The sequence below is a fragment of the Myotis nattereri genome (assembly GCF_964212035.1).
Source record: "Myotis nattereri genome assembly, chromosome: 5".
In the NCBI taxonomy this organism is placed as follows: Eukaryota; Metazoa; Chordata; class Mammalia; order Chiroptera; family Vespertilionidae; genus Myotis; species Myotis nattereri.
The window spans coordinates 78,339,440-78,627,797 of NC_138080.1; the positions used below are offsets into that span (position 1 = coordinate 78,339,440).

The 288,358-nt window shown below is 42.5% G+C and overlaps 3 protein-coding genes across 3 annotated transcripts; 1 reads left to right on the forward strand and 2 right to left on the reverse strand.

The window, feature by feature from the left end:
• Positions 1-29,042: 29,042 nt before the first annotated feature.
• On the forward strand, positions 29,043-68,608 carry SMAD5 (SMAD family member 5). The gene is made up of 7 exons (XM_081092035.1): positions 29,043-29,153; positions 47,933-48,504; positions 54,934-55,185; positions 57,225-57,344; positions 62,655-62,876; positions 64,807-65,063; positions 66,767-68,608. The coding sequence occupies exons 2-7, from the start codon at positions 48,102-48,104 to the stop codon at positions 66,908-66,910; spliced, it is 1,398 nt and encodes a 465-aa protein (XP_080948161.1). The 5' UTR covers positions 29,043-29,153; positions 47,933-48,101; the 3' UTR covers positions 66,911-68,608.
• Positions 68,609-80,406: 11,798 nt separating this feature from the next.
• SMIM32 (small integral membrane protein 32) lies at positions 80,407-81,799 on the reverse strand. Its single transcript, XM_081090706.1, has one exon. It carries the CDS (start codon positions 81,305-81,307, stop codon positions 80,996-80,998), a length of 312 nt encoding a protein of 103 aa, XP_080946832.1. The 5' UTR covers positions 81,308-81,799; the 3' UTR covers positions 80,407-80,995.
• Positions 81,800-100,309: 18,510 nt separating this feature from the next.
• TRPC7 (transient receptor potential cation channel subfamily C member 7) lies at positions 100,310-227,422 on the reverse strand (the record flags this gene model as incomplete). The annotated part of the gene is made up of 11 exons (XM_081090747.1): positions 100,310-100,479; positions 102,425-102,500; positions 106,484-106,564; positions 107,181-107,402; positions 114,958-115,153; positions 130,022-130,286; positions 134,026-134,259; positions 144,657-144,873; positions 153,601-153,765; positions 190,096-190,278; positions 226,670-227,422. 11 exons carry the CDS (start codon positions 227,420-227,422, stop codon positions 100,310-100,312), a joined length of 2,562 nt encoding a protein of 853 aa, XP_080946873.1.
• Between the last annotated feature and the right edge of the window lie 60,936 nt (positions 227,423-288,358).

Sequence of the window (288,358 nt, forward strand, 5' to 3'; positions counted from 1 at the left end):
CATGATTTGCATTCCTTTGGTTTTTGCCTCTGAGTGTTTGTGATGCTGCCCTCATTTGATTTTCCAGAATACAAATCCCATTCTAAGCCATAATTGTTCTCCTCTTCAAGTTCCTTGGTTAGTTTTCTAGCCAAGGTTTCTAGCCAAGGTTTTCTACTTTTTAAAGTTTTCGTTTTTGCGATTTTTTGCCCTCTTTTCATTAGAACTGCCTCCAAAGGTGCACAGTGCCTGTTGAGGACTCGCTCCCCTCCCCAGGAGGGCTGTGAACGCTCTTTCCTCACATGGATGGTTTTGCTCCATTGTCTTCTGCTGTGCGGTATTGTTGAGGAAAGGTTTGACACAGACTGATGCCCCTTCCTTTGTAGGACACTTGAGTGCCTAGAAGGCTATGCTTGTGCTGGCGTTGGTGATCATAATCAACCTTTGGGCTTTTTCCAGGCTGTCATTGATGGAGAGTCCTGATATCTAGACCCATTGCCCAATAGTCTGGTGTCTAATAGTCTAATGAAATATTCATATAGATCTTTATATGTTTGCATGGATATTTCTGTGAGAAGATGGTGTAGGGAGGAAGAGAAATGATTCCGGATAGTAATTAAGCTTCTTTGTTACAAACATAAACTTTCTCTGTGTTGTTTTATTTGAAAGCTATTGGGGAGCTCCAAGAACTGATGGACACATTAGAGGAGCAGGCTTGAAAAATATTATAGTTTTAGTTCACAAACAGATACTCCAATAAATATTTATTGAGTGCCTACTATGGGCCAGGCTTTCATTGTCCTATTTTTAAAGGTTTCATGTGTTCTATTACCTTAATTGCATTTTGTTTGAAACATGGCTTCTCTTCCAAAAGTATTCAAAGAAGGTAAGAAAAGTAAGATTCAGGGTGGCTTTTGAAAACTGCTTAGATTTACTAGTTATTTGAATACATTATGAAAGCATCCCCCCCACCATTTTATTTTTTTAAAATATATTTTATTGCTTTTTTACAGATGGAAAGGGAGAGGGATAGTTAGAAACATCAATGAGAGAGAAACATCGATCAGCTGCCTCCTGCACACCCCCCACTGGGGATGTGCCCGCAACCAAGGTACATGCCCTTGACTGGAATCAAACCTGGGACCCTTCAGTCCGCAGGCCGACGCTCTATCCACTGAGCCAAACCGGTTAGGATCCCCCCCCCCCCATTTTAAAATAAGAGACTGATTTGAAGATAAACATTATGTATGAATATTTATACATCTATCTGTTTCTCTAACAGTTTATGGTGCCCACTATATCGATTCCCTCTGTTTGAATTTTTACCCCAAGGATTTTAGAAGAGCATGAGGAAGAATGCAGGGAAGCATTTTGGAACCATTCCGAGTTCATAGCTTAAATACCTTAATACAAGCTTTTAAAAATGTTTTTCATAAGAGATATAAGTTGAAAATATACCATGTCATATTTTCCCTGAGCCCCCTCTGCATGACTGGCATGAAGGGCTGCTCATTGTAGAGCAATTGGTTATTCTGACTCCTTCTGCAAATTAATTTACCTCAGGAAGCCACGTTCCTCCATAAAGGGCGGGGGAGCGGGTGGGAAACAATGGGGTCTTTGACATTCTCAATAGTATGGTGCTCATTAGCTAAATGCTGACTCTGTTGGGCTCTGGAACAGAACATAATATCCTAAAGCAAGGTCATGGCTGTAGCAAACTGGAAAGAAAGAGGGCCCTCACACCTGTGTCTGAGCCCTGGGCTGGGAGTGCAGGGAAGGAGGGATGCTGCCCAGGTGGCCTCCTCTTCTCCTGCAACCCAGCCGGCCAGAGGGAGTGATGAAGGAGGGAGAGAGAGCAGCACTTAAACCTTCTGGGCCAGAGGTGCCAGAGTATCTTACAGGCCAGCGGTCTCCACTCTGTTTTTCCCCCCATGCTGTTTTGATCCCTACTACTTCTATTGCTAAAAATGTCTGGGCATATACTCCCCATATAAATTATGATATATCAAACATCTTATTAACTAAAAAAGTCAACATTTTAAAGGATGAAATTTAAAACTAAATGTTAAAAAAGAAACATAAAGACTTGGAGGCCCCCAGTGGGAGGATGAGAAGTGGTAGAAAGCTTTATTTTCATGGAATTATATCTCTTAGTTTGTAAAGTCCCATTTCCCTTAGCCTAGTCCTAGACCTAGAAGACGTGCAGCTGGAGATTCAGCAGCTCTAGAAGCAAAGCCAGTGTCCAAAGTTTCCGTTCCACGGTGGCGCTGGGTCTGGCAGAGCATTAGGCGAGTTGCAGTCCATTAGTTCATTATGTGGGGTCTACATGGATGTGAGACAAGTGGGTGAATGCAGGAGTGTGAGAGTCCCGCCAGGATCCAAGAGCACAGGAGCGTGGGAGCCAAGAGAGTGAACCTATTTATTTAGGAGATTATACATCTCATCTTCCTGTGCTTGCAGTGGCCATGCCTACCCTGGCCAATGACTGTCCCCAGGTATGACTGACAGTACCTTCCCTATTTCACCCAGACTTTCTAGGCATGTGTCTAAACTGCAGCTTCCTGACAACGCTGCACAAATGGCATACCCATATTATTTGGCCTGCCCTTTGCCCCTTTCCAGTTATTCATAACTAGGTTAGTTATAACGGTATCAAGGCCATTTCTGTAGATGAGGTGGAAGCAGTCCTATGGTTCCTAGAATCATGACATGATTCTTGGAAGTTGCAGTTTTAAATACAAGCAAGACCCCTATTTCCAAATTTCCATCAAAGTATTTGTGAAGGTACAGAAAAGGCCCAAGGCTCACATGACCTGAAGGATAACCTAGAAACTGAATTTGGGAAGAATTTCTACCAATTATAGAGCTAATGGGCAAGATGGGGTGGGGGGGGGGGGGGAAGGATGACAATATGACAATCCTGCTTCACCCAGGAAACAAAGCATCTCTGCTTCCTAGAAAGAAGGCAGGAAAATCTTCAGCGTCCACATTTACCTGCCTGGGGCTCTGCCACAGCCATCAAATCAGGAACCTCCAGAAAACCAGGAGCTGCCTTTGAGGAGCTCTGAGGACGATCATTTCCCACTCCCTCCAAGCCCACATGCTCTCCATCCATCCAAAGACTGCAAATCACAGAAAGAGGGAGGGTGGGGAGTTTGGAGTTGGGCAAGAGAGGAAGAGGAAGAAAAGTATGGGGAATTTTAAAGGACTGAGGTCCAAGGTCAATGCTCTGACATTAAGGAAGCAGGAAGAAATCTTCATGACAGCACCTGGTGAGTGTTTGCAGTTCTCATTTATCCCATCAGTTCAACCCACCAAGAGAGCAAGAACTGGGAAACAGGAGAAAATTTGCCTTAGGACAGGTGGGGCACATATTCCTCACTTCAGTCAAGATTTTATGATTTTATATACTTTTATGTTGGAGTTTCTAATAAAATTTCTTCCTGATAAAAGGTTCTGCCGAAAACTGTGACAGTCATTCCTACTGAGCATTGGGATTGGGTAATGAGCTATATGGTCACCTACTCTATTGGTGAATTCATGATAAGTGGGGCAGCGCAACTGGCCCGCTCATCTCCCTCCGTAGTTAGTTCTTTGTGCAGAACCAAGTAGAGAAAGGGGAGTGTGACAAGGGACAACTAAAACCCCAGTAAAGAATATAGGAACACCCCTAGCTGGTTTGGCTCAGTGGATAGAGCGTCAGCCTGCAGACTGAAAGATCTCAGGTTCGATTCCAACCGAGGGCATGTATCTTGGTTGTGGGCACATCCTCAGTAGGAGGTGTGCAAGAGGCAGCTGATTGATGTTTCTAACTCTCTATCCCCTCTCCTTTCCTCTCTGTAAAAATCAATAAGATATATATATTTAAAGAATATAGGAACAAATAACATCTTAATTCAGAAGAAGAATATAACAATGAAAATGATTTATGGCATAACACAGAAGAAAATTTTAGAAAGCTGGAACCTTCATTAAGCATAGCTCCTATAAAATAGAAGCAGAAAATCATGAGAAAAAAACAAGATGAGATGAAAAGGGATATAAGTAGGACAAGGAAACTCATACATTAATGGTAAGATTAAAATCATCTGAAGTGGAGGTAATAAAAACTATATGCCCAGAAAATTAAATCATTCACATGGAGGATAAACGTTAGCAGTCTTTAGAAAATTCAAAGGAAATGGGAAAAGCAATAAAGATTATGAGAAAGGAAATTATCTACTTGAAAGATAGCAATAGAGGCTGATTCTAAGAAGTGTAGGCTACCCTAAATAGAATAAAAACAAGTGGGTGTGGAACAAATAAAACATAATTGAAAGATTGCAGAGACTTAAAATTTTGTTATGAGTATGTAATCAAAAATAAAACCATAAAAGAGAAAATATAGGTGAATATCTATCTTATGTTAAGGGCAAGAAATCTCTAAACAGACAAATAACATCAACAATGATAAAATATATTTATCAAAATAGGAATAGACTTAGATTTTTACTTTTTCTCAATTTTTAGAAAATATGTTTTATTAATTTTTAGAGAGAGAGAGAGAGGGAGAAAGAGAGGAACATCAATGGGCTACCTCCTGTACATATCCGACTGGGGATGAACCCGTATTGTGTTTATGTGCCCTGAACGGGATTCAAATAATGGGATGATGCTCAACCAACTGAGCCACACTGGCCAGGGCTACATTTTCTAAATGTTAAGAGCATTACAAAATTGAGATAAATTACTACTTTGGAAAAATGTCCGATGAATATGACAAAGAATTGATATATAAAGAGCTTTTAAAATAAATAAGACAAATACAGACCCTTTCAAAAAGAAACTTGGGCAAAGATCATAGATAAAATAGAGACTCAACTGATAAATAAATATTTGAAAATATAATTTAACCTAATTAATGATCAAAGATATACATATATGAAACATTATTGAAATATTAATATTTTCTTTTTACATTTGTAGATTTTTTAAAAGTTACAATACCTAAACACTAAAGGGGATTCTGATGTAGTTGGTTTTTGCAAAGTACAATTTGAATAGTGCTGGTCTCCCATTTGAAGGATTTTCTTATCTTTTGGGTCTTAGTTTTAGCTTCATTTCTTTCAAGGAGTTCTCACTGACCACCCAGGGTAGGTTATGTTCGCCTATTATAATTTGTTATTGCACCTTACACTCTGTGACATTTACCTCAACCATATTGTGACAATTTGTGTGACTTATTTATTCAGTATTTGGCATTTCAACATGGCTGTAACATAACTAAAATTTATATTAAGAATTTACTTTGTGCTTTTACATGTTGGGATGGTTGCTGCCTCCACAAGCTGGAAGCTCCTGCTCCTGATGTGAGGGCTCCAGGTATCTTTTCTAAACCTTGCTGTCCATCCAACTGATGGATTAAACAGAAGCGGAGCTTCCTTTCTCCAGGAGGGACTGGCTTTTTCATATTCTGAGCCTCAGGCAGCACCTTCTTCTGAGGCTACACTGACAGGTCAAGGTTACTTCTCAAAGATACAAGGCAAGTGGCTTAATTAGAAAAGACTCAGAATTCACCTTCGTTTTTTAAATCTGTCTCAGCAAGCAGCATGTTTCTTCGTGACAATCATCTTTATACTTCAAGATGCCACGTTCCACCATAAAGATGCAAAGCAAAGCTGGGGTCCGTGAGGAGTTCATGGCTCAAGGGTCCAAATTCTTTCTTGGATCTAAAGGGGAATATCTTGCCATTTTCATACGCTGCTCTGTAAATGCAAATAGATAATGAGATAAGCAGCATTTGTGAGGATACATTAGCATTAAGTCAACTGAAAATCGGGTTACCACCCTTCTGTTCACAAGGAGGTAGGAGCTTCAAATTTGGGGGAAAAGGGAGTGGGCAGCTGGAAAAGAGAGGGGTTTTCTAATTAGCATCTGTAACCAGCAGGGAGCAGGGAAAGAATTGCTGGAGGCATGCTGTTTTGCAGAATGGAGACCCTTCCCTGAACCTTTCATCTGCCCCAACCCCCTTCATAGAGTATTCACACAAAAAACAAAGCCGTTCAGGCACTTGCCTAAGAACTTGAGCTTTGACATTAGAGAAGTTGGAGTTTCGGGCCCAGCTCTGTAGCTTTCCTGTGGGCCAGTGTGCGAGTGTCTTAGCTCTCCTAGATGTAAAATCAGGATATGGAAAGGGACGCTTCATAGGGTTGTGGTGAGACATACATGAGATAAGTCAGCAAGGTGCTTGGCATAGAGCCCGGCATGTCATTGGCTTTCAGTAGATGGTAAGCATGATTATTTTATAGCAGCAACTTGACCCTCCAGTGAAAATGACCCTTTCCTTTGTATCTTAATTACTTTTCTGTAAACATTAATTATTTTTATGAAAACATTCTCAAAGTGCATGTTTTCCAGGCTTATTATATAGAACATGTTAAATACAGTGAATACTTTGGCCTTTGTTATGCCTAATATACCTCACTGTACAAACAGAAACAATGCAGGAGCCTATAAAGTTGAAACTGGACATCTGCCCAGTTTGCTCCTATTCTCTAGATAACCCCTCTTACAGTTTGTGGCATGTCCTTCCTGACTTGGAATTTTCTGGAAAGTTCCACAAATGTTGCGATGCAGGGACGCTCTTATCTAGACTATGTCAGGGCACTTTGCCCTGACAGTAAATGCCGCAGCCAGCCAACCCCTGGAGCTGCAGGCCTACTTCGGTAGTTCTGTCTCTCCCTAGATGTCAGCCTGTGGCTTTCCTCTACGGCTCCTTCCCACATTAGAGCTGCTAATCCCCTGTGTTTAGAAGATAAAAAAAAATCAAGTTGACTCTAAGAGTAGGCTATTAGGATAACCATTCAGGTATTTCAGATACATATTTCATATATTTCTGAGCATATGATTATGCTATAGAAAGAGCAGAGGTATTCCAGGAAGAGTCCTAGGTGAGAAATCCAGATCTGATTTCCAGCTCTGGCACTAATATTTAGTACCTGCCTGAACCTGGAAAAGTCACTACACCCGAGTTGCCCTGTCTATTAAAATGAAATCATGAATTAACTCACCAAACTCATAGTTAGTGATTGCTTCCAATGGGCCAGGCATATTTCCAGGTGCCATGCAAATAGCAGTGAAGGTGTCCTTGAGATAACATTCTAGAAGTGGGAGAAGAAGTGATAAAGTAAATTTATTCACTGGTTAGCATCCAACAGCACACTCGGATAGGCAGTCTGTCACGTTCTAGCTTGCTACCCTATCTCCCAGGGTTGTCAGGCCTTCAAGTAAGTTTCATCAAAGGGATTAGCAAACTATAAAACATGATATAAAATGTAATTTTTACATTTATAACACCAACCACCCAAGATCCTGCGATTCTCAAACGAGTGGGGCCTCGAAGAAGAGAGGGGCATCTGGACACACATGGTTGAGAAATACTGCTTTATAGCTGAGAAAATACTTGTCCGTATTTATCTCAATGTCCTCTAAGTTTTCAAAATATGTCCCAAATATGGTGGCAGGGAGTTATATGACCTAAAGCAAAGGCCAGCCTTGTATATTACTCAGCTGGACCCCTACCATTGGCACTGGAATGCTTGTGAACATGAACTGGAGGGGAGGGGGGTGCTGGGACTTAAGTTCTGCATTCCTTTTGCAGACAAACCTTTCAGATGCTTGTTTACAGATTACAGAAAACTTTCATTGCAGGAGTGACCGAAAGCAAAGTGCTCAACACCACTGAGGAAGAGTGGTGAGGCATTACGGTGAAGCAAAGGTGATAATATGATAGAGGCACATTGCATATCTCAGGTTAGGATTTCCATTTTATTGCACTGGACTCTGATCATTGTCTCAGTGATTGGTATCACTCTCTGTACTTGACAGACAGATGAGAAGACTGCAGTTCGCAGGGAAAGCCTCCTCCAGGGCATGTTGCTGAGTGCCCTGCTTGATTGAGCAGCAACCTTCAGAGTCTCCTGGGGGCTCAGGCCACACTGGTTTTTTCTTCCATTTCTAGGCCCCATCACACTCCTGCCCATCTTGGGGCATTTGCTGTTTCTCTCCCTTTGCTCATTGTGCTCTCCCTCCTGGCCTCCTTCCCCATCTTGAAGACAGGTCCTCCTATTAATTTTTCTGTACCATAGAACTTCTTTTTTCTTCTAGGCATTTATGAAGAAACATCATTATATTTTTCAAACATGCTAATGTGTGTCTTGTCATGAAGTCAAAGTTCATGCCTGTTTGGTTCACTACTATATGAATGGAAGGAAGGCCAACTCATCATTTTATTGGAAAGTTCAAACAGAATAAAAACTATTGCCCCTGGTATGGTATTTTGATATTGTTCTTCCCCTGATATTGTTCTAACATATAAAAAAGTTGAAATAATTGTGTAGTACTGACTCAACAATTGTTAACATAAATTAAGAGCTAGTGATCAAAGTTTATTTCAAGAGACACTGAATTTAAAGTTGGGTTGGTTGATTGTGACACAAATAGGCATTGGACCAGCAATCACTACGAAATGCTTCGGGAGTTCTCAGTTACAAAGAGCTGGTTCCACCCTATGTGGTCCAGAAGTAGCTCCTTTGTCAGAAAGCTACAGGTGCCCACCCACAGGGCTCTGGCTTCTACAGAGTTTCTGGTGACATAGGTGTTGGAGGGAAAAGTCTGGGCTTAGAGGCCTCATCATTCATGAGTCTGTGAAGCAGGTCAAATTACAGTCATCCCTTGAACTGTGTTGGTTGAATCCACTGGTGCAAAACCAGGGGGTAAAGAGGAGGACCAACTGTGTATTTATTGAAAAAATTCACGTGTAAGTGGACCCGTGCAGTTCAAACCCGTGTTGTTCAAGGGTAAAATGTACTTCTCTTCTCTGAGCCTGTTTCTTCTTCTGTGAAGTGGGAATTAAAATCCCAGGCCTGACTCACTCATCCTCACCAAGATGAGATGATGGGAGTCAGATGTAGGGCATTGTCCTTTGCAAAAGCACAAGTGCTGTTAGAATGTGAGGGCTCATTCCAGCCAGAGGCACACACACAGCATCTGGGTATCTGTTTATGTTCCTTCTTGCTAATTTGCACTGTTAATGAAGAATTCCAGGTTCACCCCCAGCTTCTATTATCTGGCAGGACTTTGGATCACAGCCCTGTGGCTCCTCCTGAAAACCCGGAGCTGGGCCAAGGGCAAGTCTGTAAGGGCCTCAGATCCTGCTCACTCCCCGGAAGCTGGATTGCTTTGAATATTGTGCCAAATCTCCTTCCCACTCTTGGAAGAATATTTGAACAGAAAGAATATAGGAACAGTTGTTTTCGCCGACCCCTTCTCCCTCCCCCGACTGCAGAATGTCTGTCTCACATTTATCCTCCAACTCCCTTTCTTCTCCTCCAGCCCAGAGCAAACTTGTAGGAGACCTTTTGCCCTGAATTTCAGCAGGAAGCACAACCAGCAACCAGATGTCTGACTTTTTCACCCCATTGGCAAGGATTAGCCATCTTCCCTGTAAACTTCCGGCCTTTCCTCTCCCTTAGATCTTTCAGCTTCTTCATGCTCCATCTCCTTTAGCTCATGCACACGAACAGCCTCCGGAGGAGAAACGGAAGGTGGCCTGCACACTGCTGCAAACGTGCCGCGTATTTATGGACCCCATTCAGTAAGGCCACTGCTGGTGGCTGTTGGAGAGGGTGTGGTGGGCCGGATAGCAGTCCAGCTCTTGGATTCACTTGGTCTGTCGCCAAATTCAGACCCCATGGGGAATAGGTGGCCTTGATCAAAGACAGAGATAATTAAATTCGCAACTTAAAATACCATGTAACTGAAAATGAATGCAAATTCTGTTACCATCAAAGTATGTGGGTGTGGAAGAATATAGGTAAGGCAGTTTTTGCAATTTCTGGCATAACGCACGACCCAGATAATCTTTGAGACAAAGCAGACTTAGGAACTGGGGGAAAACCCAGAGAGCAGCTCATCCAACTCCTTCCCTTTCCAGGTAGAAAAACTGAGGCTCCGCCAGGGCAGGGGTGGGTGGGAAGATTTGTGCTCAGGTCCCTTGGTTGATGGTAGAGTGGGGTAACCCAGCTCAAGGGCCCGCTTTTGGCTCTACTTATACTCTTCCCCTGAGATGTTTCTGGAAAGGAGGGTGGCAGTCACAGGCCTGGGCTTGGCCTGCCTTCTCGCTGCCCCGCATCCTTCTGTTCTTGGAATGGTTGGCTGGGTCGCTTTCTCAGGGTCACTCTGATCTACAACCCCCAGCCACAAAGCAGCAGCCAGAGCGATGGATGGGGCTTTCCTGCCTGTGTCCACCTGCCATCTAATCAACACCTCGAGGGAAAGGAGAAGCAGAAGCCTTTCTTTTAAAAAAATGCCAGAGGAAACATACCCAGAAAAGACTCTGGTTTTCACGTCAGCACTCTCGGCCTCAGTGGGCAATAAGGAGCAAATGTTTCCCAAAGAGATGCAGGAAAAAGCAAGTGCAGTCATCACAGGAAACCTTTAGTATGGGTATCACTCGACTGTACAGAGGTCAGGGCCTCCCCCTTCCCCATCCCTTGCTTTCCCCACAGACATTTGTGTTTACTGGTATAAATCCCCATTCTGCCATTCCTAGTTGTGTGACTTCGATCACCCCCCTCTCTGTGCCTCAGTTTCTTCACCTATAAAGTGGGGATAATAGTTCTTATTTGATATAGTTGCCATGGGGATTATGTAAATCGAGGGTATCACACTAAGCATGTAGTAGATGTTTAATAAGCTTCGGTTTTCTTGCAATTCTCTTCCTTCTGTAATGGAAGACTATAAACCATTCCTTAAAGGAGTGGGTCCCAACAGGGCAGGAGCTGCCTTCTTCAACAAGTTTCCTAGCACTTTGCTTCCTCTCCCACCTGCATCTTTGTTCTGCTGCCTCGGCTGCCTCCAAGAAGAAAGATTGATCTTGGCCCTGAAGGATGAGTTTAGTTTGTCTGGGTAGCCAGGGCACCTCATCCAGGCAGAGTCACTGTGGGAAATGTGTGCCCCTTCTCTCCTGGGCCCACAACCAGGGCTCTATCCCTGATGTTTCTAATTGTTTACTTCACAAAACCTGAATTTTTCTTCTAAAAAAAGGAAAGAAACCAGGGCCCTCACATTAATGTAAATGTCTCCCAGGGGGGCCTGTTAGCTGGGGCTCAGAACAATGAGTTAATTGAAAGTGGTAATGAGAAAAAGCAGCTGACACTCATAAACCCATGGACCAATGAGCAGTTCAGTTCCTGGGCAGTGGGTGAGAGCCAGGCTTTCTAGCCAACCAAGATGTCAATGGTTTCTGAAAATAATTGCCTGAGGCAGGGACCAAGCTTGTCTACAGATCCTGTCACCTGGCTGGGAGCCACCTGTGATGGCTCAGTGCCTGGTGCTTCAAGCCTGTGCTTTGAGGAAATACTGGAGATCTAAGGACAGACACTCAACTGGGATGTCGTGTGAAAAACCCCAATGTCAAGGGACTTCACATTCCAGCCTCACCATTCCCGTGGGGATGGGGCTTGAGATAAGGCTCATATTCAGGCCTCAGTTTCCCCAATTGTCAAATGGGTACATTAATACCTGTCCTTCCAGTCTCCCAGCATTGCTTTGTTTGACCATCCAATGAGATGATGTATTTGGAATGCTCTATAAAATAAGAGACATGTTGTGTGAACAGGAGAGCTCAGTGGAGTGAACTGAGGGATCAGGCTGCCTGGTCAACTTGCGTTAGACTAAGACTACAACATATATATATATATATATATATATATATATATATATATATATATCTCCTATATAATAAAGAGGTAATATGCACATTGACCATCATTCCAACGCACAAGATGGTCACCCCCATGTGGACACAAGATGGCCACCACAAGATGGCCAGCAGGGGAGGGCAGTTGGGGGTGACCAGGCTGGCAGGGGAGGGCAGTTAGGAGCAATCGGGCTGGTAGGGAGCAGTTAGGGGTCGATCAGGCTGGGAGGGGAGTGGTTAGTGGGTGATCAGGCTGGCAGGCAGAAGCAGTTAGGGGCAATCGGGCAGGCAGACAGGCGAGCAGTTGGAAGCCAGCAGTCCTGGATTGTGAGAGGGATGTCCGACTGCCCGTTTAAACCCGATCCTGGTGGGATCGGGCCTAAATGGGCAGTCAGACATCCCTCGAGGGGTCCCAGATTGGAGAGGGTGCAGGCTGGGCTGAGGGACACACCGTCCCCCCCCCCCCCCACACACATGAATTTTGTGCACTAGTCCTCTAGTATATATATGGATAAGAGAGTGGACACAGGGTCTCCCCTGCTAACTATCTGCCCCCCTCTCTGTTTCTCAGCACTTTTCATAAAGCCCATCTCAGAAGTTTCCTTGGACCATCTCATTGCTCACATGCAGCCTCAAATGGGATGTGTCAGCAGGTGCTGAGTGATGTCGCCCATACTATGCTGAGCTTAAATCCCATGGCAAGTGCAGGGATAGAGTCCATGTGCTGTGTCTTAGCACGTCCTTCAATAAAGCCAAGGACAATATTAAAGCACAACAGAGTGATTCACACACTGCCAGTAGGGATGAAAATTGGCACAACCTTTTCAGAGCTCAATTTGGCAGTATGTCTCAAAACTACAGATGCACCTACCCTTTAACCCAGCTTTTACTTGGAAAAATCTGTCCCCCAGACGCATGCACAGAGACACATGCTGTTTAGGGCAACCTGGGCAGTAATAGAAAAGAATCAGAAACAATCCAAGTGCCCATCCAAATGCACAGAAATGCAAGGACACTCACGACACCAGGTCTGTAATTGCAGAAGGAAAAAGAGACAGACAATAAGACAGAGAATGCAAAATTTATTTATAGGAGCTGTTTAAAATACTGAGGTGGTTTAGAATATAGATTATAGTGGCATGGAAAGGTTCCAAATATGTATTAAGTAGAAAAGGTAGATTGCAAAATATTCAATGTAGCAAAACCTCTTTCATTAATATATGCATAGAAACAAGATCTGGTGAATAGACATAAAACTAGTCACAATTGTTACGTTGATGGGGAAGGGGGAAGAATGCAGGAGACTTGTGCACCTTACGGAGTTTATTTCTATAATGCTTGACTTCTTCATGGTAAAGATGTATTAATTTCGAATTTAAAAAACCTAGTAAAGATGATTAGGGAAATGTACATAAACAAACATTAGGGTAAATAAATCTAAGGGGCTGAGGGTACATGCTTGGCCTTCAGCTAGGTTGGAGTGCAGTTACAAGAATCCAGAGAGATGGTTGGATTTGGGCTCTTTTGTAGACTCTTTGGCAGGCAGTGGTCAAGTTTTGCCAGAGCCTGGAGCATGGGAAGCTCAAGGGTCTGTTTTCTATGAGGGCAGCAGACATTACCGACTGGTACGTTCTGAGTTGCTCCCTGGTAGGGGAACTCTGAGCTTCAGAAAAGGGGAGCAGTTGGTCCAGCTGCCTGTATATAGGGACAACCCCTTCATTTTCCTCCTGTGGAGTTGGGGCCCCAGAGAGGCTGTGCTCAGAGTCAGCTTCCCTTGGGAATAGGTCTGGGCCTGAGCCAGCTGGGGAAGAAGGGCTTCCTGAGCCCCTAGTCCACCTCAGGGGCTGGGAACTCTGCACAGCAGGTCTCCTCTTCTCCCCTTCCTCCCAGAGACCCCAGGAAAACTTTCACGTCTCCCCTTATGACCATATATTTCTTAAAGTTTTGGTTCCAGGCGAGCAGGAAAAGAAATATGTGGCTGCACACTGGGGACCATCAATTCTGGGAACCAGATGGTTGAGCAGGCACTGCCTACAGCTTCTCGTGACCTGCTGGTGCTCACCACTAAGGGGGCCTCCTCCCCACCAGGGCAGCAGCAGCAGCAGCTCTAGAATCATGAGTTCCTGGATTTGAGAAAGAGAGTTCATGCCTCTATTGATTCAATAGAGTCGGCTGGACCCATCTAAAAGGTGGTGTGCAATGGGAAGTCTTTGGTCCCCTTCTGCCTCATCTGAGAGCTTCTACTGTTTTCATGTTGTTTCCGAGGAAAAGCCAGAACTCTTATCTGAGGCTATTGACATTGGGAAGATTTGGGGGGAGGGTGGGGGTTTCATGTGAGTTACCCTAGAATATTTCACCTCACAGAAAAAGTATTAGCCGAAACCGGTTTGGCTCAGTGGATAGAGCGTCGGCCTGCGGACTGAGGGGTCCCAGGTTCGATTCCGGTCAAGGGCATGTACCTGGGTTGCGGGCACATCCCCGATGGGGGATGTGCAAGAGGCAGCTGATCGATGTTTCTCTCTCATCGATGTTTCTAACTCTCTCTATCTCTCTCCCTTCCTCTCTGTGAAAAATCAATAAAATATAAAAAAAAAAAAAAAAAAAAAAGAAAAAGTATTAGACCCATTCTGTGGATTTCCAGAGCGTTTACTTCCCTACCAATGATGAGTGAGTTACAGCGAAAGGTGGGGTACCTGCTGTGGGCCAAGCCCAGTGCTAGTTTCCAGGGATGCACTGGTGAACATCCACAGGCATTTCTGACTTTGTGGAGCTTGTTGTCTATCGAGGGAGACCACCTTTAATTAAATAACCAACGTTCTGAGCAAAGGGACATAGGTGCCCTGAAAGATGAAACAAGTTCTATGGGAGCCTAGAACCACTCTGGACCGGGGCATCAGGAAGGGCTTTCTTAAGGAAGTAATGCTGAAATCTGCAAGATGGGTGGGAATAAACACTCTTGTGGACCCTCCAGACAAAAGAGGATGGTGCCGTGAGCTAGGGGGGCAGCAGGGAAGATGGAGAGAAGTGGATAGAAAGGAGAAGGGGCCCGCAAGGAAGAGGAAAGAAAGGATTTTTATGACTACTGCCACCACCACCTCTCCCCCTCCCACACACGTACACGCACATATACAGCCTCCGACTATCTCACTTGGAAACAGATGGAGGGTGAACTTGCCAAGACCAAGGGGGTTCTCACAGGGCTGGACCCCTCTCTTTACTAACTCAGAGTTGAATTGACTCAAGTGCCTGCTAATTAAGAAACAATGAGAAATTATGATGAAGAGGATCTGAAATGAACATGATAAAAATGTACACTTGACTGTCTAGTTTTAATCTTTGTTCTTTTTACTGGACAGGAACCTAAAGTGCCAGACTGTCTGGTTCAGTCCCGTGCACTCCTTGTCCGGACTCCTGGGCCTTCTTCCTTCCTCAGGAAACCCAAGCTGTTACCCACAAGCTCAGACACAGACCCTTTCCCTCTTGAACCCACAGTGATCCCAATTCAAAGCCTGGAGACTTCTCTCTCTGCCAGGTAACCCCACCTTTCTCTCACCCTCAGACCCCAGTTCCTTTCCCCCTGGTTGACTCCGAACACTCCCTTCCCAATACCACCCTACCTGCCCTCCAGCCTCCTCTTAGCCACAAAGAGCCCTCCTCACACTCATTTCATGAACCCCAAGCCTCCCGTCCCATCCCACGGTTCTCCTTTCTCACCTGGTGCTTCATTCCACCATTTAATTTTATTTTTAATCCCAGATCAAACTCTAAGGACCCTCTGGCAAGGGTTCTATGTTGTCTGCCAGAGGCTGTAAGTAATGCGAGGAGAAAAGGGAGAACCCTCCCAAGACCCCTGGGCTCCCACCACCTGCCCACACCCTGTTCCCTTTCTCTGCTCATCTCCCTGACAAACTCCCATCAGAACCAGGTTCCAAAGTGCTGCCTGGGGCAAGGAAGGGCACTGTGCACATCTAAAGATGCCCTCTTGGAACTAGAACCTTGGAGCTGTTTGGCCTTATGCCTGACCCGGAAGCGAGTGCCTCACTGTGAGTCCTGTTTTAAAGGGAGCACATGTCTCCCATGGAAAGCCACCTTCCAGCCCCACAGGAAACCTCCTAGTGACCTAGTCCATAGCCCTCATCCCTGGGTCTAGGTCCCCCTGTGTGCCGCCTCTTCTTGTAGGGTCCTGAGATGATCAGACAGGAACGAGGCCATGGCCATCAGGGTTTCTGGAAGAAGAGCTAAAATGTAAGCACTCCCTTTATTAAGATAAGAGGTTCTTAGCATCTTAGGGGTCACAAACCCTTAGAGCAGGTGAAGGGTGTCCATGTGCAGGAGTGCACAGCGCTCTGTCTGCAGCACCAGGGTTCCACCTTGCAAAGGGCCGGGAGAGACCTGGGCTTCCAGGTAAGCTGGTAAGCTGGAAGTTCGTCAGCAGGCAGGGCACCTGAGTCCCTCTTCCACATGTCAGAGGGCAGGGAAAGCTGTGGCCTCATCCTGGGTCCTGTTCCCAGGCCTTGGCTGCAGAGAATGAACTAGAGAACGAGCAGCTTCTTTTCTTTTGGGGGATAATGCCATTGAAAAGGGGCTTTTCCTTTCTACTGTCATTTAAATTGGAACTCCCAGGCAAGAATTTTCTTCTAGGTCCAGAAGTGAGTGAAGTGTTATTTCCAGTGCTTTCATAAGGAAAATTGTCTACAGACATGTGGTCTTGAACTAATCTGCTGACCCTAGACTGGCCAGCCAGAGCCAGGGGTCTTACACACACACACACACACACACACACACACACACACACACACACACGCACACTGAAGGGCCTACAGATTCATCTCTCCAGTGAAATTTTGTTTGGGTGCCCACCTTGGCTGGAACACTCACCTGAGCAAAATAAATGAAGTCTCCACAATTCAAACAAACAAACAAGCAAAGTCAACGTTTTTTAAGAGAATGAGAGCAAAGTCTGCAGGAGCCCCGGTTTATTTCATCTTCACTACCCACTAAGTTTTGGTGTGTTTTTTTTTTATCCTCACCTGAGGATATGTTTTTATATTTTTTTAAATGTATTTTTATTGATTTTTTACAGAGGAAGGGAGAGGGATAGAGAGTTAGAAACATCTATGAGAGAGAAACATTGATCAGCTGCCTCCTGCACACTCCCTACTGGGGATGTGCCCGCAACCAAGGTACATGCCCTCTACCGGAATTGAACCGGAACCCTTGAGTCTGAAGGCCGACGCTCTATCCACTGAGCCAAACTGGTCAGGGCGAGGATATGTTTTTATTGATTTGAGAGAGAGAGAGAGGAGGTGGGAGAGAGAGACATCCATGTGAGAGAGGAACATAGATTGGCTGCCTCCAGTATGCACCCCAAATGGGGATTGAACACGTAACCTCAGTATGTGCCCTGTCCAGAAATTGAACCTGTAACCTTTTTGGTGCATGGGACAATGAGCCACCCATTTAAAACATAATATCTACCCCAACTCAGAGGACAAAATTTGGGGATATTGCTTCTATTTTCCCTCAAGGTAATAAAAGAACATTAAAATTGCCTTTTGTATGTTTTGCATTAGAATTTAATTAATAACGTTTACTCTGGGTCTACTATGTACCTACATGCAACACAGCAAAGAATTGGACAAATATGTCCCTCCCCCTTCTTTACATCACAGATATAAGTCCAGGTGCAATAGCTCTTCCCACAGAAGCTCCAGGGTGTCTGGCCACTTAGGAGTCCTGGAAGAGTCCCCCCTGCTCCCACCCCAGAAGGAAGTGACATTTAATGCCTGGAAGGGAAAAAGTCCTACCTGGGGCTTGTTTGCCCCCAGACATATCTTCCTAGCTCCTCCATCATCTTATCTTACCCCTGCCCTTCCCATCCATTGATATGAATGTGGCTAGAACCCTGGTCTCTATAGTGACAGGGTCACAACAAAACAAGAAAGTGATACCAGGTCTTGGGAGTGCCAGATGGGGTGGGTGTGGGGTGGCTGAGTGGTCCAAGGCTGGCCTTGCATAGAAGTCACAGGTGAGACAGGGGTGGTGCTCCTGAGAGCTTGTCCTTTGAGTAACCCCATCTTCCTATCTCCTCCCCCTCTGTGCTTCTTCTCTGATGCCACCAGCCTTGTCTTCATTGGGAAGACAGCTGCCCGAGGCCCAGCTCTGACCTGTGATGCACAGTCAGGGTAAGTCCCAAACACCAGCCCTGGCCTACAAAGCCCTGGGCTGTCCTGCCCCCATTTCCAGGCTCACACCTACTTGTGTTCTCTGTGCAACATTGGTCTTCCTCAGTTTTTCATTACCACCACCACCACTCTCTCCTCTACCTGATGTCTTCACACACCCTCTTTCCTCCTCTGCCTGGAAGGCTTTCCCCACGCAGACTTCACCCTCAATTAACTCCTGTTCATCCTTCAGATCTCAGCTCAAGCACCTCTTTGTCAGAGCAGTCCTCCCTGCCCCCTGGTTCTATGTGCTCATTGGCTCATGTTCCTTTTTATACCATGTGGTTATTTGATTAATACCTGTCTCTCATACTAGGTTATACAATCTGTGTGGGCAGGGACTGGGTCTGTTTTTGTTCACCACTGTGTCTGGCATCTGTTACAAAGCCTGTCACATTGTAGGCTATCAGTAAAAGTATGATGAATGTTTGCATGAATAAATAAATCAGTGACTGCCTTGTATGGGGGAAGCTGTCCATACCAAGCAGATTCCCTGGGTCTCACTTTGTGTGCTGGGCTGACAAAAATGGAGTCCATGCCCTGGCTGGTTTGACTCAGTGGATAGAGTGTCGGCCTGCGGACCAAAGGGTCCCAGGTTCGATTCTGGTCAAGGGCATGTACCTTGGTTGCGGGCACATCCCCAGTAGGGGGTTTGCAGGAGGTAGCTAATCGATGTTTCTTGCTTATCGATGTTTCTAACTCTCTATCCCTCTCCCTTCCTGTCTGTAAAAGATCAATAAAATATATTTTTTAAAAAATGGAGTCCAGCAAGGTCAGATGTCTGCTATCCCACAGCAACCTTGTCAGGGAAGCCACCTGAGCAACTTAATTCCTGGAAACGTGGTTTTGACTTGTGCCATGTGATTTGAGTAGAAGTAGCCCTACAACTCTGTGTACAATTGCCTAGATGAGGAGTGGTATCCTTGCCAAATTGCAGATGAGCTGGGCGTGAGAGAAGTCAATGCTTTCTGAGGAGGCTTGGCATGAAATTCTACCCAATATAATTCATTTTGGGTGGCGGCATGTTTGGGAGTTTCTCTTGAGAAGTCTCCCCACCAGGAATTCTGGAAAAATGCAAAAAGAGAAGGAAAGTCACTTTAAGGCTGGCTCAATCCCCAACCATGCCCTGTGCTATCACGCTAGTTTCCCTGGGACCAGAGTGACTTCATGGCCGAGGAAACCACAGTCCTTGCCACCCTGCACTTCCAGAGAGCCTTGTAAAATGCCTCCTTAACCAGTGGTCACTCGTGTTCATCCCTTCCTTTCAATTTTAAGGAATAAAAACAATCCAAGTGTGAGGATGTGAATGAGTTTTTCTCTGAGCGTTTGTCCTTGTTGTGTGCTTGTATAAAACAGACAAACAGAAACACACACAAAAAGGACCTCTTTGGTTTCTCCTTAGGGCTGCTAAGAGTCTCTAAAAGTGGCAGCTAGAAACTGCTCAGTAAAACAAATCTGTGTCTAGTGCCTGTTTTCCTGATCTGCTCACATAGCTGTGGGGCATTGGCTGCTGATGAAATTGCTCATGGTATCCTAGTAGTTCCAGAAATGCTGGGGGTTCTTAAAGTGAAATTTCATAGGGAGGTGAAGACCTGGCCTGTTTGTGCATTGGTGGTAGTCACCAGCACCCCAGGCGCTAATCCTTCAGGAGTCAATGCAATGTGGGTGCTTGGGTGTCTGGGTGCTTATAGTCACTCCAATTTGCTTGTGGCTCTGTCAGTGTTGCAAAAACAACAAAATCAAGCAGAGCATGGGTATATCCATTTCCCCAAGATTGGTTATAGACCTCAAAAACGAATTCCAGGCAGATTATGATGAGATGAAGAGAGAGAGGGGGAAACATTCGCAGTTTAAAAAGTTTAGCTCAGCCAATGCTGATCCAAAGAATCAAGGAGGTATTTGGGGACCATCTTATTTAGGCAGAGTAGAGACGGAGCCATTTATGGCTGCCTTCCTGACTTGATTGCATTCTATGTGAGCAGGGGCCTTGCCTGTTTTCTCATTTTAAGCATTCTCAGGGTTTAGCCCAAGGCCTGGCACATAGCAAGCACCCCACAAATGCTTTTCCAGTGAATAAATGAATCAAAAAGGAGGTTTCAAATCATAAAGCCAGGCATAGGAACAAGGAACTGACTGAAGAAAGAGATGGGGCGGGAGGTTCGAGGAGAGAAGTAGGTGTGCTTTTCCACTGATAGCTTATCTCTGAATATCCTCATTTTTCATGAATAAAAAGAGGGATGTATGGAGCAATTTTCTTGTCATTATATAGTGCATATAATAGAAACTTATCCAGAGATCATAAACAAATAAGACAAATATTTAACCTACATGATAAATAGCTTTCGTTCCTATGGTCCTGAAAACCAGAGCAATCCCCAGACGGTTTTTGCTCAGAGCTCAGAGACATCATAGGCAGGACCATGGAGCCCAGACATCTCATTTTTTGACAGAATGACCTGGCAGGGGGCTTCAACTGCTCCATCTGTGGCACATCCAGGGCAGGAGACTATGCTGACTTCTTGCCTTGTATTTAAAACAGTTGAACTCTGGTTTTCAGTACCAAGTGCGATAGCGCTCTTACAAAAACAGGCCTGCGGAAGCAACACAGATGAGATCAACACCCCTGTGCTGCTTAGCACGGCTCCTCTGTGCGGTGGAAACAGTACACCGCATGACTTGGGCAGCCAGCGTTGACTTAGAGGAGCTTAACTGATTTGATTCATCGGTTCAAATCACCTTTAATGTGGCACATTAGTAATGCCACCATATTGTAAATGATACATCCGCAGAGGCATTAGTCATTATACAAATAGAATTAATAGGTTTCACTACACTTCAAGATAAACATGTTGGAACAGTAACTCCATTCACTCAGGGCCTTCTGAGCTTGCTCAGGGCCCTTACCTGACTGTTAGAGTAAATACAAAGTTTTATGACCTACTTGCTCTGTGTGACTTCACCATCACCAAACACCACATATTCAGTTTTAAAATTGCAATTGTGTCCATTGACACATTCATTTATTTATCCATGCATTCATTCATTCTCTTACTTAGTAACCTATTGTGGGTTTTTTTTTCCAGTTCAATTCAGAGTATTGTGGTTCCCTAACTATCACCAAAGGATTCGCCAGAGCCATTTTGTTGGGGTACACAAAGATTAGAATGTGTCGGTGAGAGTGAGACAGGAGAGCACCCATTATGTGTAAACCACGAGTTTGCATCTCAGACTCATCTGGATTTGAATTCTAATTCCATTGCTGATGATCTACATAAACTCAGGAATTAACTTTGCTTCTCTGAGTCTTCATCTCCTTATCTGTAAAATCCATCCCTCACATCTCAGCATCTCTACATTGCATATCTTCTCCTTCTTATGCTGCTTCCTTAATTTCAAGCATCAAAAAACACTCTGTGAGGACTCGGCAGGCCTTGTGAAGGAGAATTTAAGTTGGTCTGGGAAGGAAAGATAGGACAAGCTGCAGGAGGGGACATTTCCTCAGAGGTTACTGAGAAAGTAAAGGTGTGTTGATGGGAATGTGATGACAAATTGGAAGTAGTGGGGACAGCAGAGAGACCATGTAATGACAGGGGCAGGAGGGTAGTAGAGGGAGATGGTGGGAGAAGTTGGAAGCGACTGGCTTGTGGGAAGCACAGAATGTGAGATCTTCCAGAATGCACGGAGTAAGGAATGGGGCCTAGCGTACAAAATATTTCAACCAAATTTCATTATATCTTTCAAGGATCAGCAAAGCATTTTGAAAACACCAATTCTTAAAACACCCCCCGCCCCCCCCCCCCCCCCCCCGCCACACACAACCCCCCAAGGCAGAGTTAGAAACATGAATGGTAGTATGCACATTCACAACAGCTAGTTTCTTTTTTCTTCTTGTTTAAAAAAAATTTCTTTATTAAGTTATTACATATGTGTCCTTATCCCCTCATTACCTCCCCACTCATGCCCTCACCCCCCTATTGTCTGTGTCCGTTGGTTAGGCCTATATGCATGCATGCAAGTCCCTTAGTTGATCTTTCCCCCTTACCCCCACCCTCCCCTACCTTCCCTCTGAGGGTTGACGGTCTGATCGATGCTACTCTGTCTCTGGATCTGTTTTTGCTTATCAGTTTATGTTGTTCATTATATTCCATAAATGAGTGAGAGCATGTGATATTTATCTTTCTCTCACTGGCTTATTTCACTTAGCATAATGCTTTCCAGTTCCATCCATGCTGTTGCAAAATGTAAGAACTCCTTTTTTACCGAAGCATAGTATTCATTGTGTAGATGTGCCACAGTTTTTGATTCACTCCTCTACTGATGGGCACTTAAGCTGTTTCCAAATCTTAGCTATGGTGAATTATGCTGCTATGCACATAGGGGTGCATATATCCTTTCTGATCGGTGTTTCTAGTTTCTTGGGATATATTCCTAGAAGTGGGATCACTGGGTCAAATGGGAGTTCCATTGTTAGTTTTTTGAGGAAACGCCATACTGTTCTCCAAAGTGGCTGCGCCAGTCTGCATTCCCAGCAGCAGTGAAGGAGGGTTCCTTTTTCTCCACATCCTCGCCAGCACTTGTCGTTTGTTGATTTGTTGATGATAGCCATTCTGACAGGTGTGAGATGATACCTCATTGTGGTTTTGGTTTGCATCTCTCGGATGATTAGTGACTTTGAGCATGTTTTCATATGTCTCCTGGCCTTTCTTCTGTCTTCTTTCAAAAGTATCTATTTAGGTCTGTTGCCCATTTTTTGATTGGGTTGTTTATCTTCCTTTTGTTAAGTTGTATGAGTTCCCTGTAAATGTTGGAGATTAAACCCTTATCGGTGATAATATTTGCAAATATGTTCTCCCATGCAGTGGGTTTTTTTTGTTGTTTAACAGCTAGTTTCTTAATGGCTTTATTTAGAAAAAGGAGATAATGATATTTGCAATAACAACTACATTGTAAGTTTACTGTGGTGTTTAATAAAATATATAAAGCACATGGCTTTGTACTTAACATAAAGTACCAGTTTAATCAATATTAGTTATTATATGCATAAATGTCAACATGGCCAAAGTCAACATCAAAGGGGCAAGGAAGTACATGTCACCTTCCCTAGGAAAAGATACTGCAAAGTCATGTGGCAAAGGGTGGACTGTATAATTATCCAACAGGAAAGGAGTGACGATTTAGGACAATAGTCCAATATACCACAGATGACTGCCAGGTATAAGCTACTATATGATGGAGCTGCCATTTATTGACATGGTGAAGACAGGAGGAGGACCAGGTTGGGGAGCTCAGTGGATAGAGCTTGGCTCTATCCACTGAGCCAAACTAGGCAGGGCTGAAAAATATGTGTTTTTAAAACAAACATTTGTATGGCACATACTATGTGCCAGGCATTTTTCTGGGCACCTAACAAGTCTGTGTTCATTTAATCCTCATAATAATTCTATTTAATTGCTACTATTGTTAACCCCTATTTCACAGATGAGGAGACTGAAACACAGATTGGTTAGAAGCTTGTGCAAGTTGACACAGGTAGTAAGACAGCCTGTGTTCAAACCAGGATGTCTGGCTTCAGAGTTCTCATAGCTAAGATTAATGCAGTTAAAAGGCACCCTAGAGAACGTGAAGTTTCCATCTCCTTTGCCTCTCCCCAATTCCATAGCACTCCCCGATTTTCACCTGCTGCTCTGGATTTGTGGCGGAGTGCACATGTGGTTTGGCTCCTTGGAGACTACGTCTCTGAGGATGAAAACTGAGAATGTAGAGCCATGGAGGTCAGTTGAGTTAACTTGGAGAGTGTTCACCATCAGGAAGAACAGATGCTGCTTCAGTCAGGAAGAAATGAGTGTTCACTCCAAGCCCTGCTACAGAAAGCCTCTTTGTTTTATGACTCTGGGTGCAAGCAACCCTTTTAATTTTGTGTTTTGGATTCCAGCCATAGGAGGCCCTCTTTAATGTAGCAGATGGTTGGAGACAGGCAAGCCGGGTTCCTACCTTCTCCATCAAACAGCCTTCCCTAGAGAGGCCTCTCCCAATTATGTTGCTCTGAAAAAGAGAACATAACTTAAAATGGACACATTAAATTTACACCACACAGAAAGTAACCATTGCTCTAAGCATCGGCAAACATTTGGAGGTCAGGAAACCCTTTGAGAATCTGAGGAAAGCTATGGACTGTTTTTGCAGAAAATTTGTACATAGGTATATATACACAAATGTGCGTATTCATTCCAGGGGCTCATGGAGCCTCTGATGTCCACCCCTGAAGCTTCAAGTGTCTGTGGCCGTGAGATTGCTGTGCTTCCGGTGGAGGGAGCTGTCATTCTTTTACTTTCTTTTTCCTTTTTTCAATCCAGTAAGATTCTCAGCTTCTGAGTTGTGAAAATAAGGGTCCGTAGATTATTAAGGAAACATTTCACATCAGAACACTCAAATTTTACTAGAAAAATCCTTTCAAATATTGGATGAAATCCTTTCCGTGTATTCTCTGGTTGGCGGCGGGAACTTGGCTCCTTCTGTTAAAAACTAACACGAGTTTCTCTTGAAAATTGTAACATGAGTTTTTTTTCTCTCTCTCCGATGGGATCGTGAGTTATGTCTTTGCACATCATTTCTTGGGAAGCTCACTCTTCTCACAACATTTCCTAGTTTAGCTCTTGCTCCTGCACTGTTTCTGATAGTAGGGATTGGGGTAAGGTAGTTTGGCAGTTGAAATATAGAATTTCCAGAACTTGAAAAGGCAGCTTTGTTTCCAGGACACTGTCTGGAAGAGTCATACAAACAGATATTTTTTACTCTGATGCCCACTTGCCATGACTGTCTGGGGAAGTGAGAAGTCTTTGAGGCGGCTACCAGACCCTTTATGAGTCTCCCTGATGCCATTCATTCACTGATCCTTCTATGCTGGGTAACACTCCAAACATGATCACATCCTTCCAGTTTTACTGGCTGTGTACTGGTCATTTAGGGAGGATCTTCTAAGCTTCAGCGAAGGGTGGAATTGACATATTTATTAAGGATATGAAACCAAAACCAATTTGCTTCAACTACCCATATTTAAAAATAAAATTTTTAAATATTGAAAGGCTGAGTTAATTATTCCAGTTCTTCATATCTTATATTTCCTGAAAATTACCTCCTTTCTGGGTCTGGAAAATTCAAGTGGGAGTAGGTCATGGACTAAACATTTAGGCTGATTCTGGCCCTGGCCAGGTAGTGCAGTTGGTTAGAATGGCATCCTTATCACCAAGGTTGTGGGTTTGATCCCAGTCATGGTACACATAAGAATCAATCAATGAATGCTTAAGTAAATGGAACAGCATATTGATGTGTTTTTTCTCTTTCTCCCTCCTTTTCTCTCTTAAAAAAAAAATTCTCCAAGTCAACATTTAGGCTGGTTCTGTCCACCAAATGATTAAAACAATTACTGGAAAAATTCAAAGAAAAGGCCCATTTCCGCCTGCGCCCCCCCCCCCCCCCCCCAACATCAACCCAATTAAACACACACACACACACACACAACTATTTGGTTTTCTCAACCTCAGCACTATCGACATTTGGGGCTGAATAACTCTTGGTAGAAGGAGGCTGTCCTGTATGCTGTAAAATGCTAACAGCATCCATGGCCTATTCAGTAGATGCCACTGGCACCTCCGTCTTAGGTGTAACAACCAACATTGTCTTCAAACATTATCAAATATGTGCACAGGCACCCTTGGTTGAAAGCACAGGCCTACATTATCCAGAAATAGATTTCTCAAAGTAAAATTGAGTATTTATCTTTTATTTGATGTTGTTGATCAGACGAATGCGAAACTGAAAAGCAGATCATCTGTTTCGGTGCCCTACTGATTATCTGCTCAGATCATCCTATTCTACAGTTGTTTTTAAATCCCATTTGCTTGGCCAGAACAGTGACTTCCTTACTCCATTCCTCTGGTTCTGGCAGGCCTGTTCATTTGCTGCTTGATATCTTTCCGACGATATAGATATTTAGTGATCTGCCTGATGTTCTATACCCTGTGAGGTCTGGATAATTTCTCAGTCCTTTTGGGGGCAGCTGTTGTGCTGCTAAAGTTTCCATTCCTCTCTTCTAGGTTATCATCTTTTGCAATTTAAGACCTAAGCTGAGCCCACATAGCAACTTAGAGAGGTCGAGTCTCTGGATGATTCGATCAATATGTGGACACACAGTTCAGGAAACAGAAGTGTTGGCGTTGAGATTTTAAATGTGATTGTCAAAAGAAATCCTGTAATCACAAATTGTTCCTTACATATGTGCAGTGACTGTCAGACAGCACACAGTTTGTTTTGAGAAGGACTTTACTATCTGTTTGAAGTAAGAAGTGGCTCTAGTGTACAAAACATTTAAACCAAATTGTTATGTCTTATACTGTTCAACAAAGCACTCTGCAAACATCAGTCCTGGGGGGGAAAAAAAAAAAAAAAGCATCCTTCAAGGCAGGGTTATAGGCACTTCTGGGAGTTGTAAACCCATGCAGGCTCCAGAAATATGTGCCTTCCAAGGACTGGAAAATTCTGAATTAACAACAAATAATCAGTGAGTGTGACAAAGAGTTAAAGTACACAGACTTTACTTTCACAAAGTTTATGATGTAGTAAAGAGGTTTAAGATGCAGACCTGAGATTGCAAACTGATGTCCAGCAGGCTAAATCGGGACCATGGATTTGTTTTGCTTGGCATGTACAGGGTTGGTCTCCTGAATGTCTAAGAAAGAGAGTGACAAAGAGAGAGAAAATGAAAGGAGTTGCTAACATGTAAAACTGAAATTTTTGCATTAGAATCCAGATTTCCAGCTGTTTTTGAAAAATCAGAAGATCTGCCAACACTGGGTCCTGATTCCTGCAATCCCCTGTGGTGACCGTTGGCTGGCGTGGAAAAGCAACTGCTCCCTGCGATCAGAGCAGGGACCCTCTATTTTCCCGGTCTGGCCCACTGCAGGCCTTACTAGGCCTCTGGCCACATTTGAGGTGGCCACCCTAAGGCAGATTTCTGCAACATTTGCTTTGTCTCTTTACAGTGGAAACAAATGGCTGAAGGAGCCTGAAGCAGAATAGCAACTGACCACTTTGTGTGTCAGGTGAGATGATCCTAGCTCAGGCAGTGTGGCAGGAGACTGGTGACAAAAGGTCAGATTGGGAATAATTTTGAAGATAGAGTTAATAGGATTTTGTGATGGATCAAATTAAGGTATGAAAGTATTAAAAAGGACTCCATTTTTTAAAAAACAGATTAATTTATTTAAAAAGGATTTATTTATTGATAGTGGAATATTAGAAATGGGTTTTGAACTATTAAGATAAAAACAATTATTTAAAAATTTTTCTTCACTAATACTCTCCAAATTGGATTCCCTAGGTAAGGGGTGGGGAACTCTTTTTCTGCCAATGGCCATTTGGATATATATTTTTTTAAATATATTTTTATTGATTTCAGAGAGGAAGGGAAAGGGAGAGTGAGATTGAAACATCAATGATGAGAATCATTGATTGGCTGCCTCCTGCACGTCCCCTACTGGGGATGGAGCCAGCAACCCAGGCATGTGCCCGTGACTGGAATCGAATCCGGGACCCTTCAGCCCCCAGGCGGACGCTCTATCCACTGAGCCAAACCAGCCAGGGCCATTTGGATATTTTTAATGGGCCATGCAAAATTATCAACTTAAAAACTAGCCTGCTATATTTGGTCAAACATTTAATTAACTCACCCCTAATGCCTTGGCAGGGCCAGACCAAATGATTTCTCAGGCTTTATAGGCCAGTAGGCAGGACATTCCCCACTCCTGCCCTAGGTGGTACACTATCAGGTTATTGGAGACACTGATAGTTTTGGGAAATTGGATTGGGAAAGCATTGGGAGTAGCCCCAGGTGCTAAGGAAAGAGTTAGGCTCTTGCCCCAGGAGATGGAACAGAGTGGTATCCGCCTATGGATGGCCTCTGCTCTGTGTCCCCACCTGTCCAGGGGCTCGGTTCCCCACAGGATATCCCCTGCCCCCAGGAGGTGGAGGGGTTGGGTATCTTGAGCTACTGGGGTTGAATTCCCTGAGGGATACTTCGGGGATCCCCAAGATGGCCCCTGGCAGCATTCCCATGTGCCTGCAAGGGTGGGGATAGGAGAGGCTCCAAGATTTCCATATGGGAGGGGTTTCCCCACCGCCACATCTAGTAAGAAGCTGTAAGAAGATACGCAGGAGCTTGTTCTAGCAGTGGTTCTCAACCTTCTGGCCCTTTAAATACAGTTCCTCATGTTGTGACCCAACCATAAAATTATTTTCGTTGCTACTTCATAACTGTCATGTTGCTACTGCTATTAATCGCAATGTAAATCTCTGCTATGCAGGATGGTCTTAGGCGACCCCTGTGAAAGGGTGGTTGGACCGCCAAAGGGGTCGCGACCCACAGGTTGGGAACCTCTGAAAAGCTACTCTTTCAGAGGATGGTCTTCACTCAGATTCCTATACAAGTCAATAAAAATAGCAAAGTTGCATCTGGTGATGTCTTTATTTGCTCTTCATCTATCACTGGGTACACCTCCAAGTGTCCATGTCGAGGCCAATTACTTTATGATAAAGTGGGTTGATTGGGTTAGTGGAGAGGAATGGGGGCTATGGTGGGGGTGGGAGCTAGCCCACTCTCACTTTTTTAAAATCCTCACCCGAAGATATGTTTATATGTTTTTGATGAGAGAAAGAGAGAGAGAGAGAGAGAGAGAGAGAGAGAGAGAGAGAGAGAGAGAGAAGCTCCCTTGGGTTGCCTCACGTAAACGCCCCGACCAGGGATTGAACCCACAACCTAGACATGTGCCCGGGCTGGGAATCACACGCGACATCTTTCAGGAACACGGGGTCAGCGCTCCAATGAACTGGGCCCCGGCCGGGTCCGACTCTCACTTCTGGGTCGGCCCCGTGGCGAGAAGCCGGGGTGCCTGCAAGCCCGGCGGGCGGGCGCCCCCACCAGCGGCGGGGAGGCGGCCCGCCCTGCGCGCCGCAGCGGTCACTCGGTGCTCACGCGCATGCGCCGGCTTCCGCGCGGGGGGGTGTTGGGGGAAAGGGGTGCCCTCGGCTCTTTCCCTCCCTCATCCGGGTCCTGGGCGAGCGGGCGCCGTGCGCGTGTCCCGCGGCCGAGCTGCTAATAAAGTTGCACCGAGGGGAAGCGCAGCGACGGCGGGGAGAGTGTGCCCGGCGGCCGGAGAGTGAGTGAGGGGCCCGGGCGCGAGCGGGAGCGGGAGCGGGGCGCGGGCCGAGCTGGGCGCTCCAGGCGGCCTCGGGCCGAGGCGGGGCGTTCGGCGCGGACGCAGCAGAAACCGCCCGGCCTGCGGGGCGGGAGGTAGGCCGAGTCCCGGCCTGCTGGGGTCCGGGCGGGCGGGGACGGGGCGGCCCGTCCGGCTACGGAGGCCTCGCCCGCGGCCGGGGGCGGCTTGAGGCGGGGCGGAGGCGGGCCCTAGTCCTGCGCCGGCGTGACCGCGGGTCTGGGGAGGAAGGCGTGGGGGGCGCCCCCGAGGGGCTCCGCGGCCCCGCTTCTGTCCAGAGGATCGGGTGGTTCTTCCTCCTCCGAGCACCGCCCCGCGCGGTTGCCGTGCTCGGCGGAGCATCCCGGTCAGCGGCGCTGCAGAGCTGTCCGGTGGCTGGCTGCACCCGTGCCGCCGTCGCTTTGTGTTTCCGAGATAAGGATCCACGCTTCTCGGTGGGAGTTACACTCGGGGCCGTTGTGACCGGCTCCTGCACTCAGCTGGGTGTTGGACCCGTTGCTGCCACTTGCCATGCCGGTGTTCACCGCTGCAGAGGTCTCTTCCCCTTCGCGTGAAACTTAGGCATAGCTGCACGGACATTGCCAAGCAACGAGTTTGCCTTCGTCGTATTCAGCCCCTGCCCGGGCCCTTCGCTTCGGTATCAATACTTAAGATTCATATTCCGGTCCCCCCCCCCCCCCTCCTCTTTTCCTTTCTTCCCCTTTCAGCTGCTGTTATTACGTGGAGTTTGGAGCCTAAGCTTTGAAAACTCCCATGTGGCGCCCGTCTTAAGTTGGAGCATGCTCAGTAGCCCAAACAGAGTTTGGTTTGCAAAAAGAGCTGGGACGAGGATAGTCGGGGGTTTGGACGTTTGCCCGCTTCCCAACAAAATGTTCCCATTCTGGTTTTGATGGCATTGGAGAGTGAAGCTGTAGGCCAGCCTGGAGGTGAGGAATGCCTGAACACCCTGGGCCAGATCTCTATCTTGATTGTAGAGACATTGTTTCCTGACCAGCTGGAGATTTTGGGGGGCGGTAGAGCATTCCTGGCTGCCTGTGCCTTGAAATGGGTGTGGCGCTAAGTATATCTTGTTTACCTTATCTTTCTATGGAAAAAGTTTCCAAGTCTGGCTGGGTTGGCCACATCATGCCTGTTGCCTAGCACTACTACCAAAAGTGTTCTTATCTAGCACCAAAGGCGGGATAGGTGGAGGTTGTGGCTTGGCCTCACAGAAGTTGAGAGGAAAGGGTACTTGAGTTGCTGTGTGTGTGTTTTGTTTTTTTTTTAAATTCTTAAAAAATATTGTTTTAAAAACTAGAGTACAGGACTTAAATTTCCTTAGAGTGCCCAAATTACCCAGAGTGGATTAGTTTTTAACGTTAATTTGAAAGTTGAAAGGTTGAAAACCTTTAGTCCCAGTAGGTATAGTAACATCCAAGTAGTTTAAAATTTCTGCTTGTCACCAGAAAACAATAGCTAGACACACTGTAATATAGTTTCACATTTTATTGGTCTGAATAGTGTTAGGAAATTAGTGCGTTCCAAGTTAAGCTAGGGATTATTTTTGGATTTGGACAAATTATTTTATATTCTTTTTTTACTCCTTTGCTAACTCTTATTCCTCGAAGAGATTACAAGAATACAAAACAACTTATAAGAGACAAATTAACATGTAACCTTCATAAAAGTCCTACTTCTTTAGTTTCGACTTTTAATTTAATTTTTGTTTATGATTGTTTGCATGATTGTCAGCATCCTCCTTTCCTTCCTATCTGATTGCTACTCCCTCAGTGTGCCTTACCTTTTCACAGAGCTGCTGTTATGGCATAAACTAGTCTCGTTTATTTTTGTTACAAAAACCCATTCGTCCCTTAAGTGTAAAAGTTAGATGCATCTTCTCAACTGACTTTCCTCTTAGATTTTAAATCCATATGACATCATCTGGTTTAAAAGAGGAAGAGAGCAGGGAACTGGAAAAGAAAAGAATAAAATAATTTTCTTAGGATCTGTGTAGATTTGGTAGTATTATCTACTTGTCTGGTTCACTGTGGTAGGCGCCACAGAAATGGGTAGATTGATATGTGTTGCATTTCTTTTCCCTCTGGCAAAGTCAGCTGTTAATTTCAGTGGGAGACAGTGGCAGAATGTTGTTACTAATGAGGTTTGAATCAGATTGTTGTTTACTGTTGGTTATGTAACATGTTGCTGGGAGTATTATTAAAAGTTGCCTTCTGTTGCAAGGTAGAGGCAAGTAAATTCTCCTTACCCTCTTCACTGGGTTTTAATTCTTGGCTGAACCTGAAGGCACATTAGACTATAACCATAATTATACCTGGGCAGCCTGTCTGTTTCCTGTTTTCATCATGAACCCAAACATTATGATTTGCAGTGATGATCTTTTTTGTCTTTTGCATTAAATAGAGGCAATATGTTTTTTCTCTCTACTGAAACCAGATTTGTAACTTGGTCAAATCAAAGATAGTGGCTTTTTGTCTTTTGAAGACTAGGCAATAAAATATCAAACAGTTTTTTATTTCTTAGTAACTTAAATACTATTTTAAAAAATCTATTTTACACAAATTGCTTGCTTGTGTTTTATGTAAATGTTAATGTTACCAATACTTTGTGGAGTCTTTGAATTAAGAAAGCCCTTTTTGTTTATGACTTATCAGTGTTTATTATTACCAGATGTATATGTTGGATTAGGCAGTGAGCCACACATTTGGTTGAATTTCAGAGTTGACTTGAGTACACTATAAGATATTGCTGCCTTTATTCCCCTGGTTTGTCAGTCTTCCCTGTTCTCTTTACTTACAGAAGATGTGTGTGTGTGTGTGTGTGTGTGTGTGTGTCTTCTCTCTCTTCTCTCTCCATACTAAGCACAAAGAAGAAGCCAAATAGTTTTATTTCCTCAAATGTTACCGGCATCTTGTATCCTGTGTGTTTGCTAGTCTACTCAGAAGGTCAGAGACATGGGAGATGTCCTTTTATAAAGGACAGTAGCAGCATGAGGGATGATTCTTTTCTTCACCAGCCTTAGTATCATGGGGAAAAAGTATCTGGGAGGTTAGAACTCAAGAAGGCTGCACAGAAATGGGGTGCTTTCCCACCAAGGAAGATGGTGCATGCCCCCAGGAAACCTATTCATGCTTTCCACTTTAAAAGTTAATAGGATAGTAGTTATTAAAAATTTTAGTGCTAAATTATCCAGTTCATTGCCATTGTCTACAACTGTGAATCTGAGAGGTATGTTTACTAGTTGGAGGGTTAAGATAGAAAATTCTCTTTGAAGATCTGCTAAAAATTTTATTAGAATCAACTAAATTCCCAACCTTGTAGGTCACTTTCATATTCTAACAGCTTTTATCATTTTACTCCTTTGAATAAATGAGATAATTACAGAATTTTTCCCCCATAAATAATCAGATATAGTTCTAGGCTGTTTAGTTTTGATATATTTTTGCCTTCATCAGCTAGGTGGGAAGATTTTCGGCCCCATTCTGGTAGGAGGTGGTTTCAGAAGGAATTTATTTTTTATTGGATTTATTGGGGTGACATTGGTTAATAAAATTATATAGGTTTTAAGTGTACAATTCTATAATATATCATCTATGTATTATATTGTGTGTTCATCACCCCAAGTTTGGTCTGGTCTCCTTCCATCACCATTTATCCCCTCTTTACTCTTTCCTACCCCCCCCACCCCCCCCCCCCCGTAATCTTCATACAATTGTCTATGAGGTGTTTTTGTGTTTTGTTTTTCCTTAATTCCTTCACCTTTTCCATCTAGCCCCCAAATTCCCTCTCCTCTGACAGCTGTCACTCTGTTCTCTGTATCTATGAGTCTGTTTCTGTTTTGTTTGTTAGTTTATTTTGTTCATTAGATTCCACATATAAATGAAATCATGTGCTATTTGTCTTTCTCTGACTGGCTTATTTCTTGGCTTATAGCATAATGTGCTCCAGATCTGTCTATTCTATACTGTCACAGAAAGGTAAGATTTCTTTTTTTAAGGCCGACTATTCCACTGTGTAAATGTTCCACAGCTTTTTTTTTTTTTTTTATCAACTCATCTACTGATGGGCACTTGGGCTGCTTCCAAATCTTGGCTATTGTAAATAACACTGCAGTGAACATAGGGGTGCACATATTTTTTTGAATTAATGGTTTGGATTTCTTCAGATATATTCCCAGAAGTGAAATTGCTGGGTCATAAAGCAGTTCCATTTTTAATTTTTCAAGGTAACTCTATACTGCTCTCCACCATGGTGGCTGCACCAATCTGCATTCCCACCAACAGTATACTAGGGTACCCTTTTCTCCACATCCTCAACAACACTTGTTGTTTGTTTATTTATTGATGATAGCCATTCTGACAGGTGTGAGGTGATATCTCATTGTGGTGTTATTATGCATTTCTCTCATGATTAGTGACTTTGAGCATCTTTTCATATGTCTGTTGGCCATTTGTGTGTCCTCTTTGGAGAAGTGTCTATTCAGCACCTTTTCAATTTTTTAGAGGTTTTTTTTGGTTAATTCTCAACAGAGGATATTTTTTCCCATTGATTTTCAAAGAGTGTGTGTTTTGGGGGGGGGGCGGCGGAAAGGAAGGAGAGAGAGAGAGATAGAGATTGGTTGTCTCCTACAAGCATTCAGACCAGGCTGGAAATTGAACCTGTAACCCAGGTAAGTGCTCTTGACTGGGAACCAAACTAAGACCCTTAGGTAGGCGGGGCCCACTCTAACCATTGAGCGTGTAGGCCAGGGCCCTTTTCCATTTTTAATTTTTATTTATTTTAATTTTAAATATATTTTATTGATTTTTTACAGAGAGGAAGGGAGAGGGATAGAGAGTTAGAAACATCGATCAGCTGCCTCTTGCATACCCCATAGTGGGGATGTGCCCGCAACCAAGGTACATGCTCTTGACTGGAATCGAACCTGGGACCTTTCAGTCCGTAAGCCGACGACGCTCTATCCACTGAGCCAAACCAGTCAGGGCCCTTTGTCCATTTTTTAATCAGATTGTTCTTTTGTTGTTGAATTATATAAATTCTTTATAAATTTTGGATATTAACCTCTTATCAGATGTATCATTGGCGAATATGTTCTCCCATTTTGTGGGTTGTCTTTTCATTTTGTTGATGGTTTCTTTTGCTGTGCAAAACTTTTTAGTTTGATGTAGTCCCATTTGTTTATTTATTTTTGTTTGTTTTCTTTGCCTGAGGAGATACATTAGAAAAAATATTGCTTGAGAAATGTCCAAGATATTACTGCCTATGTTTTCTTCTAGGATTTTTATGGTTTCAAGTCTAACATTTAAGTCTTTATTTCGAGTTTATTCTTGTGTATAATATAAGAAGGTGGTCTGGTTTCTTTTCTTTCTTTCTTTTTTTTTTTTTTTTACATGTATCTGTCCAATTTTCCCAACACCATTTATTGAATAGACTGTCTTTATCCCATTGTATGCTCTTGCCTCCTTTGTGAAATATTAATTGACCATAAAGGTGTGGGTTTATTTCTGGGTGCTCTATTTTGTTCCATTGATTTATATCTGTTTTTATGCCAGTACCATGCTGTTTGGATTACTGTGACCTTGTAGTATAGTTTGATATCAGGTAGAGTAATTTGTCTAACTTCATTCTTCTTTCTCAGATTGCTGCTCCATCCAGGGTCTTTTGTGGTGGCCTATATATTTTTGGAATATTTGTTCTAGTTCTATGAAATATGCCATTGGTATCTCAATAGGAATTGTGTTGCATGTATAGATTGCTTTGGGTAATATGGACATTTTATCAATGAATTCTTCCTATCCATGAACACGGTATATGCTTCTACTTATTTGTATCTTCAGTTTCTTTTTTCAGTGTCTTATGATTTTCTGAGTACAGGTCTTATACATTGTTGGTTAAATTGATTCCTAGGTGGTGGTGGTTGTTTTTTGATGCAATTATAAATAGGATTGTTTTCTTCTTTTCCTTTTCTGATAGTTCATTATTGGTATATAGAAATGCACCAGTAATGATTTCTGGATATTTATTTTGTGTCCTGCTTCTTTGCTGAATTAATTTATCAGTTCTAGTAGTTTTTTGGTGGAATTTTTAGATAGTTCTCTCTATATAGTATCATGTCATATACAAATGACAGTTTTACTTCTTCCTTTCCAATTTGGATGCTTTATATTCTTACCTGATTATTGTGGCTAGGACTTCCAGTACTATATTGAGTAAGAGTGGTGAAAGCAAATGTCCATGTCTTGTTGACTATTGAGTTTGATGTTGTCTTTGGGTTTATCGTATATGGTCTTTATTGTGTTGCGGTGTGTCCCCTCTGTTCCCACTTTGCTGAGAGTTTTTATCATAAATGGGTGCTGGATTTTATCAAATGCTTTTCCAGCATCTAGTGACATGATCATATGAATTTTATCCTTCATTTTGTTTATGTGATGTACCACATTTAATTGATTTGCAGATATTGTACCAACCTTGAATCCCAGGAATAAATCATATCATGGAGTGTGATCTTTTTAATATGCTACTGGATCTAGTTTGCTAACATTTTGTTAAGGATTTTAGCATTTATGTTCACCAGGGATATTGGCCTATACTTTTCTTTCTTTGTAGTATCTTTATCTGGTTTTGGAAATAGGATAATACTGGCCTTGTAAAATGAGTGTGGGAGTCTTTCCTTCTCTTGAATTTTTTGGAATAGTTTGAGAAGGATAGGTGGTAGTTTTTGAATGTTTGGTAAGATTATCCTGTAAAGCCATCTGGTCCAGGACTTATGTTTGTTGGGAGCGTTTTATTTGTTTGTTTTTTACTGCTTCAATTTTATTAGTTGTAATCGGTCTATTCAGATTTTCTGGTTATCCCTGATTCAGTTTTGGAAGATTGTATGTTTCTAGGAATTTTTCCATTTCTTCCAGATTGTCCAATTTGTTGGCACATAGTTGTTCTTAATATTTTCTAGCAATCCTTTGTATTTCTTTGGTGTCAGTGGTTACTTCTTTTTAATTTTTGATTTTACTTATTTGGGTCTTCTCTCTTTTTTCCTTGATGAGTCTGGTTAAAGGTTTGCCAATCTTGTTTATCTTTTCAAAGAATCAGCTCTTGGTTTCATTAATCTTTGGAATTGTTTTTTTAGACTATTTTGTTTCTTTCTGCTCTATCTTAAGGAATTTTTTATTCTGTGTGTGCACTACTATAATTGTAATTCACTTTTGGAAACTAGCTGTTAAAGTACATTTTATAAACAAGTTGTTTTTTTTCTTGAGTTCTTTGGTACACCAGTCTCTGCCTATAATGTATATATAATTTACAGACTGGTATAGTCTGTAGAAATTTGGAAATAGGTTGATCTGTTGTTAGGTTTCAATTAAATTTTTTCTTTTAATTTCCATATATGTTATTTTGTTATTACTGAAAATAATAGTGAGAAAAATAAAACTGGTGTCACCTTCCCACCTTTCTCTGAGCATAGCAACTGGAGTCCTGGGAAGTCTCACACTTTTCAGATTTAACTATGACCTCAGAATATGGTTGATGCTTTCAAGGCAAGTTTTGTTTTGTTCAATTTTGTTTTCATGATGTGTTAGGATCTGCCTAGCATCTATCTGGTAGGTTGTATAACTTGAGATCTAGTTATTCTGGTTTGTATCTTCCCAGGAAATGGAGACACTGCAGAAATATTTCAAAGCTAGCCTTTCATTTTCTTTCCTCTATTCACATCTTACTGCTCACTTAAGTGAGTGCCTGCTTAATTCACTGACTATTTCCACTCTTGGGGGTTGAAAGTATAAATTACATGAATACTGCCTAGAGCTGAAAAGGTATCCGGAGTCATATTTGCTATCTTTTCTTTTAGGTAACTTGAACTCTGGGGTGCACATGAGGTATCTGTGGAACATCTTCATAAAACACTGGAATATATCTTGTGTACACAAGTTAGCACCTTCTGCGCTAGAGACACGTAATGTAATGATTTGGTATCCATCCTTGATGATTTTATAATTTAAAGGAAAGCACTATAAAGATTGACCAGCTCTGTGTCTATTCCTGTGCCTACAGGCCTATGCAAGTATACTTGAATCCATCTGGTAGTAATGTAGGGAATCTTGCAGGCTCTGTGGGGGTGAGTGATATATCTAGATCAGGCTCTGCTTAATTAGAGGACTTAGAGGAGCAGATGAATTTTAAAGAGTGATTAAAAACTGGGAAGCAAAAGTCTGGATGTGGGAGATAAAAAAGTATAGACTTGTGTGGGCACAAAGAGAGGCTAGGCAAGAAAATTATGCTGTGAAAAGTGTGAGGGACCATGAGTTCAGCATTGAATAATTCTCATTCACTATGAACACTTTTTTGATGCCTTTGGAAATTGGGAAATTGGGTAAAAGTGGTGATTTAAGTGTTTCTCTAGGAAAATGGTTTTGATGCTCATGTGATTTTATCTCCTCTTCCTTATAAATGTTTCCTTAAAGAATAAGACTTCTAAATCTAGGAGACCTTGTGGGTAAACTTGCTCTTGGTTTCTTTATCTTCTCTGCCTGCAGCATGATTGTGGCTTACATATTTTGTCATAATTATAGACCTGGGTCTAAGATTGGTTTGACAGTGGTGGTGGTGGTAGGGGGTGTCTTCTCTTGCTAATACTTGGTGACTACTATTGATATTAGAATTACAAGGGTAAGATATTTTTTAAATTTTACCACCAACAACCACAGAAAAGTTACCCTTGAATTTAGTATATAGGCAAGTGACTTTCTTCTATTGCAGGTGATCTTAAAAGTCCTTGGTTCTCAAACCTGCTATGTAACTTGGGACTTTTGTTAAAATGTGGAAGATAGGACCCTACTTTCACCTAATGAATCTGAATTTTTTGGTAATGAGTAATTTGTTTTTTAAACCCCATCCTGCAATTGTTTGTATAGGTTTGGCTGAGAAGATGGTGGGTGACACATATGGGCATTTATTTTCATGGGTTGATATGCTCAGGAGATTTTGTTTTGGCTAAAGTGTTGGGCGAGGTTTTTGAATTGGTTTGTTTGCCTTCTATTTTGGACTGAAACAATTAGAGAGATGTTGGAGCAGAAAGTGTAGTAGTTCTTGCTATGAATTTACCTCTGAAATTTGGGCATGAGCAGTAGCAATATGTGTCTCTGTGTCTGTCTGTCTATAGAAGAGTGTTGAGGGTGGTTTGTATGTGTTTATGGGAGTTGGTCAGGAGGTCCTACTCAGGTACCTCCAGGTAAGAACAGGACCTTTGGGTTCTTGATATTAATAGGGCTTCATTTGAATTGGAAGCCTGGTGAAGCTTAATATTTTATTCATACATTTAATGTACATAAAATGTAACTCCTGATCTTTCTTCAGTTTCGTTATTAGCATTCCTGAATCGGTTGATGACATCCTTTCAGGAGCCTTGGAATCACTGTTGACTCCTCTGTTCTTACATTCCCTTTATCTATTCTATCAGGAAATCTATTATCTTCCAAAATATATGTGAAATTGTCTACTTCTCACCTCCCCACTACTATCACCCTGATCTAAGCCATCATCATCCCACCTAGATTCCTGTAATTCTGAACTGGTCCCTCTGCTTTTTACCCTTGCTGACCCCATTCCCCCAGTTTATTCTCAACACATTAGCCAGAGTAATCGTATATAATAAAAGCCTGATATACTAAGTGTCCGACTGTTAAATCGTTCAACCAATAGCTATGACGCACACTGACCACCAGGGGCCAGACGCTCTGACTGGTAGGTTGGCTTGATGCTGGGGTCTGGCTGATCAGGACTGCTCAAGATGGCTGGACATGCCCTGGAGCCTTCCCGCAGTCCCTCCCCAGCCCCAGTTGTGCACCGGTGGGGTCCCTCAGCCTGGCCTGCACCCTCTCTCAATCCAGGACCCCTCGGGGGATGTCAGAGAGCCGGTGTCAGCCTGCAGGCCAGGCTGAGGGACCCCACTGTTGCACAAATCCGTGCACCAGGCCACTAGTTGTTTAATAATGTCATGTTTCCACTCAGAGCTCTCAAATGGGGTCTGAATTTCACTTATAGTGAAAGCCAAAGCCCTTACTGTATCCAGTATGACCAGTCTGTGTCTACTACCTGTTTGACCCCACTCCTATTTCCCCCTCCTTGTTCACTTTATTCTCAGGCTACCCCGGTCTTGTAGTAAGTAATGTGAGTGTGCCAGGTATGCTCCCGCCTTGGGATCTTTGTGTTATCTTTGCCTGTAATGCTTTTCCTTCAGATATCTGCCTGGCTCTTATTTCCTTAAAGTTTTGACTCAGTTAACACCTCAGTGAGGCCTGTCCAACCTATTGAAAATTATACCTCTCCCACAGCATGCCTTTTCTACCCCCCCTCTGCTTTATTTTTCTCCATCACGCTTTTCACCTAACAAACCCTATTGTATCGCTTATTTATTGTATGTTGTCTGTCTCCCTCCATTGGAATGTAAGCTACATGAAGACAAGGATTTGGTCTTCTTTATTCACTTCTATATTCTCAGCTCCTAGAATGCTACCTCAATAAGTGTACTTTTGAATGAATAACTTGAACTTAATAAGTTCTCTGAATATGCTTTATACTGCTTCTTAAATATTACATTCTAGTAGGAGACAAAAATTAAGTAAACCAACAGATAATTACAAATAGGTTAATATAGTGAAGGAGATGAACATAGTATTTATATAGGGTTACAGGGTGGTCAGGGAAGGTCTCTGGGAACATAGCTAAAGTTGAGGCCTAAATGATGAGAGGTCTAGAAATTAGTGGTTGGAGCTTGAGGAAAGTGGTCCAGGCAGAGAATGGCATTTGTAACATATCTGAGGTACAAAAGACATTTCCAGGCAGGAAGAGAAATGCTTTTGAAAAAATGAATTCTTACTAATATTTATTCAGAGCAGAAAGTATTTTACCCTCGTTTCCAATCAATTTCTTTTAAATTTCAGCTTCTAAACTTGTGTAATCCTAAATATAATGAAGGGAATTCTTTTGAAATATGAATGACTCTTGTAATGTAAACCCTCTTTAGTAAGTATTTTAATATGGCTGAGGTACAGCTATACTTTGGTTTTAAAATCTGTTTTTCCCCTTGACTACGCAAAAGTACATGTTTATTTTAAGAAGTACAGAATTGTGTGAAGCAGAAAGTGTTTTGTATCCCTGCCCTGCCCCCCCCCCCCCACTAATATCCTTTCAAAACTCTTTATGCAGATTCTCTTTCATTTATTAAACAAATAATTACTGAGCACATGTGTCACTCGGTTTATAACGATGAGTGAAAACAGATATGGCTGCTCTCATTTACATTCTTCCAGAACTTACTTTTTTTTTTTAATTGATTTTTTTACAGAGAGGAAGGGAGAGGGATAGAGAGTTAGAAACATCGATCAGCTGCCTCCTGCACACCTTCTGCGGGGGATGTGCCCGCAACCAAGGTACATGCCCCTGACCGGAACCGAACCTGGGACCTTTCAGTCTACAGGCTGATGCTCTATCCACCAAGCCAAACTGATTAGGGCCAGAACTTACTTTCTTGCAGAGCTGGACAGATAGATGTAAAAATAAAGGTATAAGTGCTACGAAATAGAGTATGTGATATAATAGAGGAATGTCACCTAGGCAGGGTGCTCGGGGAAGGCTTCCCTGAAGAAGGAATGCTTAAGCTGAAATCAGAGATGTATGTGTGAGTGTGTATGTTTGTAATGTGATAGATTCTTTTGTAATGCATGTAATCTATTAATTTTATAAGGTTTTCATATATGGCGGAGGTACCACTGCATTTCTTTGGATTTCCAAGATACTGTTCTGTGTTACTGTTCTATCAATAGTTGCAGTTTTTTAGAACTCAGGGAACCTAACACATGCAGAAAGTTGTAAATCTTACTATTATCACAGTTTTCTTTCTAGCTGAGGTCATTTCTCTACGAAATAACAAAACATATCAATGTGAGAGTTATCTCATCAGGTTTTCATAAACCAGAGGTCAACTATAAAAGGCCGAGCATGGTTGCTTAAGTCTCTCCAAGTTCTGATGTAAGAAGCACATCAGCTACTGGCCTCTGGGCTTATGTACATATTTTTTACTCTATTTTAGCGTTCTGTCTCAGTTAGCTATCATATGGAAGTAAGAGTGAAACTAAGTGATGTGCTAAACAGTATATTAAGCTCTTCATTGTACCTTCTCTTTTCCCCCATTACTCTTTAAGCTCTTTGAAGTTACAGATAGTGTTCTTTAAGCCTGAGTTCCTAGCACAGAGTATTCCTGGCTTAGTAGGTACCCAATAAAATTTGAATAAATTAAATATCTATTCTCATAGATTCAACTCTCACTTCTGTTCATATGATCCCCCAAATATACATATTCATTCCTTTTCTCATGAGCTTTAATGTCATATCTTCTTGAAGTTGCATTGGTGCTTGCTTCCTTATATCCCTCCACCATCAGCTTCTTACCTCATCATGGCTTTAACTAGAATTCCTCTGTTTAGGTACGTGTATCTTTATTCTTTCAGCTTTTAAACTTTACCTTTTTGGTTTGCCCCTGTTTCTATTCTAGGTAGTCACCAAGTCTTATTGATTGTTTATTTGTAATGTCTCTCACATATTCCTTACCTATATCTCTACTTTCATCACTTACCTTGTTCTGTGTACCACCACCCTTGTATATCTTCCTTTCATAGTTGGGGTTACTACTATGTTTTCCATCTTCCTTTTCTTCCATTTTTGTCTCCTTCAGATGCCTCTTTGAACATATCTTTCTGCTTAGGTGGAACTCTACATTGCACATAGGATTACTTCCAGCAGCCTGACTCCTTAGCCTTGAATTCAGTCTCCCTGTTTGGCATTTATTCTGTGGTGGTGCTTTAACCTTATGCTTCACAAATGGTTACTTGTATCCTCATAGTCTCTCCTGTCTCATTTGGCTTAAGTGATACTTGGTTTTCCTTGTTCTTGACCTTTATTACCAACTGGACTGTGAATTGTAGATGGTTAAATTCCTTGTGATTGTTGCTCCCAAAATTTGTGCTAATATGATGAACAGTTATCCGTGTCTCATCCTTAAGGCTTTTATTCACCTCCATGTAGTGTGTGTGTGTTTGGGGGAGACGGGAGCCTGTCAGAGCTTGGCTTTTTGTATACTTGCTAAGTCCTCCACTTTTTGTCTGTCTTTAGTCATTTACAACACAGTTAATTCTTCTTAAGCAGTTTTATTCACAAGTATATAATCTTTTTACCTTTTTTCTCCTCTGTTTTCCAGTTATTTTGGGATAATTCCTCTTGCATTATTTTCTGTTTATAGGTCTAAGTGTGATAGTGTTTGATCACTAGATTTTATTATATTCACTCAAACTGCAATATTGATAATTGACTGACTCACTGTACACAGATTGTCCTGTGTATTTCTCAATGGGATTTTAGATTGGGGCGGGCGGGGGGGGGGGGGGCGTTCTCTGGTTTTTAAGCTAGAAATAGAAATTCCCTGAAAGATGTCGTGGGCACTGTTCAGTTTCGTTTGCTTTTGTTTTATTAATTTATTGGTTAGCCCACTGTCATTGTAACAAGACTTGGCTTTTAAGGAAAGATTCAATGATATTCAGACTTTTTTTATATTCTAAAATGTTGGTTTAGTATAGCCTCTGTAAGAGAAAATAGAATTTGTCTTCTATCCCTAATTGTGCTATTGAAATAAGGCTTTAATATTTGCAAGTAGTAATTTTTACAGTTGCTTCTTTTGAAGGTTATTGCAAAAGAAAATCTATGATTTAAGTTTCTTGAAATCTTTTGTTTGTTTGTTTGTTTTCTGAGGAACTAAATACATCACCTTTAAAAAATAATAACATATTTTATTCCCAATGGTGTACTTCAGGATAGCTTTAATATGTTAGTGACCCAGGATGAGGATGGCAGAGGCACAAGTAGGAATTCTCTCAGAAGTCAGGTTTTCATGTAGAGCATTGTCTCAAATATCTGGGCTGTCAAAATATATCTTCCCTTCTACTTGGAGAGAACTCAGAGGTAAGAAAGCACTGGAGCACATGAAAACACTAAAGATACAAATTGCACACTGTGTGCTAATTGGGTCCTGTTGGAGGTAGAAGAAAAGTGCATTTTCATTAGTTAGTTTATACATCATTAGGTAGTAGCTTAGCTTCTCCAAAACCAGCACTGAGGAATGTGGAAGAAGCTGAGGAATGGAGAAAGGAGGCAAAAAATGAGGAGTCAAAGAAATGAGAACAAAAGAGAAGGAGGGAGCAATAGATAATGGCGGGAGATGATGGGGATCATCAGAAAGGACTTTGGGAGAGGAGAAAAGAAAAGCTGCAATTTTTGTCACCTCCTAACATCTCTGAGTTAAATGTTTATCTCATTTAATTTTTAGAACTTACATTCACTATATAAAATAGGAAAGAGTGAGGATACAGGTGTGTTAGATCCAGAATTTGAACCCTTAACAGTGCTTGGCATAGTGAGTATTCAATAAATGTTAGTTGTCTCCTCCTCCTCCTCTAAGGAATATTATTTTCTTTGCTTTAGCAATTAATTTTTTATACTTAATGAGAAATTCTTTCCTAACCAAGGAAAAGATGCTGTTGAAATCCTTGAAATAACTGTTTCTTTGAAGAAAGTTGTTTCTAAAAGTCTACCTTTTCAAAATCATTCGTGCACTTTCATCTATTCATTTGGTTGGAGTGTCATCCCATGTCAGTCAGTAACAATGCATCCTATTCTCCATGCTTTCTATAGTGGATTTCCAACACAGCACAGTAACAGGTTCATAATGATAATTAAGTCTTTAAGAAAAGCTCATGTTACATTTAGGTCTTTGTGAACTAATGATAAGTGGTGTAGGAAAATGCTCATTTAAAATGAAACCACTTAAAATGCAGATCAGTATTTCATACTGAATTGTGACTAAAAGATCTGATTGGGACTTTATCTTGAAAAGTCAAAATTTTGGATAAACGTTAGTTTATAGTTATAAACATGCATTAATTTTATAACGAACGAATGAATCAAGTGTGAATGGATAGGCTTCTTCTCACAAAATAATTTAGTAGCATAATATAGCAGTGGTGCTGACATTACGAGGATTTTTGTTTTTTTGCAAAAATATCCATAAAAATATAAATTGCTTTTCCCAAGAACATCTGTTAATCCTTTGATAGTCAAGTTCTTTCTCTACAAACAATAGGCTTGTTTACCAATCACTACAAAAGTGATAAATTTCTAAAGGTCTGTTCTTCATCACTGCAAACCCACTACAGGAGTACCATCCATTTGGGCCATAGTGCATCACTCCCATGGGTTTTCCAGGCAAAGAGAATGCAAATCTGATGCTAATGCTTCTTGCTGTGCCATGAGTAATAAAGTCCTTTGTCTCTGACCCAGGAGTCTCATGTACTTTGTCAGTATCTGTGAAACTAACTAATTTGCATGTAGAGTAGTAGGGTAAAATTAAATCCCACGCCCTACATTTTTGCTATCATTTTAATAAACTTTGTGAAATTTTATAGTTTTTGCAAATTTGCAGTTTTACTCATGGTTTATGGTGAGGGAGATGCTAGTGAATACAAACTAATTTTATAGGTGATCTGCACACTAGTAAATTTTTAAAAATATTTTTTATATTGAAGTATATCTTATAATAAAGTATATAAATCTTACGTGTATAACTCAGTGAACTTTTACATATGCGTACATTTATGTTGTCACCCAAATCAAGATACAGAAAATTTATAGCTCCCCAGAAGAGTCTCTCTTGTCCTTCATGTTAAACATTGGTTAGTTTTTCCTCTTTTTGTATGTTATATAGATGCAATGATATAATCTTTAATATTTTGTATCTGAATTCTTCAGTATTATATCTATGAGATCCATCATGTCTTTTAGGAATGGAATAGTTTGGTCCTAGGAATTTATGTTTAGTATCAATAAATATTGTCAAACAATTTTCCAAAGTAGTTGGGTAAATTTATATCCTTCCGTATTTAAAGAGTTGAGTGTAAGATTTGTCCCTACCATTTTCGTAGTGCTAGTTTTTTATTTTTTAAAAAATTAATTTTAGAGAAAAAGGAAGGGAGAGGGAGAGAAAAACATCCATCTGTTGATCGAACCCGCAACCTGGTTATGTACCCTGACTGGGAATTGAACAGGAGGCCTTTTGGTGCATGGGATGACGCTCCAACCAACTGAGGCACACTGGCCAGGACCCTAGTACTAGTTTTAAGAAAGCACACATCTTAGAGTCTTAGGTTTTAAAATCTGACACTCCTTATTCTTTCTGAAGCCAATCTCTTGAAGTCTAACTAATGACATCACCATTCACCATTCACGAAGTCATTGGCCTTTTCTTTGTTCCCATTCTTTTAAAACTCTCTCTTGTGTTTAATCTTCCACAGTATCTTTGTATGTAGTTCTAAAATCTTCTTCATAGTGATACTTTATCAGTCATTCTTTCTCCTCTTTTCTACCAGTGAATATTCCCTACTATTTGGGTATTTACCTGCTGCTCTTTTCATTCTGTTGAAAACCTACATTTTCTTTACTGTTTCAGCTCTTTGTACAAAATCTTAAATCTGTTTCTCATCTTTTCTTTGCTAAACCTATATCTCCAGTCATGTCCCTTTTCCCAATAGAGTTAACCATCTTCTCTGCTGACTAAGCCACTTTCTTAGTATCCTTAATTCTAATGGAATTGTCATTATCTTAGTCACCTGGACTTAAAATTTGAAGTTATCTTTTTAATTGCAAGGTACAGTTGATAGAAAAATCAATGGCCATTCATTATATACTCCCTTAGTATGCGGTATGGCACATGGCATAGTGCCAGGTGCTGAAGACTTCTTCCTGGGAAGATTTTGTATTCCATTTGGGAAGTTAAGATATGTTTTTATCATTTCAGATATTGTTTATTAATTATAATAAGTGTAATAAATGGCCATAGCCTCTTTAGGGTGGAGTAGTAAAGGAATTCTTAACAAAAGGGGATGGATTTGAGCTTATCATTAAGGATGACTAAGATTTCTCTTGAAAGACACAGATGAGCAGAGGTGCAGGGATTGGGGTTGGATCAGAAAGTGCGTGTAGTACAGTGGCAGGTATGTTAGCCTGAGATAAGATCTAACCAATCTTTGAAATCTTCACTCTTCCTCCTTTGAATACTAATGATCATAATTCACATTTGAATAGCACTTTGCAGTTTATAAAGTATCTATTACTGATACCTTTTTTCCAGCATTACTTCTGCTACTTCACTGGTTGCTCATTGTCTGTCATTGGCTATGTAGTCACCACAGGGGATTGTACCCACTCTTATCAGTGGAGTGCCACTGCACATCATTTCTTCTTGTCATTAACTCCAAGAGCTTCTTAATGGTGCAGAGTAGTGGTCTGCCTGGAGCAGGTTCATTAAGTTAATGTGCTTAAAATATCACAGAAGACAGTAGGAATTATAAAATTACAAACTGTCCTTTTCTCAGTTAAACTTTGAATTATCTTTAAATTTATTCAGTACTAGAGGCCTGATGCACAAAATTTGTGCACGGGTAGGGTCCATAGGCCTGGCTAGCGATCAGGGCCAATCTGTAGGGTGACTGGTGGGGCAATCAGGGACCCCTGCTGGCACCTGCCTTGGCTGGCCTGGGGCCTGTGGGCTGGGGGCAGCTTCTGCGTTGAACGTCTGTCCCCTGTTGGTCAGTGCACGTCATAGCAACCGGTCATTCCTGCGGGATCGGGCTGAAACTGGCTCTCCGACATCCCCTGAGGGGTCATGGATTGCGAGAGGGTGCAGTCCAGGCCGAGGGACCCCACCGATGCACAATCGGGGCCGGAAAGGGACGCGGGAGGTTGGCCAGCCGGGGAGGGACTGCGGGAGGGCTCCAGAGCGTGTCCAGCCCACCTCGCTCAATCCCGATTGTCTGGACCCCAGCAGCAAGCTCACCTACTGGTCGGAGCATCTGCGCCCTGGTGGTCAGTGCATGTCATAGTGACCAGTTGAGCGGCCTTAGCATATTATTAGCATATTATGCTTTGATTGGTTGAACGGCCAACTGGTTGACTGGACACTTAGCATATTAGGCTTTTATTATATAGAATTCTTAGTTCTAAAAATAGATACTTTCCATTTTTTTGGCAATTATGTGTGTTAGGATTTATTTGAGGGCTTGGTACATTTTATCTTATGACAACTGTTACTATAATTTGCATTTAATAATGTGACTTGAATAAAACCATGGCTTTTGCCCAAACCTTATAAGTCTGTGACACATTTTAAAGAGAATAATGACCTTAGGGAAGAGCTAGATTTTCTTAAGACTTTTGTTTGGACATATCATGTTCAGAATTGACATAGCTTGTAACATGCGTTGCAAAGATGAAAAGTACTTCAGAATCAAACCTTAGCAGGCCATTTGGGGGCTTATTAGCCTGAAACTAAAAGAATCAAAATCTAGAGGCTATTTCTTTTTAATGATACATAGAAAATAGAGCAACCTGGTTTTGCTATTGGTTAACATTTGGCATTGCCTGTGAATTATTTGTTCATGTTAAGAAGAAGGAATTGAGTGGTCACAGGACTTTAGAGAAATTTTTTCTTTCTAGACTTAGATTTTTTTGTTTTACTTTTCTGCTTTTACTTAAAAATAACATACTTTTCAGTTATATTGATTTTTAATGTATATTAATTGCATTCATTTAAATTAGGGATCTTATCCTTTCCCCCCTTTCTCTTTCAGGACTTGAACCAGTGAAAAAAGCTTATGGCACTTATGAAGATAAATGTCACTCTTCCCTTTTAAATTGGAGCTTCTGCTTAGGACCTGTGTATAACTTGTCATCTGTGATCTGTTCACTCAGTAGCCATTGACTTTGAGTTGCAAGAAGGTCTCTGAAGATTTATATCAAATGACGTCAATGGCCAGCTTGTTTTCTTTTACTAGTCCAGCAGTAAAGCGATTGTTGGGCTGGAAGCAAGGTGATGAAGAGGAGAAATGGGCAGAAAAGGCAGTCGATGCTTTGGTGAAAAAGCTAAAAAAGAAAAAGGGTGCCATGGAGGAACTGGAGAAAGCCTTGAGCAGTCCAGGACAGCCGAGCAAATGTGTCACTATTCCCAGATCTTTAGACGGACGCCTTCAGGTTTCTCACAGAAAAGGCTTACCCCACGTTATATATTGTCGTGTTTGGCGCTGGCCTGATTTGCAAAGTCATCATGAGCTAAAACCATTGGATATTTGTGAATTTCCTTTTGGATCTAAGCAAAAAGAAGTTTGTATCAACCCATACCACTATAAGAGAGTGGAGAGTCCAGGTAGGTTTTACCCCTTGAGAAGAATGAAAAAGACCTCTCTTCCTGATTTGCATTTAACTGGATTTAGTAATTAAAAGGTGATATTAGCCTTGTATTTTCCTTCTTACAGATTTTAATCTTGGAAGGAATACTGGATTTTGAATTCAGCTTTTTGTATACAGATAATATAGCTCCCTAGTGGCTTATTCTAATTCATTGTTAAGGAGTCAGTTATATGTAACTCTACCATTCCAGTGAATGACCTGTCTCTATTTTATTTAGGGCCTAAGCTCCATGTACGTACTACACCCACTCCTTTTTATCTGTTTAAGAACTTTGTTCTTAAAGTTGTCACACCTTCCCCCAGCTTTATATTTTTCCTCTCTACTAGACTATTTGTGAGAGCATATAAGCATGTCATAATACTGCCCATCCTAAAACGAAAGTTAAAAACAAATTCCTGTTTTGACCTCAGTTACACCTACTCACACACAATCTTATGCACTATGTCCTCTAGTTCTGTTAAAGGAGTCTCCATTTTTATTATCTTCACATTACTTTCCTTCCATTCTTTCTTGACACCTCTCCAGTTAGTCTTTCTTCTCTACCATTTGACTTGTCAAGATCACCAGTGACTGCCTTCTTACAGGTAAATGGGTCATTCTCAGTCCTCATCTTATTTGCCCTCCCAACATCATTTGATACAGTTGCTCTCCTTCCCTCTCACTCAAAACTTTTTCTTTATTGGCTTCTTAAACACTAGTTTCCTATTTGTGCTTAGTCTCTTTGTTGGTTTATTTTCCTATTTTTATAGGACTCAGTCTCTGAACAGTTTGTCCATCTATATCTTTCTTCTTAGAGCTCTCATGCTGTCACATGTCTTAAAACCATCTATAAGCTCATGCTAACATTTAGAACTCCAAAGTCAGCTTTTCTTTTGAGATTTAGATGCTTATATCCAGCTGCCTACTTGATATCTCCACTTGAATATCTAATAAATATATCATATTTAATGTCTAAATAGGACTTTTGATTTTCCCTCCACCAAATCATTTATTTCTCCAGCTTTCCTTATTGAAGTAAATGGCACCAGTATTCATGTAATTGCTACCTAGAAGTCATCTTTTATTTTTCTCTCTTAAGTCCTTTTTTTGAGCTATGAGCAAATGCTGTTTGCTCTATCTTTAGAATATATTTTGATAGTATCATCTCTCACCATCTCTAATACTGCTGTTCCAATATAGAATATCATCTTTTACCTTCAGTAGTCTTATAATTGATCTCTCTGCCTCTTTTTGTCCCACTCCAACCCATTCTGTTTTCTACATAGCAGCCAGAGTAATAGTTAAAAAAAATATATCAAATCATGCCAGTCTGTGCTCAAAATACTTTAAAGGCTCTCTATCACACTTAAAACAGATTTCTGTAAGACCCTACATTGACCTGTCAAACTTCCTTTATTCTTTGGACTTGCCATATTCCTGCATCTAGGCTTTGTTCTTACAGTATTCTTCTCCCAGGACCTTTTCATGGCACATTTTCTCACTCCATTCTGTCCTTACTCAAATAACCCCATCATTACTTGACACTATGTTAGACATTTATTTTGTTTATTGACTGACATGAGCAGGACCTTCCTCTGCCTTGTTCTGCATTGCATCCCCAGTGCCTAGAATATTGTTATTACCTGGCACTTTATAGATTGTGCTTAGTATTTTTTTGTAATGAATGAATTACATAAACTGAGATACTAGCTGGGTGCATTAGTTATCTACTGCTACATAATAAATTACCAAAAGCTAAGTGGCTTAACACACATTTATTATCTCACAGTTTCTGTGGGTCAGGATTCCAAGCACAGCTTAACTGGGTCCTTTGTAGTGCTGTAATCAAAAGTGTTGGTCAGGGCTTAGATCTCATCTGAGGCTCAGTTGGGGAAGGATCTGCTTGCCAGCTCATGTGATTGCTGACAGGATTCAGTTCCTTGCAGGCTGTTGGACTCTTGGTAGTTGTCAGCTGGAGGCCACCTTCCTTTGTTTGCCACATGACCTCTTCATATGTAGCTCACGTTCATGACAGCTTATTTCTTCAAAGTCAGTAGGAAAGAGAGGATCTTTTTGCTGGAAGGGTATTATATTCTTATGGAATTTTATTATATACATCCTATCACTTTTGCCATATTCTGTTGGTTAGAAGCAAGTCACAGGCAATGAACTCAAAGGGAGGGGATTATGCAAGAATGGTGCACAGAAATGGGAATCATGGTGGTCACCCTGGAGTCTCTGTGCCACACTGGGTTTCACATGGATATAATATAAGCCCAGTATGGCAAAAAGGCTATGAAAATAACATTGGATGTGTAGACTAGCAAAAAGAATAGCAATGATGGTGCTGTCAGGGAAAGTTTAGTTTAAGAGCTTTAGATCTACCAATTGATATTTGAGGTGATTCTCAATTTCTCATTGAACCTAAGAAATCTGTAGCCTGAAGGAATTGACAAAGAAAGGATGATGTGAGGATTTAATGGAGAAGTGTAGTTTGAAAAACTTCCTAGCTTGATATTTTCTAGGAATTGATGGAATAAAGTATAGGAATTTAGTGTATTCCGCCATAGCTAGGGTGTGATTTATAACCCCCCTATAGAAATGTTTTATTTTTTATAATCAATTTTTCTCAGACATGATTCATTTTATAGAAAAGACTGAGGCATAGCTCTGGTATGCTTAAGCAAGTTAATCAAGAATCTATGGTACAGGATCACTTTATGGTACTAGTATTAATAAAGCGGCAGAAGTAGTAACTAATAGTTATGAACATTTATTGAGCACTTATGAACTGAGTAATTTTCTGATACTATGAGGTTATTTCTTCATAGGGTTAGAAAATGGTACTAACATTTAAAAACTTAATAAATTTACAGGTAGGGAAACTAAGGAAAGTAACTTATATAAGGTCACATTGCTACTGTATAGTGGAGCCAGAAAGTATGACAAAAATTAAAAAGATGGAAAATAGTTGGAAAAGAATAGAGGGCCACCTCAAGTGGATCAGAGTTTAATCTAATAGGCAGTGTTGTCTAGTGGTAAAACTGGGTCCTAGAACCAGATTTTCTGGGTTTGAATCCTGGTTTTATCAATATACTAGTGTGACCACAGGCAAGTTACTTAACCATTCTGTAACTTAGTTTCCTCATCTGTAAAATGGGAATAATAATTCCTACCCTATAGCTTTGTTAGGAGGATTAGATAAATTAATGCATGGAAAGTGCTTAGATTAAAACACTGACTGGTTCAGAATGAGTTCAAGTTAAATATCATAATAAAATAATAACCCTGGAAATAGAGTATAGGGGAATATAACAGAGAAAATTATCAAAAAAATACTATTAGAACAGTTTTCAGAACTGAAAATTGGAAGGGCCCAGTGACTGAACAACCAGAAGAGGGAATAAAAACAGACCCACACATGACATTTTAGTATATCATGGATAAAAAGAACATTCTAAAAGCTCCCAGAGAGAAAATACAGGATACATACAAAGGGCTGGAAATGAGATTCTTGTATTTCTCACTGCAATTCTAGATTCTAGAAGAAAATGAAGCATTGTCCCCAAAATTCAGAGAGAAAAAGTTTTCTATTCTGAAATCTGCAGACAAACAAAAGGCAATATTTATTGTATATGCAAGGACTAAAAATTTACACACTGTTTCTTAGGAAGTTAATTGAGGAACATGAGGTCCAGGAAATGACATCCAACAGGAGAGAAGAGAATGGAAGTCCAAGGATTTCAGATTTGTAAGAAACTTAAATAGCAACTAGTCTAGATTTTAGCAAAAGGATGGAGGATTCAGGGGAAAAAATTGAATCACTGGATTTTTTTGTTCATTTTGTGACAGCTGGAAAACATGTTGATAGGAATTTGATATGTTGGACTTCTGGAAATATTAGTGGTAAATATGATTAAGCAAATGAAGGAACAAAGCTGTAGATAAAACACATTTCATGAAAAAATATGATCATAGGACATACTTAGCTCAACAATGAATGACCTTTATATATAATGTAAACAATGGATATTAATTTAACCAAAAACTTTTAATATAACTTTACTGTAGGGAAGGGGAATGTGAGTGGGATAGAATGATATAAGAAAGCTGCTTCATTTGTCATAAGAGCAAGTATACAAATAATGTATTGAGATCAATAATAATAATATAAACATATTAGTTAGCAGTACATAAAGTTTTAGAATAAAATGGCTAAGAGTTTGTTTTGTTTTTTGTCTTTGGAAGCAGTATGGGAGGAGGTTTAGAAGTTGCTGTTTTTATTATAATCTTTTGTATCTTTTTAAACTATTCATGTACTATTTTGTATGAAAATAAAATAATTACTAAAAAATGTATAGATATACAAGTAAGAGAGAAGTTAGTGAGCTCTGCCTTAAAAATAAAAGTGAAGAAATCCTTACTGGATTGAATACTTAAGTAGTTATTTTATTAAATCTTTCAGATTGCTAGCTAGCTAAACATAGACATTTTTGCTATCTAATGCCCTCCCTACTCTCCATGGCAGCTAGCTGTCCCATCATTCTGTAGTGGGACACAAGTTGGTAATATACAGTAGAATAAAACAATTTTAAACAGATGTTAACCACATAATTACAACACTAGTTCAGTAAAATAAAAAGAGACACCTCCTGCCCCCTAAAACCCAGCTGTACAAATACGAGCCTCTGATTCCTCAGGTACATCCCTGCTTCTAAGGCGGGAAGTATGATCTAGTAAACTTAAAAACAGATTGATTTTATTGCTGCAGAATGATGTCAGAGTCAAAGAGATTTTCAGAAGTAAAATTACATTGACAAATATAGGAAAGTTGTAAAAGACATGAATTGGTACAATAAGTTTAAAGAAATTAGGTTTGTTTCTGTTTCCTATAGTGCAGCAGTTCTCAACCTGTGGGTTGTGAACAATGAAAATACATCCTGCATATCAGATATTTACATTACGATTCATAACAGTAGCAAAATTAAGTTATGAAGTAGCAACGGGGGTCACCACAACATGAAGAACCGTATTAAAGAGTTGTGGCATTAGGAAGATTGAGAACCACTGCTAGTGAAAGGTAGTAAGATATTTGAAAGTGTTTGATCACTTGTATCTTTAGAGAAAGTGAATGTTTGAATAAAGTTTATCTTTCTAAAAAAATTTTTTTTTTTGTTAATCCTCACCCGAGGGTATTTTAACATTGATTTTTGGGGAGAGTGGAAGAGAGAGGGAAAGACAGAGAGAAACATCAATGTGAGAGAAACACATCCACTGGTTGCCTCCAGGTTGGAGAGGAGTCTGCAACTGAGGTACGTGCCCTTGACCGGAATTGAACCCAGGACCCTTTGGTCTGCAGGCCAATACGACACTCTCTCCACTGAGCCAAACCAGCTAAGGCTAAAGTTTATGTTTTAAAAAAATGTATCTCTTAAAATGTTTAGGCTTTGTTGTATATATATTCATTATGGTCATATTTAGAAATCTGACTTTGAATGAAGACTTCTACGTAAGAAAGGTTATTATTTGAGTAGGGAAAACTTTACCGAAGAACATAAAATGTGAGATTTCTCAAACTAAGAAACATGAAATGGCCCTAGCCAGTTTGGCTCAGTGGATAGAGCGTGGGCCTGTGGACTGAAGGGTCCCAGGTTTGATTCCGGTCAAGGGCACATGCCCTGCCTGCGGGTTCGATCCCCAGTAGAGGGCATGCAGGAGGCAGCCAGTCAATGATTCTCTGTCATCATTGATGTTTCTCTCTCCCTCCCTCTCCCTTCCTCTCTGAAATCAATAAAAAAGAAACAAGAAACATGAAATGTTAAAAATTGGAAACATGGAGGCTTTCAGGACATCTCTATAGCTAACCTCAATCAACTTCAATCTCTCAGTCTTGTCTTGCTTCCTGGTTCAGTGGCTAAGCCAACTATTTTATCCTTTCTTATTTCTCTCCTGGACTCTCCCCATCTCCTCCTTGATTCTCCCCACCCTTAGCACTCCCATGTGAAATCTTCCTAGTTCTTTAAGGTCCAATCAGATACTGTATTTTCTACAATATTTTGTTTGACTCATTGCCAGCTAGAAGTACTCACCTTTGTTGAATTCTCATTGCATTAAACTTTTTGTAATATGGTTGTTTTAAAATATCCCTTATCTCCTATAGAACAGGAGTGGTATCTTTTCTGGGTTTTCTGTCTCCCAGAGTACTTTATACATACTAAATGCTTACAGGGTTTTGGGTTTAATTATTATGTAAATAGATTCAAGGTTCTACAAAGCAGTACTTCCTACAAGTGAATTGTTTAATAGGTTTACAGTTTTCCCTGAATCCTTTCTATGTACCCCTTAATGTGCATGGGATATTTGCTTTAGTCATTGCTGATAGATAACTTTTGATTTTGTCTTTCAGTCTTACCTCCAGTATTAGTGCCTCGTCATAATGAATTCAATCCACAACACAGCCTTTTGGTTCAGTTTAGAAACCTGAGCCACAATGAACCGCACATGCCACAAAATGCAACTTTTCCAGATTCCTTCCATCAGCCCAACAACACTCCTTTCCCCTTATCTCCAAATAGCCCCTATCCCCCTTCCCCTGCTAGCAGCACATATCCCAACTCCCCAGCAAGTTCTGGACCAGGAAGTCCATTTCAGCTCCCAGGTAAGAATTTATTTTATCGATACAAAAAAAATAATCCCTGAGGATCAACAATTATTATACTGATGACTCTCTGGATGAACTGTTCTTTGTCAAGATCTAGCTACTTTTGACTATATTCTTTGGTAATTGTTTGATTTACAGAAGAGTTTTAGATTTTATTTTGCCAAATATCATGTTTACATATTTTCATATAATTTATAATACTAAGTCCCGTTTATTGAGTGCCTTTTATATAACTGATGCTGTGATAAAAGACATTACATTAAACTTAATCTTCAGAACAGCATGTGAGATGATATTATTTCTGTTTAACAGATGGAAAAATAAATTGATACTAACTCCAAGAGTTTAAGTACCTTGCCTCAGGTCCCACAGCTAATAAATGTTAGGGGTTCAGACCCAAATTTCTTTGACTTGGAATGTTTGTGCTTTTTAAACTTTACTACTTTGTTTGTCAAATCATTTTATACTTTGGAAGGTTAAATTGAATTCCAGTTATCTTTAATTAGATGACTGGTTAACTGATTTACTTGGAGAAAGGTAAGTAGATTATAATTTATCCAGTTTCTAACTTTTGGTAATGTCATGTACAAACACATCTTATGTCACTCTGTGAAATATTTGAATGCCTAGTGCATGTGGAGTCATATGTAAGCATATTCTTTTTTAAAAGAAGAATTAAGTATCAACCCTTTAACTTGCTGTTATGTACTATTTGCAAAAGCTAATTTTCATACTTTGTCCTAGATTCAGTTGTTTTTTTTTAAATTTCTTTATTGGTTAAGGTATTACAAATGTGTCCTCATCCCCCCATTAACCCCCAACCTCCCCCCCTTGCCACTCATGTTCTCATCCCCCTGTTGTCCATGTCCATTGGTTTGGCTAATATGCATGCATACAAGTCCTTTGGTTGATCTCTTCCCCTTACCCTCACCCTCCCCTACTTTCCCTCTGGGGATTGATAGTCTGATCGCTGTTTCTCTGTCTTTGGATCTGTCCCTGTTCATCAGTCTATGCAGTTCTCTATATTCCACAAGTGAGTGAGATCATGTGGTATTTATCTTTCTCTGACTGGCTAATTTCACTTAGCATAATACTCTCCAGTTCCATTCATGCTGTTGCAAATGGCAAGAGTTCCTTCTTTTTTACCGCAGCATAGTATTCCATTGTGTAGATGTACCACAGTTTTTTCATCCACTCATCTGCTGATGGGCACTTAGGCTGTTTCCAAGTCTTAGCTATGGTAAATTGTGCTGCTATGAACATAGGGGTGCATATATCCTTTCTGATTGGTATTTCTTTAGATTCAGTTTTGATTGTATCTTTATCTCAAAATATTTCTTGTACAAACCTTGGGGTGAAAGAAAAATTACATTCAGTATTTATAGTTTCTGAGACAAAGAATTATAGCTGTAGCTTTGCAAAGAATTTCAGACATGAGTGTTGGAACTCAAAAGACTTTCTAGTAACATTCAGTTTCCTGAGAGAATTACCTAGCCATTAAATAGGGTACAACAGCCATTTTAGGACATTGCAAAAAATTAGACAATTGCTCTTAGTATTGATGGCAAATTTTGAAGCAGCATAGCTTTTTCCCCAGTTTTGAAAACAGTTTACAGTACGTGATGAGTTTAATAATTTAAAAGTGTCCGTAGATACATACCCTTACTAGGATAATCATCTCCTTCAGATTGATTTCCAGTTGTTGCAGTTTCTTGGAGCATATTATTCGAAGCAAATAAAGGCAAAGTTCTTGACCTTGAATTCTATGTTAGTGAATTTTAGCACTGATCTTACTATCCTGGATTGTCCCAAATATATGTGGACTTAGAGTAGGTAGGTTTTCGCTAGCTAATGGTTGTGTCTTTTTGTTTTTCCCTTGCCCTAAGATAGCATCTGCATTTTTGTGTGTCTGTGATACTCATTAATGAACCCTGCTTGTAAATTTACGAATTTTTAAATGCTTTTAGAATAACTTTGAGCAGGATGAAGACTTTATTCTTTGAGGACTTTAACTTGTCTCATTTTTTTCCTCTCAGCTGATACCCCTCCTCCTGCCTATATGCCACCAGATGATCAGATGGGTCAAGATAATTCCCAGCCTATGGATACAAGCAATAATATGATTCCTCAGATTATGCCCAGTATATCCAGCAGAGGTATATTTATTTTGCTGTTCTTACTCTTTTGTTTGTTTGTTTGCTTCTTTTTAACTTCTTGGCCACTTTTTAGAAACACCTTTCTTGAAGTATAATTTATATACCATAAAATTGACCTATTTTAAGTACATGAGTCAACAATTTTTATAAGTGTATAAAGTTTTACAACATTACCACAATGTAGTTTTAGAGCATTGTCATATCGCTTTAAAAATATCCATGGACCTGTTTTGTAGTCTATTCCCACTCCCAGATCCATCTTCACAGACCTTTTTTTTAAAAAATTATTTTTCAATAATAACTTAAAAATTATTTATTTTTTTATTGTCTAAAGTTTTACATATGTCTCCTTCTCCCCCCACCCCCCGTTTGAACCTTGCCCCCCTCCCTCCCCCCCAGCCATTTCCACCCGGGCAAGTCCCCACGGCCCCAGTGTCTGTCCATTGGTTATGCTAATATGCATGCGTACAAGTCCTTTGGTTGTTCTCTAATCCCCCCTCCCCTGCCATTTGTCTCTTCAGAGACCTTTTAATCTGTTTTCTATGTCTATAGATTTGCCTTTTCTAAGCATTTCATATAAATAGAATAACATATTGTATATTCTGTTGCACCTGACTTCTTTCACTTAGTATCATGTTTTTAAGGTTCATCCATGTTGTTGCATGTATCAGTAGTTCTTTTTTATTGAACAAGTATTCCATTATGCGTATGTACCACATTTTTTTTATCTGTTGACTAGGTGATGGACATATGAATTGTTTCCAGTTTTTGGTTAGTATAAACAATGCTGTTATGAACATTAGCATATAAGTCTTTGTGTGGACACTCTTTTTCTTTTTCTTGGGTAGATGCCAAAAGTGGAATTTCTGAGTCATATGGTAAATTAACTATTTAAGAAAAACTGCCAAGTTTCTCTAAACAGGCAGGACCATGAAGGTTCCAGTTTCTCCACATACTCTTAACACTAGTTATTTTTTTTATTATAGCCATTCTAGTGGGTGTAAAGTGTTATCTAACTGTGGTTTAATTTGCATTTCCCTAATGAATAATGTTGTTGAACATTTTTATGTACTTATTAACCATTCATGTATCTTCTTTGGTGAAATGTTTATTCAAATCTTTTGCCCATTTAAAAATTACATTGTTTGTCTTATTATTGAATTGTAATTGTTCTTTATACCTTCTGGACAGAAGTCCTTTATCAGATAAATAATTTGCAAATATTTTCTCAGTCTGTGGATTGTCTTTTTATTTTCTTATGGTTATCTTTTGAAGCACAAAGTTTTTAGTTTTGATAAGTCCAATTTAACAGTTTTTTTTTTCCTTTCTGGTGTTGCACCTGAGAAATTTTTTCTAAGCTAAAAGTTCTGTAGCTTAGCTCTTACATTTAAGTGTCTGATTCCTATTGAGTTAAGCTTTTTGTATGGTAAAGGTCTACTCATCTTTGTGCATGTAGATATCCACTTGGTTCTAACACTCAGTGTTTATTGAAAAGTGTATCATTTCTCCATTGAATTGCTTTGGTATTTTTTCAGTAATCAGTTGATCATAAGAGTTAGCATTGCCCTGACTGGTGAAGATTAAAAAAAAATAGATAAATAGATCAAAAGAACAGAAGAGAGAACCCAGAAATGGACCCACATAAATATAATTAACTGATCTTTGACAAAGGAGCAAGGGCAATAATGGAGAAAAGTTCATCTTTTCAACAAATGATATAAGAACAATTAACATTCATATGTAAAAAAATTAATCTAGAGACAGACTTTACACCCTTCACCAAAATCATCTCAAAAGGAATCACAGACCTCAATGTAAAACATAAAACTATAAAAATTCTATAAAAGAACATAGGAGAAAATGTAGGTCTGAATAAGGTAATGCATTTTTAAATACAATATCAAGGCATGATCCATGAAAGAAATAAGACCCTGGCTGGTTCGTTCAGTGGTTAGAGCATTGGCCCTCAGACCAAAGGGTCTTGGCTTTAATTCCTGGTCAAGGACATGTACCTCAGTTGCAGGTTCAATCCCAGGCCTCGGGTTAGGGTGAGCACGGGAGGCATACAGTTGGTGTTTCTTTCTCTCTCTCCCCACTCCTCTCTCCCCCCGCCCCCTCCCTCCCTCCCACTTCCTCCCACTGCCTCTGAAAATCAATGGAAAAATATCCTCACTCCTTGGGTGAGGATAAAAAAAAAAGAAGTAATCAATAAGCTGGACTTCAATAAAAATTAAAAACTTCCTATATACAAAAGACACTGTAAAGGCAATGAGAAGACAAGCCACAGACTGGGAGAAAATATTTGCAAACGACATATCTGATAAAGAACTGTTATCCAAAATATACAAAGAACTCTAAAACTCAACAAGAAAATGAACAACCCAATTAAACAAAATGGGTCAAGGACATAACAGACACCTCACCGAAGATAAACACATGGTAAATAAATATATGAAAAGATGCTCCATATCTATGCCATTTCTTAAGAGTCGTGTTTTTATGTGTGTTATATGTGTTTGTGATCATATAAAAAGACTGTATGTCACATTATGTTTTTCTAGGCGCTCCATGTTTCTAAAAAGAGTTGAATTTCAGGCTCCGCATAGTATTATTAATATCTGAATAATGTCTGCTTTTTCAAGGTTTAGAATTTACCAAGGAATTTGGTCATACTAACGTGCTTGTAATTTATAGAATCTGCTTTCAGTTAGAGCAAAATGTCTTAGATCATGAATTTTTGGATTTGAATTCCTACATCTCTACTTATTTGCTTTGCAACTTAGGGTAGCTTTTTAAATTTTCTAAACCTACGTTTCTCCATTTGTAAATAGAATATTTACAAAGGGATTATTAGCATATTGATTGAATTAGACAATATTTGTGATGAACTTAGCATGTAGCATAGGTAATAATAAATGGTATTACCTTCCTTCTGAGAATATGGACAGTATTTATCCCAACAATCATTTTCCTTTTGTTCTTTCTCCTGGTTCCCCAGAAACCAGACAGTGCCATTTGATAGTATTGTATGTTAGGTGTTCCTTGGAGTACAGTTTGTCTAAGCCAAACAACTGAAATCACTTTAGAGCAGCGGTTCTCAACCTGTGGGTTGCGGCCCCTTTGGGGCTCGAACGATCCTTTCACAGGGGTCGCCTAAGACCATCGGAAAACACATATATAATTACATATTGTTTTTGTGATTAATCACTATGCTTTAATTATGTTCAATTTGTAACAATGAAAATACATCCTGCATATCAGATATTTACATTATGATTCATAACAATAGCAAAATTAAAGTTATGAAGTAGCAACGAAAATAATTTTATGGTTGGGGGTCACCACAACATGAGGAACTGTATTAAGGGTCATGGCATTAGGAAGGTTGAGAACCACTGCTTTAGAGGAATTGGCACGGAAGTCTTCTCACTCTTACAGATGTCTTTTTTCACCAACTTTCTTCCCCTTTCAGTCATATTTTGTGTTTTTTCTTTGACAGAGAGGTAACAAAAGGAAAATCAGAGTTAAACTGCAATGCTTTGAGTCATCAGTTAACAATATATCCTTTGCCTTGAGCAGAGGCAAAGCTTTTCTTTTTCTTCTTCTCATCCTAACTAAAATTGTCTTTTCAGTTTTGCTTAGCAGTTTTTCCCTACAATCTTCTGCTCATTCTTGGCTCTAGCTTTCCTGATACTATTCTTATAACTTCCTGTTACTCATTTGTATGTGTCTTTGATTATGGGCCCCTTCTTGTTCCATTTTTGTATAAACTTATTTAAAATCTGAGCTGTTAGGATTTCATTTTATGAGAAGACAAGCGACAGACTGGGAGAAAATATTGTTTTCTGTTTCTCCTCATCTGAATTCTTTGCAATTGAATAATCAGAATTAAATTTTAAAAGTTAACCAGTTCCTTTGCACTGCCTACATAGGCCATGTGACCATTCTTAAGTTTTTATCATATGTTTATCCCTGCTTTTAAAAAAATATATATTTTTTAATTGATTTCAGAGAGGAAGGGAGAGGGAGAGATTGAAACATCAATGAGAGAGAATCATTCATCAGCTGCCTCCTGCACGCCCCCTACTGGGGATCAAGCCCACAGTCTGGTCATGTTCCCTGATCTGGAACCACACCTGGGACTCTTCAGTCCACAGCCCAATGCTCTTCACTGAGCCAAACCAGCTAGGGCAGCCGTGGGCAAACTACGGCCCGCGGGCCGGATCCGGCCCGTTTGAAATGAATAAAACTATTGAAAAAAAAGACCGTACCATTTTATGTAACGATGTTTACTTTGAATTTATATTAGTTCACACAAACACTCCATCCATGCTTTTGTTCCGGCCCTCCGGTCCAGTTTAAGAACCCATTGTGGCCCTCGAGTCAAAAAGTTTGCCCACCCCTGAGCTAGGGCTATCCCTGCTGTTTTAAAAGAAAATTGAGGGTCCATGACTCCTGCCTGATTACAGCTCCAAGACACACACCCTACTAGCACTGTAGGAAGAGCTTCCACGCCCCTCCCACCCACTGTGTCCATTATGAATTATTGACTTTTACATGAGTGAGAATTTGGTCAGTACAAATGGATACTCCTTAACTTATAATAAACCCATTGAAAATTGAAAATATTTTAAGAAAGCATTTAATACGCCTAGCCTATCATGTAGGTAGTCATTTAATTTGTGCCAAAAAAAAAAAATTTTTATTTTTTCTTTCCAATCTGTATACCTTTTATTTCCTTTTCTTGTCTTGGTGCATTAGCTAGGACTTCTAATACGATGTTGAAAAGGAGTGGTGAGAACATCCTCCTTATTACTGCTAATCTTAGCAAAAGCTTCTAGTTTTTCACCATTAAGTATGTATGATGTTAGCTTTAGGTTTTTTTGTAAATGTTTTTTATTAAGTTGAGGAAGTTCCCCTCTCTTCTGGTTTATTGAGTGTCTCACTTAGTTTTTTTAGTTCAGGTTTTTGTTTAATATAATTTTATAGATTCTGGTATAGTTAAATCTTTTAGGATGCTGAAACAGGTTTGTCATTGCAAATTTAAACCTGGATTAGATCCTGCTAGGAAAACAACTTAAAATGTGATATTGGCTATCCTTGTATTTGTATAATTTTTAAAATTGTCATATTCAAGGCATTTTGGAGTTTTTTGGATACAGACTCAAAGCTAGGAAGGACAGTGAGACTAAGTGAAATACCCGAAAATTTTCTTTTTCATATAGTTCTTGGTTTGGGTTAGAGGGAAGCATCTAAAGAATCTGGAGTTTTAGACTCATTAAATATTTTTTCTGTTTGGTTTGTTCACAGATGTTCAGCCTGTTGCCTATGAAGAGCCCAAACATTGGTGTTCAATTGTTTACTATGAATTAAACAATCGTGTTGGGGAAGCTTTTCATGCGTCTTCTACTAGTGTGTTAGTAGATGGATTCACAGACCCTTCAAATAACAAAAGTAGATTCTGTTTGGGGTTGTTGTCAAACGTTAATCGTAATTCGACGATTGAAAACACTAGGAGACATATTGGAAAAGGTAATTTTGTTATTTCCCTACATTCACTTGAAGTGTGTTTTTGTTGTGCTTTCTGTGTCCCATGCATTGTGTAAGTTGCTGGAGCATACAAAGCTTAAGGCGTAGTCTTTGCCCTCAAGTTGCAGGTGTTGAAGTAAAGACATAATCGGTCCTCTTTATCCTGCTTGGTTGTTCTTCATAGTACTTAGGGTTTGAAAGAATATTACTTCTATGTTTATATTTTTAAATATTTTTCTGACTACACTATAAGCTTTACAGAAATTTGCATTATTTACAACATCTTCAGCAGCTAGAACAGTGCCTGACTCATAGTAAATATACAACAAATATTTGTGGAATAAAGGAATGCTATGGAAGGATTAGGGTTTTATTATTATGATATTTATGGAGTATTTGGGGTTGAGATGACATATAGGAATTTCCATAATGTTGGAGGAAAAGGGTTACAGGTAGGAAATACAGTTTGAGTGATATAAATCTTCCATAGCTTCACCATCACTCCTTCCACTTTTTAATTCAAGTAATAAGATTTATTTATTATTTGTCCTACAAGACAGTTGCCATAACAAGCAAAGAACTTCTCACACTGCAGTGAAATGTCAGAGTCTCTTTTATCAAGTGGTCAGAAAAGAAGTCTGTCCCGGGTAGAGTGTGTATTGCCTCTTTCTTAAGAACTTCTGTTTTTATCACTTAATGCTTTTTTGACTTGAGAAAATCTTAGTCCAAATACTGAACAAGAGTAAATAAATTGTAATGCAATTTCTTACAGAAAAGATTCAGAAAAATACTATGGCCAAAAATAAATTGAAAAGAAAGTTTCCATTCTCTTTTGACTTTAGCCAACTTGATTTTTTCAGTGAAATGCCTCATTTCTATGCATTATTCTCACTATAGTAGAATAATTCAAGAGAAATCTACTTTGTGAATTCTAGAATTGGTTTTCCCTTTCCCCCCAGCATATATAGTTCTAGGACCCTTTCTTCTAAGGGTCATCTTTATTTGCTCAGAAAAGAAAAGTTTTTAATGTCTCAGTTTAATACATGTCTCTGACTCATGGGTGTGCAGAGGTATGTATGTACAAGGATGATCTTTTTAGCACTGTTTGCAGTAGTAAAAAGTTGAGAACAACTCCAGCTTTAGCTGTATAATTTGAATTTTTAATATTGTAACTATGTTCATACTTATTTATATTAAATACCAAAAATATTTTTAATTTTTTTATTTATTTTAATCTCTTAAAAATTTATTGATTTGAGAGAAAGAGAGAGACATCGATTTGTCATTCCATTTATTTATGCATTTGTTGGTTGATTCTTACATGTGGCCTGACTGGTGTTCAAACCCACAACCTTGGTGTATGGGATCAATGCTCTAACCAACTGAGCTACCTTGCCAGGGCCAAAAATATTATTTTAAAGAAAAGGTAAATCTGCCATTTACAGGCCCTTTTGTGGCCTGAATGTACACATATGCCTTAGGGTTTTTGGTGAGTGTGTGGCTTTTTAATGTTACTCTTCCCTCCATTAGCAAAAGGAGTGCAAAACTCTTTGCCAAATGGCTCTGTTGATAGTTGATAGCACCAAGCGTGCCTTTGAAAGGACTCATCATAAGGTACCTTTTGTCTTTTTCTTCTGTTGCTTTCTCTCGTAGAGATAACTGATTGTTGGAAAGGGGAAAAGCCATAGGAATTGATAACCTCTTATGCTGCCAACTTGAGTCCTAAGTGTCAGTTACTTGAGGACAGTTTTAGATTTATGTAGACATTAACCTCTTGATTATTTGTGGCAGTGTAAGGCCATCTAGTGGTACCTTCTATCTAAAGACTGGGGAGTTTGCTATAGATCAGTGGGAGTTCTTGGTTGCATCTCATACAGCCTCTTTGGTTCCATTATACTGCTTTGTTGACTCTTGTAATGCCTGTCTTTTTAAGGTGTTCATCTGTACTATGTTGGTGGAGAGGTGTATGCAGAGTGTCTCAGCGATAGCAGCATATTTGTACAGAGTAGGAACTGCAACTTTCATCACGGCTTTCATCCTACCACTGTCTGTAAGATTCCCAGCAGCTGCAGCCTCAAAATTTTTAACAATCAAGAATTTGCACAGCTTCTGGCTCAGTCTGTCAATCATGGGTTTGAGGCAGTATATGAGCTCACCAAAATGTGTACAATTCGAATGAGTTTTGTCAAGGTAAGTGGGTTGTGACCTGTAACTTAATTTGAGTCATTGTGAATATGTATATTATATGTCTGTAGAATATAATTTTTAAAAAGTCATTATTAAATGAAAGGTGGTAATTTTGACCTGATTTAATAGGGTTTTAAATGAAATTCTTAAATCTATAACTTTGACCACATGATAGGTCTGTGATTTTATTTTATAAACCAAACATTATAAAATGCATGATACTAATTTTGATGATGAATAGGGGCTGAGTTTATAAAGAATTTAAGTTAAAGGCTAAATTGCTAGAGAGCATTTTAAAATACATATGTATTTTTATTGATTTTAGAGAGAGGGAGAGGGAGAGAGAGATAGAAACCTCAATGATGAGAGAGAATCATTGATCAGCTGCCTCCTTCATGCTCCACATTGGAGATCCAACCCACAAGCTGGGCTCTGACTGGGAATTGACCATGACTTTTTTGTAGGTCAACACTCAACCACTGAGCAACCTTGGCCGGGCGAGAACATTTAATATTAGCATTTCTTTTAAAGTTCCCTAGTCTTAACAATTTAAATTATTATTAGCTCCCATTAGAGTAACTTAAAGGATTCTTTGGGATATTAAAATTATTTTCCTTGTACCTAAGTTCTGTTATTGAGAATTTGTAAAGTTTAAAGAAGTTTTCAAATTTATCATTTACTCTTGACCAGATTTTATTGGCAATCCAAAGATGATGATGGTTCATGAACAAAATTTGGAAAGAATTTTAGTGATATAATTAAGCAACCTGTATTTGGTCCTTATGGATTTAGCCCAAGAGCAACTGTCAAATGCTGTGTGGGGGTGTTTTCTTTTTGGCATTCAGTCCCACAGTCCAGTGCTTCCTTGCTGCTTCGTTATAGGTCTGTCATAAGCATCAGTTTATCAGTAGCCTTGAAGGTCCTCATTCCCTCCCTACTGTAGAAACCTGACTTTTGCATATTTAATTTTGTCTGCCCATTCCTGTTCTGTTCCTCTGCACCATCACTCTGCTCCCCCTATCCCGTGCCCTCTCCCCCATGTGCCTCCCCCCCCACCACCACCACCACTGGATCCCCACCCTACTTTTCCTGGGCCAGGACTACTGTAAGTGGTAAAGCAGAGAGTTTGATAAATCAGGGCAAGTAAAAGTGAGAAAATTTTAATCATTGTCTGGAGTTTTAGAATAAAGTGTTCTAGCTCAGTTCATCCCAGCAATTTCCCATTTTAAAGGATAATTGATATGTGATTGCCACTTAAATTATACTTGCATGCCTTGATCAGATCTACAATGCCTTATTTGATTAAAAGATTAAAACCTGGAAGCAAAAAATTTTGGTGACAAAATCCGATGTGAACTTATATGAGGCTATTTATATGTTTTATTTATCCCTTTAAATTAAAATGTATCTCACTGAAGAAATATTAATTTTTAAATTATGAGATACTGCACTTTAGAAAGTATTAACTTTATAAAATTAAATAAAGAAATCTGAAATAATTTGTTCCAGGGGTTTCTATTAATGGAATTATGTTATTAAAAATGCATATATCTTTCAATAATGCAGCTATTGTGTTGATTTTAACTCCATGGTGAATGCTGATAGGTTTTGTAATTTTTTTTTAAAGTACATTCTGCATATGTCTACTGTTAAAGTATCTTTTTGTTAGTGCCCTAAAATTGGTTTCAACTGGTTCATTTCCACAGGGCTGGGGAGCAGAATATCACCGGCAGGATGTTACCAGCACCCCATGTTGGATTGAGATTCATCTTCATGGGCCTCTTCAGTGGCTGGATAAAGTCCTTACTCAGATGGGCTCCCCTCTGAACCCCATATCTTCTGTTTCATAGTGCAGAGTATTCTCTTCAATTATGTTATTAGTGGACTTGTTTTAATTTTAGGGAAACTTTCAGTACAGATACTGTGAGCTTACATGGAAAACAGCTTTTTTTTTTTTTTTTTTTTTTTTACGTAATTGTGACCAATACATTTGTATTTTGTGATGAATCTACATTTGTTTGTATTAATGTTCACGTGATTAACTTTCAAAACTGTTGTGAAAGATGCAGAAAAATTATGCCCCAGTTCAAAAGTTTGGCATTAATCTTAAACTGGAACATACTTTTGCCTTATTATGTCAACAAATATTTTTGTTAAAATGTTTTTGAAAAAGTAAAAAACAACACATAATGAAAAATTATAATTGTATAATAAGAGGGTATACAGTGAAAAGTCTTTCCTTTGATTCTTGATCCTTAAGAAGCTATACTTTGACCAGTTTCTGTGTCCCACCAACTTTTAAAAAGTCTAATTCATTGTCCTATAAAAGCATATGGTAGGGACTTAAGAGAAACTATAAAAAAGAATCTTGTATTTGAAGGAACACTATGTACTGCTGTAACAAGCAGTGTCCAGTAAGAGCAAAGTGATAGTTTTCTAGATGACATCATAACATTTACACTTAATACAGCTAACTGTTTGTCAGTGTATTGTGACTTCACTCAGTATATCTTTTGTAAAACATTTCTTTTAAAAAAATTATTGCCAACAACAGGTCTCCAGTATGTGTCATTTACTCAGAACATGCCATAAGTACTACTTTATAGCTAGCGACAGCGCATGCACGGCCTTGGTCAGCTGTGTTGCTGCTTTCGGCCAGTGTTGCAAGGACTCTAATTTTGACATGCATTAATCTTTTATTTTGCACTTTGATGGGTGACAGTTTTTAGTGTAATCTTTTGTGAAACACACTCAAGTGACTTGGACTTACATGCTCATCCTTACTTCCTTGGTACCCCTTTTGTATTAACAAACACTGCAATTTATAGATTACAGTTGTAGGAAGTTATAATTTTTTTTTTTTTTTTTTTTTTAGCTTTTGTTGTATTTTCAGCCTAGATTATAATACTGTTGTTCTGTAACCCCAGCGTAAGGTGCCTTTTTAATTCCAGTTTTATGGATGTTTTTAGTATTGAAAAGTCATATACTTATTAATCCCATTGCTCTTATTACACCAGTCTCCCCATGCAGGGAGACTGCTATAGCCATAGAAGCCTCTTCAGTCTAGCCCCGAGGTTGGGGGCACTGGTGATAGCTAAGTGAATCAGCAGTGGTGGTTGAGATAGCTGATTTAAAAACTTCATGTGTCAAAGAACACAGACTGTTCTGTCAGTTACCATGCATGCTCTTTTTACATTTTTTTTTTAGTACCTATGTGAATGCTAATCACCAAGAACACAATTCTCAGAAAGGGAAGACATGAAAACCCTAAAATAGCCATTTAATCAGTCATGCTCAAAGGGTTTGGATAAAAGACTCTACCCATTTTTCTATGGAGCAGTCAGATGGACACTTAGTTATGGCATGAGAACAAAGATATTATTTTGAAAAATGTGACCTAATTTACCTATCAGAAACAGCTTATTTTCTGGTGTCTTGTAGTACTATATGGAGCTATGTCAGTTTTGTGTTTAAAATGTTCATTTGGTTTGACTTTCTACTTGACCCTTTCTGCTTTTGTGAGGAAGTAAATACGTTTTTTGAGGAAAGGAGAATGTGATTCTTTTTGTTCTCTGTGACATTATTTATTGCTTTTACAAAGTGCAACCAGTGGATGGTTTTAGTTCTTTCAGATGACGTGCCTTCCATGTGCTTCAGCTCACAGCCCTTTGCTGGGTGAGAGGATACTTTCTGACAGTCCCCTGAGCCTTAAACATACGTTTTCCATGACATACATTATCAGTCTTCTGTAATTGTGTCAGCCATCTGAAAGAGGATACTATTTGCTTAGTGATAGAACAATTTTTATTTTACTTTTTTTTTTTTTTGCTTACCAGGCTCATGATACAATTTGTGGAACAAATTTGTAGGAAAAAACACCAGGTTGAATGATAGAAACATGTAATCAACCTCAGTGGGCTTGAACTGAAGGAAACTATGGAATTGTTTTATTGAGACTTTCCATTGAGTTAACTAAAAATAGTTTTTATTCATGTCACAGCTTTTAGAGTTAGCAGGATTTTATGTGATTGGCCTTTTCTGTGGTTTTTCTAAGGAACTGTGTCTCATGAATGACAGTCCTGAAACTATTAACTGTTAAGAGTTTCATGGAGAAGTAGAAGTCTGTTGTATTTACTAAAAGTTGTCAATTCCACACTCGTGGATTTTAAATGAAAACTTAATCTGGCTGCTTCTATGATTCCCAAAGATGCCCAATATCCATGGATGGGAAATAAAAGTTGCCAGTAAGATTTTTAAAAACTAAATGAAATTCTGACTAATGAAAAGAAAGTACCTCTGAAAGACACTATTTCAGAAAATTATAGTTTTACGTTTTTATTTAATTTCCAGAATGGTTTATAAAACATTGCCACCATTACAATAATCACATTTTATAGCATATACAACATGTTAATATATGCCAGCTGAAAAGACAGTCTGGGAATAATAAAATTACAACCAATTTGGTAAATGCAAAAAGAAGACTAGAATCAAAATTGATTTCGGTAATGAATTAAAGCAACAGAAAGATGCTGATTGGCAGAGGAGAAAACAGAATTTAAGAGATGCATTTGACTAACATCGCTACATAATGGATATTATGGTCTGGTGGGTATTGCCTGACTTAAGTTATGAAATGAAAACTTAGTAAGCATATTATTGGCCTATTAAAGCTAACATATTTTCTTTAGAGAAAATTCAAAGGAAACATCAACCAAAATGTCAAATACATACATCAGAATATAAATAATTTTTCACATTTTATTGTTATGTAAGAAACTGTGATAATAGAATTGGCTGGGTTTCTGAGGTCAAATCCAGTGTAAAATTACTAGATAGTTCAAGAAGCTACATCTAATAGTACAGAAAGAGGATGTAGCCATGTACTTTTCATACATTTGAGAGTAAGACATTCTTTTAGGATGTAAAATGGTCAAGTATTCAGATCTGAAATGTATTATCAAGACAAGAATTGGGGCTCACATTAAAAAACGTACTGTATTTGAAGGGACCTGCTGGAAATGATCCTCCTGTAATAGTGTTCTGCTGAGGGAGAAAGTTTTTACAAAAAATCAAATCCTACCAGTAGCAGAGGGACTCTAAAGTTTTATAGTACCAGTTTCAGCTCTGTGCTTCTGTTATAGAGAGCATCTAATATACCAGTTCAGATCCATTTCTTCATACTTTTTCTAGTTATTTGCTTAATATTACTTTGGATTATTATCGCTTTCCCACTTAAAATATATTAGTACCTTTTATACTTTCTGAAGAAGGAAGAACCTTTAGGTAATTATTGAATTCAACTTCCAATGATGACTTAAATTTTGGACCTGTTGACTTTTAATAGCGTGAGAGCCCTTCTTTGTCTTCTTATTTAAAGCCTCACTTAGTCTCTCGTAGGAATATAAACGTTTCCTCCTCATACTCATCAGCTAGATAAACACGGACCTTTTAAGGTAGTAGATAGCCTGGTGGTTTTAGAAGTGTTGGTGATTTTTATGGGAGCGAGTTTTCGTAAGTATTGGTTTATGGATGGTCTCCTCAGCTATTAACTAGGGTAGCTTTTCGCGGGGGGTAATCTCAGGTTTGATACCTGTTTTCCCCAGAACAGCATTTTCCTCATGGAAGCAGGTGGGATTCTGGGGAGGTTTTCTTCTCAGAGATCATCCATGTATGGAAGGTGAGAATTCAAGGCATCACTTCTGCAGCAACAATTTTACCTGCTGCACAGAAACTTGGACAGTTCTCTGGAATCCACTGGATTGCAGTTCAGGTTCAGCGTGCCCTGACTACAAGAGGTAACAGTGTTTATCAAGCCGTTGTTATACTGGATTATTAATAATATAAACTTATCTTCTAACATACAACTATCTTATAATTGAAGTATTACCCAAAAATTGGATGGTTAACAAAAACCAATGAGAGATTTTACATAAATATATATTTTTAAAGTAAGAGCTTATGCTATAATATTTGCTGGTAGCAACTGCTGTAAAACCAGTGATGAGTTGTTTTGTTGAAAAGATCTAGTCAGAGCAGGATTTTCCTGTCATTCATGGCAGAGTGAAAAAGGTTTGCATGGTTCTTATCTAAATCTGTTCTTAACATTCTTAAGATCATCATTCTATTGTCCTGTAAGGTTTTATTTGAAGATGCTGTTTTTAAAAAGTTCAGAATTTTGTGTAAGATAGATTTTTATCCCCTTTATTAGGTACCAGTTGGTGTTAGCTATAACCAAGTTCCAGTGAGGTCAGACAAGCCTAGGTTCTTTATAAAAGAAAATCTTTTAGATTTGGATTTCCCATTTCAGATGATGTTGCTCTGATTCATTCATAAAGTCTTTTAACTGTAGGGACTCTTGAAGGTAATAGAAGTGGGTTTTTTTTTTAACCTGATTGGTTAAGTTACATTTTGAAAATTACTTATTTTAAAATTGGATAAGATTATAATGAAAACTGGATGTTTATATGTACCTGTCCATGTTCTCTCAAATAGATATTTCTATATGCAGATAATAAAGACCAAACCAATGGCTGCACTATAGGTCTGCTTCTTATTTGTACTTGTTCTGCTTCTGTTTATGTTGTAGTAAGTGAAATTCTAGCAACATGCTTCCATTCTGTTATCTTTTTTATACTTATAAAAATGTATTAGGTTTTACTATATTATGCTTTTCAAAGCCATAACTCGTAAGAACTTCATTTTTGCATATTGTTTGCTAATACTTTATTTTAATAAACCTCAAAACCTGCTTAATGTGTGTGTGTGTGTTTCTCTGTTTTTGTGTGTGTGCTCTGTTTTGACTTAACTTGCTTATTTGGAGTTATAAAAAAGAGAGAGTATTAGTTGCTGTGACGAGCTGTTTTGTGCACTAATGATAGAAAATGGAAATATCATGTCTTGCCACTCAGCATGAGGTTTTGCTCAGAATGATTAATATTTTCCCATTCTGTTTCTAAGAGTGTTGATGTGTTATTCTTTGCTAGTTTTGTTCTGTTTTGAAAAAGGATTTGGATCTAAAGTCTGGGTTTTTTTAGTTTAACCACTAATTTCCCTTCTTTAGATCCATCTATAAATGGAAGGTCTTGACCCATGATCCAGAGATAGAATAGCTCGTAGCAGAGCTGGCTCTGGAGGCTGCCTGCCTACATAAGAATCCTGGCCCTCAGAGCTTTCTTAACTCTGTGCCCTTAGCTTGTGCTTAACCTTTCTGTGCCTCAGTTTCCTGATCTGCAAAGTAAAAGTCTACCTACTTCATAGGATTTGGGGAAGATTAAATAGAATGATACAAATAAAGTACTAAGAACAGTGTCTGGCATATAAGAACTCATATTTTTATTATCTCTTACATATCTTCTTTGATTTAGAGGAATTGTTTCTGATGTTGCTTGACTTTGGTAGATCAACCCTTGATTATCCGCTTTGTGAATTAGCTTTGTTTTTCTTTATTTTTTCCATCTTAAAAAATTTTAAATCACAGATTAGTTTTATCCCCATCAAGTGCACGCCTTTCCACGTCTGTTGCATATACTAAAAATGTAAACATCCTGCTTAGGAAGGGATGGTGAAAGTTCATGTGTGCCCATAGAAAAGTAGAAAAACCCAAACTAAATATTTTAACACCAAATAGTAAACATAACAGCTCTTACTATTCTCTTTAGAGAAAAAAAATTATATCAAAGTAATCCAATTATTCAAATCAGTTCCTTCTTATGCCTTTTTATTTCAAGTATAAGGCATTTATTTAGTAAAGTATTTAGTAGTGACTTCACTTGCTGTTTTAGAAGGATATTTAAAAAAAAAAAATTTGTTCTGGCAAAAGGTTTTAGTGAACAATGAGAGGTGTTGGGCTTCTCTCAGATTTAAGGTAATTAGTTTTCAAATTGCTTTATCCAAACAGTTCGGTGATGAGGGGATCAATTGCTCCCGTTTTAGACCTGAGACTTGATGGCCAAAGCTTTTCCATATTACAGCAGTTTTGATGCTGTTTATATTGTATAAGTATTTACAAGTATCAGCAGGCTAGCAAACTTATAAGAAAGTACTTTTTAAGAGTTCTGTAGTATACATGATTCAAAGAATATTTAAATATTACTGTGGTTTTGGTTGTTGCTGAGTTTGTAAGCCTATTTTTAATAAACTGACTTGTGTGAGGGAGAATCTGTATTTTTATCTAAATCACTTTTTGTGGTTGTATTTTAGAGGCAAGGGGAATGAGGCTATAGGGAAAATATAAAAAGCAATTGTTGGCAGCTTGCTTAACCATTTCCATCTTAGAGTATGTTGGGTGGGAGGTGGAAGGGGCATTTGGATTGGTGGTAAACATTCTTTCATTACCCATATTCTATCAAGTGGATATATGCGTACTTCCTGAGAGGCATTTCCTGAGGCAGTCTTGAAGTTGGGGATGAATTTGAAAGCTTCCTTCTAACTTGCCTTACTCTCCTACCTATCTCCCACCCAATAAAAACCTCACCTGTTATTTCATTTAAAATACTTTTACATGAGATAAATGTGGAGAATTTTAACAGTACAGAAAGCCACAAACTAGCTAACGACTACACTTTTATGTGTGTACCCTTCTAACCTGTTCTGGTAATCACTCTACATCGGCCCCTTCCTTTCTTTGACAAAAGCTTAACCAATTATGGGTGGAAAGGGTTCTCAGAGAAATTTGTTTGGGTCTAAAGTGTTTCTTGAATTCCATATCAGAGAGCATTTGCTATCTTCGCTATTTCTTATTTTGTTCAATTGCAGACCTTTCCAAAATGTATAACATCAAACCTATCTATCCAGATCTTTTACTGAGATGACTGAAGTGACAAAAAAAAAAAAAAAAAAAAGCCAATTGGGATTAATCTAGGAAGGCATTCAGAAAGGGAATAAAAGACCCTGGGCATTAAGAAGAAAAGGAAAGTTTTTCATTCCTCATAACATGTACCACCATCTAACATGTTACATATATAATATTTCTTTACTCTTTTTATAGATTGTCATATCTCATGGGAATTTCAGCTATATGAGACCAGACCTATGTTCCCACTGCCAGAACAGTTCTTCATATTTTGTAAGCACTCCAATATTGGTTGGATGAATGAGAGTACTAGAATTCACCTTTTAAATTGTCTAATGAGAATTCTTAGTTGAATGGATTCTAGCTCAGCACTTTATTAGATCTCTATTTCATGCCTCATAAGAGAAGAAAGAAACTAGAACACTCATATTCTCTGAACTTTTGGATCTTTGTTCCAAAGTTATCAGGTTCCTGGAATTATTGGTTAGAGAACCTAACAAAGTAACAATATTTTCCTAGAGAAAGGATATACTTTCTTTGATGTATTGGATGAGAAAATAACCAAAAAAGTGTAGTTTTTATTTTATAACTTAAGGGATGGCAGTGTTAAGAGCCCAGTAGTTTGATTTCAGCGCCCTGGTTTAGATCCCATAGAGACAACATAATGACCTATATTTGTACTACAGGGTAAAAGATTAACTTTGCTGAAGACTACGTGTGATTGTGGCGGGGAGGGAAGCACAGGAGGATTTGGGCTATACCACCATTAGTTAAGATTAATTAATAATAAACATTCCTTGGTTGCCTTTCTTGACATAAAATTCTCTGAATTTTACAGAATGTGTTTATACAGCAGTGAAGGTGATGATGGTTGTAAGCACAAAGTAGTTAGTATTAGCAGTAAGACTGCAAAGATAAGCATCTGAAAAGAATGGTGCTTTCTTTTTATTGTCTGTTTAATGAGTTACTGGAAGTTTACCAACACCCATTCTCCCCTTTGTTAATTACAGAACACCTCTGTCCAGCTGCCTACCACATTTCCACATTTCCCAGCCTCTCTTTTAGCTGGATGTGGCCTTGTAACTAATTTCTGACCAATAGGATTTGAGCAGAAGTGTAGCACTGTTTTGGCATAAGGCACCAAAGAGTAATGTTCTTGTTCCTTTTCCCTTCCCAATGGCCAGAATGCAGGTATGATGGCAGGAACTAGAATAACCACCTTGAAGTGGGCGTAGAAGCCAGGGGATAGGGTGATAGCTGTGCTACTCCTGGAAGGTTATATGTGCACAAGAAACTTGGAGATGGGGAGTGTTCTTTGTTACAACAGTTTAGAATGTAACCTAATTAATACTTACTTGCTCATTCACTTCCTCTCTCCAAACACTTGTAGTGTTCTCTGCAAGTCAGGCTTTATGCTGGGCAGCAGGGAGTCACCTCCTGTCCTCATGGAAAGTGAAACTAACAGTTTAGTGTGTTCAATCCCCATCTAGTTAGGGCTCTCCAGTTTTGGAGGGTGGAGAAAAAGCAGAATGGAGAAGGAAACTGAAAATAGACTCTGCTTCTGTTTTTCTGTTTGTATCTTTTCTGGTCCTGAGCAGTATTTGGTTGGTTGCTCATTCATTCAACTAATATTTGAGGGCATATAAGATGTCAGGCTGAGGATAAAAGGAATAAGACAAAAATTCTTTCCCTCAAGGAGCTTCATTCTGGTTACAGAGACATAAAACAAGCTAAGTGAAATATAGCATAGGTAGTGGTAAGTTCTAAGGTGGAAAAGCAGGAAAGGGAGATTTGAAATATTCAGGGGGTTGGGGTGGGAGGAAGATGAAGTTTTAGATCAAAAAGCCAGGGAAGCTTGCTGAGAAGGAAATCTTTGATCTAAATCCAAGAAGAGGTGAGGAAGTCGGTGTGTGAAGTAGTGATTTAGCTGATTCTTTGTCAAGGCAATTCAGAAGGCGTATGAATGGTACAGTAAAGATCTTGGGATCCCTGCAGGAAAAGGGGTAATTCAAGCGGAAACAGCTAAAGGAACAAACATTTAAATTGTATGTTCTTTTAGTCTCTGTGGGAGATAACAATAATAATGGAGTGTTACATAGACGGAGACAAGAAATATCAGCTACTAACAACTTTTCGGATTACCACCTCCAGGAAACTGGCCACTGGGGACTATGAATCAATAAGAAAAGTTCAACTCAATATTTCATCTTATACAAGCTTAAGGCAGAAAATAAAGGGGAAGAGTTCAGAGGAAGAACCCATGGACAAATTTATCTTAACCTCTAGCTCTGTTTTTCCACTATGTTTCATTCAACAAATACTTCATTGCCTCTTTTGTGTTTATCACGACGACAGGCATTGGGAAGGCAGTAGTAAACACGATGGATGCTGTCCCAGACATCAGCTTCCGTGTGAGTAGGGAAAGAGAGACATTAATTAGGCTATGACGTGTATAGCTATTTAATAGTTGTGATAAGGGAGCTGACTGGGGGCTATAAATGAATAAAACTGATCTGCACTCAGGCAAGTCCTTTTTTTAAAAAAATATATTTTAATTTCAGAGGAGAAAGGAAAGGGATAGAGAGAAACATCAATGGTGAGAGAGAATCATTGATAGGCTGCCTCCTACAAGCCCCCTGGGGATTGAGCCCACAACCCCGGCATGTGCCCTGACCGGGAATCAAACCCATGACCTCTTGGTCGACAATCAACCACTGTGCCACACTGGCCAGGCAGGCAAGTCCTTTTTGAGGAAGAGATATTTAAGTTGAGACCGGAAGGATAAGGCATTGGCCAAATGTAGGACCAAACAGCTTAGGCAGAAAGTCCTGAGGGATTGAAAGGCCATAGTCACTAGAGCCTGGACTACAAGAGTGTGAGGAGATGAGGCTGGAGAGGTTGTTGGGTGTCAGATGATGCTGGGTCTTGTAGGTCAAGATTAGAGTTTTGTTTTAATTCCTCAGATCCAGGAGAAGCCATTGGAATGTAAACAGGGGCTGGAGCAAATAACTGGATCAGATGTGTATGTTGATTGGCGAGAGGCAAAAGTGGATGCTGGGCTTTGAATTCGGTTGGTGCTGCTGGAGATGGAGGGGAGTAGATGGAGTAGAATGGTGTCTAGGAGGTGATGTATTGCATGTGGGAAGGATGAAGAACAGTTTGGGGTCAAGAATGACCATCATGTATTTTTTACTTTGGGCAATGGGATGCCATTTGTTGAGATGGAGAAGACTGGCGGAAAACCCAATTTATATGGAAAGGTGAGTTTTAGACGTGTTGAGTTTTAGGTTCCTTATGAGATATCCAGATGGAGGTGTTGAATGGGCTCAGGGATAAGGTCTGGAGAGAGTTATTTGAAAAGCACCTGAAGCCATGTGAGTGGATGAGTTAGTTTAGTGGAAAGCACAGTGAGAAAGGGCCTAGGACAGCTGCCTTCCAGCTTGGCATACACACTGGGAAGTGGCAGACCTCTTTACTGTTCTGAGATAGTACATGCCTTTTAGAAAGAACTGCAAGTCACTGAGGGAAAGCATTTAGCGTTTGTGTTACTGCAAACATTTCTGGAATGATTATCCTGTTTAGTAAGAATGATAGCTCACATTCAGAGCATTTAGTAGAGTGGTTCTCAACCTTCCTAATGCCGTGACCCTTTAATACAGTTCCTCATGTTGTGGTGACCCCCAACCATAAAATTATTTTCGTTGCTACTTCATAACTGTAATTTTGCTACTGTTATGAATCGTAATGTAAATATCTGATATGCAGGATGTATTTTCATTGTTACAAATTGAACATAATTAAAGCATAGTGATTAATCACAAAAACAATATGTAATTATATATGTATTTTCCGATGGTCTTAGGCAACCCCTGTGAAAGGGTCGTTCGATCCCCAAAGGGGTCGCGACCCACAGGTTGAGAACTGCTGATTTAGTACATATCAAACATGAGCTAAACACTACCTATAATGTCTCATGCAATGTTGGGAATCCTATGAGGCAGATGCTATTATCTCCATTTTGAAGATGAGCAAACTGAGGCTCTCAGACATCCAGAAACATCATCAAGGCATAGAGTGGATGATCAAGGTCAGGTTACCTCGCTCTAGGACTGAGACTCTCGGTCACTACAATATGCTACTTCTCCTTGTTACCTAGCATCTGCAACCACTTTCCTAATTTCCATCCCCACCCCTCACCTCCCATCAAAAGTATATTCTCATCCTTCTTGTCTGCTCCCAGTCCAAACACCTATGTCATGGGCCCTATTTTTAGCCTGTCATGCCCAGCTCTCCAAAGGTGGTTCCAAGGCATCATGGGACTGCAGAAGAGCAGAGAGCAGGAGGAAGTGGGTATAAACCTGATGTCCATCTAAATGTCCAATTACCATATTGTAGTCCACTTACCTGCATATCAGTAGAGGGCAGATGAATGCAGCTACATCCCGGCTTTCCAGGGAAAATCTGGGACTAGGTCCAACGTGAGAAAGGAACCATTACTGCTCAACTGGTCTAATACTTGCCTAGAAAAGCGAGTGAAATTGTCCAGGGTCACAGTGCTGACAAAAAGTAGAACCTTAGACTAGTTCCTCTCACTGACCCCCCTTGGTTTCTATATTCCATCTCTGCAGGCCCAGTTACCTAGGAGTTTCTTCCAGAAAGGTCTGTTCACTTGAAGTACTGAAGCCGTTGGTTTCAGAGGCTGAGGCCATTGTAACCCTTTAGAGACCTCAGAGGGATGCTTTCTAAGTTGTCTCCATGTTGGCACTTTTTAGCTTTAACCTCTGTGTGCCTTGTATTTTATGAAGGGATCCCAACAGCCTCCTGGATCACTCTGACTTTAGCTGATTCTGGCCCAGGAACTCCGGGTGACTTCTAAGCTAATCATTCACTCATATTCTCCCCTGCAAGAATCAACCCTTGCATTTGTTTGTGGGCACTTTTGTTTGTAGTCCCCAGGAAGACCACATTTTGTTTGTGGGCCAGCTCCTCTCTCTCTCTCTCTCTCTCTCTCTCTCTCTCTCTCTCTTAAAGAATCGTTTATTGATTTATTAATTTTTAGAGAGCAAGGAAGGGAAAAGACAGAAACATTGATTAACTGCCTCCTGCACGCCCCCTACTGGGGATCGAGCCCACAGCCCAGGCATGTGCCCTGACCGGGAATCAATCACCAACCTCTCCTTGCGTGGGAGGATGCCCAACCAACTGAGCCACACTGGCGAAATAGATTAAGTTGTGCAGGGTCACATTGCCAGTGAGCAATGGAGCTGGAGTTTAAAGCCGGACAGTGGGACTCCAGAACATGTGCTTCTGGCCACTCTGCACACTGCCTTCAGGTCTGTCCATGGGGAGATGTGGAAGAGAAACACTCTGCCTCTACATTATCTCCTAACCCCCCACCCAGCCCCCAGATCAATCCCCCATAGCAGCATTGTGTGACTTCATTATGCCAGCCAGGGTTCCTCATAACTCCTTACGTTTATTCCAAGGTTCACACAGATTCGCTGAGTTAACCTTGCTGTATAGCCTGGAGAGATCTGGTGTCATTTCCAAAGACTAAACTAAAATGTTCTGTGAGTTATCACAGAATTAGCACCATTAGGACTTGGCTGGTGTTAGCTCTCCAAAACAAATAATTAAGCCCAAGGTGAAATGTCTTCTGCTCATATCTGTTGACAGGAGGGACTCTTAGACACAAGTGGGAAGTGGTGAGGAGCTCTGGCCTGAGACTCCAGCCCTAGCACACATTTCCCAGACTTAGCCTGGGTCCTTAGATAGGTTTCTGACAACCCTTTCCAAAGGGTTGTACAAAGGTGTGTAGAATTGTGTGCCTGTGTGCATTCTGCCAGAGTCAAGTGTCCTCAGCATTCTTCAGGTTCTCAACACACAAGTGACCCCAGATGGTTTAGGACACTGGATTAGATAATCTACCAAATCAGTTTTCAGTCAAACATTCAGCTCTAGTGCCCCAGAGCCAGGAGACTCCTGAAACGATTTCAAATGCCCATAAACTCCCTAGAATTAGGCTCACTTTGAAAAGTCAAGGTTATCACAACTTTTCCCTCTCAGGCTCTTTGAGATTGTCTCCTGGCGGGGTTTACTCATCCATTGCTTTCTGCTGTGCTCCCTAGAGCTGGCCTCCTGCCTCATTTGGGAAGAAATCCTGCCTGGCTGTCCCCATCACCTGACCCTTAGGCCCTTCCTTCACCACCTGATTCTGATCCAGAAATAGCTCTTAGAAGGGTTCAGGCCCAGGGAGGAAAGGAGAGGACAGGGAAGGAAAAGTTGCCACGGAGCCCCCTTTCAGGGCAATTGTTTTTTCCCCCAGCAGAAGAGGCAGCAATTCCTCTTTGAGTCCTGTTCTAAAAACACTTCCCAGAGCAAGTAACTGACCGACCCAGGGGGAAAGCTGCATTGAAACTGACCTGGGCCACACCACAGCAAGGCAGGAGGCGGCAGCGCTTGGCTCTCAGGATGCTCGTAAGAGTGCCCAGCCCCCACCCCGCTTTCCAAAGTGGCGCAAAGACAGACCAGAGCGTTCTCAGCACTGGGTCTAATTCGGTGAGGTTTTATTGTAGAAATGCGGCCCCTGGAGATGTGGGACGTGGATTCCCACTACAGATTGCTGCCGGCGGGACCCTGTGTCTCTAGACCGGCTTCCCCTCCATCCGTGCCCGCAGGAAAAGCTGGGTCCTCCGACCCCTAGGCGGGACCCAGGGAAACTCCGCGTCTCCTGGGGCACGCGGTCCCCGAGGGCCATCATTTCACAAAGTCAGGCTGAGTTCACGCTCAGGTCCTAGTGGCCTGCGCTCTGTGCCTGCCCCTTCCGTGCGCAAAGTGAGGAAGTCAGCCGGCGGTGCGCCTTCTCTCAGGAATGTCCCAGCTGGACCCGCCGTCCCTGGGAAGAAAGGCTCTCCAGGGGGTCAGAACCTCGGTACCCCAGGGCTACTAGGGCGGCAACCTAGGCAGCCCGACTTCCTTTACGCCCAGGTTGCCGCTCGAGGTCGGGAAGGGGCTTGGGTCTGGCGACCCGCAAAGGTCAGGTCCATCGAACCCCTGAGGTCAGGCCCGCCCTGCTCGGCTCACACCGACTGCTGGTAGCGAGACGCGAACCCGGAGGCCGCCGGCCCGGCTTGCTGAGCCCTTACACCGGCCGAGTCTTCCAGGGCGCGCGGGCGTCGCGCAGCGAGCGGTCGTGGGGCAGCGCGGGGAAGGCCGAGTGGCGCAGCTGGCAGCCGATGAAGAGGACGACAAGCGCCACGGAGAGCAGCAGCAGGAAGAAGAGGAGCAGGTAGGTGGGCAGGTCGGGCTTCGCGGCCGCGCCGTCCCGCACGCCGCGCGCGGTGGCCAGCTCCAGCGGCAGAGCGCCCTCCGCCTTGACCGTGGCCGCCAAAGCCAGCGCGCCACCCACCTCCGCCTCGAGGCCGCCGGTGGCGTTAAACACGTCCCCGTACATGGCCCGCGGGTCCCTGGCCAGCTCGCTCACTGCGCCTCGCGAAGACTGGCGCTGCCCCGCGCCTCCATGGCGCGTCCTGCCCCCCCGCCCCGCCCCGCTGCGCGCGACTGACCGGGAGTCGGGGCGCCCGGGCCGCGGCCACTCCGGTGCCTCCGAGCTCAGCTTTCCTCCCGGTGAGGTGGAGGACCCCCGGGGTGTCCGCTGGACGGCTCCGTGCCCGCGCCCCTTGGGCTTTCCCTGTGTCTCGCCGTCACCACTCGCGGTGCCAAATCACCCTCAGGGCTCGAACCCCCAGCTCCGGTGAGCTCCGCGCTCGCGCTCCGGGACGCCTGTGGGCTGCAGCGGCTGCAACGCGGGTCCCTGCTGGGTGCCGTCGGGATGCACGGAGGGCGAAGCTGGGAGTTGTCCCGCGCTGCCGCCTCCCGCCCTTGCAGCCTCCGGTCCCTGTCCGGACGCCGGGTGTGCGGCGAACCTGTCCCACTTGCCTGGGCTGCTGCGCTCTGGTCTTGAGCAGACTGAGCGCTGAGGCGGCTCTGAGCAAGCTCAGGTTGGGTGGAGGCGGGACTGACAGAGGCTGTCCTCTGGGAGCCGCTGAGAACCAATGAGGGTGAGATGGGACAGGGCTGTGACTGCTCCTGCCCAACCTCACAACACTCACTGAGGGACACACCGGGTCACTGAAAGACTGACAGACAAAGAAACGGGTGCAGATCTATCAACAGAGGCACACAAAGCAGACAGTTGTGGACAGCAAGCTGAATGGGAGTCAAGGTTCAGCCAGGCATGGGCACCTGCTTTCCTTATCCTGCTTGCCATTCTCCCTGCCAGCCAAGCCTGGTTTGCAGAGCCCCTCTGGCTGCTGGGTCTCTCGGGCAGGGCACACAGCCTCCAGGGGAAGCCAGGGACACTCCCAGGCAAGATGGGACAGCTTTGGTGGGCCCAGGCAACTCTCTGCTGTGTCTTGAGGGTACATGTGCTCCTCACACCAGGATTTCATTCACTCAGCTCCCTGGGCTGGCCAGTTCCGAAAAAGGGACAGGAGAAGGTGTGATGCTGGCAATGGCCCACCTGCTCTCGGCAGCCCTGGCTTAGGCTTGGTGGCCAGGACAGAGGTGAGCAGTCAGCAGGACTGAGGGAGGAAGCAAGGAGGGCAGTCTCTTTTTCCAGGAATCTAAATTCCTCACTTCCTCTGAGAAACCTTCCAATCCTCCCAGACTAGAATGGGAACCAGTGCCCTGGCCACCACCACCCCTGCACTTCTCAAGAAACACCAACAGGCCCTGGCTGGGTAGCTCAGTTGGTTATAGCATAGCTTCTCGCCAAGTTTTGTGGGTTTGATTCCTGGTCAGGGCACATACAAGAATCAATCAGTGAGCCCTACCTGGTTTGGCTCAGTGGATAGAGCGTCAGCCTGCAGACTGAAGGGTCCCAGGTTCGATTCCAGTGAAGGGCATGTACCTTGGTTGCGGGCACATCTCCAGTAGGGGGTGTGCAGGAGGCAGCTGATCGATGTTTCTCTCTCATCGATGTTTCTAACTCTCTATCCTTCTCCCTTCCTCTCTGTAAAAAATAAATAAAATATATTTTTTTAAAAAGAATCAACCAGTGAAAGCATAAATAAATGGAAAAACAGATCAGTGTTTTTTCCTTCCTCCCTCCTTCCTTCCCTCCCTCCCTTCATTCCTCCTTCTTTTCTTCCTTCCCTCTCATGGTTCCTCCCTCCTTTCCTCTTTCTCTCTAATTCAAGAAAGAAAGGAAGAAAGAAAGAAAGACCACCCTGGACTGTCACTGTCTCACAGGGGCAGAATTAAGGAGAGGTAGGTGAGAAGCCCAGGGCATTAAACTGGAAAAGGTCCTGCAGGTGCAGGCAAGAGTGAGTGTGCCTCCTTCCACGTGGCACCCTAGGCACCTCACCCCAGCCTAGTCCCAGTTTGTTGCCTGGTCACTTGTCTGAGAGCCCTACAAGATCAGCCAAATTCACAGCTATCTTCCTTCCCCTGTCAGGAGGTGCAGTGCATGGGGAGTGCTTGGTGAGCACTGGCTGAAGAAGAGTTAGCTATCCCCCTCTCCCTCTCTGCACCTTACACTCAGCCACCTGGGTGACGTGAACAACCAAGCTGTGCAAGGCCAGTTTTGACCACAGCTCATTCCCACAAATCTCAGCTCAGCCCAGGACAAACACCTCTGTGAGCTCTTTGTCTGACATTGAAATTGTGTTCCAAGTCCTGCCCCTGCAGAGTGTCTGACTGCCGGCTGAGTGAGGTGCAGATGTGCTCCAGAGGCTCTCTGCAGTGTTTTCCTCTTAATCCCATGGACGGGCGTCTGAGGGCCTCCCTAGACTGGGAGGGGGCTGTGTGTGTGGATGGCGTGGGCTGCAGGACCTGGCAGGACTCAGCACTGCCCCTCTGCACTCCTTGGTTGTGGGGAGCCAGTATGTTCCAGGGGCATCAGACCCTGAGTCCCTGTGCCTGGCTGCTGCTTAGGTCCACCCTCCCTTTTCCAGATGGGAGCGCTGACTCCAAGAGGACAGGACAGCCGCCACAGAGGCGGCGACGCAGCAGTCATGGAAGTGGGCCACTCGGACATGTGCCTTTCTCTGAAGGCCTGACCTATTTTGGACAGCATTTTGCTTAGCCAGGAGGACCCCAGGCAATATGATGTGAAACCAAAACAGGCTTCCTGATCAACACTGTCAGCCACTGGGAGGGTCAGCCTGGGGGTTGGATGGAGGGGAGTTTATCCAGGTGGAACCTGGGCTGTCAGTAACTCCCTGGATCCTGGTGAGGCTTAACGGCAGGGCTTGGTTGGAGTCTGGCCTAGAATTTCCTCCTTGTATCTGCATGGGGAGTAACACTTCCTCTGTCTCCACTTCCTCTGCAGGCCACCTATGAGGTCAAGTATGACACTAGGTGGTAGCAGGAAGCCTGGGCAGCTCAGTAGGGAGGTCCTCAGTGGAATCTCGGGCTATAAAATGGGGGTTTGTGGTAGGTGATTTCTGGTCTTGTTCTGGAAATTTGCTGTGAGCATTCAGGAAATGGGTATGGAGCAGGGGGAGTCTGTGAAGGATTTGGTGTGGATGGTGAGGGGGGTTCCTGCAACTCCATTGCTCGTGTTGGGGTTTAGGAGGGGAAATCTGTGAACATGGAGTCACGTGCACTGCTCATTTTTCCCCCAAAGCTGCTGCTTTTCATCATCATATTGAATTTTGCAGAAGTAACACATGCAAGGTCTTGCAGCCTGTGCATGGGTGGAGCTGGGACTTGAACCTAGACAGCCAGGCTCCAGAGTCCATGCACTCAGCCGCTGCCATGGCTGCCTCCAATGGCAGAGCTGTTCCAGCAGCTGCCATTCGTGGACCTCTTCCCACAGGCTGAGCGTTAGCTTGGGCCTCTGCACGATCTTTTTCCTCACAGCAACCTGTGAGATGGGCACTGTTATCTGCCCCATTTTCCCAACGAGGAAGCTGGAACCTTGAGAAGTGGTGGCACTTGCCAAGGTCACACAGCCAGGCCATGGTGCAAGAGAGCCTCGGGTTCTGTAGCCGTGCCTGTCCCTCCTCTTAATAATGGGAAACGCAGCAGAGGGCACTTGGTTAAACTGCCTCCCCTTTTGGTCAAGTTGGAGGAGGTATCTTGCCTTTCTGTGGGGGGTCTTTTGGTTCCAAAGTGGGGAGGGCACTGTTTTTTTTCTGAAAGATTTCAGAGGCCCTAGAGGGTAGTCATGTTCTCTGAATATCCCTGGGCAGGAAATTAAACAAGGCTTGGAGCTAAGTAAATGCAGAGATGAAGTTTACACAGCTTTTTACACAAGCCAGAGCGACCTTCCATTAAGGGAGCTTTGTGTACCCACACATTTAAGTCTCGAAAAAGATTATAAAGGGGCTCAGAGGTTGGCGTTGACAAGCAGAGGTCACGGGGCTGGGACCCCAGGGCAACCTCTTTTCCATTACATGGCCGCTGAGTGACACACCCTCCTTTCCCCGCCAGCCTATCCGGGGAGAGACAGAGAGAGGCAAGGCAAGGGTGCCTTTCCTGCCACCGTAGGGCCATTTGGCATCTGTTTAATGGAAACTTGGGAGACTGGGAGCATTAGAGCCCCACGATTTCATAAACTGTGCTGCGCTGGTCTGCGGCGCCTGGCGGAGCTATTTCTGTTTCTTTTGCACACCAGGGGATTTATTATTAAACCACTCAGCGTCACCAAGAGGCTGGGGTGAAGATCAAGGGTGAAATGTTGCTGTCTGAATGCTGGAGTTTGTTGCTGCTGGCTGGTTTCCCCTGTGTGTTGCAGGAGGTTGCATATTAGACTGTTGTGGAATGGCTCCCACTTCTTCTGTGAATGCTGAGGATGTCCTGGCTTCCAGGCCTTTCTTTCAAACCATTACCCCTGGCAATGTTTTTTCTTGCTTTTGTTCTTTTTAAATTTTTTTTTAAACTGATTTTTTGAGAGAGAGGAGGGAAGAGAGAGAGAGAGAGAGAGAGAGAGAGAGAGAGAGAGAAACGTTGATGTTAGAATTAAATATTTATCGGCTGCCTCTTGAATGCCCCAAACCAGGGATTGAGCCCACAAACTGAGAATGTGCCCTGGGTGTTGAACTGGCAACATTTCAGTGCATGGAATGACGCCCATACAACTGAGCCATACTGGCCAGGGCTGACTTTGTTTTTACACATGGCTTTGGCACCCGTAGTGGTTGGCAAGTTAAGGTTGCATTTTAGAATCACCATGTTAGAACTCAACAGCCAGCAGGCCAAGCCCAGACTCTGAAATGAAGGGATTTTTCAAGTGGTAATGGACAGTAGTAGGCTCGGAGAATGGTCAGCCAGGGCTCTTGTGGGGGTTGGAGTCTGTTTTTTGGAGTGGGATAACTGGAGAAAGGATGGGTGTGAAGAAGAGGTGGTCCAATAAGGAGAGCGCTCACAATAGGGCTTCCCTCCTAAAAACAATGCCTCCGTCTCTTTCTTCTGACCCCCTGGGCCTGCAGTGACTTACAGGATCAGAGGGTAGGAATGGAGAGAGTCAGTTATGTGGTTCATAGGGCTGCCTGGGGCTGGGGCTGAGAGCCTCGGAAGAGAGGACTAGATGATGGTCCAGGCTACCTGTCACCCCACCCATGGCCAGGGGCAGCACCAGCTGGAAAGATCTGCAAGAAGCTCTGGGATTGGGAACCTACTGAAAGGGGTGTCACCACTCCTGTCATCAGTACACCGTTCTCCTGGCTGCCTCTGGAGTGAGCTCTGGACAGCCTGTGGGGAGCTGGCCCAGGATGGGGAGCTGCAGCAGGTGCAGGCTTGAGCTCTGCCTCCATACTCTGCTCTGAGCTGGGCTCCTGGATGGGCAGTTAGAGGCCTGACTTCCCAGAATCTCAGGGGATTAGTCCTGGGTCTGCATGGACAGGCATCCCCTTCCTACCTACTCCACCTCAATGACTAGGACAAGCCTGCAAACCAGGTCCTCTAGAGAATTCTCTACTTTCTTGATGGGGCCTCTGGCAGCTGGTCTGGGCCTCCTGCAGACCCTGTTTTCATGGGCACAAATCTTGAAGTCACTTTCTATATCAACAGGAAGGTCAAATCAGAGGGTCATCCTTCTGACAATACACCCCCCGTCCTACCACCACCACCTATACTTATAATATAGGAATGGATTTCCATGTTTACAAAAATTGGGAGCATAAAAGATTATTCCTAATCCATAAAATAGTATTATTTTTTCTTCCAAAGTTTAAACACAACAAAACCAACCAAAAAAAAACCCACCTTGGTTTCTCTCCCATAAAACTCTTAGGGATCCCAATAATCTTAATTTTGGATAAGTCCCACCCTACTGCCAATCACCCATGGCTAGTGTCTAGGGGACAGCTCTCCTGTCTTTCCTGGTCCTTTAGGCAGCATCATCTTTGGGGGTGGAGGTGGGCGTCATGATGCGCTGTCCAGAGTCCTGGGGCAGAGGGGACTCTACATGTGGAGGAGGGGCAGAGGAGGGACCCTTAACCAAAGAAGCAGCACATTGGTCATGAAAAATTCTGAGTGAACATCCCTTTTGCTCTGTCACTTCTTGACAGGGGGGCAGGGACACATATGCCCAGGGTCTGATTCTTGAAGAAATGTGATGATTTTAAAAAAAGTTTTCAGTGAGAGAACTGAAGCTGTCCTTTCAGTGGTATTTTAAAATCTAAATTGGAAACTACGTTAGCATTGCCATTTTGTGCTGAGGCAATAGAAATCCCCACCTGTTCCTCCCCGCCCACTCCCCCCACCCCACCCCGACCCGGGGCTCGGCTCCCAGGTCTGAGATTAGGGTATCTCCACCCTGGAAGTTTCCTCTGGGGAGACACACGTGTCCTGCACCCCAGAACTGCTGGGGAAGGAGCATCACCCACCCCTCCCCATGGACGCTGCCTGTGGGCTCTCTGTGGACTGGAGAAGTGGGTGGGTGATTCAGAATCTTCAGACCCCTCCTTGAGAAGGCCTTTAAGATGACACTCTCCCAGAAATGGCACTGAGTGGATTTTCTCAACATCTCAACTGGAACCGAACAGGGAAAACAGATGCCTGGAGGTGTAAAGGGCATGCGGAGGTTTACAGCCCACCATCTAGCACGGCCTGGGCCTGGGTCCCCCACTCAGGCAAGAAGGGCAGCGTTGGCGCCGCTCTCCAAAGGCTGCTGCAGGCTATGGGACAGCTTCTCCAGGAACACGACCTCAATCCCCCTCATCCTCCTCTCCCAACTCCTTCCAAATCACGCAGGGAGCTTTGTAAATTCAGGTCTGGCCCCAACTCCAAAGATTTGGAGCTGGGAGTGTCCATGTATGTGTATGTGTGCACGTGCATGCATGTGCATGGGTGTGAGTAACCCAGTGTTGACCAAGATGACCCCCTGCATTTCCTAACACCTGTGACCCTTCCCTGCAGGCAGGTGACAGTCAGACTACCCAACATTAACCGCCTTCGGGAAGGAACCACAACTTAACAAAGGAGTCAAATGATTGTAGGTTTTTTTGTTTTGTGGTTTTTTTTGTTTAGTTTTAAAAGTCTAGGCCTGGGTCTAAGGCTTGGAACAGATATGAGTTAGGTTGGCTGTGGCTAGCTTACATGGCACTTTGGGGTGCATTATGAAAAGGTGGCTTTCTCCTGTTGCACCCTCGCCGCTCAGCAGGGCACATTTGTGCAGTGCACACACTGCCCCATCTGATGTGGCAGCCCTGGGGAGGGGCACATTTCCCACCTCTGACGCGACAGGAGACCTCCCTGATCTCAGGGCAGTGTGGGGTAGGAGAGGAGAGGGATGTTGGTGGGAGACAAGGTGACCTTAGATTTGGCGGGTCGCTGAGAGGGGCTCTCTCTGCCTGGGGAAGGATGACAGAAACCGGGTAGTTTTGGGGATGAGGGTGCAGAGGGAGATAATAAATACCTTTCTTAGATAGAGCCATAGGGAGGCAGGAGCCCTCAGAGTATGGGTGGCTTCCCCAGCCCCACCGGGGAAGGTGGTGGAATAATTCCTACAAGCTCAGCTGAGTGTGCTTGGAAGTGCCCAGGGGCACAACTGGCTTCCTCCGGCTCCAAAGTATTTTGGGACAGAAGATGGACTCCTGGGCCAGTGCTTCCAGAAGGGCATAAAAATGGCAAGGAGGCATCTTTCGGATGGGAAATGAGGGTCCACGTGGCAGGGACTTGCAGGACTGACCTGTAGGCTTGGTGGACGCCTGCACAGAGGAATGTCCACCACCCACCTGCAGCCCCCAGGCAGCAGTGCCAGGAGACGAGTTGTGGGGACCCAGAGCTGAGACTTCAATCATTTCAGTGGAATAGCTGGGGGGTGGGGTGGGGGTAGGGGTGGGGGGGTGAAGTGGAGTAAGTGCCGGGCTCCTCACAGAGGCCCACTAAGGGAAAACGAATGTTGCATTTCGTACCCACTTGACTTTGTAGATTAAGATTGATACAAATACGCAAAGAAAACCACAAGCAAATTAGGGAGATTTTCATTTTCTTTCTGAGTGCCAGAGTTTTGAAAATTTCTCCAGTGATCATGGTTTACTTTTATAATGGGAATACTAATAATTAAAAAAGTATAAGAATAGCAAAAGTAATCTGCTTTTTTATTTCTCTCCACTCTCTGGGGTCCTCGGTCCTTAAGTGCTTCTTCCTTCCTGCTTCCTTCAGACCCTGGAGCCCCGTCCTGCTCTGCTGGCCTGACAGGTAGGTGCTGGAGCCATAGGCCTGCTCACGATGACCTGACAGCAGCATCGTTAGGACACTTTTAATCCTCTCTGCACCCTCTTGAGAGGACAGCCAGGGTGGAAGGAACACTCATCATTTTTGGCTTTGTGGAGATGGTCTCTCCTCCGGCCCCGGCAGAGAATCTGAGCTGGGATCTGCTGAGCCAGAGTCTGGGCGTTTCCACTCTCCAAGCTCCCGAAATAGCGCCCTTCCTCCTAATCTGCTCCTCTGCAGTGGTTCTCTACCTGTGGGTCGCGAGCCCTTTGGGGGTCGAACGACCCTTTCACAGGGGTCGCCTAAGACCATCGGAAAACACATATATAATTACATATTGTTTTTGTGATTAAGCACTATGCTTCAATTATGTTCAATGTGTAACAATGAAATTGGGGGTCACCACAACATGAGGAACTGTATTAAAGGGTCGCGGCATTAGGAAGGTTGAGAACCACTGCCTTAGAGCCTTGCTCTGAGCCTCGCTCTGAGTCATGGGGAGGAAAAGGCCCACGCTGGGCAGGAAGGGCCATTTGGGAAGGAAGGGAAAGGACAAATCAGCTGGCCCCTTTAAGGAGTCCCCACCTGGGAGGGGATAGGATGAAAATAGAACGGGAGGGAGGAGGGGGAGGCTTAGTGAGCTGGAGGGAGAAAACAGGCTGATTATTAAAGAGTGAATTTCCTGGGTCTAATTATGAGCACACTTACACAGCACATTTCCTCTGATACAGATAGGAAGTGGCTCTGATTCTGTGACAAAGAGTAGAAAAGGGTGATTAAACAAACAAACAAACAGGTGGATCTCAAATATGAGGAGGCAGCCGTGTGTCTTTCCCCCCTCTGCCAGCTTCGAGCTTTTCTCCCTGCCATCTCTGTGGGCAGAACCTGTTTGAATCGGGGGAGGGGTGCCTCTCCCCATCGTGGTCTAAAGCCAGGACACCCAGGAAGCTTGCTGACTTCATTGGGACAGGTTGCCTGCCTCAGGGCTCTGCTCTCTGACTCCAGGTGAGCTCTGAGATCCCAGGACAGACAGGGGTGGGGCCCCTGCCCATGTCCCAGTGTAAGAGTGATGTTTCCTCACCTCCAGGAAACAGGAGACAAAATCCAAACTAGGCCATCCCTGAAGAATGAGATTACTCAAACCCTTGTTAGTGTTTCCTGTTCACTGAGTTTTTGCTTCATCATAATGCTGTTTAATAACGGATATGCAGCATAGGATAGAGTGGGATTGAACTATTCACCCCCACTTCTTCCTTGGTATCTTCAATGCTTTATCCCCCGTCTTTCTTACGTGTCCAGATCTTACACATCCTTCCAAAACAGAATCAGTCCCACCTCCCTGGTGAAGACCAGAAAGCTAGCTAGAGCACCGGACCATGAGTCCCCAGTCCCAATTCCCCCACCTACTAGGAAGATGACTTGAAAAACATGCCATCTGGCAAGGTGACTTCTGTGGCAATAGTTTTCAAATGTGGTCGACCATCAGAGTCACTGGGGAGCACCATAAAATACAGATTCCAAGGCCTCACTCCCGACCTATAGAGCTACATCATTAACAGGTGTCTCAGGGGGACTCTGAGGCGTGGGGTGAGGACTGCAGAGAAACACCCTGCAAGCACCATTCCTTCTGCCCCAGGCTGCCTTTTGGGACCATGCTTCTTCTCTTGTACAGCCCGAGGACATCCCTCCCATTCAGCTGCCTTCAGTGGCACCCACTCTGCACCTAGTCCAGTTCATGGGGCTCAGGGCCCCAGGTGTTGAACTTTGTGGAGGTCCCACTCAATGGGACCCCTGCACTACCTGAGCTCTTTCTATGCTAAGGAGGTAATTAGTCCTGCCCTGCCCACCTCATTGGGTTGTTGCTTTAATTAAGGGATGTGAAAGTGCTCTGATAGCAGGATAGCTGTCAGTTTGGAAATCTAAGGGAGTGTTATCACCCATTGGGCAATGATTCACTGACTGCTTTGTGACTTTTTTTTAAAAATTTACCTTTATTGTTGAAAGTATTACAGATGCCCTCTTTGTCTTTTTTTCTCCATTGACCCCTTCCACCCCGCACCTGCCCCTCCCAAACCTTCACCATACTATTGTCCATGTCCACAGGCTATGCCTATATGCAAATAATTCCCCCAGTTATTCTCCCTCCCCACTTTCACCCCACCTTTCCTCTGACATTCAACAGTGTCTGGATCTATTTTGTTCATAAGTTTATTTTGTTTATTAGCTTCCACATATGAGTGAGATCATGTGATATTTATTTTTCTCTGACTGGTTTATTTCGCGTATACCATCTCCTTTTTATTGTCTACCACTCATTAAAAACCTTGCAAACCGACTTCACTGTTCCCAGGCCTGCTTCCTTTCTCTCCAGCGAGCTTGCGAGCTCCTCCCCGCTAGGCGTGCAGTGCCTTTCAGTCCTTTGCTCCCTGCAGTACTGTCCACCGGCTTCATTCAGCTTGTTCGCCAGTGTGTTTTCTTGTGCAAGACGGCCAGAGCTGTTTCGGAGGTTTCTACTGGTGGAGAGAAACAGGGTTTCTTTCTAGAATCTAGAATAGATGGAGCAGACCTGACCTGGGCACTGGGGAACCCAAACACCGCAGACCTGCATTCCCAGGGCACTGCTGATGGAGGCACTCAGAGTCAGTCCTTCTCTTGGGGTGCCAGGAGGAGACTCCTCGCCTCTGGTTAGGCTGAGTATGCTGAGAAACGTTCCCGGGCCATCCTTCACCCTTTGCGTTATCTTTTGCTTCGGTAATCGCGCTTCTAAATGGAGTGGCTTAAAAGAACAACTTACTATTTCTTTTGATTCTGTGGTCCACAGGCTTCGGCGCTGACTCACTCCGGGGCTGCGCTCAGCTGGGAACGGAACAGACTGGACAGGCCCGACGTCTCTGCCTGCGGCGCTCCTCCGGCCGCCTCCCCACGCTCAGCGGCGCTCCTCCGGCCACCTCTCCACGCTCAGCGGTGCTCCTCCGGCCGCCTCTCCACGCTCAGCGCCATGCCGGCTGCCTCACTGCGCAGCTGCACCTGGCACGTGCTCTGCGGCTTTTGTTGTTGCTGAGGCTGCAGCTGCAGCGGCTGTACTTGCCGACATCCTATAGGCTCCCACGAGGCGCGTGGCCACGCCCACCGGTCACGTGGCCGTGGCCATGCCTAGTGGTCACGAGGGAAGAGCAGCAGCCGCGCGTGCAGGGGACTGTTGGGCCTGGGGCGGCTCACCGGGCCCCCCCCCCCCCGAGGGAGTAATTCCCCACGTTTTCCTTTCTCGGGAAGGCGCGCAAGCCCTTCACAGGACCGGACGGCTGCCGTGCCGGGCACTGTGTTGGCTCCCTCGCTCTCCATCGGCTGCACCCGGGCCCAGGCTCCCGGGCTTGAGGTCACCGAGACCCAGGCTCTGCGCGGAGGAGGCCCAGAGGCTGGCGGTAAGCGCCTTCCCCTTCCCCTTCCCCTTCCCTTGGCCGTGGCGCTGGCACAGCGCTGCCTCCTGTGCCTCGGTTCTGGCCTCTTTCTGCCGGAGGCCCTGCATCTGGCTCCCAGGGTCCCTGTAGATGGAGCCACCAACCGCATGGCCCTCCGCTTGTGCTTGGGTTGCCTCCGGGTCTTCGCCGCCAGGTCGACCCGTGTGAGCGCGTTTATGGGGCTGCGTCTCCTCTTCTCCTTCCTCGGAGACCTGGGCCCAGATCCCATTCTCACCTCCGATCCCCTCCTCTCTGACCTTGCGGGGGGTGGGGGTGGGGGGTGACCGCAGCCCGGAGGGCCTGGGCCTGAGGGTAGCTGCACACCTGGGGCCTGTGGGGAGTGCAGGCCTCTTGGTTTCCACACTCACCCGTGCTCTTCTCAGCCCGTCGGCTCCGTTTTCCAGAAGAGACCCCTTGCATTTCCCCTTGGGCTGCATCCTACACGCCACGTGCGTGCAGTGGGAGGGGAGACGGGAGGGTCTCTAGGAATCACGGAAATGGCATTTGTACCCTTGGGGAGGAAAACTGGAACTCTGTGCGGTCCCGGGAGTAATGATCTGCGTCGGCACAGTGGAAACCCGCACCTGGGAGCTGGGCTTGGGGACGGGCTGGCCCGGCCCGGCCCAGCAGACAGGGCTGTGCATCGCGGAGGGGAGGGTTATGAGAAGACACCCTGGCCCGCACGCCCGTGGTCTTGGCTGAAGTGCAGGCGACACATGGTGCGCATGCTGTCGGTGACAGGCAGCGACGATGCCGTGAGCGTCTTTCCATGAAGATGTGGCTGAAAAAGCAGCTTAGCTCTCAGAACGGAGGCCTTCGGCAGGGCTTCTCATTTAGTCCTGCGGATTGGGAAGGCACCAGAGGCTCTGTCTGATGGGCCGTCTAGCCTGTGATTGATTGAGCTGACCAGGAACCCCCCTGGCTCTTTTCTATCATTGAAATGGTCCAAGAGTTACTTCCTCTCTGGGAGACTCACCCAGCTCAGGTTGGGGGTGGTCACTACTCCCCTCCCCCCCTCCCCAGGTGGATCCATGGTACGGATACTGATATTCCCGTCTCTCTAGTGGTCTGTGTTCATAGAAAGCAGCAAAACTCCCCCTAATCCAATAGTGAGTTGTATTTATGTAACTCGAATAGTCCATAAATACACAAATAGTCTGGAGGTGGGTGGGCAGAGGTGGCAGCTTTACAAGTGTTTACCCTGCGAGTGTCTACATCTGCACTGAGACACCTGAAAGTAACCTCAAACTTTTAGTTGGATGTAAATTGCCTTCTTTTGCCTTCTGTTTCCCCAGCAGACTGCTGGGTGGGTGAGCCGCTGGCCTGTGTGTGTGTGTGTGTGTGGGGGGGGGGGGTTAGCACCACAGGACTTGGGGGCCTCTTTGTCAGCTAGTACAGCTGTCGCTGGATCCTTGTCAACACGCGATGAGCTCTATTTGACCCAGTTATTTCAGACTCAGACACTCAGAGATATTTTATTTTATTTTTTTATTTTTTTTTATTTTTTTTAGCCCTGGGCATCCCGGGACACTGGATTGGCCACTGTGCAGTAGTGGCATGGGGGGACAGTCACCATGCACATGGGGGCAAACAGGACCCTCTCATTGTCCTGCCGGATGTAAGTCTTTGGCCCAGCCTCCACACGGGACACATTGCTGTTCTGGTCCAGCACATGGATGTAGTGGTAAGGGGGAATGCGGATAATGGACTCTTCAGTTGCCATGGTAACGCATCCAGAAGTGTGGCTGACTGCAATGACTCCTCAGACTGGGGAAAGCAGGAACCCAGCCCCAGGGATCACTTCCCGGTAGCTCAGCGCAGGGCAGGGCAGACTCAGGGTGGGGCTTAGGCATTTTCTCAGAGATATTTTAAATGTGTTGTAATGAAAGGGCACTTAGCCCTTCCTCTGCCTCATGTCTCCCTGGATGCCAGTGGAAGGGCAGCTGGGCGAGGAGGTGGCCTTCCAGCTGTGGTCCTCATTTCTGTGGGCATCAGAGCACTTATCCCTCACAGGCAGGAGAGCCCTGCACTCTTCTAACATGCTTTCTCTCAAACTTGTGGATTCTTTTTAAAAATATATATATTTTATTGATTTTTTTATGGAGAGGAAGGTAGAGGGATAGAGAGTTAGAAACATCAATGAGACAGAAACATTGATCAGCTGCCTCCTGCACACTTCCCACTGGGGATGTGCCCGCAACCAAGGTACATGCCCTTGACCAGAATCGAACCTGGGACCCTTCAGTCCGCAGGCCAGTGCTCTATCCACTGAGCCAAACCGGTTAGGGCAAGCTTGTGGATTCTTTATTCAGTCGTCTCCTTTAAAGACTCAGACCTTTGGGAACCCAAGCCTGGGTGACCTTTATTTTCCCCCTGAGTTTATGTCATTCCTTCCCTGAGGTAAAGGGCACGGTTCACCTACAGCTTGACTGGGGTGGAGTGAAGGGAGAGATCCTGGGCCGAGTCAGTGGGTTTCTCTAGGAAGAGCCAGCGCAGGCCCAGGGGCTTGCATGTCTGCAGACCCAGGTGAAGGGCTTTTGCTGCCTGTTTAACAAGCCTGAGTTGATTTATACCTATGTGTCTCTCCTAGAGTCCCTTCCCTCTGGCACTACCACCTTTTAAGGCTTGAGGGGAAGAGATGGGATAAACATAGAATGGGGCGTTGCCTCCTTGCCTCAGCGGATCAAAACTCCTAATTCCTGTCAGCCTCTGGGAGCCTGAGACTCTATACTTTACATAAGCCTTAATGAGCACTTTGAGTAGTGACAGGTGGTGCGACCACTTATTTTTAACCAGACACTGTGTTCCTGAGCAGGGCAAGGTGTCTCACCCCCACTCCCTGCGGGGTGGGAGCAATATACACGAAGGTGTCTTGTGGTCTTCCCAGGCCTATGGCCCCTTGGAAGAGCTCTCGCAGAGTTGTACCCACGTTAGGGAACACGGCTCAGACTGTGTTGGCCAAACTTTTGTCTTCTGGGTGCCGGGAGCCGGTCCATCCTTGCTGTTTCAAGGGACCTGGCATATATGGCATACTGTTCTTTTTTTCTTTTCTTTTTTTTAAATATATTTTATTGAATTTTTACAGAGAGGAAAGGAGACGGATAGAGAGTTAGAAACATCAATGAGAGAGAAGCATCGATCAGCTGCCTCCTGCACGCCCCCTACGGGGAATGTGCCTGCAACCAAGGTACATGCCCTTGACCGGAATCGAACCTGGGACCCTTCAGTCCGCAGGCCGACGCTCTATCCACTGAGCCAAACTGGTTAGGGCTGGCATACTGTTCTTAATATGTTTGCTCACCTTCTTGGCACTATGTGTTTTAACCAAGGTCACCTCTCTGAGAAAGGTTGTTTCCCCAGGTAGGGATTTTCCCCTGAAGTTAGGGAGGGAATAAAACCCCTTAACCAAGTGCCAGGTGGGTAATTAATCACTTTAACTACAAACAATCATGCTTAAGCTACATAATCTTTACTCCCTGGAATGGAGATAAGAAACGCCCTAACCTTTGGAATAGAGATTGATAGGATTGGAATCAACTGGTATAAATACAGATGTAACAAGACAACAGGACACAGAACCTAGACACAGAACTTAGAGACAGAACATGGCAAAAGATCCTGGACAGAAACTGGCAACAGAACCTAGAGACAGAACCTAGCGAGAGAACCTGGCTGAAGATCCTAGAGACAGAACCTGGCTACAGAACCTGGATAGAACATGGCAAGAGAACCTGACTAGAACCTGGTGACTGAACCTGGCTGGAGAACCTAGCAAGAGAACATGGACACAGAACCTGGCTGGAGATCCTGACCAGAACTTGGCTAGAGATCCTGGCTAGGCTGCTGATCAACTGTCTCTGTGTCATTCCTTCTTCGCCGACTCCGTCCACACCTTTGGGGACCCCTGGACCTGCTGGGGCTGGACCCTAGCATCTGGGCCTTATTGGGAGAGAAGGAGATGCCCTATGATGGGCAGAGGAGGCCAGCTGTGCTTTCTCAAGTGTATGAGCACTTGTCCTTTAGGAATAGCTCTAGGGACTAATTGAGGTCTTTTTGTGCATGAAGTGTCACTAGGATTGTGGAGTCCTAGTATGAGCCATCAGAAGGGGACAAGTTGCTGGAGAACTTGCTGCTTAACTACTGGTCACCAGGAGACCTGGGCAGAGCTGCCATTCCCGAGTCCCTCAGCACTCCCAGCCGGGTCTGCACGATGGTTGTCTGGCTTGGGGCAGGGGCAGAGTCTGAAGAAGCTCAGTAATAGCAGAGGGTGCCAGAGCCAGGCCTCCTTTCACGCTGTGACCAGAGGGAAACAGGCGCAAGCTGCTGCTGACTCTGCACTGAGCTGCAGCAGGGGTGGCTTGTGTTTCCCAAAGACTCACCAGATTTCGGAGCCTGATGGTGCCATTTGAAGGAATCTGAGAAAATGGGGTCCAGCAGTGATTCACCAGGACCCTTCCTCTGTGCCAGGGTACAGTGGGGCTAAAACAGCCTGGACCCCTCATGGAGCTTCCCCTGAGCAGCAGAGACAGGCCTACATTGTATACATTAGTTACAGACTAAACAAAGGCAGGCATGCAGAGTGTTGTAAGGGGATGGACTTGGGGGTGTCTGGGGACTTTTCAGGGAGGTTTGGGCCCTTTCTCCTCCTCTTGTCCGCCCTTGAGCCCCTCTCAGACTTCAGTCCTCACTCTTCTGTTTTTTTTCTAAGAACTGCTTCCCCTGCCTGGCTAAGTCAACAGGAGCCAAGGGGCGGGGGGGGGGGGTGGGGGGGGGGTGGGGGGTGGGAGGGGGGCGGCGGGGGCGGGGGAAGGGGCATGAGGAAGGTTGTCAGTGCCTGGAAAATCACTAAGCTCTTGTCCCCCCCTCCACCCACCCACTCCAGGCTGATAGCTCTGCCAGCCCTCAGTTTCAAGGCCTCTCTAAAAGCTTTTGACAAAAGAGAGGTTCCTTTCCTCCCCCACATCCTTCTAGCAGCCATGAATCCATTCCTGGACTACCTTCACCTCCCAGACATGCCATCTAAAGCCTAATGGATAATTTTTAATTACTTAGTGGGATTTCCCCCCCTTTATCTCCTTACAGGGTGAATTTGAGACTTAGGTGTGATAGGGAAAAGACGCCCTGGGATTTAAAAACGGGCTTGCCAGCTGCCTCTGGTCGAAGGCAGATAGGGGAATTGAATAATGCATCTTAGAAGTGTTTATTAGCATTCTGATGAAGACAAGTGAGGGATCTGAAAGGAAATTCCAGAAATGTTGCTAATTTGTTCCCTGGATAACTCAATTGCTCTTCCTACAGAGCATCTCAGCCTCTCTGTTCAGAGTCCAGGCTTCAAAAGAAGCCCTGTTGGAAGCATGTGTCTCATCCCCTGCACCTGGCAGGGGGCTCAGTAAATATCTCCTGAGTGAATTCAGCCCTCACCAGGCTTTGGGGGCCATGGAGGAGTATCTGAGCAAAGCTATAGGTGTTCTCTCCAGAACAGTGCACCACCACAAAGACAAGCACACAATCTGATGGGCACTTTTGGATTTGCAGGTCAGAAGCAGAATTTACCTCTGTAAAGCTCCCTGAACACACACTATGCCCTGGTATCCCTCTGATGCCTCTGTTTATTTTTTGTGTGAGCAATGGGTGGTGATGTCAGGAGGGCCCAGGTTTAGAGTCACATTTCAGGGCATCTTCTCCAGTTACCACGGACCCAACAAATGTGGGCTTCTGCCTACCCCCAAGAAATTGGGGAGATTCGGCAAAACTGAGCTGTATTCCTCAGGGTAATAATTGGCCAGGCTGAGTGTCCTTGGCCAGTTTTTGGAGGGCATAGCCTTGTAGTTTGTTGTGGCCCCTCATCACCCCCAGTGCTGGGACCACCTTCAGTTCTGTTCATTGCCCCATTTGATCTGCTCTTTTCTTAGAGCACAGTTAAGTAAAAAACTTTTATCTCTGAAGACATACTGTATGTCATGACCCCCCCCCCCACACACATATGCATACATAAAACGCACATGTATTTTACTCTTCCAGGGTGTCTGCAAGGCATCTGAATTTGTGACCCGGATCAGGGTTGCTGTGAGGGTTCAGTGGACTGATGAAGGCCAAGTCATCAGCACAGTGCCTGGTACTCAGCAAGTGCTCACTCAGTACATCCAGCTAGTGTTACTGTAGCGGTTTCCTTGGGGCTTGGGGCTAGGAGGCTCTCCTGGAGTCCAAAGGTATCACCAACCTGCTCCCAATGGGTGTTGTTTGGGACTGGGGCGCCCTCTGGTGGCCACTCTTCCCACTCACACCTAGGCTCCTCCAGAAAGATTTCTGGCTCCCTGTCACCTGGCACTCCACGTCCCCCTCTGCCCCTACCCTCCACCCCCCCCCCCCAACACACACACACACAGGGAGTGGGCGAGAGGTGGGGCCAGAGAGAACATATTGCTCACCATTTCCTTTGTCTCCTTCCTGAGTTGGTGAGGTTAGGGTCACTAGTTATGGAGATAGGAGAAGGGGCTTTTAGGTGGGGGTGGCTGCATGACCCTGGGGAGGGGGTGAAGTGTCTTCCCTCCTCATACCTGCTCCATTTTTTCCCCAGAGAACCACTGTTTCACGGACTCCCAAATCCACCTCCAGACGGCACAGGATAGCAGGAGGGCAGCACATTCACAGAGGCTCCCCAGGCTATTATGAGGTAATTTTATTTCTTTTCAGTTTAGGTAAAAATAGTAAATACAAGATAATCTTAATAAAGGTAAAAATACATCATTTGGATTTTTAACAGTGCTACCTACACTGCAATTTTTGATTTAGTATTTTTAAATTTTTTATAAACAAATAGAACTATTTTGCTATTAGGCTATCTGTGTTCTCATCTGGCACTTAAGAATAGATCACAGGTTACCTCCCGGTTCTGTTTGGATGTGTGGGTGGCAGGGCGGGGTTGAGAAGGGGCACATGGGGTGAGGTGGTTTGTCTTCCCAGGACACAGACAGAACTGTGCAGGGGGAGGGTACATGTGCATCCCAAAAGGCCTTTTCCTGCACTAGCCACTGGATGTATGTCACTGTGGCTGGACTAAAGGTCTCACACATGTATGTGTGTGAGAGTAGGGGCACTTCCTCCCCTCCTGTGGTCATGTTTCTCATTCAACAGCCTAGATTCATGACAGTTCTGGATCCAGGCAGGCCACTGGGCTGCAGATATCAGCAAGGCTGCTCAGGACAGAGCCAGTGGATCCCTTTAGGGTCCTAGGGGAGTGGTTTTGGGACCCTTGCCACCAGGGCTGGTGGCCAGGGCATTAAGCCTGGCCTTGGAATGCTGGTAGAAGTTATAGATGCCCATATGGGCTGTTAAATGTCTTTACCCTTGTTCACCCTCAGGTGGTCTTTGTTTAAATTCTTTCCAAATTTCTCACTGAGTTGTTGGATCAGGTCTGCCAGCTCCCCAGTAGCTTGAGATTTCTCTTCAAGAAGCTCATAGCGCAGGCTGGAGATATCTTGCTTGATTTCCTTCAGTTCACCTGCAAGGACAGGTGAGATTTTGGTGAGTGTGAGCAGGCAGGAGGCGCTCATGCCACATGCATTTGGGCATTCGTCTTTCCAGCAGAATGCCAGGTTACTGGTCTAGCCCACCAGGGGTGTTGGTGAGGGGACAGGGGCTTCTTTTTGACCTAAGTACTGCCCAGCTGCTACCACTAAAGGATATACCCATCTATTTGAGACTGCTCTCCTCCCATTCCTGTTTAAGCTCTCTGGTAAGGGTTTGAGCTAGATGGAGGAGTCAAGATCAGGGTTGTAAATTGCTAGTGTCTATTTCATATAATGATTGTTAGAATATTGGTCTTAGAGCCAATAAAGGTAGATTTTAAGAGTCTGAGTAACACCCTCATTAACTGGAACCCTTGTTTTCATGATGCACCTGTATTGTTCTGTCATTATTTGCAGAGGGGAGAAACTCCTGAGTGTGAGGGGAGCAACTTAGCATGATTAACTGGGCCATAGAACTAGGCAGCCAACACAGGAGCCAGGCCTGTCCCAACCACGTAAGCAGCACTATGTCATGGAAGCCCTGTGACAAGCCTACTGCCCCCTTCTTCCATACAAGGGACCCCCCAGGTGAGGACGTCCACTTATTTCCACAGTGAACCACAGGGTTAGAAATCCACGTGGACCTGGGCTGTGGGAGCTGTTTTATTAACCACAGGGGTGAGTTGAATATTTCTTGATATTATAGATACTGAAAGTCACTGCCTGAGGACACATTATTCACATCTGTTTCCTAGGCGTGCCTTACATACATACATTGTAGAGGTCTTAAAGGTACAATTTGGTCAGTTTTGACATCCCTCAAAACTCACTGGGAGCTTCACTGAGCTGCACTTTCTTGGTGTAATTCCAGGGGCACGAAACCTGAGCAGCCCTACCTTCTATGATCAGGTATCTTCTTGTCAGTCACAATTACACATGCTCGAGGCAATTTTATGATTGAGATAGAAAAGTAGAGGTAGGTAGTAGGGCTGTTGCTCAGTCCCTAGATAGCTTCAGCCCAGAGGGGAAGCCCCAGGGTGAAGCAGAGGGTCACTGATACTGACCAGACTCTTCCTGTAGGCCCCTGTGGCTCAAGAGAGGGGTAGACTAGTGCCTTTATTTAAGGAGGAGCTTGTTTCATTGGGTCTGGATGTGTATTTTTAACAAGTGACGCTGACGTGGGGTTGAGAAACTGGGGTTGTCAGATTCTGAGAGCCTGGAAGTGAGAGAGGATGGAGCCAACTGGACTGAGACAGTGGCAGAATCAGGAGGTGTGTAGTCTGCTGTAACCTGGATGTGCACCATGGAATGAGGAATTCTGGGCCATCCTGAACTCAATGGCCATGAGGCCAACTCAAGGCAGCCACCACTGTGGTCGGCAGAATAATTATTCCACCCCCAAAGATATCCCGATTCCAATCCCTGGTGTCCCATCTATGAATGTTATGTGATGTGGCAAAAGGGAACTACAGCTGCAAATAGAATTAAGGTTGCTAATCAGCTGACCTTAAACAGGGCGGTGATTTTGGTTTATCCAATCTAATCACAAGTCTTTAAAAGTGGAAGAGTGGGTCAGAGAGATGTGATGACAGAAGGAGCATGAGAGGTGGCAGCATGAGAAGTAGGGGTGGGGGAGGTGTGTGTCCCACTGCTGGTTCTGAGATGAGTGGCTCCATGCTACAGCCAGACTAGAGGAGGGACTCGAGATTAGAGCTAAGGGCTGTTTCAGCTGATAGCCAGCATGGGACTAGTGGTCTCAGTCCTACACACCTCCTTCTGATTCTGCCACTGCCTCAGGTCCAGCTGGCTCCATCCTGTCTCACTTCCAGTCTCTCAGAATCTGACAACCCCAGTGTTTCTCAACCCCACCGTGATTGTAGCCTGGTGAGACCCTGCCCAACTCCTGCCGCCCTGCAGGAAACTGATCCAGTCTCTTACCTTCATTGACTTCGTCATTTTCTCTGTCCACCTGGGCCTTCAGGACATATCTTTTTATGAGCCGTTTCATGATTTTCTGAAATGTGAACACAAGGAAGGCATCAGACAAGCTTGGCTAAGCATAGAGGCAGCCTGCACTGTGTATGTACAATTCCCCTGCAGATTTTGGTAAGCTGATGGGAGTCTACCCTCGCTTGGTGCCCTGCCTCGTGGGGGAACCTGGGCCAGTCCCTCTGTTTAACTCCTCCCCCAAGGATTTAATACCACCTGACCCTGGCCTGGAAGAACAGGATACTCTCAGTGGCAGGAGGGAAAGCCAAAGAGAGAGAGAGAATCATCTAAGATCCATGGACACTGCTCTAAGGTCCAAGGCCTGACCCATCCCTGCCCTTCTCTGTGACCTCAGCCTGTTATATCCTCTTCTTGGGACTTCAGCTCCGAAACATTTTCTTCTAGTTCAACAACTGATGTGATCAGGAGGGAGTACTAAGTCTTAGCAGCCAGCCTGGTGTAGCTGTCTCCCTTTGAGATGCTGTGTGTGAGTGGAGATGTGCTTAGTACAGAATCAGGACCAGGGTTGGAGGACAAGCCCACCATACATTGGAAAATTCCTACTATAGGCAGAAACAGATATAGCCAGGCTTGGGAAGTTTTGTCAAGAAACCCCACGTGTCTGATCCTGCATCCTTTGTCATGTAGGAGGGGAAAGATTTGGCTTGTAGGTTCATTTAATATGCAGACACTGGATTCTTTACGCAAATAAGGCATGAACAAACAGGAGACACCAAGAATAGAGCCAAGTGTAAGAAAAACTAAAGGGGGTGAACTTTGGATTTTGCCAGCTAGTTGTTCCAAGGTTCTTGCAAAATCACAGGATTTAAAAGTATTCTGGTAGCTGAGACTTTTGAATCTTGCAAGAGATGAGCAGCCAGGCAGAGAGGGAGGGATTCCCTGCTCCTTGGTAATACCTTCCTATGATCTGCTCACCTGCTCACACCTGAGGACTGAGGGGACAGAAGAGCATTTTCTAGATTGAAGGGACCTGAATTCTGTCCCTCGTTTAGCTGTGGGATGTCAAGCAGGTTAACTTCTCTCTGACTACATGGGCTCAGGAAAAGCTTCTTGTAGGTAAAAGGCATGATGCAAAGAGCGATAGGATTTAACTCATTATCATCATCAAACAGTGCTTCTCTCAGTGCCTTAATAGTGAAGACCTTTCTGAGGAGATGTCTCCTGACCCTGTGATTCCAAGACTCTCTCTGGCGAGCTCTGTCAGTCCACTTAGACCAGTGCTGTCCTTCCCCAGCCATTAGCTGGCTGAGGGTCCACTTGCTCTGTGGTTTGAATTATGATCCAGTTTCAGGCTGAATCATTAATTAGCAAGTTCCCTTACTGCTGTTCTTTCTCAGAGAGGCCTGAGTCTTGTCATGTTAGTAGTTAGTGCCAGATTCCTCATTGATACTCTTCTGGTCATTGAGGCAGGCTACCTAAGTTACAAGAATATATACCTTTCCATGGGGCTCATTACTATTCTTTTCACTTTGAATTGAAGAAACAAAACTTCACCCAAAACCAGTCTCTGAGAAAAACACACACACACAAGCAGAACAAACAACCCAGATACCAAGCATCTAACATCCTTACTGAATAGGAATTCAGAAGTATTCTCCCACAGCAAACTTTCAGGCTAGTACAGCGGTTCTCAACCTGTGGGTCGCGACCCCTTTGGCGGTCGAACGACCCTTTCACAGGGGTCGCCTAAGACCATCCTGCATGTCAGATATTTACATGACGATTCTTAACAGTAACAGCATTACAGTTATGAAATAGCAACGAAAATAATTTTATGGTTGGGTCACAACATGAGGAGCTGTATTTAAAGGGCCAGAAGGTTGAGAACCACTGCTCTAGTGCAGCACTGAAGATGAAGGGTGGGCCAGTGCCTGGACAGCGTGTGGGGTGAAAGACCATGTCCTTCTGAGTCAGATCTCAGTTCAGCCAGCTGTGTGACCTTTGCCACTGAGCATCAGTTCTCTCATCTGTAAAATGGGGTTAAAGATACTGCCCCTCTCACAGCAATATGGTGAGATCATACCAATGCTCTCGTCTAGTCTGCTCCCAGCTGTCCTTTCAAGTCTTCTAAAGGTTTACTCCTTTGTAAGCAGAACTGGTGAGCAGGGCTGAACAAAGTACAAATGCAAGGTGCTCTCTGCTCCTGTTTACTGTCCTCTGACAGCTTAGGTTCAGTTTTCCTTCCTTCTTTTTTTGTGACACCTGGTTGAATAAGTAGCCTCAGGCTTTTCATGGTGGACTCACAGAACACTGGGTGAGCAGCTTTCCAAGGTTATCAGTAGCCTGGAGCTGCAAACTGCCCAGTTTCTTTAATCATAGGAGAAAACTCTCCAAGGGATGGGAGGCTGCCAGGCTCACCCAGAGAAGATGGAGAACAGAAATGGGATGGCACTGAGATGGCCTTTGAAATGGTCTTGCTTACAAAGGATTCATTGCGGGTACAGGACATTCACCACATAAGAGTCTTCCTCTATCGCAGCAGGAGAGATTTGGCCCTTAACCCCAGAGTTATCTATCTTTTCGATAATACAGATAATCTAAACTTCTCTCTGAGAATCTCCTGTAAAATAACTCAAAGCAGATCAAACTGGGCAGGCCCGATTTTATGTGAGATTAAATATAAGATTTGCCCATTGCCAATTTTTAGCCTGTGTCATCTGATGAGAATAGTATTTTGAGGGATGAGTCATTTCTTAGTTGTACTTAAATCCTCTTCACCGCACAGCTGACTTCTGAAATATAGATGGAGATTCAATTAAGGATCTGTGTCTGGGAGATGCTACATCTGCAGTTGCTGCCTCTGGGATGGTGGCCCTAGGGACACATCACCTGGGCCCAGAGGAACACTCAGAATAGCTTCAAATTTACATCTGATAAGAAATGATCAGCATGGATCAAACCGCTGATCATAAGGAAGGAAGAGTCAGGAAAAGAATGGCTGCTCTTTTATAATCAAAAACCTGTAGTTTCCATTTATCACTGGCTCACAGACTGATTCAAACTGATACAGAGATTTGACATGAATTTCCAAAAGCAATGTAAGGTCAAGAGGCCATCTTCTAATTTTTATAACAGACTTTGTAGGCTGGGAGCCTAAGGCCAGGCGCTCACTGGAGGCAGCTATAGCCACCTGGTGGCTTAAGACAAATACCTGGGAGTCATGCTGCCTCTCCATACCGCATACCTGTTTGTATGCTTCAGGTCCCATTGGCTCTATATCCAGAATCTCTGCTTCCTTCCATCATCCTACTCATACCCCAATCCAAGCCACCATCCCCTGCACCTGCAGGACTGTCACATTGTTCTCACTGGTCTCCCTGCTTACTCTCTAATCCCCACCAATTTTCTCTCATTAGAGCAATTAAGTAGACCTCTTAAAGCATATATAAAATTTTATCTTCTCCCCCAAGTTAAGCTCCTCCAATTGCCTTACTCAGTGGTCATGTAGACCACACCCTAATCTTGGTCTGGCTGCATGCTTTCTCCTCTGACTTTATTCCCCTCCCCTCCCCTCTTCTGGCTGGGCTCCAGCTTCTCTGGACCTGCCTAGTTTCTCCCCTCCAGCTCTTGCTGATGTTTTTCCTCTGCCTGGAAAGCCCCACATGCTGCCCCCTACTCATTTATGAGGTCTTAGCTAACTGCCCTCTCCTTGAAGGGGCCTCCTCTGATAACCATATCTAAGCAGGGGCTCTCTCTTTTCTCCATCTTTTCATCCTGTTCTCTTCCTGGCACTTTTATCAGTTTGAATGTGTGTATCTGTGTGTTTACTTGCTCATTGTCTCCCTTACTGACGTGCCATTAAGATAGGAAACATATCTTTATCCCTATTAGTTAGCACAGTGCCTGGCATACAGGAAGCGCCCAGTAAATATTCACTGAATGAGGGAAAGACTGAAGCGGTGTTCTGAGGGGATGACACGGCCATGTGACTGAATCCGTGCCTTAATGGAATCCACTTCTGCCCATGCCTGAGTAAAGAGTGGTTACCTGGTATCTGGTGGGTTTGCTGAAAGTGTTATTTGCTGTCAGGTTCTCAGAATTCCTCATGCCAGCCTGATATCGAGTCTTCTAGAAGAAAAATACATACATAATACATAATTCATACATACCTAGTAGGACTTGAATAACACCCACTTTTGGGGTGGTCCCTAAAAAGAGGTCCCTTGGGAGGTCAATATGCCCAGTGCTGCTTGGCTTCCTAGAACAGTTTAGTTCTGTAGGATGCCAACAGGTTATGGAATATTGTTTGTCAATTCTGGAAAGCACTGAGTTAAAGTTATATGTGTGTCTGTCCTCCAGGACTCCTTAGAGGTTTTAATGTGCGAATATTGAGAATCCCCAGGAGGAGGAGGTAATGGACAAGGAACCTTTCTTCCCAGAGATCATTCTCCAGTTACATTCCAAGAAGAGCTATTCTACTTCCAAGTCCACTAAGGAGTTCCCCTAAACTGGGGCCTGAGCTTGAGCCCCCAGCAATGCACCTGCCCAAGGAGCTGCAGGGAGCAGGTGGCCCCCGTCACTACTGCTGGTGCTGTAGCTTTGCTGATATGCCCAGAGTTTTGAAAAGTATTGGCCCCTTTTGGTGCCTGGCTCTCCTTGTATCAGGGGCCCCATATGAAACACATACAACTTCCTCCTCCCCCTCCTGCTGCCTTCTTAGCCCCATAAACTCCATGCTACCTACCCTGAATTTGGAATTTAGCATGCCCATTTCAAGGTCATTTTCACAGCTTTTGGCCTTGGATTTGCAGAGTTTGATGAGGCACATCTTGATTCTCATTATGAGATAATAAAATGATTTAGGACTTGGCACTAGATTGAAAGGAGCAGGTAGAGTTCTTCCTTCATCAAAATAAGACAGCCAGAGCTTTGCCCGGGCAAATTTCCACTCCACGTCTGCATCCTCCTGTGAACAAGGGAAACAAGACACCATCAAAGGCCATGATTTAACAGCCGAGCTCAATCTCGGGGTGGGAGTTGGGGTGTAGCCTCCAAGTTCTGGAAGCAGATTTCTAAACAGGACTCCGATACACTTGTGGATCCTCACTACAGGGGTACACTGGGGAGTTTGCTCTCGCTAAAACCTTATGCAATTAGTCATTCCAAAAGATCTCCACTTCTTGGATTCAGCAGGGAAAACAGCAGCCAGTTCATTCTCCCCTCATACTGGGTATTTTTACCAATATTATCCACTTGCCTCTAACCAAAGAAGATATCTCATGGCCACTTAATCCTGTTACCCACAAACATTCACAGATCTGCTGAGATACCACCATCAACATATTACTCTTTTAGAGCAGCATTGCCCCACAGAAATATGTGAGCCATAAAGGTGGATCACATAGGTAAACTTATTTTCTAGTCGCCACAATATAAAAAGTAAAATGGAACAAGTGAAATTAATTTCAGTGATATATTGTATTTAATCCAGTAGACCCAAGATGTTATCATTTCAACAAGTAATCATTATAAAAATTATTAATGAGCTATCGCACATTTTCTCATATTGAGTCTTAGAATCAGTGTGTATTTTGTACTTACGGTCCATCTCAACTTGGACTAGCCATACTTCAGGTGTTCACTAGGTACATGTGGTAAGTGGCTACCATATTGGACACCACAGCATATTTCTTACTGAGTATTTTCTATTGGTTAGAATGCTTCCAGGGAAGGTGCTAAGAGATTATGCATATGCAATTCAAGGGGAACAAACCTGACTATGGTTAGTCAGGCCATAATAACTATGACTTAGTAATAATTACTTTAGTTATAGTTGTTACTATAGTAACCATAATTTACCCCCTTCCCTGGTGGTGGTGATAGATTGAAACCCCAGATCTGTTACTTCTGAGTTGGTGTCAGTGCCTGAAGGCTAACTGGGCTTCCAAGTGGGAGCAGGTGTGTTCTGTAGGCAGGCTCCTTAGGGATTTGCGGCTAGGACAGAGGCATTGGGTTTGGGATCATGCAGACCTGGGCTCACAACCCCTTACTACTAGCTGTGTGACTTTAGGCAAGGGCCTGGACTCTGGAGATGATGCTGCCTCCCTCACATAGCCCTGAGATTGGCATTGAGTATGTGCTCTAGAAGTGGTGGTTTCCTCTCCCCACAGGCATTGGTTACATTCAAGCATCTGTGTGTGGTTGCAGGGATGTGCCATGAGCTATAAGGTCATCACCAGTAGGTGTGGTCATTTTGTTTGCTTTTGCTGAGACCCCATCAGCACCTGGCCTGGTCTATGGGGCATCCTTTTAGACTGGGAGCTTTGTGAGGGCAGGGGTTGCTCCTTGTACAACAGAGAGGTGTGACAGGGACACTCAACCTGAGAGGAATGGTGATATAGTGATGGGAACATGGGCTTTGGAGCCCTCCTGGCTCTGTTCCTTATAGGCTCTGTCACCGTGGCAGGTGATTTAGCTGCTCTGGGCCTCAGTTTCCTCATCTGTAAAATGAGGATAATAATACCTACTTCATAGGTTGTTTTGAGAATTAAAGGAGTTAATGCCTGAAAAACACTTAGTGTCAGACTATTGGTAAACCCTCAGTAAATACTATTTTTTTTGAAAAAATATTTTTTAATTGATTTCAGAGAGGAAGGGAGAAGGAGAAAGAAATAGAAGCATCAGTGATGAGAGAATAACACTGATTGGCTGCCTCCTGCATGCCCCCTACTGGAGATTGAGCCCACAACCCAGACATGTGCCCCTGACTGGAACCAAACCTGGGACTTTTCAGTGCACAGGCCAATGCTCTATCCACTGAGCAAAACTGGCTATGGCGATACTATTTTTTTTTTTTTATCTCTGTAGCTTTACACAGTGCATAGTGTTCAACCTTCAGGCATTTAGCAAACATTTGTAGAGCACCTACTATTATTCTGGCATATGCTAGATAGGCACTGGGGATGACAATCCATGCCCTTGTAAACACACACTCTGGCAATGACACAAGTATGTTAAACAATACATCAGCTAGACTTTTACCTAGTGTTGTGCTAAGAGCCGTGGGAGGCTCTGGGTATTCAGGCCTGTGGCCTGGCCCTGGGGATCAGGGAAGGCTGTGCTGGTGGCTGGCATTTGAGCTGAGATCCAAGGGATGTGTAGTTCCCAACCAGGTTAAAGTGTGGGTGATCTGGGAGGTGGAGAAGAGTGGGAGTTAATTAGTAGGAGAGGCAGTGAGAAGTGTAAACAACTCTTGAGACAACTTTTGAGAAAGTTGGCAGTAAAGAGCAGGAGAGGAAGAGATTGAGAACTAGAAAGTGAGATTGAGGGAGGATTTTTTGTAGTTACCTTTTAAGATCCAGAGACTTACTTAAATACTGACAGGAAGGACTAGATAGAAAGGGAGAGGGTGATGAGGCATATGGAGTCAGGATAATGGCGGCTCCTGAGGAGGCGAGGGGGCAAGGGGCCAGGGCACGTGGGCAGCCTGATTGGATGGAGAAGGAGGGCAGGTGGGGCAGAGCAGGGGGTGTGTGGATTTGGACAGTAGATACTCAAGATCTACTGACTGAATAAATAAGTGTTCTCATGGAAGGCTATGTAAATATATACTCTACCAAAATTCAGTGTGATCTTGAGTAGTGGGCACTTTCAAGAGGCTTTATTCCACTTCTCATGTTCCTGCACACATACTGCCAGTGAGAAGGGGGGGAGGGGGAAGACGAGGACTCTCACCTGATGAGAAGTGTGGGCTGCAGTGAGCTATGTCCATCTTGTGTCATCACACTGTTGGGATAACTTTACAAACCACAGGGTTGCCCCGAACTAGTAGGCATCAATAACATGGCTTTACAGAAACTAAGATGGCGGCATAGGGAAACACCGAAATTGCTGCCTCCTACAACAACTTCAAAACACAATAAAAAGACAAAACGGACATCATCCAGAACTTACAGGAAGGCTGGCGGAGTGGAAATTCTACAACTAGAAGGAAAGAGAAAAGCACACTGAGGGTCAGGAGCTGCGGAAGTAAAGTGCAAAGGTACGGAGGCTCGAGAGTGCGCGGAAAGGGGCTGGTACCTGAGGACTCGGCTGTCTTTTTGAATCAGGAGGGAGTCACAAGCTCCCGACTGCTCTGAACTCCAGTTCCGGGAAGTCTCTGGGGACCCAGGACTCATACGGGGAGAAACTGGACTGTCTGGCAGTGGCCAGAACTCGGAACTCGAGGGCAGCTTTCTCTCAGAGGTGCTTGCAGCATTAAATTATCAGGACACTGAGACGAGCACAGCCCCTTAGGGCAGGGCTGAGAATCCGCCATAGTTCCTTGCTCCGCCCTTTGATTCCCTGAGACCCCGCCCCACCCAGGCTGCGGCAGAGGCTTTTTCATATGAATGCCCTGGCCCTTTGCAACCTGAAAATTACCTAACAAACTGCAGCTGGGCCACAGACCCAGAACTTCCAAGAGAAGGCCCAAGGCCCCACAGCAGCTTGCATTGCTTCACAGCTGGGCCTCATCAGGGCACCTCCAAACTCCAAAAAAGGAAGGGGAATCTGTAGTTCTCTTCATAGCTCCTGCTGGGTAACCTCCAAGAGCCAGTGTACCCAGTGGTCAGAGAGGGACCATCCGGATTACAACTCCTCAGATCCATAAGGGACACACCCAGGGGGCAGACTCAGTGAGCACCAAAGCCCCACTGAAGCAAGTCTTGCCCAGAAGGGTGTCTTCAGCACAGAAGTTCTCCCACTGCAGACACAGCCAATTCTCACAGCCAATTGGCCTGGAGGTCAATTCCTCCCAGTGATCCTCCAACAATCAAGGCATAACTACAACCAGACTGTGCACAGAGCGCACAAGGGGGTGCACCAAGAGTGTCCACCTCAGGTAACGGGGGAGGCTGAGTCACTGGGCCCTACAGGACACGTAGCACACAAAACCACTCTACCAACACAGGGAAGCATAAAAAATGCGGAGACAAAGAAACAGGTCACAAATGAGGAAAGCAAACGACTGGATATAGAGTTCAAAACCACGTTTATAAGGTTTTTCAAGAATTTTATGGAAACCGCCGATAAATTTAGTGAGACCCTCAAGAAATCTAGTGAGACCCTCGAGGATATGAAAAAGGACCAACTAGAAATTAAGCATACACTGACTGAAACAAAGAATAATATACAGAGATCCAACAGCAGAAAAGAGGATCCCAAGAATCAAGTCAAAGATTTGAAATACAAAGAAACAAAAAATACCCAACCGAAGAAGCAAAAAGAAAAAAGATTACAAAAATATGAAGATAGTGTAAGGAGCCTCTGGGACAACTTCAAGCGCACCAACATCAGAATTATAGGGATACCAGAAGAAGAGAGAGGGCAAGATATTGAAAACCTATTTGAAGAAATAATGACAGAAAACTTCCCCTACCTGGTGAAAGAAATAGACTTACAAGTCCAGGAAGTGCAGAGAACCCCAAACAAAAGGAATCCAAAAAGGACCACACCAAGACACATCATAATTAAAATGCCAAGAGCAAAAGACAAAGAGAGAATCTTAAAAGCAGCAAGAGAAAGAAACTCAGTTACCTACAAGGGAGTACCCATACGACTGTCAGCTGATTTCTCAACAGAAACCATGCAGGCCAGAAGAGAGTGGCAAGAAATATTCAAAGTGATGAATGCCAAGAACCTACAACCAAGATTACTTTATCCAGCAAAGCTATCATTCAGAATAGAAGGTCAGATAAAGAGCTTCACAGATAAGAAAACGCTAAAGGAGTTCATCACCACCAAACCAGCATTATATGAAATGCTGAAAGGTATTCTTTAAGAAGAGGAAGAAGAAAAAGGAACTCTTACTATTTGCCACAGCATGGATGGAACTGGAGAGCGGATAAATACCACATGATCTCACTCATTTGTGGAATATAATGAACAACATAAACTGATGAACAAGGACTGATCCAGAGACGGAGAGGCATTGATTGGACTGTCGAGCCTTCGAGGGAAGGTAGGGGAGGGTGGGGGCAAGGGGGAAGGATCAACCAAAGGACTTATATGCAAGCATATAGGCCTAACCAATGGACACGGACAACGGGGGGGTGAGGGCATGAGCGGGGGGGGGGGGAGGGTAGGGGGTAACTTGGGGATAAGGACATATATGTAATATCTTAATCAATAAAAAATATATTTAAATAAAAATAACATGGCTTTACATTTCACATTCATTTGGACCGAAGTATGATATGCTTGTTAGGATGGGGCCAACCTTCTCAGGTGAGTGGTACAGAGACCCACAGATTACTGTTTTCTCTTACACACGGGAGAACTGAGGCCCAGAAGGGCGGGGAGCACTAGTTATCAATAGCTCATCCACATAGGTGACCAAATAGGCGCAGCACTTAAAAAAAGATGTTTCTCAACAGATGCTGCATTTCCGCAGGGGGAGGGTATGAGGAGGCTGGGGAGGAGGGAGGGGAAATGAGGGCTTCAGGGCCTAGCTTTTCCTTGCCTAATCTGTCACATCATTTGACCCCTTTCTTTGTTGTTCCTACTATTTAGCATACTTTTTTTTGGAGGGCATTATGGACCAAATGTGTCCTCCTAAAATTTATATGTTGAAACTCTAATCCTCCATACATTAGAATGTAACTGTACTTGGAAATAGGGCCTTCAAAGTGGTAATTAAGGTTAAATGAAGTTATAAAGATGGGACCATAATCTAGTATGATTGATGTCATTATAAGGAGAAGAAGATACACCAGGGATGCATGCACAAAGAAGAACGCCATGTGAGGGCAGAATGAGGAGGCAGCCACCTGCAAACCTAGGAGAGGCCTTAGGAAAAAACAGCCCTGCTGACACTTTGATCTTGACTTCCAGCCTCCAGAGCTATGAGTAAATAACTTTCTATTGTTTAAGCCACCCAGTCTGTGGTATTTTGTTATGGAAGATCTAGTTAACTAATACATGGAGGTCTTTATTTTTTCTGTGTGAGAAATACACAAGTAATTGTTTCTTATAAAAGATTTAAGTGCAGAGATATAACAAGCACATGTGAATGTCCCTTTCAAAACTCCTCTCTCTTACTCCCTTCCCCAGAAGGTGTGGAATCTTTTCTCTGTCTTTCTCTACTTTTCTTTCAGTATATTCATATTTGCATGTAAACAAGATTTACTTATATTCTTCTATCACTTGCATTTTTTCCCTCAATATTATAGGAATTTTGCTATGTCAGCACAAAGTTTTTCTCATTGTATATATAGTATTATATACAGTATCCTATACTATATTACAGTTTACTTAAAGATTCTAATATTGATGAAGTACTTCCAAGTTTTTCTTTAATGAAAAACTATGTAAAATCATATTTCTGCATGGATCTATTCCTAGAATTGGAATTATTGCATGAAGGGGTTAGTGCATTTTATTTTGTTTTAATTTTTAGTTTATTTATATAACTTTATAATAAGTAAATCAATAACATGATTTCTGAAACACAAAAAGGTATAAATGGAAAGGCATCCAACCACCTTTGTCCCCTAGCACCACCTCTTAATAGTACCCTGCTGTGCATCTGTCAGGTACTCTTTCAAATACTTATACAGTCATAAATTAATATGTATTCCCCTCTCTTCCTTTCTTGCACAGACAGAGTACACCATGTATATTGTTCTGCAACTTGATTTTTTTCACTTAACACTCTATCTTAAAGGTTTCACCAAATCAGTGTATAGAGAACATCGTCATCCTTTTTTTAAACTGCACAGTATCTCACTGTTGAGATGCACCATAATCTATTTATTTAGATTCCTGTTAATGCTCATTTAGTTTATTTTTAATTTCTTGCTGTCCTAAACAAGGCTTCAATCAATAGATTATGGTTTATGCATTTTAATTTTGATGAATGCATCCTGGGACATTCTCTTGACTCCCTTATCTATTTGGCAGAATTCTATTAGTCTCTGAATGGCCTTCAGGCATCACCTCTGCAAGCTTCCTCCCCTTTGGCCAATCACAGTCTCTGCTTTGCACCTTCTGCACCTTGTAGGACTTCTTTGGGTGCGCTGGCCCAAGGCACTACACTTTGTTGATTGACATGTTTTTTTTTTGGCACTGAACTGAGTTCTTCAAAGGCACGGACTGTATCTTAGTCATTTCTGTATTATCATGCCTACCACAGGCATGGCATAAAGAAAGGAATTAATAAATACATGTGAGAGGCAGAAAGAATGTGGGCTGAAAGATAGTTATTTTGATTTGCTGTGGGTCACCTCTATGCCATCCTGTGGGGAAACATGTAAAGAGTAAAGAGTCATGAACCTGAGTCTTTCTGCCTTTGTCGGGCCATTTTCTGTGTGGTGCCCACTATGCCATGTGGCAGGTGACAATCCAGGAAGAATGAATGCCTGTTTGCTGTTTTGGCTTCACATTAAAAACACGGGGGTTCTAAAATCATTACCTTCATTGCTGAAAACAGCAATGTAAATTAAACCAAGGGGGAGAGAGGATTATCCATTAACGGGTCTTACCTCAATTTCCTGATATGAGTTGTTGATCATGGCTATTAGCATATTGAGCAGCACTACCACCATGGTGACGTTATAAACGCCATAGAGAACATAGCCAATGTTCTCAATGAATTTGTGGTCATATTTCAGCACCACTGAGATCACTTCAGACAAGCCAAAGATGGACCAAAATAAGGTTTTGAAACTTTCTTCAACCCTGCAAGGAAACAGCAGTCATTTCAGGCAGTTTGTATCAGCTAATACTTTTCACACGGAAGTTGCTATTACCTAGACTTCAGTGGTTACCCTTGAGTGGGGCTGGGGCTGGCTGGTAGTGCCTGTATTCTGAAATAATGAGACATTCAGATTTCTAAGAACACTTGGAAAAAATATTATAAAGGGCAGGTTCTTTCTTTTCATTCAGTCAATTTATTTGGACTACTGACAGTAGTGTCATTTTTATCTTGTAATTAAACATTTAAAATTAAATACCAGGGCAAATATTTATTCTAATACAAATTATTTTTCTCAGAAGCACATTCTTCCTTCAGTAGTTTGAGACTCTTCTCAGACTACCCAGTCCCACATGAAAGGAAGAGGATGGTGTCTACTGATGAAGCTGGCATCACTGGTGACTGGGACTTGCTGGGCACTTGACACAGATCAGCTCACTTAAGCCTTATAACCACTTCTGTGGTGGGCTCGCTTATTACCTCCATTTTACAGATGGAACCACTCACGCTCAGAGCCTATGTGTCTTTCCTGGAAAGTGGGATGCAAATCCAGGTGTGTCTGAGTTTAAAATTGTGTGTATTTCAAACCACTATCCTTTCCCACCCCCTGGCCCTGTGGACTGAGGCCAGCCACATATATGAAGTCCTCTAAATTTGAGTTGAATGATCAGGAATGAGAGTGGGGAGTTTAGTGTGCCCATATTGTTGCAGTTTGCTAGGTCAACACCCAAACTGCACTCACTCTTCAGCTCACTCAAAGTAGTTACTGCATGTGCACTGAGGAAAGTTTGAGGAACACCTGGCATTTAGGACACTACTCTTTGATGCTCATGAGATTTTGGAGTTACCAAAGTACCCTGGTTTTAAGAGTAATATCCAAGCACATTTCACACTGTACTTTGTGGTCCTGACCCTGTATTAGTTTTATGACATAGAACCTAATCAGAAAGCTGGATTTTGGTTGGGTGGTTTAGAACATGCACATGTATCTGATAACATTTGAATGCCTGAGCAGTTCTTTTAGTTTGCACCCAGATTTCTCGTATCATTTGTGAGAAAGCACTTCCGTTTTTCTCTTCAACATTTCAGATTTTCTACACTCACCCACAAATGGCCAGGATTAGCTAGATTAAAAAAAAAATCAGCGTTTCTTCAGGATTGGTATTTATTTGACAAGATGTACAAAAATACTGGTTCTTACCACATTGGTTAAACATTTCACTCTGACTCGCATGCATGTTCCGCTCTCCTGTGTGTGAGTGTGTGGGGGCGTAGGTATACGTGTGTGTCTAGCTAGCTGTTTGGCTCTATGCACCGCTGTCTGCAAACTAAATATAGAAGTGTTTTTTTGTGGTCATTATTTGTTTTTGTTTTCCTTTAAAAACATGAGTTTGGAATATTTAATTCATTTTCATTTTAGCAAGAAGGAATTTCGTTGGAGGTTTGGAAGTAACCACTGGGTAACAAGCCATTATTGTAGAGCTCCAGCTCCTGAGGCTACTTTGAGAAAGAGGGAAAACTGTTTCCTCATGCAAGATGCAGCTCATTTGTGTAAAAAAGATGCTGTTCCTTGTGGAGCCTGGCTCACTGCAGGCATTGTCTCCATTTAGAAGCAATCTTTTGGTTATCACCCTAGAGGAAGGGAACAGTGGCCGCACACCAAACCCCATAGCTAGGATGTGGCCTCTCTGACAGTTGTTTCCTTCCTGGTGGATCAGGTAGAATCTGGAGGACACTCTGTTGAAAGGAGGGGCTGGGCGAACAGGTACTGGTCTAGGATTATGCACTTAAACCACAAAGAGTCTAAGAAATGGGTAATATTTGCGACTGAGAGACATTTTACAGAAATTCATCTTCCTTTTCTTACCTTGGAAAACCCCACAAACCTTTGGCTGACACAATGAAGGAAGCAATTATAGAACACATCAAAGGAAAGCTTTCTGAATTCTCATTAGGGAAAATGCCTAGGTTCAGTCTGTATTTTTCACATTTGCTTCTTCCTATGATTTTTGCCACCAAGCTCTGATTTATCCATAGTGCCTTCTCTGAGGCATTCTATGTCAACAGTCTGAAGGAGGCAGAGCTGCCCCATTAAGCTGTACATGTTCCATTAAAAAAATATTTATAGATCCCTAAACCTAGACCCATGCCTCTTCTCTACCACTCCCACCCTTTGCTCCCCCCCTCAGGCTTGGAATGATGAGCTGTTCAATTGTTGTCTGGCTTCTAGTTAATCTTCAAAAATGTTTTATTTCTATTCTATAGCTTAAGGATTAGCCTCTAGACTTGAATTTGACCATGATCTCCAGGAAAATCTAATTACAAGAGGCCTGCCCCAAGCACTTTGGGATTGCCAAAGTGAGAGGAACTCCCTTGGCATCTTACCTGGCAGGAAGGGGTCTTACCCAAACAAACAATGTGTTTTTAACAAGCTCTTCTAACCACTAGGGGATATCTATAGCCCCTGCTTCCTCTTATTATGGGGCAAAATGAGTTTCAGTAAAAAATACCTTTAAAAAAGGCAGAGTCCATTGGTTTGCATAATCCAAAATGGCTAGATTCACCATTGTCATCTCTTGGATCTTTCATTTATACCCACACCTCTTTACAGGAACTTTCAGTGGACTAACAGAATATAATAGTTTTGTTGTTATTTCTCAGAGGGGACCTTATGGGCTGAGTTATGCCCAACTAGCTGGACTAAGTTGTGAGCAATTAAATATTTTATCCATAGCTCAGAACATAACTAAAATATATTATGAACAGAATTGAAGAATTCAGTGTTTCAGAATTACATGAACAAACTAAAACATTTATGTTTATATAATCTTGGTCTGTGAGAGATTTCATAAACCACAGAGGGAAAGAATTGCCCCAATCAAACTTGTATACATAAAAAACGTAAGTAAAAATATAAGGTAAAAAGACTAAGGGAGTAAAGAATTTGCAACACATAGGACAATAGATGATGTCTTTCTTACATAAAGAGCTCTTATAAATCAATATGAAAATGACAGACATCCTAGTAGAAAGAAGGGGAAATATCCATAAAAACTTGATGTTTTTCTGGTGACAATAAGTAACTTGATATACCCAATAATTAATTTGATATGCCATGCTTATGGCATCTTCTGGCGGAGTATGTAGCAGGAAACAAATGAAACTTCTCCTCACTGCCCTGAGAGGGAAGAGACTTTTGTTCACTTTGACCTTGGAAACCTATAGTAATTATTCTCAGAAAGAAGCTGGCCTCAGATAGAAGGCAATAGTACATTACTAATTTCAGGAGTTTGGGCATTGGAGCTAATCCCAATGTCTTATGAGGTTATGATGCTCTCTGAGTCATGTACTAATCAGCACCACAAATTTTAGGAGCTATGGGACTCGGAGCATGGGGTTGTCTTTCAAGAAGAAAGTATCTTACATTTGGCTTCCTTGGTATTCACCAGGAAGCCATTTGTCTCACAAAAGGTTCCCACTGTCAACTAGCTGGTCTCAAGGCTAAATTTAAGGTTCTTTACTGATAGGGAAGGCAGCCACTGGTTCTACATCATCTTCCCATCCACTCTGGCTAGCTACAGAGTTTGCCACAGATTCCTCCAATTGTGTCAGTCATGGGAATCTTCACAGAGATAGCTGGAGGCAGAAGAACAGCAAAGGTGCATGCCTGGGTTCAAATTCCAGCTCCAACATGTCTTGGCCTTGTGAGCTTGGGCATGTTATAAAACTTGTTTGAGTCTCAATTTACTCATCTGTGAAATGGGATAATGGTGTGTTATTAAGTTGCTGTAAAGTATATAGTAAGAGCCCAATAAATGGTAGCTATTATTTTTATTCATTTGTTTGTTAGTCAAATATTCACTGACCTCCCAGCTATTGTCCAGGTTATAAGGATACTCTGCTGCCCAGAACATGTTTCTGTCCTTGTGGGGGTCCCAGTCTCAAGCATGCCCTGTAGAGTGAGTGAATGCTATAAGTAAGTAAGCAAGGACTCTCCATTTGCCTTGCCTTACCTTGCTGGGGAACACATAGAACCCCATCAGCCCCTCAGGTGCTTCCACACAAGACTGAGTGGAGTTAATAAATCAGCTGCCTATTGACTTTTCTGAACAACCCTCATCTTCCTTCCTGTCTGCAAAGATCATCACAAACCCTTGATTTCATGTAAATCCTCTCTGCTTTCTCCAACGCTTTCTGTCTTTCAATATTTGACATGTACTCAATAGGCCACCCTGGCATAAGAAGTGCTCCTAACGAATAAAAGGGGAAAGTGCCTATGAGTGATGTTGAATAGAGCACGATTCACCTCCCTCTTAGTGGGTGCGGTGTATGTTGGGGTGGGGAGGGGAGGTTGGAGCTGATTTGTCAAGTAGAAGGCAGGGATGTGGTAATCAGTTCTCTACCAGATCTGTCTCACCTGCATAATGGGATTTTAATAACAGTTTGCTTAAAGAGGCAGTTGTGTATGAGAAAAAACTGATCAACAAGGCGACGGTTTGGGAGGATTGTTACAAAAATTGCTGCTTCTTCAGAATGCCATGAAGCCCTTCCTCCAGTGTCATGGCATTCTCTCTCTCTCCTTCCCCAAACAGTTACGTTCAGTTACCTACCCAAATCTGCACACAGCAGGGTACAATTAAGCAGGAGGACCAGCTCCTACTAGACTGTTTCTCAGTAGCAGGCGTTGGGCTAGAGTTCTGCTGAAGTAGAGACACTGGACACCTGCCACTGAGCTGGGAGATGGAACGAGATGCTTGGACCATAGAGACTCTGTGAGAGGGCCATGCTCTACTGCCCAGACTGGAGGCTGAGAGCAGTAGGGCCAGGCTCTAGGAAGGTCAGGGGAAGAGAGTGAGACTCCAGAGAAAGTCTGAACTGCACCCCTACTGTGCCCTGCTATGCCTTGCTATGCCCTGCTATGTCCTGCTAACTTGTGTGCTCCAAATCACTTCCTGTTTTTCACTTCTTGTTTTTTCTAGGGCCCTAAATGAGGAGTTTGGCCAGTGATTTTCACCCTTTCTCATCTCGTGGCATACATAAACTAATGACTGAAATTCTGTAGCACACCAAAAAGAATTTTTTTTGGCTGATATGACAAAAAATAGGTATAATTTGATTCATCACACCAGATGGCTATTGTTGTATTGGCTGTTCTTTTTTGTTTGTTTGATAATCTAAGGCAGTGGTCGGCAAACTGTGACTCGTGAGCCACATGTGGCTCTTTGGCCCCTTGAGTGTGGCTCTTCCACAAAATACCATGTGCAGGTGCGCACGTACAGTGCGATTGAAACTTCATGGCCCATGCACAGAAGTCGGTATTTTGTGGAAGAGCCACACTAAAGGGGCCAAAGAGCCGCATATGGCTCGCAAGCCGCAGTTTGCCGACCACTGATCTAAGGGAAAAGAGGTCAGTGCCCCAGACTAAATAGTCAGGTATTGCATATTTTAATAACTTCTGCATTATCAGTTGAAAATCACTGATTTAGATAGTCCAGAAGTACAGGAGTCTGGCCCCAGAGTCAGTGCCAGGGAACTTGGATGCACAAAGCCTAAAGCCCATACAGCCCCGATTTATTCATACTGAAGACCAAACTCTTCCTCCAGGAGCCTGGTTGCTTCTCAAGGGCAGAGCTGTGCTTTCTTCCCTTATGAAACTCCAAACCTAGTCCAGATTTTGGCTCACTGAAGGCACTGGGTAAGTTCAATGTCCACTGAATGAATGAATAAATCCCTGATGCACATTTTGGCTTCTTGGTTCCTGATCCCAGTGTCACCTAGTCCAGGTAGGGCTCTGGTGAGGCAGAGTGCAGGCTTTGAAGTTAGGTAAACCTGGGTTTGACTGTGAGCTTTTGGTCAAATAACTCTGTGCCTTTTTTTTTTAAATTCTAGCTGTAAAATGGAAAAACAACAATCTCTTCTTCATAGGGTTGTCATGAGGATTAAATGAGTTAATAGAATGCTTGTGAAGTGCATAAAATACTTCCTGGCACATAACAAATGTGTGATAAATGTTACTAATTTTATTACCAATATTCATATTTTTTCTTTCTTAACTGCATTGGCTCCAGCATCAGGGGAAAAGACTTCCACCCTACAATCAAGTCTCAGAATAATCTTTTAAAAACATGAATCAGATCCTGCCCCTCTTCTCTAGTGGCTTTCCATAGGCTAACAACTGAACTCAGTCACCTAGCTCACGCCTCAAGGCCCCAGGTAATCTGAATCCTCCCCACCTCATTAGCCCACAGCAGCAAGGCACTCCCGCTTCTGTCCCTCCCTATTCCTCTGCCTGGAATGCCTTTTCCCTTTCTCTCCATATGGCCACTCATTTTTTCTCATCCTTTAGGCTTTAACTGATTGTCACATGCTCAAGTAGTCCTTCTCTGACTGTTGTGTCTGAAGGAAGCCCTCTCCTAATTCCCCTTTCGTATAGTGTTTTATTTTTTCTTAGCTCTCAGCACTTTACCTCTTTATTTAAAAAAATTATTTTGGGTCTCTTTTCTCTGTTACCACATTCATGGAGGAACTCGACCTCCACAAGGGCAGGGACTGCTCACTTTTCTGTCATCAGTACCCAGAATAGCGCCCAGCTCATAGTAGGGACTCAGTAAACATTTTTGTCAATGAATGATTAAATTCTGGGAAAATGAGTGCTCAGATTCACCCAAGAACTGTCTCTTCTGATAGTTCTCTAGAGCTAACCCTGGACAGTTCAGTTTCCTGTCCCTCTGTCACTTTGAAGAATGACAGTTTAAACCTAAGTTATATCCTAAAACTGAATTTTAGTGAATAAAAAGGTAGGGATTTCTTCCCTTTAGGATGGCTACCATCAGTCTGAGTATAAGAAAAAGGACTTCGGGAAATGTCTGAGAACATGCTGTGAAAACATCCAAAAGGGCACATTTTCAGTGTATCATCAGTTCTTTTCCCTCAAAACTTTGTGAGCTCTTAGCCTGTTCCAGAAGCTCAAAGGTACCAAGCTTTTAAAATTCATGTCATGAATAAACATGAGGAGAGGATATAAATAAACATAGGACAGTAGAATGCCTTTTGGTAGCAGGCATAATCATCCTTCTAAAGTAGCCCAGGAGCCCTGGCCAGTAGTTAGAGTGTTTAGAGTGTTGGCCCGCACACCGAAGGGTCACAGAATCAATTCCCAGTCAAGGGCACATACCTGAGTTGCAGGTTTGATCCCTGGCCCTGGTTGGGGTGTGTGTAGGAGGCAACCAATCAACGTCTTTCTCTTTCTCTCTCCCCACCTCCCTCCTCCTTCTCTTCCTCACTTCCACTCTCTCTAAAAATCAATGGAAAAAATATCCTTGGGTGAGGATTAACAACAAAAAAATAACCCAGGAAAAGATCTATATTTTTATCACTTATTGCACTTACTGGAGAGTTATGCTAGGATAAGAACTTAATGTTAGACCCAAGGTATATATTTAAGCCATGCAAGGGCTCCTTCTCCTACCCTCTTGAGCCCAGTTGCCAGAGTACTCTCCGAAGGCAGATCTGATTTCACTTCCTCCTTTTCACAAAGCCTTAGTGGAGAGCTAATACCCTATCAGGACTTACTTCATTGGCTCCTGCTGGGTTATCTGATCTTACTTTCTGCTATTTCCCAAAACTCTTGCCTACTTGCCTACTTTTTCTTTTCCTTTTTACAAAAGTTTATTCTTAAATGTACAACAAGCTCCAAGATAATATTTCATTCTAGCTATAGGTGGCAGCAGATAGTAGGGCAGGGAATCCAGATGTTTAGACAGGAATGGAATTAAGGATCACCATGCCTTAGGCACAAAGAACAGCTTGCTTTTTGGCAGATTTCTTAATTCCACTGTGGCCAGGGGGCCCTTCCATGTGCCCCTCAGTTTGAGCTCCTCATATTTCTTCTCTTTTTGTTTCTGCTCTAGTGCCTTATCTTATCTGTCTCCTTGACCTGCTTCTTGCCACCTTTGTGTCCAGACATGGAAACAGCTTTTATTTTTTTTTAAAGAAAATTTTTGTACCACGAGGCATTGAAACATCTGAGCACATCAGTACATCAGTATATGGGCGGTAAGGCAGCTACTTTCTCCTTCACTTCAAAAAAAAAAAACAACAAAAAAACCCTGCTTATTGACACTTTGCACAGGCTGGCATATCCTTCTAGTCACCCTCAAAGACCTTTTTAGGGTCACCCCCTCTATGAAGCCTTCTTTGACCTTGCCAGACAGAGTCCAGTGCTTCTTCCTCATTGTGCTGCCCAAGTACCCTTTTGAGGATATTTTTGATTAGAAAAGTCTCAACCCAGCTATGCTGTGAAGTTGTCTCCATAATAGCTGATGCTTGCTTTTTTTTACTTTTCAGACTCCCCTACTTGTTTATGAGATTCTTAAGGATGAGAGCATTGTTTTATTAACCTCAATGATAGCAGAGCCAAACACAGAACTTGCCATTCGATAGCTTCTCCATAATATTTGTTGAATGAATATACATACTTTGGAGTAGAAAGCTGCTTTACCTAGGGGGCAATTGCAGGCTGCATATTTAGTGCTGAGATATGTAGAATCACCAGGTTCTCAGTGATAATCATTAATCTGAATTTCATATGTTGTTTTTTAGAATAGCCATAGGAAAGCTATTGTAAAACACCCAGCTTCTACCTCAGAGCATATGCCCTGGTGTGGGAAGTGGGGGGAATTTCTGGTCAAAAGGTGGAGGATGGGCTTGGAGTCATGCAGATCTGGGTTCAAATCTTCTTATTGGTTCTGTGATTTTGGGCAAGTTCAGCATCTCTCCGAGCCTCAGTTTCCTGGTAGTAATATCTGTGTCATTCCATTGTGAGGTGGATCAAATGGGAAAGCAGCACATGTGCTTATCACAAATTGTTCAACAATAGGATGGTGCAGGGGTCCTGAGGTGGAGTAGGCATGGACAGAGTCTCAGGGAGTCTCCTTCAGCCCCAGTGCCCCTTCAGGTTCATTGGAGCCAGCCTCTGAGCTGTGGGCACTGAATCAGTGCCTTCTGCCCCTGCTGGGCATACGAATCTGAGTCTGGAAATTTTCCATACTGTCATGGAAAACAGAAGCTTCTAATTTTGCCTAGCACTGCTGAAGCTCCTTCCATTAAAACGATTCCTGGGAGACAGAATTACCTTAGGAAAAGTATTATTTTTTATTAGATAAGTCTCAACCCAGCTATGCTGTGAAGTTGCCTCCATAACAGACTGTGGAAAAGATTGGCTGGGATCATCTTTGGGGGGGTCAGGGCCCACATTTAATCTCTAATCAGAAGTAAGTGGGGGAGGCCAAGTTTACCCAAAGGAAGGCGAGGAGCCCATCATGGGTCCCCCCATCCTGGGCATTCTTGGTCACATCTGTGTACCTGATCTGCGATGGTCACCAGTTGGATGGGTATAAAGAAGGCCATCCTTTCCTGTGCATTCTCATTCAGCTGCATTTCATTAGTGGGCCAAGGAGTTTTTGTCTCTCTTTTTCTAACACTTAATACAGAGTGCTGGGATCCCAAGATTTCCATATAGTCTCTAAGCAGAAAAATCCTTGCTTTATGAAATATGTCCATTCCAGCAAAGTTGACTATAAAACAAAACTCCAAAAACCAAATCCTATTTGTCTACTGATTTCTATGATAAGATCAAAGATATAGTCCCATTTAGAACAAAATTCCTAACAGTTGGAATTGAGAGCTTTTCTTACAGGCTTTCTGAAAGAAAGTACATTCTCAGGCAGTTTTCTTTTCACATCCTCACCCTGGCCTTAGGATACTTGATTTTGTACTGAGAGCATAAAACATACTGAACATCTCCTCCTTCCCGTGGGTCATTTGCAGTTTCTAATGGAAGTGGCTTGGAGACAGTGAGCTGTTAGCAGGTGCACTATCTGTCATGTCCAGGCAGCCCCGTCCCTGCTCTTCCCTTCAGGTCAGCCTCCTACACAGAAGCAGCTGTGAAGCATGACCAAGACCTTTGAGGAAACCGTTGGTTCTGAAGTGAAAGGAAGCTGAAAGATTGGGAAATGCTTATAGGATCTGACTCCAGAGCTCGCTTTTTTAATGCAGAGCTGAGACTCGTCTCCACCTCCCTATCTGAGTAATGATGAGGTTGAATCAGATCAGCATTGCTCATTGCATGGTCCTAAGACCACCCGAATCAGAATCCTCAGTGGCTTGTTAATCCAGGCTTCTAGGCCTTGTGTGGAACTCGAAGGGGTAGAGCCTGGGAAGGCCCAAGTTTAGCCATCTCCCCAGATGATTCTGGTATGGTTTGAGAATCATTGATCTCAATCAAGACTGCTCAGACTGTGTGTTTATTCATCCTGTGGCAGATTCATTCAATCTGTCTGTTTTCTTCTTACCCCCTCCTTGAGGTCTGTCAGATGAGGGATGGGAATTTGGGGAAGGAGGTATGTGATTCCAGAACTGGAACACAATGGGGATTAGGGCAGGGCTTGGTTGAGGGTTGGGGTTCTGCCATTGGTAGAGAAACCTTTCCTTTTGTCCCAGGATGTCCCTACGTCTCCCATCTGGGATAGTACACTACTGGGTGGGGTTTAAGTGGGAGTGGCTTTTGTGAACTGACCTGGGACTGCACCCCTAGGGTGAACAAGGTTCCTATAAGATAGCTCTCTATTAGTTCCTAACAGATGGAGTGCAAAGTAGACTCCTGAACAGTCTCTAGGAACCTAAGCTGTCCTTGAACATGTCAGGATGAGTTTTGGGGTGGGGTGGGGGTCAATCAATGGGGCAAGGATACCTACACTATGCTCCTGGCCATATTTCCTTTCTGTAGAACTGAGTCTTCCAACTCTGTAAGACCATCTTTCCCTATAAGCTTAAAAAGACTCCCCATGGATGGGCCAAAGGGAAGATCCTGAGCTGGGAAGGGTGGCCGGGGCATGAGCCACTATGAAGCAAACATTCACCTGAGGGGGGTCATTGGTCTTTATCATCAGCTTAGCTGATTCTCAAATAGTTCTGAGTTGCCTAATGCACAAGACTCACTTATCTCTAGTGTGGCCTTTTGTTTATCAAAGAAGGTTCTAAGCTCTGACATGCTCCAGAGAGCATTCAAAAGGTAAGAGGTGGCATTTACAAAAATCCATTCTTTCCTCTCCACCTCACTGCTCTTTTGACTGTTTTCCTGTTCGATCTAATCCTATTTACAGCTGCGCATCCCGTTTTAGGAGCTGCCAAGGTGATAAATATCCCGTCCTTTCTTCACTGCACTTGCTGCCACCATAACACCTTCCCTTCCCCATCCTGAAGGGCCTGGGTCCTCTTTGGTTAGGTCCCTCATGTCTAGGAAGTTTCTATTTGGTTCCCAGCACATGGGATAAGCCAATTGCTTTGTCCCCTTCTCCTCTTTTCACCTTTCCCCTATAGATTAGCTGTGCTACATCTAGCTGGGAATTGTGGCCAGGTCAGTCCTGCTCTAAGTCATGACCTTTTCCATCTTCCCATGTGTCATGGCACTGACCTCTGAGGAGCTGTGGGCAGGCAGTGCAGGAATGTGGCGTATAAATGGGATAGAGTCCACAAAGGTTCCCAATCTGCCTCGTATCTAGCTTCATTTCTCCTGTTCATTCCCTCATTCTTGTTAATGAAACACTTGGTGAACAATGCTGTGTTCAAGCATTGTGCTAGACCAGTGGTCAGCAAACTGCAGCTCTCGAGCCACATGCGGCTCTTTGGCCCCTTGAGTGTGTCTCTTACACAAAATACCACGTGCGGGCACGCACGTACAGTGCACTTGAAACTTCGTGGCCCATGCGCAGAAGTCGGTTTCGGCCTGGGCGAATCTATTTTGAAGAAGTGGCGTTAGAAGTGGTGGTGTCAGGCGACTGGAGACGCAGCGCAGGTGGGCCGCGGTATACGCAGCAGTGCGGGGGAGGTACATTGTTTTGAGGCACGTTCGCTGAGGTCGACCCCTTCCAACTCTCCCATCCACACTCGTCTATCTGAAACAAGTATTCAAGATGAGTGTGGATGGGAGAGTTGGAAGGGGTTGACCTCAGCGAACATACCTCAATCAGATTGAGGACGTTTTTTAGCAAAGGCCAGCTTAGGAGTACCCTAATGAAGTTAGTAACAATGTACCTACCTATATAGTTTTAAGTTTAAAAAATTTGGCTCTCAAAAGAAATTTCAATCATTGTACTGTTGATATTTGGCTCTGTTGACTAATGAGTTTGCTGACCACTGTGCTTGACTGGAAACACAGGAGGGACATCAGGGCCTGACCATGAAGGGTTGAAACCTGTGTTTATCAACTGACATCTTGACTGTTGCTCAATAACAGTGCATCCCGTAGTGAATACATTTAACTTTGCCTCTAGCAGGTCTACAGCACATGTGCTTTTGGGTGATTTAATTCCTTCCACAGTCGATCACTGGGTTTGGAGTACAACGGATTCACTAATGATCTTGGCCTGAGCTGGTAGACAGTTTGTAAATTAGGCCCCTGTCCAGAAAGGGTCCTGTGGAGCCAGAGCAGTCGACAGGGACCTTTTCTTGCAGCGTACCCTCCCCTTTCCTCCTCATTCACCATCTCTATTATGATCACCACCGTTCACTGAAGCTTCTTATACACCAAGGATGGACCCAGCTCTATTTCCTCGTGTTGGATCCTTATAGCAGTCCTGTGATGCTGATCATCTCAGTGTTCTCGCTTCAGAGCTGGGGAAGCTGAGGCCTAGGGGGTTAAGCAGTTGCTCAGGGCCATACTGCTTGATAAGATGAAAGCTCAGACTAAAACCTTGTCTGTCTGAGCCGTGGGGTGCATGTGCTGAGGGGAGGAGCTAGGTACTCCTCGGGTGCATTTCTCAGCACTGGGCCAGGCACTTGCGCTATGTGAGCTTACACGACTACTTTGCTTCAGAGAGTAATGGCTTCTGTGGTTCAGCAGCACCGAGGCCCCACCCTTATTGTAATTCACTTGGGCGGGGGGCATGGGGTTTCATTGCATTGCGTCTGGGTTCTTAGAGATGTCAAGAGGTGCTTAACCCTGTTGGCCCCAGCTGCTGGGCCTGTGGCTGGAGACCCGACTATGGCTAGAGATTCTGGGCAGGAGCTGGAAGGCAGGGAGACGTTCTGGGCCTAGGTGGCCTGGGGTGGGACCTGGACGAAACACTTCGGTGCCTCAGGCACTTTACTAAACTGTCTCATTGATCACCGAAGGGGTATTTGTGAGTAAGATGGGAAGTCTTACTTATACTTGTCTGCACAGACACAAACTCGGATAAGCCCAGTGACTTGGCCATTAGTAGGCCATCCTTTGCTATAATGAAAGCTCAGGTCTGCTGTATTCTTCCACTAGCCCACTGCTCAGTGCTACTTGGCCTCTCCAGGAGACGCCTGGCATCCCCCACAGAGGGAAGGAACACAGGTCTCTGGGGAGACACCAGCCCTGTGGGGGAGGCTGTGCCACTGCCTTGCTCTGTCTGCAGCAATTGTTTCTGGGCCCTGATGTATCCACCTGACTGTGCCCAGCCTCATGCTTGTACCACGTGTCTCTTGCTTCCCTTGCCTGGGCCTTCCCTACTGCTGCTGAGGCACATGATACTGCAGGACTTGCTCCGTGGCCATGCACAGGTGCTGGCTCGCCCAGTCAGGCACGGAGAGCTGCTGACTTGTGCCCACTAGCAGACCTACTTCCATGCTATGTGGATATGTTTTCCCCAGGGGCTGCCCTGGAAGTGCAGGCAAGTTAATGTCCTAGGCAGTGACTTTGACTCATGACAGATAGCAGATGGGAAAGATCTGGCTGATAAATTCTTGATTTCTCATCCTGATGGGCTATTCTGAGATGTGGCATTTCCATTAGTCTTCCCGGAGAAGTCTGTCATGACCAAGTTTTATGTTCTGGTAGATGGTGGCCAAGTTAGCAACCAGTATGTGCTTTCCCTCCTCCCACACTGCATTTTCCATTTTCCTTCATCTCATTTCACTTCGGTTGCAACTCTCTTGCTCCATTAATGTGTTGGCATGCAAGATTTTCCCAGAGCATTGTTTTCTAGGCAACACAGGCTAAGCCAATAATAACAGTAGTGATAATAGTTCCTTCTATTTATTGAACTTAGTGTGTGGCAGCTATATCAGCTCATTGAATCTTCACAGTATCCTAATTTTCTTGAAATCCTCACCCAAGGATCTGTTTTTATTGAGAGAGAGAGAGAGAGAGAGAGAGAGATAGATATGAGAGAAACAATCGATTGGTTGCTTCCTATATGTACCTTAACCAGGAATCAAACGTACAACTTAGTTACATGCCCTGATCAGGAATTGAACTTGCAACCTTTTGGTGTATAGGACAATGCTCCAACCAACTGAGCCACCTGGCCAGAGCACACTATCCCTATTAAGCAGGTACTATTATTATCTGTATTATCCTTATTTTAAAGATGAAGAAACTGCTCTGGCTGGCGTTTGATTCCACATCAGGGCACATGCCCAGGTTGTGGGCTCAAATCTCCAGTGTGGGATGTGCAAGAGAGAGCTGATCAATGTTTCTCTCTTGCATTGATGTTTCTCTATTTCCCTCTCCATTCCTCTCTCTCTAAAATAAATAAACACATTTTTTTTAAAAAAGAGAGCAGAGATAAAAAAAAAAAGATGGGGAAACTAAGGACCAGAGAAGTTAAGGAACATACAGCGTCTAAGTGGCAAAATGAGGATTGAACAGCTCTTCTGTTCCTCCAACTTGAGAACACAAACTCTAAAGTACGCTTGAATAAAGTTGCCGTTAACATTTAGAAATACCAAGGAAACCTGAGTCTCTGCAAAGAGCTACCTGCAAGAGACTCTCGAAGACTCCTAGAAAGCCCATAGAGACCTCAGGGGAGCCCTGGGATACTCACGTTGTAAACGCTGGGTTGTACTTTGCACCTCGGTAATAGGAGTACAGATTGAACATCCCAATCATGAAGGCCACAAAGACCATGATGAAAATGACCATGAACTTGAAGATATCTTTCACGGTTCTCCCCAGTGAGATCTGCAAGGGCCCAAAACTTTCGTTGGCTGGCAGGATGTACGCGATTCGAGAGAAGCTCAGCACGACAGCTATTGCATACAGCCCTTCTGATATGATCTGAGGGTCTGAGGGCCACCACTTGTCCCTGGCTAAATGAAAACAATCTGGGTTACTCTCTGGGGCTAGGATATGCTCTAGAAGAGAAACCAGTTAGTCATCTTTAGAAGTCTCTAACCTTATCACATGCCATTCCCATCCTTGTCTTTAAATTGATCCCAATACGCTCCCTCTTGGAATGTGCTGGACCATCTGCCCGGAACATTGTTCCCTCACTTCAAGGTCCATTTCATTCCCAGTTATTCTTCAAGACTTTTCTCATCTGTCATCAATTTCAGGAACCCCTCTATGACCCCACCATGGGATAGGGAAGCCTCCCTGTTCTCCTCTACTCCACCACAGTATCGTGTATACCCCCTGTTGTGGCACTTACCATGCTACTTGCTATAATGTGTTTGAGGCACTTACCATGTTACTTGCTATTCTATGTTTGAGCTCCATCGGCAGGGCCTGTCCCATTTATGAGTAGGTGGAGGAGGAGGAGCATGGACTTAGAGTCAGACAGACCTGAGGTTGAGAGTGGCCTTTCTACACACTGGCTGTATGATTCTGAGCAAGTTAGTTAACTTCCTGAGTCTTATTTTCCCCATTTGTAACTTGGGAAATAGCCTAGGAGAGCTGTGGTGAGGATGAAATGAAATCATATATGTAAAGTGCTTAGCTGGAAAACAAATTCCAGGTAACTCAGGGGCTTCTGGGGACAAGGGTCTAGCACACAGCAGGTGCTGATAAAGGTTTGTTAAATGACAGAATTAAATCCGAACCACAAGTTTAGACTAGCCACAAATCAGAACAAGTGAGCTCACGTGGGGGCCAGGAATCTGGAGGATCTTGCCTGAGGAAATGCTCCTGGGTTGTGTTCCTAACTGTGTGTGTGTGAGAGTTGTTACTTGATTGAGTTAGGAACCCTAGAGTGGTGACCAGTCAACCAAGTTTGCTATGACAGACCTGTTCTAGGTGGCAAGAGTCCTAGGACTTGTCCGAGACTGGGGAAATGCTGCTTGTGGTCACCAGTGAAGGTCTGAGCTACCTTGGTTGTATTCCTGCAGCAGAGCAAACCTGAAAAGTGTTCCTATTGCAGTTCTAATGGTGCAAGGAGCAGCATCTCTCTCTAATGAGCTGCCTACTATGTGTCAAGACATATAATGATTCTCAAATGAGGGCAGCTCCTTCTTCCTGGGGAAATGTGTGGGGTGTCTGCGGTTGTCATGATGATGGAGAAGGCGTATTACTGTGATGCTAATGTCTTGCAGTGCTCCAGACAGACCCACACCATTGAAAATTGCCCTGCTAAAAAAGCCAGTAGTGTCCCTGTTGAGAAATGCGAAGTGAAATTTAAACGGAGAAACACTGAGAAACCTTAATTAGCCCTTACATTTACATTAGCTGTAATTTTCACAACAGCCCTGTAGAGTACATATTGTTGCCATTTTAAAGGCTGGATTTGGGGTATGGGGCCCTTTTAAGAGCCAAATGAATTCAGAGAACAAAGATATTATATAGCAAGTCTTGGCACCCCAAGGGAGATGGAAGAGGAAGAATTTTATTCTTTATTTTCAAAGCTAGACTCTGTTAAACAATAATAAAGAACAGTAAGAAATCTTTAGTAAGGGAAACAGGCCGCTGTTTGCCACAGAGTTTCATGTAGTGCATTTAAATTACATTTGGAAATATAATAAAATTATAGACTCTGTTCTCATCAAGGTCATAACTCAGAAGTCTACAAAAGACAAGGAGACTAAATTATGTTTTTCCAATACATCTGTCGCCCTCTATGGATAAATAAAACATTTGGATAGTATAAAATAAGACCTAGCTTCTTCAGACAGACACCAAAAGGAATTATTTTTTCTTCCTCCTATATTTTACCATCTTAAACCTCAGCTGAAAGGCACTCCTATAGTCTAAGATAGATTTAAATTTCATCAGACCTTGGTGACCAGGTCAGCACTTTTTAGTGAAAAATGTTCTCCTTGAATTGGCTTGTAAGAGTTGTGACGGGTGTAAAAGCAAACAGCTCTGTGATAATTCAGACAAGGATTTTCTTCTTGGAGCTATTTCCATGAGAAAATTTATCCTAAACTGAAAAATACCTGCCTACTTAGTACTGTAGAGGTTGGAACGGACCACTGCCTATCTGGCCACAAGAGGGCATTCTTTCTCCACAACGGAAACACAAATGAACACAGAGCCAAAAGATTTCCAAGGGCACGGAGTGAATCATAAAAGCAAAGCAAGGGCAATAAATACGCAATGCTTGGGTTGGTTGAGACCTTAATGTAATCCATAAAAGGATTAGAAGTTACAAGTGGACAGTATGAAGCCTGAATCATGGCATTAAGAAAAGGACCCAGTGCAGTATCAAGATTCTCTCATCTTTCCTTGAACCCTGAGCAGCACAGAGGGGAAAACATACAAGACCATTTTGCTTTTGAAAAGTCTGAATTTTCAAACCAATAAATGAAGAGTGGATGATTTGTAATACTATAAGGCCCTCCATTTCTCAATGGGGATTTCCCTACCACATTTAAAAGTCAAAATCTGCATAATAATCTACATTGAATATAGGCAGCAACTCAACTTTTGCAGTAATTGGCCAATCCTCTGCAGATCATTGCTGTAGCTGATAATGAAGATTCTGTGGTCACAGGAGCCATGTGGCTTTATCTAACAGTGACATTTGACACTCAAACCCTTCATGAGGTAACAGTTGCCATTAGTGAGTGTGTATGAAATGTCCAGTCAATTTACCCAAACAACAAATATCTACTGTTTCTTCTCCCCACACATCTCTCTCTTTAGTACAGAAAGTACAGTGTTTGAGCAAGGAAATGACCCGAGAGGTAGTATGATAATAACTGTTACTATTTAGTAGCATTTAATATTTTCAGAATACAGTACAATATTCTTCGTATGAACCGATTATTTACTCCTCAAAACAAACTTTCTGACATGTATTATCCCAATTTTACATATAAGAAAATGGATGATCAGAAAAGTTAAATAAACAAGGTTTCACAGTAAGCTACAGAAGTAGGTTTGAATTCAGGTCTAACTTCAAAGCCTGAGAACATAACCACTGTGCCTTCTGCATGGTTTTCAAATTCATGTTGGGCCTGGATCCCTTGCAATCCAAGGCAGTCCTGTATTTATGGGAACATTGTGAGCTTTGCCTTGAAAACCTATTTCTTTATGTATAAAATGGGACTAAAAACCCTCGTGCAACGCTATTGCAAGAATTGCAATTTATAGTATAAAATGTCTGTACAGTTCATAGCTCTTAGTAGGTCCTCAATAAATGGATCCTTTAACTCATTATTCCTAAAATTTCAATCTAGTACCTCACGCTGTATGGCCTTGTGGTTTGAAAGAATTAAGGCATCTCCTAAGACACTATCTTGCTACGAGAAAATATATTTTAAGCTGAGAAACCAGGACCTTGCACAAAACACAGGGATCCAACATGAAAGGAAAAGCTTCTGGATCTGCATCAGAACTGAGATTTTTCTTTAAAAAAGAAAAAAAACCCCCACAGAAATGCTACAAGAATCTTTTCCAAACAAATCTATCCTTTCTAACACAAAATGATTCGTTTCTCTTAGTCACCAATTCAGCTTGCAGTGCAGTGACTAGGACTTTCTTTTGGGGCTAAAGGTTGTGTCTACATTAACATTCCAGATGACCAACTGCTGCAGGACCTGCCAAGCTAAGGGCCCAGGGCCACGCCCCAGAAGTGCCTGGGGAGGAATGTGTAGGAATACTTGGACTCACCGTAGGTGAAATATGCCACTTCTGGCGGAAGAGAGACATTGTGTAGTGTGTCGTCCTGCACGTGCTGGTCCACGTACAGTTGGGCTTCGCTGGCCTTCAGGAAAGCCATGAACCTCGCGGTGAAGGAGGCCACGAAGATGGACAGCATCCCAAAATCCAAGAGGTTCCACAGGTGTAGCACGTACTCCCGCGGCCCCTCCTCCCAGATTTCCTTGCATTCAGACCAAATCATCCCTGTGGGAGAGTGAGAAGGTCAGGCTTATTTTTCAGTGTCCTTGACATTTGTGACTACAGGGGGGCATGGACGGAAGTGGGGCACAAATATAAATAAAAACTCTTGGGAGCTGAGAAGGTTGATAGCCAGCAACAAACAGAAACCTATCTTAAAAGGCAGATTGAAAATCGGCAAATCCTCAGACTGTGAGAATAGGTTTCACAAACCTATTCTGTACCTCTCCTTTTGGATAATCTCCAGAGGCGAGGAGAGAGTTCTCCTCCATTGATAGATTCTTGAGGGCAATATAAGAGAAATACAGTGGATGACTTTTATACATTTGAAGAACAGGGAGGTCTTACGAAATCATCCATTTCTGAAGAAACCTAGATGCAGGTGGGCTTTTTGAAGGTCCCACATATGACTTAGAACCCACATGTTCTTCCTTCCAGGTTAGAATGCTTTTCTCCGTATTTCTATGACTATTTTAGTGAGTATTAGTTTTGAGTTATTAATTTTTTCTTACTCTCATAACTTTTTAATATCTTTTTATAACTTACTGGATTTTAAAGACAGATGTCCTCATTTTTACATATTAAACTATGTAGAGGTATGTAAACAAAGTGTTACTAGTTCCCCCACTCCACTTCTAAGACAGCCTTGTGAGGTAGCCTAGACTAACAATTTGGTGTGTATCCTTCCATACCTGCACTGTCCAATGTAGTGAGCAACTAATCACATGGATACTGAGCACTTGAAATATGGCCTGTTGAATTGAGAGGTGCTGTATAAGTGTAAAATACACACCAGGTTTCAAAGACTTAGTACAAAAAATGTAAAATATCTCACTTTTTCATATCAATCACATGTTGTAATGATAAGAATTTAGGTTAAATAAAATATTTATTAATTTCATTTAAAATTAAATATGTGGCTTATGGTATGTCTTGCACTACATTTTTTTTTTATTGCTTAAAGTATTACAAAGGGTATTACATATGTGTCCTTCCCCCCCCCCCCACCCTTGACAATCCCCTGACCTCCCCTACCCCCCAGTGTCTTATGTCCATTGGTTATGCTTATATGCATGCATACAAGTCCTTCGGTTGATCTCATACCCCACTCCCTCCTGCCCCCCAACCCTCCCCGGCCTTCCCGCTGCGGTTTGATAATCTGTTTGAGGCAGCTCTGCCTCTGTATCTATTATTGTTCAAAAGTTTATAATGGTCTCTATTATCAATGAATGAGTGCGATCATGTGGTATTTTTCCTTCATTGACTGGCTTATTTCACTTAGCATAATGCTCTCCAGTTCCATCCATGCCGTTGCAAATGGTAAGAGTTCCTTCTTTTTTACAGCAGCATAGTATTCCATCGTGTAGATGTACCACAGTTTTCTAATCCATTCATCTACATCTACTGATGAGCACTTAGGCTGTTTCCAGATCTTAGCTATGGTGAATTGTGCTGCTATGAACATATGGGTGTATATATCCTTCCTGATTGGTATTTCTGGTTTCTTGGGATACATTCGTAGAAGTGGGATCACAGGGTCAAATGGGAGTTCGATTTGTAGTTTTTTGAGGAAACTCCATACTGTCTTCCATAGTGGCTGCACCAGTCTGCATTCCCACCAGCAGTGCACGAGTATTCCTTTTTCTCTACATCCTCTCCAGCACTTGTCGTTTGTGGATTTGTTGATGATAGCCAGTCTGACAGGTGTGAGATGGTACCTCATTGTTGTTTTGATTTGCATCTCTCGGATGATTAGTGACTTTGAGCATGTTTTCATATGTCTCTTGGCTTTCTGAATGTCCTCTTTTGAAAGGTGTCTATTTAGGTCCTTTGCCCATTTTTTGATTGGATTGTTTATCTTCCTTTTGTTAAGTTGTATGAGTTCCCTATAAATTTTGGAGATTAGGCCCTTATCAGATATGACATTGGCAAATATGTTTTCCCACTCAGTGGGTTTTCTCGTTGTTTTGTTGATGGTTTCTTTTGCTGTGCAGAAGCTTTTTATTTTGATGTAGTCCCATTTGTTCATTTTCTCTTTAGTTTCAAGTGCCCTAGGAGCTGTATCAGTGAAGAAATTGCTGCGGCATATGTCTGAGATTTTGTTGCCTTTGGAATCTTCTAGAATTTTTATGGTTTCCTGTCGTACATTTAAGTCCTTTATCCATTTTGAGTTTATTTTTGTGTATGGTGTAAGTTGGTGGTCTAGTTTCATTTTCTTGCACATATCTGTCCAATTTTCCCAACACCATTTATTGAAGAGACTATCTTGGCTCCGTTGTATGTTCTTGCCTCCTTTGTCAAATATTAATTGAGCATATTGGTTTGGGCCATTGCACTACATTTTTATTGAATAGTGCTATTTTACCTTTATCTTCACTGATTATTGGTTTGCATTATTAAAAGTTAATTATTAAATAACATTTCAAGCACTTAATATGTTCCAGGAACTGTTTGATATAGATGTATATATTAACTCTCTTCGATATTTGCAATAACTTTATGAAGTACATTCTATTATTATCTTAGTTTTACAGCTAATGTTTTGTTAGGCACAGAGATTTATAATGTGCCCAGCTAGGAGGCATACTTAGGAGATTAATGTGGTAGAAGAATCACTAACTGGTTGGTTAGTGAAACACTTCCACCTCACTGACCACACACTTCAACATGTTAACATTGCTAGCCTCTCTTGGTACTCCCCTTGCTCCTCTGCATCAGGCACAGTGGCCTGCCTTCCCAGGTGCCTCCTGTCTCTCCTCAGCATCCATACAAGGCCTGCGAAATCATTTGGTGTGGCCCTACCAAGGCAACTGCAGGTGGGACTTGAAATTCAATAAATCTAGGAGCTTTTTTGATAGCAGCAGAAATTTATATTAAGTGAATTATATTAAGCGAATGATGTTATAAATATTCAAATGGCCCTTGGCAGAAAATCAGTTCCCCACTCCTGCCTTAAAGGCTACTGCTTTCCAAGGTTTCAGCCTTTCTCATTCTTCCCTCTGTCCTTGTGTAAGTTCATCCACATCTGCAACTTTGTCCTTCATTTCCTTGTGAATGTTTTCCTTCAGAAAACATTGTCCGATGACCACAGAAGCCTGGAGTTAAGGATGATACTAGGAGTAGACAAACGGTCGTGGAGGTGGAGGCATGGCTGACTTGGTCACAGGCCCACATCTGGTAGAATTTGAGAGATGAGCTGATCATCTCTATTCCTTTGGGACTCTGTCCAGATATTTTTAAAATCAGAATTTGTTATTTTCTGGTGAAAATGGCCCATCAAATAAAGAGATCTGAAACTAAATGTATGTTTTTAAATATATTATTTTTGTTGATTTCAGAGAGGAATGGGGAGAGAGAGAGAGAGATAGAAACATCAATGATGAGAATCATTGATTGGCTGCTTCCTGTATGCCCCCTACTGGGGGATTGTGCCCAAAACCAGAGCATGTGTCCTGACAGGGAATTAAACCATGATCTCCTGGTTAATAAGTCAACACTCCACCACTGAGTCACACCAGCCAGGCCTAAATGTTTTTTTTTTTTTGTTTTTTTTTTTTGAGGAGAAATGTAATCCAAGTCTGTTTACAAGATACCCTCCTCCAGCCTCCCCCCCCCCACCCCCCATCGCGTCCCCTTAAAGCCACACTTCTCAAGTTTACCTTCTCAAAATTTGTGTGGTAATTTCTGTAACACTGAGATTTACTTTCATCTGTGCTTGTCCAAATAAATATTTGAAAAATATAAAAAAACAAAAAACATTCTAGGCTGGAAAAAATGTTTGTTGCTTTCCTCTACCCAAATTAAAATTTCTAACGACTTAGTGCAGCGGTTCTCAACCTGTGGGTTGCGACCCCTTTGGCGGTTGAACGACCCTTTCACCGGGGTCGCCTAAGACCATCCTGCATATCAGATATTTACATTACGATTCATACAGTAGCAAAATTAAAGTTATGAAGTAGCAACGAAAATAATTTTATGGTTGGGTCAAAACGTGAGGAACTGTATTTAAAGGGCCAGAAGGTTGAGAACCACTGTCTTAGTGGAACTGCTTTTCACTGGGCATAGGCTATCACTTAGGGCTATCACTGGCTTTAATTCAGGAAGCTGGTGCTCTAGCTTGGCTACATAATGGGTTTGTGACCTTGGATAAGTCCCTTGATTTTCTTGGGGTTTTGGGGTAATTTCAAGTGTTAAAAGCTCTATAAATCTGAAGTGCAAATTATTTGCAGGAAACTCACTTTTCTGGCTAATATGGAGCTCCTCATTGGGCATTGCAAATCACTTCCTCCATGCTCAAATGTCCATATTAGTCTTCCTAGATTTGAATATTAACTCACCCAGACTAATTTAAATTATCCCAAGGCCATGAGTAAAAGTAGCATGGACCCAAGGGTTTGGGCAGCAGGAATGCTTAATGGAAAAAGAAATGTGTGAAATTAAATACTTCAGTGAGTGAAATTAAACCCTCTGTTTCCAAGGCGCTGAGGGTAGTTCAGCAGTTTATATTCAAGCTGAGCCTCATAGTCTCTTGCCTCCAGCCTGTCAGTCAGAGGAGTGTTAGCCCAGGAGCTCTGAGGGTCAGGATGCCTGCGGCTACTGGAGCCTCCTTCAGGCAAAATCCCCTTCACTCAGGGAAGCTGGGAGCCTGGAAAACAAGGTCAACTGATAATTAATGAGGGTGGCTGGCAAGGGAACAGGCTGGGAAATGCTGGGAAGCCTGGGGGCCATGAGTAGCTTCATATGTGCAAGTTTGGAGTAATGGCCACAGGCTGCTGAGATGGAGCTAGACAGTTCAAAAGGTGGTTCACTCCCATCCCTGCCTCAGATGCAATTCAGAAGGAATCCTCCTTCAAAATTCTGGGGGATGGGGGTGAGACTGAAATGTGCATACTCCTTGAATGGCCATGGTCTGCATGCTTTCCTCTACACTGTCCCAGGGCCTGAGTAGAGCACACTTCTTCCCCACCACCTCCTGGAAGGTCTGTCTGTTCTTTCAGGTCAGCTTCTCATCACTGGGCCAGAACTCACAGGAGGGAGAATATGCCCAGAACCTTTCAACCCTCAGACCTAATATCCAAACACTATCTCAGTGGCAAGTCCTTTGCAACAGATCTTAGCCTCAGACACATTGAGGATTCATTTGTTTTCCTGGCAGGAAGATGGTATTAGTAGATTAAAAACTTTTTTAACAAAGCTCCACATCTTCCTCTGATTTTAGTAGATAACAATATTGAGAACCAGCTAGGTGCCAAGCCCTGTGCTAAGTACTTTACTAACACTAAATCTTCCTAATGATGGCGACAGAAACATAATATTAGGGTCCAGCTATAATTGTAAGAAATATTAATCATGCTCTGTTAACTGATTGTTTTGTCCTGATTAAAGAAGGTACATTCTAACCTGGCTGGGAGTTGCATGTGGGACCTGGGAGTTTACCTGGAAATGCAGCCCATCCTCCCCATCAGGGAGCTGCCTATTATAATGGAAAGATTAACAACCTTGTTGCAGAAACCAGAGCTGCCAGCCCTTTGCATATTGCCAGCCTTTTGAAGACCCCAGCCTTTGCATTCCCCTAGGCCTTTGCAAATCTCCAGCTTGCATTACCTATTATCTGCCCATTTGGCATACCCTTTTGTCTACTTCCCCATGTAATCTTTGTCCTTCTACCCAATATAAGCAGCTGGTTTATGGGGAGAGGCAGAGCAAATTTTTGTGGATGACCTACTGGTCTCCTATACTGCCAGCAGTACTGGAACAAATGCTCATATGCGATTCAACCCTGTCTCTGCTTACTAGTAATTGCCTCAAGTAGTGACAGGCAGCACATGCCCATTGATTGTTCAGTTACACTAATAGCCTAATAGGTAGCTACTGTAATTATCTTCACTTTACAGATGAAAAAAACTCATGTACAAAGATGGCAAGTACGTCCTCCAAAGTCACAAAGGCAACCCAGGACCCTTGCTCTCTACTGTTCTGTCACTCATCATGGCCTCTACTAGGCACAGCTATTCTCTGGTAGGATCCTCTTCACCTGCTTACCAGGCTTTATTGAGAACCACATCTGTGCCCGACACCATTCTGGGGATACAACAACCAGGAAGATGACAACCCATCCCTAGCAGGTTCAGTGCTGGAGACAGATGTATCTGTAAGCACTAGTGCTACACAGAAACAGATGATACAAGAAAAAATGTTGAGGGGAGTCGCAGGGATAAGAGCCATCTGCATTATAATTATTTGCCTCATCAGAGTGTCTGGTACATTATATATCTGTTGACAGAACAAAGGAGTGAATTCATGGAGGAGGTGACAGTTGACATGAGGAACCAGGAGTCAGGTGAAGAAGGAGGGGCTGGTAAGGTGTTTCAGGTCATGGCCATGGAAATGAGGGGACACAAGAGCTCAGTGTGGCTCAGTAATCAGGGCATGGGACTGGAGATTGGAAAGGCTAGTGAAGGCCCAGCAGACCATGAGGGGGAGGCTGGTTTTCATCCTAGGCATCTGTAGCCCCTAAAGGTGATAAGCAGGGCCGAAACATGGTCTTACTTGGTGGGAGAAAATTTGGCAAATTGGTTGGAGTAGTCTGCTTGGAAATCTTGTCCAAATAAATAAAATCATTAAAAGAACAAATTAAGTGAGGAACCCAGCCCATGTGCTTTTACAATTTTACTCTTGGTCCAACCTAGACATGTGATTCTGTAGGTAAATCTTAGTACTGCCCTCAAAGAGTTTGTAATCCTAGCTGGGTAGATGAGGGAGCAGCTTGATCCTCACATTTTACACATCATTTTACACATGTGAGAACAAATTTTTTTTTTAAAATATATTTTATTGATTTTTTACAGAGAGGAAGGGAGAGAGATAGAGAGCTAGAAACATCGATGAGAGAGACATCGATCAGCTGCCTCCTGCACATCTCCCACTGGGGATGTGCCCGCAACCCAGGCACATGCCCTTGACCGGAATCGAACCTGGGACCTTTCAGTCCGCAAGCCGACGCTCTATCCACTGAGCCAAACCGGTTTCGGCATGTGAGAACAAATTTAAAGAGACAGAGCCTCCAAGGAGGAAAGGACAGTCAGACTGGGTTTCCTCACACTTAGGCCTAAGCTCTTTCCTCTTCTCTAGGCCTCTAAGTGTATTTTCCCACTATGCTGGCATTTCCATCTCCCTCCATCAATTGAGCTTTCCATCCTGGGGCATCTGCTTAAGAAAACACTGTCAGGTTGTCTGTAAGAGTGGTGTAAAAGGAGCCTTCATGACATGATTCTATTCCTGATGAAGAAATAACATGCATTGTGGACAGGCTTCCTGCTTTTTAAGCCTGATGGCTTCCTGGGAACCTCTATTGTTGTTACACAGTCCTCTGATGAATGTCTCCACAGCCACAATCTCCAGCAGAAAAGCTTTAGCACAACCTCTTTCAACTACCCCAGCAAGAAAGATGGGTTTCTATGGTATGAACTGATGTGGGAGATTCTCCAGGCTGGAGGGAGTGATAATCTCTGGTTCATTTTATCCTCACATGGCAGAGAAGGGGGAGTGAGCTCTCTGGGTTATCTTTTATGAGTGCACTAATCCTATTCATGAGGGTTCCACCCGTATGATCCAATCACTTCCCAAAGGCCCTACCTCCTAATACCCTCACCTTAGGATTGGAATTTTAATGTATGAATTTTTAGGGACATAAAACTTTCAGCCCATGCAAAGTGCCGAGTGTACTAGGAAGAATCAGGATAGACTATGAGCTATGAAAGTGAGACCACAGCACTCAATCTGCAACAAGCTTTAATGTCCTTTGTGAACTTTAATGCCAAAAACTCCACTAAATGAGCCTTTGGTTACAGACTTGCCAGTTGATTACAAGCCCTTGGAAACATGGTGTGCTTTTCTTCCTCTGCCCTTTGGATGAAAGTATTCTTCTCATCTCCCTCTGCCTATTGAAAGGTCCAGTTTAGAGATCATATTCCCAATTACTGTCAGTTTGGGCATTCTATAGGATACTCTCCAGCGCCTCTATTCTGTGGCTCTCTTAAGCCCGTGGTTGGCAAACCGCGGCTCGCGAGCCACATGCGGCTCTTTGGCCCCTTGAGTGTGGCGCTTCCTAAGCCTTAGGAGTACCCTAATTAAGTTAATAACAATGTACCTACCTATATAGTTTAAGTTTAAAAAATTTGGCTCTCAAAAGAAATTTCAATCGTTGTACTGTTGATATTTGGCTCTGTTGACTAATGAGTTTGCCAACCACTGTTTAGGCTATACCATTTGATTAGCACAGGCCGTGTGCTGGGCTGTCTTTTCATGTATTTGTTCTTTAGTGATTTTGTTAATTGATGGCACACTTTGACCCTGAATGCATTTTGACTCAATGTTGTGAACATAAAAGTAATGAAAATTATAACAATATTGAAATTTTGTCACGAACACAAAGCTGGACTGGGATAAATAAAAGAAACACAATTGATCAAATTTTGATACTGCATAGTTCAATTTTTTCAGACTTTTCTACAGTTTTATTTTACTCAAAACATTCTTATCAAAGTCAGATATTTCTGATAGAAACCTTACTGTTTATATATTGTAAATTTTTAGTTATAATTGACATACAATATGTTAGTTTCAGGTATAAAATAGTGATTAGATATTTATATACTTCGTGAAGTGATCACTATGATTAATTCTAATAAGAATTCGCCTCCACACATAGTTATTATGATATTACTATGTTCTCTATACTGTATTCTCTAGTCTCTATCCCCGTGACTTTTTTATAACTGGCATTTTGTACTTGTTAGTCCCTTCACCCTTTTTTTCTCATACCTCTACCCTCCTCACTTATGGCAACCATCAGTTTGTTCTTCGTACCTATGAGTCTGTTTCTGGTTTGTTTTGTTTTTAAAATTCCATGTGTAAGTGAAATCATACAGTATTTGTCTTTCTCTGACCTATTTCATTTAGCATAATTACCTCTAGGTCCGTGGTCAGCAAACTGCGGCTCGCAAGCCACATGCGGCTCTTTGGCCCCTTGAATGTGGCTCTTCCACAAAATACCACGAAATACCACGTGCGGGTGCGCACATACAGTGCAATTGAAACTTCGTGGCCCATGCGCAGAAGTCGGTATTTTGTGGAAGAGCCACACTCAAGGGGCCAAAGAGCCGCATGTGGTTCGCGAGCCACAGTTTGCCGAGTTGCAGTTTGCCGACCACTGCTCTAGGTCCATCCATGTTGTTGCAAATGGCAAGATTTTATTCTTTTTTAAAAAGTGGCTGAGTAATGTTTCATTGTACACACACACAAACACCATCTTTAGCTTTTTTATGGATACCTAGAATATTTCCATATCTTGGTTACTTTACAAAATGTTGCAGAGAACATAGAGGCCCATATATATTTTTGAATTAGTGTTTTGGGTTTCTTTGGATAAATACTCAGAAATGGAATTTCTGGGTCATATGGTTATTCTATTTTTAATTTTTTGAGGGATCACCATGCTGTTTTCCATATTGTCTGCACCAATTTACAATCCCACCAACAGTATATGAGGGTTCCTTTTTCTCCACATCCTCACCAATACTTGTTTTTTTGTTGTCTTTATGATAATAGCAAATCTTAAAATTTATCCATCAGGTTTTGATTATATACAATATCACTTGATAATAGTTTTTGCAATTTTTCATTTTTTTGAAGTTTTCCATGTTAGGAAAATCTGTAACATATTTTGTCATGTACAATTTTAGCCATTGCCAGTTATATTTTATCTTGCTTATATTCTGGTAAAGGTTTTTTATGAGTTGGGCAAAATGAGATAGCCTTTCTTAGCTAGTCATTTGGGAATGGGAACAATTTCCTTGCCAATTCCAGTGGCAGACATTGGCAGCACAAAATACCACCACAAAGAGGAATGTCACAGCTTCATTTCATTCATTAACACAAAAGATGAGAAAATGTTATGCTCCTAGCTTTTTAGATTCATATTAATCATGAAGATTCTACTATATATCAGTATTCAATGATAACAAAAATATCTTTTTGCTATGTAATTTTATAGTCTGTTTCAGAACTTGATTTCCTAAGCTTTCAGGAGACTGTTGTTAAATGAGAAAAGTAGTATATTTTCCCATGCAAAGCCACTTTACACTCACTTTCAATACAGATATAATGAAAAGTACCTAACCATTTTTCCCCAACATTTACTTTCAAAACTGGGATTTATACTACAGATCTGTACGTCTTACACACCAGCACACATAGAAGTTGACTTTGACCTCTCTGTGAGTCATCACACTCCATTTTGCCTGCTGAGAGTGCACTTGAGAAAGAGAGGTTCAAAAGTCAGAGTTTAGTAATATCCTGTTATAATTAGGGAGAAAGGATAGAAGATAGGGTGACTTGCTTACCTAACACCCACTTCATGATGAGCATTTCTGTCCAGGAGAATTGGGTGGTTTTCACTCTGAAGATCTGCTTTGGGTAGTCTGTGAAGGTTTCATTGGGCAGGGTTTTGACACCTTCAAAGCGGTCTGATGCATTCACAACTAATAATCCCAAGAAGATTGTGAAAGAAACTGCATGGGCTACAAATTTCATGAAAGGGCTCCTTAGGGTTCGTCCTAGCTGGAAACAAAATACGTACAGACATGTTAAACTGGATTACTCTAGGTGGGCTCACTGCTTTTGCCAAATGTTGAATCAGGTCTTTGAACAGAAACTGCTAACTGAACTCAGGTAACATGCGCTCTTGCGTTTTTATGTGAGCTGCTGTTTGGCCAAATCTGTTTCATACCGAATTCAATTTTTCTTATTTGGAGGATTTAGTGTGAAAGTAGAAAGGAGTGGGACACACTCACTATCATCAGGTTACACTTTGACGGAACAGCTCCCCAGACGCATGGATGTGAATTTTATGCCCTTCAAATCTGGGGAAAAGTAATGTGTGTCAATAGCATTCAGGATTAAAACAAACACAGAAGTCTTTAGATATATGCTATGTTGCTCTTTTGTCCATTTTCTTGACTTTTTATGTTTAGATTATTTGTTTTATTTAAAGTGTACATTTCTTCTAGGTACTGCTTTAGCTGTGTTTCTGTAAAATTTTGACTGTAGCCTTTTCTTTGATACTCAGTCATTAAATATTTTATAAATTCCTTTTTATTTCATTTTTAATTCTGAGGTTATTTAGTTGCCAGACATATAAGACTGTTTTCTGCTTTAAAAATTCTAGTTTTATTGCAGCATGTTCACAGCTCATAGCTGCTATGATATTACACTGAGATTTTCCTTGTGGCCTAGCACATGTTAACTTGTGCAATTGTTCCATGTGATGTGAACCTGAAATGATCCAAAAGATGCCCTGTTAAGGAGCAAATGATGATCACATCTTTATTCCTTACAGGCCATCCAAAGGCCACTTAGATGTCTGAGGACTAAACTGGGGGTAGAACAGTGAGTCTTTGCTGATCCTCATCAGTGATTCACTTGACTCTCTTTCAGGCCACTGCCATCACCCTCATCTAAGCACCAAGTCTTACCTAGCACCCAAGTGTACTGATTGATAAGCCAAGAGCAAAGGGGGAAGCCTTTTCTGAAGCTCAATTCCTTCTCATGGCAGATGTTCACTTAGAGCCAGTGACTGGTTAATTGAGGTCCACATCCTGCCTCATTCAAGAGTCCTAGAGTGAAATGTCACCCATGAGGTAGAGTGTTGGTTTGGTAGAAGATCAACTACAGGGTTTCTCCAAGTAAAATTTTCCTCATTATGACTGTGCTGAACACAATATTTATAAATCAGATGTCTTGATAATGTGCTTCAGTATGGTAATCATCTACTTTCATCATGCTAGTTATTTGTATAACATGATTTATCAAGATTTCCATGTCATAGAACCCACGTATTTACCTATTGAAAAATTTTAAAAAGGTAGTTTTTATATTATTTAAAAAACTGCATTTCAAGTCCAGACATTGGGAAGCCCTGCTTGTGCTAGAGAACACTTGTTTGGATTCACCGGCATCACAACTTGTCATATGGCACCAGAATAACCTTAGAAATGGAAAAAGATGACCAGAAAACCACTGGGCCCATAAACATCTGAGACATGGCTTTTCTTTGTAATGTTTAACTTTCTTATTTACAAAACAGAGATGGTGGACTATTTTTGGCCATAAGTAGATACGCTAAATTCAGAATGCAGAGATTAAATAAAGACAAGTATTTCACATAAATTCAGTAAAACATGAAATTAAATCAAATCTCATTTTGATTTATATGATTTCAAGTAGCAAGTTTGAAATTTTTAATACTTTAGGTGACTGTTGACATATTGGAGTTCTGTTTCCCAAATAAGACACTGGGACACGAGGTGTAGCCAGGAGACATCCTTAAGTAATCAACACATTGCTTATTGTCACTGTGTCCTTGCTGGTGTAGTGGTGAGAGGCAAGAGAAGATGGAGAATGTAGGGTGGGGTGTGGGTTGTGGGGAGAGGGAAAGTTGAAGAGAGGATAAGGGACACCAGCTCTTGTGTGTTCCAGCGAGGCCCCAGAAATATCAGAAAAAAAAAGATTGGAAACATAGAGCTATACATAGCTCTAACAGGATTGATGGCTAAGTTTCCCCCATCCTTTACAGTGATTTCTTTTTTTAAAAAAATATTTTTTATTTATTTCAGAGAGGAAGGAAAGGGAGAGATAAAAACATCAATGATGAGAGAGAATCATCGATTGGCTGCCTCTCACATGCCCTACACTGGGGATCGAGCCTGCAACCCGGGCATGTGCCCTGACAGGGAATTAAACTGTGACTTCCTGGTTCATAAGTCAACGCTTAACCACTGTGCCATGCCAGCTGGACTACCAGTGGTTTCTATGTTACATCTATAATAACTACCTGGATGAGGAGGTGGGGATGAATATCTTTGCATCTTCTCACCTGGGTGACTTACCTGAGTGCAGGAATATGCATGTAGCTGTACCTAAGCTAGCCTTGAGATTCCCTGGGAGAGCTGGTTTGAGGAACTTAATGTTGTCTTTGTTACTTCCTTTGTTATTTTCTGACAGAAGTTGCATCTGTAAAATTACTATATCTACAACCATAAGGAAAAACCCTGATAAGGCCTGCTATGATTTGGAAGATGAGCTTGTGCTCTGTTCCCACTTGATCTAGGCCAGTGGTCGGCAAACTCATTAGTCAACAGAGCCAAATATCAATAGTACTTCTTCAAAATAGACTCGCCCAGGCCGAAAACCGACTTCTGCACATGGGCCACGAAGTTTCAATCGCACTGTATGTGTGCCCGCACGTGGTATTTTGTGGAAGAACCACACTCAAGGGGCCAAAAAGCCTAATGTGGCTCGCGAGCCGCAGTTTGCCGACCACAGATCTAGGCTGTAAGGAAGAAAGTGAGGTTAGGCATTGATGTTCCTTTCCTAATTATCTTTTGGGTTTGAATGTGTCTTTTTACTGGCAAAACTGTGATAAAGGTCAGATGAAATCAAATTATTTCAATAATTTTCTTCGTGTGACATTTCTTATTTGTCTCTCAAAGGTAATTTTTGAAGCAAATTATATTTGGGAAAACCTCCATCTTTCATAGGCCCAGGTGATCCAAAAGAAAGGAGAAAAGTCAACTCATATATGCCAATGGCTCTGAGCTGGGAATCATTAAAGCTGGGTCAGGCAACAGCATAGGTGTCAAAAGAGATGGCAAAGCTTTGGGAGATGTAGGACTTGGCCTGCTCTCCCTGGAGTGCAAAACTCATTAGTCTGACACATGAGTTCAGCAGCTCTGTCATTACTTGGACCATACCAGCTAAGAACTTACCAGGAAATCCAAGCTTGTAATAGTTAAGTCTGGCTCACTCCAAACTTTCTGGGCACTGTTCTTTTACTTTGGGAAGTATATGAATGTGAGAATAACTGAGTAGCACTCCTGAATTACCTCCAAATGAACTGCATTTATGAGCCCTCAGCGTTAGGCGCCTGCTTCTACTGGTAAGCTCGTCTCTGTGTTCCTGGCACCCGGCTCTTCACCCTAACCCCAAGTGTATGCACCTAACTGGGCCTGGTGGCCATATGTCTGTAGAAAAGGCCAGGACTGCAGTAAAGCACACAGAGTGTTTCAGCATCTCTCCCCGGTCTGTGATATCAAGAATCCCTTTCACCAAGTGCCACCCTCACTCATCGCCAGTTGCCAGTGGCCTCAAGTAAGGGCTCGGTGTACAAGTTGGAAAGCTGAATGGAGAAAAACTTTAGATCAAGTATTTCAAAAAGAAATACCTTCAAGCTGGAATGGTTCTTACATTTTAGAGAGATCCCAGTTAAATTAGTGGCAGTTTCTTTAGAACACTCCCTCCAAAAATATTATTCAAAATGTTTAACCTAGGGCTCAATAATCTTCCTGTCTTTGGGGTGGGAACTGTTCCCTAGGAGTTTATAATCAGGGTTGTCTTATATTACCATGCGAATCCACCTGTCATCCTGGGGGCTGAAGAGGTGCTGAGTAATAGTGGGATTTCAAAGGTAGGGCTTCCGAGAAGAAAAGGAAGGAATAGTAGGTTTTGATTCCTCCCCTTTAGTTAGTCCGGCCAGCCTGGCTCAGTGGTTGACCTATGAACCAGGAGGTCATACCTGGGTTGTTGGCTCGATTCCCAGTGTGGGGCATGTAGGAGGCAGCCAATCAGTGATCCTCTCTCATCATTGATTTTTTTTTTTAATTTCTCACTCCTTCTCCTTTCCTGTCTGAAATCAATAAAATAAGGCCAGTTAGTCAGCAGCTAAGATGTTTGCATTCAGCATTGAAGGTTGTAATGCTGCTGATGTAACTGGGTGGGGTTGGGAGGAAGGTTGGTATGGGTGTGTGCATGTGTGTGTGTGTGTGGGCATGTGTGCAGTGGGTAAGTAAGGTCAGGTTTCTGAAGCCAGAGAGCCTGGGTTTAAATCACAGCTCCATAGTTTTTGGAAAGTTACTTGATCTCTTTGTGTCTCAGTTTCTTCATCTGTAAAAATGGGGATGAAATAGTACTTAATGCACAAGGTTGACATAAGGAATGCATTATTTTAATATGTGCAAAGCAGAACAGTTACTGGCACATAGGAAGCACTGAGTACGTGGCACTGGAAGGGCTGAGACAGTTCCCCTAAGGGGAAACTTAAACTTGACTGACTCGTGAGAAACTTATATGTAAGGGTTCACAAAAGGAGACTTACATAGTCCTTCTGTATTTATGTCACAAGCCTTTTTGGGGCACTCTCTATGTGCAACATGTTTCTAAACACGAGGTGATGGAGATGAAACAGGCTATACGATTGGTCCTTCCCTTCAAAGCTGCTGGTTTGCCAGTGGGGAGAGACAGGCTGAATGCTATGGTAGGAAATAGATGAAGAGGTGGGGAGAGAGTGCTGCAGGTGTCACACTGGACTGGGCATGGAAGTGATCAACCTTCTGGCACTCTTACTCTTATCCCACAGGTAATGGTGATGGACTCTCCTTTTGGATTTGAGGACAGAAGCTTTTGTAACAAAGGAGCACAACTCTTATTTCCTAGCACAAATTTCCTCTGTGGCAATGCTTCAAAAATTGCATTATGATTTTTTTAAATCCAGTGTAGCTTTGGTAGAGGCAAATGAGGGAGACACAGAGGCCATTGGAGGCACTGTCCTCCCCTGGTTGACCCTGGACCATGTTTCAAACTATTTTAGCTTTGGAAAGGCAAAACAGGGATTCTCAAAAGCTGTAAAATCGCCCATGCCTTCCTGACTAGATTTAAAAACATTTTTATTGTTGAAAATATAGATGTCCTCCCTTCCCACCCCCCCACCTTGACCCCAACACCTGGTTTCCACCCCACCCCAGGCCTGCATCACCCTATTGTCGGTGTTCATGGGCAATGCATATATGCATATAAGTTATTTGGTTAATCTCTTGCCATCTTCCCCCCCACCCCCACCCCCTACATACCACCACTAGATGTTTTTGTTTGGGATGGGGCTGAGGATTGGGGGCAACAACTAACACTTTGATCTTTCTGCAAGCAAGAGTAACGTGGCAGTAAGCATTGATAGATTGCACTGCAAAGACATCAGGTGGGAGTCCACAGTTGTTTACAGTTCTCCCTGCCTGAGTCCTGGACTGATTTATAAAGACAACGGAACAGTAAAGGTTAACAGGTAACAAAGGAAGTCAGCTTCCCCTTTTGCACTTTTATAAGTAGGACTTAGGTGGTTCTTATACACTCTCATGATGCTGACTTCTGTCCCAGTCTATCTGCCATAGAGACACTGAGCCCCTGAAGATGGCTGTTATTCTTTCAGTTGTCAGATTTTAACAGGAAAAAAAACTAAAATATGAATCAGAAGGGAATAACAAAGGATGGAAAGTAGCCTAATCAGGTATCCAAGCCCTTTGGCATTGGGGCCCTTGTTGAGAGCTCTCTAGGAAAAGATCTACTTGAGAGCATCCGTGTGCATAAAGAACCCACTGGGCCCTCAGGGCTGCCTGAGCTCACCTCTGTTGGTTTTATAAGGAAAAATGATTTAAAAAATCACGGATCTGTTTATTGACCCTGACAGACCTCTCCAGTGCTCCGGACCTGCAGCTATCACCATGTGTACCCATTGGTGACTTAGTCATCCTCTTCAGCCACCAGATCAGTAAGCTGACCTCCTGCTGACACCCTTAATCTTATTATCTTATTTGACTGTCTTTCTTAGAGACCCTCAGAAACTTATGTAAAAGTGGAATTGACAGCCTTGGGAATTCAATTGGAAATAAGTGATGGCGTGATTTGGCAGGCCAATCAAGTAATTTTGACAGCAACTATTAGGAAGTAAATACGCCATTAAGTTGGAAGCAGAAATCTCAATATTTATTAGACATTGATAGACAGTAGCTGGTTGATGAGGTTTAGCAGTGAGATTTTATGAATACGTAATTTCTTTGAGGGAGGTGTAATATCTTGACTATTTTATCTCTCCTTTGGCTGCATCGGAGCAAGTTTAAAAAGCTGTTTACTGAGGGACTCTTCCCTTGGAATAAGCATTGCTACCAAAAATTATCTCATGCCATGGGCTAGGACTTGTCACTCAGCTGTGGACATACCCTCCACTGCATTGAGCTCTGACTTGGAGCCCAGAAGGTGCACAAACACTATAATGGCTTAATGACCAGTTTCTTTATCTTGAGTGGTCTGTTTCTTAGTTTTAATGGAAGTTCTAGGAGTATCAGATGTCAATCAGACATGCATCAGAACAGAGAGGAAGCCCCAACCATTGTGCCAAACTTTCCTGCAATCATTTCTTCTAGAATGTTCCAGAAGACTGCTATACCTTGGACCCCTATGTTCCATGGTAGCATCAGTCTCTTAGAGTTACTGAGCTACAAGAAAGTCCAAAATCCCCTCCTCCAGCGTGATTTTGGCTAAGGTTCTTCTCAATCCTACTAGAAAGTTAGCCATTGGCGTATAATTTCTTTGTGAATATTTCCTCAGGCAGGCAGAAGCAAACCAATTTGATGGTGTTGGCTAGTCCTAGTTTCCTGGAAGCAGTCAATTTTAGTTTTACAGTAAAAGTGGTGTTGGCAGTGTTTTGTTCTCCAAGTGGTTGTTATTTTAATGATTGAATATCCTAGAATAAGTTTGGGGCTCAGAGGGTGTGGAGGCAAGCATCCCCATCCATTTAGGCTCTGGGCAAAGGCAATGATAATTTGTAAAACAGACTAAATAATTCCAGTATGGAAACCTGTGCCTAAAACCAATGACCAGCTCTAATCCAGCTTTAAATCTTGTTCATTTTTTTTCACTCGCTCTAAACCAGCTTTAAATCTTGTTCATTTTTTTTCACTCACTGTACTTTGAACACCACAGATATTCGGTATGAGGACTTTTATTTATTTGTTTATTTTAAATATATTTTTACTGATTTCAGAGAGGAAGGGAGAGGGAGAGAGAGATAGAAATATCAATGATGAGAATCATTGATCACTTACCTCCTGCACGCCCCCCATTGGGGATCGAGCCCCAAACCCAGGCATGTACTCTTGACCAGAATCGAACCCAGGACTCTTCCTTCAGTCTACAGGCCAATGCTCTATCCACTGAGCAAAACCAGCCACGGTAGGAATTCTATTTTTAATGCCATTCTGCAGAGGAAGGAGTTTGAGTCCTAACCCTTCTCTGTGACACCCCTCCTACCTAAGGCAGTCAGTTCCATGCCTGCCTGCTTAAGTGGCCTCATCAACAGTCCTTAAGTCTTGGACCCACCATCCTGGCATGAGTTCCCTCTTGGCGGAGTTGAGGATCCATTTACTGATGACACTTTTATTAACTGCATTAGCTGATCACATTTGCTGTGGAGCTAATCTCCCTGTAGTCATATTTCTTCTACTAAATATTGATTACTTAAGCTTAATTCCTTTTTTAATATATCACTAGGTACATGCAACTTTGGAACCTTTAATGACCATCTTAACCCATGACATTTATTTGAAAAATTTTTTCAGGGTTCAGTCTTATAGGTGCTAACTCTTATCTGAAGCTGGAGTGGCTGCTGGTGCTTTCTGTGACTGTGGATCAAATGACTGGGCTGTAGGGATGGCAGCGTGTGTGTGTGTCAACTTGGGACCTGCAGGTTCCACTGCTTTCATTACCATTGGCCACCAGATACTTCCCCTTCCTTGTGAGAAAAGAACCCAGTTTTGTACCTTTTAATCTCTTCTCTTTGCTTTATCTTTTTCCTTTTTGTGACCTAATTAACTGTCCATGGGGGCCAGACCCAATCAAGGAAGCCAAGGAAACTGGGAAGATGTTGACATGGATCTGCAGTGCCCCCCGCAGGAGCTGCATTTGACTCTCAGTTAACTAGTTATTTCTCTTTTCTGAACCTACTTCATGAAGTGTATGCATCCTACTGTAATTGAGGGAGTGAAATGAGATATTCCATGAAAAGGGCTTACTTAGCAAAGGAAAAGTATTCAGTAAATGTTGGCTATTCCTCTTTTTATAATTATATTACTGTGGGTTTGGAGGACATGTTGAGGATATTGCATAATTAGAAGAGGAAAAGTGCCTTTTTCCTCTCTCTGATCTGTTATTGATCAGATTGTCTCACTTTTTTTTTTTTTTAAATTTCCCATTTTATCGTTCCTCTCTCTTAAAAAAAGATGGTTGAAAGAAAACAGATCTTAACATTCCCTCTAATGTGGTTTTCTACTTTCCTAGGTATCTTAGATCTATTTTCTTTAAATGTGAAAAATGATCAGCTGCTTATTTGAACAAAGTGGACATCAGTCTTGCTAAGTAGAGAGAGAAGAAATAACCGCGAAGACATGCACCTTAAGCAATCTGTACCTTGCTGCACGGAGCAATCCAATAGGCTATGGCGAGAAAAGGGAGGCCTAAGGAGACTCCAAAGACAGCCAGGAATTTCACAGCAATAGACTGTTGACGTAAGCCTGAGAGATTTTCATACCACATGGTAAGCAATTGCTGCTGACAGTTAGGATGAGCAACGAACTGTAAAAACAAAACAAAAACAAAAAACTAAGTGCAAACAGGAAATGACATCAGTAGCACTTAAACAGTATACAACTATGAATAGCTTGGGGCTGAAATGTTCTACTTGGGGGTTGCCTGTGTGTTAGAGCAGGAGCATCTGGGTCAGGTACCTGCTAGGTTCTTCTAATTTGGGGATGCTGGGGGTCTTTGTACAGTTGCCAGAGCCCTCACAGGATGGCTACATCAGTGCTTGGCAAACTGAGGACTCAGAGAAGTCTCAGACACAGAAAATGACAGCCGGCTTCTAGGTAAATGATTATCTCCAATCCAGGGAGACTTCTCTCTGGGCGGAGTTCATCTGGGAGTCAACATGAAAGAATGGATGGAGCATGAGTGGGGTTTTGGAATCCACATGGGTTTGAGTTTTGTGTTACTATTTACTAGCCTCGTGACATTGGTTTAGCTACTTAACCTCTCTGAACCTCAGGATCGTCATCTGTAAAACAGAGCTTGTCATAATGTCTTAGAGAATTAAATGAGATATTGTAGAAAGCTTCCCCTCTCTATTGCTATGTAGTTTTTTTTTTAAAAAAAAAGTACTGGCAGTGTTTCTGGAGGACTTGATACTCCTCAGTATTTCACCACTGAATTCCTGGGGTGTTTGGCTTGGGTTAGTGGACTCTTTGTGGTATGCTGGAGCACTGACACATTGTATCCCCTTGTAATAGCTTCTAAAACCATCTCCCTTTCTTGGAATTGCCCAGGTTACATGGCTGACCCCTGTGGCCATTTTGTTTTGTTGATCTCAGCCCTTTGGATAGAGCTTATTGGACTCGGGGTTGGGGGTGGGGTGGAGGGCGGGGGGCTTGACTTATACAGGGCCCATCAGGTTTTCTCACCAGGGTATTGGAAACTATGATTGAAAGAGAAGTCAATCTCTTTATTTCCAGGGGTGTTAACATGTAACCTGGGGAGATCTGGGCAGACATTTTCCACTGTGTGGACTAAATAGCAAAGCATGCCAGTTTAAAAGGGGAAAAAAGAATTAGTGAAGGAAGAGGCTCAGATAGTGTCTGACCCTCTCGAGCCCAGCTCCACTCTGCCCACATGGTCCATGAGACACTTCTGGATTCACCCTTTTTCTGCTTGATCCAGCAAATTGACTTCAGTTACAACACACATTCTTTTTCTGCAAATATTTGGTGTACTTGGTCAATTGTTAGTTGATTCTGAGTCCTGACCCGTGGAAACTGGTAATAGGCAATATTTAAGTATTTTGTGAGAACACAGTTTACATTTGAGAAAATTATACTCATTTGCTTATTTTCCTCCTGCGACAGGAGAAAGCCATTATGTGCTTTGGTAGCCCTGCTCTTTAGCCCTGCTCAGCATAGGAGCTGGGACCCATGGACTAGAGCAGATAGACCCGGCATTCTTCAAAGGGGTTGAGTTTCCATCTGATTACCCTGGAGTATAACATGCTGGTTTTCATCTCATTTGCTTCATTGGGTTTTAAAGAGGACATGTACAATAATTCCTGGGAAACATTCCCTTTTCATTATAAGAACAATATAAATAAAGCTATTTTTAAAAATTCTCAATGCAGATGGCAACACATTCTTGTTTCTGGTTTCTGGGAACTCATAGCAGCAGACAAGTGACCTGTGAGGTCACTATCAAAGGTTTATTTGGCTCTGCAGTGTCCCCTAATAATACTATAATTCAAACATCAGCTACAAATGAGGCTTTTTTGAGTAGCTTTATACATAGTAACCCCATAGCAATGATTATTCTTGACCCAGGTAGGAACCCCAGGCCAGCAGCCGATATGCTTTCCTGTGTCCTTTCCGGATCACAGAAAAGTGGAGCAAGCAAGACAATCATATGAATGTTTAGGTAATTCTGAGAGCCTGGTCACAACACAGGTGCCACAGAGGGATGGCGAGTGTGGGGGTGTAGTCAGTTTTGTTTTCAATAGCCAGCCTTCTCTAGGTGCTGCAATGGCCTTGCTCTGGAGAAGCGGACAGTCTGATTAGACAGTGGGCCATATGCCCATGAAATAGCAGAAGACCATGTGGATATGTAATGGCTCCCTGCACTGTAGCTGCTCTTGCAGGGCTTTAGTCCTAATCCCCCCCATTGGCCTCTTCGTCCGTGTCTGGGAGAGTCCATCCTAGTTGCTTCTGCTGCCTCCTGCAAATAATTCAGCAAGACTGATTGGGCAGCAGAGCTGGAGGGGAGGACACAGTGGAAACCATTCCCATTTGCTCTTGTCTTCCTTGGAGGAAGATGGTGGTCCCTACTAAAACAAGTGGACTCTCTAAGGACTTGGTCCTTCTCTGATGAGATCTCTGGATTTCCACAGCTAAAATTCCCCTTCCATAATGAAACAATCTAGCTCCAAATGTACTATTTATTTGTTTACAGACTTTATACTCTAATGCTTCCAGAAAGCTGACAGTAGCAGGTAGCTAGATGAAGCCCAAATTCTTATTTTTATATGGGCACTTTTCTGTAATCGTGGCAGGCCTTCATGACAACTTCATGACATAGAGTTCAATGTGTATCAAAGGATTTTTTCTATTGTGCTTTTGAAGCACAGAGAAATATCATCACTGAACCAAGGAAGATGAGAGTAACATGAGACATGCCATCATGATACAAAGAACACCATAACCAAAAGGGCACTCAGCCACAGAACAAATGCAGAAAGAATTCCTGGGGGCCAGGTTGGGGCAGGGACATGATTCTTAAAAGCAGGGTCAGAGAAGAACAGATGGAAGAAAAGCATACAGCTAGAATAAAATTGGAACTCAGAAAATTGTTATTGTCTTGGGCCTGTTTTCTTTGGCATCTAGCACACAGAAGGATGCAACAGTCAAAGGCTGAGTGACACCAAGAGCTTTGCCTGGCTATTCCTGCCTCTAAAACATCTGGATTGAGGTCAAGGTATGCTTTTATGAAAGTTATTCTAGGGAAAACTGATGTAACCACCTCCATTTTCCCAGTGATGTGATTCACATTCTTCATAGCAGGGAATGTGTAATGCCTGGAGCTGAGAATCTGCTAAGGTGGGCTTATATGGAGCTAAGCAGACTCAAGGGAATATAAATCAAACCACATTCACCATTGTGATGGATTGTCCAGAGAACTGGGCAGGGAGCAGGGGGACAGCTAAGAGAAGTTAAACTGCAAAGAGAGAGAGCAGGGATCTCTAAGACAGAAGTCCCTATAATGGGAAAGGAGACTAGTGGGATGAGCTAGACTGGGAAATGATCTGAGAGTCAGAGGGACCAGGATGTATGTGGCTGCTGGTTCTTGAATCCTCCCAAGCCAGTTATTCTGGTGGCACATTTGACCAACTTTTATGGTTAATATAACAATATTTCTACCCAAAACTAATTTTCTGATAACATCTCACCTGAATTTCTTGTTTCTCCCAGACTCTAGTGACATAGTGTGAGAGTATAATTCTGGCATAGGGAAACTCTTGGATATATTGGCCAAATGTTGGCTGTTACTTTGCTTTTAATTTATTGATGGCCAAGGGAAAACCATTTCCTTAACTTTCTTCTCCACTTTGTATTCATTGACAAGGAAATATCTGACATTTTAAGAATAGTTGAAGAGCTATAATCATTCACTAACAATTGAGTAATTTTAGGGTTGTTTCATGGGATGTTAACACCCTTGGGCCAGATACTCACATTATAACAGGGTCTAAGACTTTCCTGATGGGGGCATGGTTAAGTGCATGGACTGGTGCAAGGCTGCCTGGTTCAAGTCCTGGCCCTGCCACATGCTGGCTATGTGCTCTTTTGTCATTGGTTCTTCTATGCTTAGCTTCCCTCTTCTGTAAAATGAGGCCAGTATGTAAAATGTAACTATACTCAGATAGCTAACTGAGTATTTGTAAAGTGCTTAGAACAACACCTGGCAAAGAGTAAGCATTATATTTGTATTTGATGAATAAAAATGAGCCCATGACTTTCTGTTCCTTTCCCATTTTTTTCTCTCTTTTTTTCCCCCCCTTTTCACTCCCTATAGCACTGCTCTTTTTTTGACCTCCATGTTATTTTAACAGACAGTTTCTTGAAGTGTTAGCGCCTTTTGAAAGGTCCACGTAGGCCAACCAGGTGGGTTAGGCCACTCTATCCAATCCTTCCGTCTTCACCCTCCACTGAGGTGCAGCTTGATTTTTCCGGGCAATTAGCTCAAAATGGGCTGGTCTCTGCTAGGGCAGCCAGGGCACCATCAGGTCCATTCAGCTGCACCCTGATTCCGGAGCCCTCTGTCAACGAGGAGCTGTGTAGGTTACTGAACCTGCGGAAGGCACTCCTCTTTCCCCTTTGCTGTCCCTCCCCCTCTACCTTAAAAGAGGGGAAGAGGGCTACATTTGAGCTCAGAGGCTTTGAGGCTGTGTGATTTCCATTAAGCACAGATTATTTTCTCTCTGACACTAGGCCTCATTTACAGAATAATATGTGGCAGTACATGATTTGCTAATAACTTAGCTGAGAAAGTTTTATGAAATCCAATGCTTATAGAGAAAATAACTTCCTTTTATACAGATAAACTATCAAAAGCCTCACTGAGGTCTGATGGGACTGTGGTTAAGATTTTCCACTTATTTTCATTAGCTCATCATCAGCATTTGCTTATAGAAATCCTCCCCGCCACACACACAAAAACAACACACACACACAAACTGTTTACATAGGCAAAGGGAGACTGCCATTGTACCAGTCATCAGGTGGCTTTTCTCAGTGTGAACAGTCAATCTGAATTTCCTGTTTGGGGCATCTCATAAGATTGAGCTCAGTGGTGCTTTCCATCCCAGTACCCTCCCTCTGGAATTCTCTTGATTTCATTGGCTTTGACTTTAGCCCTTCCTGGTCTTAGTTCTTTGTCATAAATAAAACAGTGAAAAGCAAACACTTATTTAGCACTCATACAGATCAGGCCTTGTGCAGAGCACATTATTAACATTTTCTCATTTAATCCTCCTTAAACAATTAAGTAGGAGTGGTTAACCCATTGTAAGCTGATGGTCTGTGACTTTTCAGATCTGTCTCCAGATTAGACATTTTTATCACTTCTTTGTATTGCTTCTCTCAACTCAAGCTTCCTGAATCTTTTCCAGGTCATATTACTATCTCATTCTGTCTGCCAAGCAGGAGAGCATCTCTGTGACCCTGCAATTTCAGATGCTCATATGGTTTTTGAGCCCAATCCTGTAACTGGGCTGTGTCCTGCTGGAGAGGACAGTTATCTCTACCTTCCCTCTTCAAGGCATTACACGTTCTGTGTTAATCCCATGTCCACTCCAGTTGCACTGCTTGGGATGCATGGAAGGACTGAGCATAGTTGGAGGAGGGGATTTTAGTTGAGAAGAAAGGAAGTAAGTGAAAGGGAATGAAGGAAGGTAAAACAAGAAGAGAACAGAGCTAAGGTGATAGAGTTTAAAATCGGACTTCCAGCTCTGCTCCAGCTTGATTCCTGATCTTTTCCTTCCCATCTCTGGTCTCTGGCCAAAATCTAGTAAAGCTCTTCTCAGAGCGTGCTGCAAGCTTGACCATCTCTGAGCCTCTGCTACCTGTTAATGCTTTCTTTTTCATCTTCACTTATCCACGTCTTGTCTAGCTCAATAACCATCTCTCCCAAGAAAGCTTATCCTGCCCACTAAGGGGAGAACCTCTCCTTCTCTCCTCTCATGCAATCCTTAGTGTCTACCTTTCATTGAAGTTGTATGTCTGAATGATCCTCTGCCAGAGGGAAAACTCCTGCAGGGCTCCTGCAGTTTGCAGTGAGTGGGTTCTCAGGAAGTACTGTTTGAATAAGTGGTGCAGCTGGAAATTTTCTGTGTTCAGACGGCAAACCTGGGGCCATCTATAGGACCAGAGTGACTTTCCTTACTCATCATCTCATTGTGTGCAGCACTCTCGCCATGGCACCACATCTGGAAGAGGCACATGGGTACAAGAGGCTGAAAGTTTGCTTGCTTTCTTGGAGATAATGATGGATATGTAAATGACTGAGTTCATGTCACCACCAAATTTATTTTCACGATTGGAGTGCTAGATTTGAAAACAATAACAATTTCATCCCCAAAGTCAATTGAACTAGGAGTTTAAAGCTCTTACCAGGAAAAAATTCATACCATCATCTGAAGGGGTTGCTCAAGAACCAAGCCAAGGATGAGGGCAGGGGTTGGACTTAGTTCAAGGGGATTTTTGATTCCTTGTTTCATAAACATTGCCTCGGCCTCCCTCTCCTCACCTTTTCCCAGCACCACCTTAACAATTCTCCATTTTCGAGCTGGAGAGCATTATGCTAAGTGAAATAAGTCAGTCAGAGAAAGATAAATATCACATGCTCTCACTCATTTGTGGATTGTAATGAACAACATAAACCGATGAACGAAAACAAATGCAGAGACAGAGAAGCATCGATCAGATGCTCAAAACTCAGAGGAAAGGTAGGGGAGGGTGGGGGTGAGGGAGAGAGATCAACCAAAGGACTTGTATGCATGCATATAAGCATAAGCGATGGATGTGGACAACAGGGGGTGAGGGTGAGGGCAGGATTGGGGGAATGAGGGGACATTGGGGGGATAAGGACACATTTGTAATATCTTAATCAATAAAGGGGAAAACAACCCACAAAAAAATTCTCCATTTTCTGATCACCTCTGAAATACATTCTCTTCATTGCCAGAAAATTGCATTTGGATCCTTGTACAGATGTCTCGCTTGATTACAGCCTTCCCTACCTCCTCTTCCATTTGTGCACCCAAAGCAGGACAGACCCTGGCATGCTTCTTAGTTCTTTCCACAGCTGGAGGTCCTGCTGGGCAGCTGCTCACTGAGCCATTCTGGAAATGTACTGGGCAGCAAGAGGAGATGGGCACTGCAGAAAGCTCTTCACTCCCATGGTGATTTGATAGCACTTATTGAGTTGAGTAGCTTGCTCTGTTCTCAAAGACAATTCTCTGTTCCTGTTTCTCAGGGACAGCAGGACACGAAAAACTCTCTCCCACCTCAAATTAAGCAAACTTGCCACTTTCCAGAGGGTTATTCACACAAATGTCTCAAATTGGTAGGTTGCTCTGAGGACTCAGCAGCTTCTCCCTTGCCAGAGAAAGAAGGATTTTGAGGACAGTTGTTTGTGAACCACCTGCACTTCAGTCTTTAGGGTGCAGGGATCTAAACAAATAGTAATGGATTTCTATAGTTGTGGTGAGCCATTTCTCGAGGGCAGGGAGAGTGGCAGGCAGCCTTGGTTGGCCCTCCTGGAAGCGAATGCTAAGTGTGGTTTTCTAGGTTCATCAGGAGCCCTCCCATAGTACTGAGCCCAGAGGGTGCTAACGAGGTGACTCATTTTAGTCTAGCCATGTTATCATGGCCAGAGTCCCACGTGCTTTGGATGCCTGCCCATTATTAGGGCTCAGAGTGAGCTTCTAGCTGGCTCCAGATGGCTGCCTCTGTTCTTTCAAATGTCATTCTCCATACCTGGGCAGTGATGCTCTCTACCCCACGCAGGGCTCTGCCCTAGCCTGAAACCAAAGGAGAAGTGGAAGCAGCTTCTAGCAGACCTTGGTTTATCTTCAACTACTCACTTTTCTGAGCTTTCCCCTCCTGCCAAGCTGCCCAACATGCTGTTACCAAACACGGCCTATGTACCCCCACCTCACCTTCCACCCCATGTGTTCAAGGACAATCCATCCTGCTTCTCTCTGGTTTAATTCCTAATCAGTTTTTGAGACCCAACTTTTTTTCTATCTTAAGTCCTACCACGTCCCTCAGTCCCCTGAGAGGTGTTGGACTCCTTTAGGTCCTATTCTGTGGTCTACTCACTTGGCAGTCATAGTTCATGGTCAGGTTGTGAATAGCTATACTACTGTGTTTACTTCTGATCTCTTTTGCTATTTTTTCTTCTTCTGTTATTTTTAAGCTCTTTGAGGAAACCAACTGTCTTTGCATGCCCAAGAGTATGCAGCCTTATGATTTGCACATAATAGGTGCTCAGAAACATATGTTGAGTGATAAATTACATGCTCTTCTAAAGCCTCTAGTATTTGCTTCATGATTTTCTCTTTGACTTGTTATCCCAGAATAATTTCTAAGTATGACAAATCCATTGTTACTCAGGGTTTGCTGAACACTTAACTGTCTTCACATCTTTACTAGAGGGAAAACAGGGAGAGGTGATGAAAACTAAACCAGGCTCTTGTCCTCTTGTGGAGGAGAAGATTGAAATGTGAGATTAAAGTAGGATTTGAGGAGTACCTTTTGGATTTGATTAAGCTTGTTTAATTTCTATGTATGCAGTTATCAGTGCAACTGACATCAATCCTGAAGACATCTATACCATAATAATTATTATCATTACAAAGAAAAAACAGCTAATGTTTATTGAGTATGTATTCTGTGTCAAGCTCCGTGCTTAATAGTCACTGTATCAGTTAACCCTCACATCATTTATTGAGATGGATATTATCATATCCCTATTTTAAATACGGAAGCATGAGGCACAGATAAATTTAGTAACTTGCCTATAATCACAAAGGTAATTATGACATGGTCTGGACTTGAATCCAGACCAGTCTGACTTCAAGGACAATGTTTTGAACTATTCTGTGTTTCCTCAAGGTAGATTTAAAATTAGGCAGACACACCAAAGCAAGAGGCACCACAGTGATTTCTCCAAGCCCACAGAGGCCAGGAGACCTCATGTTTTAAGAATTTCTTAGAACTCTCAATTCTCTGTGTTTCTGCCCAGTGAAGATAAAAATAAGGAATACACAAGAGTAAAGGCTCAAAGACAATTTTCTGGACAACTTCATCTCCCTGAAAGGAGTGTCATCATTGTAAAGGTGAAGCCTGGGCTTCCTCTCCTGCACACAGACCGTAGCAACAACAGCTGATTCAGCAATGGCTCTGCTGGCTGCCTGGTCACCACTCTGCCAGGAACCAGGTTAATGTGGAGGCCAATTAAGCCTGATTTACAACCTCAAAAAATACAGACTAGAAAAACCAAGATGGCGGCATAGGTAAACACCGGAGTTAGCTGCCTCGAACAACCACTTCAAAAATACAAATAAAAGACGGAACGGACATCGCCCAGAACCACAGGAAGACTGGCTGGGGGGAAATTCTTCAACTAGAAGGAAAGAGAACAGCATATGAGACTGAGAGGAGGCGCAGTGTGGAAAATACAAAGGTGCAGAGGTACGTGGGGAGCCGGCTCGTAGCTGAGGGCGCGCTTGTCGTTTTCAATCGGGAGGGAGTCTCAGATTCTGAGCTCCAGTTCTGGGCGAGTCTCTAGGGACCCAGACTCAAACGGGAGAAGCGGGACTGTCTGGCATCGGTCAGAACGCGAGGGCAGCTTTCTCTCCGAGGTTTGCAGCGGTTGCTGGGACTCTGAGAGGCAGAGCCTCTGGGGACGGGACTGAGAGCAGCCATAACTGCTCCCTCCACCCGCTCTGTTGATCCCGTGCGACCTGCCCCGCCCAAGCCCTGCGCAGAGCCATTTGCCAGATAGCCTCAGGCAAAGGCTAGATTAGCACCTCCCTAGAGGACAGAAGTTTTCCCACTGCAGACACAGCTGATTCTCACAGCCAGTTGGCCTGGAGGTCAAATCCCCCTAGTATTAACTACAATAATCAAGGCTTAACTACAACAAGACTGCGCACAAAGACCACTAGGGGGTGCACCAAGAAAGCATAAAAAATGCGGAGACAAAGAATCAGGACAAAACTGTCAATGGAGGATATTGAGTTCTGAACCACACTTTTAAGGTCTCTCAAGAACTGTCTAGAAGCTGCTGATAAACTTAACGAGATCCTCAAGAAATCTAATGAGACCCTCGATGTTATGATAAAGAACCAACTAGAAATTAAGCATACACGGACTGAAATAATGAATATTATACAGACTCCCAACGGCAGACCAGAGGAGTGCAAGAATCAAGGCAAAGATTTGAAATGCGAAGAAGCAAAAAACACCCAACCGAAAAAGAAAAATGAAAAATGAATCCGAAAATACGAAGATAGTGTAAGGAGCCTCTGGGACAGCTTCAAGCGTACCAACATCAGAATTATAGGGGTGCCAGAAGATGAGCGAGAGCAAGATATTGAAAACCTATTTGAAGAAATAATGGCAGAAAACTTCCCCTACCTGGTGAAAGAAATAGACTTACAAGTCCAGGAAGCACAGAGAACCCCAAACAAAAGGAATCCAAAGAGGACCACACCAAGACACATCATAATTAAAATGCCAAGAGCAAAAGACAAAGAGAGAATCTTAAAAGCAGCAAGAGAAAGAAACTCAGTTACCTACAAGGGAGTACCCATATGACTGTCAGCTGATTTCTCAACAGAAACTTTGCAGGCCAGAAGGGAGTGGCAAGAAATATTCAAAGTGATGAATGCCAAGAACCTACAACCAAGATTACTTTATTCAGCAAAGCTATTATTCAGAATTGAAGGTCAGATAAAGAGCTTCACAGATAAGGAAAAGCTAAAGGAGTTCATCACCACCAAACCAGTATTATATGAAATGCTGAAAGGTATCCTTTAAGAAGAGGAGGAAGAAGAAAAAGTTTAAGATACTAATTATGAACAACAAATAGGCATCTATCAACAAGTGAATCTAGGAATCAAGTGAATAAATAATCTGATGAACAGAATCAACTGGTGATTATAATAGAATCAGGGACATAGAAAGGGAATGGACTCACTATTCTTGTGGGGGGAAAGGGGTGTGGGAGATGCGGGAAGAGACGGGACAAAAATTGTGCACCTATGGATGAGGACAGTGGGGGGGTAAGGGCAGAGGGTGGGGTGGGAACTGGGTGGAGGGGAGCTATGGGGGGAAAAAGAGGAACAAATGTAATAATCTGAACAATGAAGATTTAATAAAATAAAATTTAAAAAAAATACAGACTGGCCAAAAATCACTTTACTGGAGGACCTATTAGGATCTCAGCCCTTTTGCCAAATCCCACCTGACACTGACATCTTACCAGGAAGAGCTGTAGTTTCAGGTAATTCTCTGATCCGAAATCTGATTAGATAATGCTTCCTTGAAATATAAAATACAGCTTCCAACTTGTACAACAATTGTAGTACTGATAGGGGCAGAAATAGAATATTGGGGACAAGCTATAATTGTAAGAAATAGTATTCATGCTCTGTTAACCATGATTGTTTTGTTCTGATTAAAGAAAGCACATTCTAACCTGGCTGAGAGTTGCATGTGGGACCTGGGAGCTCACCTGGAAATGTATCCCTTTGCATATCACCAGCCCTTTGAAGACCCCTAACCCTTTCATATCACCAGCCCTTTGAAGACCCCCAGCCTTTGCATACCTGTAGGCCTTTGCAAATCTCCAGCCTGCATTACCTTTTAACTGCCTATTTGGCATACCCTTTTGCCTACTTCCCCATGTAATCTTTATCCTTCTACCCAATATAAGCAGCTGGCTTATAGTGGGGTGGAGAGCAGATTTTTGTGAATGACCTGCTGCTCTCCCATACTGCTGGCAGTACTGGAATAAACACTCATATGATTCAACCCTGTCTCTGCTTAATTGCCTCAAGTAGTGACAGGCAGCACAGACCCATTGATTGTCCAGTTATAATACTAGGTTGATAGAGCTAGTCAAAAAGACTCAAATCCTGCCGAAACTGGTTTGGCTCAGTGGATAGAGCGTCGACCTGCGGACTGAGGGGTCCCGGGTTTGATTCCGGTCAGGGGCATGTGCCTGGGTTGCGGGCACATCTTCAGTGGGAGATGTGCAGGAGGCAGCTGATCGATGTTTCTCTCTCATCGATGTTTCTAACTCTGTCTCTCTCCCTCTCTGTAAAAAAATCAATAAAATATATATTTTTTTAAAAAAAGACCCAAATCCTATATAATAAAAGGCTAATATGCAAATAGATCAAGCGGCGGAACAATCGGAACACCCGATCACTATGATCACTATGATGAGCGCTGACTACCAAGGGTCATGTGCAGAACATGGCGGGCATTGGCTAGATGGGATAGTGGAGAAGGTGAGTGGGGGTACCAGACCAGGTGGGGCACTGGTTGCTGTCTTCTGGGCAAGCCTCTGGTTGTTACTGAAAATTCTTTGCTCCCTCATGCCACAGTCCTGCCCGGCACTAGCACCTGCTGCTGGTGCTGGCCCCACTAGCACCCATTGCCGGGGCCGGAGCTGCTGCTCTCACCCACTGCCAGCACTGGCCCCACTTGCACCTGCAGCTGGTGCCGGAGCCACCGCTTACACCCGCTGCTGGTGCCAGGTGCTGGTCCCAATCACTAGGTGCCATCAGCGGGTGTGAGCAGTGGCTGCTGGCCCTGATCACCCCTGAGGGTTTCTCCACCTTCCCCTGCTCCTGAGGGGTGATAGGGGCAGCAGCCACTGCTTGCACTTGCTGACAGTGCCAGCTCCACTGGAACCCACAGCTGGTGCCAGCCCCAATCACTCTGCGCTGTCAGCAGGTGCGAGCAGGGCCAGTGCTGGGAGTGGCAGCAGCAGGGCTGCTGGCCAGCAGGGGACAGGGGGCTGCAGCGGGAGGGGCGGGGGCGGGGTTGCAGAGGTTGGGCCGAGATCTGCCCCTGTGCCTACTGCAGCCTCGTGGCCAGAGTTCCTTTCAAGGTGCACAAATACTAGGTCAATGGCAGATGAAGAAACCAGAGGGAAATATTTGGAGTTTACTTACGACTCTCTCTTAATGATTCCAAATCCTCCAGGTTTTTCTTGGAGAGAAAAATATGTATATAACTCAGCAATAGTATATTTGATACACTTTACTTTTTTTTTAAATCCTCATCTGACGATATTTCTCCATTGATTTTCAGTGAAAGTGGAAAGAAACTATATGTTATACAAACATCAGCATTATAATATAAATTTGTAGGAGATGAAATTATTTTTAAAGTTACTTTTAAATAATTACTTAAAAGTAAAATGTAAACTGTGATTTTAAAAAGTAAAATGTATCACCCTGGCTGGTTTGGCTTAGTGGTTGGAGCATTGACCTGCAGACCAAAGGGTCTCAGGTTCGATTCCTGGTCAAGGGCATGTACCTCGGTTGTGGGCTCGATCCCTGGCCCTGTGTGGAGTGCGTGCGGCAAGCAGCCAGTCAATGTGTCTCTCTCCCCCCCCTTTTTCTGTTTCTCTTTCGCCCTTTCTCTCTCCTCCCCCACCTCCCCACCTGCTTGACCATCCACTGTATCCTCCATACCTGAAGGTGCTTGGTGCACTATATGAATTGGTGTTTATTTTCTGTCTGTTGGATAGATGGATGCATGTCTACCAATGGGGTTAGGTTTGTGCTTATCACTCACCAAGATGTGGAAAATATGTCACATATATGCTATTTCTAATTCTTAAACCACTGACTATGCCATTATTTCACATTTATGTCCCATATTATCAAAATACTGGTCATAGTAACATTTTATAAGTGTTGAGAATTCTTAATTTTAATTTTAAAAAGTGATACTAAATCTTGAGTATGCTTTAAATTTAAAACTGTATATGCAAATAAAACCCTCAAATAAAAATAAGGTATATGGCCCTAGCCAGGTTGGTTCAGTGGATAGAGTGTCCACCTGTGAACCAAAGGGTCCTGGGTTCGATTCTGATCAAGGGCACATACCATGGTTGTGGGCTCTTCCCAGGCCCAAGGTCCTGGTCAGGGTGAGTGCAGGAGACAACCAATTGATGTGTTTCTCTTTGTCTTTCTCTCTCTCTTCCACTCTCTCTAAAAATCAATGGAAAAATATCCTAGGGTGAGGATTAAAAAAAGAAAAAAATTCTGAGCCAGTACTCTTAGCTTCTTACATACAGCTCATGTTGGTTGTGGAGAGGATCTGAGGACCACCTTATACTGAACTCAGAATCCCTGCTCATCCTGTACACTCAGGTCTTGACCAGACTTCTCCTTACTTCTGGGAATTTTTCTCTCAGACTCTCACCTGCCGGCACCAATCTGACCAACAGAATTAAACCCAGTCCAGACAGTGTTCAAGTACTTTTTCGTGTGGTTCTGCACCCTTTGCAAACAATATGGAGTGTCTAAGATGAACAACCCTCTCCTCAATAACCACCATAATTCTTCACATCTGGAGCACACAGAGAACTGCCTGTTTCTACCTTCTGATACTTTCAGGGACATTGTTACTTAGACAAAGAACCTGGCATATACCTTAGCCAGATACTTAGTACAGGTTGGTTTCTTTTCTGTTGGGGGTATCTGCCCACTCTATCACCCATAGCTTCCATCCTGGAGGTCATCCTTAATTGCTCCTTTTACTTCTCTGAGAAATGTGGAAATTCTTCACACCCTTAACGGTGAGAAACACGCAGCATTTATTTCTGGTGAAGGCATATTCTGGTCGTGCAGCTGACTGTTGGCTCTCTGTTCTTGGATGTCAAAAGAGGCATGTGAATATTTAGTAACTAATGCAAAAATTCCATCAACACTTGTGTTAGGTGTTTGAAGAGGCAGCAGCCCCCTTTGTCATTCAGGGGCCAAACCCCACACTCTGATATATATAGAAGATGTTTGTTTTTTTAATAGAAAATTTTTTGATTAATTAATTTTAGTCATAATTTGAATCCTGGTTTTATCCACCACTGGCAAAAAAAATCTCTTTCTCTCAACATGGTCATATTCTTCAGAAGTAGAAACGTAGTCTCATATGTTACTGTGATATATTAAGTTTATATCTATGTATTCATAAACTTATATCCCTCCATCAATTCACTTATTCACCCACCCATCCACTCATCCACTCACCCATCCAGAAAATACCTACAGAGCCAGACACCAGGAACACAAAGACACCAGGCCCTCAAAATCTTGTTGGGGAAACAGACAGGTAAACAGGAAAATTCACTGAAGCTACATTAGTGCCATAATAGGGTTTAGCTCAGAATGTGATACAATAACATCTAGCCCAAGAGGGGATGTGAGGGACAGTGATAAAGTGATGAAAAGCTTCTTAGAGAATGGATTTGTGAATTATAGAGGCTATAATCAGGCTACCAAGATAGTCAGGAAGGGCTTGCTGATGAAAAGGAGTGCAGAGAGTTTGGGCTGGAAAGTCAGATCTTGGTTTAAATTTTGATTCTACCTCTGAGCCATATCTATTTTGTTTGTAAAGTGGGGATGACAGTATTGGTGATGCACTGAGTGAGTGTATTCAAAGATGTTGGCATGGTGAAGGGTGCTGATTAAGTGCTTAATAAATTGTTGCTATTATTCATGATGCCTCAGAGCCTGTGTGTCAGGAGAGATGTAGGTGGCTCAGGGTGGATGGTCCATTGGGGAGTGATGGGAGATGGGAGCCCCCCAAGGGTTTTGCAGCATGCTAAGATGGAGACTACATATGACTGAAATGTTCTCCCATGTACCAAAGAGCAGAACAACATTATTTAAATAACAGCATCAGACAGTCTCAAAAGGCTTCAGGGACACCTGGTTCATTCAAATTATGACAAAAGGCAGGGTTCCTTGGGAGTTAGGGGGAGTTGTAACAGACTTTCATTTTTAGAATATGGGCCATAGTGTAGATTGTAGGTGCACACATACTTGCCCCAACTTCCACCCCCAGTGTTCTCCCATGTACCAAAGAGCAGAACAACATCATTTAAATAATATCATCAGACAGTCTCAAAAGGCTCCAGTGGCACCTGGTTCATAGAACATGCCCAGTAGATGATAATTTATTGCAACATCCAGGATTCTGTTTGCAATCTCTTTTAAATGTTAATGATCAAAGTGTAATTATGATGGGGAAAGTTCCTAGGCCAGTTGTCAGTTTAATTTAATTTACAAAGCCATCTGGAGCTTTACAGCATTTCCCCCCCATTTTTTTGCCAGACCAAATTTGGGTAGCTTCTAATCACTATAATGTCAAATATATAACAAAGACACTATCCCCTAGCTCTCAGAATCCAGAGGGGAAGCCGGGTGATCTGAGGATGAGCCACTAGGCTCAACGATGATGGCGGATTCTATAATTTCCCCTTCCTTCATCTTTCCTAGAGCAGGGAAAGAGCATTATTGGTTTGTGAGAATGGATAACGGCTAAAAACTAAGCTTCCTTCAGTGGGAAAAGAAGCCAGACCAGTGGCTGCCCACTATGCTTAAAAAACAAAATCTCATTTCTTCCTGTGTCTATAAGACTTTTGGTAGTCTTTTTCTTGCCTTCTTTACATCCTTCTACTCTTCCCTCTGTTCACTATGAATCAGGCCCACTGACCTCCTCCCTGACCCCTCTGCATCACTGGATATCTGAAAAATGTTCCTGGGAGATGAGTCTGGGATTATTCTGCAGACCACATACTGGCCTTTTTTTTTTTGGATCAAGGCTCAGTGAATGGGGAGGGGCAGGAAGAGGGTACTTAGTATTTAGAGAGACACTTTCTGACACTGGAAGGGGGAAGTGGGCTTTGGGAATTCCCCATGGGGTGTAGACATCAGATTCCACTTGAACTGTATACCTGGGAGGCACAAGGACCCTGAAATGGGGCCACTGCAGAGTGCTGGAGGGCTTTGCCCCGACACCAGTTCAGCCCAGAGATCTTGCTTTGTTGGAAGCTCTATGAGGGAAGGGATTCTTGCCTGTTTTGTTTTTATTGTATTCTCTGCACCTAGCAAGCATGTCAAAATTGTGGCTGGCGGGACGCATGCCTCATTTAAATAAATAATATAATATTTTCAACACAACAGATTAAGGTTAGAAATAGAGAATTTTTTTCTAGTAATAAAGAACTTGGAGTGGGCTGTGACTTGCCTGTGGCCCAGGTAGTATGTAGCCAGTGTCCCAACTAGTACCTGTTCCAGATCAGAATAATTTCTGAAAGATACATTTGTAATTTTTCAGTAGCCCACACTTCTCCAGTACTTACTATGTGCCACAACTTTACAGGGCAAGTATTATGACCCCCATTTTAGAGATGAAAGAAAAGCTAGGTTAAGTGATTTGCCTGAGGTGACTTCAGGCTGCGTCACTCCAGAGCTCATGATTCTAACCACTACTTCACAAGGAGTCATTGTGCCACATGTTAAAAGGTCTGTATTTCAGCAGAAATATATGTCATTTGATTATCTGGGAGGCAATTACTTTAGTAAGAAGTCCTTAAGAGCCATGTAAAGAACCTTTAGAATATGTGTGCCCTTTTTATAACTATAATAACCAATCCACACTAATAAAAGACAAAGATGCTAATTGACCATACCTTCGCTATGCCCAAGCCATGCCCACCAGCCAATCAGAGCGACTATATGCAAATTAACCCAAGAAGATGGCGGCCGGCAGCCACGGAGCTGGAGCAACCAGGAGGCTTGGTTGCCCCGGCCAAGCTTCCTGCCTAACCTGGCCGGCTGTGGCCTCCACAACAGGCAACAAAATTTCAATTATAGAAGCTAAATAAATCCCAGATACCTGCTTCCAGCCAGCCTCCACTGGGAGCTTGGGTGGCTGGGGGCTGTGGCCAGCCTACAAACAGCCATTAGCCTCTCACCCAGGATGGCCGCACCCTCATGGGGTGAGGGCCCTTGCTGTTGGGCTTGGCTAGCCTGCAAACAGCCATCAGCCCCTCACCCAGGCTGGCCAGGCACCCCAGCGGGAACCTCTACCCTGAAGGGGCTGTGGCCAGCCTGCAAACAGTTGTCAGCCCCTCACCTAGGATGGCCACAACCTCATGAGGTGAGGGCCCCCACTAGGGGCCTTGGCCAGCCTGCAAACAGCCATCAGCCCCTCACCCAGACTGGCCAGGCATCCCAGCAGGACCCCCCCACCCTGAAGGGGGTGTGGCCAGCCTGAAAACAGCCCTCAGCCCCTCACCCAGGCTGGCCAGGCAACCCAGTGGGGACTCCCACCCTGAAGGGGCTGTGGCCAGCCTGCAAACAGCCATCAGCACCTCACCCAGGCTGACCAGGCACCCCAGCGGGGACTACCACCGTGAAGGGGCTGTGGCCAACCTGCAAACAGCCATCTGCCCCTCATGCAGGCTGGCCACACCCTCATAGGGTAAGGGTCCCCGCTGGGGGGCTTGGCCAGCCTGCCAACAACCCTCAGCCCATCACCCAGGCTGGCCAGCACCCCAGTGGGGACCCCCACCCTGATCTGGGACACCCTTCAGGGCAAACCAGCCAGCCCCCACCCATGCACCATGCCTCTATCCTATATAATAAAAGGGTAATAGGCAAATTGACCTAACAGCAGAGTGACTGGGAATCACTGGTCACTGTGACACACACTGACAGCCAGGGGGCAGATGCTCAATGCAGGTGCTGCCCCCTGGTGGTCAGTGTGATCCCACAGGGGGAGCTCTGCTCAGCCACAGGCTAGGCTGATGGCTGCCAGTACAGCGGTGGTGGTGGAAGCCTCTCCCGCCTCCTCAGCAGCGCTAAGGGTGTCCGACTGCAGCTAGGCCTGTTCCCTGCTGGCAAGTGGACATCCCCCGAGGGCTCCCGGGCTACCAGAGGGATGTCTGACTGCCAGCTTAGGCCCAATCCTCCAGGGAGCGGGCCTAAGCCAGCAGGTGGTCATTCCCCAAGGGGTCCCAGACTGCAAGAGGGCACAGGCCGGGCTGAGGGACCCTCCAGAGTGCACAAATTTTTGTGTACTGGGCCTCTAGTTATTATTATAAAAGATCATTATATATATATATACATATGTATATGTCCCCTGCCAGTTTTCTCTGCACAGTGGTCTGTTGTTAGCCAAGGATCTGAACTGGTGCTAATGGATTTGGTTGATGGAACTTTGTCTTTATAAATCCTCCCTAAGGGGTCTTGATTTCACCCTAATGGTTACTGAACACAGATTCCAAATTAATGAACATTTTAACATCTTCTTGCCCATTGAATGAGGATCTTTATTAGAAAATCAATATTATTTTGTGTCAACTAAAAATAACCTGGAGAAACTGGATAAGAAGAGTTAGTTGAAGGTCTGGTGAGAGGTTTACTGGACCTGTGGACTTGAGCAAGAGTGCCCAGCTCCGTGGTTCACTTGTCCTCAACTCCCTACTTGGGAATTCCTCTGGCAGCCTGCTAGGCAGAGAGAGCTGGTCTTGGTCGTCTGGTCCCAGCACAGTGTGATAGTTAAGAACAGAGACTTTGGGACCAGGGATGTAGTTGGAGTCTGCTCTGCTTTTGACCAGCTGTTTAACTTCCCATGACTTGCTCTCCCTCCATCAGTAAAAAGGGGAAATATGCCTGAAGCTGCTATGAGGATGTGGCTAGCATGCATGGGAAGAGCAGGGACAGGGCTGGCACTCAGGGAGCTAGTCTACAGCACCTTCTTTCTGAGCATCTCTCTTAAGTCCTGATTCTTTTCTCCTTGTCCTCTCGCAGTCCCTCTCCTCATCTGTGTGGGCCCAGGGCTCTGCCCTGCCCTATCCTACCACAAAGTCCTTCAGGCTCCTAAATGGGCTGCAGTTCCCTTCCTCACCTAAATGAAATCTCTGTTAGGACCACTTAGAAATATGAGTACAGCTGTTTATCCTGTGGTTGGTAGGCCAGACCCTCACAGAAGCTTCTAGGTTGAACTTTTGCCCTATGTTGTAAAGTTCTATTTTCACCTCCAAAATGACTATTACAGAGATTCCTTCCTTTTATGAGCACAGACACCACCTCACTTTAGGCCCTTATCACCTCTCGCTGCACTCTTTCAAATAGCGTATTAGTTAGTCCCCTTCTCTATATACCATCAAACCTTGCTACTAGAACTATCTAATGAAGGCAAGGCTGGCTACAGCCATGAAATATCACTGACTTGGACACAAATGGGTAGAAAGTTCTCTATTACATAAGTGCTGTAGTAATCAAAATGGAAAAGATCAAGGTTCCAGTTTGGAAATGCTAAAGGATGGTGGTGGCGTGGTGTAATGAGTGACTATGGGCAGGCTGAATTCACAGAGAAAATGTGCATTTGCCTAGTGACCAGAGGAATGCGTTTAAAAATATGCATAACATAGTATTTTACATCCCCTGAATTTAGAGGGAAAAATCCTAATAACACCTGATGTTTGCCAAGTACTGATGAAACCAGTTCAATTGTATAATACTATTGATATAAAAAATAGTGTAGCCATTTGAGAAAATAATTTTGCAATGTGCTTCACAAATATTTGTATTTTTTGACCTAGTAGCCTCACTCTCAGAAATTTAGTGTTAGCAAGTAGTAGCAAAGGAAAGAAAGTGCTGTGTGATGATAATAGTAAAAGATATATATGTATAAAAAGTGATTATTCACCAGTAAAGAAGGCATATAAATAATGTTACATCAATCTTATGCTGGCAGAAAAATAATAAAAAATAGTAAAATGCTTACCTTCTGATGTTAGGTGATTACCAAATAATTCTATATAATAAAAGGCTAATATGGAAATAGAGCAAAGGGCAGAATGACCAGTGTCTATGACGCGCACTGACCACCAGGGGGCATACGCTTAATGCAGGAGCTGCCCCCTGGTGGTCAGTGTGCTCCCACAGGGGGAATGCAGCTCAGCCACAAGCCAGGCTCACAGCTGGCTAGCACAGCAGTGGTGGCGGGAGCCTCTCCTGCCTCCGCAGCAGCACTAAGGATGTCCGACTGCCAGCTGAGGCCCAACATCCCCCTAGGGCTCCTGAGGGTGCAGGCTGGGCTGAGGGACCACACCACCCCCCAGTGCATGAACTTCGTGCACCGGGCCTCTAGTTTAATTAATCTATCAGTATGTAGACACATGTCTGCACATGGGTAAAAATTAGGAGAATATAAACAAATGTAAACTGATATGGGGCATATGATTGTAGATGATTCTTTGCCTTTTAAATATTTTTCTTGTTATAATACTGTTTGTACAATAAAAAAGTAAGTACATTTATAAAGGCAAATGTAAAGACACCCTCAAGGATTCTTTTTCTGTTATGGAATTTATGGTATGAAGATCCTTCAGCACATCTTCACAGCCCATGCCTACCATAGCCCACCACAGCCTCCCCGCTTCCCCAACAGGTCATGTTTCCTCCAACCCCAGACTTCTGATCCCCCACCTCATTTTTCTGCTTTCCCTCAGCCTCCTACCCTCCTAAATGCCCTCATCCAAGCTTCTGTAATTCTCTAAACATTGTCCCACCTTCGTGCTTTCACCCACTGTGTTCTCCATTGGCAATGTCTTCACAGTCTCTTTGTTTTGAGCTCTGCCCTGCCTTTCAGACTCTGACTCAGAAGCTGCCTCTTCTTCCTCCTTGAAGGTTTCCCACATAATTTTTACCTGAATTACACTTTCCTTTTCTTGTTAGACAAAATGCTGGATTCAGTCTGTGTAGTCCTTTGGGATGTAAGTTCATGATGGCAGGGGTTGGGTCCCACTTGTCTTTTTATGTCCACAGAATTAGCTGCTAATAGGTGTAACATGAGTATTCATTCCCTCCTTCAAGCTTGCAAGTCTGCCTGTTCAGTGAGAGTTAATACGCATAAGGAGGGTAGGAAGCAAAGCAGTCAGATGACATCTCAGATGGGTTTATTATAGAATATTTAGTATAATATTAATTAATTTGTAATTTCTTTAGGATGCAATTTGTGACCAAATTATTGTTAATTTTATTATAATCAAACAGTGGTATTTTGTATTTAAATGATCTCTCCTCTCTTCCTCCCATACTTACTTTCTTCCTTTTAAACAAAATAAGGCCATCAGTCTTTATCTGAGTTTCCATGACCTGGACACCAATAGTTGTAGGAGTTCAAGAATGATATAAATAGCCTGGTGGTGTGGCTCAGTGGTTGAGCATCACCCATGAACCCAGGAGGACATGGTTTGATTCCCAGATGGGGCCCAGGCCCAGGTTGCAGGCTCGAACCTCAGTGGGGGCATGCAGGAGGCAGTTGGTTGATGATTCTTTCTCATCATTGATGTTTCTATCTCTCTCTCCCTTCCTCTCTCTGAAATCAATAAAAAATTTTATAAAATGATAAAAACAGTGCCTAATATCTAGTAGCTTATTATGGGCTACTTTCCTATTTATGTCATTTTTATTTTCAAGAGAACTCTTGAGAGTTTCCTCAAGAGCACTTAGGAATGCATTTCACCCTGAACGTGGGATTTTGTTGTATTTCAGAAAAATAAGAACTGCAGGAAAACTCAGGTATAATGTGCATTCATTCATTCTGCTATCAAGTTCAATAAATATTTTTTTAAGAATCTTCTACTTGTCTGGGTCTGTTCTAGGCTACAGTGGTGAACTGCTGCTACAGAGTTTATTGTGTTGGGAGAAATAGACAATACATAAATGAATGAAACAAATGATATTTACTACAAAAGGGGACACTAGGGTAGAGACTGGCTGATGAGGGAGAGAGCAACATGGTGGCCACACTCAGATAAGGTGGCCAGGAGGGTCTCTCTGCGAAGGAGACAATCTGAGTTTTGAATGATGAGAAGGCTCCAACTAGCAGAGAATTGAGGGAAAGGGATTAGTAACTTCTCTGGGGTGGGAACTAGTGTGGAGTGTTTAGGAAATAGAGAGACAGGTGTCCAGATGTACCATCTATAATAATAAAAGGGTAATATGCTAATTAGACTGGATGTCTTCCGGACGTCCTTCCTGATAAAGCTGGGGCTGGAGGGGAAGCCAGCCCGGGTCCCAGGTGCCTGCGGGCGGCCTGAGGGAAGCCAGCTGGGTCCCAGGTGCTTGAGGGCAGCTAGAGGGAAGCCAGCCTGGGTTCTGGGTGCCAGAGGGAAGCCAGTGCCAGTGGCTGCGGGAAGGAAGGCCTACCCTTGCATGAATTTTCATGCATCGGGCCTATAGTTATCTATAAAGTCCCCTCAGCCACTGGCAGCTACTTTGCACAGAAATGCCTGAGAAGTTATGGCCTTCCCTTGTGGGCAGCCTGCAACTAATAACTGAGTGATACAGGTGTACAAAAGGCCAGTCCCTTTCCCTCCACATGGGCCATTGTAGTGTTCCTCACCCTCAGGAGATGAGACTGAAGGTAGGTTTCACTGAAACCGCATCTCAACCTAGCGTCTTCTCCTGCCCTATCCTGTTTCTGCCCTTCATTGCAGGTTTCTCCCAAGGTCACTCACTTGCACAAGGACCCTTGTTTCAGACTGCTTCTAGCAGTGAAGGTGATTAGACTGGGAGCTCCCTGAGGGCAGGGACTGTGCCTGTCTTGTTCATTTTTAGATGAAAGGGTTAAGCAGGGGCATGACATGATCCAATTACTTAAAAATTGCTACATTGTGTGTGTGTGTGTGTGCACGCACACAGGCGCGTGCGGGGGGGGGGGGGAGTTGGGGGGTGGGCAGGATGGAGAAGAGGAGGGGAGGGACAGGGCAGAGGTAGGTAGAGCAGTTAGAGGCTATTGCAATCATCCAGGTGATATATGACTGTGGCTGTATTGTATAAATGAAAGCATCTCTATTAAGCTAAGATTTTCATCATAATTCTACTTACAAGACTCTCTGCCATCAAGAAATTAGCAAGTCACCTTAGGCAGATAATGTTGATAAAAGAATAATGCGTTATGTATATCATGGGAGGAATATATGAAAGATCAAATGGTCATTAAGACCCAGAATCCATATAGGAGCATTCAGTACAGAAATAATGAGACAGAAATGTGTAGTTGGTCTTTAGCTTAATTATTGAAGTTAGTCACAGGTCCTTGGTGTGAGGGAACTGTAATTTCAATGATCATTTGACTGGGGTAAGAGAGACAGTTTGAAAATGGCTCTTGTTCTTTGCACTTTGGGCTAATAAGTGTATCTGATTTGTATCTAAGCCTGGGAGCATTGGGGATTTATGTTCCTCCCTGGAATGCTCTTCAAATTCCTCTCTTCTTTTTAACTCTCAAATCAGGATATAATAATCTGGTTCTGACTAATTTAACAAATGCAGCACTGGATGAATATAATGATGGTTACACAAGCTAAGGCTACGCGGCTTAGGGAACATGACAACCAAGAAGAAAAAAAAACGTTTTAAAGGATTGTCCATTCATGCAAATATTTATATATTGAAAGAGCTGCACAATAACCAAAAAGGCAGTAGTTTTCTGCCCTGTGGTGACAGCCCATTCATTGAGGATATGAAATCTTTCTTGCAAATATGCAGTAACTGCTCTTTAGAGGAAGTTGTGTCAGATGATTCACAGCAGCAGGCCTGAGGAAAGGCAGAGAGGAGGCATCAGGCGCTCTGCTTTTCTCTCAAAGCTGAGTGAGGCAGGGTGTGGGGTTGGGCCAGCAATTCAGGCTAGTGAGTGGAGGAAGTCTCCTGAGACCCAGTGTGGGGCACTCAGTAATCTGAGCCCCGCTCTGGAGGACAAAGGCCCCTTAGCTCTCTAATAGCACAGGATCCCCCTGAGAGTCATCCACCTCTCTGCTCTAGCACTAAGAATGCCAGGTCAGAACCAGCATCAGTACTTCTCTGGAGAGTGAGAGCTCTTTTCCAGAGTTACAAACCAAAAGGGACACAGGTCAACAGTGGAGGGAATGGAGATGATGGCCCCATGCTCTGAAGGCAGCTTGGAACATCATTATAATTCTGTTACATTGATTTTTTATTTTATTTTATTTTATTTTATTTATTTTTAAATTGTTTCATTGCTTAAAGTATTACAGAGAGTGTTACATATGTCTCCTTTTTTGTTACATTGATTTTTAAAAATATATATTTTTAGTGATTTCAGAGAGGAAGGGAGAGGGAGAGGGAGAGAGAGAAACATCAACGATAAGAATCATTGATTGGTTGCCTCCTACATGCCCCCTACTGGAGACCGAGCCCGCAACCCAGGCATGTGCCATTGACTGGAATTGAACCTGGGACCCTTCAGTCCACAGGCCAGCGCTCTATCCACTGAGCCAAACCAGCTAGGGCACTGATTTTTAATCTCTAGGGGATATTACAGGTATTTGAAGAAGCATTAGAGTCTATGCTTTATTCTTTACACCCATCTATTCATTTACTTACCACCCAGCCTGCTCTGTCTTCAAAGACCAAGATGAATGAGGGGAGGTCCCACTTTTTAGGAGCTTAGGCTTTACAAAAATTAGAATCATCAGAGAGCCTTTAAAAAACACAATCCCCAGGATCCCATCCAGAAGAATTGGATTAGAAACTTTGTAGGTGGGTCAACGACATTGGTGTTTTTTACAAAGCTCCCAGGTGGTTTCGTTGTGTAACTAAGTTTGAGAATTTAGTTTTTCTAGCGAATATGAGTTTGAGTTTGATCTAAACTTCTATTTGGTCTAGAGAAATGAAGAGTATTATTGGAGAATTATAATCTTTTTCATCAGGGGCAGTTAAGGGTTTATGACCCAGATCCTGAAAACTATTCTAGAGATTCTCAACAGTGGATGATACTACCCTTCCTCCTCCCCCCAGGTACATTAGAGATGGTGTGTCTGGAAACATTCTTGGTTGACACACTTGGGGGAGGGTGCTACTGATATCTAGTGGGTAGAGATTAGGGATGTTGCTAAATATCCTATAATGCACAGGACAGTGCCCACAGTAAAAAACTATCTGGCCCCAAATGTCAGTTGTGCTGAGGTTGAGAAACCTAGTGTTAAGGGGAGTTCTGCTTATAAAGCCAACATGGCAAACAACTTCCATAAGGTAACATTTAGTATGCATTTATCATGTTCTAGCTACATTACATGTGTTAACTAACACTGATTATTAAGTACTATTTTTTGTTCCCATTAAACAGATAAGAAACCTGAGGCTCAGAGAGAAATAACTTGTCTATAGCCATGTATCTAGTAGAACAAATGAAGGACTTGGGATTTGAACATGTATAGTCAGGCTTTGAGCCACAACACCATACTATTGCCCAAGAGGTTCTATTTTTCTTCTGATAGATTTCCAGGCAGAAAAGTGATACATATATATGTACTTGGATTAATCTTTCTTAAGATTTTTTGCTTGAAAAAGCAAAACTTATTTTTTTATGCAAAAGATAGCCCCTCTTAGCCAGATTAATGGACAGTGATTATTTTTGTGCCATGTGGCAAGGCTGGGGTCACGGAAGTGCTGAGAGGAATCCCAGAAAGGACATTGATGGATGCTTTTGACACCAGTGGATTCCAACAGCGTTTGGCAGCTAGCAGGCATCCTGCAGTGAAGTTTGGGGTAGTGCCTGACCAGCCAGACTGTGTTTCTGACAACTCTGATCTTCTTAACTCTGAGCATCTGCTCAAATGATGCCTCAGCAGGAAAACACAGTGGGAGAATGTCTGCTAAGGGCATGTGAGCTTCTGATTGACCTCTCAGACGTCCTCTAGAAAGCTGGATGTCTTTTGTTCACTGGCCCTGTGCTTCTAATCTTGTGCCTCCCTCCTTGACTTTCTTTTCTGAGGGGAACCTTCTGGGTGCTGTGCCCCAGGGGCACACTTTATGCATTTCTGGGTCTCATGTTTATGAGAGGATCTTGAAATGAAGTTGACAGCAGAAAATGAGGTTTATGGAAGACATTGACATGGAGTGTTAACCATTTTTTCTTTTTGGTAGAGATTTTCCACTTTTATTCAGAACACAGGCTATTGCCAAAGAATTTACAATCTCATCTTGGCTGGCTATTCAGCTGTCTCATCTCCCACTGAATTTTTCCTGAAAAACAATTTTTTTAACTTTTTTTTAGTCTGCCTTCTACCTCAGAAGGTTATTCTGCTTCCTATTTGCAGAGAAGTTAAGGCTATTAATATGAATTCCCTCAACTTTTCTCCTTTTGGTAGTCATTACTGCTATTTGCCAAATGGCTCAATTTTTCTCTTCCTTCAAATGTACGGCAGGGCTATAGTTCCTGGCCCTACATGTGGTGGGGTGAATGATGTGATTAATTGCTGATGACAAGTTGCAAGCAGAAACAATGTGTGTCACTACCAGGTGACAACATTGAATTGCAGTGTAAACCTCTCCAGAGTTGGACTTTCCTTTGGCAGGGTAGAAGCATTTGAGATGGTGGCCATTCTTTAGCGTGGGTTCCTCAGTGAATTCTGTTCCCAGATGGAAATAAGACAAGCAATAAACCTCCTTTTGTTAAAAGCCACTACAACTTTGGTTTTGCTTGTCAACACAGCTTAGCTTCGTCCACCTTGATTAATATCCTGTCCCTTTGCCCAATAAATACGTTGCATCCGTATCTATCCCTTTTTGCCTTCCAGCCTTTATCAGAGGACTAGCTCTCTCTCCATCTATCCTAATTGTTACAACCACTTCTGATTGAAGTCCTCAGATGGCTTCCTAATCTTAAAAGAAGAACAAAACCAAAATCTTTTATCCTCGTCTACAAGCCTCTTAATGGTCTGGGTCCCTGTTTGCTTCTTTAGACTCATCCCATTCCCAACTCTTCATGTGTTCTCATTCAGCCACATTCACTTTCTTTCAGTTCCTCTTATATGCTGTGTTTCCTCCCGCCTTTGAACATGCTTTGAACATCTTTTTTTTTCTGCCAGAAATGTTCTCCCCACCTCTGGTTAGTTTTTCTTAGAGCAAGCATGAGTTCCTCAGAGGAACCTTCATTGACCTCCCTTATTATGTCACATCTGCCTTTAGAAGTTATAATGTCATGTTTTCCCCTTTTATAATGCTTACTTCAATTGCAGTATTATAATTTATTAATATTATGGCTGACATCATGTCATTTTTATTCACCACCATGTCCCCAGTGATAAGCACAGCATACTTTGTGGTCACTCAGTGAAGGCTTGTTGAATGCATGAATGAGAACATATATAGCCATGCTGGCCACTTTGGTAACTGCTGGCCACATGTGGCTATTAAAATTTAAATTAATTTAAAAATAATAAAAATTCACTTCCATAATGAATTAGCTTATCTCCAGTGCTAAATAGCCATATGAGGTTAGTAGCGACCGTATTAGAAAGTAGAAAATAGAAGATTTCCATCATATTAGAAAATTCTGTTGGATACTGCTGGCAGGATCAAGTGTCCATGCAGAGCATGCAGTTGCCTCAAGGACCTGGTTCTGACAAGCTTTCCAGTCTGTTTATTTTCCACAGTGATGCAGCTACAGGGAAACATCTCCCTCTAAACATGTTCCATACACATGCCACTCTCTTCCTCCCTCCAGTATCTGTGACTTCTCAACTTCCACCTTTCTTTGCCTAAGTTGTCCTCCTTCACCTCTTGGTGCCTAAGTTATCATCCCACTCAGCACCTCTCATCCTTTAAGCCCTGGCTCAAGGATTTCCCCTTCTGAGAAACATTTTCTGAGGTCAGACTGAGCTTGTCAGTGCTTCCTCTGGCTTCCATGCTGCCCCATTCCAGCCCCGTTTGCCTTGGTCAGATAGGATTGAAAACCTTTGTTCAAGCATCGCTTTCCATTGCTACCTGAACCCTTCAGGGGCAAGGCCTGGGTCTTGGTCTACTCAGTCTCCCAAGTGCTCAGCACAGAGCTGGTGGTATGGTAGAAATCAGTGAGTGTTTGTTAAATGATGAGTGAGTAATTGAGCAAAACTCACTTTCTTTAGTATAACAGTGTGAAGAAAGGGAACTGTGTTACTGAGTAAGGCTAAGATGGTTTCTCCCTGTAATTCTCTCCTCTCTCATGGTCTTGTCACAGATCGTTCATTTATTTCATGGGAGACTAGCTTTCTGAGTCAGGAATCACCAGGAGCTTGGCAGAGTCAGGAAAGGAACCTCTGAAATTCTAGAGACTGAAAGGCTCAGTAGAATGGAGCTACCTCTTGAAAAACATGGGGAGTCTCATCAGTTGGAAGGAAAGATGGCTGACACCATGATTAGATTCCCTGAATCAAGCCATGTGCCAAGATTCTATACCTTGGGGCCCCCTTGAAGTGTGAAAGAACTACCTGCTTTGAACTCTATTCTGCTTAGCTGGTGAAGTGCAGAGGCTACTGCTGCTACAGTCATAGCATACCTGTCTTTACCTCAACCACAACTGATGGCTCTTTGAGGGAAAGGCTGTGTTTTATTCTGTTCAGGATCCCCAACAGGCTGATCAGGGTCTGTAGAGTTCATAGATGGTGAGAGATTGAATTAACCACCTTTATTAGTGATATTGCCTGATAAGAGACATGCTTTCTGAAGTGGGAGTAATAACTTTGGACAAGATACTTATGCTTTCCTTTTTTTTTTTTTTGGTATTGGATCTTTGCTTAGTTATGTCCAAAGTGGCCTGCATCTCCTTTAAAGATGGAGTTAAGGCCTCTATTGTGCAAAATAGGACATTCTGGGTTTCTTTTTTTGACTCTTTGGCAGTTGAGCCTACAATGTTCTTTCGGTGAATAGGAGATTCACCTGATCTTCATTAAGACAGACTTGGAGTCAGGAAGAAGGAAGGAATGATGTAGTGGGAAAACAACCATGAAAGTGTAGAGATGAAGAAGCAATAAAGAGGAGAGAAAGAGAGGAATGAAAATGAAGGGCCCCAATGTGTGTCCTCAGACAAGTTGAATAAGAGCACCAAGGATTGTGTCTGGGCTCTCTTTATGGGTGCCGTCCCGGCCCAGCTGTACCTAAACAGATTTAGAGACTGTTGGGTCCTCCTAGTTGGTGGGGTTGGAATTCCCCTAAGCCAGCGGTTCTCAACCTGTGGGTTGCAACCCCTTTGGTGGTCGAACGACCCTTTCACAGGGGTTGCCTAAGACCAACCTGCATATCAGATATTTACATTACAATTCATAACAGTAGCAAAATTACAGTTATGAAGTAGCAACGAAAATGATTTTATGGTTGGGTCACAACATGAGGAACTGTATTTAAAGGGCCAGAAGGTTGAGGACCACTGTCCTAAGCATTTATTCAGAGTTGGTAAACAGGGTGAGAAGAGGGCTTTTAAGAAGGAAGTTTGGGCATAGAGATAGATAGAAATGGAAAAGACAGCAAGATGTCTATTACTCGGATTGACCCTGAAGGGGAAGATTAAGGCCTGTGCATAGTGTGTGTGTTGTGTGTGTATATATATGTTGTGTGTGTGTATATATATATATATATATATATATATATGCATGCATGAATATGTATGTGTTATGTATGGGCATGTTTGTGGACATGTGTATGGGCTGCAGGCCAAAGCTGGAGGAATTTTTTCCTTAACGCATGAGACACAAGTGGAGTCGCTTCTGACTCAGCATGGGGAGAGAAGCATCCTTGCTTCTTCATGAGGCAAGTATGAATTCTGAAGGGGCTGTGCCTTTAAAAGCTGGAATGGACTGAGATGAGTAACAGAAATGTCTTAAGTAGTGTGGACATTGACTCTAAGCTAGTGCAATGTGTATATTAACACTACTCATTTATACCCACAGGCTGGAGAGGCCTGAGGCTATTTAAGGCACATTCTTTATCCCATTTGATCCTCATAATCCTATGAAGTAAGCATCATTATCCAAATTTTATGGAGGCAGAGAGGCTAGTTACTTGCTCAAGTGACCCTGTTAATAAGTAGTTGGACCAGGATTAACCTCAGAGTACCCTCTTAGCCACTTCTCAACACTGCCTTCCAAACATAGTGGCTAATATTTCAGATGACACATCCACCTGGGTTATTGAGGAGGCTGAGTGACCCTTTTATATATACTAGAGGCCCGGTGCACAAAAATTTGTGCACTCGGGGGCAGGGGGGTCCCTCAGCCCGGCCTGTGCCCTCTCGCAGTCTGGGACTCCTCAGGAGATAACAACCTGCTGGCTTAGGACTGCTCCTGGCTGGCAGAGGACAGGCCCAATCCCTAGGTGCAGCCCCTGGTTGGGCTCAGAGCAGGGCCGATTGGGGAGTTGGGGCGCTGCCCCCTGTCATGCACAGAGCAGGGCGGATCGGGAGGTTGCGATGCCACCCTCAGTCACGCTCAGGGTAGGGCCGATTGGGGGGTTGGGGCACCGCCCCCTGTCACACTCAAGGCAGGGTCAATGGGGAGGTTGTGGCGCCACCCCCTGTCACGCACAGAGCAGGGCCAATCAGGGGGATTGGGGCTCCGTACCCTGTCACGCACAGAGCAGGGCCGATCAGGGGGTTGGGGAGCTCCCCCCTGTCATGCACAGAGCAGGGCCGATAGGGGAGTTGGGGCACCGCCCCCTGTCACACACAGAGCCGGGCGGATCAGGGGGTTGGGCCACCGCCCTCTATCACCCACAGAGCAGGGCCGATCAGGGGGTTGAGGCGCCACCACTGTCACACTCAGGGAAGGGCCGATGGGAAGGTTATGGCTATACCCCATCACACACAGAGCAGGGCCCGTGGGGGGGGGGGGTTGGGGTGCCACCCTCTATCACCCACAGAGCAGGGCCAATCGGGGGGTTGAGGCGCCGCACCCTGTCACACACAGAGCCGCAGGGCAATCAGGGGGTTGGGGAGCTCCCCATCAGGCACAGAGCAGGGCTGATCAGGGGGTTGGGGCGCCTTCCCCTGTCACTAACAGAGCAGGGCGGATAGGGAGGTTGTGGCCCCGCCCCTGTCACACACAGAGCCTCAGGGCAATTGGGGTCTGGGCGCTGCCCCCTGTCACGCTGATCCCGGTGCTGGGAGGCATATTACCCTTTTACTATATAGAATAGAGGCCTGGTGCATGGGTGGGGGCCGGCTGGTTTGCCCTGAAGGGTGTCCTGGATCAGGGTGAGGGTCCCCACTGGGGTGCCTGGCCAGCCTGGATGAGGGGATGATGGCTGTTTGCAGCTGGTCACACACCCTTCAGGGTGGGGGTCCCCACTGGGGTGCCTGGCCAGTCTGGGTGAGGGGCTGAGGGCTGTTTTCAGGCTGGCGGGTGACTAAAGCTCCCAACTGCTCCTTTTTTTCTTTTTCTTTTTATTCTGGGCCAGCTTTAGCTCTGGCTCCAGCTCTGAGGCCTCTGCTGCTTGAAAGCAGGTATCTGGTTTGTTTGGGTTCTACAATCGAAACACTGTATCAACTCCAGCTCTGAGATCCCGGCTGGCTGAAAGCAGGTTTCTGGGGTTTTGTTTAGCTTCTTTATTTGTAACAATGTTTCAAACTGCAAGCTCAGAGGCCAGCAAGGCAGGCGGAGAAGGTTGGTTTCCTCCATCACTGAAGCAAGCAAGCCTCATGTTAGCTTCAAGCTGCCTGGCTGCCGGCGCCATCTTGGCTGGCAGTTAATTTGTATATCGCCCTGATTAGCCAATGGGAAGGGTAGCGGATGTACCGCTAATTACCATGTTTCTCTTTTATTAGATAGGATATATGCTAGAGGCCAGTGCACAAAATTCATGCACCCTCTTGTAGTCTGGGAGCCCTTGGGGGATGTCTGACTGCCGCAGAGGCGGGAGAGGCTCCCACCACTGCCGCTGTGCTTGCCAGCTGCGAGCCCGGCTCAGGGCTTCTGGTTGAGCAGTGCTCTCCCTGTGGAAGCACTCTGACCACGAAGGGGCAGCTCCTGAGGTGAGTTTCTGCTCCTTGGTGGTCAGTACTCATCACAGTGACTGGTCGTTCCACTGTTTGGTCGATTTGCATATTAGCCTTTTATTATATAGGACTAGAGGCCCAGTGCACGGATTCGTGTACTTGTGGGGATTGGGTTGAAACTAGCTCTCTGACATCCTCTGAGGGATCCCAGATTATGAGAGAGCGGTTCTCAGGTGATGCACCCTGGAATCGGGCTCCCTCCTCTCTGGTTCTGGGTGCATCATCCGAGAACCACAGTTGCCAAGTCACTGCAGCTTGGCAGATCTTGCGTTGAGCATCTGTCCCCTGGTGGTCAGTGTGCATCACAGCTACCGGTCTTTCCATTGAATGGTCGGCCAGTCACTTAGGCTTTTATTTATATAGATTTATTTATTGATTTCAGAGAGGAAGGGAGAGGGAGTGAGAGATAGAAACATCAATTATGAGAGAGAAGCACTGATTGGCTGCCTCCTGCACGCCCCACACTGGAGATCGAGTCTGTAACCCGGGCATGTGCCCTTGACTGGAATCGAACCTGGGATCATTTAGTCTGCAAGCTGATACTCTATCCACTGAGTGAAACCAGCTGGGGCCCGAGTGACCCTTTTAGAATAGAAGTTGTGAAGAACAACCACATCCTCTGAAGGCCTTTGGTCATTTCAGGAGGCACTTTAGGCTATAAGGATGATGTCCTTACACAGGGGGACATTTCTAGCATTCTCTGGGGAGATATCAAAGGACAAGCTAGGGAATGTATCTGGGGACAAAGGACCACTGTAGTCCCAAGGAAAGGGACATCACTGAATGTTAGCACTGATGCTTCCCTGTGGAATTGCACACAACTTTATAGTTTCTAGAACATTTCCTTTCATATCAATTCATTTCAAAGTTCACAGAAAACTCTATGAAGCAAAAACTTATATGCCCATTTTGCAGATGGAAATAAGGCACCGAGAGCTTCAAGGACTTAACCAAGACTACATGGCTAATAAGTGTAAGCATCATGCTAGAAATTTCCTGACACCCACTTCATGATTCCTTCCTCTGTACCAGGTGGTCCCTGTGCCATAGTGGGGTGATTATCTTTATCTAACAAGGGCTGACATTGTGTCTGAGCCAGTCTGGGGACTAAACATGAAGATGGTGCCTGAAAAGAGGCAAACATGCAAGTGAAGACAGGATTCAAGGCACAGTACCAGCCACAGGGCAGCACCCACTTCATTCAGATCCATGTACTTCATAGGTATTTAGGCTGATCCTATATTAGAATTTTCCAGACTGTTACATGGACAGCTAGTTTCATCAAATGCTCCATGAGAAATACAGTTCTCTGGGTAAGTAATACATATTGTTGCCTTCTTTTAGAGTAGCAGTGCATATTAAAGGCTCTCTAATGTCTTTAAGAAATCTATTTGAACACAAAACCTTTTCTTAAAGTCATACCTATTAGCAGCCCATGAAACTGCCAAGAATAACTAGTTTACTTTAATCACTGAATTAATGGTTTGCTTTTTATATCACGTGGGTCAAGCCTTAGGAATACTTGCAGTTTTATATTTTAGCCTCAAGACTCATACGTATATCAGGTGTGAAAGGCAGTGTATTTGTATAATAGGCCTTGGTGCTAGTCATTTCATAACTCAAAGACCCAGGAGTAGACTGTCTACGCAAGCATGCTAAAGCTCATAAATTAAAACTGAAATCTTATTATAATATTAATAAGTCTTTAATATTAGGTATTTTCACTGGCAAATCATAGTAGAATAAATGTCAAGGAAACCTATGAGTCTGTTTACTATTGGCTGATGACATACATGGTTTGGGATGGTGGTGCTTTGATGGAGGGAGGTCTTTGAGTGAGCAAGGCTGACATTTTATGCAAGTCATTTATCATTGTCTTAATTGTGGATTGCAGCAGACACTTGACATTCATGATGGATATTTCCTGCCCTAATTGGTGAATACCACTAGAGTAAATGATTTTCCTCATAAAACCTTTTTAATTCTGACTGGAACAGTCATGTTCATGGAGCAATTTATTTTCTCTTCTCACTCATCACTGTGCCCATTTTGTAGTTGACAATGAGTGGGAACATGTAGCTATGAGGTAGTGGCCAGACTTCTGGACTAGTTGACTGATCTACCTTCAGTGACAGTTTTGCTAAAATATGTGGATTTATGTTTCAGAAAAATGGTGACTGCTTGCATTTCATGGGCTGTTGGAATTGCTCTTGAATAGCCAAAACTGTGAAAGTAAATCTGCAAATGCTAAGCATCTCCAATACTTTGGGTTTTCTCTGTGCTGTGAGGCAGGGGTACGCTTGGCTTGGTGAAGGCAGGAAATGCTGGTGGTTCTGGAAACTCAAGCTCATCCTTACCATTGCCAGTCTCACAGCAGGGTGTGTTTGAACTTCCAGACTGAGAATGTGTCAGCAGCTTCAGGAAGGGATGCCGGTGCTTTGATGAAAAGCCTCAGTGAGCTCTTGGGATAGGCTAAAAAGTGGGTTTCCCTGAGCTCAGAAAATAGTATCATATTTCAAATTGTAGCCTGACTCCTCTCCTCCCATCACTCTATACTTCCTAATATTTATCTAAGGTCACCTTTTGCATGCTTTATCAACATATATTTGGACTCAGACTCTTTTAAAAAACTGATTTTCTTCAAATTTTTGGTTATTATTAAAAGTAAAAGGGCAAGAAGATTTTATCGAATTTAGAAGCTATCTCTAGATGAATTCCACAGATACATGTGTGGAATTTTCCTCATAAAATTCACCCCTCACAAATTAAGACAATCAGACAAAGGAGAAATGTCCAGAAGCTGTTTTGGGGAATTGAAAATATGCCCAGTTATTGATCCTGTGAAATAGCTGGGGTAAAACCCCCGAAAGACTGATCAGCCATCCTGCATATGTGGAAAGCACTTTGATATTTAAACACATCTTTGGATCTTTGATCTTTGGAGCTCTGCAGTTTTCATCAGGATGAATGATGTCATCTAACATAAGAGCAGATTCTGAAGAACTCAGAGTACATCTACATTGGAACCATAATTGAGTTTTGCTTCTTAGGACCTGATCTGACCAACCACTGTGGGTCTGAGTGCAGTGCAACTGGGTGCCAGTGGCCATTAAACAACCTTGCTTTGTGAAAGTCAACTGGAGCTTCCTACTGTGGACTTTCATGAGCCTGGGGAGTGCAATTCCTCTAAGCCTTCCAGAACCATGGATTCCACAAAGCTTCTAAGCCAGTGGTTCTCAACCTTCCTAATGCCGCGACCCTTTAATACAGTTCCTCATGTTGTGGTGACCCCCAACCATAAAACTATTTTCGTTGCTACTTCATAACTGTAATTTTGCTACTGTTATGAATTGTAATGTAAATATCTGATATGCAGGATGTATTTTCATTGTTACAAATTGAACATAATTAAAGCATAGTGATTAATCACAAAAACAATATGTAATTATATATGTGTTTTCTGATGGTCTTAGGCGACCCCTGTGAAAGGGTCGTTCGACCCCCAGGTTGAGAACCGCTGCTCTACACTAAAACATTTTCTACACAATGGGTCCCCAGGCACACGGAGAAAGCACAGTACATGCTATTGTACAACCTGTAATTTGTTTCCCATGAAAACCCTCAAATTGGTCTGCTCGCTCATGGGAACACTAACTGTGACATTGTTCCTGTCAGTGGTTTGGAGGCTGAAAATCCCGTTTTATTCTCAAGGCTCAAAGCCTTTTTATGGATTGGCTATCATGCTCTCTCTCTCCTGGTAGCCTGGGGATGGGAAAGGGGGTTGCAGAGAGGGGCTCTGAGCAGTTCCCTGTCTAGAGAGAAGTTGGATAATTAGTGTTGTCACTGTCACCTTGCGTAAACATAAAATAAACATGAGCACAAAGCTAGGCCAGCAGCCATGCCAGGTGGGAAGGCCAGGAGAGATGGGGAAGCTTACCTTTTTGACTTCGTATTTAATGGCGAGTTTGATCCGGCTCAGACTTGGACGATGGTGGTCGGACCAGACTTGGAAGTTCACATCACCATTTAAAATTGCTTCCACCTCTTCTGTGTCTCGGCATAGGTCCAGCACGCCCACCACAAAATCCTTGCATTGCATAGATAACTTCCTGTAATCGTTCTAACAGAATAAAGAGAAATCAAGGGTGTGTCATACTGAGCCCCACAGGTGGGCTTGCCCAGCACAGCAGGGTTGATCAGCAACTATCCACCAAGTGTGAGCTTATGGAGAGCATTAGAGCCAGGGGATGTGCTGGATCCAGAAGGCAGGGCAATTTGTCTTGACACAACAATCTAGAAGACATCTTCTCTAAGCTAGGATTTATCAAGATGTGCTCCATTGGGTCACCTGCATCAGAGTCAGCCTGGGTGCCTGCTAAAACTGCAGACACCAGGCCCTGTCGCAGACTTATCATATCAGAATTCATGGAGATGAGGCCCAGGAATCTTTTGTCCTGTAAGCGATTCTGATGCCTGCCAAAGCCCATCCTGGGCTCTTTCAAAGCAGCAGCTCTCCCTGCTCAGTTCTGAGGGAGGAGTAACAAGGAATGAACTTCTAAGGCGAGTGAAACTAACACTTCACTCATTTACCACCAGTCTGTAATGGAAGCTGCTCTTCACAGGAAGTTTACAGAAAAGATACGGCTGATATGCTAAATTGGAAAAAAATGTGCACAGGTGTGCTTTTTTTTATGCTGAAAAACCTGCTTGTAAATGATCAATTTAAAAACCAAATGTAATTTAAATCTAACAGGAGTCTTGCTTACTGCAAATCCTTTTGTGTGGCAAATCATGGCTTCTTAAATTGCTTGCCTGTTGAATAAGCAATTTTAGACTTGACTTTTTTGGTTTTGTTTTTTAATAAATTGCTGCTGGAGTTCTCTCTTCTCTTCCCTAGGAATACCTTTTGGAATTACTTCTGAGAGGCTGACTTCCTTTGCTAGTGATAGGCCAGCTTCTCTCTCCCCCAGACACACTACTTCAGTTCCAGATAATTATCCAAAATATGTCGGACAAAAATATGTTTCATGTCACCCACATACCAGTACTCCTCCCAAATGTTTTCCCCTGGAGGCTTCCTTGTTGATTTCTTAGTTGAAATGAACCTATTCGGAGTCTGTTCAGAAAGGACACAAGAGACAAACATCCTTTCAGTGCTAATCAATGTCAGCAGCCCTGACTGGTAGGTGATAGTTGATAAACAGGAGTGCAGTTTTGCTTTTCCAGAACTTGGATTCCTCAGCAAGTAGATGTAAGCCGGGCAAACTGCAGAAGCTTAGCCATTTTTCTGAATTAATGATTCTTGTCTCCTTCCAGCACTGATGTATCAAAATGTCCCCTTACATTAAAGAAGAGATAAGTAAATGTGTATTAGATAGGACAAAGAAAAAGGATCAGGAAAATGTTTTCAGAAAAGAGGGACCTCCCATTTATATAAATAATTTAGGGAGAAGGGACATGCTAGAAAAAAAATAATGACTGCTCAGCTCAGGCAGATTGCCATGGAAAAAAATTCAGGGAAGATATTTGGAGCGTTTAGGTTTTGGCAAAGAGCCCAGAGAATTTGTGGTGACATGAAGAGCTGTGTTCTGTGTTCCTTCATTTCTCCTTTCCTTTCCCTCCCTAACTTCCTCTGTTCCTTCCTTCCTTCCCTTCCTTTCTTCCTTCCTTATTGAGAGCCTACTATAACTAGGAATAAAAAATTGGCAGTGGCCAAAACCGGTTTGGCTCAGTGGATAGAGCGTTGGCCTGCGGACTGAAGGGTCCCAGGTTCGATTCCGGTCAAGGGCATGTACCTGGGTTGCGGGCACATCCCCAGTGGGAGGTGTGCAGGAGGCAGCTGATCGATGTTTCTCTCTCATTGATGTTTCTAACTATCTCTCTCCCTTCCTCTCTGTAAAAAACCAATAAAATATATTTTTAAAAAAATTGGCAGTGAACAAAGCAAATGTGGTTACCGAGTAGTGTGGGGGTAGAGGAGGCTAGGGATCCACTCTCAGGATTGTGCAAGAGTAATGCTAAGTAAAACTTTCTCAGAACTTGTCCCAGCTAAGATAGTCTGTGAGCCTCAATGAGCTAGAGGTGGAAGTTCAAGGAAATGGACAAGAAGGGTCACTTCTTTACATGCACCTATTCAACTCTAGTAGTTCTGCTGCTACGACTCAGTTTCCCTGAATCCCTGCCCCCTACTTCATCAACTTTATTGGTGCTTTCTCAAGAACAAGGAGTCTCTGAATATTATTGCCTGTTTTGATAAAATACAAACTTCCCTATTATCTAGTCAAGACCTCATCTCTTGGTGGAAACTCCTGCTTAGAGCTGAATGCATGGATGGATATAGAAAGGAAGTGGAAAGGGCTTGACCCAGGCCTTGGCCCAGGCTCCCTATGCTAGGAGCAAATCAGACTGTACTGCCTTAGAGCCTCTGCACGTTTCTTGGTTCAGCACAGTTCAGAATACAAGGCACCATTTCATTAGAAACTTTCACTTTTCTGGGCCTTTTTTAGCTAACCTAGACATGGTATGGGGAGACACACCAGAACAAGCAGCTAGGTTTTTGCTTTCTGCATTAGACACTTAGCCTGGAAGGCAACAAGCCTGGTGTCTGCAGATGGCTTGAAGAGACAGAAAGAACCTCTGTCACCTGGAGCCCAGAGATGACATGAAAATGGATAGTTGCTGCTAGGAGGGTCATGGCCCAGGCTTATAAGAACATCCTGGGGGATTATGATGATTATGATTTTCTGTGTTATTCCTGAGCTCAGTTGAGCCTTCCAAGCCACACTCTGCAACTTTAGTTGAGACACATACCCCAAACCTCACAGGTACCCCTTTTAAAAATAACATTTCTGCAATCTGAATTCTGCCAGGTCCAATGGGTGACAGATGTTCTACCTGCATCATCTCATTCAATCCTTGTAAAAACCTCATGATGAAAGCACTATCAGCATTTTCAATTCACAAATATGGAACCTAAGACTCAAAGAGATAAGAATTCACTTTTCCTTATGCAGTTGTCCTCCGTATTAATGGGGGATATATATATATACTATGTTCTAAGACACCGAGTGGATAGTACCAAATCCTATATATATATATATATATATATAATGTTTTTTCCTATATATCCATACCTATGATAAAGTTTAATTTATAAATTAGGCACGGTGAGAGATTAACAACAATAACTAATAAAGTAGCACAATTATAATATACTGTAGTAAATTATGTTAATGTGGCATTATTAAGTAAAGTAAGGGTTACTTGAACACAAGCACTGTGATACCATGGCAGTCAATCTGATAACTGAGACTACTAATGACTAATGGGGAGGATAGTGTACACAGTATGGATACACTGGGCAAAGGGATGGTTCACATCCCAGGCGGGACAGTGTGAGATACTGTGAGATTTCAACATGCTACTCAGAGCAGTGAGCAATTTAAAACTTAATTGTTTATTTCTGGAGTTTTATATTTAATACTAGAGGCCTGGTGCATGAAATTCATGCACAGGTAGGGTCCCTAGGCCTGGCCAGCAATCAGGGCCGATCAGACTCCCTGACTCCCCACCTTCCCACCTCCTCTTTCCCTCCCTCTCCCCCTCAGTGCCCCGCTCCCCGCTCCCGCCGCTGTTCACCCACCATGTTCCACGCCGCTCCCTATTGGTCAGTGCACATCATAGCGATCAATCAAACTCCTAGTCTCCTGGTCGAACTTCCGAGGGGACACTTTGCATATTAGCCTTTTATATATATAGATTTTTGAACTGTGGTTGATCACCGGTAACTGAAACCATAGAAACTGAAGTCACAGATAAGAGGGCACTACTATATTAGTCACTTACTTATCTCTGGGTCACTCTCACCTTCCCTGAAGAGTTTAGATCCTGTCTCACTGTCACTCTCCCAAAATTACTACTGTTGTTTTTTTTGGTGGTTTCAGTATCTAGGAAGATAACCCTCCCACTACCCTACTTTCTCATTTACTTGATATCTTTTCTAATGACCTATTCTCAACAGTAACTCTACCATTTATTCTCTTAGTTATTTCTAGTACATCCATGATCCTAGCATCAGGTCTCTCTCTCTCTCTGATCACTGCCTCCTATATGTTCAGCTCACTCCCTCTGAGACCTGAACTCCAGCAGTCTTTTGATTCCACCAAACCTCCAAGCCATTGACCATATTACCTTTTCACTGGTTTTCATTTCTCTTAGATCCCTGTCTCCCTCCTTGCAGAGCTTATAGAGGCAGTCCTCTGGTTACATCGGACTCAAGGTATGTCATTTTGTGGTTACCTCACCATCTCCCATTTACAGTATTTATAAAAAAAAGTTCTGTCATTTTGACATATGTACATATGTGCTTTATGTTTTTTTTATTATTTATTTACCATGAGTAAAGGTCAGGAATTGTTATCTTTCTTTTAAATTTTTTTTACTGTTTCACTTCATTACTGCTGTGTATGTGCTCCATGTGAGTGACATAGGTGCATATATAGGTGGGTTCCAACTTATGGTGAAAATTGCGTTACGTCATGCCATAAGAACGGATCTCCGGCATAACCCGAGGACCTAGTGTATTTTATGGGCAATTGTTATAATCGTCCCTGCATACATTATGAAATCTCTTGTCCTCCTCTTATTTCATACTCCTCCCTGGATAAAAGACTGTCTCTGGTTGAGTTTAACTGTTTCTGCCTCTGCACAGTAAATGTGGCAGAAGAACTCACAACTGCACTGATAGGCATGTTGTAAACTCACTATCTACAATCTTAGGTAGGCTTGAGTGTTCCTGGGCAATTTACTCTCCCTCTTTCCTAAATAAGCATTTCATACCTTCCCCTCTCCTCAGTCTTCTAGCACTTCCTCCCTCCCTTAACTTTCAGATAAGGACCTTTCCTTTTCTACTTGGAAAATAAAGTCACCAGAAGAGAATGACACATGCTTACACCATCACACATTCTACCGTCATGCATCTATATTCATGGACTCTGTTTTTCCTTTTCTTACTGTGGATGAACTGCGCCAACACCTTTCTAGGGTCAGCTCCTCCACTTGTGTGCTGGATATCATCCCTATGCCTACTCCTGCAATGTGGCTCCTGCAATCTTCCTTTCTCTTTTCTACATTGTCAGTTTCTCCCTTTCTCTACTAGCTTAGTATACAAACATGCTGCTGTTCTCTTAACACATTTCGTACCGCTCAGGAGTGTTCTCGTGTTTCGCATGCCATCTGTTAAGGACCGCTCACGAGTGTTCTTGTTTTTCACGCCCATGGAAAAAGGAGTGAATCTAGATACTTATGTAAATTTTGTTTGGTCCCTCTTCATACTGTTTTACGCAGTACCATACGTTAAAAAAGTACTAGGAACTTTAATTGTTTGTTTTTGTAAATAAAAATGTTATAATTATTGAAAAACAACACCTAAAGTGCATTATGATGATTTAAATAACGTGCAGTTTGCCCAAAAATGTGCGGGCCCTGGCGTATGTCTTAGAGATTTCTGTGCGGTACGCAATGTGTTAAAATGGAATTTCTCTTGATCCCAATTCCCTTTCCAACCACTGCTCTACTTTTCTGTTCCATTTTATAGAAAATTCCTTGAGTTGTCTACACTAAGTATTTCCAATTGCCCTCCTTGTAATGTTTCTTATGCCATTTAATAAGACTTTCTCATCTATACCCACTGCCTCCACTGAGACTGGGCTTATCAGTCACAAGTGACTTTCATGTTGCTAAATCTAATGGTTGGTTCTCTCTCAGTGCTCATCTTACATGACTTACCAAGTTCTTGGACATAGCTGATCACTTCTATCTCCTTGATACAAGTTCTTTACCTGGCTTCCAGCACACCATACTCTTCTGTGTTTTTCTTCCTGAATGATTACTTTTTGCATTTGTTTTTGATTCATTCTCATATCCCTGATGTCTTCATTATGGAATGCCCAAATATGTGCCCAGTCCTTTGAATTCTATTTTTATCCATTTACACTAATTGCCTTAGTAGTCTTATCTAAGATTATAAGATACCATCTATATGCTGATGACTCCAAGATTTATATCTTTAGCCCAGCATTTTTTTCCTGAACTCAGCTCATGTATCTAATTGCCAACTTGATATTTCCAGTTGGATTCTAAATAAGCTTTTCAGACTTAATCAAACTAACTCTGGATCTAGTATGTTCCACCTCATTTAGTTTTCCCCACTGGTCAAAACAATCTTGGATTTATCCTCGATGCTTCTATTACTCTCATATCCAACATATAGTTCAGTAGCAAGTCCTGCTAGCTCTAATATATATTTATTAGAGGCCTGGTGCAAGGATTCATGCACCAGTGGGGTCCCTTGGCCTGGCCTGTGGGGATCAGGAGAAGCCGGCAGTCCAACATCCCCTGAGGGGTCCTAGGGTGTGTGAGAGGGCACTCTGCAAAGTTGCTGCTGCTCAGTAGCTCCTGCGTTGAGCATCTGCCCCCTGGTGGTCAGTGCATATCATAGCTACCAGCTGAACAATGGAATATTGTTCAGTTGGCCGGTCGCTTAGCCTTTTATATATATACATGAATCTCTAGCTCCAAATGATATGTTGATATTTATGAATCTGTGGTGCTGAAGCTATTGTTTTGACAACACAAATTTTAAGAAATTGTTAGTTTGCTTGACTTTAGTTAAGACCCCCCAACTCTCAAACATTTTCAAAGCTACTGTCAAACTTAGAAAAGAGGGAGAAGCTTATTACTCTCATTGGTCAAAAGTTAAAATTAATTTTTCAGATGGATGCTGTGGAGACACCCACACAATACAGGATAATTAACACTCAATCCTCAAGGGAGACCTTAGAAATTAGATTTAAAAGGAGTGTGGGCCTCCAATCCATTCCCCTTTTTCTCCCTTCAGAGACCCAGTTATAGAGAAGGAATGTTCATTGAAAGCACCCATTGAAGTACAAAGGGAGATAAATTACCATAAGTTTGCATGCTGTCAGCCTGGGAGGTTTTGACATTCAGGTTGAGTTTACGAAATAATTACAATAACAGTTTACAATAAAAGTGTTCTGAATACTCCAATATTTCTTTAAGTGTTCACAATTACCCTTTAAAGCTGGTAGTATTATTATTCCTAAATAATATGAGGACTGAGAATTGACTATTAGATTTAGCAATTTGGAGGTCATTGGTCACCTTGATGGGAGCACAAGGTGACCAATTTGGGAGAGTGGAAGCATGACTGGTGAGGATTAGAGAACTGGGAGAGAGAATTGGAGCCAGTTACATAGACAACTCTTTTGAGGAGCTTTATTGCAAAAGAGGCAGAGAAATGGTAAGTAACAGATTAGAGAAGTGTTTGGTTTTATTCCCCTCTTACCACCCCTCTTCCTTCCCTCCCTCCCCACCTTCTTTCTTCTGATGGGGGAGAAACCACATATTTTATATGTTGATGGGAATTTTTCAGTGGATAGTTTTGCTGATCCCTGTGTATGATATCAGCAGATCATTATATTAATCCAGCAAGTAGTTCAATAGCATATGACAGACGATTTGAATAGTCTATATCAGGGGTCCTCAAACTTTTTAAACAGGGGGCCAGTTCACTGTCCCTCAGACCGTTGGAGGGCCGGACTATTAGTTTAAAAAAAAAACTATGAACAAATTCCTATGCACACTGCACATATCTTATTTTGAAGTAAAAAAACAAAATGGGAACAAATACAATATTTGTACTTGCATGTGGCCCGCTGGCCGTAGTTTGAGGACCCCTGGTCTATATACATAGGAATGAATTTAGATAGAACCATATGTGGTTTATCTATAGTAGGAGGAAGTTCAAATATGTGGTGAAGATGCTAGCATTGGTGGTGGGGTTTTAGACATTTTTTTCCTATTGCTCAGTGTTTTTTTGTGTGTGTTTTTTTTTTTCAGTGAAATAGGAAGAAAAGTTTTCAGTTGAGAGTAAAAATTGGAGAGGAGGTGATAGAAATTTGAGGAGAGGAGGTCTGAAATAATTTTAGGAGAATTTTAAGAGTGAGTGGATTAGGAAGACGGTATGCTTGCTGGAGAACAATAACAACCCATTTGAGGTTCATGGTCAGAAATTTAAAATGAGACTAGCTGCTCTGGCAGGTGTGAGTCAGTTGGTGGGAGCATCATCCTGTATACCTAAAGGTTGCCTATTTGACCCCCAGTTGGGACGCGTGCAGGAGCCAACTGATAGATTTTTCTCTCACATCGATGTTTTTCTCTGTTTCCCTCAAATAAATGAATGAAAGAAAGAAAGAAAGAAAGAAAGAAAGAAAGAAAGAAAGAAAGTTAAATAAATAAGACTGTCCCAAATGGTTGATGTTTTCTAACACATTCATGGTGCTGGCATGGAAGAGGTAGAGAATTAGATTTTACCAGGATTGTATTTTTGCTAAAGAATACACCATATCAAGAGAGGGGCAGAGGAATTGAGCTGTATGTGATAAAGATTATAATGATAGTTCATGGAATTGAGGCTGGTATGGAGAGAGTCAGGACTTCTAAGGGAGAAGGAAAGTGGAAAGATGGTTAGAAAAACAAGATCCAATCATATGTTGTCCACAAGAAACCCACTTTAAACATAAGGTTGGCAATTTCTTACAAAACTAAACATACTGTTACAACACGATCCAGCAAATCATGATCCTTGGTATTTACCCAAAGGAGTAAAAAACTATGTCCTTGGTATTTATCCAATGAAGTAAGGAAACTATGTCCACACAAAAACGTGCACATAGATGTTTATATAAGCTTTATTCATAATTAGAAGCAACCAAGATGTCCTTTAGTAGGATAAATAAACTGTGGAAAAATAAACTGGCACATCCTGACAATGGATATTGTTCAGTGATAAAAAGTAATGGGCTATCAAGCCAAGGAAAAAGATGGAGGAAACTTAATATATATTACTAAGTGAAAGAAGCCAGTCTGAAAAGGCTGCATAGAATATGGTTTCAATGACATGACATTCTGGAAAGGGCAAAGCTGTTGAAGGCAGTAAAAAGATCAGAGGTTGCCAGGGGTTAGTGGGGAGGGAGTAATGAATAGGTGGACACAGAGGATTTTTTAGGGCAGCAAAACTATTCTGTATGATACTATAATGGTAGATAATGTCATTACATGTTTGTCCAAACCCATGCACAACACCATAGTGAACCCCAATATAAATATGGACTTTGGGTGATAATGATGTGTCAGTGTAGATTCATCAGCTACTCTCTGGGGAGATGTTGATTATGGGGTGGCTGTGCACGTGTGTGAGTTGCGGTATGTGGTAACTCTATACCTTCTGCTGAATGCTGGTGTGAACTGAAAACTTCTCTGAAAAGTCTATTTAAAAAAGAGGTCAGGTTAGTGATTTGGAAGGTAGATCCTGGGGGGAAGCAAAAGATTGACAGAGTTAGGGTATGAGAGGGAGATGGAAAGTTTGAGCAAGAAGTCAGGGAGTAGCCCTAACTGGTTTGGCTCAGTGGATAGAACGTTGGCCTGCGAACTGAAAGGTCCCAGGTTCGATTCCGGTCAAGGGCATGTACCTTGGTTGCGGGCACATCCCCAGTGGGGGGTGTGTAGGAGGCAGCTGATCAATGTTTCTCTCTCATCGATGTTTCTAACTCTCTATCCCTCTCCCTTTCTCTCTGTAAAAAAATCAATAAAATTTATTTAAAAAATAAAAAAATAAACTTATACTTAAAAAAAATAAGTCAAGGAGTAGTATGAGGTGTGATGCCTAGATTATGGAGAGTTTACATTTATTGATCATGACTGTTGTAGGATCATATAGACTTGTGGTGACTAAAGTAGACCACTGAAGGACATGAGTTGATTAAGTTGAGCCAGAGTGTTAAAAGGATGATCTATGTATATATTAGAGTGCCAAGAATTTAAATAGCAGGGACCAAAACCATGGAGAAATGACAGAGTGACCCATTGTTGCAGACTGCAATGATGAGGGTTAATGGGTAATATAATCTGATGAAAAAAGATTTAAAGCTGAGTGCTTTTAGGGAGGTGAGAAAGAGAAAGATTTGGAAGTACTTAGGAACAGCAAGAGAGATACACTGCTCATTCCCATCTGAGTGGTAAGGGGACTGTGGGAGCAAAACCAGCTTCTCTTGAAAGGGCTGTTGGGGAAGTTTGTCCTTCAGGGAACTAGTCTTTAGGAAGACCAAGAAGGTGATGCATTTTCAAGAGGAGAGGCAATGATGGAGATTTTACTGAGGAGGAACTATGATTTCCAGATGGTGAAGTGGGAGGGCGCCTGGAGATGAAGAAAGGAGGTATGAGGATGGAGCAGGATTGGGGGAGTCTTATAGAGAATTGATTTTAGGTTCTGAAGAGTGACTTGGGAGACAGATGGTGATAACATAAAAAGGGATTAGGGCACTTAAATTGTATGTAAGGAGTCAGTGAGGCAAAGTGGGTAAAGTGAAGTGCATAGCACGGTGCTAGGCATGTAGATCATGCTCAATACCTTTTGGTTAAGACAGGAATTTAGAGCCACATCCTGCCCTCCAGTACTCCCTTCTGCATGTCCCGCTACTCAGTTGATGGATGACAAAAGGGAATATTAAGATTTTACACACATGGCTGAGTTTTTATTAATTGTAACTGGAATCACTGAAATAATTAGTGGGTGTCAAATGCTGGGTAAAAACCTGAGCCTAGTGCTCATTATGGCAGATATAAATTGAAAAGCTTCAATCCATGTTTTGTCTTTAATGCATAAACTTGTTTCATTAACCTTTAATAAGCCCATATCATAAGCCCATATCCTGAATTACCATAAAAGGCTAATATCCCTCAGCATTTTTTAGTTGAGTGCCTCAGTCAGATAGCCAGCATTTCTCACCTTGCCTTTCCCAGGGGCATTTAGACAAGCCCCTCTGTCTTCAGAGTCCAGGGTTCTGCCCCGAAGGTGGGGTGGGATAGGGCTGGCTCTCTGCTCCATGACATCTCAAAGGCCCAATTCTTTAACGCAGCCACAGGCTGCCCACTGCCACATTGAGTTTATTATTTGCTCTCTGCAGGAGGCCTTTCTTTTTTCATCCCACACTTCCTGCACCTCTCTATGGGGGTCTCTGTCCTAAGTGTTTCAGGATTTGGGAAAGGTGATTGTATGTGAGCCAGTGGTGATCTTACAAGTTTTCAGCACAGGCGTGATCAGTCTTTACATGAGAAGGATAACTGGATGGTTAGTGCTTGGGCTTTAGAATCAGAGTATCTGAGTTCAAATCACAGCTCTGCTTCATACTGGCTGTGTGATTTTGAGTGTATAATTTAATCTCTCCATGTGTTCTAATCTGTATAATGGGGATGATGATGTTACTTAATAGGGCTGTTTCAAGGAGTAACTAAATGAGATAACCCAATTCACTCACTTAACACAATATATAACAAGTATTAGCGAATGTTATACCTGTTGCTTATATGTTAGTAGAGGGTATAAACATGGAAAATTTCTCTCTTTTGGGGTGTGGGTCTTCAAGTGCCTTTCTAACAAAGCTAATTCAGTGCTCATTGGGTTGAGTTCTACAGCTTCACTTTGCATCATCTCTCAGGTGGAAGGTGCAGGCAGCACAGCAGGGCAGAAACTTGGAGCTTGGGCTGGGAGCAGAGTCCTTGATAATTCACAGTGCAGGTGCAGGCCCCTGGGTACAGAGCCTGAATCTGCAGGTGGCTGCACCGCCTTTCTTAGCCAGGGAGTGCCGACAGTACTGTCTTGATACTTTGATTTCCACCGTGCTTTTTGGTTTACTTTATTGGCAGTTACTGACATTATAATGGGCTCCTTAATCCATCACCATGACATTGTGAAATCCCAGAAGTAGTGGATTGTTCTGCTTGTTGATTTTATAACAAGTCCTCTCTGATGGACTCAGAGGCTTGTCTAAGGAGGAGAGAGACTGTCTTTCAAGGAAACAGAAGAGCAACTCAAGTATTTTATTCCCTAGCTCAGCAAGCATATTTGAGCACCCACTGTGTGCCAGGCACTGGAGATACAGACTTAAATAAAGCATAGTCTTTATCCTTGAGGAACTCAGGGTCTTTCTAGAGAGAATAAGAAGTAAACAGGTAAGGCCCATAAGTGACATAAGTGCCTTGGGACATGCCAGGCCACCCAGATACAGATATGGGGGGCTTGCAAGAGGTGGTGGAGTATAAATTGAGACCTGAGGATGAGTAAAGCTAGCAGGGGCGAGGCACGTGCGGGAGGAGAGGTAACAGGGAATGAACATTCTAAAAAGAAGTATTGGTAAGTGCAAAGGCCCAGAAAGGAGAGAATAGTCACCATGTGGACCCATATAGTTACTAACTACTTTAACCATAGCGTAGTTATGTGCGTAGGTCATGAGCGTTATCCAGTGTTTTACATAAATTCTCACTATTACATGAATGTCGTTATTCATCCAGAGAGAAATTAATGTATATTCTCTCTGTATATCCTTATTCAGATGAAAGATGCTGCTTGGTTCTCTCTTGCTGAGCTCCCAGGAGAGCCTCTCCTTAGCTTTTTGCTTTTTCTGCTGGAACCACAGGAACCAAGATTGGAAGGCAGGTCTGCCTATGTGAGCCTTGCCTCATCCCCATAGCTCTCTGGAAGGCTCCAGGGCTTTCTCCCCTCTCTCTGATTGTTCTCCTCCTCTGTTTATCTATCTCTGTCTCTTCCTCTCCCTCTCTCTCATATACGACACTCTGTCATCATAGGTCAGTGTGAGTCAATGAAAAATGAATCAGGGCCGAAACCGGTTTGGCTCAGTGGATAGAGCGTCGGCCTGCAGACTGAAAGGTCCCAGGTTCGATTCCGGTCAAGGGCATGTACCTGGGTTGCGGGCACATCCCCAGTGGGAGATGTGCAGGAGGCAGCTGATCGATGTTTCTCGCTCATCAATGTTTCTAACTCTCTATCTCTCTCCCTTCCTCTCTGTAAAAAATCAATAAAATATATTTTAAAAAAAAGAAAAAAAAAAAAAGAAAAATGAATCAGGAATGGTTGCTGCCCTCATGGGACCGATAGACCAGAGGAAAAGAAGAAGGTCCTACAGCTCCATGATAGGGTGATTGCTTCAAGCTGCAACTCAGAAAATCAGCCAGGCTGTATGAATTGAAAGAGAAAGAAGGACCCTCAGGAAGCCCCATGGTTCACTTACATAGAAGCAGGCCCACCCTTGCCCTGCCTTCCTGCCCTGCCCCCACGTGGAGTTAGCCTAAGCATGTTTGATTGGTTTCTATACCCATTAGAATGGTAGAGAATATTAAAACATAGACTGTCATAGTTACTACTACTTTTGGTTATCATTTATTAAATGCTTATTATGTGCCAGGCCCAGAGCTAAATGCTTTATATATTTAGCTCATTGAGTTCTCATGACAAAACTAGGAAGTAGATACTATCATCATTTCTCTTGTATAAACAGGGGACTGAGGCCCAGAGACTTCAGTGGCAGCTGGGATTTGAACTTGGGTATGGCTAACTCTAAATTAAGTTAAATGAATTTATTTATTTATTTATTTATAATCCTCACCCAAGGATATTTTCCCATTGATTTTTAGAGAGAATGGAAAAGAAAGGGAAAGACAGAGAGAAAAACCAATGTGAGAGAAACACATCGATTGGTTGCTTCCTGTACAAGCTCTGACCAGGGCCTGGGCTGGGGAGGAGCCTGCAACTGAGGTACATGACCTTGACTGGAATTGAACCCCGGACCCTTTGGTCCACAGGCCGATGCTCTATTCACTGAGCTAAACTGGATAGGGCTCCAAATTTTATAATCCTAACACTGGGAAGTACTCCTCTGATAAAAATATCAATTTCCCTGGTAAGTGCTCAAAAACCCCAAGCACCACGCTAAGGGGCAGCTTCAGAGTCCTTCTTGGTGAAGAGGAATAGAGAGATGATGCCTGTTGTTAAGAGGCAGAAGTGCTGAAACTGTGAAAGGCAATACCCCACATCTACTACACTCAGGAGAAAGCCAGGGAGCTGAGGCTGGCTGAACTCAGACCCGCACTGAGTTTGACCCGCACTCAACAAGTTACCAGCAGGTGTGCTGGCAATCAAAGTGTCAGAGTGGAAGTCATTCTATTTCTCCCAAGGCTCTAAGCCTCTTATCAAAGGGTCTGTCTGTCTATTCCCCCACTCCCTTTTTGTTCTTATGACTCCCATCAGGGGGTCATCCTTCTCTATTCTATAACAGATTCCCCTGCCTCATCCAGGATCACTGTCCTCATGTAAGAAGTCAGGGGAAAGGGAGGGAAACAAAGGGTTTGCAGTTTCTTCCCTGAAGTGGCTGGGGGACCTTGCAGCTTATTCTGCAGCTAGAGAAATTAAGCCTGGCGGGATGAGGTGGCATTTTGTGTACCAGCGGAATTCCTAAGGGGACTGTATGGTGACTGCTGTTCACGGTACACTGCTTTTAGCAAGCATTTTGGGGTCTGTTTGTTCTGGTGGAGCTGAAGCATACAATATAGCTGCAGAGGAGCTCTGAATTAACAACACCCTATTCTTGGATCCTTCCAAAACTTTGACCCACAAGCACACCTAACCCACTTTGGTGCATGGATTGGCTCGTGGAAGAACTCATGTGTTCATTGATCATTACTTCATTAAGCAACAAAGATAAATAAAGATCTATCATGTGCTGAGCACTGTGCTAGGGCCCTGGAGAAACAATGAAGAGGGAGGCAGACATGATTGCTGCTCTCCTGGAGCTGGCAGACCAGAGGGAATGGCAGACAGGAGGTCCTACTACAAAGTGTAATGAGGAACTCTCCTTTTTGTGCAAATTAGACCTGAGTTTCTTTACATCCAATCTCATAGCAATTTCTGGGAAAACATTTTCTTTCAAATAAACCCGATTAGTAAGCAGCAGAAATAGTATGAGCCTATTAGCTTGAAAGCTTGAGCACTTTCCAATAATCCACCCTTAAAAGGATGTTCCACTCAGTTCAAATTGAGCTTATTGAACCTTCTGTGTTCTAGAAGCTGTGCCCAGCACTGGAGATGCAAGGAGTGAGATGTGGTCACTGCCCACTATGGGGGAGGTATCACATGACCCAACTGTGTGAAAGTATGAGGCAGTGCTAGTCACTTATTCAATAAATAGTCATTGAGTGCCTGCTCTGTGCCAGGCACTGTTCTAAATCTTTGAGATAGAGCCATAAGCAAAACAGACAGAAGCTTATGCAGATTGCTATTTTCTAATACAAGGTTATGTAGGAACTCCCCGAGGACATGATTTTGGATAGAGAGTTGAAGGAGGTGAAGGAGGGAGCTAAGAAGGTTTTTAAAGTCGAAGAATGTCATGGTCTGATTGGCACCTTGGTGGACGGGGGAATATTGTGGCCTGGATGTGGGGTCAAAGTGGGAGCTGTTGTAGTCATTTGGTCAAGTGCAATGTTGGTAGAGATGCAGGGATAGAAATGGATTAGGGAAGTAAGTTTTAATACCAACATGATTTAAGGTACAGAGAGAAAGTCAGAGTTCATTATGTGGCATGCTTGGACAGGAAATTTTGGAAGGAATTTCTAGAAAAACACTGGAAGGAAATTCCCTGAAATGTTAACATATGTTGGCTTACAGATAATTTTTCTTATACGCAAATTCATTTTCTACATTGCAAATATAATCACAAAACATTTTTGAGTGTTATGGTATTTAAACCTGTTTGTTTTCCTTTGGACAAAGTTTGCTGAACCCTTAAATCTCAATCTTGGAGAAGGGTATCACCCTTCATGCTGTCTTGGCCAGGGCTGCAGTCTTCTCTGCTTGATGTTTGATAACTTTGTTGGTTTTTAAAAATATATCAAATGAAAAGAAGATTGACAAAGTTTCAGAGCTATTGTGACCTATATATCTTATTTGCATTAACTATATATTGTGAAAACATTTCAGAGAAACTCTAATTTAGAATTGGCATCACCGGATATCATAACCTTCCAGAGGATATGTCATGACTCACCTCATTATGGATTTAGAATAGTAAATGTTGAGAAACTAAGATGGCGGCATAGATAAACACTGGGAAATTGTCGCCTCACACAACAATTGAAAAATACCGCAAAGGACAGAGCAAACATCATCCAGAACAACAGGAAGGCTGGCTGAGTGTAAATTCTACAACTAGAAGAAAAGAAAAGCACGCTGAGAGCCAGAGGAGCTGCGGAGGTGAAGTGCAGAGGTACGGCGGAGGCTCGCGCGCGCACGGGAAGGGGTGGCACCTGAGGACGCGGCTGTCTTTTTGAATCACAAGCTCCCGACTGCGCTGAACTCCGGTTCCAGCAAGTCTCTGGGGACCCAGGTCTCATACGGGGAGAAGCTGGTCTGTCGGGCAGCGGGCGAACTTGAGGGCGGCTTTCCCTCAGAGGTGCTTGCAGCCATTACCGGGACACTGAGACGCGCGACTCCGGGCGCGGAGAATCAGCCATAGCCTCTTTCTCCGCCCTTTGACTCCCTGAGACCCCGCCCCACCCAGGCTGCGGCAGAGGCTTTTGCATGTGAATGTACCTAACTGCAGCCGAGCCAGGCAGACCCGGAACTTCCAAGAGAAGACCCAAGGCCCCGCAGCGGCTTGCATTGCTTCACAGCTGAGCCTCTTCGTGGCTCCTGCTGTGTGGCCTCAGGCAGAGGCGGAATTAGCACCTCCTTAGATCCAGGAGCCACTGTACCCGGTGGTCAGAGGGGGACCATCCAGATTGCAACTCCTCAGATCCATAAGGGACACACTCAGGGAGCAGACTCAGTGAGCACCAAAGCCCCACTGAAGCAAGTCTTGCCCCAGAAGGGTGTCTTCAGCACAGAAGTTCTCCCACTTCAGACACAGCTGATTCTCACAGCCAATTGGCCTGGAGGTCAATTCCTCCCAGTGATCCTACAACAACCAAGGCACCAAGAGTGCACCAAGAGTGTCCACCCCAGGTAACTGGGGAGGCTGAGCCACTGGGCCCTACAGGACACCTGGAGCGCAGGCCACTCTATCAACACAGGGAAGCAGCCAAAATGCGGAGACAAAGAAACAGGTCACAAATGGCAGAAATGGAGGAAAGCAAACGACTGGATATAGAGTTCAAGGCCACGTTTATAAGGTTTTTCAAGAATTTTATGGAAACCGCCGATAAATTTAATGAATCCCTCAATGAGTATAGTGAGACCATGGAGGACATGAAAAAGGACCAACTAGAAATTAAGCATACACTGACTGAAATAAAGAATAATTTACAGAGATCCAACAGCAGACAAGAGGATCCCAAGAATCAAGTCAAAGATTTGAAATACAAAGAAACAAAAACTACCCAACCGAAAAAGAAAAAAGAAAAGAGATTCCAAAAATATGAAGATAGTGTAAGGAACCTCTGGGACAACTTCAAGCGTACCAACATCAGAATTATAGGGGTACCAGAAGGAGAGAGAGGGCAAGATATTGAAAACCTTTTTGAAGAAATAATGACAGAAAACTTCCCCTACCTGGTGAAAGAAATGGACTTACAAGTCCAGGAAGCGCAGAGAACCCCAAACAAAAGGAATCCAAAGAGGACCACACCAAGACACATCATAATTAAAATGCCAAGAGCAAAAGATAAAGAGAGAATCTTAAAAGCAGCAAGAGAAAGACAGTCAGTTACCTACAAGGGAGTACCCATTCGACTGTCAGCTGATTTCTCAACAGAAACCATGCAGGCCAGAAGAGAGTGGCAAGAAATATTCAAAGTGATGAATAGCAAGAACCTGCAACCAAGATTACTTTATCCAGCAAAGCTATCATTCAGAATAGAAGGTCAGATAAAGAGCTTCACGGATAAGAAAAAGCTAAAGGAGTTCATCACCACCAAACCAGCATTATATGAAATGCTGAAAGGTATTCTTTAAGAAGAGGAAGAAGAAAAAGGAACTCTTACCATTTGCCACAGCATGGATGGAACTGGAGAGCGGATAAATACCACAGGATCTCACTCATTTGTGGACTATAATGAACAACATAAACTGATGAACAAGGACTGATCCAGAGACGGAGAGGCATTGATTGGAATGTTGGGCCTTGGAGGGAAGGTAGGAGAGGGTGGGGGCAAGGTGGAAAGATCAACCAAAGGACTTATATGCAAGCATATAGGCCTAACGAATGGACACGGACAATGGGGGGGTGAGGGCATGAGCGGGGGGGTGGGGTGGTAGAGGGTACACATATGTAATATCTTAATCAATAAAAAATATATGGAAAAAAAAAGAATAGTAAATGTTCATGAGACAAGTTTTGAAGAGTACTTATAGCACAACATATGTATAGAAGTAATTTTTTAACATTTTCTCCTGATCACTGAAAATGCTATTAAGAGACTAGATGACAAAGTAGCAATTAGAAAAATGTAGAGCCCTGATGATTATAAAACAAAAACCAAAGTTAGGCAAATCAGTACAGTAGTGCCCCTTTCCATGAGGAATCATTTCTAAGACCCCTGAAGGCCTGGATGGTACTGAAACCTATATATACTGTGTTTTTTACTACACATACATACCTATGATAAAGTTTAATTTATAAATCAGACACAGTAAGAGATTAACAAAAATAACTAGTAATAAAATAGAACAATTAAAAAATATGCTGTGATGAAAGTTATGTTAATTTGGTCTCTCCCACTCTCTCAAAGTATTTTATTGTATTGTACTCAAGTTTTCACTCAAATGAAGAACTTTACAGCTTCTCTTTGGCATATCTGAATGCCAGCATCACTAGTTTTGTGCTTTGGGGCCATTATTAAGTAAAATAAAGTTTACAGGAGCACAATCTCTGTGATATAGCAACAGTTGGTCCCATAACTGAGATGGCTGCTAACGGACTAATGGGCAGGTAGTGTATACAGTGTGGATACACTGGGCAAAGGGATGACTCACCTTCTGGGCAGGACAGAGCGGATAGTTCACAATTTCCTCATGCTACTCAGAATGGTGATCAATCTAAAATTTATGAATTGCTTATTTCTGGAATTTTCCATTTATTGTTTTCAGACCGTGGTTGACTGTGGTGACTGCAGAAAGTGAATTTGCGCATAAGGGGGGATATACTTATGATGTATCAGAATGCTCCATTCTTTCCACTTTGGTGCCTCTGTCCATTGTGTTCCCAAGCCTGGACTGATGCTCCTCTTTGCCTCCTCTAAGAAACCCTAACCCTTCCTCAGATCAGCTTGAAGGTAACTGCAGGATGACTTTCCTTATGTCCCTGGGGAAACCCACTGTTTCATGCTCCAGAACCCCATAGCATTTTTCTTTTCCCCACAGCGTTTTGTTCTTAGGGCCCAATAGCCCTGTCAAAGTGCTGTTTGTATTTTTGACATTTTCATACTTAACTAATCATTTGTATATTGCAGCCCAGGACCTGCCACATTACAGGACTTAATAAATTTGCATAAAATCACTTAGTACATATACTCTGATTTAAGAATTTTATTTGTAGGAGGCTGAGGAGCAAGTAAGTGCTGGAATGGCTATCAGGGAATTGATGTAGGAACAGCAAGGAGGGTATATGGGACTCTAAGAGATGTCTTGAAGCCAAAGCTGACTGATGGAGGCTCATTATATTGTGCATAGACAACTACAGTAAGTTTCTAAAAGTCTCAGAAGACATGAGTAAAAGATAAGTGATTACATTTAAATAAGTTCAAATGTAATCAGGAAAATCAGATTCTAGCTTCTTGCCTAAACTAATTTATCCAGTGTATTACTGAATAACACTTGGAAGTAGGATTCTATGTGCCTACTTTGTAAATATGAAAAAAGAAGACTGAAGCTTTGACATGATTTCATCTATATATATATATATCCACAGCTTCCACTGCTATCTATATGCTGATGATTCCCAGGTTTTTACCTCCAACCCCAACTTGTATACTAAGGAGCTGATTTAAATATTCATCTGCCAAGTGGCCATCTACACTGGTAAGTCCTGCACACAGAAGGAAGACTACACTTTGCTGATTAATCATTTAACCACTCTAGTCTCTTCTTCATCTGTAAAAGGGGAATAACAATCCTTTTGTAAACCTCAACTTAGATGTTCTTTATCAAAGTGCTCAATAGAAATGAGGAGCAAAAAGGGCTAGATACATAGGAACTCATGTAAAGATTACTAGTCTAAGTACCTGGTTTAATGAATGAGGAAGAGGAGCTTCAGAGCAGTGAGTGACTGGGCCAAGGTCACCTGACAGTTCATGGTGGAGCCTGGTCTCCTCACTCAGTGCCTTTCCTTCTGCTTTGGGAGCCCCCCCTGTCAAGGCCCCATCCTAGCATTGCTATGATGCCATGTCTCCAGGGACATATGCCATATCCTGGGGAGAGTGAGACCATAAGGCTCCAAGCTATTTGGTTTCCTCAAGTCATCTCTTATGATTACCATGAGAACACTCATCAAATATTTCCTTTAGGTCAGGGGTGGGGAACGTCAGGTCCCCGAGCCACCTAAGGCCCATGAAATAATTTTGTCTGGTCCTGCCAAGGCATTAGGGGTGAGTTAATTAAATGTTTGACTAAATATAGCAGGCTAATTTTTAAGCTGATAATTTTTTGTATGGCTCCTGAATGATGTTATAAATATCCCAATGGCCCTTGGCAAAAGAAAAGGTTCCCCACCCTGCTTTAGGTGAAGAAAAGATCCAACTTTCTTTGATGTCTGATTTCTAAATTGGTAATCTGAGATGAGATGCCATTTGGTGGTGGGGGGATTCTTGCTCCTAGTTGTTTTTTTTTTTAGTTGAAGTAAAACATTTTTTTTCTTTTCCTGCACATTTACTGGAGCTCATCTCCATATTTATGTTAAAATACCAGTTTTAAGCACATAAAACATCAAGGTTCTGGTATGCTGTGGGAAGGTATTGGGTGAATTCTTTGGAGTACAAACCTTAAGCAAAATGAATACTTACCATGCTCAAAGTCACTAATCATCCAAGAAATGCAAATCAAAACAACAATGAGGTACCATCTCACACCTGTCAGACTGGCTATCATCAACAAATCAACAAACGACAAGTGCTGGAGAGGATGTGGAGAAAAAGGAACATTTGTGCACTGCTGGTGGGAATGCAGACTGGTGCAGCCACTATGGATGACAGTATGGAGTTTCCTCAAAAAACTGAAAATGGAACTCCCATTTGACCCTGTGATCCCACTTCTAGGAATATATCCCAAGAAACCAGAAACACCAATCAGAAAGGATATATGCACCTCTATGTTCATAGCAGCACAATTCACCATAGCTAAGATCTGGAAACAGCCTAAGTGCCCATCAGGAGATGAATGGATTAGAAAACTGTGGTACATCTACACGATGGAATACTATGCTGCTGTAAGAAGGAAGGAACTCTTACCATTTGCAACGGCATGGATGGATCTGGAGAGCATTATGCTAAGTGAAATAAGCCAGTCAATGAAGGAAAAATACCACATGATCTCACTCATTCATGGATAATAGAGACCATTATAAACTTTTGAACAATAATAGATACAAAGGCAGAGCTGCCTCAAACAGATTGTCAAACTGTATCGGGAAGGCCGGGGAGGGTTGGGGGGCAGGAGGGAGGGGGGTAAGAGATCAACCAAAGGACTTGTATGCATGCATATAAGCATAACCAATGGGCATAAGACACTGGGGGATAGGGGAGGCAAGGGGACTGTCAAGGGCCGGGGGGGGGGGGGCGGGTGGTGGGGTGGGGAAAGGACACATATGTAATACGCTTTGTAATACTTTAAGCAATAAAAAAAATAAAATAAAGAATACATTATCAATTAAAAAAAATGAATACTTACCAGAGAAGATTGTTATCAGAAAGATTCTTAGGCCACTGTTTTCAAAGTATGTAAAAGAAGCTGGAAAGAACTATTAACTAAACAGGCAACACCCTGGTCTTCATCATCCCATAGGTCAGCAACTGCATTAGGTTTCTAAGAATAAAAGCATGATCTATGCCCCCCAGTGCATCCAAGCAACTGTATTATTAGTAAATGTAAAGTGTGTTTTGTTTCTAGGGTGTGTGTGTGTGTGTGTGTGTGTGTGTGTGTGTGTGTGTGTGAGAGAGAGAGAGAGAGAGAGAGAGAGAGAGAGAGAGAGAGAGAGAGAAGTCATTTCAGTATAGCCCTTCTTAATTTTCAAAGCATTTAACCATCAGTAATTAGCAAACCTGTTCTGGAGCCCAGAATAACAAGTCATTATTATTAATTTCACACTGTAGATATGAGCGATAGAGAGGTCCTAATAATATGAAAGGTAATCATGCTACCAAACATTTGGAAAGTCCTTTTGTGTTTGAGAAGTGATAGTATTTAGAAAACTTTAGCTTCAATCATTCTTATGTCACTGTAATTTTAGGACTAGGTTTACAACTTTAGTTTTCTTATTTCTCCAGGGTCTTACATCATACTGCCCATACTGTGATCAGAGACCATACTCTCCAACTCCTGCAGACCTCCTGGGGTACCCAAGAGTGCAGATTGTACTATACCACCTGTCTGTTTTGTGGAGAGCTGATGGATAAGTTCATGGCCTCCTATTGTTCAGGCAATACATGTTTTAAAAGGAAGCCTGTACCAGAATATTCAGTGTTTATTGCAAGTTTCTTATCCTTATACTGTGAGTGTATATCATGCTAGGTACTGATTATATATTTTAGAAATGGAAAATAAAGAGGGAGACACTTAATCCTATATTATAAAAAATAATAATAGGCTAATATGCAAATCAACTAAATAACAGAACGACCAGTTGCTATGACGTGCACTGACCACCAGGAGGCAGACACTCAATGCAGGAGCTTCCCTCTGGTGTTCAGTGTGCTCTCACAGGGGGAGTGCCGATCAGCCAGAAGCTGGGCTCACAGCTGGCAAGTGGAGCAGCGGTGGTGGGAGCCTCTCCCACCTCCGTGGCAGCGCTAAGGCTGTCCAACTGCTGGTTTAGGCCCATTTGCCATGGGAGAGCAGGCTTAAGCCATTAGTTGGACATCCCCCAAGGGCTCCCAGACTGTGAGAGGGTGCAGGCCGAGCTGAGGGGACCCCTTTAGTGCACGAATTTTGTGCACCAGGCCTCTAGTTCATCCAAAACAAGTGAGGTTTCTGATGATGGAGATTTTTTTCACTTTGTAATCAAGTGCAGTTCTGTCAGTTTTCTTGATTGGTGTTAAATGGAACTCTGTCTTGGATCCAGGAGATGCAATGGCATTTGCTGACTTACAATTCATGTGTTTGAAGGGTAGCAGAATATGCCACCCCCAAATATGCCTTTGGTGTAAGGATTATATTGAGCTGAAGGCAATTAAGAAGAAGTAGGTACAAGAAAAGCTCTCTGCCCTCCCCCTATTTGTCTAAAAGCTGGACATAAATTTATTTGTAAGGGTGTCCTCCTTTCCCTCTCTACCAAGGACAAAACAACTTTAGACCCTTATCAGCCCAGAGACAGCACTGGAAGTATTTATATAACAAACCTGGCTAAAACTAGTCCTCATCTACTATTAGTTTCCCCATAGACTTACCTTCCCACAATTTTATATCTCTAGAAGCTCCAAGTCCTTATCCTTTGCATTGTCACTTCTCTAAAACTGAATTTTAAGATGCTATACAAACCCAAGTCCTCACCATCCCTTTGAGTTACTCATTTCTGAGTTCTCTCATCTGCTGTGCACATGTTAATAAACTTCTGTTTTTCTTTTTCCTTGTTAATCTGTCTTTTGCTTGTCTAGTTTACAGGGCTGTAGCTGGGGAAGCTAGGAGGGTAGAGGGAAAACAATTTTTTTTTCATCCCCTACAGCCTAATAGAGGAAAAAAAGAACCATGACTTTTTACCATTATACAACCTAAAAACCAAACACTAAAATAATCCAAAGCTATGAACTCAGAAGGGTGGAGGGAAATCATTTTTCCTTTCCTACACGGGCCTGTCTGTATCTCTCTGGCCAAGGGCTCAGATGCCCTTTGTCACATGGCCCATCCTCAGCCCCTGGGGCCCACTCTCACCCTATACTGGGCCACAGGGATTGTTTGGAACCCAGTGATGAATTGTCAGAGATTTAGTTTTATTTATTTATACATGTAGGGACTCTCGATTCATCAGAATGGCATAAAGAATATTTTAAGCTGAAAATTTCTGAATAAACAGCAGCTAAACTTCTTTTACTTCTTTTAATATTTTTAGCAGAGCCTCCCAAAAGTATAGCCACCATAAATGTGTTGGGGGTGAGAGGGTGGAGGTGGGTGTTATAGCCAGAAAAGAGACTGACCACTTGCACCCAGGTGAGAGCATCACACACTCTCATGCCTTCCATTTGTTTCCCCAAAAGCTTGTGTGTTTCCTAACAGTCCTCTTATTCCTCAGAAACTGTTTTCTCCCCTCTCTTTCCCCACTAAGTTGATATATAAACCCCTGTCTTTTATTGTTCAGGTAGCTACTTCTTTTAGGTACTTCTCTACGCATATGAATAAGCTCTGTCTTTTCTCCTGTTAATCACAGCACCCCACTCCCCCAAGATTGCAACCTAAAGTGACAGAGGAAAAGTTTTTCTAGCAAAGCAGGACACTGAATATTTCCAGGAACTGTTAGTTATAAAGTGTTGACGTCACATAAGGGAAGTGCCAGGATTCCAAATTGTTTATATAGTCGTGTTACCATTGCATAGAACAAATATATGCACAGAAAAATATGCACATGTATAAATATCACTTGGTAATAGGTCATAAAACAGAACAGAGTCTTAGGAATAAAACTTGGAGGAGTGAATGGGTAGAGAAATAGTTACTGGGACACTGGGATGGAATAGAGAGTCCAGAAGCAGAAACCTGTGTATTTGGGAATTGGTGTGTGATACAGGTGGCATCACAGGCTAGTGGGGGGAAAAGTTAGATTATCTAATAATGGTGCTAGGAAACTAACTCATGGAGAAAAGCAAAAATCTGACACAAATTCACCCTATATACAAAAGTAAACTCCAATTGTACTGTGGACTTAAAAAGATGGAAAAGGACAAGAACCATAGGTGGAGAGCATGCAATATAGTATACAGATGATGCATCATAGAATGCACTTGAAACTTACATAATCTTATTAACCAGTGTCACCCCAATAAATTTAGTAAAATAAAATAAAAGTTAATGGTAGATCTCTGAAGGCAATAGAAAAAAATAGGTGTAATATAGGATAGTATCTTTTGACATAGGATGGGGAAGATTTCTTAATAAAACTAAGTGCACAAATTCTTTAAAAAAATAAGGGGTTTTTGTTCAACAAAGGGTGCCCTGTACATATCTAACAGAGCAGTGATAGACTGAGAGAAGATATTTGCAATACCTGAAGTAAAGAAGGAACTAGTATTTAGAATATATGAGGAACTCATGAAAGAAGATGTAAAAATACCCCCAAATAGAAAGTCTGTTAAAAAGTGGGTGAAGGATGATAGGAAGAGGCAAGTCAAAGAAAAGAGAAACCCATGTGGCCGAACAATAGATGAAGCACTCAGCTTCATTAGCAATTAGAGAAATGCAAATTAAACTCACTTTACGTTCCTCACATTGGCAAACATTAGAAAGCAGGGTAATACCTAGAGCTGGCAGACATGACAACCCAGTCCCAAGGCAGGTGTCTGGGGCATCAGTGGTGCTGAGTGGAATGAGCCATGAGCAGACCTTATGGGTCTATAGCACATGAATGCTAAGAGAGGATTGGAAACAGGTACAGGATGTTCTTTGCAGCATTATTTGTGGTAACAAGAAATTAGAGGCAATCTAGGTATCTGTCACTATGGAAATGAGAAAGTGAGAGGTTGTAGGTACAGATAATGGAATTTAGGCCTCAGACAGAAGCAATGGACTAGGTTTATATACAGCAATTTGGAGAGACTAAAAAACTTGGTAATGAGTGAAAGATTAAGAAAGATCATCATATGTAATACTCTTTGTAATACTTTAAGCAATAAAAAAAACAAAAATAAAAAAAACATTGAAAAAAAAAGAAAGATCACAATTTTATTGTATGATCTCTCTTATATAATTTATCAACACACACACACACACACACACACACACACACATATCAGCAATGTATATTTTCCGTGATCTCTATTAGCCTGTAAGTTCTATGGGGCAAAGGTTACAGGACTTTGATGGTCTCTGAGTGTTCCAACCTCTGGAGCTTTTTACATAGTAGGTGCAAAAGAAATATTTCTTGAATAATACATGTAGACTTACATACATATGAACACACTATATATATACATTGACTTATGCACATATGTGTGTGTGCGCACGCATTTTTGAGGTGTAGGAGAATGGGAATGAGGATAAAGTATGAAGAGAAACAAAAATATGATAATGTTCCATCAACTGAGTCATAGTTTTAATTCTAATTTTTGCACCTGGGGGTAGAGGGAACACTGGGAGGAAACATATGGATTGTTCTTAGATGGTGGGATTAATGCTGAACTTTCTGTTTCCTCTATTTTTCTATATTTTCTAAAATTCTATAATCAGTGTGTCATTTTCATTATCTTCAAACCCAAACACTTGAAGATGTTTTTCTCATACTTGGGAGGGGTAGTTCCCCAGTTCTAAGTTAACCTCATTTCTTCTGTCAGTTACCTCCTACCCCGTATCCACCAGCTTTCCCAAGCACCATATGCACAAACAGAATTCCAATTTCTCTATCTCCACTTGTCCCTTGGTCAATAGAAAGCATCAGCAATCTCTTCCTTTCCTTCAGACTGACTCCTACTTTTAGGACTGTCTTTGGCTTCCCAGAATAACTGACCTCTGGCTTTCTATCCTGCCCTGCTGTGAGGTTCAGCTAGATTAGTGGTCTCATTCTTCCCCAATTCATCTCAACTTGGTACTTTCCCATGGTATTGGGTTGTATAGTATCCTTCCTGGAACTTCAGTATGGGACCTTATTTGAAAATAGTGTATTTCAGGTGTAATTAGGTAGAATGAAGTCCTTCTGGAGTAGTTGGCTCTCAATCCAAAATGACTGCTGTTTATAAGAATGTCTGTATAAGAAGAGGATAAGGGCCACTGATACAAACAGTGAGATCACTGTGTGACAACAAAGACAGAGATTGGGATGATGTGTCTTCAAGTTAAGGATCACCATGGCAGCTAGGAAGAGACAAGGAAGGATCCTTCCCTTAGAGCCTTCAGCGAGAGCATGGCCCTGATAATCCTTGATATTGGACTTCCGGCCTCCAGCACTATGAGAGTAAATTTCAATTCCAAAGCTTTGGAGGAAGAAGGAGAAGTCTAGTCCAGTGATGGCGAACCTATGACACACGCGTGTCAGAGGTGACACGCGAACTCATTTTTTTGGTTGATTTTTCTTGGTTAAATGGCATTTAAATATATAAAATAAATACCAAAAATATAAGTCTTTGTTTTACTATGGTTGCAAATATCAAAAAATTTCTATATGTGACACGGCACCAGAGTTAAGTTAGGGTTTTTCAAAATGCTGACACGCCGAGCTCAAAAGGTTCGCCGTCACTGGTAGTCCATACCTTTATGCTCAAACCTGCTCTAGGTGAATCAAAATCGGAGATAAAATTTAGCCACTTTCCTCTACTTTAATGAAAATTTTACTTGATTCATGCAGCCAACAGAGGGAGAAAGATGTCCGTAGAATCTGGAAAATGTAGTAGAAATTTCAAAATCCAATGGCATCCTTCTTATTCTGGGACTGTTACTCCTAAACCTGCTTTACAGGACCTCTGTGCTGGCAGTGCTTTGCAACCAACAGTTTGCCCAGACCTGGGGAATGAGTTTCTCCATCTCCACAGGAACCTTGTCTGACTGTGCTGTTACTGTGATTGTGATGAATCACCCACTGGTTGGGATGTGCTGGTCCTTCTGCACTCAGGTGCCACTCATCCCCTTCCTGGGTGGACCTCTCCTTCCTATAGTGGTCATCCAGTTTTTTTCAGTATGTCTCCTCCAGTCAATTTCTATAGTAGATAGAGTGGATTTTACCAAACTGCAGATATGAGTCACTCCCTTACCGGCTGAAACCTTCCAATGGCTCTCCATTTGCCCTAAAATGAGATCCATCTTCTTGCTATAGCTGCCAATGGCAAAGTCATGTCTGAAGTGTTCTTCTTCAACACTATTACCTGCTATCTCTCCTTTTTACTCCTTGCAATGGGGAGTTACTCACAATTCTCTTTCCCCTCTCTGCACTGAGATATTTCATGTGCTACTTCTATACCTAGAACCATTTTCCCATTCCATCCTGTCTGTTTATCTCTCCCATAACCTCAGGTTTTCTTTAAACACTATCTCCTCTTTAAACACATTTACATCTGTATGTGTGCATGTGTGTGTGTACACACACACACACACAGTCAGCTGTCCACTGAGTCAGCTCTTTTAAAATTGCCCTTTTACTGCTTAGCACGATATGTGAAGCTGTGTTTATTTGTGTGGTGGTATGAAAAATGCTGATCTTTTCCACTAGACTAGAAGGTCCTGAGGGCATGAACTTTATTTTGTTCATTATTTCATCCCAACATCCAACCCAGAGCCTAGAGGGTTAATGATGCTGAATTATCAGGTAGCTCTGTAATGAGGGCTCATCCAGTTCTGATATTCTGCAGGTCTACAACCCATCTCCCATTCCACCCTACTGGCATATTTTCCATATTAATCTGAAGGTGAATTTGCTCATAAAACACATGCCTCTATGTTGATGGTGTGTGTAGCACACTTGATTAATGTCACTGTATTGTAAATAATTTATATAGCATTGCAACTTTTTTCAGAGATAAGTCCTGTATTTTCCTCATTTCTATTTGATTTAATTTGTGCTACTTCTCATTGACTAATATTCTCTAAGAACTGTTTCTATTTTCTCCATATCTCTGATATATTTCATCATGATAGTTATACTTGTATAGGAAATTACTTTTTCTCAATTTTTTTTGTGTGTGTAGTGATGAATCTTTTTCATGGAGATATTTTAAAAAAAGTAATCTCTGTGTTTCGCAGGAGCTGTACCTTCCCATTTCCTTCTCTCTCCTCCTCTGCTTCTCTGTCTTCCTGCCCATAACGCGTGTCTTCACAATACTTAGCAGCACTCCAGGCTTGCTCAGTTTCACTGGTCTGCATTTTCCAATTGAAAATATCCCGTTTTTAGCCACAGAGCTTTACATGTACAGCCCATATTATCTCTTGCTCTGAAAAGATGTCTTGGTGGGCAAGGAGAGAAGCTTAGCAAAATCAGGAAGACCTTTTGAATAGAAGAAGTGCTGACACTTAAGTTGTGTTGGTAGGAAAAGTTGTGGCACTAAAAATCCAGTGGGCTTTGGGGAACAAAAAGGGATCCTCACTGAGTTCTTCGTGTATGTTGGGCGGGGAGTGTCAGGTTCTCTGCAACGTTTTCTATTGTTCATCTCATTTAATCCTCATCAGTACCCTGGGAGGTCGTTATTCATTAAGTCACTCACCAAGTCATGTATTGACTGAGCTAATATTATGTATTGAATACCAAATATGTGCCAGGACTTTCTTGAGGTTAAATGGGATGAGACATGGAAAGCTCTTAACAACTGGGTGAATCATGATGTCATTTACAGAGATTAGGGTAAAAGCAAGATTTTGGGTGAGGAAAATAAGCATTCCATTCTGACCTCTCACAGTTCTACCCACTTACCCCTTTTCAGATAAGAAAACTAACTTCCACTGGATCCCCCAAGATTGCATGGTTGCCAGGGGATAACTCTGGGACTAGAAACCTGGTGAGTCAGATTCCAGAGCCAATTTTTTTGTTCTCTGTTTCAAAGCCTTGAGGAAATGAAGCATGGCTGCCCTGGGTGCTCATGAGAGCCTGTCCACTGCCCTTGTCCTCACTAAGCAAAATGGCCTCCTTTGCCACCTAAATACCTGTCATCCAGTGTACACTGTCTTATACTCTTGGCATGAACCCCAGAAGAGGAAAATCATTTAACTTTAGGCATTAGTTATGACCCAGTGAAAAATAGTCATTAAAGGACACATTAATTAACTCTTTTCCTGTTACGATTTATTGAAGGCTCTGGCATAAGTGCTCCTCCAGATATTTAGGTAGAAAAATAGAAAAAGACAAAGCTAACATGGCAGAGGTCACCTCTGTTTCTTCTCCTGAGATAAGCCAGTCCCCAGATCTTACTGTCCGATATAAAAGCTGACAATCCTGGCCCCAGTGTGGACTGTTAACTGGTATGCGTGCTCTTACCTCACCTTACTTGTACATGCTTAGTGGGGGGCCATCCCATCATAGCTCATCACCTGTCCTATGTCATCTTTCTCTTTCTGCTTCTGCTCTGCATTACCAAGCACTCAAGCAGAGAGCTTGGATGACCCAATCAGATTACTGAGGGTATTGGGGATAGCATATAAGTGAGTGCTTTGAGGAGTTTTCTGCCAGAGTCTCTTAAATAACAACTTGCTTTTAAGACCTGCAGCCTTCACAGTTTAAAAAATATTTTCCCAATGGAAAAGGAAACCATTTTCAAGTCATTTTGTGTATGTGAAGCAGGCATTTGTTTATACTACCAGCCAAGATTTCAAACTTCAACTCTATTTTCCCAGAGTGTTCGTCTATAAAATTTAAAAATTTTAAAAATATTCAAAGCATGTGAGAAATAGGTGCAAACACAGATTCCACTGGAGGCAATGGGCTTGTTCAGCCTTTGGCTCTGCCTCAGGCCCACGGTGGGCCTTCCCTCAGGCTTCCTGGCTTCTGGCTCCTGGCTCCCTACACAAGGCCAGAGTTCAGATGTGCTCTGAGCTGTCCCTACCACAGTACAGTCACTCCTCCTCCTTTCCCCCTCTTCTTCCCTTTTCCACTTTGATAAAGTTTGCAAGCAGTTTACAAACTGTCATCTCAACATCTTTACCTTCCACAATGAGATCTCACTAGAGATCATTAGTGCTTGGTAAATTGGTCTGACTTGTTGTCATTTGCATTTTTAATTTGTGGTATTTTAGGTCCACTGACTTTTTTTATGGGCCTTCAAATGGCAAAACAAACATCCTATCTAATAATAGACAAACATGGTAATTAACCATACCTCCGCTATGCTTCCCATTGACTAATCAGGGTGATATGCAAATTAACTGCCAACCAAGATGGCGGCCGGCAGCCATGCAGCTGAAGCGAACATGAGGCTTGGTTGCCCTGGCAATGGAGGAAGTCAAGGTTCCCTGCCTGCCGCGGCCTGATTCTGAGCCCGAAAGCAGCAATGTTGCAATTATAGAAGCTAAACAAACCCCAGATACTGGCTTTAGCCATCTGGCCTCGGAGCTGGAGCTGCAACAAAGTTTCAATTACAGAAGGTAAATAAATCCCAGAATAAAAAAAAAAAAAAAGGAAAAAAGGAGATACTGGGAGCTTCAGTTGCAGGCTTGGCCAGCCTGAAAACATCCCTCAGCCCCTCATCCAGGCTGGCCAGAGACCCCAGTGGGGATCCCCAAACTGAAGGGGGTGTGGGCAGCCTGAAAACAGCCATCAGCCCCTCATCCAGGCTGGCCAGAGACCCCAGTGGGGATCCCCACCCTGAAGAGGGTGCAGGCAGTCTGAAAACAGACATCAGCCCCTCATTCAGGCTGGCCAGGCACCCAAGCGGGGCCCCCACCCTGATTCGGGACACCCATCAGGGAAAACCAGCTGGCCCCCACACGTGCACCAGGCCTCTATTTTATATAGTAAAAGGGTAATATGCAAACTGACCCTAACAGCAGAAAGACTGGGAATGACTGGTCACTATGACACACACTGATCACCAGGGGGCAGACACTCAGTGCAGGAGCTGCCCTCTGGTGGTCAGTGAGCTCCCACATGGAGGAGCTTTGCGCAGCCACTAGCCAGGCTGATGGTTGCCAGTATAGGGGTGGTGGTGGGAGCCTCTCCTGCCTCCTCAGCCGCGCTAAGGATGTCCGACTACAGCTTAGGTCTGCTCCCCGCTGGCAAGTGGACATCCCCCGAGGACTGCCGGGATGCCAGAGGGATGTCTGATTGCCAGCTCAGGCCCAATCCCCTGGGGAGCAGGCCTCAGCCAGCAGATGGTCATCCCCTGAGGGGTCCCAGACTGTGAGAGGGCACAGGCCGGGCTGAGGGACCTTCCCCCCCCCACCCCCCCAGTGCACAAATTTTTATGCACCAGGCCTCTAGTTAATACATAATTCATTATTTATTTTTCATAATGCATGTGGTTAGCAACTCATTGACAAATAGAAAATTCATCAACACTTTGAGCAAGATAGGCTACAGGTCTAGCTTTCTGCCCCCCTACTCTTCCCCTTTGTGCCCTGTAAGGATAAATTTCATGTGACTGTAGCACAGTCAGCAGCTTCCTTGCTGATGTTTTGTCAACAGAAAAAGCTTTCTCAGTTGCAGTTTTGTTATTATTGAGAATGGTCAAATCTTAAATAACTAAGGTGAAGTGTTTGTTGGGCTTCTCTGACTTGGGAACAAGGGATACTTTTCAATTTAAGCAAAAGATGAGGGAGCAAGAGGTATCCCTCCAATCCCCATCCTGCTTCTCCTTCCTTCCAAAGCCTTGAATCTCATTCTACAATATTCTCTTGTCCTTTCCTCACCTTCCCCTTTCATCCCTGTTAGGTATTGCTGTTGGCATAATTCTGAATTGGAAAAAAGATTTAATGCCTGTAATCTTTTCAAAACAATAGCTCCACTAATAAACAAAATGCACAGACAGAATGCCAAGTAATTTGGGAAGACACAAACAAAATAAGGTAAACCCTGAGCAATTTTATCAGAAAGATGATCAACAAAAAAACCAAGCAGACTCATTCAAGAGAAATGTAGAGACCTTATTACGTACTTGGTGGCAGAAGCTGTAACTCAACTGAGGTAGACAAAGTCCTCTACACAGAGAGAGCAGAGCCCGTTCCAGTAGTGAAACACCTCTGAATAGTCTGTTCCATGCTGGGCTTCCTCTTCTCTGTCTCCTACTACATAGATAAACCAATCAGCCAAAATGTCATTGTGGGCAGGGCTCTTAGACTCCACATGGTAGGTATTGTGGGCAAGACCAAGAAGACACACAGCACCCTCCAGAGTTTAGTGATCATTGGCACCATGCAGTGCAGTTAATGATTGATCTTTAGTTATTTAATGTGGTTTGCTTTTATCGCTTCAACTACCTTATCACTTTTAATGCTTCCCCATTTCACCATGTCCATCAAATACCTCCATTAAATCCATATATGCAGGAAGAGTTTAAACCATAGATATAGTAATCACTTGCTTCATCCTTTTAGGATTTTCTTCGTTAAATATTTATGGATGCTAGGAACCATTCAAGATGCTAGGAAGGCCACAGTGACCACGTTGAGTTTTAATATTTTTCTAGACCCAAGGAGATTAGAGGGACATAAGAAAATCCTTGAACAGCTGTATCATTTCCACACTAAAAATAATGGTTTTCTAGCAGGCATCTGACACCAGCTACAATTTATTGGAGACCTTGACATTAGCTGCACTTCTTGCTAATAACTGGACTATTCTGATGGTAAATTAAAATGACTCCCAAAACAATAGCCTCAGCAACTGAATCAGGTTTTCATGCACAGTGTTAGTCAGGAGAGTCACTCCCAGAATGTGTGTTTTAAAGGCTCTGGAGGATGACATGACATCTCCATCGAGAACCTGATAGCTGTGCTGTACCCTGCGTCATCTCCGTAACACATGGCTACAGGCAGTAATGTGTAGTTCCCTTAAGGCAGAACAGACTCCAAAAGAGTGCACTGTAGAACACATGCATTTACTCTTTACTCTTTCATTAAAATTTGACTTCCCTCTTGCTAAGCTATTCTCTGCTCTGAGAAGATTTATATCAGGAATGCACATGCAAGGGTAGTTGAATAAGTGATACAGTTTTGACAGAACACTTAGGTTAATTTATAATGCACCCTTTGTCAACAACCTGAAAGACATTTCAAACAAAGGGAGATGTTAATAGCCAGTGAATGTGTATTTATGTGAACTCTTACCTGCTTAAATCAGTGGTCAGCAAACTCATTAGTCAACAGAGCTAAATATCAACAGTACAATGATTGAAATTTCTTTTGAGAGCCAAATTTTTTAAACTTAAACTATATAGGTAGGTACATTGTTATTAACTTAATTAGGTTACTCCTAAGGCTTAGGAAGAGCCACACTCAAGGGACCAAAGTACCGCATGTGGCTCGTGAGCCGCAGTTTGCTGACCACGGGCTTAAATCATTGCATTGTAGAGAGCATTTGTCATCATGTTAGTAGGTTCTTAACTGTCCATAATTTTTATAATTTACTTTTTAAATAAAAATACCACAGTAAATGCTTTTAGTAAACTTCCAATTCTAGATATTATATGTACTGAAATATGTCAGACTTTGGGTTTTATTAAAAGGAAAAAATAGCCCAGATGTAATTGCAGATGTAGTCTAGCATAATTTTATTTAGAATGGCTGGCATGCTCCCAGATTTCAGATAAGTAGAGAGTTGTGCAATTATTCAGATAATCGAATTAAGAAAACATTTTTTCCTTGAATTGTTTTTTTCTTTGCCAGAAATATCTAAATTAATTGGCTTAGCCATTTTTTTCTACATGACCTATATGCAGATTTAGTCTGAAGCCCAGGGTACAGCAAAATTCCACCAGGTTTCCTTGGGACATCATTGGCTTTATTGCTGGTAGATGGAGTTTATTGTATAGAAACAAGGAAAGGAGAGGCAGTAGCTACATTTCTTGTGAACTTCTTTGGGTAATCTCTACATCTATAACCACCAATTTTTCTAGGTAAGGCTATGTATAAGGCATGAGTAGGGAAGTGTCTTCAATTTAGTAAATGGGTCAAAGATGGGGGACAGATGTAATAAAACTAGTTAATTATAATATTCTTAATCTATTCACAATTTTTGGTGCCCTGCACTCCCTGTAGGCCTGGTTCTTCTGTCCCTGATTGTGTGTGATTCCACTCCTACAGAGAGGCTTCCATGGCCTCATGCACGCACAGCTACATTGTCCCCCTCTTTAGTCGCAGTGCCTCACACTCCAAATCTTCTAATTCACCTTACCTACCAGTCAAGTAAATTCCAAAAACTCTAGCTTTCATCATTTTAGTAAGTACCCTAATCACAAACTTCCAGTGGCTCTCCATTTCCTGCAGGATAACATCCAGGATAGCCCTCATATAAATTGAGGATAATTGGCCCTGGCCAGATGGCTCAGTTGGTTGGAGCATCGTCTCATACACCAAAAAAGTTGCGGGTTCAATTTTCAGTCAGGGCACATACCTAGGTTGTGGGTTTGATTCCAAGTCTCTCTCTCTTCCCCCTTCCTCTCTCAAATCAATAATAATAAAATGACATATCTTTGAGTAAGGATTAAAATGAGGGTAATAATGGTATCCATATAAATGATTATTGAAGGGATTAAACATCATATTAAGACATAGCCTTTGGCACACAGTAAGTGCTCACTAAATGGTTTGCTTTTAATTATTACTGAACACTGTCAAAAGAATTAGGTCCCAGTCTTCTCTTTTAGGGGGAATGTCAATTGACAGGAAAAACATAGGCCCACTATTGAATAGTGGACTTTGGAGATGGGTCACCATCCCCTTGGCCAGTGGTCGGCAAACTGCGGCTTGCGAGCCACATGTGGCTCTTTGGCCCCTTGAGTGTGGCTCTTCCACAAAATACCACATGCGGGCATGCATGTACAGTGCGATTGAAACTTCGTGGCCCATGCTCAGAAGTTGGTATTTTGTGGAAGAGCCACACTCAAGGGGCCAAAGAGCCGCATGTGGCTTGCGAGCCGCAATTTGCCTAACACTGCCCTAGGCTAACCTGGTAGGTCCAAGTGTTATCAGGGTGGCTGAATTACAGGGCTTTGCCCCATGCCCATCTACTGGGGTGACAAGCCCAACTCTACAGACAGTTTTCATTTTCATGTGTTTTCTCCTCAGCCCTTTGACAGGACAAAGCAATAGCTTGCTAAATTGAGTAAGGCTGCTGCCAAGTCTTTCTAGCATTAGATATGAGACTGAATCTAGGATTAGCACAGTTCAGGTTGGGATAGAGATGTGGACAAGACAATCAGAACCATGCAGGTGAGACAGCAAGTCCAAGACCTGGGCTAGGAAACCATCGCTGGACTTCTGGGCACTCCTAAGTTCTCTGAGGGCAGAACTGAGGTATTTGCACCAGAACCACAGTGTAATTCTGCCTGCCTGCCTGCCGCTTGTCTTCTACAGCATGAGTTGGTGTGTAAGTCATCTCTCCACCACACTTACATGGTTTCAAATATTCCACGTAATGGGCTGCTTTTTTTTTTTTCCAGGCCTATATCTGACAGGTTCAGGAAGTGCCCTCCTCCCTGTGAGCCTGAAAGACAGGACCCCAAGTCCTTCACCTGTGTTAGACTGGAAGACAACCTGTTTGGCCACTGGGCACACCTGGAAGAGCCCACTGCACAAGCTGCCTGCAGGGTGGTGAGTGGTGAATTACCTTGAATTCAGTCTCAATGTTGGCTAGTCTGGCTAATTCATTGCTTAGCTCCAGTGCGGTGAGGACAGGGTCTTCACTGGACAGGGACAAGTAGGCAGCACTTGCCAGTCCCTTGTAGGCATTCATGCGGGAGCGTGAGTGGCTGAAAGAGTCCTTCCGCTGCTTCTCGGTGCACTCATTGCACTTGCAGAAGTAGTCATGGGGCCGCTCGATGCGGGCACCCTTGAGCAGGAGGATGTGCACGATTTCATACTCCTGGCAATGGGCTGCCAGGATGATGGGTGTGATATCATGGGAGAAGCGTGTGCCATCCTCGTCATAGGCATAGAAGTCATCGTCTCGGAGCTCCTGCTCCAGTGGGCTGAGCGTCAGGCGCTGGCCCTGAGCGAAGGCTGGGTGGTTGAGGATGGCCTCCACAATGCGCACATAGCCCTTGCTGATAGCCAAAAGTAAAGCATCCCCCACCCGTGCTAGGTTCTCTTTCTTGAGCAGCAGCTCTGTGACCTCCAGGTGTTCATTGCCCACGGCCAGCTGCAGTGCGTTCTGCCCCATGTAGTCCACACAGTTGAAGTTGAGGGTCTTGGACTCTTCCAGCATTTTCCTGACCACTGGGATGTTGCCATACTCGGCTGAGTCCAGGAAGCGCTCCTCCTCGGGTGTCAGGCTGGTCCCCTTCTCGTTAAACATGTAGGCAGGACCCCGGATAGCCTGGCGGCGGCCTTTCTCCCTCAGTGTTGTGTGACGGCGCTGCATATTTTTGAAGGTGCTGCTCCCCAACCTGTGGGGCAACAAGGCAAAGATGCTTGGTTATTCTGCCATGGGCTTGTGGGTTCCCCAGGGACAGAGCAAATAAAAATTGTTGAGATAAAGAAGAATGTCATGATTGGAATCTTAGGAGTAATTATGAAATCTTATTAGAAGTAATTGTCTTATCACTGAGATTAAGACAAATTAGATGACCTGAACTATTCTTATTAAAGTGGAAGTATTGAATTCATTATCCAGCATCTACACCACTTGGAAGGAGGAGTGGTAGCAGAGCTGAAATGCGGTTTTAGGTGGAGTGTCATGGGAGATGGAGGTGGTGGGTTTGGGTGCTGATATGGCTGACACAGGTCAAGGGCTGTTGGCTTTATTTCCATTTGTACAAAGCTGAGTATGTCACTTGAACTTCTCTGAGCTGTAGTGCAATGCTTCTCTGTGCTTTCACCTGTACAATGTGAATAACTTGTGTGGGCCATGGGTTCCATAGGAGGATTAAATGAGGTAACATGTATGTAGAAAGTACTTAGTCAGTATTGGTTTTATCCTGTCTCCTCCTGCCTAGTGATATGCCCATTTCTCCAAGGGCTGTGCCATAGAGATGGCCACCATGGATACTGCTGCCTTTGTATTGTTCCCAATGACAAGATGTAATAACATGCAAGCCAGTTACACATTTGTTTCTACATTCATTGCTATCCTGTATGGTAGGGGTAGGGAACCTTTTTTTCTGCCATGGGCCATTTAGATATTTATAACATCATTCGAGGGCCATACAAAATTATCAGCTTAAAAATTAGTCTGCTGTATTTGGTCAAACATATAATTAACTCACCAAATGATTTTGTGGGTCTTATATGACCCACGGGACGGATGTTCCCCACCTCTGCTGTATGAGACTGTGCTCACTTTCTGTCCCCATGGAGCCTAAGTACTTACAGAGGTCAGGATGTGGCAGGGAGCATCTCCCACTTACTGATGGCCACATAGCAGTCCTCCTAAAAAAATTTAGCCATAACTTCTTAGGATCAAACCTGGGTTTTTTTTTTATGGATGAAAAGGCAGGTCAATTCATATGCAGGTTCATTTCGAATGTATTCTTTCCCATTGTGACATAGTATAGAGGTTAATAATATACTGCTAGTAAAAGCTGTTGACATTTATTAAGCACCTACTATATACCAGGAGCTATACTTCACATATTAATATACTTCACATGTATTACTTGTGTAATTCTTGCATCCACCCTATGAAATAGTATTGTTGCCTTTATCTCAGATGAAGATCATGAGACAAGTATGGCTGAGAGATGGGCTTTGAGGTCAGAAGGTCTAGAATCAGAAGCCTTGGTCCACTTTGGCCAGCCTTGTGACTTTGGACAAGTTACATAATGTTTAGTTTGCCAGAGTTTTAAAGTGGCAGACTAGAGATAATAAAGCCATAGTGTAATTTGAGCTTGAACCAGATACTCGTCTGCAGCTAGTCTTCAGATCTTGAGCAGGTCCCTAGCTCAAGGCACTTTAACTATAAAAAAGAGAACCTGGACCAGACATTTCCTAACTCTCTAAGAACTTGAACATTTCAAACTTTCCTGGTTCTCCACTTGGCCCTACTCATATTTTTGATTCCCCTTTTCTAGTCTACCTCTACTCATATTACTCAGGTACTATTAGAATGGCATACATTTCAATAAGTGAATATATGTTCTGAAGAGAAAAAACTTGGGTATTTGTTTTGAACTACTTTCCATGTTTCTCACTTTCTGTTTGTTATTGGTCATGCCTCCATGCATTAAGAATACTAAGTATTTCACTTAAGCCATTTTTTAAAAATAATCACAGAGGAAGGCTTTTAAATTAAACCTAGGGTTTTGAGATTTAAAAAAAAATAGTACTGTCCTTCAGTCTTGTGATAAAAAAAAAGGGGCTTTATTTAGTTTTCTGCTCATTTCACTGTTTAACTTGCTGAGAACCTTTTGGTTTTAGCTCCTTTAGAGGGCCCTAAAGCAAAGACTTGGAGGTCAGAATTTGTACTCTCGTCTTGCCTGGGCCTAAGTCACACTTCCTGGGAGAAATTGCTAAACTAGTCAGTGGAGCAACTTCTTTAGCTGCAAAAAGTAAAAGGCATAATTAAGGGCAACTCCCTCAAAAGGCAACTGTGGGTGATAAATCCTAATAGAGTGCTTTATGCTCCTTTAGGAAGAGCATCTGAACTGCCATCCACTTTTCTAAAGTGCACTTTGATAGAAGATTGCTAGAGAAAAGATTTTTAGGATTCAAGTTCATGAACTCCTTCTAAGCCCATTACTCTCAACAATTCCACTATTCCAGAGAGAGTGGCTGCTCTTTGATGCCAAAGCAGACCAGAGGTTGGGAGTCCAGCAGAGGAGGGACTCACAAATAGGGTGCAAGTATGTATTATTATAGGTTTTTCAAAAGAAGAGGAGGCAATTTAGTTGAAAGCTAAGCATTCACCTGATTTTTATTCCCAAGGGGGCTAGTTTCAAAGGATGTTATGAATTCAGTTTCAAGATCTGTCATCTGGATACACAGACTCAGGTGGGAATTTAGCCCACAAAAGACTAATAATCCTCATAAAATTACTCAGCCTGTTCTATGATGATCATGCTTCTACCCCTTTAGGGAGACCTTTTTGGACTTGGACATCACAATTCTACCCAAGAAAAAGCAGTTTCCACTCAAGAGCATCTGAACAGTGTGTCAGAGATGAAATGGCAGCTGTCCTAGAAGGGATTTGAGCTTGATTCTATGTCACTTTCCATTAGAAGCTGCTCAAGAGGGCAAATAGGTCAGACTGCAAGGTCAAGGATATACAACTATTACACAACAATGAGCCATGGGGAGATTAATTCAAATGAAATATAATAACTACTGAACCAAGTCAGAGTAGAGAAACAGTTCACAAGGAACATATAAGTACCCAATCTAAATTCAGAGTCCACATGACTATCATAGACGCTACAACCTACAAATTTAAAGAATGTTAAAGCATTATTGTTAATTCCCCTCATTACACAAACATACATAGCAAGGTATTAGCATTCTCATTTTCTGGGTGGAGAATCTGAGGTAGGTGAAGCAAAAAGACTAAACCTTAGGGTAAGTAATTTCTACACAAGGGTAGAGCATTATATATCTTGATGTATATATAATATATACATAATTATATATAATAATTATGGTGTGTCAAAGAAAAATACATATTTATGGCTAGTATTTGTCAGAAGTTAAAATGTCCTCACCATTTGACATGCATTTTTTACAAATGACCATGAAAGCAGACAACCCAGAGTAGTAAATAAGCCCCTTTTCCTTAGCCTTTAAAACCTGAGCTTTGAGATATACATTTGGATGCTCACAGAATTGTCAACTGTGCTTCTTTCCTAGCAGAATTTGGTATTGATGAAACCTTCAAATCATGCATGCACACAAGCATATAATGGGACATGCGACTCAGTGAGATTACTTCCAACATCAGGTGTTTCACAGCATACCCTGAAGCCACATGAATTAATCCAGATATTGGTGGAGGCCTTTTACCTTGATGTCCCTCTAATAATGTTTTTCAAGCATTTATTTTTCAGCTTTATTAAGGTATAACTGACAAATCAAATAGTAAAATGTTTTAGGTATACATTGTGGTGATTTGACATATGTATACATAATAAAAGGAATCCCACCATCTAGTTTACACATTATTCACCATGTATGTATGAATATATATATACATACATATATATATGTATATATATACATATATATGTATATATATACATATATATATATTTTATGAGATCATGTAAATTCTATTCTGCAAATTTCAGTTATCAACTATGGTCACCATGTTTTATATTAGATCTTCAGACGTTACTCATTTTAAAGCTGAATGTTTGTACCCTTTTACCAACCTCTCCCTAGTTCCCCCACTTAAACATTTATACACCTATGAATATATTAGGTCACCATATTCTTGCTATTTAATCTTGACTTTACTCAGGCTTTAGCTATATGGTTCACATGGGTTGGAAAGAACCATAAAAGATATGTCAGAAAGAGGAAGTCATTTGGTCCACCATAGCTGGTGGCCAAAGCTGGCACTTGTGAATCAGATGTGTTTTTCTACTAGACTCTGGGGATCTTGTCGCAGTTTAAGGGCCAGTAAGGAGCAAAATGATTCTCCCTACGGTGCAATTAACATTTGATTGCCCGTACTTTGATATTTTTCTTAAAAATGAACTTTGAATGCAAATGCATTTTTATTTGCATATATTATTGAGATAGTGATCAAACTCATCAAAAATACCTCAATTAAGATAGCGTTTTTCATTTTTAATAAATGCATATGTTGACATTTGATGTCATTGAGAAGGGTTCCAGTGGAAACAAAACTATGTTTGAGAGGAGAACTGATTATTAAACTCCCTCTTAATCCCTTGGTTGCTATTTTTATCAAGCTGCTCTTACAGATGCATCAGCCAGTCTGAAGGAAGCCAGATGTCAGTGATCCATGAAAAGTATGAATTCTGTACCCTAAGTACAGGGATTGTTGTTAATTACCAATAAGAAAAGGCCACTTAATCAAAATGTCTTTTTAGAGATACTGTTTTTTGTGTTTGTTTTTTTTAATTGTAACATACACCGTAGGTCTCTGGAAATTATTCAGGCCTGAAACCAATTCAGTTTATAACATTCCACAACTGAACATAGAAGCAAACAAAATCCAAGAGTCGGGTAATTCATCCAAGAAAATCTAGTTCTGGTCTGTACACGTGTGCATATTGAATTTTAGTCCAGAGCTACAGTGGTGAAATAGTCAAGTGATTTGGAACCTTCTCCTAAACCTCAGCTCTCTTACCAATGGAAAGAGAATCATTGAATCTATCCTCCATGTGCTTCAGGACCACAGTGGGAATGAAGTGATGTATGTTAAATGTCCTGAATACTATAAAGCCTTATACAAATGTCCATGACAATAAAGGTCAAAACCTTACATATCAGTACACTCAGATAAATATTTATAAATTGGCTAACAGTTTATGCTGATATTTTTCAGCTTGGCTATTTTTCTAAATGACTATATAATAGTGATAGTTAACATGCATCACACATTTGCCATCTGACAGACACTGTGTTAAATACTTTATGTGAATTATTATTTTAAACATACAAATCATATGATAAGCTTAGCTTTTCTTCCCTGACCAATCATAATGATAAGCATTATGAGACACTAACCACACAGCAGGCACTTGCTGAGTATTTTACATGCACCATCATTTTAAATTCTCATAAACTACTGCATGACATAAGTACTATTATTATTCTCATCTAATAGATAATGAAGTGAGGCTCAGCTAAATTAACCACTTTGCCAGGACTACACTACTTGTGAATGGTAGATCCACTATTAGGAGTCTAACCTATCTGATTTCAAAGCTAGTGCTTTTGGCTGATATACTACTGCCATCCATCTTCCTCCTGCATTTTTCTAAATTTCTTTAGATTGTAGAATGCTCCATTGGAGTGCAGGATTTCTGAGAGCAGGAAAATATAACTAGCTTTTATATGGTATATATACCTGGCATCTAGAACTTCTAATGACTGGCCTATGGTGCATGATCAAATAATTTAATATATTTTTATATTATATATATATTTTTAAATATATTTTATTGATTTTTTACAGAGAGGAAGGGAGAGAGATAGAGAGTTAGAAACATCGATGAGAGAGAAACATCGACCAGCCGCCTCCTGCACACTTCCCACTGGGGATGTGCCTGCAACCCAGGTACATGCCCTTGACCGGAATCGAACCGGGGACCCTTCAGTCTGCAGGCCGACGCTCTAGCCACTGAGCCAAACCGGTTTCGGCTATATTATATTTTTGATATATTTGACTTTGGGTTAGTCATTAAAAAAGGCAAGTAAAATAGAGGTATTAATGTTTAATAGTGGCTTCCTTCTTACAAATATAGGAGACATATAATCCTTTAACTACTATTTCCCATTTGTAACTGAGTTTCAATGAAAAATTAGTTTCCAGTTAGCTCCACTATAAATAATGGCACATAAGTTCCTAGATGAGACAGCTAACATCAAAGGGTATATTAAGTCCCTTGGATGACTGAGGCAGAAGACTGAGGCATTCCCACTTCTGCATAATATTCCTAAATTTTTTTATGTATTTCCAGAGGCATTCAACTTATTTCCAGGTATCATCTTCCTTATTCTGTTGAAGTTGGGATAAGATAGTGCATATAAATTACAGTGCCTAGTAAGTGCTCTAGTAACATTGGATAACATTAAATATTTTAGTTTGTTACAATTATAATAATTGTAGATCTAGAGAATTCAAGTTGCCACCTAAGCTAGAGACAGTAATTTGTACAACAGGTATTTTGAATAAATATATCCACCTATTTATACCATGAATATATAGGAGTTCATATACCTTGTTAGTCATGTCCTACAGGAAACAAGCAAAGTATCCTTCTACTTTTAATTATAATGCATTATATCAATATATACTTTCCAAACAATTCTGCTAACGTGGATTTTCCATTGCACCTTAGATTGAAAATATTATCTAGTGCTCCTGAATGTTAATAAATGATTTTATCAGTATTTTTTCACCAAATCATTATATCTGTAAACATTTACAAAAGAGGTTATTCTCAATATTTTCTAGGTACCTTATATATTAGCCATCCAAGCATAACTAGGGAGTTGTGTGTGCTTCTTTTACTTCTTTCTTTTTAAATCCTTATTTGTCTCTTTGGAACTGGGAAATTATGAAACTGGATATTTAGACCTCATTGTGGATAGCTCCAGATAGAGCTGAAACAAAGTTCTAATAGTTATGTTTTGTTCCCCAAATAGTTGCCTTGTAATAAAGTAGATATTGTTTCATTGACCTCAATGACAGCAGGGTTTAAAATAAACATCTACTACCAAAAGAGTAAGAGAGGCTCTTAAATTGTGAAATGAAAATACTGAAAAAAGTAGCATGGTGAATATTTATCTGGGGAGAAATGTTAATTGCTTTTCCTAACCAAGAGATCCTGGCAGTTCTCATGCAGGATACCCCATGCATCTGCAATTAGTCTCAATGATGCTCCACATAGTTCTGATTTTTTTCTGGGTTAATTACTGCCTAAAGGAGTTAGCTAGTCTACATGCCTGAAGCTCAGAAACAAATGTTTTTGGAAATATATTTTTATGAAATTATAATTGTGACATAGATCTTTATAAGTTGTTAAATAATTGAACCAGTATTATTGTTTAAGTTCTCTTAGAGAGTGAGTTTGAATTATATCCATAACGAATATTCTGGATTTAATGTCAATTCATTCATAAATCTGTGTGCCCAGTTCTTCAAAAAATAGGACCCACCAGCAGGTGGCATTCTGAGGCAAAAATTCATGCAGTGCAACCAGACAGGGTCAGTCATTATTTCCTCTTTAAATATACCCTGAATCTATTAAGCCTTTAAATTACGACAAATGGCAGAGGCATCTTGGTTATGTCCATTCAATCGAAGTTAAGTGAATTTACAAATTCAAACCTAAAGAGGGAGATTCTGGTGTTCCAGAGTTTCAAAGCTATGTCAAATCCCTGCTCAGATTAGATCTTTTATTAAGAACATATTCATTATGTTGAAATTTATGTCTAAAGGATGTATTTTCAGCAAAGCAAAGAAAAATAATTTCTTTTTTCTCACCTGTTCTCTAATGGTGCCTACTTATTAAAATGTAGCCTCTGTCCTCATCCTACCCTCACATTTATATTAAGATAAATTCAAACCCCCCCCACACACACACAAACAAACAAACCACAAACAAACACTAAATTAAAAAGCTGCTAGTAGTGAAGTAGGAGAAAAGAACACAATACTCTTGTAAGCTTAAACTACACTCCAGTACAAAGGACTGGGCTACCAGGATGAGTTGTCTATTTCTAAGTGGCTTTGTACACTTAGACTTTCAATGAGAAGTAAAAAATTCTACCAACCCAACAAATAAGAAAGATTTTAGATCCAGATTTACATGTAAATATTTAAGCAATTCAAGAGAGGGAGAGGACTAATAAAAGTTTAATTCCATATTTCAGTAAGATAACAACCTCTATTGGAAAAAACAATATGAAAGAATCATCATAGCTGCTTACATTGAGAGTGAAATACGCAGGCTTATCTCTCCTTTAGATGATGGGAATCCGGTGTTGAGTCGCGGGAATCTGGCTCCCCATGGGTGGTAGCCGAGGTGGTGCTGCTCTCCGTGGTGCTGAAGTATAGAGCTGGTCCAGTGAGTGGAGTTAGGAGGATGTGAAAGCGCGCACTTCCCTCCTTTGTGCTGTAATGGTAAAAACTCGCCTTCTGAAGCAGACCCGCCTTCCTGTGCCTTTTTTCCCTCTAATCCGCGGGAAATTTCCCAAGGAACATGACGGAGAAGGATCCGTGTGTGAGACTGTGGTGATGGCTTGGTATAGTCCCCACCCCCTCTCCCAGACAGTTTTGTTAGGGAGGTAGACACTCTGCTGAGCTCCTCAGGATTTCTACCTACCCCCTCCACCCTCCTCCCACCCACCCAACCCTCACATCCCTACCTCAGTTATATAAGGCAGCAGGTTCTGGCTCCTGAGGCAGAATATTCATCTGTTTAAATAAATGAAAAATGAGGAATGAACTGGTTTCCTACCTGTTGTGTCTCTATCAATTTACAGAGCGAGGGAGTTTAAAAAAAACCTAAAACCAGAGGAACCTGAAAAATGGCAGTCTCCTTTAATAAGCTTTAAGGTCACACCCCACTTTGCCTTCTGTGAGTGATGCATCTTCTACCTTTACCTTTTTTGTTTCATATCTTTTTGCATTGTCTAGAATCAGGAAGAGGTAATTCAAGTCTGATGTTAGTAACAAGACTGGAACAGGATTAGTTTTCATTTGTAACTTACCATTTTTTGAAAGGAAGTTCCTAATGCAAAACTCCTTTTCCTCCACAGTCCCCACTCTCACCAATTGCTATGTTAACAAGTGGTCTGCTCTTTTAAACACTAAGATATTGTATTGGCCTCATTGGAGAGAAACCTAATTGAAATTCAGGGTGGAACAAAAGTAGGTTTACAGTTGTGAGTACAAATTATGTGAAACACAGAGCTTATTCTTATATTGTTATTTATTATTGCCACAAACAACTGTAAACCTACTTTTGCCTCACCCTGTATTGTCTGTGTGAGGGAAACCAGGATTACTCCCAGGATCGACCTTGGTCACTGAACAATAAATCAAGTCATGGATTAATAACTGTCAGTCTGTAAAGACAGTGTATGCAAATGCAATAGTTAGGATTAAAAAATTGGCTTATAATGTATTTCACAGTGCCATTCTAGGTTTATATGTAAATCAAATGGCATGGTTCATTAGTATGCTCCTGTCATTTACTCTGGAAACAACATGGTATATAGGGGAAAACACTGACCTTTTGATTCATTTAGTAACTGTGTTACCTTTGGCATAATACTTAACCTCACTGAACCTCAGCGTTCTCCTGTGTAACCAGTGGATAATAATGCCTTTTTCCAAATTTGTAACAATTGACTGGGAAATAACATACACAGAGCACCCAGAAGAGTTAGCATTTCAGATATGCATAATAAGTTTGAGTGTTCTTCTCTTCTTGCTCAAGAGAGATTAAAGTAATTCTCTAGTTAAAATTCTCTAAGAAGCTTGACACAAATGCATTTTATTTCTGTAGGCTTCTACAAAAGCCTTTTAATGCTAAAGATTGTGCTTTATTGAATAAAATACCTTTTTAAGAAGTTTTAAAAAATTAATACTAAACATTTTTACAGTCTGAAGGACAAGAGAATTTTTAAAAATTATAATCAGCAACAAATACATTTAATTACTTGAAGAAAATGTTAATTAAGAACTATTTAGTATTGCACTGAAGTGTAAAACAAAATATGTAACTCACTAAAAATGTCTTACACAACCACAAGGTTAGAAGATTAACTGTGACACTGATAACATCCTTTTGATTAGGAGTCTCATCATATTGATTAGGGAAGCAGTATAGAAAAGATACTCTTAATTATAAAATGCTTTCTTAAAAATACTGTGTTGTAGCTTTTAGTTGATAACAATGGAAATGGAGTCTTATTATAGTCTTTTTAGTAAGTAAACAAGAGAATATCTCCATGAAATTTTGACATGAAATATATTCTTGTTTCTATTCATGATGGGCTCATTAAAAATCATATTTTTAAGAAGTGTGTCAATTATAGTACAGTTATATATATAGAGGAAGTGAGCAGATTATTTTATAGGTACATAGCTGAATAGAGGTCAGAATCAGGCCAGACAGCTCTTCAAACGTGATAGGATAAGATGATGTTTAGTGAAGGTTCCAACCTTCAGTGTGTACATTATTAGAGAACTTTATCGCTTCTAGAAGATATCATACATGACACTTGGATAAACACTTGTAATTTTAAAAATGTTTACATACATATAAAATATTTTCAGCCCTAGCCAGTTTGGCTCAATGGATAGAGTGTTGGCCTGCGGACTGAAGGGTCCTGGGTTCAATTCCGGTCAAGGGCACATGCCTGGGTTGCGAGTTTGATCCCCGGTGGGGGGCGTGCAGGAGGCAGCCGATCAAAGATTCTCTCTCGTAATTGATGTTTCTGTCTCTTTCTCCCTCTCTTAAATAAAAAATAAAATATTTTAATATGTAAGACACAGAAGTAATTAGGTTCTTACAAAAAAATTTAAAGTTCAGAAGACTATTAGCTCACTGTAAAAAAGAAGGAATTCTTACCATTTGCAACAGCATGGATGGAACTGGAAAGCATTATGCTAAGAGAAATAAGCCAGTCAGAGAAAGATAAATATCACATGATCTCACTCATTTGTGGAATATAATGAACAACATAAACTGATGAACAAAAATAGAACCAGAGTCAAAGAAGTATGGAAGTGACTGTCCAACCGATGAGGGAAGGTGGGGGGTGAGGGGGAAAGAGATCAACCAAAGGACTTGTATGCATGCATATGAGCATAACCAATGGACATAGATGGGGCGGGTGGTGAGGGCATGTGCTGGGGGTGGGGGCGGCCAAGGAGTGGTCAGTGGGGGGCGGGGAAGGAGACTTATGTAATACTTTACTAGTAAACAATAAAGAATTTAAATTAAAAATAAATGAAGACTATTAGCTCTTGGACTAGAAGGTGTTTGAGGTTCATGTGTAAGGTCTTGAGCTTTGTTTTCTCCCAGGGTTACAGTAGAGTCCATACCACTTCTAGCCAAACATCCTGTGTTTTACTAGTAATTCCATATATTCCATTTCCTAAGTGTGTCCCTCACTTACAAAATGAAAGTAATAATAGAGAGAATTCACATGAAGTGCTTACAGCAATGCCTGGCACATAGTCAGAGCTTAGCATATGTCAGTTTTCATTATTGCTTAACAGCTTACTCTATGACTAAACAGTGAACATACTATATTGATTTGTGGTTCTTAAACTTTGCGTGTTCCATAATCACCTAACAAGCCTGTTAAAAATATAAAAATACAAATTTATGGTGCTTCTCCAGAGAATTTGCATTTCCCTCCCAAAACTTCTGGTGAATCTGATGAAGATGATTCATAAATCACACTTTGAAGAAACACTAGTCTTATTAATTGTAAGACAAAATTGTTTTAGAAACTGCAGCCATAAGTATGAAAGTCTTTCAAATGACTGAATCCTTTGGGATGTTCATTCTCTTTTTTCTACTCTAAAAATGCTCTTTAATAGTCTGTGCTATTTTGTTCAGTTACTGAACAGTCCTGGCTATTTCTCCTAAATACAACGAGCAATATACTGAGCAGACTTCTTCTTTCATTTTTGATTTAAGAAAGTGATGCAAATCAGTTTCATTGAAAAAAAAATACTACTTGGACTGTCCAAAATCCACTATGTTAAGCTCATATTCAAAAAGAGTAAGACTCACTCTCATCTTGCTTTGATTGCAATATCACCGGAAAACGTCCCCAGAGTGAGCACAATACCTGGGAAGAATCCTGTGCTCTAGATGGTTCTCAAGTCATGAAAAAGTGTGTCTTTATTCACAGATGGGGAATGACTAGAAATGGCACTGTGTTTCAATGTAGTGATAAGAAGAATACTAATTTAATCTTGTTCATTTTGTATGTGTTTTATGGAAAATTATTTATCTTCCAGTTTGATTCATAGTTTTGTGGATTCCAATGGTTATGACTTTACAAAATTTATATCAGCTATAATTGGCCAGTAACCTATTAAAGTTTTTTTTTAAAGCAAATAGCAATTAATATGAAATAATTACTTATTCATGGAGATCCCCTTGCACAGGGATAGCAGTCAGTTTATAGACCCTACTTTCAGATTCTTGAGTGTCTGCCTTAGCTACAAAGATCCACCATATCTAAGGTCCTACCTTTTCTTGGGTAGCCTGTATCCAGTGACTGAGCAAGATGGGAATATATAGGCCATTTTAGGGATCCTCTAATGAGCAATACTTACTCCAGTGGTCACTGCCATATTGGCCAAATTACCGTAGTTTGATTTCTGTCTCTGCCCAATCCTACTTCATCTCTAGTTTTTTTTCATAAATGTTGATCTTTCACATCAAACCCTCTCTTAGTGTCTGCTTCCCGAGAAGCTGGATCATCACCATCCAACTGGCAGTGAGGACCTCTTCAGTGGTCATATGTGGAACATATACAGCTCCTGAACCGAGGTGATGGTCCAGTTCTTAAACCTTTACTTGTGCTTAGTCTGGAGGTTATACTGGTGGAAGAGAATACTTTATCAGGTGTGGTATATTATACATTTAAAACTTAAGGAGAAATAATAATGGTAAGTACAATGGTATTGGTGGCTATTGTTAAATGCCACTGATGCCCAACAGAAAGATAATGAGTAATGGAGGGTGTGTAATAGGCCATTGAAATCCAGGTATAAAAAGCAGAGGACCACTTGGTTGCACACAGAGAAGCTCTTATTAACTCTTGTGGATGGGTAGAGAAAATCGAAGTCTAAGACTAGGAATTAATATTCAGAGTACTAAATTTCAGAGATGAGTAAATGCCAAACCAATATAGGTTTGTCAAGCTAAGTTCAGTTCCTTGGTTGGGAAAATGTAGGACTCTAATGGGATGAGGATATCTGCATGGATGTTTGTGAAGATTTTGACTTTCCATACACCCCTGAGCCCTTGAACCTACAGAAGTGGCCCACTCATCTCACCATCTTGCACTGGGAGGCATTATATAGGCCTCTTACCTATGACATATCATGTAGCAGCCCTAGGACCCACGCCACCTTCCCCACTGCCCACAGAGGTTAAGTTGTTCACAGGCTATCACTGGGGTTCATTTGTTCAGAGGATCTGAGTTGACATATCTATAGAGTAATTCAGCAGAGTATGTTCTGAGTCTGATAAGGCATGAAAGGGGATAGTGCTACAAGAACTAGCCAACATGTACTAGAAGGAGTCACAGAGTACATGTGGGATTGGAGTATAAGGACACTTGATCAAGGGGCCTGAAATAAAAATTTGATAATGAAGAGTTTATTGACTTAGAAATTCTCTTTTGAATTACAGGATTTAACATTTTTACAAGGATTCCAGGGGATAGTGTGAACTTACTAGTAGGATGGCCCCAATAAACAAGATAAAAGCAGTGGCCCACATTACAAAGTTGAAATGACACAATTCCATGGCAGAAGATACATATCATTATACATTTGTCAAACCCATAGATTGTACACCTCCAAGAATGAACTCTAATTAAAATGTGCACTTTGGGTGATAATGATGTGTTAATGTAGGTTTATCAGAATAACAAGCTTACAGATGTGGGGATGTTGATTTTGATCTGTTATGTCTGGCTAGAAGGCCATGAGATGATTAAGTTCATGGGACCTAAAGGACATATCTTTTATCAAGGGCATAAGAAATGCACTGGTTGGAGGGGCCATCCAGTATCACTAAAATTTTTAGGGGTAGATCTTCTCTGTAGTCCAGGGGTGGCAGTAGGATAGTTTTGCTTTAGAGCTTGGCTCACTGGTAACAATGTACATATAGGACCTTGAAATAATGGTGGTCAGGTAGCATTGCTTAAACATCCTAAACCAAGCTGTTGCAAAATTGTAAACCAGCAAGACTGGCGGGGCAGGCAAGAGAGTGATCATATATAGAGTTATGGAAATGATTAGTAGAAAATAGATCTCTAAAGACAAACTAGATGGATAGCTGAACTAATATTCAGCTTATGCCTGTAGGAAAATCAAGGAAGAATGATCAGTAGGCTGAGAATATGCTACTTCGATAAAAAGTCATGATCCTAAATGTTTATTACTTAGTGAAAGATACCGACCTGAAAAGGCTCCATATTATATGATTCTAACTATATGAAATTCTGGTAAAGATAAAACTAGAGATAGTAAAAGGATCAGTGGTTGTCAGGGGTTAGCAAGAAGAAGAGGGATGAATAGGTGGAGCACACAAGAACCTATTAGGGCAGCGAGCCTATTCTGTATGGTACTATAATGGTAGATTTGTATCATTATGCATTTGTCAAACCCATAGACTGTACAACACCAAGAGTGAACACTAATGTATAATGTGCACTTTGGGTGATAATGATGTGTTAATGTAGATTTAACAAATGTACTATTTTAGTGGGGGATTTGATAGTAGAGGAGGCTGTGCAGGTGTGGGAACCAGAGAGTATACGGGATCTCTCTGTACTTTCTGTTCAGTTTTGCTGTGAACCTAGAACTGCTTTAAAATATATAGTCTGTTGGGGGGAAAAAGTCATGATCTTTTGTTCAGTTTCTGGATCTGATCCAGTTTTCAGACCTGGAATCCACTGATTGAAGTGTTGGATTGATTCCTAGGAAAAAGAACATCTAGGTTCTTTATATGGCAATGATTATTCTAGCCCTTATCTGAAAGTTCTTATTGTTGTTTACTGGGCAAAAAGAGAAAGTGGAATGCCCAGGCATTTTGAGATCTATTAGACACAGGGTCTGAGTTGACATTAATATCCATAGACTCAAGACCTCCTCATGGTCCCCTTGTTGAGTGGTGGTATACAGTGATAAGGTAATAAATGGAGTTCTGGTCAATGTTGAGCTTACAGGAGGTCCACTGAGTCCTTGAGCTCACCTGATGTCCATTTCCGTGGTCCCAGGATGTTAAATGAGTTTGGCATACTCGGCAGTTAATGTAACCTCTACATTCTGTCTTAGTCATATGGGATAAGAACTATCACAGCAAGAAAAACCAAACCAAGAAAAAAAAACCACACTCCACCAGACAAGATGGTAAAATAAAAAAAGGACATAGCATACTGGAGAAGTAAAATAATGGAAATTAATGGCACGCTTCAGGATTTAAAGGAGAGGTGATAGTCCCCAAGGTGCCTCCATTTAATTGGTCAGTCTAGGTCTAGGACCTGGAGAAATCAATGGCTTTCCAGCAGGACCAGGTTGTAGTGTAAGCAGTCCTGCTCTTAGATCCTACAGTCTGGCAGATGTAAGAGTATTAGGGGTTATCACTGATGGGAAAAGATACTATGTGTAGTTTCTGTTAAAATCTCAGGATATACCAGCCATTATGGCTTGGCACAAGGCTGTACTCACTTCAAAGTGCCCTGAAAGTATGGCAAAGGTTTGATCAGGCCTGTATTTTCTCTCTGCACAATCCTACTCCCTTCTTCCTCTCTTCAACAATTTAGATTACAAAATAAACATCTTGCACCCCGAACTCTATCTCTGATCTGTTTCTCAACCTGCAACAGATGGCCTACGGGGATATATAAAATACAAAACAGTTTTACCTCTTCCTTTCCCATTGGCATGCCTTTTATTTCTTTTTCTTACTTACTTCCTCTGGCTAGGACATCCAGTATTATGTTTAACAAAAGTAGTGAGAGGGGACATTCTGGTCTTGTTTTTCACTGTTGAGTAGTATGTTAGCTGAGGGTTTGTCATATGTGGCCTTCATTATGTTGAGGCACTTTCCTTCTATGCCCATTTTATTGAGAATTTTTGATTGTAAATACTTGTTGCATCTTGTCAAATGCTTTATCTACATCTATTAAGATGATGATACGATTTTTATCTTTTATTTTACTAGTGTGCTGTATCACATTGATTGATTTGCTGATATTGAACCATCCTTATTGCATTCCTGGAATGAATTGCATTTGTTTGTGGTGGTTGGTCCTTTTAATGTGCTGTTATATTAAATTTGCTAATATTTTGTCTAGGATTTTTACATTTATGTTCATCAGAGATATTGGCCTGAAGTTTTCTTTTTTTGTATGAAGTCCTTGCCTGGTTTTTGTATCAGAGTAATGTACATCCAGATGGCCACCAGGCATATGAAAAGACAGGGATGCCTGCTTTTACCACTCCTGTTCAACATAGTACTAGAAGTACTTGCCATAGTGATCAGATAAGAAGAAATAAAAGGCATCCAAATTGGAAAAGAAGAAGTAAAACTGTCATTATTCACAGATGACATGATACTGTACATAGAAATCCCTAAAGACTCCCATCAAAAAATTATTAGACTCAATAAATGAATTTGGCAAAGTAGCAGGATACAAAATTAACGCCAAGAAATCTATTGCATTTTTATACACCAATAGTGAACTTACAGAAAGAGAAATTACAAAAACAATCCAATTTACCATTGTACAAAAAAATTAAGATAACTAAGAATAAACTTAACTAAGGAGGTAAAAGAACTGTACTCAGAAAACTACAAGATGTTGAAAAGAGAGATAGAGGAAGACATAAACAGATGGAAGAACATACCATGTTCATGGATTAGTAGACTCAACATCATTAAAATGTCCATACTACCCAAAGAAATCTATAAATTCAATGCACTCCCCATTAAAATACCAGTGGCATATTTCACAGATCTAGAAAGAACTCTCCAAAAATTCATCTGGAATTTTAAAAAAGCCCGAATAGCTGCAGCGATCCTGAGAAAGAAGAACAAAGTAGGAGGGATCTGAATACCACATATCAAGCCATGGTTCTCAAAACTGCCTGGTACTGGCACAAGAACAGACATATAGATCAATGGAATAGAATAGAGAACCCAGAAATCAACCCAAGCCACTATGCTCAATTAATATTTGACAAAGGAGGCAAGAACATACTGTTGCAGAAGACCCCAGAAAAACCAAGCGATGCTTTGAAGAAGTGGAGGAACACCGTTTTAATTACACTGGCGGACTCTGGGAATGATTTCCAAATCAGAGTATCGATACATGCAGGGGCCTTCATTTTATATCTCCTTGTGATCTTTGTCCCACAAATATGGATTATGCTTTCGGGCTTTTTCGCAGGCTTTGCAAGAAGGCCCTCAGGTGTTGCGGGGGGGTCTCCAGGCCATATCTGATAGCCTGGCCTGGCGCCGGCGCCAGCAATAACAACCCTCCCTCCGGGGAGTGCACTGTTCACAGGTTTATGGCCTCTGTAACAGGTTCTGCAAGACCAGTTTCTGGGAAGGAGGTAATTACTTAATTATAGGTTAGCTTATTGGCATGGATTCCAGTTGCTAGCCCCCAAAATATCAGGATTACATTTGAATTAGCCCTTTTTAGCCTTCTCAATACAATGGAGTCAAGACAGTCTATTCAATAAATCGTGCTGGGAAACTTGGTCAGATACATGCAAAAAACTGAAACTAGACCACGAACTTACACCGTACACAAAACTAAACTCAAAATGGATAAAGGACTTAAATTTAAGATGGGAAACCATAAAAATATTAGAGGAATTCACAGGCAGCAAGATCTCAGATATATGCCAAAGCAATATCTTCACCAACGCAGCTCCTGGGGCAATGGAAACTAAAGGGGAAATAAACAAATGGGACTATATCCAAATAAAAAGCTTCTGCACAGCAAAAGGAACCATCAACAAAACAACAAGGAAACCCACTGCATGGGAGAACATATTTGCCAACGATATGTTCAATAAAGGGTTAATCTCCAACATTTACAGGGAACTCATGCAACTTAACAAAAGGAAGACAAACAACCCAATCAAAAAAATGGGCAACGGATCTAAATAGATACTTTTAAAAATAAGACATAAGGAAGGCCAAGAGACATATGAAAACATGCTCAAAGTCACTAATCAACTGAGATGCAAATCAAAACTACAATGAAGTACCATCTCACACCTGTCAGAATGGCTGTCATCAACAAATCAAATGACAAATGCTGGTGAGGATGCGGAGAAAAAGGAACACTCATGCACTGCTGGTGGGAATGCAGACTGGTGCAGCTACTGTGGAGAACAGTATGGGGTTTCCTCAAAAAACTAAAAATGGAACTCCCATTTGACCCAGTGATCCCACTTCTAGGAATACATCCCAAGAAACCAGAAACACCAATCAGAATGGATATATGCACCCCCATGTTCATAGCAGCAAACTTTACAATAGCTAAGATTTGTAATCATCCTAAGTGCCCTTCAGCAGATGAGTGGATTAAAAAACTTTGGCACATCTATGCAATGGAATACTATGCTGCAGTAAAAAGGAAGGAACTCCTACCATTTGCAACCGCATGGATTGAGCTGGAGAGCATTATGCTAAGCGAAATAAGTCAATCAGAGAAAGATAAATAGCACATGGTCTCACTCACTTGTGGACTATAATGAACAACATAAACCGATGAACAAAAAACAGATCGAGGGACAGAGAAGCATCGATCAGATGCTCAAACCTCAGAGGGGAGGTGAGGGAGGGTGTGGGTAAGGGAGAGAGATCAACCAAAGGACTTGTATGCATGCATATAAGCATAAGCGATGGATGCAGACAACAGGGGGTGAGGGTGAGGGCAAGACTGGGGGGATGAGGGGACATTGGGGGGATAAAGATACATTTGTAATACCTTAATCAATAAAAAATTAAAAAGAAACAGACACAAAAAAATAAAGCCCACTGCATGCAAGAACATATTTGCCAATGTTATCTCCAAAAAGGGTTTAATCTCCAACATTTACAGGGAACTCATACAACTTAACAAAAGGAAGATAAAAACTCAATCAAAAAATGAGCAACAGACCTAAATAGATACTTTTCGAAAGAAGATAGAAGAAAGACCAGGAGACATATGAAAACATGCTCAAAGTCACTGATCATCCGAGAAATGCAAATCAAAACGACAATGAGTTACCATCTCACACCTGTCAGAATGGCTAGCATCAACAAATCAACAAACAACAAATGCTGGCGAGGATGTGGAGAAAAAGGAACCCTTGTGCACTGCTGGTGGGAATGCAGACTGGTGCAGCTACTGTGGAGAACAGTATGGAGTTTCCTCAAAAAACTAAAAATGGAACTTCCATTTGACCCTGTGATCCCACTTCTAGGAATATATCCCAAGAAACTAGAAACACCAATTAGAAAGGATATATGCACCCCTATGTTCATAGCATCACAATTCACCATAGCTAAGATTTGGAAACAGCCTAAATGCCCATCAGTAGATAAGTGGATTAGAAAACTGTGGTACATCTACACAATGGAATACTACACTGCTGTAAAAAGGAAGGAACTCCTACCATTCTCAACAGCATGGATTGAGCTGGAGAGCATTATGCTAAGTGAAATAAGCCAGTCGGAGAAAGATGAATATCACATGATATCATTATTTGTGGAATATAATGAACAACATAAACTGATGAACAAAAATAGATCCAGAGACTTAGAAGCATCGAACAGACCATCCAACCTCAGAGGGAAGGCAGGGGAGGGTGGGAAGGTGGGGTAAGAGATCAACCAAAGGACTTGTATGTATGCATATAAGCATAACCAATGGGCACACACAGTAGGGAGTGAGGGCATGTGCTGGGGGGTGGGAGCAGCTGGGGAGAGGTCAATGGGGAAAAAGGAGACATATGTAATACTTTAAACAATAAAAAATAAAAAAAATAAAATTGGAAATCAGAAAAGAAAAAAGATAAATGATAGTGAATAATTAGGCAGGTAGATAGATAGGTATTAAAATAGTGGAAGTAAGTAGAGAAGAATGTATGGAAACGGTAGGATGAGAGAGAAATAGGGAGGGAAGAAAAGTTTTAAAGGGGAGCCGGTAAAGCTTAAAAGGAGAATGGGAAGAAGGAAGAAATGGGGGAGGGAGCAAAGCAAGTCTGAAGGAAGAAGTGAAGAAAACAATTAAGGTGGGAAGGAAGGAAAAGGGGCAGGAGGGCAGGGGTAAAGATAAAGGCAAGAAGGAATGTGGGGAGAGAGTGTAGGAAAAAGATGGGAAGAAGGATGATGGAACAGAAGTAGGAAATAAGGAGGAAAGAAAAGTTTATAAATGATGAGTTAGTAGGAAAAGTGTTACATAAAGGAGAGAGAAAAATTGTGTGAGAGGGAGAGCCAATAAGGAAGTCAAATACAATTGTGTGTGAAGGGGATAAGATTTAAAAAAAAAAGTTAATAGGGGCAACCAGCCTGGCTGGGAAGGGTAGTTAGGGGTGACTAGGCCAGCAGGGGAGGGCAGTTAGGGGGATCAGGCAGGCAGGTGAGCAGTTAGGAGCTAGAGATCCCAGATTGCGAGAGGGATGTCCAACTGCCCACAGGGATCGGGCCTTAACTGGCAGTTGGACATTCCCCGAGGGCTCCTGGATTGGAGAGGGTGCAGGTCAGGCTGAGAGACACCCCCCCACCCTGCACGAATTTTGTGCACCAGGCCTCTAGTTTATTTCAATAAAAAGATAAAGAGTTCATTTTACAGTTCTTGCTGTTTGCTGTGCTGGCCCTTTGCCCTCAGAACAGTTCTTCCCCCTCACCCATATTGCTTCTATTTTGCAATGGGGCTAAACTTGGCTGGCTGCATGCCTCAGGCTCCCTATTAGCTGGCATTCATATGCATTTGGTCCATTGGAACCACTGGGAGATTGGAGGGCAGGGGGAAAGGAGGTATTTGTACAGCTCTCTATATTCTTGGGCAGCAGCCCTGGGTGGTTTGGCTCAATGAATAGAGAGCATCAGCCTGTGGAGTGAGGGGTCCCGGGGTCAGTTCTGGTCAAGGGCACATGCCTGGGTTGCGGGCTCAATCCCCAGTAGGGGGCATGCAGGAGGCAGCTGATCAATGATTCTCTCTCATCATTGATGTTTCTCTCTCTCTCTCTCCCTTTCCCTTTCTCTCTGAAATCAAACATAACATATTTAAAAAATAATAACGTATACTTGGGCAGCAAGTGCAGCTGCTGGAGAGTTTCAGATCTCATTGTACTGACTCTTGTGATTCCTGCATTTGCTTGGTGGCCCTAAACCCGGGACCTCAGGAACATTTCCTCCTCTCTTTGATACTTTGGCCTAGAGCTGATGGTGGTTTTTCCATGGTTGTCAGTCTCTGAGCTGGCCCACCCTCACCCCCCACCCCCCCTTTTTTTTGCTGCTTAGCTCATCCATGACTCAGAAAACTAATTCTGTGCCTCAAATTTTCTCTGTTTTAGAAAATGTGGACTTTTAAAATAAACAATTGTGGGACAACTGGGTTGTCATTTGGAAAAGAAATAAGTTTCACCTCTCATACCAATCACTAAAACAAATTTCAAATGGATCAGAATCTAAATGTAAAAATGAACCATGTAATAATATAAGAAAACATGGCTGACTTATCTCGCTGTGGGCATGAAGAAACTTTCAAACTATAATCTAAAATGTAGAAACAACCAAAGAAAAGATAGATAATATCAACCTCATAAAAATAAAAAAATTTTTACATGGCAAAATACCCGATGCAAAGTCAAAAGACCAATGACAGGGGAGTTATATTATGGCTAAAGGGCTAATTTCTCCAGTAACTAAAAGAATTTTTAATAACCAAGAAAAGCCTGGCCAGTGTGGCTCAGGGGTTGAACGTTGACCTATGAACCAGGAGGTCACAGCTCAATTCCCCTCAGGGCACATGCCCTGATTGCAGGCTTGATTCCAGGTGTAGGGTGTGCAGGAGACAGCCCATCAATGATTCTCATCACTGATGTTTCTATTTCTTTCTCCCTCTCTTCCTCTCTGAATAAAAAAAATAACCAAGAAAAGCCCCCACAAATATGATATAAATGGATAAAAACCCCAAACAGTTCATAAAAACAAAATTTAAAAATGGTCCTTAAATACATGCCAAGGTTTTTCAACTTATAATAAAATGTAATTTAAAACTTTATTGAGAGAACATTTCTCGTCTCTCAGATTGGTAGAAAGTTCAAAATCTAGACAACACATTTGTCAAGGCTGCAGAAATTTAGATACTTTCATGCATTTCTGGTGGGACTGCAAAACTGATAGCAACCCCTCTGGAGGAAGTTGATGATATTAAACAAAATTACATATGCATTTACCTTTTGACCCAGAAATGCCACTTCTAGAAACTTGCCCCACAGACATATCTTCACAAGTATGTAAAAGCATATGTGCAAGGTTTTCATTCAGGAATAAGTTGTAACAACAAAGTATTGCATTCACTCTAAATCATCACTTGAAGGACAGGGATTGAATTAAACACAGTACTCCATACAATGGAGTACAATGTAGCCAAAGAGGAAGAATAAGGGAGCTCTCTGTGATTCCTGGATATAATGGAGTGCATACAATAGGCTACCTATTGTGTAAGAAAGAAGGGGAAATTGCTTATTCTTATGAAATGAAACAGGATATATCAACCAGAAATTAAAGAAAACATTTATTAAAAGGGTATATAGAGATGGTGTGGAGATTATAGGGATGAATATGAGAATTCTCTTAGTAAACCATTTTTATATAGTTTTAATTTTTAAACATGTAAACATTTTAAATGTTCAGAAATATGACAAAACCACCAAAAGGCAGACATTAAATTTGAATACAAGCAGGAAAAAATAACCGAACTGCATGTTAAATTGATAATAATCACAGAGAAAAGAATTGTCAAGTAACTTTTGAATAAAGGGCTTTGACTGTACAGTCTAAATAGAATATAAAGTAAAAAAGAACTATATTTTCTCATGGCTTTGTTCTTGCTGGTAGTATTGGTGATATAATTCTGAAACTGTTTTGTGTATAAGTAGGTCAAAATAATGAAAAAATGTATATGTTTTGGGGAAGCATGGTTTTTTCTTTCATAAGTGAAACATTATAGGATTGATTTCAGTGAAAAGTATGAATATGAGTTCATCACATGTATATATGTATACATACATATGTATACCCATATAGACAGATAAGTAGATTGATTGATAGATAACTTGGAAAAACAAGCATACTTTCTAGCTGTTAGCTGAAAGGGTTTTAAGCAAATCCACTTTAGTGGTATTGAGTATAGTTGGCACCTAGATCTGGATTTCTGATTACTATTCACTATTGAAGTACTCCTTAGAAAAATGGCTATTTTCAGGCCCAGAGCAGGGAATTTGCAAGGAAAGCCTGAAAAATCTCATGTCAAAAAGCAAGTATAAGTGCACAAAGATTAATGGGTTCATTAAAAAGAAAAATACAAAAGCTGGCTTGGGACAAGTTAGACATTATAAAGAATAATAATTGGCAAGTGGAAACTGAATTCATGAGTTCATAGTGATGAGAGGAGAGAGTTGTGTGGGAGATATCAAGAGAGAGAAGAAATGTTCTTTTTATAAAAGAATGTTAGATCATAAATATAGATGGAATAACACAATAAAATCATCATTTTTACCCCAATGTAACAATTGATTCAAACTAGGGGGATTAGTGAATGCTGAAACCATTGGGTGAAAGATTGTTGAGGAAAAGGATATTTATGTGGTCTCAAAGTATTTCTCCAAAGATTATTTGAAATAGGAGGAAAAATGCACTTTTATGGGCAGATCTTATGTTCAACACCTTAACCAAGTAATCAAACATGGCATCTCTGAAAGTGGGATAATCTAACATTATCTGCCTCTTGAAGTAATGTTTCCCTCTTGAAGTAATGTTTCCCTCCAGGCAGACCAAAGTTAAATGTGAGGCCCTTCCATATTGGGCTTATGATTGTGCAAACAAAAATTGTACTAGACAAAGCTAAACAGGTAAGAAAGAACGTATACAAGGCTACTATAATGAGAGAGAGAGAGAGAGAGAGAGAGAGACCAGAGCCCAATCTGACCTCTACTCTGCTGTGTTACATGCTACTGAGTTGGCTCTGTCTCCTGGGAACTATGAATGAGTGATGTCCATCTACAGTGTCCTGTCCTGAACAGCCCTGCTCCACTCCTGTACACTCATGCTCATGGTTTCTTTAATGGAGTCAGTCCATCTCATATTTGATCTTCTTCTTTCCTGAAGCTTTATTTTTTTCAGCGTTAAAGAGCTGGATGTTTTAAAGAGCTAGGAGGGGAGCGGGGAGGATCATAGGCCACTTGCATTTGCTAATTGGCCTTACCCAAAGGAAAAGTAAATCTTCTGTATCTTCTTGATAGGAGGTAGTTTTACAACTTGAAGCAGTGTCCATGGGAAGTTAGGCCCTTGTCCTAATGGCTCTCAGGTCCTTGAGAAAGACATTAAAGGATTGTAAACTGGTAAGAAGTTTTGTTTGTTTGTTTGTTTGTTTTAGGTATAATTGTCCTCTAACTTTCATAAGAAGCTTTTTAGAGATTTGCATCTCAAAGAAGCAGAGAAAGGATTTATAAGGGCAAGTTCTTTTGTTTTTGTTTTCAAGCAAATGCTCTAAGAAAAGGAAGACCTGTTTAAAATTTAGTCAAGTTAGAGAAATGTTAAGGCTATTTTGCTCATAACAGTGTGGGCTTACAGAGGTCTGAGAGATGTGGGACTTGTGTCTTTCACTGGAGCCCACACTAAAATCCTGACTTGACCTTGAGCTGCTCATGACTAGACAAACCCTTTTCCTTTTGAAAATGCATGAGGACTTTCCTTTCTGTGCTCATACATCTTTTTCCCACCTTATTTCTGCTGAATATTCCCTTAACAGACCTGTGGTTCTCCTCTCTGACTTTCTTCCTGAACTTTAAATCTTCTTTTCCCTTTCCTTCCTTGTTTTTTTTGGGCGGGGGGTGGGGGGTGGAGGGCGCAGACCATCTCTTGGCGTCCTTCTAGTTGTCAGTACTCAGTAAGTACTCAGGAAACAGTGGGGCTATACCAGGGCAATATACTAGTAGAAGAGTCTGGCTCTTCTCAGGTTTTCATCAAGACTGATGATTGAAAAGCTTTTTGCTAACTAGTACCATAGGAGTAGCAGGATGAATTGGTGATGGGCAGGAGTTAGGAATCATAGGGTCCTGGGTCCCAGATTTGTAAATGTGTACTTTTGAGTAAACCTGTTAACTTCTCTAAGAGCTAATGCATTTGTTTACAAATAAGAGTAATATGGAACTAACCATGAGAAATAACTAAGGTAATGGATATAAATTTACAGTGACAAATATGGAGATCACTGTTTCTTCGGGAAACAAAGTCTTTGCGTACATAATGCCAAGGGCTGCTTTGAGAAGATCTAAGGTGACATTTTTCTCAGGTAGAACATCTGATCAGTTCCCTCTTGTGCTAGATCTGCCTTCAATAATAGGTGTGGTAGATTTGTACTGTATCAACTTAGGTAAAAAGCTACACTTCCCAGCATTATTTTCCCTGCATAATTCACTTGGGCCACACCACGCATTTTGCAGGGGGTGTGACAGGTGGAAGTGAAGCAGTAGCCATTTTATTTATGCCTAAGTCAGTGCAGGACACGAGGTGCTGCCGCAGCCCACTGCGTGCTGTCACATGCTGAACTTGATATGCTGGCTCACCTCCAGCTAGCTCCTGTTGCATTTCTGCCTTCAGCTTCTCTGATTCTTGGGCCAGACGTGTGCTTAGCTTTGTGAGGCTGGGGGCCAGCCTTCCCTCCAGGATACCTCCATTGTCAGAGTAGGAGCTTGGAGACAGTGGTAGTGTGCAGTGGGTACTAGTCTTTTCTACTCATCTTCGTAAGTTTCAGTTTTTCTTTGCTTCCCCCATTTTGCATCTATCTTCTCTTTCTGATGACCTGTCTGCATATTCATGCTCCAGTGCCAGAGCAGGTGGAATAGCTTTATATGGACTAACCTGCTCCACCAGTTGTGAAAGGTCAACTTCCTGCAATTCATATTTTTATTTATATCTTTTTTGTTAATCCCCATCCAAAGATATTTTTCCATTGATTTTTATAGAGAATGGAAGGGAGGGGGAGATATAAAGAGAGAAACATTGATGTGTGAGAGAGAGACACCGATTGGTTGCCTTCCACATGAGCCCCAACCACAGCCAGGGATCAGGGATAGAGCCTGCAACTGAGGTACATGCCCTTGACTGTAATCGAACTTGGGACCCTCAATCCAAGGGCTGACACTCTGTTCCACTGAGCCAAACCGGCTAGGATCATCTTTTAATATATTGAATCTGTCACCGTGGTTTTGCTTATTTGACTGAATCTTGTCAAATACCATAGGTATGCGTTTCATCAAAGTAGCTGCGTAGCTCAAGCTTGGTATCCCTCAGTTACTAGGATAATTCAGTAAAGGATGACCATTTCCTGGGGAATAAGAAATGAGGCTCTGGGCCTTGAAGTTCTCCTTCCTTGTGGAGCATATACTTATATTTCCTATTTCTAGTTAGACTAATTCTGAGATGGTGTTTTCACTCTGTCAGTGATTGCAAGCTATAATGACAGCCTTTCCTAATGTGGTGACAAACTATCACATAACTATGTAATTGTTACCCTGGTAATTTTTAATACAGATATTGAATGATTTATACAACCAGTGTGTGCCAAACTGCCATTTTTTCACATTTTAAACATAACACCAAAAAATAGTAGCTTTCAAAGATATGCAATGTAAACTATAATAAAAGAATGTGAATGGAAATAGAAACTCAGGCAGCAGATTATAGGAGTTAGAAATGTAGAATAGGACCAGACTGCCTGGAGTTTCTATGGTTAGCTCAGAACTCACTGATCATGTGATGCTGAGTGACTACTTGGCCTCTCTGCTTCTTGCCTCATCTACTGTACTAGGGCATAATGGGGCTGTTGTAGTTATGAGGTAATAATTAGTGCTTAGAGGAGTGCATGGCACAGTGAAGGCAGAAACTTTCGTTTGGTTGGACGGTATTCTCCCAGAGAAAGTAGAAACTTAATTTCCCCACTCTGTGAGGGCAGGAACCAGGTCTGTCTGCCATGCCATCCCTTTACTTGACCCATTGAAGGTGTATTTTGTGGTGTCCCACCCAGATTCCCCTTCAGGATCCAGGTACCTGTTCCCACAACTGCTGGGAGTGTTGCTGAGGCTCCCAGCTGAGTTCTTCTCCAGGACTTGCCTAGGGCCAAAAGCAACTGCCATTGGCCAACTTAGCCAGGGGCTGGGAGACGTGACACAAAGGGCAGGCTCGCTTGTCTCAGTGCGGGGTAACTGAAGAGCTCCACATGGAGTCAGCTGGGCTAGGGCCTCTGTCCTCCCTGCATCACAGTTCACCCCAACTCTTCCCCTCTCCAGTCCTGCTGCCCTCACGCCCACACAGGTGTTGTTCCTGAGCGCACTCCTGGATAAACTTGCCCACATGCTTTCATCTCAAGACCTGTTAAAGGGTTAGGAAGAAGAAATTTTGGGGGGTGATTGATATATTCATTATCTTGGTTGTGTCGATTTTCAAGTTCCTGGACCCTCTCTCCTTTCCATAACTCCCACTAATTTGATTTTATGTAACACTTCCCACATCTTGAACTTTGCTCCAATCAAGCAAGCACCTCTTTCCCTCTGACCCTTTACATTATGACATCATATGAAGAGAGTACAAATGCACACCATTGGGCGTGGGTAGCTGTGAGAAACCGAGGGGAAAAGGAGGAGCCAGTTACCTCAGCCAGTGTAAAAAATGTCCTTCAAAGTTCCACAGTAGCGCTCACCATTTCACTGGCAAAGCGGACTTTCCCTGTTACAAGGAGATTAAATGAGACATGGCAGGATTTCTAATCCAAGTGACGGTGCTGCTAGTTCATCAGCATTTCAGGTATCCACAGCTCCACACACATCCACAAAGGATTCCAAAGTAGAAATGACAATGGCAATAGAGAAAAAAAATCATTAGTTTGTATGGTAAAAAGTAGTCAAATCTGAATGACCTCTTTGGATGTTTTGAATAGGGAAATTGGAAAAGGAGTTTCCTTGGAAGCCATAAACACCCAGAGAAACCAAGTGTAAGAAAGTAGAAGCTATGGGGGGGCCGGGGAGCGGGGGTAACGTGGGGATAAGAACACATATGTAATAACTTAATCAATAAAAAAATTTTAAGAAAAAGAAAAAGAAACTAGAAGCTAGTTGGTTGGTTGGCCTCTCCTATTACACTACTGTGATTGAACCTGAGTCAGTAGTTCAGATTTGAAAAAGGTGCCTTATGCCAGGATAGAAAACCTAAGGGAAATGCACTTGGTGATGTTGAGAACCAAATCTTAATAACAACAACAGTATTAAAACTAAACACAATTAAATAAGAAATTAATAAAAGCGAAAACTCCAAACATTAGCTATTTCTATGTGGTCTTACTTTATGCCAAGTTCTGTGTATTATCTCATTGAATCCTGCTATAGCCCTTTCCATTTTAAGTGAAAGGAAACAGTGGCACAGAAAGGCTGTGACACTTGCCTGAGGTCACAAGGCTGGTAGGTAATGGAGCTGGAATCCCCAGATGAGTCTGCTTGACTCCATAGCCTACATTGTTAAGTTTTTTGTTTGTTTGTTTTGTTTTTTACTCTCAAGGGAGAGGTCTCTTTTCAAGAGCTTGGCAAGCTATGAAAAACTCCTCAAGAGCTGTACAAATAGACTTTGAAAGGTGTTATTTTGCTATTGCTTTCTATTATTATTGCATTGTAGTTAGAGAATTCAGTATGTGGTAAGGATTGATTGATTCAGACTTCTTTCATGGTCCGGAACGTGGTCAGTTTTTGTGAATTATTCGCGTGTGCTTGAAAAGAATGTTTATTCTATTTGTAGGATATTTTCTGGATCAATATTGTTTATTTTCTTGTTCAAATCTTTTATTGCCTTACTTTTTTTGCCTGCTTGATCTACTACTTTCTGAGAGAGATGTGTTAATATATCCTGTGGTGATTGATCAATTTCTCCTCTCAGTTTTACGTATTTATCTTCTACACATTGAACCTGTATGGCTGCATTTATGCTGGATCAGGATGGTTAAGTCTTTCTGGTGAATTTTCTCTTTCCATCATTAATAAGACCCTATTTTATCCTTAAAGATACATTTTGCCTTAGTATAATTTGATAGTAATATTATATCATGTTTCTGTTAATATTTTTATGTTTTATCTTTCTTTACTAAACCTAAAAAATAATACAAAAACAGATTTGTGTGTGTGTTTATGTGTGCATGGTGCTGGGAGAGGTTTGGTTTCAGATATTGGACTTAGTAATTCAAGGAAGGGGTTGTCAATAAATGATACTAGGACTATTTGCACATAAAAATATATAATTGGATTCATTCCTAAAGTATGACAAAAATTAAGATGAAAGTTGAAAACGTAAATTTATGAGGCACTATTGGAGAATACAGGGATGGGCAAAAGTAGGTTAAATTATCAGCCATCATTACCTAAAAGATAAATCATAAATAAAGATATGAAATAACAACAATAATAAGACAAATAGTACAAATAAATAATAAAATAATTAATTAAAAAGAATACAAGGATAAACTGTGTTTTGTGTACTCACAACTGTAAAACTACTTTTCCTCACCCCTGTAGAGTATAGCTTTGGGGTAGGAAATGATTCCTTAAAATGGTGGCAAAAATTCTAACTACAGAGGAAAGATTGTTACATTTGACAGCAAAGTTAAAAATTTTTGTTCATAAAAAAACTTCCATAAAGTAAAAAACACCCAGAAAATGAAAGTATATTTGCAATATATGTTCTTGAAAAAAAAAGTATTTGGAATATATAATTAATTCTTCTCAAAACTCAACAGAAAAATGGACAAAAGATAAACTTAATCATCACAGAGGAACCTGAAATGGACTGAGAGTATGAAAATTATCAACCTTACTAGTAATCAAATAATTGCAAATAAATAACCACCACAATGAAATACCATTTTATACCCATCAGTTAGTAAAAATGAAAACATCTGAAAGGATCTCATTTTGTAAACAGCTGATAATGCGTAAAGACTCAGCAATTCCACGCCTAGACACAGACCCTGAAGAAATGCTTGATTTTGTGCACCAAGCCCTGTGTAAGACTTTTCATAGCAGCAATATATGTATTTATGAAGACCAAAAGTAACCCATATATCCATGAATTGGAGAATTGATAAACACATTTTGGTGTGATTATACAAGGAATACTAGAGCAAATAGATGCTGTGTTCCTGTGATGGGTATGTCCATGGGTTATTGTATCCCTTTAATATGGGACTGTGTCTCATGTGACCCTGCATTCCTGAGTGTGTCTTAAAACCCCAATTCTCAGCCATGTGGAGCCTATATCTGGTCCTGTACTCCCTTGATCTACCATGAGAGTGACTTCCCTTTCTTGTGTTGCCTGTAGGAATTTCCTTTTTTCCCTTTTATATCAAGCTTTGCATTTTAATTTTGTGAAAAATGTTCTCTCAAGTAATTCTATAATATAGTTTATAGCAAGAGGAGACCTTTCTGCATGAAAAATGTCACAAGAAGCCACTGCCTCTCATCTGTATTGATTCTTCCTGTTTCAGGATTCAGTGCTTTATACCAAAATCCTGTTACTTTGCCCAAGTTCAGATGTTGTGTTGGCAGGAGATAGAAATGTGTTCTTCATGAAATCTTTTTAGAGTTCTCTTTTATTTATGTTTGTTCCTCTTACTGAGAAAGGACATTATTTCCCCTCTCTTTTAGATCTAGCTGTTATTTCCACATCAGTCTGTATGATGACTTATCATGATAAAGGCACTTTAAGAAAATCTTTTCTCATATTAGTTATCCTGGTGCATCTGCAGAATCATTTTCAGCTTTTCTAAAGGGCTGAATATAGACTTGTAAAAGGAGACCAGGAATGACAGCAGAGGTAATAAGTTAGATGTGCAAAACCAATGCAGTCATAAGGTTGACCATTTGCCCTGCCTTTTCCTTCCCACCTCTTACCATTATCCCGTTCTTCCCTTTCTCCTTCTTCTCCCATTCTCTTCCTCCTCCCGCCACTTATTCTTATTTTTGCCTTAATATTTTTAGTTTACCCTAAAACTCTTAGAAAAGGCTAGACCATAGAATCCATCTACCTGAGAATTTTAAAAATTTAGACAGTCTGGAGAACCATTTTTGTGATATCTTTGATAGGATAAATTGTATTTGGTGTGCCAGACTGCCCAAACGCCCTCATTTCCCTATTCCCAGTCTCTATTTTTTTTCTCCAACATATCTTTTTTCATGGAACACAAGAATCTGCCTGAAGTATCTCCCATGAATAAGAAATCCTTATTGTACTTGGATGACCCAAAAAGAAAGGTTGAGACACCCTCTCCACATGGTCTATTTGCTTGGTACTATCCTTGATTCCAGCCTTTGATCCAGAAGGATTAAAAAGGAAAATATTTCAGATTGGCTGTAAGTTGCCTTATTTTTAAAACATCTGGGTCTGGAAACTATTACTTCATTTTAAATGCCAGATTAGATATTCCTTATCTGATACTTACAAATTTAAGAAGCTAAATGAGCTACAAGCAAAGAAATATAAATAAAAGTACAAGACACATCGTAATTTTCTCAAAATCAATAATACAAAGAAAAAGTTAAGAGCAATTAGAGGAAGATGAGACATTTGAGACAGAAATGCCAGAAAAATCTCTCATCAGGAAAAATACCAGTGAGAAGAGAGTAAACAGTACTGAAAGAAAAAATAGTGTCAACCTAGAGTTTCTATACCCAAGAGTAATGAAATCATATGTCCATACAGAGACCTGTGTACAAATGTTCAATGTAGCTTTGTTTGGAATAGTCTAGAAACATCTCAGGGCTCCTCAGCAGGCAAAAGGATAAATATACTGTGCTATATTCATTCCAATGGAATATTACTTAATGATAAAAATGATGAACTATTGATACATGCTATGACAACTTTCAAAATAATTGTGCCGAGTGAAGAAAATTACACAACATAGAATACATATTGTATTATTCCATTTATTTAAATTTTGGGAAATTCAACCTAGTGTAGAATGATAGAAATCAAATTAAGGGTCAGTTGCCTGAATTCATAGGTGGGGGTGGAATGGGAAGGACAGTGGGAAAGGATTATAAAGATACATGAGGCAGCATTTGAGTGTGATGGATATATGTTCATTATCTTCATTGTGATGGTGGTTTCATGGATGTATACATATGTTAAAACTTATGAAATTGTGCACTTGATATATATGTATTTTATCATATGTCACTTATGACTTAGTAAATGTGTAAAGAAACCCCTCAGACATTATGTCAACCTCATTATCTGTATGAGGAAATTAATGTTTAAATGTTACCATGCGTAATGTCTGTCACACAGGGAAAACATCCAGCTTGTTTGCTTTACATATTTTGGCTTAATCCTTACAACTCACAAAGAGATGTTTTATCCAATTTGACAAAAAAGAAAAATGATATTGATAGAGTTTAAGTTACTTGCCTATGGTCACATAATTTGTGATTAAGCTACACTTTAAACCCATATCTCTCTGCTCCTAAAGAGTGTGTCTTCTTACTGCTGGGCATCTTGATGTCTTTGACTCTAAAGATTATCTCCAAGTCCTTAGACTCTAAAAAAAAAAAAAAAAAAAAAAAGAAGAAAAGAAAAGAAAAGAGAAATTACCACCGAGCCTCAAGAATTCCCCTCCCAAAGAAATGCTCTGGCTCTACCCAGAGGAGCGTATCTCAATACCCCTCAGCACACTGTGAATGAAGCTATGTGTGCAAGGTTCTCTATTTGATATTCCTCAGATTGTGAGAAATTTGCCACAATCTAAAAATACTTCCAACTTTTCCCTGTCGTTCAATAAAGCATTTTAGAGTATGGGTCAGTGAGAGTGAGGCCTTAATTTAACTCTATAATAAAGCTAATAAATTATAAACTTTATTAATGAAAAATAATAGCTAACATTTATTGAATACTTATGAGGCAGGTTAGAATATTATCTTCTTTTAGAATGAGGAAACTGATCTGGCTTCCTTTACTCATAGCTGCACACTGTGTGTTGCTGCTTTACCAGGATCTATCCATATCAGAGCCTTTGGACACTCCTCCATGCTCTTCATTTGTTTCTTGGCTGCTGTTTATCTCCCACTGCTGGCTGCCAGGCCGTGGGATGCAGTGGGACTCCGACAAAACTGTAGAATTGAATTTTTGTTCCCTGGTTTGTATCATGCTGGGTATCGATTGCATTTAAACCTAACTCCTCCAGACAGGAAGGGTGGGCTTTTGGTTTCTCTCTTCGCTAGCTGCACTAATCAAATCACCTGCCTTAGAGGGGCCCTGGCACTTCTTGTCCTACACAGGCTGTTTGTTTAGCAGGGCCACACCTGTCTGGCCATACTTGGGGTTACAGCATTGAAATATTTCTATATTTATTGGTAAATAGGCATTGCTCCAAGCCCTTGACAGGCTCCTCTGCCACCCTGATGCACTGGCCTGCCCCCTGGGATCTCCTCAACCTCTCCCAAGCCAGCAACTGAAGAGTGAATGCTCTGCACAGGAGGGCTTTAAGACTATGAAGTTCTCACTGGCTACTCCAGGGCCACACAGGTTGTTCGGTATTTTGAATATCACTCTTGCTTCTTGACCAAGGAAGGTCCAGCCTGCCTTCTAACACCAGGCTTATGGAGGTAGGAGGACTGTTTTCATTAGAGGAAAAAGTTCCTATTCTGGGCAAAATGGAAGCTATTGTTTATTAAGCACTCATTCTTCCAAGTCCTGTGCTGAGTACTTTACCTGAAACATTTTATTTAATGCTCACAAAAGTCTTTGTGTGGCCCCCATGGCTTTATACCCATTTTGTGCTTGAGGAAATAAAGGCATCCCATTCTCTGGTTGATGGGAGCTGGCTGAGTTTTTCTCCATCAGGAAGTTGTTCTCTACCAAGAAGAGCTTCACTATTTTAGGTCTTCAAATACCACGCTGGAGGGAAGCTGAGTTCTGATGGATATAATAGCATGTGAAAATTAAGCATGGTTTTCAGCTGTGCTGTAGTGGGTGGTATATAGTACTGGCTGTAGGAAATGGCAGTCCTGGCTTCTGTCCTGGGCAGATAGCCCTCGTGGCTGTATGTCCAGTCATAACCCATTTCTAGGAAGACAAAATCAGAGGAACACAGAAGTAGGTGGAGAGCTGCCGGGGTCCAGCCCCAGCGGGTCCAGGGGTTCCCAAAGGTGTAGACAGAGTCGGCGAAGAGAAATGACACGGAGACAGCGTTCAGTTGATCAGCAGCCTAGCCAGGATCTCCAGCCAAGTTCTGGTCCCGATCTCCAGAGAGGTTCTGCTGTTTATTGTCTTGTTACATTCGTATTTATCCCAGTTGATTTTAATCCTGTCAATTTCTATTACAAAGGTTAGGGCGTTTCTTATCTCCATTCCAGGGAGTAAAGATTATGTAGCTTAAGCATGATTGCTTGTAGTGATTAACTACCCGCCTGGCACTTAGTTAAGGAGTTTCATCCCCTCCCTGACTTCAGGGAAAAATTCCTACCTGGGGAAACAACCTTTCTAGGAGAGGCATCCCCTCCCTGACTTGAGGGAAAAATTCCTACCTGGGGAAACAACCTTTCTTGGAGAGGTGACCTTGGTTAAAACACACAGCACTAAGGGGAGCAAACATATTAAGAACAGTATGCTATATACGCCAGGTCCCTTGAAACATATGCTGTGCAGATGTTTCTTTCCTGCAGCGACTGTGTCAAGCAGCAAGGATGGACCGGCTTCCGTCAGAGAGGTTTTTGAAAAGTCCTAGGAATGTCCCTTGGGATAAAGAGTTGAAAAGTCTGGAAAGTTTAGTGTTTTTTTTTTTTTTTTAAAGGCTCATGGTGGATTTGAGGATTCTCTTCAGTATTTGAACTTCCATGTGGAAGGGATTCATACTTCTCTGCATAACCTCAGAGGGCACCGGGAGGGCCAGCAAGCAGATGCTTTATCTCTATAGGGTACATAAATACAGCAGTAAGTGGGAAGGAGCATCAGATCCCCAGACAGACTGTTTTGGAGAGATGTACTTCTTTTTAGCTATTTGATAGCCCAAAGAAGTATGACTTTATAGTAGGACCAAAGGATAAAGATGTCTGAGGGGAGGCTAGTAGACATCCTTAACAAAGGCATTAAGAGCAGAGATTCTGGAGCCATATGGCTTGGATAAGAATCTCAATGTTGCAGCTTACTACTATCTTGGCAAGTGACTTAGCCTCTTCTTGACTCCATTTCCTTATTTATAAATGGAAATAATAATAGAACCTACCGTATTGGGTTGTTTGAGAGTGAAATGAATGAATATTTCTAATTGCAAACTACTGTGTTTGTACAAGGTGAGCACCAAAGGAGTGCTAGCTGTTATTCTCATTGTTTCTACAAGAGGCACAGGAAGCATATGCCTCTTACCTAAGTTACCTTCTCTCCTTCATGCATGATGTTTTACAGTGTACAAAGCTCTTTCACAGGTATCAGCTGATTTGGTACAGCAACTATGTGCTGTAGGTAGAGTTATATTATCTCTAGGGGAGAGATGAGACAACAGGGTCAGGATCATAAGTGACTTAGCAAGTGAAGAAGGAGAGAGTTCTGGCTTGAGCTCAAATATTTTCTCTAAATCTAGCAGTCATTCCCCTCTACCAAATTGCCTCCTCCCTAGTTCCAATTTGGCAATACAGCTGGACAGTAATAGCTTCAGGATGAATATGAATAAATGACTATGTTTGGTGTTAGTGAGCATAGTCATCTTTATACTCTAGTCAGAATCTGATGAATAATACACCTGTGATTTGTGTTGCAAATATTTTCCCTTAAAAAGTAAATAATTAACTCATAAAGGAGGTTACCTCCTGGCACACATTTTTCTTTTGCTATAAAATTTCATGCCTCATATCTTAGCTGTGTTGATAGTCAAATTACAAGCCCCAGGGAAAAATGCAATATGAGGTTTCCAGGAGCCTTCCAGAAGTTATTACCAGCTTCCCATATTAACTTCCATGATTTTATCTCAGTTCAAGAGTTGATAACAGAAAACGTGATATGAAATGATAAATGTTTCCAATATTTCACTTGTAGATCTAATGAGGTGGGAGTCACAGATGCCCGGAGAGATGCTTATTTTCTCTAACCCCCTATGTCGTCTGTACCTGGACTGATAAGCCTTGGAGCTTGATAGATGAGCAAAGAGAGCCCTCCCATTTTCTAGAAAAAGCACTGAGCCTCTAGCTCTTGGTGCCTTGTTCTGTAAAAGATTCCATGTTCTCGTTTCCAAGATGAAATTAAGCGAGATAATGTATGTAAAATACCTAAGTGTCTGACTCTGCTTAGTAAGTGCTGAGAAGAAAGGCATGCAGAAGAAACAAGGTTCTCCATTCTGCTGGCTTTGCCATCGTAATACAGGGAGCTTCGCTGCCTTTGTATTGCTTGTTTATACTCTGTTTAATAGTCCAGTATATTGTTTATTTCTTGAAATTCCAAATACTGTGAATAGAAATATTTATTTATTCAACCTAAGTATATAGAGCACATGCTAAGTATTAGTAAAAGAAATGAGCCCAGTGGTGTGGCTTGGTAGTTGAGCATGGACCATGCATCAGGAGATCCCCAGTCCCACAGGGCACATACCTGAGTTGCGGACTCGAACCCCAGCAAGGGGCATGCAGGAGGCAGCCGATCTATGTTGATGTTTGCCTCTCATCGATGTTTTTATCTCTTTCCCTCTTCCTTCTTCTCTGTCTAAAATCAATAAAAGCAAATATATTTTAAAAAGAAATGAAATAATTACTTTCATAGAGTTCAGTCGAGGGGGAATCAGATAACTTAAGAGGTAGTGAGATGCTATTTTGATGTATTTAGTATTGTGTTTGTTTTGTTCTGTGGCACATCCCTATTCAAACTAGACCTTGAGGCATCCTTTGTCTCGGGGAAGGGTTTTTACAGTATACTACAGAAATATAGAAGTCAATTCTTGGTTTTTGAGTTTCAAAATATGTTTGAAAACTCAAGGCGCAGGCAATAGTTTGAAAAAAAAAAAAGACTTCTGGCTTCCAAAAGTTTAGGAATTTGAGGTTCCAAAATCTTTGCTTTGAAGAGACTAATGGTCTAGAGAATATTAGACCAATCAGAGTTTGGGATTCTTTGTTTTTCCTGCTCCATCAAAGACAAAGATTTTCTGGGCTAAAGGAGAAGTGGAGGGAATGCGATAGAAATGAACACTGGTGCTGTTCCCTGAGAAGGGGGTCCCATGGATGAGTTCTAGGGAAGACAGTATATTGAGTAGATTTGGCGAGAGTTTGAAGGGAGGATATCTGCACTTAACTTTCTTGATGGAGCGTGGGAGTATAAGACTGCTTGTGTTGTCATTTCTTTATCCTGACGCATAGGTCAGTGGCAATGGGTATGTAGAGTATGTAGAGCAGGTGGCTTTAAAATGGCTTCCTTGTGCCTGGCTGGCATGGCTCAGTTGTTGAGTGTGGACCTAGGAGGTCACAGTTCGATTCCTAGTCAGGGCAAAAGTTTAGGTTGCAGGCTCGATTCCCAGTGTAGCATGCAGGAAACAGCTTATCAATGATTATCTCTCATCATTGATATTTCTGTCTCTCTCTCTCTTCCTCTCCTTCCTCTCTGAAATCTGTATCCCAAAAGACGGGGCAAGGTTAGGATGTCAGGTTTGGGGGAGAGGGGGAAGCTAAACCTTAGCCCAACTATGGTTCAATCTGCTGAGAAGTTGTTTGCGAGTATTTGTTCCCAGGTACTAGCGGACTCCTTGAGCTCAGCATTATATGGAGAACAGAAACATGACTCCTGTGTACCCAAAGAGATATGGAAGCAACCACATAGTGCTGCGCTTGGAGAGACGGATCATGGAGAGCCTGGGAGCCTCAGAGTCAATCATTCCTCAGACCCTCAGCCAACCTGCCCCTCCCCACAACCTGCCCCTTCCCCAGCCTGATTCTAAGCTCTGCCGGTCTTATACAGTACATCTCTCATATCTCCTCCATCATTCAAAGCACTTGTATATACATATTGGAGGAACAGAGCCAAGATCCATTAAAACTGAGACTTGACTACCTGGACTGCTTTTCATGAGATACTTTATCAACTTTCCTTAAAACTAGGAAGCTTATCATTCCTCTATGATCATCTGAAAGATGCCTCTGTTCGATTCAGGTGTATGGGAGAAAGGAAATTTTCTGAAAAATGAACACACAAACATGGGGAGGTTTTAAATTGGGTGAAAGGAATCAAACTGAAAAGGCAGATATGATTCCATTTATCTGACATTTTAGAAATGACAAACTGTGAAGATGGAGAACAGATCAACAGATGAAAGAGGTGAGGGGGTTTGTGTAATTATATAAAGGTTGCTTTTTTTGGAGTGATGGAATATTTATGTATCCGGTGGTGGCTACAAAAGAAATGAGTTAAAATTCATTGAACTGTACTCCCAGTCCAAGAAGTCAGTTTTAATGTATGACAATTTTAAAAATAAATAAATACTTTTTAAAATGAAAGAAGAGAACCTAATTTTTCTTTAGTTGTTGGGAAAATAGAGCAACATGGGCTTAGTTTGTGCATTTCACTTTGCTTTCAAGCTCATTTGCTTGTTAGGTTGTATCATGCAGCCTTAAGCCCTTCTCCTCCACAGTTAGAGTTCCCTTGCTCTGGAACAGCAAGGGAGGAACTCTGCACCTGCAGGACACAACCTGATTTGGTTCTAGCAACCAAGTGTCTGCTGTGTTCTTGAGCTAAGTGCCCACCTCTGTGGCTGCACACCTCCCTGTGCACGCATTATCCTCATCATGGCCCTTACCAGAGTGGTTTGGAATTATCTGCTTATGTGAGTAAAATGAGATGGAGAATTTCTTGTAAGAAAGCAGTCGCATGAGAAAACAACTGCTCTGCTCCTCTGTGGGCAGAGAGGAAGACAGGCTGTGGAGTCACTGGGTTCCCAGCCTTCCTGGAATGGCCCCGGAGGAGGTTCCTTCCAGCAGCCACTTCCAGTAGAGAATAGTGTTGCATGTTCAGGGACCAGTGAAGGAAGAAGATGCCTTGACATTAGGGTGCCAGGGAAACCTTGGGGAGGGAGCAGAGTGGGAGGATGGCCCCAGAAGCTTAGGTACATTGAGGTTCAGAGAGATTTGAAGATGAGGTGAGAAAAAGGGGGATTGAAAAAAGAAGAATGTGGGTGATGAACTGGATCTACTTTGATATTCTGAGAGAGATAAAGATAAATTAGAATTGCATTTCAATTACTTGTAGTTGGTGAACTTCTTTCATTAACCACTTAATCAAGAAAGGGATACATGAGGGACCCCGGACTTTATTTTCACTACATGCTTTTTTTTTCTATTACACTGCCAACTTCCTGAGGACAGAAGTTGTGTCTTACCCATCTCCAGATCCTCAGTGCCTAGCCTGGGCCCAGCACAGAGAGAGGATACTCTTGTCATGGGCTGAATGAGAGTAGCTAAGGAGCAGAAAAGCAGGTGAAGTCCTTTTCTTCACCTGCTGACTGCTCCTTAGCTTAAGCGACTCCAGCTCTCCTGTTTCAAATGTCACTTCCGTGAATTAGCATAGAAAGCCCCATGTTTCCTGAAGCTCTGAGTCCCAGCAAACTGGAGCAGTTGACACCCTAGACTGAATCAGTGGACACTGAGCTCTAATATTGACTTGCTGCTGTAGAATTCCACTTAGACTTGGCAGACTAAGTGGAATTCCCAGTCGAAATCCAATCCCACCTCTAGTCACACCAGGGAGTTTCTTCGTGGCTGTATCAGGGAGAGTGCTGTCTTTCTCCTGTATGACTCATTCTCATTGTGAGGTAAAGGTACAGCCCAGTTGCCAGGCCCAGCCTAATGGGTCTCTTTTAAGGCCCTTGCTCTGTGTCACACAAACCCCAGCAGCTGCTGCTGAGTGTTCATCACTGCTTTCTCAACGGTGAGCTCATGGTTTATATGGAGAATCTTTTTATTCTGAAAAAACAAAAGCAAACAAAAAGAAAGAGAGAGAAAACCTGCTCCATCTCAGAGTAGCATGAACAACCTTTTCTTTTTGGTGTCACGGTATTAAGGAAAAAGAAACTTTCTTAATTTAACATGAGAGATTTTATTAAATGTCCACCAATTCCAGAATCTCTCAGAATTTTTTATTCTAGTTTCCCAAACCCACTCTGCTTCTCTCACTCCTGGGCCTTGGAATATGCTGTTTCCTTTGCTTGGCATTTCTTTATCCTTTTCTTCACCTGCTGACTGCTCCTTAGCTTAAGTGACTCCAGCTTTCCCTAACTATCTCTTCCGTTAAGATCAGACTTCTTGCTATGTGTTTCTCCAGAATCCTGGGTTTAGAGGGTCTTGGTCTGTTTGCATGTGCTTCCCTTTGTACTGTGTGTCCCTGAGGACCTAGCTAGTTGGAGGTGCTTTCCTGTGAGTCTGTTCAGCCAAGTGGGCAGTAAAAGGAGACCCATGTGAGTAACAGGACAACATGTCATCTCTCAGAAGTCTGTTGAATCATCTGGAAATGTGTTTTCCAAAGGTGATTATGATTTGAACATAAACTTTAGGTGAACATGTGCTGCGAATGGATCACAGAGATGTGAAAAGATAACAGCCAATTTATCAGAGGGAGCTTAGAGTTCAGTTGTCTGATTACTAGCAGGTACAAGATTAAAAGCTCCCTTGGTGTCTGTCTTTGGCTGGTCCACTATTGTTTTTTCATTTTATGATGATAGAAGAAGGAAGTCTTGCGTTTGGAGTCTCAGCTTGCTATATAAGCATGTTGTTTTTATACTATATTTCCTTTCTCTAGGCCAGGGGTGGGCAAACTTTTTGACTCGAGGGCCACAATGGGTTCTTAAACTGCACCGGAGGGCCGGAACAAAAGCATGGATGGAGTGTTTGTGTGAACTAATATAAATTCAAAGTAAACATCATTACATAAAAGGGTACGGTCTTTTTTCTGTTTTAGTTTTATTCATTTCAAACGGGCCGGATCCTGCTCTAGGCACAAGCTAGAAAGGGGTCAGCACCAGCTGCCTGTCATCACATAGAAGATCTTCATGCAGAAAAGCACACTGTTGTAAAGGCCAGAAGCCTAGGTCTTAGACCTGGCCCTGTACCATCCCATCTTATGACCTTAGTGGTCTTGTCTCTGTGCTAATAATATCCATTATGTGTGTTAGTCAACTTTCATGTCTATTTCATTAACTAGAGGCCCGGTGCACAAATTCATGCATGGGTGGGGTCCCTCAGGGTGGCCTGCGGAGATCAGGCCTCAGCTTCTGCTTGCAGCCCCGCAGTCCTACCTGGCACTCCGCCTTGGCCTGGTGCCACCCCCTCACCTGCTCCACCATCCTACCTGGGGGGCAATCGATTGGGCCTGCGTCCCCCACCCGGCTCCCTCAGCACTTGGGAGCCGGGCGGTGGCCCTTGCCCCCTGCCACCACCACTGGTCGCCGTTTTTGGGGCAATCGGCAGGGTGATAGGGTCCCCACTCACTCCTGCCTTGCCCTGGCGCTGCCCACCCACCTGTTCCACTATCTTGCCACAATCCTGCTTTTATTGGGGTCCATCAGGGCTGGCAACACCCTCACTGCCACCCGCTGCCAGCGCCATGTTGCTGACACCTGCCATGTTCTGCGCCACTCCCTGGTGGTCAGCACACATAATAGCGAGCAGTTGAACTCCCAGTCAGACGGCCACCTGAGGGGACAATTTGCATATTAGGCTTTTATTATATAGGACTAGAGGCCCGGTGCACAAAAATTTGTGCACTCGGGGGGAAGGGGGGTCCCTCAGCCCGGCCTGTGCCCTCTCGCAGTCTGGGACCCCTCGGGAGATAACAACCTGCTGGCTTAGGCCTGCTCCCGGGTGGCAGAGGGCAGGCCCAGTCCCTAGGTGCAGCCCCTGGTTGGGCTCAGAGCAGGGCCGATTGGGGAGTTGGGGCACCACCCCCTGTCATGCACAGAGCAGGGCGGATTGGGAGGTTGCGATGCCACCCCCAGTCACACTCAGGGTAGGGCCGATTCGGGGGTTGGGGCACCGCCCCTGTCACACTCAAGGCAGGGTCGATGGGGAGGTTGTGGTGCCACCCCCTGTCACGCACAGAGCAGGGCCCATCAGGGGGTTGGGGTGCTGCCCCCTGTCACGCACAGAGCAGGGCTCATCAGGGCGTTGAGGAGCTCCCCCGTCACTCAGAGAGTAGGGCTGATAGGGGAGTTGGGGCACCGCCCCCTGTCACACACAGAGCAGGGCTGATAGCGGAGTTGGGGCACCACCCCCTGTCACACACAGAGCAGGGCCCATCAGGGGGTTGGGACGCCACCACTCTCACACTCAGGGCAGGGCCGATGGGGAGGTTATGGCTCTACCCTGTCACACACAGAGCAGGGCCCGTGGAGGGGGGGGCGGGTTGGGGCACCGCACCCTGTCACACACAGAGCAGGGCCGATCAGGGGGTTGAGGTGCTGTACCCTGTCACACACAGAGCTGCAGGGTGATCAGAGGTTGGGGAGCTCCCCCGTATCAGGCACAGAGCAGGACTGATCAGGAGGTTGGAGCGCCTTCCCCTGTCATGAACAGAGCAGGGCAGATAGGGAGGTTGTGGCCCCACCCCCTGTCACACACAGAGCTGCACGGCGATCAGGGGGTTTGGGCGCTGCCCCCTGTCATGCTGATCCCGGTGCTGGGAGGCATATTACCCTTTTACTATATAGGATAGAGGCCTGGTGCATGGGTGGGGCTGGCTGGTTTGCCCTGAAGGGTGTTCTGGATCAGGGTGGGGGTCCCCACTGGGGTGCTGGCCAGCCTGGGTGAGGGGATGATGGCTGTTTGCAGCTGGTCACACACCCTTCAGGGTTGGGGTCCCCACTGGGGTGCCTGGCCAGCCTCGGTGAGGGGCTGAGGGCTGTCTGCAGCTGGTCACACACCCTTCAGGGTGGGGGTCCCCACTGGGGTGCCTGGCCAGTCTGGGTGAGGGGCTGAGGGCTGTTTTCAGGCTGGTGGTGACGGAAGCTCTCAACCGCTCCTTTTTTTCTTTTTCTTTTTTAAATTCTGGGCCAGCTTTAGCTCTGAGGCTCCAGCTCTTAGGCCTCTGCTGCTGAAAGTAGGTAATCAAAACAATGTATAACTCCAGCTCTGAGATCCCAGCTCGCTGAAAGCAGGTTTCTGGGGTTTTGTTTACCTTCTATATTCGTTATAATGTTTTTTAAACTGCAGGCTCAGAGGCCTGCAGCAGCAGGCAGTAACGTTGGAGTCCTCTGTCACTGAAGCAAGCAAGCCTCATGTTAGTTTCAAGCTGCCTGGCCGCTGGCCGCCATCTTGGCTGACAGTTAATTTGCATATCTCCCTGATTAGCCAATGGGAAGGGTAGTGGTCGTACACCAATTACCATGTTTCTCTTTTATTAGATTAGATTACAAAAATATCTTGAGAAGTAATTCTCCCCACTTTATAGATTATGAACATGAAATAAAGTGACTCCATAACAAGGCTTTGTACCCACTGTCCCATAAGTAGTATGAAAAGTTAGGATTCAAACCCAAGTCCATTTGACTCTACCACTGAACCCTTAACCATTCCACCGTATTTCTTTTGCTTTCTTTATCTGTTAAATGATGTCTGTTCTGGTTCTCTCATTCTCAGATGCACGAGGACAAACAGGTCATTCATATTTTTAGCTATACCTACAGATGTCGCAATTTTGAGTTGGATGTTTCATGGAAAAATTCTTAGGGTAACACTTTATTTCTTCCTTTAACCACATCCAACATTTAATCTTTGCATGTGTCAATACTCTACTTGATGAAAATAGAAGTCAGCTATGTAGTTCTGGTATGTCCTAATGAAGTCACTGGAAGAGGGACCTTTCAAATGAAAAGGCAATGCATTGAGTAAAATTATTCAGAGATGATACCCCTCCCCTGGTCTCAAAAAAGACTGTTCTTTTGGATGAAGGAACTCCTCCAGTGTTCACCGGGGGTTCTCAAGGCTTCATCAATGCCCAACAAACTGGAGATACTAAAGTTTTTGGTGGTATTCAAAATTGCTCTCACTCTCAAAGCCCAGTAGAGTGTGATGACTCAAGTACAGACAATGGAGTCTGATAAAAGGGGTTCAGATTTCGGATTCTGTGTGTAATTAATGTTTCTGTGCCCCAGTCCCTTTAGTATCTGGTGAAGCCCATGCACGTCTTTACAAATAATACTTTTAAATGATTAAAATAAAATAAAATCCATAAGATTTTATAGGAAACCAGTTAAATTGGTTGTGAAAATGTATAAAGTAATAAACTTGAAGCATTAGATAATGAGATCTAGTGATGGATCTGATAACCACTAATTTTGCTGTAGGGATGAATTCTTGAAATATATCAACCATACGTAATGTGAAGATATCTCTGCCTTCTATTGTTAAAAATGTCACAGTATTATCAATTATTTCATGGATAGTTACCTATGCTCATATGTAGAAAGATATCTAAATTTCAGTAAGAGGTCATTGAAAATGGTGATGTAATTATTTTTTCTCATCCAAATTCATGACCCTCTGTACAATAGGGACTGAAAGTCTGTAAACTACATTTTTTTCTTTCTTTTCAGAGGGACCTCCTTTAGGCTCTTCCAATGAGAGAATCCTTGGGCACATAGGTATAGGAAGAAATGGACTTCTTTATTTAGCACTGGCAGCAGTCGGATCAGCTGATAGTTACACTGGCAGCTCAGGGCTTGAGGATCATGGGTTAGAAAAGTACAGGCTCTGGGGTGTGGCAGTGACACCCTACAGTTTATCTTTATCTCACACCATGACCCCCCCTTTTCTATTCTGGCCCTCTCAACAATTATGAAACAGAATTCTCTGTGTAAAATCCTTCTCTACTTGTAATATCTAGAATGGCTTCTGCTTTCAAATAGAATTGTAACTAAAAAACAAAAAAACACCATACCCAATTTTATCTCTTACCAGTTTGTTCCTTCAGTAAGTTAATGGATCTATTTATGCCTCATCAGCATAATACCTATGAAAGGTTTGCTGTGAAAATGGTGCAGTATATATATAGTGCAGTATATATAAAGCATCTTGTACATAGAAAGATCTCTTTCAGTATTAGCCAGAAACTTTTGACCTGATCAACCATGTTTATGTTAGGGTGACATTTCAGAGAAAGTGGATTCATTGCCTATAATTGATATGAAAATCTGACCTGGCTTGAAATATCCCTTGGACATAATTAAGTAGGATCATCTATTAGTTTATAAGGACAGATTAAAAAATTAATGAAAATATCATTAGGAAAAATAATGAAAACCAATATCCAAGTTGTTATTTAATTATATTTGCTACTCTAAAGCATGGCTCCTTGGGCAGTTATGCTGTATTGCCCCATGATCAGCCCAGGCAAACCCAAACTCTAGCAGGATTATCTATGCTATATAATAAAAGGGTAATATGCAAATTGACCCTAACAGCAGAATGACTGGGAATGACTGGTCACTATGACACACACTGACCGCTCAATGCAGGAGCTGCCCCCTGGTGGTCAGTGCTCTCTCACAGCCAACCTCCCCCCAGCTGGCAAACCTCCCATGGTCCCTTCTCCCATCCCCCCCCCCCACCCCCCCCCACCCCCCCCCCCGTCCGGCAGGTCTGGGTCAGCAGCCCTGGCAAGCAGCCAGCAGGCCCCAGCCAGCCCAGCCCCTATTGGGACTGGGTGAGACAGCCCTGATAGTCCCTGATAACTGGCCAGGCCTATGGACCCCACCTGTGCATAAATTTCATGCACTGGGCCTCTAGTATATAATAAGGACTGTCTTTTCCAGTCATCTTAGACTTGATGATCTTGTTTCATTTTAAGTATAAATAAACAACATTATTTATTTATTTTTTTAAAAAAATATATTTTATTGAGTTTTTACAGAGAGGAAAGGAGAGAGATAGAAAGTTAGAAACATCGATGAGAGAGAAACATCGGCCAGCCGCCTCCTGCACACTTCCCACTGGGGATGTGCCCGCAACCAAGGTACATGCCCTTGACCGGAATCGAACCTGGGACCCTTCAGTCCGCAGGCCGACGCGCTATCCACTGAGCCAAACCGGTTTCGGCAATAAACAACATTATTAAGTGTCAGGGCAAATTTCCTTCACCAAACTCAGAAAAAGAGAGTATTTTATCAAACTACTAGGGATCATGAAGTCTCTAAACTATGGATAATTCTATGGGTTTCCAAAAATATTTAGTGGGAAAAATTTATCAAAAAGATAATAAATTCTTGGGGGTTATATGTCCACCAAGAACAAGGAAATAAGAGAGCCCTGGAGAGGTAAAAGTTACAATTAATGCATACCAGTCATATCAGAGGTAGATTGAGATGTGAGGGAGCAACAGTGGTTCTCCATTCAGAAAGACTATCTAGAATGTTTGATTTATTAAAAATGAAAGAGAAAGCCTGGCCAGTGTTGCTCAGTGGTTGATGAACCAGGAGCTTATAGTTTGATTCTTGGTCAGGGCACATGCATGGGTTGCGGTCTTGATCCTCAGTATGGAGCATGAAAATATATATTAAAAAAAATAAAGAGAAAGGCAGTAGGGAGCTATAAAATGAAGCATTGCTCATATGACCAGAATAAAGGAAGCTCCAAGTAATGATCTGGGAATATTCTGACCCCACTGATGAAACCTTTGCTATATAATAGGATTGGGGACATCAGGCGTCTTGACTGACACCAGTAAACATTATATTCATCTAATTGCATACCTTATGCTCAGCAAGCAATACTGTGCTTTGATGTGACTTCTCATATGATGTGCTTACAAGAAGGAGAATGGATAGTGAAAAAGTAACATCAACAACGATAGCTAGTAATTATTGAGTATTTCTGATGTGCCCGGAGTTATTCTGTGGATTTTATTTAATCCTTACAATAATCCAGTGAGGAAGATTCTACTAATATCTCCATTTTACAGGCGATGAAACCAAGCCACAGTGAGGTTATGTAACAATACTGACGTCTCATAGCTAGATCTCAGAGTTTGTTCACAGTTGGGACAATAATATGGGCCCAGTTGCTTTTCCTTTCCTCCACTTGTGTGTATTTCCAGGTTTGAGCTCAAATTATTTTATTCTTTTTCATGTTTCAGCATGTGTGGAAATTTGAAATCACCAGATTTGAGTAATGAAAGCTGATTTTGCTCTCTTAAAATACAGAGCACCTTTCCACTTGGCTGCTTCAAAAACCCATTTAGTCAGTGGAGTTGGTGAGTGTAGGAAGCCCATAGACTATATTTCAAAGTTCCCTTATCTGTAATTTCAAAAGCAAATCCAGCAGGCTTATTTTTATGTCTAAGGTTTGCTTTTATCCACTTGACATGACCTCCTCTAATTATGTCTTCCTTTAGATGACATCACCTTGTTAAAGGGCAACCTTCCATCTTGGTAGCCAAGGACTTGGTTTCTGTCACACTGGAGAGGCTTAACTTAGGGGCAGTGATGTTCTCAGTGCAGCTCTATTGTCAGAGAGGTATAGGCCTAGTGGTTTTGAGGATAGGCAGATCTGTCACATCAGCTCCTACCCAGTGTCCTGGATTCCTGGAGGCGCACACAGTAATTAGGTGTTCTCTAAGGGGCAGGCAGACCTGGGGGATGAAATGGAGCAAGAATAAGGAATGATGGTACCCACAGCCAAAGCCAGTTGCTGTGAGCTATTTGTGAAATAGGTAGAAAGCTCAACTTGATTTTTTTGTCTGTTTCCCAGAGATTAGAAATGATACTGTTTCAGTTTAAAGACCTAGTAAGCATGCCTTGGTTCCATGGTGATAGACCTTTCAAAAGTAATAAACCTGTTCCTAATTCTTCTGAGAAGACTGACGTGGCTTAACACCCAGATGAGGGAGTGTGAGACAAGATGGGACAAAAGGAGCAAAGGGAATGAGAGAGAAAATACCATGCACCTAAGAGGCCTGAAGAAACCGTGCTGTCGTATCACATCCAGTGCTCTCGCGGTAAAACCTCTGAATTCCCAACAGGGTTCCTAAGTCCACTTACATTAAATCAGCTTCTACTTAGTAGAATTCTGTGGCCATCAATTGACCCAGAGAGGGGCCTTTCATGTTGTTCATAGTTGTAGGATTTTATCCCTGCATAAATGTTTCATATAATTTGCCAACACAGGGCAAGATGCACACTTCTGAGAATTGGAATCAATCTTCAGACATTTGAGTCTTTTGTCTCTGTTACCACTCAGACATGTTTTTAATGTCAGCATGCATTTCAGTCTCCTCTTGTACCTCAAAGTCAGAGACCATGAACAGAGCAATGAGATGTTTTATTTGAGTGGTGCTGTAACTCTGTCATTTTGTAGCAACATATACTCATGTCAGACAAGTACATCATATCTTCGGAGATTTTATTGCTGTTTTACTCTTTATTAGCTTGTTTGTTTGTTTTGCTAAATGGAATTAAAACAAAGATTGGCCTGGAAATGACTTGGTTTAGGTCTTGGAGGCAATGGGCACCTGGCAAGGAAGGCTAATGGGAGCAAGTATAGGCCAGTTTGCAATTAGGAAGGCGGTGTGGAGAATAATTAGGGAAATACATGAGGAAGTCCATCTGCAATATGTGATTGTCAGTATGGGTACAGCCTCTTTCTGTCAATTAAGACTAAAGATGCCTGTATTAGTTACTTAAAATACCCAAATTTAGCAGCTTCAGCAAATGTTGGTTGTCTCGCAGCTTTTGTGGGTCAGGAATTCAGGAGCAACTTAGTTGGGTAGTTCTGGCATGGGATCTCTCAAGTCAAGTTGTTGGCTAGGGCTTGCATTCTCTGGGCTTGACGAGCTGGAGGTTCCTCTGCTAAGTTCCTAATGTGGCTTTTGGCAAAGATCTACCACGTGGACTGGCTGTTCATGACATTTCTTCCACAGAGCAAGCGATGAGAGAGAGTAGGAGGGGAGAGGAGGGAAAATGAATGATAATGAGAATATACAATTGGAAGCTGCAGGTTTTTTATAACCTAATCCTGGAAGTGGCACACCATCACTTCTGCTGTATTTTCTTTGTTAGATTTCAATCACTAAGTCCAGCCTGAATTCAGGAAGAGGGGAGATAAGCTTCACTTCATGAAAGCAGGAGTATCAAAACATTTGTGGACATATTTTGAAGGCCAAGTCAGTGCCCATGCTTAAAGTAAACTTCAAAAATGTGAGGAGTAAATGCTTAGAAGGCTCCAAACGATGAAAAGGACAGACCAAGAGAAGAGGGAAGCTGTCCTGACCTATGTGGACTGGGAGGCTCAGTGTAGGCACAGGGTCCTCATGGATAAAGAAGAGTCAAAGGAATTATTAATCTGATCAAAGAGAGAAAATTCCAAAGCATAAAGAGTGGAAATCAGAAAAGTCATAGGATTGCTGCGATGAAAATTTAGTCCATAGAGTGGAGGGTAGCAGGTCAAGGTTAGTGTAAGCATGAAAGAAGGCAATCAGAATCAGCCACTTTGAGGTGGTAGAGGAAGCAGGTCCTGCCCACAGGCAGGTGTGATGGGCAAAGGAGGTTGCGCATATTCAGGGAGGCTATCATAGAGGTGGAAGGGCTCTGGGGCAAGCGTGGCTTGGCCACTTACCCGCTCTAAGGCTGGGGATAAATTATTTTTTTAAAATATATTTTTATTGACTTCAGAGGGGAAGGGAGAGGGAGAGAGAGATAGAGAAACATCAATGATGAGAGAATCATTGATCGGCTGCCTCCTGCAACCCCCACTGGGGATTGAGCCCACAACCCAGGCACATACCCTTGACTGGAATCGAACTTGGGACCCTTCAGTCCACAGGCCGACTCTCTATCCACTGAGCCAAACCTGAGAGGGCTGGGGGTAAATTGTTGATTTGCCGTTTAATTTAGGACCATCTAACTTAGGAAACCAAGGGCCAGATTCACTCCTGACCATTGCCAGTTCCCTTAAGCACTCCCCTTCCCGTCTGAGCCTCAGTTTTCCTGCCTTTCAAATGGGAAGAATGGCCTAGAAAAACTGACTGTTCACATGTGGCTGAGAAAGTGAAATGAAACAGTCACCAAGGTATAAATTGGTCTATTTTTACCAGCAAAGTTAAATATCAAACCAATGAAAGAAGTAATGGTAATTCTAGCCCCAAACCTTGTTACCTTGTTATTAAGGTAAAGATGTGTGTGTGTGTGTGTGTGTGTGTGTGTGTGTGTGTGTGTGTGAGAGAGAGAGAGAGAGAGAGAGAGAGAGAGAGAGAGAGAGAGAGAGACTGTACAAGTGTGTGTCTGCACTTCTATCTATTTGTGTGTGTGAGTTGTTGAGTGTCTCTGGCTGAGCCTTTCCGTGTAGCATTATGTTTGTGGGTTTAAATGGGGAGGGACCACGAGTATTTACTGTGCTTCTCCTCAGTATTAGGGGCTGAGCAGAGGGCTAAGGGTTCAGCAGTGACAGATGGGTTCTCTCGCCTGTGGAACTGTTGCCACTGTTTCATTCTGCAGTCAGTTTCTCAGTCTGGGAGTTTTGGGAAATGGAGTTTCTAGAGCCTTAGCAATAACTTCAGGCCCTTATTATAAATGCTATGCAGTCAGAAGCTGTAGGCACAGGGAAGTCACATTGATTATTCCTCTTCTGGGCGTCTACTAGGGAAGTCTCCTCACTTGGTTGAACCAGAGGCTGTGATGATTGATGTGATATAGGAGCATGGGGCAGGTGGCCCTGAGCTTGCATGTGGAGCAATTAACATCTATCGCTCCTCCATCCCCTGCCCCTTATTCAGAAGGCAACACTTGGCTCAAAGCCAAACTTTCCAATTGTAATACACTATTAATAAGTTTAGTGACATTGTCAAGCGAGGCAAAGAAGGAGAGTGTTTGCTTTGCTTCAGGTCTGACTTCTACCTTCATAGTGTTTAACTCCTGTGGGTAGCTTCCTCATAGAGTGTTTGAGGAAAAATCGGAAATAATTCTTCAGTGGTCACACTGGAGATTATTGATTTATAGAGCCAACATCTGTGCCCATATGTACTTTTTTATTGGAAGATTATACTTCATCAACTCATTTCCTTGTCAACCCAGGCAGGAACCAAAGGGAACCTAGATCCATAAATTTATCAAAGAAATGGATGGAGCCGGGCCTGGAACCACATGCCCAGGCCAGTGGCGACTTCTAGTGAGAAGAAGAACATTCTGGCTGCACTGGAGGTTGCTTCTCTTGAAAATTTTCCCTGAGATTTATATATGTTTGGGAAGTTTTTTCTGTGGTGTTTATTATATTCTCATTTTCCTACTGCTGGGACTACATATGATATGGTATAGTGGAGCTAAAGAAATGCAAGCAATCTCTAAATGAATGGACATGATGGAACATGGGCATGTTAGGGTAAGGGCTTGTTAAACATACTGGGCTGAGTTCACTATATATGGGTCTCACTATTCCTGAGACAGCCACCTGTGTAAATGGTGGCCCACAGAGAATCAGTATAAAAGAGGAAGAGAAGAATGACCCTTCCTCCCCCTGTACCTCTGAAGAAAGCAATCCCAACTGCTGGCAGAGGGACATCCCAGCAGCCAGCCAGCTCTCGTCCAACTGTCCTGGGTTTCTAGATTTGAGTGTCTCCATTAAACAGCAGTCCATTCAGCCAGCATATGTCATGTTCTGAGGTAGAAGTGGACACTAACACCAGGAGTGGGAGGTCACTGAGCACGGGCACGTTTTGGATGACTACAAAGGGCAAACATGGCAAGTCCACCCTCCACACTGGTGTATCGTATATAAGATGTGTCTATGGGTTGTGATAATTTAATGTCCACTGGGCATTAAGCCCATGTCACATGCGTGCTTGGTTGGTAGGTGAGTCAGCCAAGATTCTCACTTCTTAAGGGCTAAGGAGCCTTCTGGAGAGAACTTACCCTAAAGGCAGAAAGAACCAGGCAGAGCAGACTTGCGAAGTGTGGAGAGTGATACAGTGAAAAGCTTTCTTTTTGTTTATCTCTTGGCCTCTGTTTGATGTGTAACTAAGGTCTAAGTTTGGTGGGGAGCAGGACTCTGGGGTGGGTGTAATGATGATGACCAAGGAGCATTGTTTCGGAACCCCTCTGAGAGCATATGAGACCCTGCTGACCTCATAACCCCTGTGCTATTTTGAACACTCAGGCACTCTCAGAGGGCAGTATACACTTAGAGATGTCAGCAGAGACTGGGTGAGACAGTGGGGCCCTCAGAGGCCACAGCTGTGTTTCACTATGTGGTACTGCCCAAGGGGCAGAGTGGTACCCAGGGGAAGCAGAAGTGGAGCTCACAGGGTAGGGTGGTTGTTGGCCCAAATGACAGGGTTGTATGATTCTGATGGTACAATTTCTAGTTTCTAGTTTTTAGGTTTGACTCTCTTATGCCTTTTTTTAAAAAAAAATATCTATTTTTATTGATTTCAGAGAGGAAGAAGCGGGGAGAGAGAGATAGAAACATCAGTGATGAGAGAGAAACATCATTGGTTGCCTCTTGTATGCCTCACACTGGGGATCAAGCCTGCAACCCCAGCATATGCCCTGACCAAGAATCAAACTATGACCTCCTGGTTCATAGGTCGACACTCAACCACTGAGCCACACTAGCTGGGTTGTCCTATGCCGTTACTTAAAGTGCCTTCCTAGCATCCTTGAATATTGGTCTTTCTCTTTTTTGACTGTCCTTTGAAATGTAAAATACTAGGTCCTTATTTCCTACTAATTTAGCTCTGAAAGTTTACTTCTTTATTTGGGGGGAAAATTAAGCATTTTCAAGGAACTTATGTGCCAGATTGGGCCATCATGTATATTAATACTGTTTCCCTTAAAGGCTTCAATTGTTTATTATACTGTTTTCCCTTAAAGACTCTAATTTACCAAAAACTGCACTTTAATAACTGGTCCTACTGTGTCCCTGCTATCTGTGGCCTCTTTTTTAATTTTTACACATAGCCACATTTCCAGCAATCCTTTGTGGATTAAAGAACCTTTGTGGGTAGACACATCCACATTAGAATCTATGTGACAGCATGGGGAGTGTCATGTGAATGCAGCAGAAGGTCTGACAGGCATTGAACATTTTTTAGAAACCAGAAATTCTACCATTTGTTTCAACATTTCTGCATGGACGTTGCAATTTGTCTTTGAAATATAACCTTCTGAATTTCTTGGAGGACTGTATCTTTGGTGTCATGCAGATGTAGGGCAATTAACACCCCTCTCCCCCATTTTTCTTGGGGAAGCACCACATGCACCAAAAAATAAAATGGAAATGTGGTAGACTGAGATTTTGCTATGAGAAGGCAGCTGGCAATGCTGGCAGTATGTCCTGTACTCACAGAGGTGGAAGCTGTTTTTTTCTCTTGTTTTGCTCTCACCTCTGGATTTGGCCTGCCTTTGCTGTTCTTAGAAATTGCACCAGTCTTTTCACTCCATCTTCTGCTCACAGAAGGGCAACTCGAACCAGATAGACCAATTAATCTCTTCCTGGTGAGAAAAGATGATGAAGAGGACTGGAATCAGATTTGGACAAAGAAAAAGGACCGCTGGTACATCTCATGCTGTTAGTTAATCTAGTAAAGGCCAGATGTTGCTAAATTTACTGTTGACTATTGTGACTTTCTTTTCTTTGATGTGGTTTTGGGTTTTCTTCTGAGGAAAATGAGGCTTCCATTGTCACATGAGAAGTTAATTCTAGAGCAGGAAGTATGAGGTGTTAGATGGGAGTTTTGGAAGGACTTCTCCCTTAATTTGAAGAGGGTGTTGGGAAAACCATTGACGTGAAGATGCTTGGAGCATCCATCAGGGGACAATGATTTTGGCCTGCCATCTGGGACAGGTTAGGAGATAGATAAGGACTGGCTGCCAGAGATACACTGAGTGAGACAGAGCCCATGATCTTTAGGAGGGCCAGCTTTAGGAGAATGTAGTTACTTTTAGGAAGAAGTTATGCTCCCATGAGCTTGTGCTATCTTGTCAACATCACAGCTATGGTTTGGGAGTTAGAAATTACAATGCCATCTCTCTGAACTTGGGATGATGTGACTACCAGCAGAGACTAGGATGGAGAGGCAGTTATGACTGGCCAGACCAGCAGGTTCCAGAGGGAGAGTCTGGAGAAATTGCTGGGAATTGGCTAGAAAGATTTATATAAATGGAGCTTGTGCTATAATAATTTGCTTATTAAAAATGGTAACTTTGCTTTGCAGTCACAGGCTGGTGAAAAGTGGAGATGGTGGTTTCTACAGGATCCCCACAGATATCAGCAATACATGGCTTCTACTTATACAAATTAAAATTAAACTAGTGTGTGGGAGTCATGCTAGGGCTCTGTAAGTGAAAACATAGGCAGCACTCTAGACCAGAAAGACAGAGACTGTGAGGGGCAGGGACCAGTGTGTGCAGGGTTACACCTATGCACGTATAGATGAGGTGAAGCAAACTTATTCCGGAAACTTGCACATTCTGGAGAGTGGCTCTGTCTCTCTGCTTTACTGTAGTTCATGGGGTGGGATAGCTGTAGTGCTGAACACCAGGCTTCTAAAACAGAAAAGAGAACCCAGCCGGGTGGCATTCTTTAAGTGGGATTTTGTGGAAAATGTAAGAGCTGTCTGATGTGATTGTAGGAATATGGTTATAAACATTTTATCTATCTTTTCAGAGACTTTGATGTGAGGAACCAGTAAGAAAATAGAAATAGTGGGTTTCTAAACTTAATCACTGAACTTAGAGCATTGAGGTCCGATTTTAGTCTGAGGTGAGACTTCAATTCTCTGTGAACTGGAGGAGGGCCCAGCCTCAACCGTGCCCCCATCTCCCATCTCATTTCCCCCTAGCGGAAGGAGAGGTCAGTCAGGCTTATAATCCTTGTTCCTTTCCAACTGTGGTGCTCTAGGCCTCCACAATGGAGCTGCCACTTGCTGTACACTTGGTCTCTGAAATTGAGATGCTTAGAGTGTGACCAAGTGAAAAAGCCTACTCTGGCAGCCTGCATACCTGATGGTCCTTTGCCCTGCAGCGCCCCCTGTTGTTTGTTACATCACACTTAAGCATCCTCCCAAGTCACTTGCAGGAAACCAGGATCCTGTTTTAAAACCAGAGGCATGGTTCATGAAATTCGTGCATGGGGTGGGGGTGGGGGGTCGTTTCCTCAGCCCAGCCTGCACTGTCTCCAGTTGGGACCCCTTGGGAGATGTCCAACTGCCAGTTTAGACACCCCTAAACCAGCAGTCAGACATCCCTCTCACAATCCTGATCCGCTGGCTCCTAATCGCTCACCTGCCTGCCTGCCTGCCTGCCTGGTTGCCCCTAACTGCCCTCCCTGCCGGCCTGATCACCTCTCACTGCCTCTGTGTGCTGGCCTGATTGCCTCTAACTGCTCCCCGTGCAGGCCAGGTCACCCTCAACTGCCCCCTCCCTGCCGACCTGGTTGCTTCTAACTGCCCCCCCCCACCCCCCCACTGGCCTGGTCACCCTTACTGCCCCCCCCCCCCGCCGACCTGGTTGCCTCTTTCTGCCCGCCCCACCCCCCCTTGCTGGCCTGGTTGCCTCCAACTGCCCCCCCTGCTGGTCTGGTTGCCCCCGACTTCCCTGCACCCACCCCAGCCAGCCTGGTCACCCCATGCAGCCTGCTGTTCAGTCATTTGGTCATCCCTCACTAACCCCCTTGCCAGCCTGGTTGCCCCATGCAGCCTGTTCAGTCATTTGGTCGTCCCTCACTAACCCCCTTGCTGGCCTGGTCGTAGGCAGACATCTTGTGAGGGCATGATGATTAATTTGCATATTACCTCTTTATTATATAGGATGCCAGAAATTCATCTTGATTATGTCAGGATTGCTGGGTCATTTCCCTCTGCCTGACTTTGCAGACCAAATAGCCATACTCAAATGCTGGTTATTCTGAAGAAAATGGGAAAGGGACATAAAGCATCAGTGCTATCATTTCTGCATTATTTTAAACCCAAAGCAGGACAGGACCAATTGGAAAACTCACAAAACATGGGAGATACAGAACTTCTTTCTCTAGAAACAGAGTTTTTTTTTTATTTATTGTTAGCTTTAAATTAAAAGCATGTTCTAAGCAGCCCTTGGCTCTCTGCAGCCAGTGTTCATACCACCTTGTGGTTTACAAGCAGCTGATGTGTGATTCTGGGTATAACAGTTATCTGTAATTGAAATCACCATAAAACAAATTCCCCCCCCTCCCCCCCCAACACACACACACACACACACACACTGGCTGAGACAGTAATCAACATCAGGAATACTGTGTATACAGCATTCAGGACTCATAAAATATGCAAGATTAATTTGCTGAACTTCATTCAGGCTTCCAGTAGCACTGTCACCTGGGACCAGAGATGCAGCAAATTAATTCTGAACCTCTACCCATTTCAAAACATCAAGAGCAGCCTCCTTTGTACAGCTGTCTTCTGCAGTGCTTCTCTGCTTACAGATACTTTCTGGAAAAATCATGTCTGGAATGTAAAATTTTGTTTGGCCACCCTTGTCCCCCTCCTGGTTCCCAAGACTTCTTCCATCCTTCTCATCTCAGTGATCCTCATTTCCTGCTTCATGTCCCTAAGCCACAAACTCAGAAAAATAGAAAATCCTAGCTTTGGTAAGCACATTGGAAACTTGCTTAGGTATCAAGTTAAGGAAGGAGCAGTGCCTGATGGTAAAGCATTAGTATTTGAGTCAGGAAGGGTGTCTAGTCCTGGCTCTGACACTAATTGTCATGTTTCCTTAGACAAGTTGTCCTTTAAATTTTAGTTTCACACTTTAAAAAGAGAGCTTTTAAATTGTTAAAATTCCTTCTAGTTCTTTTATTTTACAAGGAAGGCTTGCTACATGCTTTTCAATTTCATTCAGTCTGGTTTGTTATTTTCCTTCCACAATGTTTTATATGCTAACAATATTGTTGATGTTTCTCTCTCCCCTTTGTTTACTCTCTGTTCTCTTTGGCATTGTGTATCATACTTATTTTATTTCTTAACTATTATTTTAGTAAAGTTTTGGATAGAGGTAGCCAACAATATACTTAGTATACTGTGTTTATCTTTTTTATAATTTATTGTCTAAAGTTTTACATATGTCTCTTTTTTCCCCTGATTGACCCCTCCCCCACCCACCATTTGTCTCTGGGTCTATTCTTGTTCTAAATATCAAATTATGTTGATCATTATATGCCATATATGAGTGAGATCATGTGATATTTATCTTTTTCCGACTGGCTTATTTTGCTTAGCATATGCTCTCCAGTTCCAACCATGTTGCTGCAAATGGTAAGAATTACTTCTTTTTTTACCACAGCATAGTATTCTATTGTGTAGATGTACCACAGGTTTTTAATCCACTCATTTGCTGATGACACTTAGGCTGTTTCCATATCTTAGCTATGGTAAATTGTGCTGCTATGAACATAGGAGTGCATATATCCTTTCTAATTGGTGTTTCTAGTTTCTTGGGATATATTCCTAGAAGTGGGATCACTGGATCAAATGGGAGTTCCATTTTTAGTTTTTTGAGGAAACTCCATACTGTTTTCCACTGTGGCTACACCAGTCTGCATTCCCACCAGCAGTGCACGGGGTTCCTTTTTCTCCACATCCTTGCCAGCGCTTGTCTTTTGTTGATTTGTTGATGATAGCCATCCTGACAGGTGTGAGATGATACCTCATTGTTGTTTTCATTTGCATCTCTCGGACGATTAGTGACTTTGAGCATGCTTTCATATGTTTCTGGGCCTTCTGTATGTCCTCTTTCGGAAAGTGTCTATTTAGATTCTTTGACCATTTTTTGATTGGATCATTTATCTTCCATTTGTTAAGTTGTATGAGTTCTCTATAAATTTTGGTTAAACTCTTATCTAAAATAACATTGGCAAATATGTTCTCCCATGCAGTGGGCTTTCTTGTTGTTTTGTTGATGGTTTCTTTTGCTGTGCAGAAGCTTTTGATTTTGATGTAGTCCCATTTGTTTATTTTCCTCTTAGTCTCCATTGCCTTAGGAGCTGTGTAGGTAAAGATACTGCTACAACATTTGTCTGATATATTGCTGCCTATGGAGTCTTGTAGGATTTTTATGGTTTCCTGTCTTACATTTAAGTCCTTTAGCCATTTTGAGTTTGTTTTTGTGTATGGTGTAAGTTGGTGATCTAGTTTCATTACTATGTTTATCTTGAAGTCTCCATGGCATTTCATATTCTGAATAATGTGATGCTACTATGATCTAATCCAGGGGTGGGCAAACTTTTTGACTCGAGGGCCACAATGGGTTCTTAAACTGGACCGGAAGGCCGGAACAAAAGCATGGATGGAGTGTTTGTGTGAACTAATATAAATTCAAAATAAACATCATTACATAAAAGGGTACGGTCTTTTTTTTTCAATAGTTTTATTCATTTCAAACAGGCTGGATCCGGCCCGCGGGCCGTAGTTTGCCCACGGCTGAATACTAATAAATTGGTAATATGCTAATTAGACTGGATATCTTACGGATGACCTTCCGGACATCCTTCCTGACAAAGCTGGGCCCACCTGGGGTCCCAGGCGCCTGTGGCCAGCCCGGGTGAAGCTGCCCATGATCCCGGGTGCCTGTGGCAGTGGCCAGCCCAGGTGAAGCCACCCCCAGTCCCAGGTGCCTGTAGCCAGCCAGAGGGAGGGTAGTCTGGGTCCCAGGTGCAGGGGCCAAGGCAAAGGTGGTTAGGGGGCGATCACGTCAGCAGGGGAGCCATTAAGGGTGATCAGGCCGGCAGGGGAGCAGTTAGGGGCGATCAGGCAGGCAGACAGAGGTGGTTAGGGGCGATCAGGCAGGCAGAGGGCTTAGGGTGATCAGGCAGGCGGGCAGGTGAGCGGTTAGGAGCCAGCGTTCCTGAATTGCAAAAGGGATGCCCCAGATTGGAGAGGGTGCAGGCTGGTCTGAGGGACCCCACCTCCTCATGCATGAATTTCGTTCACTGGGCCTCTAGTCTATAATAATTCTATAATAATAAAAGAGTAATATACTAATTAGACTGGACATCCTTCTGGACGACCTTCCGGACAAAACCAAGGCTGCAAGGGAAGCCCAGGTCCTGGTTGCCAGAGGGAAGCTGGTGCTGGCAGCCAGGGGAAAGAAGGCCTACTCTCGTATGAATTTTGTGCATCAAGCCTCTAGTTATTATAGATGAGGAAACAGAGGCCTAGAGAAGTTAAGAAAATTGCCCAGGGCAACATAGTTATGAACAGCAGAGAAATTTGAACCCAAGGTTGCCTTTTAATAAAACCCATGGGTTCTTTTGCAATTAAGCCCTAGGTAGTTTGGCTCAATAGATAGAGTGTCAGCCTGCAGACCAAAGTGTCCTCGGTTCTGTTCTGGTCAAGGGCACATACCTTGGTTGCAGACTCCTCCCTAACCTGGGCTCTGGTAGGGGCATGTGCAGGAGGCAACCAATTGATGTGTTTCTCTCACATCGATGTTTCTGTCTTTCCTTCTTTCTTCCAATCTCTCTAAAAAGCACATTATTTTTTATTATTCTTTCTTTAAATTGAAATTTCTAATGATGTACATAAGTATTCACATGCAGTTGTAAGGAATGATACAAGGAGATCCCATGTACCCTTTTACTCACCAGTTTCTCCTGATGCACTTAATTATTATTAATTAACTTATGTATTTAGTACCTAAATATACATTAATACGTTTTCGCTGTCATAAGTTAAACAATTCTGAAGTATATAGAACAAGCATTATGGTCCATTTTGAACCCTGTTTTCTGGGACTCTTGCCTCATCTGAGTCCTACTCTAGTTTGTTGTTACTCCTTCCTCCCTTATGCTTCGTCCTAATCTTATTTTCATGGTCAAGGTCACCTGGGAGCAAATGGATTTGGAGATTTCTGGCTGACTCATATCTTCAGTACTGTGTGGAACCCCTTTTTGATGGTGATTGTAGGTGACATCAGGAACTCTCCATCTCAGCTTTTCCTCTAATTGTCTGAAATCTCAATTCTTTGTTTCCATGCTTCTTTCTACATTCTATAATATAGATATGTAATATTTATTCTATACTTTGCAGTGTTAAGTATTATACTTAGTAGTACTAAGTGTTTTATACTTAGAAGACATTGATTTTATTTATCTCACTTATAGCAACTCTATGAAAAAGGCATCATTATTAATTTCATTTTACAGATGAGGATATACGGTACAGAAAGCTTAGGTGACTTGTACAATGTCACACAGCTAGTAAATGATGGGGACAGGACTCAGATCCATCAGTTTGGCTTCAGAGTCTAAACTCTTTATGAGTTATGTGACTCATTAGTTGTTGGATAGTTCACCTGTTTTGCTTTCCTTTCCTAATCTATATATATAAACGCCAAATGTGCAAATTGTCCCCTTGGGAGTTCGCTGGGAGTTTGATTGCTCACTATGATATGCACTGGCCACCAGCGGGCAGTGTGTAATGAAGGAAGGCCCCAATTGGCCCTGATCACTGGCCAGGCCTAGGGATCTTACCTGTGCACAAATTTTGTGCACCAGACCTCCAGTATTTACATATTCCCCCATACATTAGCTCCTTTCTTGTAAGCTGTAAATGTGTCTAATGTCAGATACCTTAAAAGACACACACCATACACATTCCTTTGTCCTCGTGCCCTTGTATCAAAGTACCACCCCCCTCTTTTTTTTTTTCCTGTGCTT

What these genes read in the sequence shown, in the direction of transcription:
- SMAD5 (XM_081092035.1), top strand. Translation starts at nt 48,102, where the DNA reads ATGACGTCAATGGCCAGCTTGTTTTCTTTTACTAGTCCAGCAGTAAAG. An exon ending in TAAGAGAGTGGAGAGTCCAG is followed by an intron (nt 48,505 to 54,933) that starts GTAGGTTTTACC and finishes TTTGTCTTTCAG; the next exon opens with TCTTACCTCCAGTATTAGTG. An exon ending in TTCGAATGAGTTTTGTCAAG is followed by an intron (nt 65,064 to 66,766) that starts GTAAGTGGGTTG and finishes TCATTTCCACAG; the next exon opens with GGCTGGGGAGCAGAATATCA.
- SMIM32 (XM_081090706.1), bottom strand. Translation starts at nt 81,307, where the DNA reads ATGTACGGGGACGTGTTTAACGCCACCGGCGGCCTCGAGGCGGAGGTG.